The following is a 288,358-nucleotide window of genomic DNA, read 5'->3' on the forward strand; positions in this document are numbered from 1 at the left end:
AAAGAACTGCAAGGGGAGTCAAATTCTCATAGTCCTTGTGGTGTACTTTCAACAGAAGCATCATTCTACTGTTTTCTTTCTACCAAGAACCAATTCAGAACAATTCTTAGAAACATAAACCACCCTATTACCCTTTACATCACCAAGTGGTTGAGGTTTTTGTGTTTTGTTTATTATGGGACTGGACTAGCCTTCTTTTTGCCAGCCAGAAATCAAAAATTAATAATTTCAATTACACAATTAATTTGACTCTGGAAAAAAACCAAACCTCAAATGTGAATTTATAGGCTTCTACTCAGATGCAATAAACAAACTATACATTTTCAAAAAAAAACAACTACTAGTAGAAACCTTTATTTGATAGTCAGATAACTCTGAAACAGACTGGTAGGTAGCTTGTATCTGTTTAAAAAGGAGAATTCATGGTGGAATCTGCAAGCATATTTATGGTCACTAAACCACAATGTTAATGGAACAGTTACTAGTTTTTCACAGACTTCAAAGTTCCAATATCATATTTTGGACAATGTTTCCTTGATTTACAAAGATCATGTTTTTGAAGATTAAAAGACCATCCAGGAAATGAAAATCATCCAGAAAACTAGGTGATGTCAAGGAAACCCCAATAAAGCAAGAATCAAAGTCTTAAGCATCAAACACACACAATAAAGAACAGCTCCCTTTTTACAACCATTAAGTTTTTCTCTGTGAGTAATTTCAGTGACCAAGAATGATTCCTGTCAAAGATGGAATTTTGATGGCCCCACACCTTTTCTCTCCTTAGATTATCCTACCTCCTAATAAATCAGTTAATTGCCTGAAGATCAAAAGAGCATCTGTATGTAATGTCTGCTTTAGGCCATGTTATCAACACCACACAACGTCAACTACTTTGACTAAGACAGATACTAAAATCAATTATTGCCAAATGAGAACATGAAAGCTTGAAATTGTGCCTCTATCTTTTTAAAATGTCCATCTGAAGTGATATTATGAAACACCACACACTAACAGTGGTCCCTAACTGATAATTAGCAGACACCCAAAGTCTAACATCTCAGTGAGCTGTACCTGGGTGTTGGTGTTTTGTCATTCAGCTTTTCTGTGTAGGAGAGTCACAGGCATAGAAACAAATAGGACAAAACCACTCAGTTCTGACCCAACAGTGCTTTCAGTTTTGTCTCGTACACACACCCTTCCCCGACTGCCCAAAACACGTGTTTTTAACCAGGAATTAGGTCAAAATGTACCAAACTGATTTTTGGCTCAGCCTCTGTGCCACTGTTGGAGCCTGGCTCCCATACAGGACCAAGGTTTGCAAGCTCAGTGCTTCTCTCAACTTGCAGTTGTGTTACATTTCTTACAGGTCTGAGAGAAATAATGCTGCTCCAGGCTACATGCTCCTGGGACAAGCTCCCCTCCAGGACTCCTGGTATAGCCTAAACAACATCTCCAGAACATGTAGTACCTTTTCCCTGGATCATACACAGCTTTTGATACAACTCTTAAATACCAGTTTACCTGTTTACTTAAGAATGCCTAAAAAGGTGAGTTATTTTCAAAATTAGTATAAAGTTAAAAGAAACTCAAAACTAGCTACAATCTATTTAACTCAAGCACAGCACCGCCAGAAGTTTCACACACACTATTTGGTGTTTCATGTTGTTTTTCCTTTCACTCTTTAAGGCAGTGGTTTCCACAGGTCAGTTCTGAGAACATAATGAAGCATGGTCCATGGCAATTCATGTTGCAACTCCATTTTTAATTTGGGGCACTCCACTTCCCCAGCCATTAGTCGTTTTGTTCAGGGCTCCAGAGTTCAGAGACTGAGTTGATAAGTTCTGTTCTGGCACAGGATACAGCTGGCACGTTTTTCATCAGGACCTTGTTCTCAATTATAAGGTGGTACAAATTGTCCTTTTTTATTGTTTTGAATTTGCCTGCTATTCAAAGGTCATCAAGTTGGCAGGAACCTGAAAACAAAAATACAAATGATAGAAGAATTTACTTCAGGTAGTAGTAACTGCATTCAACTATTTCACAGACTAGACACCTTGATGAAATGCGCATCATTCTGTCTTCAAAAAAGGGGAGGACTGCAACAATTATCCAGCTGTATACTTAGAGCTGTAGAAACCCCAGGTATAATAAAAATATTAAACTGCTATGAGTTTTGCAATTTTCTTATATGGCCATAGAGCTTCCTAATTTTGATGACATTTAAGATTTAAGCTGTCAGGAAAACAACCTTAACACGATAAATCTCAGCTCTGCTAGACAAGGAGAACCCTCTCACCTGAGCCAAAGCTAGAAAATTCTTGGCCCACAGATCAGTGATTGATGTAGGCTCCTTGGACTTTTTAAGACTAATTTTAAATAATGATGCATAAACACTTGTTTGGGCTTTTCCCATAGAAAACCTGAATGCCTATTGCAGATATCACTCCCTCTCATGAAGACCAGAGCTAATGTTTGCAATACATTGGCTTGTATCCCCATTTTCTCTCCATCAGGAACCTGTCTAAGACAGCAACATCTCTTGTTTAGTCAGGTTATTAAAGAGCCACCACATTCCTGATGAATGTCAATAGTCAGTTTGGTCAGCATGAATCAAGCATTTCTTGCTTTGCATTTACCATTTACCCATAGAAGCAAGAATGCTCAACTGGGCTGAAGCTGCACCATTAGAATCACAAATAGTATCTATTAAAATAGTTCTTACTATTATTCAGCTATTACTATTAAACAGACTAGGTGTTCATATTCCATTGAAAACAGATTTAAACATCCAACTATTCTAAGGCAGTTATACTGTTAACAGCAATAAACAGTATTGCCAACCCTTCCTGGACCAGATCTGTCTTCAGAGGATGTTTTCTCACCACTTACTTGCAAACTCTTTGTCACTATTAGCTACTACCCCAAATTTCTCCAGCCAGGAACACAATTTATCTCCTTTGCAGTGTCTCAAATACCTTCAGAGGAGCTTCTGCAACCCTCCTAACTTCTTAAGATCCCTCTGAGGCAGAATTGAACAAGAAAGCACAGAAGGATCTGGAAAAGCCTTTTTGTTTCCCTGTGAAATTCAGTAGGATTTCTGCTCTGGGAACTCCATAAACAAATGTGTAAAGAGAAAGAAGAGTTCAGGGAGATAAAACAACTTAAAAAGGATTTTGCTGATGAAAAAGGTCAATAAAAATTTATACAAGAACACCATTTAATAGGGGTTGGAGTAGTCTTCTCTTCCTTTCGGATTCCTGAAAAATGCTACTTTTGCTTTCAAAGACTGGAAAATGTGCCAAGTGCTAGACTACTTTCTATACATTTTAGGAATACAAAATACATACACAGCAGAAAATATGTATGTCCATGACCTGAAAAAAGGCACTTTAGGAGAGCTGTCTGGAATTGATTTTGAATGCTGTAGTTCACAGCTTTTTATATAATTGTGCAATAGCCTTTTTCAAATGGGCAAGACAAAAATACTGCCACTCAGACAAATATTTTAGAGCATTCCTTGCATTTCCCCAATTGCTTTAAATTAGTCTCAAGGTAGCCCCAAATCTTTCTTCATTAACCCAGAAGCTCTGAGGACTTGTTTGCAAAGGGCCAAACAGAAAAGCCAAGGCAAATCCATCATGTGAAACAGGTGGAGTGGCTGCTCAGGGAACACACAGAGCCCTCAGTGACAGCTTGGTCAGCTCGAAGATGCATCAGTTCAGAGCTCTTAAAAGCTCATTCCTTCTCACTGTCTTGCTCTCACCTGTTGTCTGTTGCTTTGGCAGGCAGCACTCAGGTGTTTAAACCAGAGCATGGCATTCATTCTGTTTCCAGCTTGAAATTTATATGAATTTCCTAAGAAGCAGAAAAAAAAAATGATGAAGAAACATAAACAATGCTCCTTTTAAAACACTTAAATCCTACCCATATTCAAGTACCTCTAAATTGAAATATTACAAGAAGATTTACTAGTAGATGGTCCATAAAACTTTACACTTTGTCTGGAATAGCTGCAATTGCTTGACCTATTGAAGAGAAGTTTCAGCTTGCCTCTCTTCCTTTCAAACATTCTAGATTTCAACTAATGCCTGTGTCAACTAGGAAAGTATAAAAACATCCCTCAAAACAAAAGTGGTTTTGTTCACTGCCATTACTTCAAGGTGTTTGTAGTATCGTGATTTTTTTAATGAAGTGTAAGATACCACTGAAATGCACCCTGGAAACCTACATTTGAAAATATCTGAAAATCACTCCCAAATGTATTGATACATTTCAGACCAGTATTTTCAGTGGCTGGAGTTACACAGTGTTTGTTTGGGTTTAGGAAGGTCGAGTGTTACAAAAATATTTCAGATTGCTGTTGCAGAGTTTAAGCTGACAAGCACTCACAATTTATACCTCATATCAGTGGTGCTAGGAGAGATGTTTGGAAATTAAACTGATTAATACTCCATGCAGACAAAGCAATACATAATTTTAAGCTCCTTTATCAGAACTTCTAAATGTTCTTTTGCACAATTTGAAGTCCAATGGAAAAGTAACATTTTCTTCAGTGTTTCAGCTGAAAGCAGGCACTGTGTTGGGAGTAATGGCAATCCGCAGGCTTCTCCACATAACAGTCAAAATCTCTGAGGGGTTTTTCCTGGTAATGGCACTGCATTTGAACAGATGGTTTGGGTTTTGGTTTTCATTTGGAGAAAAGGGACTGCTGAAGCACCTAGTGTTAGCTAAATCCCTTTTCTTTTTTTTTTTTTAATTGTTACTTACATTTTCACACATGTGAAAATACCTCAAAGTGTTCTAAATACAGCTTAAAAGAATACAGATGAACACTTCCAGTTAAAACCACATCTGGGGTTGTTAAGGGTTTGGAGAATTCTTACAAGCCAATGAAGACTCTAAGGATTCTCCATGGGTTATTGTACCCATACCATTCTAAAAGCAAAGAGGACATGTTGCAGAGCAGCTGAAACTGGAAGGATGTCACCTGTCACTTGTTCATTTAGTTGCTAACAAATGACCTCAGCAAAGAAAATGTTTATTCTGGGAATCAGTGCACTGCTTACCCTTCTCAGAATCAGTCAATAAGAAGAGATCTGGATGCTCAGGGTCATCTGCCATCATCACCATCCAGCCCACCACTGAGACGCTCTTACTCGGTGTGGATTTGAACTGGAAATACAGCCAGAGATGAAAACGGAATTAAAACAAGAGATCTACACAAAACAAGTACCCAGCAGGGCAGCTCCTCTCAGAGACACTGTTAAAGACTGGGTAACTTCAAATGAAGAGAGAACTTCACAAGATTAAGACAATTAACAAAGGCTGTATGAAATTAGAGAAAACAGAACTTAAGACAATGAATGATATTAAAAACAAATTAAAAGGAATATCACAATCTGCAAACGCTTGTTAGACATCTAATCTGCACTGCATGATTCCATTGTCATTTCTCACCACATTAGTGCACCTTTGAATGTACAGTATAGTTCAAAAGTGTACTAATAAATGCAAAACTATTCCCTCCACTGTTCACAAACAGAAGAATTGAACTTGCCTGTGCTATTCACAGTTAGCATACAGTAATTATTATAGTACATTGTAATTACACATAATGTGAGTCTTGGGGACAAGATAACACAACTGTGTAATTAAATATGATGACCTGATGAAATAAATGGATCAAGTGAGGATGTAAATTCAATAAACAAGTGCCCAGAAATGGGCAGTCATGCTCATTTATCAACAACATCTTCAAAATGATGGTGTTTTCCTGTTTCAGGTTTCATTCACAGACTGATAGGTAACCTAGGCCTAAGCACAACACTTGTCTTTGCTATACCACTCCCTCTCCTGACAGCTCCTTGACCTCACTGTTTTTTATTCACCTGATCACAGTATTATTTTCTTCTTCTCAAGCTTTTCTCAGTTCCAGGCTCTACTCACCCATTCAATCCAACTTATTTTCAAATCATAACCTTCCTTTCTCCCTGGCCTGAAGACCTAGAAGGTCACAGAAATCATCACAAAATCACAGAATATTTTGGGTTGGACATTGAAGATCATCTTTGGACATCTTTGGGACATTAAAGATGTTGGACATCTTTGGGACATTAAAGATCATCTCATTCAATCCTTCTGCCACAGGCAGGGACACCTACCATTAGACCAGGGTGCTCCAAGCTTCATCCAACCTGGCCTTGAACACTTCCAGGGCTGGGGCAGCCAAAGCTTGTCTGGGCACCCCATGCCAGGGCTTTACCACTCTCACAGGGAGGAAATTTCTCCCTAATATCCCATCTAACCCCATCTTTTGTCAGTTTGAAGCCATTGTCCAGGTATGTTTATCTGTCTGGGGACTTGAACAACTGGCTACGTTTTAAATCCTAATTTAAAATCCATTAGGACTTAGAATGAACAAATGTTAGAATCCATTAGCTGACAGAAAAAGCATTCAAACCAAGTTCAAAATAATTTAAGAGTTCAGGCTCTTTGTCTATACACACTAAAGTTAAGTAACTCACAGAGGTAGAGAGATGTAAAGCCTCAAAAGAGGAGGAGGCAAATGATAAACTCTATCAGATAACATTTCATTACAGTGAGGGCTGTAACTCCTTCTCAAACAGAAACTGAAATTTCTTTGAGGAGGCAGTAAGCAATGTCAGTCTGTAGTGAAAATAAAGGCATTTTATATGAAAAAAGTAATAAAGACAAGGAAAGGTAATGAAGTTAAGGATCTTGCTCATGAGTTCTTTAAATAAAAGGGAAGTGTATATAAGGGATTTGTTATACTTACTGAAAACACTAACTCAAAAAGTATGACACAACTTAACACTTAAATGGGACCTGCAAAATGTAAACTTCCAAGTAGTCCTAAAGCATTTATACGTCCTTTTCACAGAGATGGAAATTTGAGTCACAAAGCAGTTTTAATGGATCAGAGATCAAAATATACCTGTTGAACAACACTTATTTCTAGAATTTCATGGAAGCAACACATTGGGCTTTCCTACCTTAGTTGTATATCCCTACAGGTATCCAATATGTGACACTGCCATGAAATCCAAACTGCTAGAGCTTCTTGCCTTTTCATTCAAAAGCATCAGTTAATCATGGTGCTTCTCCATAAAATGAAAAGCTCCACACAAGGAAAGTGTTTCCTGCCAGCATCAATCCGTCATCGCTTGAAACACATGTCAGCTTTCCACCCCTGTGCTCAGCTGGATTTGTATTCCATATTTACACAGTCCCCGAGGGCAGCTCATTCTCTGCTGATGCACAGAGCCTTGCTAACAGCAAGTCAGCTTTGTTAACATGAAGGGAATGAAAGCTTCATTGTAATTTAATGTTCCTGGTTCCTATTTGCTTTTTGTAATATAGGCCACTGGAATGACTCTTATTATACACATGGAAAACTGCACAGCTCTGGCACTAGGTTCACACAGTTGATTTTTGCTGTTCTTTTTCTGAGTTCAAAGGCTTCTATATGTAAATCTCTGAATCAAAAACTCTGAACTGATCTGTGAACAGACTTTTCATTCCAACATTTTGGCACCTATAAATCTCCTCTTCCACATCTCCTGTTGAGATTCAACAACTTTCTAAGATTCAAATAATTTTCTTGGGGTCAAACATCCTTACCAGAATGACAGCATTCTTCATCAGGGTGTTTCAGTGAAAGTGCCTGAGCCACAAGTATCCAAGTTTTTTACACTGCAAATAAATTGATCTAATTTTGATTATAGCATGCAATGGAAGGCTTAAACTAACCAGGGTTTGTGCTCAAGCATGAAGCATAGAAAGTCTCTGTTGCTTTCCATACCTACAAATATGTAAAAATCTCTCATGCATGCTATGTTGTCACAGAAATTGGCAAAGCTTTCAGACCAATCACTATAAACAGTGATTATTTCACAGGTGTATTCACATTTTTCAGGGTGCTTATTTTAAGTCTGAGCTCAAGTGGCTATTCTTACTGTTGCCCTTTTCTAAATCTGCACAAGTGCTACAGTTTTTCACAGAGGCTTCTCTGTGAGTTCCATTTCAGCATACTAGGTAAAACCATTGTCCACACATTCCTCTCAGATTGTGCTGTGCTACATCGCTGGGCTCTCAAGTTCACATGCTCATTTATAGACAATTCTCCATTACTGTAGTAATAACTGAAACCTGTTCACTGAACTCAATGCCAATTTTATGCTGTTACTCTTAAGAGATGCAGCACACAATACTTGATGCACTCCTTGGCCTTTGACCACAGGCAGAAGAGCTGGCTTGTCTGTGTCTAAAAGGGAGGGGATTTCTTGCCCCTTTTGCTGAAATTACTCTGGGATTTTTATGAGCTAATTTTCCAAAGAGGCTGGCTATTATAAGCCTGGAAGAGCTTTGAGTGTCGGTGCATTCCAAGCTGCCTGGAGCAATTGCAGCAGCAGAATGGTCAAAAGCATGCCTGTAATCAAGACACATTTACCATGAGAGCTCCAGCCAGGAAACTTTATATAGCAGATTGACTCTTTTGTTGCCAGCGTTCCTTTCCATGTCACAGAGGGCTTGAGAAAGGAAGCAGAAAAGACAGATGTTTAAATGGCTCCAGAAGATGCTTGGAATATTTTGCTGAGGTAAATCTCCAATATATCAATCTCTGAAAAAGAAACCTGCTTCAAAGTAGATGGCATCACCCTTTTTATCTAGGAAGTAAAAAACCCCAAAGCCTAAATCTAGCCTTGGATCTCTTCATTTTGCAGAGTTAACCTCTTGGGAATATCACTGGACAGTATTTGGAGCATTTACTCATGCTCTAGCTATCTAGGGATGATTGACCATCTGCAGTTCATTCTCTCCTGATTAACTTTTCCTGAAAATGCAACCAAACGTGAACTGAAGCATGACCCTTGACAAGTCATCTCCACAGACTCCAGAACCAAAGCACAACACAGGCAGAACAAGTTACTGAACACCTATTATTAGCCTATTTAATAAACTAGAATCCCTCAACCAATCCCTCAACCTCAACAGCAGTTACAAGGTTTCCCACCCTAATTTCAACATAAAGGTCACGCTCTGTGTTATAACAACCTCTGAAGCAGAGGTTTACTCTGACTACTCAGTGCAAACTATTTGATTAAATAAAAGACAACCCAAACTGTAGTAAATAGTTATTACAATATATTAACCTTGACTGCACCTGGAAAACCTAATCAGAGGTTCAGCTCCATGATAGGCTTGGCATCCACAAACAGAACAGAGCCTGTCTGCTGCCCTAAAAAGCTGAAAGGAAGACATGAGCTGTGTACAGCCAAATCTAAGGTTGTGCTGGACAGTTCAAAGAAACTAATGTTCTCCAACAGTCATTGCTTTTAACTACCACTCCTCTTCCTCCTTTTCCTAAGAACTGCCTTGTTCAAACTCCTCTCAGTATCTGCAAGCTATGAGGCTGCTAGGCTTCTAATGAGAAATCCTGCAAGCACCCTGGACTCCAACACCTCCTCACCTCTCTCTGCAAACTTCCCTTTTGGTTTACTGGAACATCCTTGGACAAAGAAACACAAGTACACAAGCATGCCAGACAGATTTTGGCTTCTTAAGCCTCCATTCACAAGCAGTTTAGATTTTGTAGGTGTCACAACGTATCAGTGACTTGGGGAATATCAGAAGTCAATTCAAGAGGTTTAGAAAATAATCTCTGAAAGAGAATTGTAAATGGATGTGATTGCATTTCCAGGCAAAGGAAAGGCTTGTGCAGGAACAGAGACTCAGAAGGATCAGGTACTACACTGTTTACCTTTGTCCTTCATTTACTTTTGAAAAAAAAAAAAAAAAAACAAAAGGCAAAACCATTTAAATTATTGAAATTGTTATTCTGAAAGAAATGTCTAAACAATGTGAATTCAATGTACTTATTTTCCAATCAATATAATTCCTTGCTAAGCAATTTTTTCATGTTCTCTAAACCTGCATGCTATTTAGATTGTTTTAAAACGCTCATACAGTAGGGTAAAAAAGCTTCTGAATGAATAAATACGAGTCTGGTAAAGTCCTCCATGAATTTGTGAAGAACAGTGAACCAGGGAGACTTACAAATACATATTCTATTTCTGAAAGAAAACAAAATACAATTTTGGCACAAAGCCAAAGGAAGGAATCACAGCAGCTACAGGAACACAAAGTCTGACATTACCACAAAAATTTCTTTTCCATTTCTCAATATTTCCAGAAAAACAGGCAACTAGCTGCGAGTGACATAATGCCAGCACAAATTCTCTCCAGGTTCCTTCTTTTTTTTTTCCAATACTTTGCATTTCTACTCATAATAGCTTACAAGTCTGCTCTTTCCTTTTTAATGAGGTGGAATCCTTCCCTGAGGTTTTCACTGAAGCCAGAAACAAATGCATCCAAACACACACACTTCTCCCAAGAGACCCAGAAGTCAGAAGGATTGGCTAACAAACCTTCAGCCTGGGCTAGACAGATGAACCAGGATCAGTTTCAATTTTACCTCAGCAAAGCTAGTAGGGGTGGATGGCCAAGAAACCACATAAATAGTTATGGAAGTAATTATTGAGTATTAGAATACAGTTTCCTAATGATCTTCTAACCAAAGTGGGAAATAATCTCTTAGATTAAGAGAACTTTATACACAAACTTTCTACACAGCAACTTCAAATATCCAGAAGCCTCTGAACCAGAAATGTTAATCTTCAAAGTCTCTACCCTCTGCACATAAAAACATTAAGATAAGAAAACAGTATTTTGTACCAAAGAGAAAGTCCCCTTTACAAGGATTCCAAAAGCACAACTAAGTTTGCAAAATTCCATAAACTCTATGCAAAGCAAATGCTCTACAGTGACAGCTGTCACAAATTAACCTGAAACACCTGCCAAGGCAATCAAGTAATGATTTGGAGTAGTGAATGAACTCAGATTCAAGTATCTCAGATTTTATCCAGTTTCTTAAGAGAATCATTATAATTAACCAGGGACATTGAGCAGGAACAATGCACATCTTAACATCTGTGGGACAGCTACAGAAAATTCTCTTGTTCCTTCCCCACATAAAGCATTTTTAGTTTCTTCCAGATCAAGTTGCAGCAAATAAAAGGAACCTCAGCATCATATGAGAACACATCTCTCTGCTGAGCAGATGAAGCGTTTGGTACTCCACTCCAGTTAATGGATTACATGATTATACAGAAAAATCAAATGGTCTAATTTTACCACAATAGATGAAATTTGTACATGTTTAATTGTTTTATCTTGTGACTCCTCAATTTTTTCTCATCAGTGCTAGTCTGAATTTCAAACTGTGACAAACTGCTGCGAGACTCAAATCATCCAAAGACAGAACTTGTGCCTTTGAAAATGGACAGACCAATGACACAGTTTCTTTCCTAAAAGACCAGCAAAGTTAGACACATGTGGCAGATGCAAAGCAGATGTTTTTGGTGCAGCATATAAATGTAAATTATATTTCCCTGGGGTATATCCATATGAGATGACTGACTGACTGACTGGGAGACAGGACAGTGCTGATTAGAAATCAGGCAAGGCCTGAACTACTCTCAGTGTTTACATCAGAAAATCACATTTTAGTTTTGGCAGGTGATACTGGAACATGCCTGGTTTACATACATGTTTTCTCTCTGTAGCCTTCAGGGATTTTGCAGCATAGTAGAAGAGTTGGGTTCCACACAGTGCTACCCAGTACTTCGTCCAAGATGCTACCTGTAGAGAGAAAACAAACAAACAAACAAACAAACAAAAGCAACCAAACACAAAAACAAACCCAAAAGTGCAATGGATAAGTGAAATGCTTCATAACATTGAGCTATGAAAGAGGAGGCACCATCCTGCAAGAACATAAGAGCACTGACTGTCCAGCCAAGCATCAGTCATGTTTCCAAAGCTGCTGTTTGTTATTCATGCAGGCCTATGAATGCATGAAAACTCCAGACAGCAGAAAGCAGAAAGAACATGTGCCTTTCTTCTTTAATTTGGGAAAAATGTTCTGCATCTTGCTCTATACTTCCTGCAATCCCTACAGGACACTTGGTGGAGTCAGAGTACACCTATCCCTTTCCTTTTCCATCTTAGGTGCTGCCATAAGGTATCCCCCATTGTCTTGAATATGTATTTTGGTTTATAATTTATCATCAAGTATTTGCAATATAAATGCTAAGGGTTATCATCTATTGATAGATTGCTGGGACTTACCTACTGTTAAGGAAGACAAAATATGAGTCTATCAATTTTAAAGTCAAAAGTAATTGCAGAAAATTTTATGCACAATCCTCTTCTACTTCCTAGATTATGTGTACAGCCTTACAAATGGAATAAATGCACCAAACAGAAGAATGGAAACTCTGGCAATGACCCTAAATCTTAATCAGCAAGGCAGAGGAGATCTCAGACACTTGAAGTAGCTGCCCAGTGGCCATTTTACTGTATTTATTACTGGGTAAAGGAAGAAGGTGAGAAAATTAATTTATTAAAACAAAAAAAATCTTACTGTAGGTTTTTTGCCTTCTTTCAACAAAGTCTTCCTCCTGAGAACACCTTGAATAGTAACTGCTCCTGGATACAAATGAACAGCCAAATCTTCAGATTCTAGGGAGCTGAAAGGAGCATGTGAATAGTTGTGTGAAAAAATATTTTTCCTAAAGTAATTTTCCAACGATTACCAGAAACTAATGCATATACCTTTATAGTAATTTGAAAATGTCAACTTTTTATTTATTTGACTTTATTGTGGAAAAAGACTTTGGCTGTTACAAGGAATTGCTGTTGTGGAATTAACACTCGCAAGCAAAAGAGATTGGAAAAATTAATTAGCCAAGCAGGTATTCTTAATTAAAAAAAAATTAAAACTCAAACCACGGCTGAAAGACGAGAACAATTAATTTTAAAAAGCAAACATTTGAAGTACATTGGCATGGTTGCTGTACATGTTAAACCTCTCCTTCAGCCCTCACAGGAAAGATTGGACTACTTTTTGGTTAGAAACACCAGAACCATTAGCACATCAAAAACAAAGCACAGCTCAAACATGCACAATCCTTATAATATCTGAAAGCAAGGAGAGTGGGCAGGAGCAGGAATAAAGAGTAGAAACCCAAACCACAGCTTTAAGGTGTTTTAATGCAACTGGTGCTCTACTGACCATTTGCCCTACGAAGGATCGGAGAGCAATGGGCTGAAACAGGCCAGGTACAGCACTGAGGAAAGAAAACTGAGCTTGATTAAAATTACAAAGCTGACTGGCTTAAAAGACATTTCCAATCACAGAAAAGTTACAACAAGAATCATTTCAGTAAATGTCAATCAGAGCATGTAACTAAAGTGCTGAAGCCAGAAGCTTTCTAGAAAAGCCAAGAGATTGAACAACACCCGAAAATCATTGTGAAGGAAGCCAGGATTTGATGTTTCATCCATCTTATGTCCAAAGTAAACTGAAGTGTGGCAGACACTTTCACTGCAGCACCTACTGAGGATGATGATATGGAGACTATTTTGGACACTGACAGATGTGAACATGAGTTTAATTCAGTGAGACAATGCTTGCTTCTTAACATGACAGAGTTTCACAGTTTAAGGCAATTTCTTTTCCAACTACAGTGACACAGCTGGAGACAGAATCTGTATTAATGAAGAATCAGAATAATCAGTTATGTTACTCTGTCAGTTTGCCAATATTACATATAGTAAACTGGGGGCAATTTGAATGCGTCATTCACTTTAGGCATCTCTCTGATTTCAGGGAAGAGGAGGAAAGAAATTCAGTACAAAACTGCCAGCAAAGAAAACATCTGGAATGCCATCCATTAGCATCAGAAGCAGCTTTGTTTCCCCATGAGAACTACTAGCACTGCTTCACAGTGGCAGGCAGTTCAAAAGGTACCCTGGCAAAACATCTTTAAGCCTTGATAGAAAGATCCAGTGCTTCCGAATTTAGATTTGCAGACTGAAATGAACAGTCCTTATGCTGATATAGAGTAAGTAATTGAAGGGAAGAGTTTTAAGTCTGAAGAAAAAGGTCTCTACCTTTATTTTGACATGTAAATTAGAAAGGTAACATCAGAAAACACCCACTTAATTATTAAGCCAAACCAAATCACCAACAGCAGAGGGAAGGTTTGACACCTCTGTGTGCAGTGGGATTGTACCTGCTGGCCTTCATGTGGCCTCGATGGCCATTTCGTGACACTCTTGTCCCCGGACCGAGAGAATGGTACAACCTGTTCCTGTTGGATTCCATTATAAATTGTATGTATTACATATACTTTCATTCACACAAACAGCACGACTGCTAAAACAGCACAGAACTTTTTTGTGTGCATATCATAAAGCCACTTCTTCCATGTAAGAAAAAGTCAATAATTTTATTCAGAAAAATGCATGCAGAAGTAAATAGTATGTTTTTTTTGTTTCATCAGATGTTCTCATTTGTCAGAACTCACAATACTGAAGTGTTTTACTGGCAGTGAAGAATAACACATTTTTAGAGCAAAGACTGCATTTACCTCAGACTAAATAAATGCAAAGGAACCATATTGATAAAACTTATTATCTTGAAATCTGACTTTATATGTTACTACAAAATCAGTTTCAATTTCTAGAAGTATGAAAACATGCAAGCTGTTGGGCTGAAAGGAACCACAAGCTGTCAAAATACACCTGACACTGTTTAAAAGCCTGTTGTGCTAAGTAACATTGAAATCAGCTCAGCAAAATTTCAATTTTCCAGTTCTTCTATGCTGTACACTTAGCCTGTAAGCTTCACATTTTGAAATAATTTACCTGATCCATACTGTTATCCCTATTCAGGAATTGTGTCCCAGACCTGCCTTTTGAGCAGTTTTGCTACACTGAACCTTGTTTTTCTGAATCAGACTCCCTTAATCGACTGAATTCCATTTAAGTCAACATAAGCATTATTGAGGCACCTTGTCCTCCCATCCTACTTTTTTATGCATTTTTCCACTTGCTTGTATTCTGTTTAAAGACTGAAGATCAGCAATTCTGTGGGAGCAGGCAACTAAGTACAAGCCTTATTGTGGAAAAGATATCAATGAATCACCATCTACTAACCTGTTTCACAATTTGCCATCATTTGTTTCTCAACATAACAGGTATCTTTGAACTTATGAATTATTTTTCAGAACACACTCAAGATATAGGCATATAAAACAATAAAGAAAAAAGTAATATAAGGTGTTTATTTTTGTACTCATATTTTGGCATGCAAATCCAGTACATTTTCTTCTTACCTTTAAGCTTGGGTTTTTTTTGCATAACCACTCTTTTGTCTACCACTCTTGGAATCCCTCTATTTCAGGGAAATCTATTCAGAGACACTCAGGATGACAACCTGTGAGACTGAAGTGTCACCTAACACACTACCCTTAATAGGATGTAACTGTAAGGACTTGGAATTTTATTCCTTCCAGTAATTTTGATTGGCCTGAAGGTATACCCCAATGCTGAAAACTCTCTCAAGTTTCCAACTAAGATTCTGTTGCACTTAAAAACAATCAGTGGCTCTAGTTCTCATCCCTTCTGCATTCTCCAGCTACAAGCAGAAAGGCCAGGAAAAACAAGAATACATTTTACATTTCCTTCTGCTACTTGGGAATCTGTGTGTGGAGGAATTGTTTTGTTCCTCTTAAGGCATATGATGCAGATGTAAGTCTTCCTACCCAGAGATGTTCCTAAATCACTGAGAAATACTGAATTCCTACTTGCACTGCATAGAAAACTGTCATTAACACTGGATGTATCCCAGTTTTGCCAGACTTGATAATTCCAGGCAACGAATGCCTCTCCCTCATTTAAATATCTTTATAGAGAACAGAAATCACTGTGCTTCACTGTACAGACCAATAGTTACCTTAAATTCTGACACTTGCTCCTCAGTGTATGACCTACTAAATTTTAAAACATGCCTCATTATCTTAAAAAACCAAACAACAGACTTAAGGTGCCACAGATCTCTAGGGATTTCACACATGGTGTTGGGAATGTCTGTAAGGAACTCTATCCCTCTCCCTGGAAGCAGGCAAGAGAACTCACCCTGAAACACATGAAACCTCCAATAGGGCTCCCAAAAAGTTCTCTCAGGAGAGAGGGAAGTGGAATTTGGAGGAGCAATCTTCTGTTTGACACAGAGCAAACCTTTTAACTGGGGGAGCCTGGGGCTGCCAGTTCTCATTAGCACAGGGGTGAAAAGCCCCTGCTTTGTCTCAGAAGTCCACACAAGAATTCTGAAGAGTGTTTTCATAAGTTTAAACCTAAATTTTAAAGTTTCTTATGGTGCTCTGGGTAAAAACACTCAGCTCACCATTTTTTTCTAATTTGATGACTTTTTATCTTTGAGAAACAACTTGATACCAATACACAATTCCATAAGGCAGCAGGGAAGGGAAAGAAAGAAAACCTTTTGAATGTTGTATTTAGTTTGTGATGCAGCTTGCAAGTTAAGTGATTGTCTTTCTGAACCCACTTGTGCTCTGTGCTCATGTGGAATGTTACCTAATGAAATTGTTAAGGGCCTTTCCTCATTTATGTATTCACATTTAAGGCATGAGCCATCCAGGAGTTCACCTTTGGCACAGAGAGATTTTCAAAGACCTTTTCCAAAATTAACTGCTTTGATGAATTCAATCGCAGTATGTTTGTGGTAACAGTTTCCAACTAAAAAGACAAAGCTTTTTGACAAAAATTCCTATGAAAAATGAAAAAAGCACGGTAGCAAAAGTCATCCATGGCAACTCTGAAGCTGTTGGATTACCCTTCTGTTACAGAAGCAAGCAATGCACTGCATTGTGCATCTTACTCAGCTGTGGGAAGGTGCATGTTCCACCTTTTTCTGAGTTAAACTGTAAACAGGACAGCTGTTTGTCTTTTTCCACATTCTCAAATACAACATGAGAACGGGCTGAAGTGGTCAGTGCCACCTGAGTACTCGCAGGTGCTGGGTGAGGAACAACTTGTTAATTCTGGACCACAAAGTCTGACATTAGCAAGGGGCATTGTGTCTTCCCATGTAACAGTGGAGGGAAAAGTGGATGAGAGAGACAAAAGAGGTGACAGTGTCAATGACAAGGGAGCAAAGGGACTATGAAGTCTCTCAGGGAAAGTGAAAATGAAAATCAGACAAACACAAACAGTACATGTGATACGAAAAAAACTTTTAGGGTCTAATGGTTTTCTGGCTCAGCTCCTTAAAGGATGTGTGCACTGAGTAAGCACCCAATTAGGTAAAAGCCCTATTAATCATTAGTGAGCAGAAGGTGTTTCTATGCTGCTTTAACAGATCCAGTGAACTTACTACAGCTTTTTAGTGTTCTTGCAGACAGAAGATCTCTAGTGCAGTAAAAAAAGCATCATTTTCAGGACCAAGTGAGAGACTCTAAGTAATAATGTGAATAGAGAAACACAGGTTTTTCTCACCTTTCAAATGCTGGCCAGGAAGTCTCTTCACTGAGTTCAGAACCATCACTGCTACCTAGAGAAATACAACGACAAATGATATATTATTTCTTCTTCTTCATCTGAACAAATCAGAATATCTGAGACTCTGAATGTCAGAATATTTAAGACAAAATGCACAAAAATACTTTAGTAAAATACTACGAGGAAAACACTTTGTGATTTGCTTCAGGAATTTCACATAAACTGAGATGGAGATTGAATGGACAGGGTCTTGTTCCACATCAAGAAGTTGAAGAAAAGAAGCACTAATAAATAGGAACTGTATTTTCAAAATATAAAGAACACCCCAAACACAGATTTATCTGCATTTAGAAAAACAAGTCACTTATTTAAATAATCTTATCAAGTCACACACAGTCATGACACAGAGGTGCAAATGCATTGCTGAATCTCCAATACATGACTTGAAAAGCCTTAAACAAGTATTTAAGGCTATCTCCCAACTTACTTGACCAGATCCCAATGGTATTATTTCCTTCTGTGCTTTGTAAACTAATCCACAAACACTTTATTTTCAACACTGAAAATAGAGGAAAATCCCAAACCCCAAAAGTCTGATGCATCCACTCATGGCAGTCCCATAAATAAGACAGTAACTTCACAATTTCAGTAAATCACATCAGTCTGTAAAATGAGTATTTAAATATAGATATAAGGTGGGTGCTATCTGGAATGTTAAAAACCAGTAAATAATTATCAGTAGAGATGCTGTTAACAGAAGTCAGTAGCCACTATACACAATTCTAAGCTGTTGCCTTTCTGTTTTTCACCTTTCAAACCAGCCCAGCTGCCCACTTGAGCTATTATCCTTGTTCACCACTTCAAACCAACATTTTTGGCACCAGATAATCCAAAATAATCCTAAATATCAGTGCAATTCAATGCCAGTCAATGCTTGTATCCACCATTTGGCACATTAACTTGCTCTGCTTGCTCTGCTGACTGAACACCCATATATAAAGGGAAGAATTTATTCACAACTATTTTGAAACAAACCAGAGAACAAACAAAAAATCTGAATCAATGCTCCTTACTTAAGAGTTCCCTCAGAGAAACAGCAGCTGAAAATGGGAACCAGTTCCCTGTAATTTTACACAGAAAATCAGGAGGGAAAAGTGGTGCCCTGAAAAATAGTGTGTACAAAGTAGGCCTGGATATGCACTGAGTAAACATAGAGCAAAGATGGGGGCAATTAAGATTTACACACAACAGGGGCAATTCCAGCCAAGACCGATGAAAATCTCAGCATGGGCTGAAGCTCCCTCTGTGCAAAATTTAAGAGAAAATACATCCCTTTATCTGCCAGCCAATTCAACTGAGATGCCTCTTTTGCAAACATTAGGTCAACATTCACATATTAACATGATCTCTATGGGATACTAGATAATTTGGTCTCATCTTAATCTAAATTTTTCCTAAAGGAAAATCCTAATCTGGTTCACAGCAACACTACAGTAAGAGCCTTTTGTGCAGTGGAAAGAGCTACTGATATAGAAGTGATGTTCCAGTGGAGGCATAAAGGGCTGCAAGCAGGGAGGTAAAATATTCAACAGATAACCTGCACTACTTTCTAGAAGTGCCTTTATATTTTTAGTACTTCCATTTGCAGGGCATTGATCCTTGAGCATCCAGCTGCTGGGAGGGTTACAGCAGCAGGTACCTCTGTCCACAGAAGAGTAGCACAGTTACTCCTCCTGTGAATTACACTTCCTCTGGAACTGTGGGGACAAGTGGCCAAAGAGGTCCAGATATTACAGCTAAGTGATTGCACTTCAAGTGAGCCTCTCAGACTGCATCTAACAGCAAACATTCAGGTGCCACACAGCAGGTGAGCAAACAAGTGACCATAAAAATAACCAGAAGTTCTGCTCAGCACAGTTTACACCCGATCTGCAACTTGGAAAAGATAATGTGTGGGTTGAACTCCACATTATACCAGGCACTTCTGTACATAAAGACTACCAGGCAAATTACAAACTATCCTAGGAAAAAAAGGAGTAACAAGTGGAGTATCCTATCCAGGTGAAGCCTGGTGTTACTGTAGCAGTCTTCACAAAGTCCTTATCATTTCCTGGAAGAAACAACTCTCCCCCAGTACTTTTAGCAAATTCTACAATCCACATCACAGTGAAAAGCTCAGTGATTTATTTCATCCTGATGAAACCACATTGTATTCTCTGTAAGGCAATACATGAAGTCTCTTCAAATTAATAAGTAGCATGCTTTGGGGATGAGGAAACCAAATCAGATGCAACAATTCAGAGACAACTTTAAGCAGGCATTTTGGGTAAGATCTCCCAGCTGACTGTCTCTGAAGAAGGCTGTTTGAGGTAGAATCTTTTACAATAAGACCTTAAGGTACTGAAATCCTGTTAGCAGTTGGAATGAAAAATAGGATGGTAGAGTTCAACCCCAATATGGGAACAGTTCTCCTTGCATATAATTGAAGTATTCCTTGTGTTTACTTGAATCAATCTGCCCTGCAAAATGGTGCAGCACTTCAGTCAAGTCATCCAGCAAAAGCACTGAAAGCATCAGGGATTCTTAGAATCTTATTTGTTTTTTACTACTGCTTAGATTTAGCTTTATATTAGCAGGAAGTGCAGATTTAATATGACTAGAACTCTACTTAATTTAGGCATATGTGATAAATACACACAATTAAAGTCCCCTAGTAAGACAGTATTATGAAGTTATTGTTTGCATTTAAAGTAGGCTGATACATTAAAATTCTACCTGAAATGACATTTTGATGGTCACTGTATCAGCTTTGCTAATAAAGCTATATTAAACTGCAGTGCTAAGTACACTACAGAAAGATTTAAGAGCTAGTGTGGCTTTGTAAAAATGCAAAGCAATCTAGAGCACGAGTTAAAAATGTCACCTGCCACAAAATGACAATTCTTGGTACAGTATCAGTACAGTGAAAAAACCTACAGGAACTTGGGGGCTTTGTAAACCAAAAGTTTCACTTGAAAAGTTAGAACTATACAGAAATTGTCAATTACACTTAAAAGGAACACCAATTTGTAAAAAAAAAGGGAACAAAACATCATAGCAATTGATTTAACATTTACATTGATGCCTACAGGGGTTGTAAAAATTGTAACAAAAACCTGGAAAAGGTTGAATTTTAGCGTTTGACTGTTCCTCTAACATCCATATAAAAACATCTCCAGCAGGATTCTTTAGATTCTAAAACCCTCTAGGAGATATTTTGCAAGACACAAGTTCTGATATTAAAAACACCCCTTTCCTGAAAAGCAAAAGAAAATACGTGACATCTCTCCTTCCAAAACAAAACAGAGGCAAAAGGGACTGTTTTTAACTTAATAAAAGTTAGATGTCTAGCCAAGTTCTGTTTAAGCATTAAGTGCACTATTTGAGTGTCACCTCAACTGGAAATATTTCATTCATTCAGTGCTCTAAAAATATATCACTTTCTTAAATTCTTCTCAAGTATGAACTCAATATTTGAGTTTTTCCAACAACCTCAAGCAAGTTCTTCAGGTTAAACTTAATAACAAATCCTAGGTAGCATAAGACCTTTCTGTTAGTTAGTTCTAAAGAAATTTTGGCTTTATGTAAGAAGCCACTTAACACAAGGCATTATCTTCCTTGTTTTCTTCATTGCTAATAAATTTCTTGTGCAGGATTGAAATAAAATAAGATCTTTATGAAGGTTTTTTCCTATCTTAGGAATAACAGCATTTGGCAAGATGGCTTTTTTGCTAACTGTATCAGTGATTATCTGAGAAGGCTCAGGATTGTCTGCAGAGCCCTGGCACTGCAGCTCTGTTCAGATGTGAATTTTCTATTCCCACCTACAGATATGCACAGGCAGATACATGTCTGTAAGATGTCTTTGCTCCAGCCACACAAACAGCATGAGGTTCCCAGTTATGGGATAGGGAATGCCTATGTTATCCGATATTCACTCCCCTGGTCACAGTACCCACTCACTGCCCCAAGTCTGGGGATACTGAACACTTAACACAGGCTTTCTTTATCCAGAAGTTAGTCCCCAAAGTTAAACAGGTGTTAATATAAACAAACCAACCCCAAAGAGTTTAAAAAGTTTTCAGACTAAAAATTCTTTCCCCTTCCCAAATCTATCATCGACACTCTCTTGGCTCCAGTTACACCGTGTTTCCAGAGCTGGTGACGGACCCGACAGAGCTTGAAATTCTACTGTGAAAACACACAAAACTGGTCAAGAGGTCTGAACATCAATGGCTGCAGCACAGCACAGCCCAGACAACACCACAGAGATGGGCTCCATGCCCTGAAAGCTCTGTTCAGCTTTGGTGAGTTCACAACCACGCTGCAAATCCTCATATATCGTTCATGACCATTTAACTTTTGTAACGTTTAAGCAGCTTAACCCTGGCTCCCCAGTTAATCAAATACAGATGGTAGGAATTCTGGCAGAGGACTCAAGCAATATCATGGCAGAGAATTGACAGAAACTTTTAATACCATCACTGAGTTTCATTGTGAAAATCAGTAAAAGCAAATAACCAAATGGATAAAGATGGGGCAGAAACAGGGAGTTTGTACAATTACATCGATTTCAACACATCCAGAGTGTGAGCCTTGGACCAAACAGTACCAAGAAAGACTGGGGAACAACTGGAGTGCTAGACTGTATCTTCTCCTCTCAAAGCTGGGTGCCTACATGTGCATTTTTAGCTTCTAATATTATACAGTTTTTAAATTTATCCTATCCCTAAAGATGTAGTAGTTCACAATAACAAAACCGGGTTTTAACGCAAGAAATAGGCACCTATATACTCATATAAAGGAAAGATAAATAAATATTTCTTCTGCCTGAAACCCTACTTGAAATCTGATCGGATGACTCAGAGTCCTACACACCTTAAAAGCACAGTACAGGTTAAAGATCCAAACAAACACTGGCTGTGTGAACTGTAAAACTGACTCTACAGGCTGCCAAGACCCCTGAAAGTAAATGCATACACTGTACACCTACACCTATACTTCAGTTATTTAAAGAGAAATATAATCCCATGCAGAATTCAATAACTTTGAGGTGGTGACTTAATAGAGGAACTCATCAAAATGCTGATGTTCTCGTACGTATTTCATGCCAGTTTAGGTCTGGAAATGTACTGTTCTTACAAAGGCACTTTCTTACATTAATTCACACTGATTTGAAATACCTTTCTTTGATTCTGCAGCACTGACTCCTCCAATTGCATTAGAACAAAGGCCAAAGCTATTCTCCAGTGTTTGCAACACACAAACAAAGGCAAATGTTCAAGAGTACTAGTTTTTCCAAAGCTTTCATCCATATAATTGTAGATTAGGAAAAATAAGTGGGGAAAAAAAGCTTATGAAGAATTTGCATACAACACTGCTAAAAACACAATCCATAATATTTTCCTTTGAATTTTTGAACACCTCAAGTTATTATCTCAATTTCAACAGTGTTCCTGTGTTCATACCTTGACATCTGTTTTTAAGTGGTACACATGAGATGGCACTCTCAAAGAATAACTTCCTTAGCAAAATGACTTTGCATCCTTTAGGTTAGATGCTCTAAAAGAAGAAAAGCCACACAGAAGCAATATATAAAAGAGGGGCCTATCTTTCACTGTCCTTTTACTTCTTAAGAATTATCTGAACAATTTGCCATTGTAAACAAATTCAGCTTAAGAAATTCAGTAATACAGAGAGCCAAATTGTAAGAAATTGTGGAAATCCAAAGCTTCTGAGAACATTAACGAAACAAGCTGAACATTCCTGCAAAGATACTTAAGAGCACACTTAAGCAATAAACACTTTAAAAGTGTAAGAAATTTGGGAATTAATAGAGAGCCATGCACTCTTTAGAAAAATATCTTACAAATTAAAGGAAATGTCATGCTATTTCTGAGTGTAGTATCACCTTAATTTATCCTGCTTTTAGGTAAGGAGGTGACAGGAGGCAAATACAGGCAAGAGAACAGGTGGTATGAGTGTGCAGGTGGTTCCTTGAACCCAGCCAAGAGCAGTGCTCACACCTCAGGAGGGCAGAGTGTACACAGTGACCTCATCCAAACACAACCCTCCAAGAACTAAACCACATTGTAGCTTTAGGTCTGGCTGATAGCAGTGAGTGGGGGGTCTCAATGAACTTCTACTGCAAGTGAAAGCATCTGTCCCAGTTTACTGAAAGCAGATATTCCAGACTGTCTGCACAAAACAGACATTTTCAGCACTATTCATATGTCTGCATTTTCATGTGCTGTGTCTCAAAAGTGTCTGCAATCAACAGAAATAAAGTGGGGTTTTAAGGGCTCAAGTCATATAATCTCTTTATAACCACTCACCTAAGAATGAGATTAATCATATACTTGAGGATTTCAATTCTCTATATGATTATAGAGAACTCCAGTTGTAACCAGCCCAACTGCAGCCACCTACATTATAAATGTCTAAAACTTACAAGAGATTATTTCCTCTTGTTACATTCCTGAATTCAAGAGAACATTTCCCATCTGACACTGGGACTGGACAAGTGTTTCTTTCTGCTTATTAGGACAGCCCTGACACTGCCGGAAAAAGACTTCTCACCTTTCAAAATCTTCTGTGCAGAAAACAAGTACCCATTTATTATATAGGAGGATGGCAAGAGAACCAGAGGTACAGCCCCTTGATTCCAGCATACACATGACCATCAGCTATGGAACACTATCACACAGTGCTAGGAACAAGAACTGTTTTGACCCAAGCACAAGAAATAAATATAAAAGAGGGTGTATCTTGAATATTTTTGACTTCATTTGGTTTTTTTTTTTCTGAATGAGTTGAATGTACATAATCAGCCTCCAATTGCTGAAATTAAGAAAATAATCAGATAAAGGTCTCTGACCATGGCTGTCACATCACAGATTGGCCTATTTTGAGCAAACCCCATACCTGTCTCACTTTCTGCATTGCTACTGCTTTAGAAATCATTCATTGCAATGAAAACCACTCATTCAGTATATTCTTCATATGTGAAATATTAAAGACACTGATGTAAAAACTATTGCATGCTCTGTGCCATTCCCAGAACCACCTGTCAGCCTTTCCCAGCGCAGCATAACCAAAATGTCCATCATCACTTCAATATGTGTTTTAGGTTAGACTCATGGATGGGTTCCTATGGACAGTGTTGTTACACTGGTGGTGTTTTGATATTTAACAAAGGCAGATCCTATCAGATCCTCCAATATGAAAGGACTGGAAAGGCCTAAACACCTCTGAGCCCTCAAAACATGGTAATTAAAAGCAGCATTACAGTTGTCTTCAAGGGCACATTCAAGGTGCTGATATAGCAGAAACTCTGTCCATGTTTTGAAGAAGGATCATTTACCTGAGAAGTTAAATCCTATACAGGCTTATATGTAAAAAAGGTAGTCCTGTTTCTAGAGCAACAGGTTTAAATCCACGTTTATGGGCAAGGTGAGGAATAACACTCCCTTCAGTGCACACATTCAGGAGACATTTTCCTGACCATCTTTTGAAGCTGTGTTGTAGAATACCATAAACCTCCTCCCTGCTGCAGTGACTGTACTAATTCCAAGTCCTGAGTAAACAGACTACTTCAAACATGATGGAGGAACTCAGCAGCTTCAATCAACTTCCTTAAATCCTGCCGAGGCAGCAGCACAGAATGCCAGACAACTTACATTTCCAAGAATTCTGCAGTAATAGATACTACAAACCTCTAGAACTTACCCTCTTCTTTCATGTGTATTTCTAGCACCTCTATCAAACCTTTTGTGTCATTGAAATTTTCATCATGAAGAAGCAGCAAAAATAACAACACTGTTGGACTGTCAAAACAGTGATAAAACTGAATATGGGGAGGCTGGAGGTGAAAGAGAATGGGAGAGGGGAATTTTAACCACAAATGCTGATCTTGCACAAAATGCCCAAGGTTGCTGTTTTACAAGCCATTTAACCAAGTCTTCTAAAGTGGCAATTTTGTTCCAGCTTGTCAGGTCATACTTGAGCTAGAGAACAGAACTGAAAAATTCAGAGAGGAGACAAAGTAGGAAAATCCTATACTCTCCAAAATATAGAAATGGTGACTGGTTCTCAACTGTACCTTACGAAAAACTGCCTGTCAGCTCTGGCAAACCTTCCCTGCTAGACTCTAATGAAGGTACAGAAATAATTTACCCAGGAAAAAAAAAGGATCTACTGCAGAGAATTTCTTAGGGATTTAGACAGAAAACAGCCATAAAACATTGCCCTGAGAAAAAGGCAATGCTACATCTTAGCTTGGTTCTCCTGCACTATGCAAGCCCTGGGAATGGAAACTGCCTGGATGCTGAGGAGTGGCACCATTCCAGATGGATGACTTTGAAAAGCAAAATTTTGCCACAGCAGAGAACCTGCAGGGAACAGAGACAGGCAATGCACATTAAACAGTGGAAGCTGTCTAATGTGAACAGGTTCATTTAGACCAACTACTTTGGTCTAATTTCATATGGCCTTCTCCTCATGAAAATATATGTACAGCTTCTGAAAGTGGCATCTGACAATCTGTGACCTTGTTTTCTGCCACAAAGGCTAAAATGCAAAACTTGGTTTAAAATTCAATTATCCACAGAAATGTGAAACACTACAAGGGTCTTTCATCACCATAAAGGCATAAAAATTGAACACAATTGAATTCTATCAAAAAATAATTCTAAGAAAAAGGACTGCAGTGAGAGCATTTGTCAGCCCTGGCTGCAAACAGGTGGATTTGAGAGGCACTTGTGTCCCGTCCTCCCTCCACTTAAAAGAGCTATGTGCAACAGGAAAAAAGAGCAGCTCTTCTCACAAAAGAAACTCAGGAAGCAGAACTTCTCAAAAAAAGCACCACCCTAAAAATATGAAGACAAATATTTTATCAAAATACAGGAGATACTGACATTTTGAGGTATTTGAGAATTAGATTTCTATCTTCTGTCAAAGTCAGAAGCATTCAGAAATTAATACTGTCAGCAATTTTCACCATCAAGTCAGTACAGCATTTTAAATAGAAATCCCACTGTAAAACTTTATAAACTTGAATTGATTTGGGGGGGAAGATAATCGAAAATCATGTCCTGGACTTCCTTCCACCTCCACTGAGGAAGAGGAGTATCAGAAGCTGTATGACTAACAGGGATAGAAAAAAATAAATTTCCCATAATTTCTCAGTTCATGCTGCATAAACAAAGTCACCCTCCTTACCCTGCATTTCTCAGATTCATTCTACAACAGAAGAAGTATTTTAGAACAGCACTGCTGCAGGCACAATCACCACCTAATTGTGCTAAAACCTTTACTAAAAGCCCAGGCTTTTGGGTATGTTTGCAGCTCCTACCTATTGAAATTCCACTGGAAAGGGTGGAGCTCTCAGCCTGCCCTCGGGATGGGACATGGGGCTCCATGACGCTGTCATCCAGCAGGTGCCGTGGTCCTGCGTTGGGGAATGTCGCACTTTTAAATTCAGCCGTGTTCATTTTGTGTATGAAACTAGAAACCAACAAGGACATAACTGTTACAACTTTGTCTTTGGTGCATCTCAGGAGCTGCTTTAACATCCTGAAGGACTGCATGCACCTAAAGCATATTAAATCATGGCCAAGTCATAAACAATTGTGCACAAATAAATTATCGGTAGCAACTGCCGGTTTTAAAACTGCACAGAACTTGTGTAACAAAGAGGAATCAGGAGTACATTAACAATTACTTTCAGCATCTGATGCTATTTTTGTCTTCTGTAACACATAACTGAACTGCAGCACTGCATTCTAGCTCATTAAAGGTAAATTTACATAATAGAAATTATTCATTACTGGGTAGCTACAATCTTGCATTTTGAAGACATGACAAGGGAAATGATGAGATAATGATCAAGATATTATTAGAAGTACACTTAGATGGAAAAAACCTGAAGCCATTATTAAAGAGAGTTAGTATACAAAGAAAGTCTATAAAGGATGTCTCCCTGTAAAAATACCAATAAAGCAGTGATAAAATTTTGAATTTGAAATAATTACAGTGGCATTGAGTTACTATAAAGAGATAGTTTTGTCATTTGGAAAGAGCCATTCCGGTTAACTCATTGACTAGTCTTAGCATCAAAACTTCAGCCTTCCTATTCTGATTAAATTGTCTTTGGTTGGGATATCAGCATTATAGTTCTGAGCTTGCTCTCTGGCCACAAATTGCTCTCTAAGTGAAGCACTGTGTACAAGTCATGCTACTTTTACAAGCAAAGCTTTTGTACTGAAAGATGATGCATCACTTAAAAAAAAAAAAAGCTCAGGATTTTTAGGTTAAATAAAATGCTGACTTGTATCCCAGACTGTGACATTTCCTATGTCCATGGGGTATCAGGTTCCGAGGTGAAGGGGGTGTTGGTGGCAGCAAAGCTCCTTCAGCTGCAACATTTTTCCGTCCACTTTGTGGAGATGCTCCAACTTCAGAGCCTGGGAAGAAAAAAGACATTACTCCCAAGTAAGTTCAGAATTATTGTCAGGGTCACTTCTTAGAAAATCATGGAGAAGTTGCACAAAACTGCCTAAACTCCCTTTATAAGTGATAACTCCAATAAAACTCATTGATCTATTAATTATACCCCTGGCACTTAAGGGTTTTTTGCACAGGATTAAAACCAAACACACTTAGTTCAAATAGACCATCCTGTGAAAATATTTTGCAAGTCCTAAAGGTGGCTGCATTCACTACACCAACACTAGGCACTTCTCACTGATGCTACATTTTCAAACTCCTGCCTTCAACCACTTTTGGCATTGACCAAGAAGAATGCTCATTTTTGGAAGCATATTATGCCATGAAAAGTTTAGATGAAGGCCCTCCTGTCTAGACACAACAAAGAATGAATATTTAATAGCTCTTCACCCCAAATGACATTAACAACTTAGTGCCACAATACATACAAGAACCTAAAAAAATTACTCAGTTCCTTCTTTACAGATCACCTTTAGACTTTTTATTACAAACATGCACTGTTTAAACTTCACACTTCTTTATAGCCTCAGGTAAATATTTTCCACGTCTGCAATTCTAAAATAATGCACATGACAACCTCAAGTCTCACATTTATTAAGCATTTACCTACTAAATCTTCTCTGGAAGCAGCAGAGTGGGGGGTGCTGGTCCCTGGTTCAATCTTTAATGAAAGTCTGCATTAAAGAAACATTAAAAATTACTTCATCAGGAAATAAAAACGTAAGTTTGTGAAGAAGAATTTTTTAAATCTATGATTCCAAGCTGCCTGCTTGTGATAGCAAGAAATACTGTGAAGGTAATATAAACAGTACAGAGCTATCTTTAGCACACACTATATCCAAACTTGATTTTTCCCACCTATTGCTTTGGTTCGTATCAACCATCACTACCTCCAGTGCCCCAGGTACAAACAAAACTGCTACTCCAGCTAAAATCTGGGAAAATAAAAATGAAAATAATACAGAACTTCTCCCCCCCACCTTGGCTGAACTATTTATTCTTGTAACATTTAATATTTTAAATTTATATATGAAGTGCACTAGTGTGCCAAGCACCAAGCCTTTTGTCTTTACTGGTCCAAAAACCAAAATCTCCTTTTGTGTTTTGGAAAATAAATTATCAACTTGATTTCAGCCATAAATCAAGCTTTTTCTGTAACTTTTTAATGCCATTTCCAGCAGGCCCATAATGAATGCAGACTATAGGAGCAGATAATTCCAGGAAGATGAAGTGTATCTTGTCCACACAGTTTGTAGAACTAAAATCTTTGAAACTACTAACACTGAAAAAGCATCTATTTAATTTTGGGGAGAAAAACTTAAAGTTTGACAGGTCCTCTCCATCCCACTGCCAGACAGTATAGCAATGATTCATTACCATATTATAATTTAATTTTTTAAAGTAAAATCTTTTAGGAAGAAAAAACATACGTTCAAGTCACAGTCACTGTTCTCTAACTTCAACCTTTTTGCTGACAGACACCTTAGGGGAAGAAAAGTAGAAGAGCCAATTGTTCTTAAGTAAGAACAATTCTTCAAATACACTTCCTCGACCATAAGAACATTCAGCTTGGAGATGCACCAAACCCATCGATGCAAAACCAGACGTGAACAGCAGCCATGCTTCTGATTTATGTGCCACTGTCTCCAGTCATTGCCCTGTTACCAAAACATGGACTGTACAGGATGAAGAGACTGCAGCTCCTTCCTCAATCAAATTCCCACTGCTAGTGAGTCCTACCCAGTGAAGGCGCAGAGTAAAATTCACAAATACAATGTACTAAGGAGAGAGTGCAGGTAAGAAGCTTGGGTTTGGCTTGGCTTTTTATTTTTTTCTTGCTTCCTTCAAATGTTTGACCAGAGCTTTACTCTTAATGATAGACAAGTGACACTTCCTAAATCAGGTTGTAGAACATCCCAGGAAAAAGGTAAAGCTGGATGCTTCCTCAGGCACATGCAGAGAATAACTAACAAACCTCAGAAAAGAAGCCAAGGGTTTTCTTGTTAACTGAGTCCTCATTAACTGTTCTCTGACATAAACTGAAGGGTCCCCATTTGCTGTCTTTCAGTAAATCCAAGTTAGGGGCATTAAATGGCAAAGCACAGCTGTTCCTAAAGTGTGCACCCTCTCCTGCCATTCCAAGGGAGCTGCACAAGCAACCAATTCAAGCCCTCAGAGGTGACAAACTTCCCAGGCGGGCAGGATGGGAATGGGTGGGGAAGCTCTCCTCAAGCACATCAGCCAATGAACAAAACCTTCCTTCATAGGCAGCAGATTTGCCTTAGGGTGTTTCCTATCCTCAGTTCCTGTCTCTTGCCAGAGATTTCCATCCCCCAGTTCTGCTGGGTGCCAAATCACTTAATACAGTAATAATCTTTTAATTAAGGACGTAGAAACCTTGGGTGGGAGGCTGGGAGGAACAGGCAGAGACAGAGTGGAACAGGAACTTGCCTCTCAAAAATCAAGTGCTTACACTCACACTTTATAACCTAATCAAAGAGAAAAGTATAAAATGAAGTATTATCTGCAAATGAAAGCTTTAAATCACCCTAAGTAAAAATTTAGGATTGGATACACAGATGGTTTTATTCTGATGAAGAATGACTTAAGCCATCCCCAATCACAGGACTCTTAATGACAGAACAGTGTTACAGGTGAATCACGGGTAGAAAGTCTTTCTCAGCAGACCAAACCAACCTGAAGCAAGGGCTTGGTGCAGTCTGGCAAAGAAAAGGAAGCAGATCTGCCATTCAGCATGTGAGAAAGTGCCTTGAGCAACAGCCTGTTGGAAACCAGCTCGCAGCTGGTGAGTCTGAGGTGCATGATCACAGAAGCACAGAATGGTGCAGGTCAGAAGGAACCTTAAATCTCATTTAGTTCCAACCCCCTGCCATCAGGGACGCCCACACAATATAATACAATTCCCCAGTGCAAGTGCAATCTTACAGGTGACAGGCTTTGAGTTATAGAAATAGTTTTGTAATAAGTTATGGTCAATTTGTAGCATTTTGTACTTACTTGTAATTGTCATCTTCTACAAACTTTTGCAGCTCTTCTATGTACTGAACTGAGTTTAGATATTTTTGGACGTGAGGCAACATAGGAATATCTGGAAAACAGACAGCATTCATTGACACTGTGCCACTCATTAATAAGCAAAGGTTTTTTTCCAGAAACTACTTGAACAGATTCAGATCTCTTGCCTTTTTATGTGAGATGAAGGTACAAACTATAAGCCCTAATGATACTGAAATTTTAGAACTTCATAGCAGTTCTCATGCACTGAGCTGACACTCCCCAGACACATAAACCCCAGAGTTGCTCATCAGAGCACACGTAAGGGAAAAGGGAGACAACATCCTAGGCTACACCAAAGGCTCAGAACTGGAATATGGAAGAACTGTCTAAGAGCTCCTTCATAGCCCACATCCTCTTTACACTGAGCTTTCAGGAAAGCCACAGTCCCATGATAATTCACATTCCACCATCACAAACACAGCATTAGGACTTCACTAGAATGGGAAGAGGACTGTGAGGGAAACCATCTCTGAAGAAAAAAATATATTACTTGATCTATGGACAGAACTATAAATGTCCAAAAGACAAGCTGAATGTATTTTATTATTTCCAGTAAAAGTACTATTCCAAAAACAATCCTGTTTTTAGAAGTCAGTCATAAAATTATGAACACAGGGAAACAAGCTTATAAATATGAGCAAAACTACTCTTGAGTACGATGTAATACACATTTATCATCAGAAAATATATACTGCTGTTTGTTTGATCTAAGAGAATGGCAATTTTATTCTGTTTCCTCACCCTGATGCTCTGTCTTAACCAACAGTACTAGAATAACCCAGACTTTTGGGCTGAAAGGATGAGGGAGTGTGTTAATGGCATTCACACGGGTCCAGCCTTACTTAAATCACATCACAGCAGACAAAAATTAAAGCTTCTCAAGTTCTTCTCTTTAACACTGTGATATTTACACACTAGCTTACCATATTCACACGACTGCTGCAAATCTGAGATAATTCGAAGAATGTTGTTCATTAAATTTGTTCTTTGCTCACTTTCCAGAATGCTTGCTGTTGAGGGGTAGGCAGAGTCAATATATGTCAAATCTGACAGATAAATACCTGAAATGAGATTAGAATGAAATTTTCTTTGTTTAATGTCTTTCATTAAGCAGAAAAAAAAACCTTCATCAAGAACATTGTGAAGAACTTTTGCTTGCACTAACATTAAAGCAGGTTGACAAAAAGCATTGTCTCAGAATAGGATTTTCAATTTACCTGGGAAATAATTTTAAAAATCAAAAAGTAATTACAAGGATATGCACAGCTACTCATAAATCTCATCTTCTCCACAGCACCAATTTACTACTCCCTTGACAAATATGAAGTGTACTAAACACACGATGCTAAAATACACCATCACAATTAATTGTTTAGGAAGTCCACTACTTCATTCCTCCAATGCAGCAATTAAAAAACAATAGCAAGATAAATCATACCCATAACTCTTCAAGCTGAATAAAAACTCAAGCTCAACTTGCAGCAACATGGGAAAGATTAGCTAGGGAAAATGGGTATCCAGACTGGAATGAATGAATCCTGCAGTTCGTAATAATCACAGCTCCAAAGATCCTACAGCCTTCTACTTAAGTCACTTCATATTCCCTACCTGCCTTCTTCCCCTGCACTGGCTGCAACCTTACTGTTCCTTCAATCCCCTGATCATGTAGAGCAGAAAATCCTCCTCCTCATACACTAACACTAGATAACTAACATTTATCTACTAATGTAGATACAACGCCAATTTTATTTCTAACCACAACTCCATTTCTTGAACTTCACCTGCTTGTCTCAACCAAGCAAAGCATATCCTGACCAACTCTGCCATTCAAAGGAATTGGTCTGGATCCCTTGCATCTTCCAGAGATATCCCAATTTAAAAATGACACAAACTTAAATAATATTAAGAAGCCTGTTTCAGTAACAGGGAAAATTTTAAATTATATTTTACTTCACCTCTCAGCCTTGTACAACCAATATCATAACAAGGACTTTGGCTTTACAGGTGGAAGACTATTAATACAACCTCGCAAGAACAGCAGTTGTGTTTGTATAGCACCTAACAAGTACAGTCCTCAAATGTGAGCTGGGAAACTCTGGGCATCCCTCCAAAAGCAACACACACACACACACATACACACACACGTGTGCGCACACACAAAAACAAATTAAAATACTTGTGGCTGAAAGGTGACATATAAAAAAGTGAATAAAAAGGTATTATACATGACCTGATATACTACTAAATCTCTCAATTTTCTGTTCTGCTAGAAACAGTTTGCTAAAAACCAGAAAGGATAATCAGAAACATCAGGTAATTACATTTAACTCCTATGCTACCTAGAGTGCATAAGCTGTCCTGAGCCTGAATTTACTAACCCATGTCCAAATAAGCCTTAAAAATCCCAAACCCACTCAATCTCCACTGAAGGAAGTAAATCATACTTATTAACTATATATAAGGAAATTCCCTGTAATAGGCACCTGCACTATTATGCAAGATTTTATAAACCACTGTATTTGTAGAATTACCCCTGAATGACTTGTATTGATCTTTTCTTTAAGCTAAAGCAAAAACAAGCCTTCTGTAAAGGGCAGTTCTCTAAAAGTATTGGATGCATTTCTATGAAATCTAAAACAATTTTCAATGCATACAAGGGTAATTCTCTTTCAAATGTAATTGGCACTGCCTTTGTGAAGAAACCAGAAAGATCAATGGCAGTAAATCCAATGCAGTCAAGTGCTGGCTGAGTATGGACAGAACCAAACCCAGATCCTGTATTTCTTGTAGAGCATAATCTCTGTGGCTTTTGCTACTTTTAACACCAGTCAGATGTTATCAAATATTCTGATACCTACCCAAAACCATCTCACACACACACACAGTTTTAACATTTTCCACATGTATTGGGGAATTCCTGCCTTTAACAACTGGAACTGTTTCATATTAAGTGAGCATCAAGAACTGAATGCGATATTCTGTCGAACAGTCTTCTAGACTACAAATGCTTCATTTTTCCTGTTGTATCCAGCCAGGCTGCCCCTTTTATTCCCAGGAACACAAATCGAGTTTTATCAGCCTGAAAGAATCTTTCTTCTAAATGAAGCCCAGTACTGTAATAACTTGAAAGCCATCTTTAGGCAGCATAGTAAAAATGTTTGATTTGTAATTGCCTGCTGAACTCTTGCACAGTCCGTTGCCATATGGTACCTCCCTTCTACTGGCAAACAATCTTTCCTTGTTCCTAACTTCTCAGCCTCCCTACCCCCTCCTTTTCTGGAGGGTATGGATAGGAAATCCGAAGGAGGAGTTTCTTCTGCTCTCTGAGTGCTCGTGGTGACATCATAGGTGGGCTGAACGGATGAGTCGAGTGTGTGTTTGTTTAAAAAAACTGTCCAAAAGTGATGTATATGGAATCTGGGTCAGCTGTGGCTGGTTAGAGCACTTTTGCATGTGAGAATTAAACACTGCAGTTTCAAAAAACATTTCTCGTTCTCTCCTGGAACAACACATACTGGAGCATTACTTTTTTTCTTTTTTTTTTTTTTTTAAACTGATTAAGTTAGCTTGGTTATCGTATGGAGAAACCCAATTCCTCAATACAGCTTGGATCTAACAGAGAAAGACAAAAGCAGTTTTCAGCTCCAGCTGCAGATTAACACTCCACACCATCGGGTAATATAGGAAGCAAAAGCAACTTGGCCTCTGGATTTTCCATCTGCCACAGAAGTAAACCAGCTGGAAGACTTTATTTCTTGGTAAGTTTTAAAGTTATTCTTACTTACAAGTTTAATTTTGAGCTATTTCTGAATGCTACATACATCTTCCTCAACATACAATTGTGAAGAAACAAACCTCTTTCAGCCTGAGAAACATTTGACAACTAACATTACGACTCATTTTTGTGGCATTTGGTAGACTTTGGAAAGAAAAAGGCACTGCATAAGAGCACAGACTAACTTGTTCCAGTTGTAGAGATGAACAAGTTTCTGTTGTTTAGCTGTATTGTTATTTTCAGTTACAGAAAATTAGCACTACCAGATTCTTTGCTAAACATGTAATGTGGGTACAGTGAACATACTCATGTGAAATTCTGATCCTACCAGGAGGCAAAAGCCAAAAATCCTACTGATTTCAGGGAAGCTGGATTTCACCCAACACCAGAGCATAGACCTAGCATTACTAGAACTAGAAAATGGATACCTCAATAAAACCACTGTGAAAAGTCCCAAGCAAATCAACGCACATCTGTAAGTAGCAATCATTGTGTATTGTTTCAAGTACATTTTTATTTATGGCACTTCTGAGGAGTTGAAGTTGCCTGAATCCCAGAGCCAACCAAGAAACCAGAATCATACACTGATTCAGAACATGACTGAGTTTGTAGCACAATCAATTGTGCAGATGAAAATCCAAAGACATCGCTGCAATAGGCACTAATACCTTCCTTATTTTTACCTCAACTGAACTGCAGTTTGTTTCTAAACAAAGATCAATTTCATAAACACAAAATGCAGTGCACAAAGCAACACTACAGTAAGTGGAAAATTGGGGGGTTTGTTGTAGTTCATTAGGGGAAGGAAGGGAGAATGCTGCTGCTAATCAAGTGATTAAAACAAGAAAGTTGTTTACACACAGAAAAGTACAGATGAAAACCAAAAAACAGTTGCTTATACACAGGAAAAACAAAGAATACTTTCTTCATGCTGATTTGGAAATTAAAATACAGTAAATAATCCAGAACAATGCCAATGAACTTAAGTGATGTATTTACATTTACAAACTCAGAGCTGCCTGACACAGTAAGAGAGAAGGAAGGGTTTGATGCTAAACGGAAAGACAAAGTGTTACAGAAGACAAACTTAATTAAGATTTAGTGGCTACCAGAGGAAAAAAGTCTGAAGCAGCCTTGATAATCAAGAAAGATGGATCCTTTCCAAGCTCTTGAGCCCTTTTCCTTACTATCCTTTTGTGCTGGTTTACATAAGGAGGAGAATCATCTAAACAATAAAAACAACAAACACCCCCATTTGAAGCACATAATGTGCTTTGGACACCAGGCTCCATTCATTCATCATCAGCCAAGGGTTTGATTTACGCTGCTTAGAACAATTCCTAGATCTTCCACAAATGAAAACAGCTGAGTCAATAATTTTAAAGCAATAAAGTAGCTGTATACAAGGTTTTAACTCTCCTTCCTTTGCTGCCTTCCAACTTTAAGAGTTCAAATTTTGAAACGTGCATTTTAAAACAAATAATGCAATACTAATATTATGCTGCTGCCAAAAGAATGATCTGAAGTACAGTGAAAAAAGCACACTACTTGAAGTTTTAAAGGAATTTACTAAAAAGAACAGAAATTCTGAACCTTTAAATTTCAGCAGTAACTACATGGCTCTGGCAGGTTTTAATCATTGTTTTTACAGGCTTTGTTTTTTGTAATATGCCCTATTGGTTTGATCCTTAAAATTTATACACCACTGAATGAAGTACAATTCCCAAGTGTAACTAGATGCTTAATATCTTCAGTATCTGTTCTAAGCAGAACTCCAGAGCCCCAGAATCACACATTTCCAAACACAAAATGCAGCACTGCATTGTACCTGCCTGCTCAAAGAGTGCAAACACACACAGTGGCTGCCAGCAAAGGCAAAGGAACCCTCATGCTAAAAAAAACTTCACTAAAAAAAAACCTGGAAATGCCATGAAATTTTGCTGTGCTTTCAGAATATTTACTATGACAAAATTAACAAACCTCTTCTGTGGAGAATTTCTAAGAAGTTATAATTTTTAAAAGGGGCACCTTTTCAATGACAACCTCAAAACCCCTTGAAGATTTTTAGACTGCCTTTCCTAAAAGGAATCAGATTCATGGCGATCTCTGGGAAGCAGAATTCTGTGACTCAATACATCATACATCTGATGAACAAAACCCAAGAACATATTATTCCTGGATCCCAGTCAATACAATTGAAAGCAATCCTGTTATTTCAGCAGAGGCACAGGGACTTGCCGGAAAAGCACTTGTTTATATAGGGAGAAGTAACTTACTTAAATACAGAGCTATACTGAAATCCATGGGAACATTTCTCCCATGGAAAGAGTGTTTTCTCCACATTAGTACTACTTCTAATGTCATGGACCCAGTTTTAAGCTAAAAAAAAAAAATCTATAAAAATCCTCACATAGCCTGTGCAGACATAGGGGAACATAGCTGGGTTTATTGATTTCAGCTGCTAAGGCAAATTCAACAGAAAATGAAGTCTGTGTAACGTCAGTAACAGAGCTCCCTGATTAGCTGATATCATGGTCAGAGCATCTTTAGCCTCAGTATTACAATTTACTTTCTCAAAGAACCCAGTCTTTCTCTTCCTGTTACACATAAGAGGGCACTGCTGACATTTATCACCTGACCATATACTTTTAATAAATATTTGGAATAAAGGTAAGTACCGATAGTGCATTTTCCATACAAAAGGAATTCTATATTCCCATTTACCTCCAACAACTTCATTACATTCACCTATATCACCCTACACTGCCCAGGGAGAATGAGCCTTTGTCAGCTCTGGAAGAACAGATTCAAATTCGTGTTGTGGGTTTCCAAATTCTACATCCTGCTGAACATGAGTCACAGAAGTACAACAAAGAACAAATAGTTTGTTGTGCAGAAAGATGAAAAATGCCAAGTATATACCAGCTTCCCCACATTCTGATCCATGCAACTCTGAATTTGTGATTCCAGTATTTCTCGGGGGGGATAACACAGCCTGTGTTACAGCAGTTAAAAATAGTAGCTACTGGCTTGTTTTGCTCTTTTAAATAGAAATTTTGTACCTTTAAGCACTTTTTAAAGTAATAAATCAAAAAGTAATTTTGAAAGCAAGTTGGGTTTTTTTTTTTTGCACAGGGATCACTCTGGAAAAAGAAAGAAATCAGAAGCCCTATCCACAGCTCTGGGTGTTTCTGACAAGCTGATGAAGAAGCTTGTGTTGCTGTGAATAAATGCACATTTTCCTCTGCAGAAACAAGCTGAAGCTATAAAACATCAGCAGGCCAGAACATACGTAACAAAACTTCTACAGAAATGTGAGACCCAAAACTGGGTGGCACAGAAACACGACAGAACCAGCTGAAATGATAGTTTATTCTAATCTAAAAAACACAGCATTTAATAAAGAGATAAATAACGTATTTCAAAGTAATGGTATCTGTAATCACAAACTCCCTTGCTGCACTTCCACAGTCTGCACCAGCAGCCCCACTCAGTGCAGGCAGCTCCAAACCTGCAGGGAGGGTTGGAGACTGTGGTTCTGTCTCAGCTGCTCCCTGAGCCTCAGCTGTCTCCTAACAGCTCTGCCACTACCTGAACATCTAAACCAGGGAATCCGGGACAAAATGTGTCTGATCTAAAAACCCTAGAACTATTTCCCAACTCTGATTTTAATTTGTCATTTAGGTCTTACATATTAGGCTATCATTCTGGGATACTTTGGATAAACAGCTCCTATTTTTTTAAGCTGCTTGCCCAGAACATCAGGAAATTTCTGAAACAGTATTTTCATTTCCTTCTAAGCTGATTAAAACTCCAGGTAAATATCTTGCTCAGAACCTATTCTTGTATAACAAGTTAGGCATTAAGCTGCTCAAACTTGACAAGCAACATTTTAAGACATTTAATTTTTTCAACATCATCATTTCCATGGAAGCATATACAATCCCTACCAGGTAGATTCTCAGAAGGAACTCATCCCTGTTTATCTGAATGTCTCAGTTTACTACAAGGTATTTCTGAATTTCAAATTCTAGGGCATAATCTTAAAGCAGCTGCTGGATTTGGCTGTGCTGTGTTAGACCCTTTAATTCATTTAATGATCTGAGAGCACACGTATAGACACAGAGCTTGAAACTTTAACAAACAAGGGTAAAAGTTCAAAATGAACACATTTAATACTAAAAGAAATGCAGAAAGCAGACTGCAGCAGAATACATGCCTAGAGTGTAGACTAATTGTAAAGTGCTTTGTTTTGAAGGATTAATTTAAGAACTATGAATTTCAGGGGGGAAAATGTGCTGCTGTGGGAAAAAAATCCCAAGCCATTCATTACTTCAGTAACTCTGTAGGGTCTTTAAAAGTTCCCAAGAACTAAAATGTTATTCACATTCTTGGACATGAAATACCTATTACACACTGCGAAAACAGTGAAATCCTGGACTTGTACTATGGCTTCATTCTCAACCATAGGCCACGGAGTCCCTTTCCCTCAATCAGCACATAGTAAATGCAAAAGCATTGAAAAATAAGTTAGGAGATGCAAAGAACTTTTATACTTCAGACAATTAATTCAGCTCATCCTTGTCAAGTTAGAAACCACACACAGACCCGTATCCCATGTGCTTCCCATGATGCATGTGAACATTTAGCCTAATCAACTAGCAAATCTGAGCACTGTCCAAGTGATTATTACTATTTTATATGTCTGAAACTACTGAAGAAAAACACACAACCAGCTCTGGAGAAAAATTATACTTTTCCCTAGCATTTTTTTTTTCTTCAAACAGAAGTTACAGTTTCAGCAGAGAAATATCAACAAAACTATTAAGTTTTAGTTTTGGTAAAAATATTTACTAGTAGGCACAAATATACCTATTACTACAAACTAAGCGAAGCAAATATTCTAAAATAATTAAACTTATGTGCTCCCTCCATTTATGCAGGGTAAGAAAGGATTTCTAGTACATGTTAAATGTGTCTTCTTCCCCTTCTGGAAGAAGGGCTTGCAAGACAACTATCAGACAAACAAAATGTTACCAAACATTTACGCAGAATTCCTAGCTCTAACTCCTGACTGCATGTACATCATGGTTTGTGAAGCCAAGAAGCAAAGACTTGACAGTTTCCTGAGGCTGAGCAGACACTGTTTGCTGCAGTAGTATTAAAGCCAGTAACAGAACTGAGAAAAGTGACCTGACCCAAAAGTCACCTTGTCATTTGTAATGTGAATGCAAAGGAAGCAGCACAGCTCTGCTTCTCCTTCGGGATCACTGTCAGGATTGCCAAACGCACTTAAACTTGGACTTAGCAGGAACAGCAGGATAATCAACTTCCCCTGCTCTTACTGTATTTCTCTTTGCAATTATCCAAAAGCCACTGCAGAAAGGCAATCCAAAGGCTTGCAAAAGGAGTCTGGAAAGGAAAACCAAATCAACAGCTGAGATAAGAAGAGTGATCTGCTTCAAAAAGCAAATAAACTACAAAAAAGAAGGTTTTTCCCTTATTTAAGTGCCACCTTTGTTTATCATCTAAAATATTTAAAGCTAAAAAACAGGTCTCAAAAAACATTCCTGGATCTTTATCACTGCACTTTAATTCTTTAGAGTGAAAAGAAATTCCTAGTTTTCTTTGAAAGAACTATGAAACATGTCAGTATGGTATTTATAATGACAACACAACTGATACTTCAGCATTGTTTGGATAAAGATGTTCTCAAAGATACAAAAACAGTGTGACAACAATTCTAAACGTTAATCTCAAGACAACTAAATAGGGACATATATGCAGAGCAATCAGTGTTCTAAGCTTTTCTTACACATTCAAAATAACTTGAAAAAATAATTTTCAGTGTTTGCAACAATATCTAATTTCCTGCCTTCTGCCTAACACTCATGTCCAAAAATAGTTCTTAAAGATGCATTTTTCAAGTCTACTAAAACTGTGTATATTTAAATTTGAAAAATGGGCATATATATGAATCATTATGTATTATACTATTTAACAGACTATATATTTATCAATATTAAAGCTAAAGGAGGACCAGAAAAGCTTATATAATCCAAATTCCAACACTGATATAAGTAATTTTGTCTCCCTACTTCCCTTCCAGGAAGGTGTTCTGAAAGCACTCCATGTTCTTACAGCCTCGTGCAAGTAACTGCAGTGAGCACAGATTTGAGCAGTCCAACTGCTACTATAATGGAGTATAACACAGAATCTAAGCACAACATTGTTTCTGAAAACTTACCCATTGCAACTCCTTTACTAAATCCTGTATCTATATTTTAGTTTGTTGCTCAAAATGGTCAGCCAATCTAATGGAATCTAACTCCAAGCAAGAGATTCCAAAGGCTTGGCTATATACATGCAAGCATGGCAAACCCATCAGTTTGGGCAGGTCAAAAGTCCAGGAGCTTTAGCTGTGCCTGTGATTTAATGACTTTCTCTTTTATCTGTTCAACAGGCTCCTGACAGTCGTCACACTTGCTATAAAATGAAGATACTGAAGTGTACTTTGGGTGTCCTGCTGTTCCTGCTGCTGTCTATCGGGAGCTGTACGGAACAATCCACGCCGAGTAAGACTCCCCAGCAGAGGCAGCCTCGTTCAGCAGACGGGGGAGAGGAAGGGAAGAAATGTGGTTACACCTTCCTGGTCCCAGAACAAAAAATCACAGGGCCAATCTGCGTGAACACGAATGGCCCGGGCACTGGGAACAGGAAAGATGAAGTGACCAGGATGGACATCGAGAACCTGAAGGATGTGCTGTCCAAACAGAAGCGGGAGATTGACATTTTGCAGTTGGTGGTGGATGTGGACGGAAACATCGTGAACGAAGTCAAACTGCTGAGGAAAGAAAGTCGGAACATGAACTCGCGCGTGACCCAACTGTACATGCAACTGCTGCACGAGATAATTCGGAAGCGCGACAACTCGCTCGAGCTTTCCCAGCTGGAAAACAAAGTCCTTAATGTTACAACAGAAATGCTGAAGATGGCAACAAAATACAAGGAGCTTGAAGTAAAATACGCAGTGCTAACTGACCTGGTAAACAACCAGTCTGTGACTATCTCGCTGCTGGAGGAGCAGTGCCTGAGGATCTTCTCGCGCCAGGACCCGCACGGGTCCCCGCCCCTCGTGCAGGTGGTGCCGCAGCACATTCCCAACAGCCAGCCCTACGCTCCCGTGCTGCTAGGAGGCAATGAGATCCAGAGGGACCCGGGCTACCCCCGGGACAGAGATGTACGGCCGCCACCTGACCCTGCCACTTCTCCTACAAAGAGTCCTTTCAGACTACCACCTCTGGCTTTGATTAACGAGGGTGAGTTAGTTACCTGTCACTTTGTATCTAACCTGAGATGGCTTCACTTCTGAGGGAAACTGTCCTGACCCTAGAAACAGAAGGAAGAATTGAAAGTACCTGGTGCAGCTCACTCTTGTTCCTGATTTTCTCTCCCCCTTCTACCTCCCAGGGAAAGCTTTAGTTTGCCAAACGGTCTAAATCTATCCAAGATGAATTTGTTGAAATGTCCAATACTCAGAAATTCAATCTGAAAAATACTCACCTTCAAGTCACAAAGTGTTGGGGGTTCTCTCTGCAGCTGGATTTGAGTTACAAAAATATGAAAGTTTAGTATTAGCATAAAATTTCTAGTATTTACCCAGTTCTTTGATGATGCCTGCTAGCTACATGTTACAGTAGCTGGCAAGAGTGAATAAGAGGAGCTAATTAATCATAAACAAATTACTTAAATTCCAAGTTTTTGCCCTTAATACTTACATTTGTCAGAAAAAAACTCTACTAGAAAAATTGTCATCCTTCTATACTGGCCTGCTTTTAAATGAACATCTAAACCCATCAACACAGCCATGCAATGAGTCTCTTAAGTATTTAGTTGAAATATTCAAGAGTGGTAAGTTTGAAAGGATAAATGAACCAAGGCTGCATCCAATTAGAGGCACTCAGCAGTGAAAATTTAAGATCAGTAACTACATTCCCAGTAACCTGTTGTCAGTACAAGATGGCAAACTAAAACCATAAATACTATGAAAATACATTCACGGGACTGTGTCCCACCTTCACGTGCTACACTCTTTAAGTCATTAGATAAATTCATGCATCACTAGGAATCAAAATTAGTGACAAGACAATTAACTAACTTTGAGCTGCCCTGAACTCCATCAGGTTTCTCACTTTATTGAAATGTTGACAGAATTGCTATTTAAAAGAAATTCAGTTTTTCCTCAGACATCTCTTTGAGTACTTGCTGTTGCCTTCTGTTAGCATATCAAAATATTTTGGTGGGGGGTTTTGGGTTTAGGGGGCTCTTTTGTTTTTGTTTCTTTCAAATTGCCCTTAGTCATAGCTGAAAGTTAAACTTGGTTCCTAAGATGAAGCCAAACATTCATTTATGACTGTTCTGCAGCATCACACCCAACAAGCTGCTGATGTGAAGAACAACTATTTTTATTCAAAGTCTGCAGAAAATTCAGGCATGAGCCCAAGCAAAATGCCAGATGTCATGCGAATTTCAGTGGCACATCATGACAGAAAGGAAACAGTTCATATCAAAGCACTGTGCTGTCTGGTTCAGACAGCACAAATATAATTCTAAAAAAACCACGACTTCCTGCTTCCCAGCAAACTCTTGCTTCCAAGTTCTGTTCTAAACGCATGTTTTTCCTCAATACACGCCTGCTGCACATACAGAATGAGGCAACAGCACGAAGCATTACCCTCTAAATTATCTACCCTCATGTTCACTGACCCCTCTACCCAAGAAGTTCAGACTTTGAATCCATTTTTTAGAAGAGAACACTAAGAAATTTTAGGAAGCTTATTGTAACATTATTCACCTTCCTTCAATACTAGAGTCTTGAGTTGGAAGTCTAAGTGTTCCTTGCAGTGCTTGGGAAAGGAGAATTGAGAACTGCTACAGCTGGTAGAGCATCAGTAATCACAGCCAGAACTTGGACATTCCAACACAATGCCTAGCCACTATCCCTGATTTTTAAAATTACAGTAAACAGATTTCACGGTGCACAGAATCAAAACTATGTCACAGAAGAAACTTCTTTACGGTTAAAAGATAAAGATTTTTTATAATGTCTAAAGATGTCAAAACAGATCAATGAAAACCAGACAGTTCCAATTAGAAATAGACCTGCTAAAGACTGATGCCAGAATAAATACCTGGACCTCCTCACAAATACCTGCATGCAGCAGATGGGTCAGAAAGGTCAAGGTGCATCTGAATATTTTAAGTGAGAGTAAAATGCAAAATATACGGGAACAAAAAGATGAAGTTCTGTTTTCTGAGTATGATGGTTATTTTGTACAAAAAAATTGCTCTAAAAATTGAGGAAGGTTAATGTACCTGTGAGTTGTAGTTGCCACAATTACCCTTAATATTTGGGAAAATAACAACCAGTGACCACCAAAATTACTGCCACTGTTTTTGCAAAAAGTAGTTTCAAATTAGTTAAGTACTTGAAAATTAGACACACCCTGTTCCATATAATAATTTCTAGTACCTCTTGGTTAATAACAGCTTTTTTTCAATATATGTCCAATTTTATTTTGGACTTTTCCTCTACTAATGCCCCCAAAAACCCTCTCCACAAAGCTTCCACAAGCACAACTTCTGTATCATCCACTCAAGATAACATTTGGCATCTCAAAATGAGATTCAGCCATCAAGTTATCAAGCTTTCAACTTAAAATATTTAATCTCTTTCCTTCTGTACTTCACTTAATTTAGCACAGAATGTGATCCGCACTAAATCATACATCTAAGCCACAATTTTGGAAGTGAAATATTTAACAGATCATCTTCTTAGAGCATTTCTGACTTATCACTGTCTCGGTGACTTAGTGTACACAGACTGTTACAAAAGACTAGATATACATGAGATACTTATTCCCTACATAAAGATGGCAAGACTGTAAGATTTTAAACAGAAAATCATGCTTTTTCATCAGTCAGGCCTCCACCCACAGAAGCACTGTGAAGAATCTCTCAGTTTCACAAACCTCAGTATTTCCACTGAACAAGATCAGTTCTTATAATGTGAACTTGAAATAATTCTAGAATTTACTTCAGTAAAAAGTTTCAAGGCTATACACCAAAAATACGGGCTATGTTGGATTTCTTTACATTCAGAGCACAACATTCTGTTTTGGTTCTCTACCACAACATTAATTTATGCTAATACATGCAGACAAAGCTGAGTATCAAAGCAGATCAGTTGCATCCTGTGAAGTTAAAGCCAGCTGAACTCCAGAAGTGATCCAAGTATTACATAAATAGACTGTTACAATTCTGTCTGCCTTAAAAACTATTTAAAATGGCCCCAAACATCTGTTTGGGTCTCTCATGGAAAAATGAGTGTTAAGTCCTCCTCCAAAGACAATCATGTGGCATAATACCCAGATAACAGCACATCTAATTAAGTGAACATTAAGAATAGCTTAATATTACAAAACATAGGGCTTATTTGTTTATGCTTTTCCTAAAGCAGTAAGTCTTTTACAAAAATACTTTTGGAACAACATCCCTGTTCAGTTATAAAGCACCCAAATTTACTTCAGGCAGTTCAAGGAATGGGAACGAGACTCAGATTAGTCCAGGAAATTCTCTCTCCCCTGGACAAACTCCACAATATTCACAATCTACACGGGAATTTTAATTGTGAACAAGAGGGAAAAAAAGCACTTTCACACCAAAGCTACGGGATGTATTTTCTAAGGTGCCACTGCTTGCACTGGAAGAATGACAAAGCCATCCCAATTCTTACAGTGACGCAATAGCTCAGTGTCTGTGACATTCCCATCACAGCCACAAGCTCTAAGTACTCCTCATTAGATACACAAGCTTCATGCACTCTTACTATGCTTTACGGATTTCTTGCTAATTACTTACTTGTCCAACTGGCAACTACTACCTGAGAATCTAAGAAAAGTGTGATTTTCAGCTTGCTTTTGTCACACAAGTTTAATTGGCAGTGAAGGTCCCTTTCCCTCAGCCTCTACTTTTGTTTAAAGAATAACCTCAACAAATGTCTTTGGTATGTCTTCCATGCTGTCTTGCACATGAGCTGTTTCTGTGACTGATGGGGTCTCTCCAAATTTCCAAGGATATTCGAGAAAATAAACCCTAGAAAGGAGAGGGAAGCTGTAGCTGATTTATTTACAGATGTGCTGAGTTTTCAAATACATTTAAGGCATCTACCACTAACTAGGCATCAGAACACACTTTGCTTTTCATTAGTAAATTACCAGTTTCCCCAAACCAACTGAAGTAATGACATGCAAGCAATTTTTTTTTAAAGGCAGAAAATGAGAAAATTACCAAAAATTGAAAAGCAAACTAAGCAAGGTTTTCAGAGACATGTAAGCTGCATCCTTCTCAGACAATTACCAGATGGTCTTCTCTAAGTATTATTTATAAAACTCCTATTCACATGGACTAAAATAGAGCTTTCAAGAAGCACTCACAACAGCAACAGCAATTTTGTGCAACAAAATGTGAGAACAAATATGTGAGTTCTTTCAGCAGCTCAGAAATTCCTTCTCCATTGCTTGCTTATTTCCTTCATCAGTATCCATCTACACATATCCCACCAGGATGACACATGAAACTTAAAAAGATTCCTATCCACAGTTAACAGCCTAATCTTCAAACTGGGTAAGTACATAATAGCAGAAAATTATGCAGCGTAAGAATTCTCTCTGACTAAATTCCACGTCTGACTCTGACAGTAAATATTTATTACAGCAGTTCTCAAACTATTTATATATTCAGAAAAAGTGAGGTTTGGTTGGGTATCCTGGGTTTGTTTTGGTTTTTACTTCCACCAGTTTCAAACTGGTGCACCAGAAAATGAAGGAAATTGATGTCTGCTTTTTGTAAAAAAGAAAATAATTACTGAAAAAAGAAAAAATCATAATGTTCTTCGGTATCAAAAGCCAGAGTATAAATCTTAGCCACAGCAGATTAAAAAATCAGGTGTTGGTAACCAAAATCTATAATTTGTTTAGAAAATGAATTTTTTGTTCAAAAATATATTGAGAGAAGATACTGACATGTTTACTTATATATACACTTAATCTCAGACAGTAACTTTTTGCACTGTTTTCTATGGTAGGTTTATACCTTGATTGAATAAGTGACTTTCCATTACCATTTCCAATATTTCCAAAATATTCCTGGACAATGGGCACTGCAGAGCCAAGCTTGAAGGCTTACAATATTTCTTTTCCAAAAGGTCCATTCAAAGACTGCCAACAAGCCAGGGAAGCTGGGCACGCCAACAGCGGCATTTACATGATCAAACCCAAAAACAGCAACGAGCCAATGCAGCTCTGGTGTGAGAACAGCCTGGACCCTGGAGGATGGGCAGTTATCCAGAAGAGGACAGATGGATCTGTCAACTTTTTCAGGAACTGGGACAGTTACAAGGTAAATTCTAGAATGCAGAAAATCAGTGGGCAAAGAAAGGTAATTGAGAAGAGTGATCATCCCCCAGAGGTGAACATATTTCAGTGGGAACGTTTTATTTCCCTGAATGCACAGTTAACTTTGTATGAACCAACCTGGCTGAAACACCCTGGGTTTGTAATGCACAACACAACTGGGAGACATGTTATTCTAGACAGGGGCTGGGAAGTAATTTATTACAAAATTCTAACTGAACACATGATTTTTATTAACACACTGATAACTACAGTGAGTACTTGTAAAGCTTCATTTGTCTCTCTTATGAATAAGCCAATGAAATTATTCATTTAAACACACTAATAGATTTGCTGGACTGGGGGCTCAATAATAATCCTAATAATGAAATAAAGGAAGTAATTTCCATCCATTAATTTAGGCTAGAAATCTAAGGATGTTAGGCTGATGAAAGGAAACACATTGCTGTGTGTTACTGAGATATTATGCACTAGCAGGCAGAATGTCTAAGATGACAAGAGGATGCTGCTTTGGAATAATTACATGGTAAACAGGAAACTTAAAGATCACTTGATTGGGGTAATAATGATAATAGCAATAGTAATAATATATAATATATAGGACACAAATTAATGTGAGGATTTTTGCTTTTTGCATTCTTGGAGTTTTGTGATTCAAATATTAATCCTTAGATCAATAACAACTAAAACAATTATTCAATAATCAAACAAAAAACAAATTATTATGCAAATTATTCAATTATCTTTACTTCTCAGAGCAGGACATAGTTGGTTTTGGAGTTGAGAAATGTTTTAAGGCAGTTATGGAGTGCCTTACAAAGCAATCATAAACATTCTGAATCTAATGCAACACCAAACATTAACAGCACTGCTTTACTTGAGGAAAGCAGACAGCAGATAGAAGTATTATTTCATAGCTACTATACAGGTAGTCTGTGATTTGAAAGAAAAGATGTCTTTATATTTCATTGCTAAAAAATTCTGTAAAGAAAACAGAAGAGTAGTGTGATTAAACTCACAGTAAAAAGCAACACCAGTTGCAATCCAGAAGCAACAAGAAGTTATTTGCCTTGAGCATTGAGACTGTTGATCCATAAATACCTTTTTCAACCTGGAATTATAACCTAAAATTCCATTATTACAAAACCCCTTAGCTTTGTCAAGAAATACTGTTTCAGTTCCCTTATTCTCCCTCCCTTTATCTTAAAAAGAGGACAGCAAGAACAGAGCTACTGCCAGCACCAGTAGTGGTGGCAAAACATCTCATGCAGCTTAGCATTCCCAGTGCAGCAAAATAAAGCACTTAAATGCATGGGCTGAAGTAATTCAGACATTTAAAAAGGCTTTCAGCACCCAAGTTCCACTGGTTTATCACACTCCTGCTGATGAGTGTTTTAACAAACACAGAAAACTAAGCTAACGGCACCCTCCGATCTTCTTTTGCGCAGAAAGGATTTGGGAACATCGATGGAGAATACTGGCTGGGACTGGAGAACATGTACCTGCTCACCAATCAGGATAATTACAGACTCTTGATTGAGCTGGAGGACTGGAGCAACAAGAAGGTCTATGCAGAATACAGCAGCTTCCGCCTGGAGCCCGAGAGTGAATTCTATCGGCTGCGCCTGGGCACGTACCAAGGCAACGCCGGGGACTCCATGATATGGCACAACGGAAAGCAATTCACAACACTGGACAGGGACAGGGACATGTATTCAGGTAAGCCAAGCAGTGTGTCTGAAAAGTCAGTAATGTATATACCACGAGTGACACCACGTCAAAAATACAGCATAGGACAAAAAAAGTACACCAATTCTGGTAAAAAAACTCTATTGGAAGAAGCTTCAAATCAATGATGATAAAAACCACCTTGGCAGGTCCCCCTTTGAGCCCCTACACTGTCAGAAATTCAAAACCTATTACTCTTACTGACAACAATCTGCAGCAATTTTCTGTTTAGCTCATCACTTACATGTGACTGCAATCAGAGTATCTGTCCAGCTGATCTCTGAGCAGTGCTGCTGCCACAGAATCACCAGGAACTAAAGCCTTTGAAGAGCATGGAGGGAGCTGCAAGCATGCAGAAGTTTAGCTGTGTACCATTACTTAAGGAAGGGGCACATCACTTGTTTTTTGCACTCCTTAAAGCTCCCTTTTTCTCGCTTCCAGCAGATTTTCCCTTGCAGTAACAAGAAGGTTGGGGAGTGCTTTTTCTCAGCTGTCAATAACCATAAAGCTGGACAAATCCTGCAAACTCTTAAGACAAGCCTGTAACAGTAAAAACACAAGTTACAAGCAACTCTTTGTGGAACCGTGGCCCCGCGTGCTGCGCGGGGCTGTATCAACTCACATTGCTTCCACTCAAGTATTTCTAAACAGCACATAATCCGAGTTCCTTGGGTGTTAGCTCATGGACAAGCAGTGCTGGCAGGCTGAGAAGAGTTCTCTCCTTCATTTTCTGCTGTCACATTAAAGATCATGTCAATAACCACCCCTCCAGCAATGGTTGCTGTTACAACAGAATTTATAATTCAGCAAGAACAGCAAGATGTGACCACAACAGGCTATGAAGTACTTCCAAGCTGCCTCTGAGAATAAGGCACAATATGAAACCATTCAGTAAATCTCTCTTTCTACTGCCTAAAGTTGAAGCTCTCCCATGTCCTTCTGTTCCACAGGAAACTGTGCTCACTTCCACAAGGGCGGCTGGTGGTACAACGCGTGTGCCCACTCCAACCTCAACGGGGTCTGGTACCGAGGGGGTCACTACAGGAGCAAGTACCAGGATGGAATATTTTGGGCTGAGTACCGGGGGGGTTCCTACTCCTTGAAAGCAGTTCAGATGATGATCAGACCTATAGACTGAGGAGAAAAAATCCCACAGTGCTCCTACATAAAATTCTCAGTGTTTGAGCTCCAGAAAAATAAAGTATTACTTTTTAATCATTATTTTGCACAATTTGCCCCTGCAAAAAGCAGGTCTCCAGTTTTCCTGCCTTCTTCCCCCTCTCCTTTATTAGGACCCTTCTCTACTGTGACAGACAGGTGTTTTTTAAACACACATTCACAAAAGCAGATGTTTGTGCTTGCAAAGCGTATTTATCATTTTTTCAAGATCAACATGCTTGATGTAAACAGTCAAAACTGGTAAAAGGTTCCAGATCTTTGACAAGATATAAGCTTTTCCAGTTCAAAAAGCTTATGCTTTTTCAGGTTAGCTCAACTCTTAAATGTAAATATGTGAAATGACATTGTCTTGCTTTAATGTGAAAATTGATTAGTTATTTAACAATTTATTTAAAAATTGTGGTATTACTTTCAATGAAAAATCTGACTTCACATTACTGTTTGATATATACTCCAAGAACCGACATAAAAAAATGGAGACATTTTAGCTTTGCCAGCAGAGAAAGATTTTTGCAACAAGTAATTATTTCAAAATGAAGAGGCAAATTTAACACAAAATTTCTTAGGGAATTCTCTCCACTGCTAAGATCTGCAAGTCCTACCTTCTGTAAAAATTTAGGCAAAACGTTCCCTGCATAAGAAAATTAATTGTATGAAATTATTGATAAACTTGAGACAATCAAATTACTTGGTATTTTTTTTTTACTTTCAGCCTCCATATTCAAGCTTTCTAATTAAACTTTGAACTCAAATGGCAAAACTGAAAGTCCTGGTATTAAAATCATGACTTGACACTTCCCTGCTCCAATTAGGAGTAGTGAGGGCTGACCAAGCACTCACACACAGTTATCAAGATAAGTCTCTGAATATTAGAACTTTTCCTCCAACACACCTTTCTGCTCCCATAGCAAAACAAAGGCTGGAAATCAGCTCTGAGAGTGTTCTCCCTGACATCCCAAACTGGGGCTGCTCTTATGAAACATTTCCCTTCCCTTGCACCTATACAACTTTCAACACTATCTATACTAAATTTTAGCTTCCAGATACCAGATTTCTACTGGAATTGATATGTAACTTAAGAAATTAATTAGAAAATACTTTCCCAACATTTAACAAAAGCTATACCACACACTAACTCAAAACAAGGTATTTCCAAAATAAGATACAACCAAACATCCACTTTAGGTACCAGAATCTCTGAACTAAAGCTTTCTTTCTGTTAATAAAATTATTTAAAAACTGCACTTATAGCCACACAGGTTGCCTAATTTAATTTTATATTATGTAAAACTGAATATACTGTTCTGAATTGTAACCAATGTGTTTGTTTAGCGACTCATACGCGCTTTCAGGATTTTAAGGAACTTTGTCCCTATTTAAAGTAAGAAACCACAATAGCTAAAAGAATAATCTAGTATTATTGTTATGTTCAATTAGTCAATATCAATTAATATGCAAAGCCTTGTAATGCAATTCAGAGGAGAAAAACCAGCATCTTACTTTCAGAACACACTTTCTGGAGCAGACATAAAGCTTCATTGATAATGTATGGGTGCAAAGCTTGTAGTTAAATCTTTGGTCAGGATCAAAGCAAACCAGTTCCACCAATATTTAATTGGGGCTGGCAGCAGTGGGGAATCAGTCCCAGCATATTCTATTTCCAAATTCCAATAATTTTAACTGACACAAATGTTTATGATTACAATTCTGAAACTGTTCTTCATATAAGGAATATTTGTTTGTTACAAAAATCATACAGACCTCATGGACTGAGTGTCCTGCAAAACATTTTTTTAATCGCAAATGCTTAAAATTCACACTCTCTATAGTCTGTCCTTTTCTCTATGATAGCAGGATAGAAGAGCAGTTCAGGTAAACTTAAAAAAAAGGAAAATGCACTCCAAAACATTCCTTTAATGATCACTTCTGACTGCTTTTAGTTCATTCAACCGGCAGATTTCCTCTCCTTGGCAGAGAGCGTATTTTACCCCAAGAATCTCTTGCCTGCTACTAAAACAGTGTTTGTTTATTCAGTGCACTCAGTGAAAGGTGTACTTTGCAGAAACCCCAAAGTAAAATTAGCTTGCACTCAGCCTTTTAATTAAATCTTATATACTAGACATTTGAAAAATGAGCCTTCCCCAATTTAAAGCTGCAGGATGACGTTAACTAAACATTACAAAATCCACCCAGAAACCTCGGACTGTACAAATGCTGTGCTCTGAAGAGTTAATTTGGTTGCCAATTTAAGATTATGAGGAAGGAAAGCATAGCATGTCTTTTTCAGGTTGGTTCTTACTATGTACAATAATTCACTTTCAAATGCTTGTAACTCTACCTATTGTAGCTTTTGGGCTGAATTTTCTAAGCAGGGTGAATGACTTTAAAAGTTCATTGTTTTCTCTCACACTTTTTCTTTTGAAAGATTTTCAAGAGAGGCTGTAGCATCCCTCAGGCTTCTTGCCCTGGGCATTCAGAAGCAGTCTGTTGGGGAAGGATAAACCCTTCACCATTCCTCTATCATCAGTCCAAATTTAACCAGGCAGACCTCAAGAAAGTTCAAAACTTGTACGAAATCTGAAACATGGTTTTCACATCTATTTCCAAAATCTACTGCAAGCACCATCACTGAAGCAGCTGAATATTCCTCAGATGAATAATTAATAACCTGTTTCAGCTTTTCTCTTTCTGGATATCACTTCTCAGAGACAGCTATAAGAAAAATATCTCACAAGGTAGTACTGCTTAGTTAAATAAAAATCTTACTTCTCAAGATATGGCTCAGTTGTTTCATTGTGCAATCTCAAATGGATCAGAACTCTGGAATAAGACTCCCTCGGAGATCAGGGTTTTATTCTAAGGCGAAATATAACATCACATACACAGCTCCCATTTTTTCTGTCTGCTTCAAGTTGCGTGGGTGATGCAACACTGATGGCATATCCCATACTGTGTATCAAGGGCCTGGTGGTGAACACCTTTATTGGTGTGGCACAGCTTTTCACACTCACATTTAAGTAGTTGAGTCCACACTAATGATGTGCTGCTTTCACCTGCATTTCTAGAATCACATCACAATCATTGCTGCAAGGAGCTGAGAAACATTTTTATTCCCCCTCCCACCCCGCAGTTAAATGTGGAAGCACATCATTATCTTGTCCACAGAGGGTGAGCTATGGAAATAAGACAACAATCTGCATTTCTGTGGCTCTGCTCCTATTGCAAAACCTACACCAAGAAAGCCTTTCTCCTATAACACCAAGATGGCCATGAAAAAAAATCTATACCCACATCTGGTATTTGGCTGCACAAGGGTGAAACATTCATCCTTGAAATTGCAGCTGAAATTCCTTTATATGCTCACTTTCCCTATGACCTTCCAAACAGAGGTCTCCACAACCAGTGCCAGTGTTTCTCTAGAGTGGATTTGCAATGCCAAATTTAATTGTGTGGCAAGTCTGATGATCTACAAAGAGCATTTTGTGTGAGCCTGGCAGCTGCTGGCTCTCCCCACCAAGAGTGAAGAAGCCCCCACTCCTCTTTTCACCATGAGAGGGAATGGTCTTCCTGAGGAATCCCCTTCCCTGTACATGCCATGATCACCATTTTCATCTGCAGACTTCTAGGTAGGCTTTCCTACACATTTTAAACCAGGAGCAGCATTACTCCTTTACAGAATCTTATAGCAGAAGTATTCCTTTTAGAAATTGTAACCTGTAACTGATAAGGTTAAAACATTAAGTTAAATTTAAGTTACTTCTGTTCCAAATGACTCTCATTAGTAAAAATGCCTTGGGAAGGAAATTGAAGAAATAACAAATCTACTCAGGTCTTAACAGAGATTAAAGCTTTTATCAAATGAGAAAACTTGGACTCAACTATCAATCCTTCAAAGTGGATCCAGATTTATCATGACTGTATGTTCAAGGCAATTTTTTTTTGCAACTTTTTTAAACTGCACAGAATTAATTTTAGAAGGAATGCACCAATGAGAATTCACTATTCCTTTGGAGAATTAAAAAATGTTTGAGGACATTCCTTATGTCACTAGTAAGAATTGGTATCACATTAATCCAGGCCACAACACATGCATTAACTACAGCAGGTCACAGTAAAGAGGATTGCTTTCTAAAGAGAAAAGAATTATATATTTAATAAAACTTAAAAACTGTTTCCCAATATTTGGCTTGGGATTTTTGCAACTAGCAAGAAAACAATTTGATGCTGGCTTCATGTTTCAAAAATCATGGCATACAGTTAAAAAGCATCAGTGTAAGAAGCATTTCAGAACTATATACCAAGTCTCTATATTGTTCATGTACACAAAATGGGAAAGCTCCATGGTTCATCACATTACATAATGCTAAGCTTCCTTTCTGTGCCTTTTAATTCAGGCCCTGAATGACAAACACTACAGGGCATTAAAATCTGGTCCCCCACAGTGAAGCATTTTTTCTATTTCTGTAGCAGCATGCAAAATTCAGCCAATTAATCCTGCAAAAGTTAACAGCCCTGTAGAGTAAAGGAAGTATCAAAATTCAGGAACAGAGATTACAGTTTAATAGGCCTTAACGACCACAAGAGCTCATCTTGAATCAGGTGTAAGAGCAACTTACTATCTGCAGAAAAACAAAGAATTGGATACACAGTTCCTTAATTTTGTGTGACTATCAACATCTCAGGAAACAAAAGCTACATGAAAAACAGCATACTTGCCATTTTAATGTCTGTTTAGTTTAAGTAATACTAAATAGGCTTGACAACAAAACAAACACATATTAAATGCATTTATCTAGTTTTTTAGATACACAGGAATAAAATTTACTAATAATTATTCCATAAGGCGGAGTCAGTTATAAAAACCTAGTTTCTCTTGTCACATTGGTGCATCTTAAATGCAGCTGTATCTCCAGATTTTACCATGTTCCAAACCCTAAGATCTATTTTCATTTCTCTCAGAGGCTTGTGATTTATAGCTTCTCATAAATGAAAGGCCATCATTACTAGAACAGTCAAGTATTTAGTATTTAGGAGGACTGGCAGGCATAACAATGGAAGTACTTCTCCAGAAGTCATTGTAACTGTACAACATATAGCAAAATAGTTTCCTAGAAAACTGATGCTGGATGTAAAACCTGCAGTGTTTGTGAGCTTTAAGAGATTTTTTCTTTCTGAGGTTCTGTCCTGCCACATACAGAGAGTCCAGATTCACCTCAGGTTGTAGATTCTCCACTGAAGCACTCACAGTTTCCTGAATGCTTAAAAAATGGAGTTTAGCTTGTGTAATTACTGGTGAAATAGGCTACAGCTTACCTAAGTAGGGAATACAAGGAGTCATCTTCAAGCTGCTGATATAGTCTCTAAGCCTTTTGTAATTATCTTCTTTACTCATAACATATTCCAGCTTGTCAAAGGTGGCTTTATCCTTCCGACTCAGTAACTAGACAAAGAAAAAATAAGGCAAAACCAGATGAGTTTAGCTTTGATCATTATTATTTCCTCTTTTACCCTTACAAGCACAGGCTTTTACTTCGCACCGTTGTTGCTCTAATTGGTGTGCTGGTTTTTCTGTTTGTTTTTTTTTTTTTTTCAACTACTTCAAAATTGCATCCTTTTCTCCTTGAAGAGGAGCACTTGGAAAGTTTACAAAGAAAAGCAACAATTCTGGGTATTAAACTTAAAAATACTTCTAAAAATTAAGCAGGTAAAAATGCTGGTATCCTGGAGGATCTTCTAAAACAAAATAAGTTATCAAAAAGTGAATCTACCTAACACACAAACACTTCATGTGCTGTCCACATCAGCAGATTTATGCCAACAACATTTTCACTCTCATTATCTGTAAGTGGGTTGGCTTGGGATGGGATGGAGTCAGTTATCTTCACATTGGCTAGCATTGGCTATATCATGGATTTGAGTAAGCATTTTATCTATGTTTTTTTACAGAAGGCTCGTGGACTTGTATTCATCTGCCAAACAGCGATTTTACTGGCTCTTAAATACTACAGAAATGTCCACTTTGAACAGAAAACTTAAAAGTCATGGTTCTCCTTCATTATCCATTTCTCCTGTCTCCAATTCCTTCATTAGATACAATTAACAGCAACCAGGCTTTCCTTGTAAGATGGGGAAAGTAAGTTATTTTCCAAACATCTTGCTGAATTGCTGCTGCAAGACTGCCTCAAAATCTTCAACTCAAAGTCAGAATTTAACAAAGTGTGCAAGATCTTCCCACCAAACATTTTGGCAGGAGATTCAGCGTTCCAAGTCTCAGTCACAATTTTTCCCCTACAACGCAATTACAAGGGTCAGATCACTGAATTTCTACTCCCTTTTCACTTCAGTTAAAAATCAACCTAGGTGAGCCTGACAGAAGTGAAGTCTCCCTTCTGCAAATTCACTGTTGAAATTATTTTTACTTCCATTTTCTATATCCAGCTTTTCACAAGGACATACAAAATAAACACTGGTTTTCAGGAGAAAGCCACTAGTCGAAAGCAAATTGTCTCCCATCACTGAAATTCCAGCAATTTATCTGCATCTTTAATTCAGGTTTGGTACCAATACTCAAATGAACAGCCTCTCCATTCACTAAAACTGCAGACTCTTCCAGAAGTAAGCAACAGACTGACACAACTCCTTTCCAACCACCCAAACATCACATTCATCTTTCAAAGTTCACCTTCTCAAAGTTGTTTTATCAGCCTGGATCAGCTTGCGTCTAATAATATCCAAAAACATTCTGCTGTCATTTCATGTCTGGAAGGTTTTTATAGTGCTGCAGACTGAAAACTAAGACAAGACTAAGAGATATAATAATGGCCTGATTTCAAACTTGAATGAAACAAACTGCATTTTCCTCAAAACATGCTGATTTGCACACTCTAATTCAAGTCTGATGTATCTTTTCAGGCTCTTTGGACCATCTCGTAACAAGCTGATGCTGCATGACTTCCCCTGGTGCTCCTAGGCCAATTCATGCCATGCTTCCACCTCCTGCATTCAGGGACGACAGTCCAGAGAAGCCAAGCACATTAGAAGTGTTTCTGTTGGGGCCAAGTAAGGACCTATTTCTTAGTCCTTCCGTTTTTGAGCTGCTTCTTTTTTAAAATAATGTTTCTTCTGTCTCTTGGATGAAAAGAACAGTAAAGAGCTGTACATACGCAGAGACAATAAAAGCTAAGGCTGACAGTTTATAGCAGCAGGGAAGGATTTGGAGCCTTCTAAATTGCTCTTGGCTTCCTAGCTACAGTGTGCCAGCACTGAATACAACCTTCTTGAAATGCCAGCAAAAAGAGATGAGGTCTCAGGATGCTGGCTCACCCCACTTCACACGTTTAATGATTATTTGCTTTATTGCCTAAACCCTCACTGGTCATCTAGAATTCCTATACATTAAATAGAGAGAAGCTGAATATTCTATTCTGTGAACTTTCTTGGAAAGGCTCACAATTCTTCTCAAGTTTTGAATGGGGCAAATCACACACACGTTAAAAGCAGCACTTATTCTCCAGAGTTCAGAGTGCGTGCAGGCAATGAGCGAGACAAATTTCAGACAAATTCAGACATACCGTCAGAAGACATGCATTTCATCTTTTTTAGGAACATTAGATTACCAAGCAAGTATTTAATGACTCCTTTCAACTCTAGATTCCAACCATTTAAGGTGGCTTTTTTTTTTTTTTTAGGAAATGAATATACTTGCAGCTATTTTCCTGACTTTATAAATGGAGTTGACTGAGGGTTGCTACAAACCATCTCAGAAATGGAGAAGAAATTCTTCCTTATGGAAGGTTTTGCAGGGTTCCTGTGTAACTTACCCAAATGTCTTTGTGACTCAAATAAAGGTTTGGTGTGCCTTTTCTTGCTTACAATATACAGAAAGCCAAAGGCTTAGAATTATCTTCAGAAATTTATAAGCTGAACTTCCAAGAGAAGGACAACTAAATCAGTTTGCAGTACACATTGCTGGGAGCTACCCTGCAACCTGAATTTGGAAAGGCTTATGTAAGATGATGAAAAGCACAGACTTGCTTGGGATTCTATGAGGAATCAAACACCTGCAGAAATGTGGGAGAAGGTACCTGGAATTTCAGAGGCTGGAAGACAGATGAACTTTAAAGACTGATACAATATGTCAAGAGCACACAAATAAACCTTGCAAGTGCAAACTAGTACATATGCAAGTATCAAAAGAAACTGGGGAGTCCCAGTTTTGAATGGCATCATCATGGTAGCAATTAATGTCATTATTATTCATATATGGTAACAGTTACATTTAATTTGAGCTGTGTACAAAAAGAGATTTAAAAATCAACTCTGCCTCAAAGTTACATAAGACTGTTGAGGCATCAATTCCTCAACTTAAAATCTGAAAACCAGAAGTTCTCCTCAAGATCATTTTGAAGTGTTAATTTCACTAAGATTTCCTCAGAGAGATTTTTGGTATTTGGAAGCAATGTCTAACTCAATTTTGCATTTGCAAAATGTGACCAGAATTCTAGATGAGCGTCTTGGCAGAAGTGAATTATACTCAATTTTGGGAATATTTATCAACTGAACAACATCTTCATGCAGTTATCCAACAAATACGCCTTTTGCAACATCCAAGGATACACTGATGTGTGTTCAATGAAAGCTTTCACCTTTTTTTAGTCACCTACTTATATGCATCCCTGGCACAGGAGCATCTCAATCCCCTCACTTTTTCTGTCACACTGGATGCCGCATTCATCTGGAACAGCTGAGAAACTACACAATATATGGCTGAATAAGGACTGTTTTCTAAGCTCTAATGTGTCAATGAACAAAAGTAATTCCTAATATTCTTCTTATTGAGGATACAATGATAAACAATATTAAAACCTGTCAAAAAACAGATGACAAAAATCATTCCAAATAATACTGTCCTTTCATAACTGTACAAAGGCAGAATGAGTTGTTACCATGAAATGATGATGAAAAGTGCTAGAGTTAGTTATCAGTCAGAGAAACAACAAATCTCTTTATGGAAACAGAATAGAGTTTTTGAACATCTGCTCTCCATAGCGAAGAAAAAAAAAAAAAAGGAAAAAATTCCAACAGCATAAACCCCTAAATGATTAAAGTATGACCTGCTTTGGCATTCAGAATTTTCCAGCAACTAAATACAAAATAGCTTCTGGCCACATGAGAAGCCTCTGCATTTAGCAGAATCTGAAGGGAACTATTTTTCAGAGGAAAATATTTCTACAGCAGAATGGAAAGAAAAAAATTAAGAGGAAACCGTAGACTTCAGAGGAACTAGAAGCACTATATACACAGAAGAACAAAGTTAAAGCTCTCTGTAGCAACTGCTCCATCCTTGAAAACAAGCTTCAAAATGCTGTATTTACCTGAGAACAAATTAACCCCACTCCCTTGTCCTGCTGCTCACTTACCGCCCACGTCTTGGTCAGCCTGAAGATCGGAGCACTCTGGAGGCCCGACACCACTGCCATGAGAGCATGGAGGTTATTCAGCTCATATAGTTTCTGAGGACAAAAACAGAGAGAAAAATAATAATAATAAACAACATTCCAAGTGGTGTCAATAATGAATACAGAATAAATAACAATATAAAGATGCAGACACCTCGCACGATCTAAAATGAAGTTAGAGTGAACTGCTGCGGACACAGACCACTTTCATGGCACCTCCTAATTTTTCATTACTACATCTCTATGGTTTTAGATTAGATTAACTAGCTGTTTCACAGCCCATAGAGAACCCTTAAAATATCTATATATACACATATCTTGGGGAATATATTAGAAGTGCCAGAAATTTTCTGACGTTCAAACCCAACAAATTCCTTTCATAGCATTCAACAGTATTTTAAAACAACATACCAGAAAGGACAACCCAATGGTGAATGATGTAATCATGTCCGTACCTGAAGTTTATGCAACTACCATGGCTACATCAAAGCACCTAAAAAAATATCTTAGCAGGATGAAATGAAGGAGGTAAATTTCAAAAGCCACGTACCTGGAGTACCCCTCTCACTGAAAGGCCATTTCTGGGGTATGACAACTAACTAGTAGAAAGCAACAACCCAATCAAAATTGAACGGCAAAAACATTAGGGTAAACATTTCCTTAAAAACTCTCTACAAAGCACTGTGTTAAGTGCATTTGGAATTTCCCTCCGTTTTCTTTTTCCTTTCCCTCTGTCTCAAAAACTATCCACTGCCTTGGCCAAGTAACTACTGGTACTACTGTCATGAAAGCTTAAAATAATCTGGAGGAGAATGCTCTTCCTGAAGCTCTTCTGCAACATCAATTTTCTGATAACCGTGAGCTCTCAGAGATCCAAACTACATTCATTTTTGGTGCAGTGCACCCAAATTGAAGTTCTACCCCTAACAGAGAGACTTTGCTGAGGAGAAATGATACTCAATTACAGTACTGCAAATCTTGTTTAATCCATTTGAAATATTCACCAAGGTAGGTTAGGATTCCAGCAAGAAAAAATAAGGAACCCTTCCTATTAAAAAAAATGGTGGCAATCCCTTTATCCTATTTGAAACTCAGCTTACTTCTTGCTTAGGAAGCCTTTTGAGAGGCAAAAGGAATACTGACTAAATGCTGAACATCAAAGGAGAGCCTCTCTTTGGAAGGATGAAAGCCAAAACCAAGGATGGTTTTCTGGCTAACAGTTTTGGAACAGGGCAAATTATTATCTCTCCACTTAACACACTTGCCAGGAAACTTACAGCTTTTTATGGGAGAAACTCCTCCCAAATACTAGTCAGAAATGGCACTTTTAATGGCACCCCAGTAGCATTTCCAGTTTGGTTGCTCAGACCCCCATGATTCCAGCATGTCCTGCTGCAGAAATTTGGATAGTGGAAGTTTGCCCTCACCTTCTGCTGAAGTGTTTCCCTCTCCTCCTCCTCTTTTGGGGGGATTCTTTAGTAACCAAGTGCAAAGGGTGATCAGTACTTTGTGGGGAAAAGTGGAAGGGGCTGGATGTTTGTCATACACCACAGTCCTCTTATCCTTCCAAGTAGTCCTGCTTAAGTTTGTCCCTCTACTTACACAATAAACCCTTTTCCTCACACACACATCCCAAGCAAGGTAATAAAGTTCACTGACCCAAAAGACAATGTAGCTGATCAGAAATGAAAAGAAGGGCTTTCCCAGCTGCTGCCAGCAGTGAAACAGAAGTCATCATCAACCAGGAAGTCTGGGAACTTCAGAGGAATGCAGCTGTTAGGTCTAATTACTTCATGCATTAAGCACTGTAGATAAGATACCACTTAAGGACTGCCAGCTATACAACAGGTTGCCAGCACAAGGAATCCACTGCAGAGTGCATTTACAGCTTCTCTAAGGAAAAGGTAATTAATGTGACCTCTGGCACCAAGCTCCTTTGACAATAGCTCTGGATAACAGAAACTCTTTCCAACAGCCCCCACCGCAGTAACTTCACTTCAGCAGCCATATGTAAGCAAAGCCAAGGTAACAAGCTCAGAGCTAAATGAACTGATATAAAAAACACCCCATACAGAGCTTCTTGCTTTTTGTAACTGTGATTTTTGCAGCTGACAGGTAAGCAAAACTAAATTATCTGATTGTTAGAGCACATAATTGCCTCCACTGCCAGCAGCATTCCAGACACTGCAGCCTGCAGGGCACTGGCGAGGTCAGGCATGTTCAGGGTGCTGTACCCAAAGCTGAGCCTACAACACCCAGCACTGGCCAGTCTCATCCCAGTATGAACCAGACCTGAGCTCACCTGGCTTCCCACATCTGTTCTGCACTATGGCCACACAGAGCTAAACCTCCCTCTCCTATAGAGGGACATGGATCATGAATCCCATTCTTTTATGTTTGCATTTCAAACAAAAACACAAGAATTTACTTTTAAAAATACAGGAGATGAAGATACATTAATTCACCAGATATCAAAGGATGTTTAAGAGAGATCATTAACACTTCATGACCACAGCATGATCACTGAGCAAAGCCTGCGGAATCAAAAATCAGCTCTTGCTTTGCCCAAAGCTGAAAGTCAAATCCTACAGGAGTAAAATATTGCTTCAATAGAAAGGGCTTGTCAAGACAGGGAATGCACTTGAATATAAAATTAATTAATTAACAAGTATTTCACTTTTTTTTTTTTGTGGTAACCTGGGGTGGTCACAGCAGTCAGCTATAGTAAAAGGCAGCCACCATTTGACAGCAGAAACTTGAAAAACATCCCCTTCTCACTACTGTGAAGCAGTTTCACTCTATTTGAAGGGCTATATGTCACTTCAGATTTGCTGACCCTTTTCTTACGAGTGTCAGTCCAAAAGGCTTTAAGGAAGGATTGAGAGCTCCAAAATGTCTTCTGAATCAAAGTCTATTTCTCAAACCTCATTTTAAAAGTTGGTATTACTTGACTAAGAGATAAAAGATGCTTTCCTTCCAATGGTAAAAGCAAGCAAACCATTTCTGTTCTGACTTATGCCGCTTAAACTGATTGTACATTTTGTGACAACACAGAAACCAAACAGCTACTGATGTCAACAGAAACAACCAGACCTAAGTCAAGTATCAGACAAATATTTCCCCACGTGTATTTTTGAACTGACCAAACTGGGTATAAAACCTTAGATCATGGGGAATCCCACACCCCCTACAAAATACAAATTCTTACCTTCGCAGTTTTGATGTAGTGGCTCAAAACCTCGGCTCGTATTTTTAAAGTCTGTGCATGCAGAATCTCTCTAACAACCCAGAAGCTTACCTAAAATATAGAAAAAATGCCTTTTTAAAAATACAAAGTTTCAACAGTATACTTTTAAACTTTTATTTATTTTTATTGACGTATGATCTATGGAAACAGACTTGAGTCCCGGGAAAGCTTGAGGGTGAGATCACACGTAAAGCAAATGGCAAAACGCTCAAACTTCGAACAGTGCTCTCCAAGGAAAATAAAATCATAAAGAAATGTTATGGAAAGCCTACAAAATTAAGGAATATAAACACTAACACTGAATCATATCCACTGGTTTGCTTTCCCATAACATCAAAGCTGCATTATTTAACTCTTACATGAATTGAACAACTTCAACTATAATTCACTGACACTTCTAATACTTCGAAAAACAACTAACCCTGAACAAAATTAGAATGTAAGGCAGGAACCTCTGCCATAACCTAGCTTCTAGTACATACTCTTGTTTCTGGCTATGCCAATTACCTGCTGATGTACAGCACAATATCACATTCCCAGTTAAGCTCTCTAGGACTGACTGCACTGCTGTGTAAGATCCCTGCTAAATTCAGTATAAAGAATGGTTGCTGCATTTCATACCTACATGAATGTCTAATAAAGGCTGTACTTTAAAAGTGTTTGGTAATATGCCTAAACTCCACTATTTTCTCTTCTCTGCTCCCTCCCACCCTCTGCCCTCACATAGAATGATAAAAATTAAAAACTTTCATAGCTGTAATAAAGCAGTAGCAAAGAACGAGCAAAGGATAACAAATACTGCAGCTTTTATCATGTATTTGCTATGAGTTAGGAAAAAAATAATTATCATCAAGATACAGCATGACTGGTATTCAAAAAACTACTGAAAATGGTGTATGAAGAAATTTAAGTTTACTCTTACACATGAAAACCTTTCAACAGGTCATATTGCTTTGACTAACATTGTGATCAGGTTCCTGGCCAAAATCTCAATTAGAAAAATGAAATAGCCTGTTCCACTTTGTACAGTACAATAGCTCCTAAGACAGAAAAGAGCACAAGAAGATCCACACCTCCAAAATTATCAGATTGACAGTGAAGCTACAGAGATCTGATGAAAACTGGGACATGAAATCACAGCAGCTCTTTGGAACTGAGAAATGGAAGAATGACAAGAAAACCCACAAAAAAATCCCCACAAACCTCTTGCATTAAGAATCACTTCCTTTTGATCTGTTTGTCTAAGACCGTATTAGCCAGGAAAGAATTAACCATAGAGCTCAGGCTTCTGTTTCCTTTCATTTTTCTTCATTTTCTTTACTTTTTTCTTTTTTTGCAAAGTAAAATATCTGCTGACAAGCCGTGCTATCCTCATAAACAAAAAGTGGTAAGTGGTTCCATGTGATTACAAAAATTTCAGCATGTTGCCATGCTCAAAAACAGCAGATGTTTTGAAACCACTGTTTAAACTTAAAAGGAGAAAATATAAAAAAATTGTCTCATTTTTGATGGTGCATCATCAAATTGTAATAATCTGAAAATCATAATGACAGTACCTGTATTTAAATGACAGAGATTGCCATTCCCTTTGTTTAGTTATAAAATAATATTCCTTTAAGGACAGGGCTCCAAGTGCTGAGACAATCTCAGGAGCAGTGAGAGAAAAAGAAACTTTTGCACTTTCTTCATTGTTTAGAAAACAAAAATACATAGATTGTTGCCAGGCCTTCTCCAGTATTTTCTTTAATTAAATATTCTGAAGGTGTCCTTACTTAGACCTGCCAGCAGCAGGTATTTGCACTCGATGATCTTTATGTGCCCTTCCAACTTGACATATTCTTTGATTCTATCAAATACAGAAATACCAAATACCTAAAATATTTGACAGTACTTCAAAAATTTTGTCATATAAAGCTTGACTTCAGTTTGGTGCTCTGCTGTAGTTACACAGCTGGAGAAAAAGAATTTTTTTCCCCGACTGATCCATGAGTTTTTAAGGAGATGCTTTCCTGCTGAAGATCAAGGGAATTAAAATTTTTAACACAGATTTCTGTATCAGAAAGAATCAGGTAAGGACAACATACACAACACTCAATATTCAATACCAAGAAGACAGACCATTGGGGAAAGAAGCATCAAAAAGTCACCCCAAGACAACCTTAAGATCCCAAATATCTGATTTTAAGTTCAGAGTGTTGATGTAACAGAAGAATGCCTGTGATGGGCCAGACTGTGACACGCTCAGAACACAGAGCAACACTCCAGCATTTTCATCAGGACAAATATACCCCGATTTCCCCTGTTGGTCCTGACTTCTGTGGAAGTTCACTGGCATCACAGAGACAAACACTGACACACAAATGCTCTTGTTTTGCCCAAGGAAGACTGGTTTCTATCCCATCTGAGCCAGACCTCAGCTCAAAACTTCCAAGCTCTTGCAGGAAAAGAAAAAAAACCAAACAAACTAGAAAAAATTGCTTCAAAGCTTACAGCCCTCCAGTCCCTTCAGTGACAGAGTAGGCAGGAGATACAGAATTAAACACACTTAATCACTTCCACTTCAACCACTTCCAGACCTCTCTGATGTGTTTTTGCTGACATAAACACTGGGTTATGGCTGGTCTTGTCTGTTAACTGGTATCTTTAGAGAGCACCATAACCTAATATATTGCACATACTGAAAAAGCAATAAATAAAATAAATACTTTCATTTCATTCCTTACATAAATAACACATATTTGTTCCATGTATTGCTCTCTTGATGCATTTAAATGTTATTTTACCAACATCAATCAGCTACATGACTCCCAGCCTTTGGGTATCAATAACTTTGATACCAGTTCAAGGCAGCATTTAAAGCCTTGACATATAATTGTGTATTTATATTCTTCCCTATTAAGGTCAACTGAGAATAACAGGCTTAACTTTGAATATATCTGCTCTTGAATCACTTCTTAGGATTTTTAAATTATCTTATGTTTGCCTTATCTGAAATTCTAATTCTGTTATGCTGGTGCTTTTAAGTTCATAGTCACTGCTTCCAAAATGATCTTTGCTTTCTGTGCTAATCAAAAGATAAAGGGATATTCTTGAATTTCTCTAATAGTTTCTGGATTTTTCTTTCAGGTATCTCCCATGCATACTAACCACTCCATTCCTTAATTTCCAATAATTGCAGTTAAATCCACTGCAATTCAGCAGCACTACAACATTCAAGAAAAAGTTCTTCATACAATGTTTGCATTTGGGTTAAAAAGGGATGCAAAAAACTCAAAAAACACCCACAAACACAGTCATTAAAACATAAAATTTTCCTTTTTCAATCTCTTCCTTTAAAATTGTTCCAATGTACTGAATAGCTAGCTGACGAGTTTCTCTAATATTTTAAGCTCTGTGGCAGCACAGTTCCAGTCCCATTTAAATAAAAACCCCAAGAAAGAGATTTTCAGTTGAGGGACTCTGGTAACCAAGAGACCAATAGTGATCTTTACACAAACAGTTACCTTAAAAAAAACCTGTTTACTTGAAGCATATGATAAAAGTTTATTTTCAAAAGGTAACAGAATGATCTAGTAAGCGAACTTTGCAATTGTGTAATCTGACAGGTTTACCAGTAAGAACAAGTATACAACTTACTTTCAGAAGAAATCTGAAAAATGAGAGATCAGAGTTTAAAAAAAAACAAGTGAAGAAGTTATATATTTAAAAAAAAATATTAAGATACCTGGATATGGAGTACCACTCAAAAACAAATTATCCAAGAACAGAAGAGTCCTGGCACAGAAGGATTCAACTGATTTCTCTTCCCTGAACTCAATCTGTCTTTACAGACACCACATCCAATTATTCCATAACTAATTGCTGGAACTGCCTGATTCCATCCTCAGTGGAATGTAATCAGCTGCACAGAATCATCACTGCTTCCAAAATGCTACCTGCACATCATTTGGCTGTGAAGCAGCTGTTAGTAATTTAGTATTATTTTATTTAAAGTGAGAGCTGCTCATGGTTCTCCTTTGGCAAGCTGGGGGCAAAAAGGGAAGAAACAGATGCATAATGCTCAATTTAAACCCAGTGAAAACTTCTTAACAAAATTTTGATGACAAGTATTCCTGCCTGAGAAGGCCACAAGTCGTTATGGCTTCCCCAATCATTTATTTTAGGACTAAGCATTAGAACCCCCCAGGTAAATGGAACAGAAACAGTATTTGTCCTTTTCCCTCTCTACTCCTATACTGATGGCTTCCTTGATGCCAGAACAAAGGCTGATACAAGTCTTTATTTCAGCTATAAAGTTTCCCTCCTTCCTTCTGGCTACTGAGCATATTTTACCAATTCTTCAGTATGTCTGTTCCTGTAGTTCTTCAGTACAGCATGTAACAACAACTGAGAAGTGAAGTCCTTGGTAAGTTACACTGCCTAACATCATTTTTACTACAAAATCATTTCACAGTATTCAGCAAAACTAAACATTTCTTGGAAGAGTCAACTTCCATGAATAAGCGAGGCAGTAAATGTTGAAATCAGTGGCATATCAGTGAGATTAGAGTCAAAACCATGAGTGTTTTTATACTAGCTTACACATTCTAACAGGAAGAACTTCAAAAGCAAGATCAGCATAATTTCAACTAAATGCAGGATAGCAACAACAACAAAAGCCCTACCAAAAACTCCCAAATTCTTGACCAAACATCCCAGATCTCAATAGATGGTACAGTCACAAAAAGTTTGCAGTGTAACATTTTCTCTTCAGTCCAGTGCAGAATCAGGCAAGTGCCCAAAACCCAAACCCAGACAAGCATTTCAGTCAATAGGTTAAGAAATATTCTAAGTGTCATCAGTGAAAAGTAAGAGGATTTGATCATATCCACAATGAGAGCAACCACAGGAAGTGAGAAAGTACACAAGATCTGATAAGGAAAAAAAGCCCTGAAAAATTGAGAGGTTTGGTCTGAGTTTCAGATGATTAACAAAGATCTCTCAGACTGGGGTACAGAGGTTATGTTTGCAAGATGGCTTCTAAGTTAGAGACATGATAAAACATTTACAAAAGGAGGAATGAGAGAATTACTTCATCTGAGAGAGAAAATATGGCATTACTTAAAAATGTTTTGAGAGTTTTGAGAGAAGACTGAGTAGCTACACAGCTGGACTCCTCCAGCTTTAATTGTGGAGAACAGGAGAATTCTGTTCTTCTTTTAATACTTGATTTTATACAGAGAAATTGTTGAGTAAGAAAACCATAAATCTCAAATATACTACCTAAAAATTATGACAAACAGAGTTAAAGAATGAATTCTTTTACAGAGAAATTGTTTGGAATTTTTTAAAGTTTGCCTAGAATCAACTTAAAAAGGTACCTGTGCTGACAAGAGGCTTCTATTTCTAGGGACAAAACCATCTATGTGAAGCATAAGACACTGACCTAACACAGAAGGAAATTACATCTAATTACTAACCCAGAAATCCTGTATGGCAAGCCTTTAACCTGTAATTATGATTCTGTCTCTATATAAAAGACAGCCAGCAGTTCTGGGGAAAACATGCACTTTTTATCGATTGCTGCTATTTAAAAAAGAGTATTTCTTCAACACTGGTTTGGTCTTTCAGCATGTCCTGTAGATAAAAGTATCTGCAAAAAGGATTTCCTTTAGTTGTCAAGTAATCAGCTGTGATCCAAAATAAAAGTGATGTGCCAGAACACTTAATCCCACAGACTTTCTAAAATGTGTACATGTAATAATGCTGGAAAAAAATAACTCACGTGATTGAATCTTCTGGTGAAAGCAACAGCATTTGGTGCAGAACTGTATTTCTCTTTTTTATTCCAGCCACAGCTTGCCAGCTCCTGGGAGAAAAAGGATGAAAATTCACTTCTTTAATTTAGTGCATAAATACATGTTCAAAGCCAAAGGCATATAAAGACACAAATCTTGTAAGTTTTAAAATAACAGAGTAACAACACATTGAAGTAATACAGTTATACTTGTTCTGATTCCATCTGCAAATTCAGATTCCACAAGTATCATTTCTGAATTGTGTTGTTATTGGATTATTACAAGTCATCATTTGCTGAATTAGAGCTTTCCTAATTTTACCACAGAAAATCCTGTTTCACATGTGAATTCAAGCTAGAGAGCTAAATGTCCTTTTGTTTTTAATCACTTTCTGAAGATATTTAGAGATGATACACCTAGTTAACTCAGTCTAAGATCTGTCCCATAGTTTTAACTTGGCAAGTTACATTAAAGAAATACCAATAAAGTGTCATCATCTGTAGTAATAATAAAAGAAACACTATTTTCAGTTTTCCCTTCCAAAGAAGCCTGTTTTGGGAAACTGCATCATCTTGTTATTTACTATCACTTAATTTCAACAAATAGGTTTTTATTAAAATCACAAATAACTAAATGCATCAAAATGAGCTCTTCCATTTGTACACAACACCACATGAGGAGATGCAAAGACAGCATTCAGCACACAACCTGTTCCATAGTGCCACCAAGAAAAATAATCAATATAGACACAAGATAATTATTCAAGTGGTATAACAGCAAAGTACAGCCTTTCCTTTTTACTTATTCAAGTCTTCCTTCCAGATCATCCACTCTGAAGTGCTCTCAGTTTTACCACCATGCTGAAAACTCCTCACTGAAGCTAGATTCACACTATACATGCAGCTAACTTAGATAAGATGACTCAACACATAACAAGTAATTGTGCCATTTAAGACATAGTTTAAAGGAATTTGGTATCTGGATAGTCTAAGTTCTAATTTTTAAACTTTTTTGTAAATCAGAAACCTCTTAGCATCTTTCCAACCAGTGTCCCAGAACTACTAAAGAATCCCCTGTCACTTAAGAGGGACCCTGATTTCTTCTACTTGAAGTTTGCGGCGTGCTGGTATTTGTTAAGAGAAGACCAAGAGATTCCTAGCCAGGCACTGGAAAGAATGCAGAATTTCTGGCTTTGTACTTAGGGCCATTCCTTCAAATTTGAGCAGAAAGTTTTGCCACCTAAATTTACCCTGGCAAATCTGGCATATTCAGCACAGGAAAGCATATGCCCCTGTACTTAGACCTGCACTTCAATGACTATGCATGAGACAACCTCACAGTCCTGAATTACTCCTGTTCCAAAGGAGAGCAGGCTACTAGGAGAAGGGAGCTATTCATGAGACTTTTGATTAAATTCTCTGTCTCTCAGCATCTCTAGTTTCCACAGGAATCACAGCTCCGCACTAAGAGGAACACAAGGGTGTTCATCCAATGGCATCTGATAACCCTTCCCTAAGAGCAGTGAAAAATTAGTTGCCACCTCAGGTTTAAGGAAAACACTGGAATTTCTTACAAATTCAGGCCATGACCTTCAATTGCAATTGTCATCACTGAGTGAAAAACTCATAATTATTCTCGGCAGAAGCTCCCCATTGCCCTGGCCCTGTACATCTAAGGGCCCACAGGGTACACACATCAGTGGCAACAGATCTGAGAATAATGCAGAACAAAAGATCCTGCTCCTGCCTGGGAACACACACTCCCAGAACTTCTTCCAGTGGTGTTGAGGCACAGTCACACAGGCACACAGGAGCTGTGCCATCAGCTTTGATTCTTCAACAGCTTAGGGTGACATCCACACCACCGTTCAGGGACAGACACAGGAGAGGCACAGAGCTTTGAGATTCCAAAAGCCTTTCCCACCACCCCCGCTTAGGAAGTGCAGGAAACACTTCCTCAGCTCACTTGCAAGACTCCTTTCCCTCGTGCAGCCAACTTTTTCTCTCGTCTTCAAATTAAAAGAGGAGTGGTTTCCCTATGCCTGTCAGGTTTCCCAGCATGACCACCTGATCCTTCTGCCTTGAGGGACCCCTGCTCAGAACCCTCTTGCCCCTGTCTAGAACTTGTCTGTGTGAACTCCCTGCCCTTGATACTGCCATCCCACAGCCCAAAGATGCCATCAGCAGAAGAGCAGCCACCAAGGTTTTTGCCCTCCCTGGATTTGGCCTGGAGTGGTCCCACACAGTCCCAACAAGGACACATGGGACTGCACTCATGGAGGCAATAAAGCACACAATACCACATTGGAACTGAGAAACCACTCGTATCCTTCTATAAAAATACTCACTTCTCTGCTGAACAGGCTGTGCTGCCTATTTCTTACTTACTCTATTTCTTGATCTTCCTTTAGAATTCCACTTTTTCCACCAGAAGTTTCAAACCTGAAGTATTCCCCAGGATTATTTCCTTAGTCTGCCAGTCAGCTCAGGAACAGGAGCTACATCACTACAACCACCAGTTTCTTATTTAATGTGGTACATTTAAACTGATGTGAAAAACTGAAACACACAGGACCAAGATACAAAAACTGAACTTTCTCTGTAACTCATTTTGGTTTTCATTCCCTTTTGAATACAGAGCATTTTATTTTCCTTAACAAAATACAGTGGGAACATTTAAATTATAACTAGTGCTACACAGAAGTGAGTAATATTGTGTTTCTCACAAAAACCTTTACCTAGGTCAAGTGGAAAGTCTCAAAAAGAGGAGAGGAGAAGCAAAAATTAACAGTGGAACCGTTCTACAATTTAAGAGTAAACAGAGATTGAGAATACTCAGTAAGTGATTTTTTTTTTTCTGCTTAGCCTGGTGAAGCAGAGGGGACAAAAAGGTTAAAGACAATAACCCAGTAGAGATTTTCAATATGAAGACATATGGGCAAATAATTTTGGTTGATGTACTAAAACATGTAAAGCAAGTTATCAGATTTTCCCAAAAAAGCAAGCTGATGTGTTCTGCAAAGGGTCATGTGGCTGTTATTTAATGTTAACACAAGTACCAGCAGCACAGCCAAGCAAATCTAAGACTCCCTCCCTTCTTTTACAGTAAAGCACAGCTTTACAGTCACAGCTCTCTCTAGAAAGCCACAACCACTATGAGAAAGAGAGAGAGAGAACGAAATCCCAAAACTTGCAATTCCTAAGGAATAGAAGGAAATCTCATGACTGACTGGGGGAGCTCTATTTTTTTTCCCCCAAAAATTAAAATGCAAATTGTCTGCTTTTGTACAGATAGATGTTTATGTCAGAGAGGTGTGTTCCTTATAATCTTTAGTTCTTATACGGCAGCCCACTAACTATTAATTAGCAAACAAACAGTAATTCCTTCTCCTTTCTCAGAAGTAACTTGCAGGTATTTTTAACGAAGAAAGAAGGTGGTTTCCAAAACACAGGAGTGATACAGCCTGCATACAGCTCAGGCAGAGGATCATGTCACTAAAGAGTATCCACCCATAGTAATGGCTCAAGACCCTGCTTATGGCTGACCTCAGATGTGAAGGGATCCACGACTTTCCTTAACTGCAGATTCTGTAGGCAACACTAAGCCTCCAGTCTGTTTTCTCACCAAGCATGAAATGCTGAGTTGTAGGAGGCAATGTGCAGGAACTTGAACAGACATGTGAACTCACAATATTGCTAAGAAATTTGAATATAAACAGAAATATTTCTATTTACTTGCTACAGATAGAGGCAAAAAGCTGCCAAAGTATGTAAGTGAGCATGTGTATGTGTGAGCATGTTCATTGATTTTGATGCTAAAAGAAAAACTAGTATATATTGCTTTGGAAAGCATTATTCAGTTCTTTTTTTTTTAGATAACCAAGATGAAATTCTGGTATTGCTTTTTGTTTTTTAGAAAAAAAGCCACTTGTAATAATTAAAGAAATATTTTAACACAATGAGGAAAGTGCAATACAGTAATTTAAAAGATGCATAAAGAATACTGCTCACATAGCTTGAAGATGAAAATTCATCTCCAGCAATTAAAAAAAATAAGCATCTCTGAGTACGTCTTTCAGAAACCTTATTTAAGAAAATAAATGAATACACATTGAAGATTAGAAAACTTCATTCAGATATCATTCTGCAGTTTGGGAAGCAAAGGGAGATTCATAACTCATGAAACAAAGACTTGCTGGTGAATTACAAATTGGAATAAACACCCTGTTTTTAAATCATGGCACACTGGGGAAAAATATTACTCACCTCCCACCATGCATACAAATGAGAGCTGTGAAATTCAGCATCAGTGTTTAGAATGAAAATCCCCAAGTCTATCAATCACTTTCAGTCACTCACTGAAGACTCAGTTTAGGACCCCTTTTATACAGGTGAAATCAGCTCAATGGTGTTTTGTTTTCTAATTAAAAACTCCACAATGCTTGAGTGTACATGGCAAGGGATGGATAAAGATTTACAAGTTGATTGAAGACATGGATATGGCAAAGGCTGGTAGAAACTGGAAGGAAGCTCAGAAATCTACAACACTTCATTAACCTGCGGTCAAGAGGCTTGAGGTAACCTAAGCCTCCCACATCTGATATTCCCTTCTGCAAACCAGAAGCAAAGTAATTTAATTGTTTGACCTTTTCTGATGTGACACCTGATCTTTATAGCCCTTTTCCTCAGGGGATTAACACACTTTAGAGACACATCAGCCACCAGCTTCCGTGTACTGCAAAGGACCACTGATGGACAGGTAATATCTGCATTCTGTCAGTGCCTTCAGCTGCTTGTGTGTAGAGTCAAACAGTCACCCTTCCTCATGGATATTTCCCAGTGAAGGCATCACACCAACTTTTCTTATTAAATTTTTCTTATTCTTGTAGAGATTTCTTATAAATAATTACTTTCCAGATACACCAACCTACACTCTCATATTTTTTTCTGAACAGACTTGGAGTGCCTTTAACTGGCAGAATATGTTTATCCTGATCTTCTAATAGGACCTTTCCTTTTTAAAAGCTCTTCTCCAAAGTTTTAAAGCATATTGCCTTTTTATCTGACTCTTTTAAATGGTTTCCTCATACATATGTCTGTGTACTACTTTTGCTAATGTTAAGTACTGCTGTGATGTAGGTTCAAATCAGATCAAATGGAAAACTCTCCAAAGGATTAAACCAACAAAAACCTCAAACTCAAACCAACAAACTAAAATGTGAACCAAAAAGTACATACAGATCCACAAGTCCTGGGAAATACCTTGCTGAAATACTATGAAAGTTGAATCACGGCATCTTCAAGTACAGATCAAATAGTGGCCTTCAAAAAGGTAACATGAATGATGAAATCAATAATCACAGTCAAGAGATTGAGCAGGTTTCTCCACTTGAAGCAAAATATTCTTCAGCATGTCGCAAGAGTGACATAACAAACCTGCTGCCAGTGAAATAGTTTGTGATGGACTGAAGTGACTGATGACCTGAGAAATACTTCCACGGTACTGATAAAATAGACAATAAACTGAAAAATAAACTCTTGAAAGTGCAAAACAGGAAAATGCTAGCAGTACAGAAATGAGGAGAAACAAATTCATCACTTATTATAGTCACTGTGAAGATGCTGAAATGAGTTCAAGTCAGCTAAAATCTGAAAGGAACACAGCATTACATAAAAACAAACAAGAACACAAATCATCAGTGTATTTTCCCAGTGTATCCACAGATCACACACATCCTGAATGCCACTACAACCATTTTCATTTTGTCAAAGGAAAAGTGAAGCAGTTATGGGAATACAGGAGAGGATGAAGCATTAAAACAGGTATCAGTAGCTGAAACCTAGAACATTATTATCAGAATTATCAAATCAGGATGTTTGTCATTCAGAAACACTAAACCCCACATGCTTAGTCTCCAGCACAAGCTGAATTAAATACCAATATGAGTCCCGAAACAGACTATTAGTTCCAGTTATTTCTTTCTTAAAAACCCATATGCTTCAGAACTGTATGAATTGGGACAAAAATTAAGATTTACGGACATATACTTTGCAATTCCAGAATTTATACACTGGCATCACTTTTCTTACTTAAACTGAAAAACAAAGCTAACGACATACTTACCTCTGGCTGAATTGCTTTAAATACAGGCACATCCATTAATGTTATTTGACCCTGGAATAAAAGTTTCAAAAAAGCATAATTAAAATCAAAATTAGCCTTGCATTCCATTTAGGTGCTGTGCTGCTTAAGAACTGCACTGTTCTGCTTATTTTCTTATTTGGCTTTCATTTTGTACCTAATTTCAGAGATTTCAGCTTCTATCACAGGGTCATCCTGCAAAAGCAAAGAAAAGCATGCTCCCAGCTTTACACACACAAATAATAAGCAAATTATGAGAAATTATTCTCAGAAGCATAATCCTGCAGCTGCATAGGCAAGTAAGAACTTGAACTCAGAAACATGATTCAAGAGCCTTCCCAAGAAGACAAGGAACTGACTGCAGCTGCTCAAGGGTAGCTTGTCTCCAAACTCTGAATGAGTCCAGCTACACAATTCTATTGAAACATCCCCACAACTTTTCAATCAATACTTGAACCATATTTGAGTACTAAGCAAAGCAATTGTTCAGTTGCTCAGCAACAGTTAAAATTAAACATGGTCATCTCTTTTCCAGCAAGGCAGAGTCAATAAGGGCATTTTCATTCTAGGATGTTTGCTTAGCTTTAAAAAGAGTAAAGTCAAAGACCAGGTTTCGCATTTTGAAATATATTCACAGAGCCTTATTTTATTAATCCTGAACATTTCAGGATTGCTGACGGCCTATGTATCCAGTAAAAAAGACCATTCTTTCAAAAGTATCCCAGAAATACCAATACCATTTGAGTTCAGTATCACAAATTTTCTTTTAATCATGAATCCAGGGACCTTGTTCGGTTCCCTCAGCTGTCAGCTGCATGGCTTTATTCCCATTTCCTTGAAAACAGCAGTGCTCCATATATACACCCCAAGGTACACACTGACAGCTTTGTGACTCTCACAAATTGCAACTGCCATTGGATGTCCCTGTGGATGGTGGAACAGCTCCTCAGAGAAAGCCAACCTTGCAGGAAAATTTTAACTGGGATGCTCTAGGTGAAAGTCAGCAAGTACAGAGAGGTACCTGCTCTAATGAGGCAAGATGAGATTTGCAAAGACAACCAAATCTATGCTTGGTAGCACATCTTGACCTCTAAATGTGTTTTTAGATAGGAATTCTGATAGTCAATGATAAATACAAAAAAATTATATATATCACTTGTCTGTAACCAAAACTGACACAATTATCTGGTATGCTGCATACCAGGAGGAAGTAACAAGCCCTTTATATGTTTCATTTTTACACATTCTGTTTCCTGGGCTCTGCTCTAGTGGGCTGCTCTTTCCCCAAAATGGTGGGGGGCTGCAATGTCGATGTGCTGAAGGGCAGGAAGTCTCTACAGAGGGATCTGGACAGCCTGGATTGATGGCCAGTGGCATGAAGGTCAACAAGGTCAAGGGTTGGGTCCTGCCCTTGGATCACAACAACCCCAGGCAGTGCTACAGCCTGTGAGGAAAGTGAGGAACCCAGTCCTAGAACAGCAGCCACAGAACTCCCATCTCCAGTCTCCCATTTGTGTGCTTAAATCTATCGAGCTTTCCCAAAAATGTGTTCTTTTTGGTGACAATCTGGGTGAATGGGTGCATCATTATGCTTCTCAGTAAAGCAAATTAATAGGAAAATTGGTTCATCTTGGGAAGGTGGAATTAAAAGAATGGGCACTTCAATAAAATTCAAACAGAAGGCACATTAAAAGACCCTTACAAAAAGAGATGGGCATTTCAATAATTACTACTGTTTCACTGCAAATCCTCCTCACTAAAACAAGACTGCAATAACAGCACAATAAAAATAAGACAGGAAAGTGATGCTTTGTTCTCACTGAAAAGAGAAGACTTTAAAATAAATGTCCTGCTAGCCCTCCAGAATCCATCCTCTTCATCAGCCTGAACTGCCTTAGCTAAATTTGACTTCCTTCAGTAGTGATTCCTAAACAAATTACCACTTTAAAATGGGATCAATACAAAGTACTTATGAAATTAAAAGTATTATTAGAACTTCACACCATAATTCACATATCAAAATAAGTGCATACATTTTAAACAGGGACTCCTAAATCTCCTCAAAATGGAGATTTCAACACTGAAAAAATACATAAGTGTCAAGGTTCAGGATTAATGTTCATTACTAAAAATATTTGAAATTGCTATTAAGTACATTACAATATTTTTATAAGTCTGACAAAAAACCTCTGGAACTTTTAAGAGAGAAACCTTTTTTCTTCTAGCATCATGTTGGTATTAGGCTGACGGTTTTTTCCTTGCTTGTTTGACACATTTTTGCTTTTATAAAAAGCTTAAGTAACACTGTATCACAGAGGCATTTGTTCAAGAAACATTCATTATTGCAGCTCCTTTCAAAGATAGCTTGAAATTTCCATTATGAGTTCCCAGGGCTTAACAAATTGCTCACAATTCAAAGGAATCATGCCACTGAGAGCTGAATATCTAAGATGATTGCTAAAAAGCCATTTGAGTTTGTGGATATGACAGTGCAACTCACATCAGATTTTTTTAAACATTAACTTACTCTTATTTTTAAGTCTATAAGTCTGAATTTTTATTCTTTTAGAACATGCTTGCTCACTGCTATGTAAATAAAGCAGACCGGAATGCTGACAGTCTAACTGAAATAACAAAGCTTCAAAAATAAATTATGAGTTTTATGTTATGTGTCATTGCTCAACTCTTTAACAGCAACAAAAATCTTCTGCCTCAATTGTCTCAAGGGAAATTTAAACCCCAATAAACAAAGCCCCTAATTTTGTTTCTGCAAGTGAGAGAGATACAATGCGCTAACTTTTCTCACTTCAGCCCCTTAACCCAGCCAATACAGATTCTTGGAGAGCTTCCCTCTCCCAAATGTGGTTTAATGCTTTAATATTCAAACCAAAAATTGTAAGTGTTCAAATCAACTTGTTGTATGAATCATGCCAACCATAACTTCACTGGTTTTGGAGCTGCCAGCTGCACAGATTTTAGAAAAATAAAAATAATTACATGTGCAATACAAAACTGTGAATTTGCCCTTACTTACCATTTAAATAAGCATTCTGATTAAACAAAGATAGGGAAACCTGGTATTTTCTGTTTCCAGAAGTGCTATCTCTACCAAGTTCATTTAGATGATAAAGTATTTCATCATTGCACAGGGTGAGCTGAATGGAGGATTTGTTTCTGTTTGCCCTAGATCCTAGATAACGGTTCTGGAATACTAGTAGAAAACGAATGTTTTTTAATATATCACAATTATTATTATTACCACATAGCTCATATAAAGAGGTTTTACCCCTCTCTCGGGGAGGTCCACCAGGTCAGAAATTTTACATTCAAACAGCTCAGAACTACATTTCTGTGTGCTGCTTCTTTGAGGAATGTGAAGAAGCTTAATGAAATAAATTTTTTAAATATTTCCTGATTCTTTCTCTTTTCTATGAGGACACATGGATTACCCTCCTTCCATAAAAAAACTGTAACTGAAGAACTTCTAGTTCCAGTTACAACCACTGCATTAAGCTTCTCTCCACATTTCTATATGAAAGTTCTCATTGGACCTGGGCTATATTCCCAATTTTCTAGTCCCTAGTCCTTCTCAAGCATGAACTTCTTATATCAGGCCACTTGCTGTATGTACTACAAGTTTTCCCTCCATGTACCTACCCTAAGGACAGGGCACTTACCCCACTGCTCCCTCACAGACAGAAAACCCACAGTGTAAAAAGAAACTCAGCTTCTGTTTAAGATGAAAAAAGTCAAATGTCTGCAATCTGGTCATTGAAGAATACTGCTATTACCTGATTTTCCTTGAAGCCATGTTGGTTCAAGCAGCACTTCATAAATTGTTCCTTAATCTGAATTTCTAGAAGGAATTATATTTAAGCCCTCCAACTTGGCTTAGCGTTTTCTCTCTGGGCTGCCAGGATACTTTCCTCACTGAAAAAAATAGCTAAGCCTCTGTTTAAGCACAACATCAGCAGAAGAATAATTTTGCTGTCCAGAATGAACAACAGGGGATTCAAGTTCCTGTGCTGAAGCTCCACTTGTTTTCTCACAAAGTCCACTTCAAAACTTTTATCATTAATAGTTCTTCCACACACTATAATTAAGTTGCTGTTTCTTGCTCTCATTGGAAACATATTTACTCTAATATTCTTCTGCAAAGTAAAGCTAACAGGAAGTAGATAATCTGATATTTCACTGTCATAAGATCTCTGAGAATTCCTCCTTGTTTCATTGAAACCATTTTTAAATAAACTCTACTTGCACGTTGTTTCCAAAATAAGCAGTATTTTCTTCCAACAACCATTTGACAAAGCTTCACTGGAATGAAAAAGAAAGAAATACACATACATCTTAGCATGATCTTACTCCATAGCACTTCCAGGGACTAGGGCAAAGAATAAAGAATCCTTCTTAGATAACTAGGTGGGGGAAAAAGCAATGGATTTATACAGCTGCGCTTCCCTTAATTCTACCTCAAATATTTACACCACCGTGGCTAAGTTGAAGTATAAAATGGAAAAGTGAGTCAAAAAGTAATAAACAGTCTAATAATTAAACAGTAGCTGTCTAAGGAATATGAATTTACTGTAAAGCAAAAAATAAATATTTCCTCAACCTGAGGTTGGCCAGCACCTTAATTTGGAGCTCATGTCCCCAAGCATTCTCCTTTCCTTCAGGCTCACCAGCCTCCCCTTTCCACTGCCACTGCACCACTAACAGATCCCTCCCCCAAGAATTGTGCCCCTGTGTGCTCAAAACCACACTCCCCCCTTGGATGAGAATGGGGAGCATTCAGTGCAACCATGCCGACCCTGGACACACAACGGCCCCCCCAGCAGGGCCAGACACCACAGGGCAACCCTGGCACCAGCCTGGCTGTGGCTTCCAGCCCAGGAATAAAAAACTGAGCAGTGACCAGCCTAAAAGCAGGTCTTTAAATCAGAGATGGTCTCCTTACTAGTTACATCTACAAAGCCGCCCATTGAATCCTTAAATGTGTCCTACTTCCTACTCATTGAATGGGTTCTTCTTCCCCAAAATCTATGCAACACTCAGGTATTCAATACATCTCTTGGAAGCTTTCTGTAAGCTGCAAGGTGATAAAGCAAACTATAAATTTGCAACGGCAGCAGCAGCTGAAGATCTCACCCATTTCTGTAACTCGGCCCTTTCCAAAGCAGCCTTCAACCTCAGGAAGAATTAAAACCACCCAGTTGCTAACAAGGTTGTAACAGACTATTACATCTCTATTACAACAATTTCCATTACTGTTCAGATTGGCCCCCTTGAAGGGCTGGAAGACTTTTTCTTATGAGACAAAGGACCATTACATGAAACAGCACTCCTCCTGTGTGCTCAGAATAGTGTTAGTTGACTGCCAAAGGGGATAATATGGAAATAAAATCACCAAAAATATCTGCACTCAGGTTTCTCTTTGGCTTGGTAGCAGCTTCTTGAAAATATAAGATTACAAGTGATGGCTTTTTGTTGTCCAACTTGCCTCTTACCCACTAAATGACTTAACAGAGTTTTGAAATAATAATGATGTCTCTGAGACAGTGGGAACTGAAAACACATCTGTGTCTCTCATTGGTACTGAAATCATCATCATGGACTTTATTTTCAGCATATCTCAGACATGATTATCTTTTGATTTCTGTTCTTCCTCCTCTGGCATAATTGTACTCCTCCCATCTGCGCACAGTGACCCATTCTGACCAAAATGTAACAGATCACACAAGGTACAGGATGGGACCTCACACCATTCATGCTGACTTGATCAGTGAACTCTCACCTTTACACTGCCTCTGTACAGGAACTCTTCCACTGGAGCCAAGGTTTTCTAACCATTATTTAGACAGCTGTCTAACTACCTCTTGTGCAGCAACTTAACTTTTATTGCTATTTTACTGATTTTTTTCATGTTATCTTTCCTCTCAATCAATAATCTACTTAGGTAGCCCACAAATTATTTCATCAATCTACCACTTTAAAATAAATGACATTATTTTAAACGGCATTCACTCAGCTGTCACAGAGACATGTCTGTAGCCTGCATTGGATCCATTTCATAAGAGCTATCACTAAACAAGAAGCTTTCCCATACTTTGAAAAAGCAACTGGCAGCATCTCCATGTCCAACCCAAGAATTACTATCCACCACCAGGAAGCCTCACACACTTTTGCATTCTCAAGAGCTTGGCCCTATTGCATCACTGTGGTGGTCTTCACATCCACACCGAAACCCAGATGAAGATTTTACACCTCTCTGTTGCAGCAGGACTAAATCCAGGAAGAGTAAGGAAGTAACCAAGAAAATGAAAACCATCTTAAGGGTCAAAGATACTTTTCCTCCAGGGTACCTAAGTTTCTGGAAAAATTACTTATTTCTACAACACTCAGCAAGAATGATCAGAAAAATACAGCGCTCAAAGCAAAAAGGTGCTACTGTAAAAGCAGATACATGTGCCTGGGGAAAAAAATATTAACAAAGAAGTGCAGCTGTAAAGAAACATTGAAAAAGAAATTAATTATTTCCTTGCCAAAGGACTTAATACTGATGATTTTGTTCAATAGTTCAGAATTCTACATGCAAGGTGCTTCATATCGATTTACAGTAAATCAAACCTGGTATGAAGAACTAGATGCTTTAAAAGGGAAAAAAAAAGGTTAAAACAAAAGATGTTTCTTTTGAGGGACTGAGAGAACAGCAAAATTATACTTAGTAATAGAAACCAAAAATACAGGCACAGCTTCATAACTGTAATGTGAAATGCTCAATTAAAAGATTTCTGTTGGTGAGTACAACTCTACCCACTTCAAGGCATAACATGGAAAACACTGAATTTGAATACAGATTTTTATCTAACAAAGATTTCTTAAGTGGGTAACATTTAGAACACATGAAGTCAAAGGTTGCTGCACTTGAGAGGAGGATTAGATGGTAGAGCAAAAGGATTATGAAATGTGATTCTCTGACAAGGCACCTCTGTATATTCTGCTGTCCAAGAGAGTGACAGCAGCTCCACACAGACTGACTGATCTATTCTGCTGCCCAACAGCATTCACCACTGGTAAACAGTAAGAGCCATTCAACAAACTCATTCTGACCTGAATGCATAATTCCACTTGAATTCATGTCCCTAGCCCCAAATTCCCTAAGTACTTAAATTATTTTATGTACAGGAATCATGAGATAAAACTGGAAGCACAGCCAGCCAGCCACAAAAAAATCTTCCCATGGCAAGTAGGTGATTATATTGCCCAGCTATTCCTGACAACACTGCAAAGAAGAGGCCCAAACCAGATGACTTGAGCCTCAGTCAGGAATAAATCCCATAATTATGATCTCTAGCCAAGAAGAATTTGATATTTAAGTACCACTTCATAATCCAGCTGCCTTAAATTTTCAGTGTTCTTATTAAAATCAATTGAACCATTAATAGTTTACTGAAATAGTTATTATCAATTACAAATCAGAAGAAACTAAACTGGAATATTTTCGACATGTGTTACTCCATACCAATAATCTCCCCAGGAGAGCTCCTCATGAATCTCATTACTTGAATTAGAAGTACATTAAGAGCTTAGCAATCTTTCTAGTAACCCACCCAAATCACCTAGAGGGACCATCTGCTGTCCTCACCTCTACAGGGAGTAAAAAGAAAACAGTGTTTTGGTTAAACATCTCATAACTCTGTGCACCCAAAAGAAGAAAACTAGAAAAGCTTCCTAGAGCAAGAACTAGCAGAGTTAAGAATTAAAATGCCTCCAGCAAGAAGAAAACAAAGTACAGCTCAATTATATCCTTGCAACTAAAATATGCATGTCAGAATTAAGCTGCATCACATAGAATAAAGAATCTTTGGTCTATGCTACATATAAGAGTATGAAAATACTTGGACAGCAGAGCCCAAAAAGATCACTTAATTCCAAACAAAATAGAGACAACGAAGAACTAAAGAACAGGATCTGTTTTCAAAAACCCATGCATGACAGAAGTTAGGCAAAAGAAGAACAGAAATAGAGAAGCAGAGGAAAAGCTGCAAAGGAGATTCACACACAAAGTTATTAGAATTCCAGGACTTGCTTACCGCATATTCCTCTGGTGTAACCTTTAGAACATCAAATACCACTGCATCAAAGCTCTTCTTCAGCTCAGCTGAACCCTTGTCACTCAAGGACTCAGAGCTGCTGCTCTTCTGCAGAAACAAAAAAAAAATAAACAAAAACAAAAAACCCACAAAAAAACAAAAACAAAACAAAACAAAAATAATAACACTGAGGATATTTTGGACCTGTTCTCTTCTTTTTGTCTTCTGTTTTTTACACTCCCAAAAGCAAAATTTCTGTTCAAACTTCATTGATCACATAATTTTTCTCCTGGGTAAACCGCCAATTAAAATTCAGTCACAGAACATACCTTCTCCTGACATGGACTGCAAAACATCAGCCCCTCAAGGTGACATCTGGATTTTTACAGATTTCCTTCTAGCTAAAGGAGGGCAGAGCTAGATTAGATATAAGGAAGATGCTCTTTGCTGTAAGGGTGGTGAGGCCCTGGCATGGGCTGCCCAGAAAAGCTGTGGCTGCCTCATCTCTGGAAGTGTCCAAGGCCAGGTGGACAGGGCTTGGAACAGCCTAGGATAGTGGAAGGTGTCCCTGCCCATGGCAAGGGGCGGCACTAGATGGGCTTTATCATCTCTTCCAATCCCAGTAATTCCATGATTTCAAAGGAATTCCTCAAAACACAGCAGTTATATTTCAATGCATAATTAAATTCCAATTTTATTGACAGGAAAAGTAACAACAGCAACTACATCAACAAAAGCAATACAGTCACACTGAATTTCAAACAGAGAAAATATCACAATGCTAAGGAACAAAACAAGGTCTGCCCCAGAGGAGTATTTATTAATTCTCTTTCTTTTTCTCTTAAAAATGTGGAAGCTTACAAAAATTACACTGAGCTACATGTGTTCCTGTTGAGGGCATTTAGCAGAAGGAATTATAGTGTTGTTTTTGAGTTACAGGAATTCACATTTGCAAAAAATACCAGATCCTAGGATATCATTCTATGAACATTTATCTACAAAATAAAGATTCTGCTTCCCTGCAAAATACAAATGTGGTTCAAAAAATTAGCACTTTATATTGGTTTCATATACAGTTTTCACATTAAAGCAATACATCTGTGTTATGAGCAATCACTTCCTCTGGCACACAGAGGCAGACCTAGATTCTATTTATTGATTGCTGAAGTTGTGTCAGGGGAGGTTGGGCTTGGGTATTAGGAAAAGGTTATTCTCCCAGAGGTGGCTGGCCACTGAACAGGCTTCCCCAGGGAATGGACACGGCCCCAAGGCTGCCAGAGCTCCAGGAGGGTTTGGAAAACACTCCCAGGGATGCAAAGGGTAGGACTGTTGGGGTGGCCAACACGATCAAGGCCCTTTCTGACAGTCTGTGACATTTTACTGCTAATGTTGTAAGCTTTCAAGACCGTGGGTCCTTGAGAATTCAGCCAATTGAAATAAACTCATGTCCATTTTCAAGCACTTTTGTTATAAGGACACATTATAAAGAAAATGCTTATTTAATAATGATGTTCACTTTCAGTTAGATTGTGAGAGCACAATCTCTCTGAAAAATCTGCCTTTGAAAACACCAAAAACTCCAAAAAAGACAGGCAGTTTTCAGTAACCAGAAACATTTACGGAAACATTTCAGTTACAAGTCCTCTTTCCTACTTCTTAGTTAAGATAGAAAAAAAATACCATTTGCTTAAGGTAAATTCATGCAATTTTGCCAAAATATATTTTAGTCTATTTTATCAGACATCACATACCCATTCAAGACTATTTTGCTACATAAAAAAGTTGCTTTCCTCCAAGAAAATTTTTCAGGTGCATGCAAAAAAATAGTCAATGATTCATTAAGCAATTATAAGGGGAGTACAAGAATCTATATAAAAACAAACAGTTGTCTTGGAGACTGATGGCAGCTTTCTTGACAACAGTTGTGAAATTGCGGTGAAGATTATTTGGTTCTTTTGGCAACACGAGACCCCAGTTTTCCTTTCACCTTGTTTGTGGTATTCCCCACTTCCATACACAAGTACATACCCCACATAGCTCTTACCAAAACTCATATGTAAATACGTAAATAAAACATCTTCGGTACAGTCCAGAGATTCGAGGAAGGAAGCAACTACACCAGGACATTGTGGCTCTCATCACTACAGACTTTGTAGTATTCTAATTTCAGCCCAAGCCTCTTCCTTAACAAGTAGATGACAAATGGAAAACTCTATTTGCTTCAAAATAACAGGCATCAGCAGATGAGGTCAATCTCCACTGCCTGGCTGATGCACACACTCAACTCACAAACTCTTGGTTTCCAGATGGCAGAAGTTTTGATGGGCAGGAGGGACCCCCACCCATGCCAGAATATAGTGCAAGAGACAAAGGGAACGACTTTATTCCACTGCTGCTGTATCAGACTGCTCCTCAGTACACACACACACACACACACACACACACACACACACACACACAAGTACCTGTCAAAGAAAAGAACATTTCCCACCGGCCTTGCCAACCCAGCTTAATGTGCTAAGAGCATCTACTCTTGTTAAAACTTGAAAAGAAAAGCTTTCTTGTCTAGATGTGATGGAAGAGAACATGGAAAAAGGCAGTTTTGGCTATGGTATATGCAAATTCATGCTCTGTTTTGGTATGCCAAGTTCAGGATTTAACATTTGATTCACACTTAAACTGGGGTGTAGGAAACCAACACACAGAACAAGAATCTGTCAGATGAGAGCTGTTGAAAGAAAAACTTACATTTTAGTGCACTTGAAGTAAAAATTGAGTACTTAGTTACCCAGTCACTGAGGTTTGCAATCCTTACCTCTGAGGCAGTAGCTGCAATATTAACACTGCTGGACTGGCCGTTCATTAGGTCCATACTGCCCACACCATTAAACTTCTGCCCTACATTTACAGCAGCAAGATCATCTCCAAGGCAACCGAATAACCATTCCTGCAAAGAGCAAAAAGGTATCAGAAACCACTTTCTGCATGGGTTTTAATCAAGATTCAGTGCCTAAAATCCTTAACAAAAATAAAGGACTTCCAAAATGGCCACACCACTCTGAGGTACAGACTTTAGATCCTAACCTGTATTTTAAAATTACCTACTTAAAACCAACATAAACAACTGATGGTTCTATTAAATCCATCAGTTACTGGGAGTATTGACTTACTATATTCTTTTCCCCTGTTATTTTCTCTATGCCAGGAATCAGTATGTAAATATATGCAGTAGCCCTAACAAATTGACATCTGCAACATCAGTTCACATATGATGCTTTTCCTTCTATTATCAACTTTAAAAAGTATATTCCAGATGTTAACCCTATTAGGTAACTTTAACAAGGTATTATCCAATCACTTCCTATCTTATAGGACTCTTCACCAGCTTCAAGCAAAAATTATTACATTAAAAGCAATTAAAAGTACAAGTGGAATTTATACTTTTCTTCACAAATGACCCAAACTATTGCTAAGCAAAAAAACCCTGAACAGAAAAACACACAAAGGAAAACTCCACACACTGACTTCTATGCAACCTTGCATGAATACTATGACTTTTCAGAGAAAAGGCTGCAAAGAAATGGAAGCCTTTGGCATCCACCTTAAAAGCAGTAAGACTACCCAACCCCAGAGTGTTACAGAGTAAAAATTGGTTTGTGCTTCCATTAATGAGCTGTTAGTGCCCTCTAGTGTGAAATCTATTATAGCTTCCATGGAGCTATGCCTATAGCACACATGACTGCTTCCAAAGTTGCAGCTGTTTATGAAATTCACTTTTGGTTTGTAGTTTAATTCAGCTATTGCACGGTCAGTGACAGGTAACTGGGTAATTCCACATGAGAAAACAGTATTACAGCAGCTCATACTTAATGCCTCTAAGGAATGAAATAAAATAATCTGAAAAGCTGTATGTCCAAGTGACCTAAACCAACTGTCAGACAGACAAGCCTGGAAGGCAAGAAATTGCAATGTTTAAATGAGAAAAGATCCTAAAAAAAAAACAATATTTAAGCAATAAAATATCCTCAAATTTTAAAGTGCCACCTTAAGAATGCAACACAGAAAGGAAGGCAATGAAAGAGAGCAATGTGGGCAATGTCAGTCAAACACTACAGCTTCCAGGTATTTCTGAGTATTACCAGTTCCATCTGAGCTGTGCTTCTGCAGTTCAGGACAGCCACCCACATTCTACCTTTTCTTGTTTTGAAAAAACTAAGGGAGCTTCCTCATTCCCAGGACAGAGGATACAACATTTCACTTTCATGTTACACTCCCTGCACATGTGGTTTAACACTGATTCCTCCACTAAAAATGCAATTAACTGCACATAAGATTTAAGTTACAGACCACATAAAGAAAAAAATCTCATCTCTGGCTTCTGAGTGTCACTGCTGTCCTGTCCTTCCCCATCTCAACTACCCTTCAGAGTGTCTTGTGGAATATTGGCAAATGCACAGCTCCCCAAGGCCTTGTCCTATGATGTTTTCATTTACTGAAGGGAAAAGCACAGAAATAAAACTCTGATGTGTTACAGGTTTTATTTATGCAGTGACAGCAGAGGACAGAGGTATCACACCTTCAGAACCAGTTTCAGGCCCCCCACATTTATCCCAATGTAATCTCTTCTGCTAAAAAAACGCCTACTTTTTAAAAATTTGTTTTGTTTTGTTTTTTAACCACTGCATTTTTTAGGGAAGTTGACACTTTGGCTTTGTATGATACAGTTATGGAGGGTATAAGTAAAATGTGTAATCTTAAATTAAGGTTATATATTCCACCCTTGGCTCAAATTGGCTTCAATTGTTCCCCTTCCCCATATTAATGGCAAACAAAAAGGGAAAGAATTAGGGATGTCCTTCTGTGCAAAGAAAAATAAAAACCTGAGCTCTGGGGGCCTTTTTTTTTGGGTTTTTTTTTTTTTTTTGAGGTATTTGTATGGTGCTAATTAAAAGAAATTACATGTATCATAGAAGCCTATGGAGCTTGCAGCTCAGCCTCACACCAGCAAGAGCAAACTAATTCCTCTATCATCAAATGTTAAAGCCCAGTTACCTCAACAATGACTCTCACATAACCCACAGCCACCCACAGGAACTTCCACCTCATATTTCCAACTTTCCACCTCTGAGGAACTGCCTGGAAGGTACAGCAGTGCTGTGTGTTGATCCAGGTTTTCCTTTTCTACCTGGTTACTGTCACGGGAGTTGAGAGAACTCTGTCTCTTTGTTAGGTGTGGGCCACCATGCTGAGAAGTGACTTCTGTGAGGCACACAAACATAGGGTTTTTTTGTTTTTTGTTTTTAATAAGTAGAAAATCACTTAGGAAAAAACCCCTCCATAAAAAGGAAATGGAGTTTACAAAACATAACGTCAAGCCATATCCTAACAAAGCTGTCCACACAATAATAATTTTGTGCCCACTGCTGCATTACAAGAATATGTCTGAATACATTTATACTTTTTCACAATTTGTGGAGATACAGTAAAGAGCTGAATTAGTACTGAACTGCTACAAATATATATTTATCAACTTTAAAGTTCCAGAATTTGCATCCTTGACAATGTCTAGCATTGACATGTCTAGCAGCTTTCAAAAGTACATCACCACTCCCATAACAGAAAGAGTCACAACAACAGTTTTGGTCAATGTGCCACTTGAGACAAATATTGAAAAAATCCTCACACCAGAATTACTAAATCATTTGCTTCCTATACCATCCCTCTGCTCAACACCAAAATATTCTGTGAACAGCAATATCAGAAAGTGATCAAGAGCAGAGAAGTTCAGAGCAGCACAGCTGGATTTGTGGAATGCTGTCACCACACTGCAACAGTGAGTCACAGTGTGCACTGCCTACCAGTTACCAAAACTGAATTACACTGAGAGTAATTTAAATTTCCAGTCACTTTCTTCTCTCCAATTTAATAAATGCCTTTGTGCTCAGCAATGAGTTACATGTGGAACTGAGTGTTTTGTATGAGGCACAAAACACCTAAGCATTTACACCAACCTGAAGCCTTGACACACTTCGTGGTATCTTCCCACCTCTTCATGCCATTCATACTGTACAGTAGAAAGCAAACTAAAAATACTGGTACAAATATTCATGACACCCAAACAATGAAAATATCTAGACTATTATTGTCGTTTAGCCCCAGCCAGCAACTCAGCCTCATGCAGCTGCTCACTCACTCCCCCACAGTGGATGGGGGAGAGAATCAGCAGAATAAAACTGGAAAATCTCATCAGCTGAGATGGAGACAGGTCAGTAGGGAAAGCAAAAGATTCACTGCTTCCCATGGGCAGGTAGGTGTCCAGCCATCCCCAGGAAAGCAGGGCTCCATCCTGTGTAACAGTGATTTGGAAAGGCAAAAGACACTCCAAATGTCATCCCTTCCACCTTCTTCCTCCAGATTTATATTACTATATATATGGCCTAGAATAACCCTGTTGGGGTCAGCTGTCCCAGCTATACCACCTCCCAGTTTGATGTGCACCCCAGCCTACTTGCTGGTGGGATGAGGAGCAGAAAAGGCCTTGACTCTGTGTAAGCCCTGCTCAGCAGTAACCAAAATATTCCTGTGGTATCAACACTGTTCTCAGCACAAATCCAAAACACAGCCCAACACTAGATACTGTGGAGAAAATGAACTTTATTCGAGCCAAAGCCAGCACAACTAAGCAGGCAGGGTCTGTTGCCTTCAGTGAGTTTTTCTGCCAATTCACCCAGGGCTGTGCTACTGATCATTCCCTTCCAGGGACTGACCTGCAGATCCCCCTCAAAGGGAAGGCAGCTCTCGGTGAGGAGGAGCAGGGGCAGCAGCAGGGTGTGCCCGAGCACAGCTGCTGCAGAGCCAACCTGATCTCAGCACAAAGGGGAGCATGAGCGCCCTTTGTTTCACACAAACGCTCTGTCAGGGGAGCAGATCAACTGACTGCATCCCAGCAATGCTTCCCCCCCAGTTCCTTGTCAACAGCGACTGTGTCCCGGGGATAGCTACAGCAACACGGGGCACCAAAGACGTGGCTCTACAAAACCACAGAACCGAGGAATTTCAGAGAGCTTCTGCTGGCTTCAACCCACGAATTCCGTCCTGGTGACTGGGGACACCAGCATCGTGACAGTGAGCTCACTCCAGAGACCAGGAGTGGCGATCTCAGCGGTACTGTGTTGAAACTCTATAGCGCAATTGCTGGAGTCGGCTAAGTTGAACTTGCATTTGTATCGCGATTTTAGTGCATTTTGTACCACACTGCTAAACCAGAAATTTTCTGTAACATCGGCTATATTCAAATGGTTAATCTAGCATTAAGCATTGCACCCTCCACGTGTGGAATATCTGAAGGAAGCTGAGCAGAGAGTACCGGACTCACACAGACATCTAACAGAACACTTATGCCTGACTCCCTTCCACAGCAGATGTTCTTGACTAAGTTTGTGTCAAATACGGTCCCAAAAATACCGTATATACAGCATTTTAACAGACAACCCTAAAATTACATTTGAAACTTCCTGTCCAGTACAGTACAAAAACTTTGAGGAAACAAACAGAGCAAAGTTTTAGGAACCGCTCAAAAGTCAAGATGACCAACATCCTCTTTGTTTTTATTCATAATGTCAATACAATGTGTCATTTGTTTTGATCACAGATCCCCATTAAGAAAGCAAAAGTGCATGGATCATCATTAACTATAAATGCAGAACCATTACCAAAGACTTTAGGGACCAAAAAAATCTGTTCCAGACACAATGAACCTAAGTTCCTGATCTTGTGGAAACCAGAGCGTGCAGGAAAACTTCTCCTCTAAAAGGTAAAAGCTGAGACAACTGCTAAGAAGCAACACAACTCACAATAACAACAACAAACTTAAGAAACCAAACATTCTAAAACAAAATTTTGAAAAGCACACACTCCACATCTAAACTACAAGACCCAACGAACATAAAAGCCCCACAATGAAGCAGAGACTCACCAGGAACAGGCAAAGAACAAACAAAAAAAACCCCAAACTGCACCTTCCAAACTATATCCTTCAGTTTCACGTTCCAGCCACCAAAGCAGAAACCCACCCAAGTTACTGCACTGTACAAATAAAGACAGTATGCACATATCCTTAAAAAAGAAATTAAAATCACCTAAAGCCACGCTTTAATTCAGTTTTCAGTAAGCATGATGATATTAAGATAGTAAAACTGATAAAAATAGTATCTTCCACAAAAGACATTAAAAAAAAAAAAAGCTCAAGCAACTTAATACTACTCCATTCTCCTCCAGGAAATTTATCACTGAAAACAATAAAATCCCGGACCTAAAATCTCACATACTATGAAAACTCCAGATATGTGAATCTTGGCAGATTTTGCCTAATTTACCACGAGTGAAGACTGAGATAAGAGACACAAGAAGACACATGCTGGGTAGAGACATGACAAAAACAGACAGAGGAGCATAATATTAAAAAAACCCAGATTACTAAGAGTTATTAAATATGCAATACTGCTACAAATATTAGAACAAAAATAATTTAGAAATACAGGAAAGCAATGTAACTCAGGACAAATAAAACTATGTGATAGACAGAAGAATGAAAAAATAAAGTCAATCATTAAAGCACTCTTAAGTAGCTGACTACTGTAAAATTTCTGCTGTGACTTTCAGCTGGAAATGATGCCACTAAAGCTGTAAGCATGAAGTAGCCACATGAGACCCAGATATCTGCATTAGTTATGGATCAATACTGCCTGCAAAATACTGTAAAAGATACACTGATGCTGTACTCTATGTAGTTCTGGTCACCTTGTTTCCAAAGAAATTTTTTCCATTAAATGCATGCACAGAAGGGCTTGCAGGTGCTCTGCAGATATTCTGAAGACAGTGAAACTTCTTTCCTAAGTGGAAGCCAGGAGACCTTAGCTTGCTTATTGTGCAAACTGAGATCTGCACGAGGACACACACTTGCCAGGTTTAACTATCAGGAAGATAAACCAGAAGCATATAATGCAGATAAACCATAAGAATAAAATGCAAATTTATGCTCAAAATCTGAATAACAGCAATTGGGTTCTTGAACACTTTTCAGACACCACCACTAACAGCAAGTATCTCACAGCTGCTTAAGTTCATGCTGGACTCCTTCCTGACAGAAACTGTGTCACACGCTGCTGCAGGAGCAGCACAGCTGACCCAGTGACACAGACTCCTGCTGCAAACTCAAAGCACTTCTGTGCTCACACAGCTCACTTCTGTCATACATACATTCTTTCCCTAAGCATCTGCTGCACAATACTCACAGCAGTATCAGCTGGTTAAGCTCTATGACATAAAATTAGAATCCACAGAATAGCAGGAAAGGGAACAAAAAGTTCTTTCATTAGGTTTGACACTGAAGTTTTAAATTAAAAAAAAAGCTTCATTTAAATATGTTCATTTAAAGTCAGATTCTCTTTTTCTACCTTAGAAAAGGCTTTACCTGTCAATTCAGTAAAATTATTATTCTTTAAGAAGACACTATTTCACTATAATTTATTCTAAATAAGTCCTATTGCTGCTTTTAAGCACCTCATTCCCCAGCTTTGGGAACTGAAAGAGGCTGGGGGAGAAAGAAAGAAACAAACAGAGCCTTGCTGTTACCTTAATGTTATCTTTCTCATTCGTATCTTGGTTTCCAGCTATCTAAGCCTCTTCTCCATGGTTCTCCAATACCCAGTGCCCTCCTTTTTAATTTCAAGAACTGGTACAACTTGTAACTCCCATTTCCCCGGATGAGATAAAGAAAGAAAACCCAAAACTTGAAAGCCAGAATATCCTTCTCCAGGACACAAGTTACTCATTTACCAAAACCCATTACAAAATTCAAACCATTATCTCAGCCTGTCATCAACTTGGAACAACAATCAAGAGGTTCAGCTCAAAATGGAAATTCTTCCAGGTTAGTTACACACAAATAGGAAGGAGTTCCTTACCACTTTGACTTCCACTACTCAATAGCAGCTCTCCTCAGTGGACTGACCCAGGACTAAGACTTGACAGGGAAATGTTCTAGCACAAGGCAACAAATTTTAGTATGAGAACGGGTACACAGCTGCAAGCAGTGGCAGATCCAGGCCCTCACAAAGGCATCAATCAAGCAGAAGGAAAAGAATCATTGCAGGCAACAAACGGAGTAAGCCAAAAATGTGAACATGTGTGTGTGCTATTTAGGTTTAGCCTGAGGCTGTAAGAGTAGCCTTTCTGCTAACAAAAGGTCTCTCTTCTCAGCAGTGCCTGAGTGTTAAAGGACAAAATCTAGGTGAGCTAAGACAATAGCCTTAGTTAGTCTATTAGCCTAGACAAAATCTAGGAGCACAAAACCTGAAGAACTTTCTGCTCACAAACTGCTTACAAATCATCAGGTCCCTGGCACTTCTTCCTTCAGAGATCACCAAGTCTCTGTAGTTCTTGAGGAAAGTGCACAGAATAAAGCTTTATTCCTTTGGATCTGCCTATTACTTTGCAATTGCTACCAGAAGAGAGAAACTCTGACTTTATGAGACATAGTTTGGTTTCCTTCCCATATGCCAAAAGAATAAGCAGTAGGGAATTCTTCTGGCACAGAAAGTACATTAAAAGTGTAGGGTTCTACCTTCGTCATCTCCCTCCCACAGCTAAAGCCAACCTGAAGTTTAACCTCTTTGAGCAAAATATGTTTTCATCCTGAAGAAGAAATCCAGGTTTGCTCAGTGAGGAAATGGAGGAGAATCCCTCCTTGCCCCAAAGACATACAACAGGAGAAGACATAACCTAGAGACATTTCTGAAGGAAATACTTATTTTCAAGAATAAGAAGTAAAAATATGGCAAAGAAAATAAATAGGATTTAAACTAGAAGCAAGTATCTTTAATTAATTAGGCAATTCTATAATATGATAATCTTTCCCCAGCTGGATTTTCCAAGACCTCCACCACATAGCCATACAGGTGCCAGTTTTGTTTGCAAACAAGAGGAGCACTAAATTATTTCTGTCCTCTTGATTAACTGATGCTCAGTTTGCAAAGTGTTATTACGGCTAAGAAGTGCAGGCACGATATCAGTGGAATTAATAAAGGAAGAACACATCTGTGGACACCATTCTGAACAAAGAAATCATACTTAAGGGCATGCAACAGTTCCACTGAATGGTGCCAACATGGACTTCAGGATACAAAAATTCTTTTCAAAGGTAGTTAGATCCAGTTTTGCTTTGAGGATGATAGAAACAACACACGAATAGGGTAGAATTAGTAAGACTGAGCATCAGCAAAATATCACATCTCTCAGTGAAAAGTCTTTACAACTGTCATCTATATTCCTAGCTTTTTAAAAAATTATTTTCAATAAATCAACACAAAAAATTTCAGCAGAAGGGAGATTTGAAGAAAATCACTATAATGATCTGCAAATGGACCCACGCAGGTGGCATGCCTTCTCTTAGAACAGAAAGAATATCACAGGAAAAAGGTTTGGGAAAATACTTGACTACAATTTTATATGCAATGGCATATAAAATTGCAACTTTTAAGTTCTGAGACAGGAATGAAAACTGACAGCCTGAGCTTCCTTACTGCAAACAGACTACAGGAACTCTGACACCAGCAATCACCACCACTCACATACCAAAAGCACATGAAAGAAAAACCTGACAACTAAGCCTGAGGATCCACACTGACTTTTCTGTGTAAACCTACACATCACACATGGATGTAAAGAAAACTCAAATTTCCATGCCTACTTCTGTAGGCATTATGTGCTAGAGTCAAAATTGCAAACAGCCAAATCAAAATTAAGATGACCAAATCATCCTAGGGCAGATTTTTAATAAGACAGAAATAAGAAAGTCCCAACTGTTGCTGGGTAACAGCCTCTAAATCCACAGAATTAAGGACCTGGTACATCACAAACCTTGACTGCATCCTTGCTTTGTATAGTAAGTCAAAAAAGATTGACATTTAAGGAAAAGAAGATGAAACTCCTCCCCCGTTGAATGCCTGACTTTGTCACTCAGAAATAAATACTGTTGAGAGAACATTTTACTGTATTTATCAAGCCACTAATAGACACTAAGGACCTTTCCCAAAGAGGATGTACAATATCTTAGTCTGGTTTGAAATTCAGCTTTCAGAGATTTGAGTACAGCCTTTACCAAGAAAACCTGGGATAGCAACATTTCAGTGATGGTCTCTATCATTAATTCTTTTCTGAACATCATGCATTGATATGCACCGTTGCTATAGAAATGATGCTAACAGAAAAAAAAAAATCTATCAGCCTATGAATTGCCTGTTTGGTATAATGACTATTATGGGAAACTACAATAGACATTTGGGGAAGAGAGCTGGATCTTCTGCCACTGTCACTATCCCCTGCATTCATTCATGGAAGTGTGTCAAGCTCAGGGTAGCCAACTTCAACAAGCAAACAACACACAAACCAGTTACTTATCCATCTGAGCATCCCATTCACCTCTTTTCCATATTTCTAACTCCCTTTGGGACGGGCCTCAGTAAATCAGCTGACTCATGAGAGAACAGATAAAGACCCAATTACCCATCATTTAATGTTAAATACCTTTCTCCACCCAAGATCAGTCAGCAACTGGTGACAACCAAAGCATCTGCCTAAGAGAACATGACAGAAACCAAGTTACATAGAAACCTATAAACCAACTTAATTCAAATACAGGACTCCAACAGTCAGATGGCCTGGTCATTTACCAGTGACCCACTCAAAGTGCCTGAAAATGTTGACCAAGAATATGTTTGCTTCAACTGACATAATTCAGAGTGAATGTCTTCATGAAGGAGGACCATGTATTTTTAAGATGGTACCAGACTTTTTTCTTGTTATCAAAATAGAAACTTAGAGTAGACCACAGGGCAATGGTGTCTCTTTAGACACCCAAGGTAGACAAGAATTTATTTGAAGGCCTGAAATTTTAGTAAACCCATTTATTATTTGTGCATTAACAACAACAGTGCAGTCACCAGAAAAATCTCAATGTAATTTCAGGTAAATGGGCAGTATAAATGAGAGCCCTGCTGGAGCCATTTCTAAGCCATCTATCTACATTATTGATGAAAGGATCTGCCCTAAAGAGGGAATGACATAAATATCTACAGAACTCGTGTAACTGATGTAGAATACAAGGCTTTCCAGAAGACATCAAAAAGACACTGAGATGAAGCAGCACAAGCATTAATTTGAAGTGCACAGCTGGCAAAGAGTAAGAACCAGCTGTACAAAATAACCTGTATACCTCTAAGGGCAGTAAAGGCAAGCCTTAAATTCTGGTTACAAAACCAAGAGAAAGACACTGCAGGGGTAAGATTAATGACATGCCTTTGATACAGACTGTCAAGAAGGATTTTTAAGATTATTCCAGCACTATGAATTCAGCACAGTGTGTTCACAAGTGGTATCCTACTCAACTACTTGGATATTTGTGCTATTCAGTAGATGACTGGATAATTATCACTCAAACATATTCTTAATCTTATGAAACACAGCTGTGTCCATTCCTGCCAAATCAATGAAAGCAGACATTAAAGAATGATTTAAGTATTACAGATATGTGCAAGCTGGAAACTTGGATCCAAGAGTAATGACAGAGCCATCCTGTACACAGTATAATTGAGACAGATTTGACAAAAAATAGTATTTTGAATAGAAATGACTGATTTACAGCAGATAACACTTTCCTTTTAAGGAAATCATTCAATCTAAAATTTCATTTAACTAAAAAGAGAATTATGTTCATCTTTTTGCCCATCTTTTAACTGATAAAAAGTAAACCTAGCATGCTATAAATGCAAGAAAGTGCATAACATGACAGGGAAGGATAACACAAATAGGGATATAAAACCCATTGTCTTGTGAGCATGAGGTGAGGGTAACGTTATCTTTAAAAAGATCACAGATTAGAACCTTCCAAAAGAATCCCCTATCTGCTACTTCACTTTTACTAATAGTCAAAATCTCGAATCTTAGCAAAATGATTAGAAAATGCTTTGCCTTCCTTTCCAGGTTCACCAAAACCATCACAGCGATAAAGTAGCAGAAAGCTCAGGGAAATCACAATTAGAACTAAAGCGAAGATCCCCAGATCCTAAGACATCTACCAGGTAAGGATTCCTGTCCCTGACAACTTTCGGCAGGAAGTCCTGCAGGAATTCTGTCCTAAATTTTGCACAAACATCTTTTTTCCCCCTTCTGCAGAGAGGACATCTTCTGGCCCAGAATAACAACACTGGCTTTTTCTAAAGCAGCAGACATTGGTCATTCTAGACAAACCAATGGAAGCAAATTCTTCACCTCATCTAAATGAAAATACAACACTTCTTTGAACCCTGCTGTGCCCTGTATTGCTGCCTTAAAACAAAAATGCAGTCACATAAACATGTAGCTTAGCTAAGAGAAGCATTTTTGCTCTCATGCAAGATTCACCTTGAATAGGAGGAAAAAGCATGAAAAAATGGCCGTGATAAACACAGAGAACTGAAAGGGTCTGAGCAATTTTTTTAAGTACTTGGAATGAGTAGCATAAGCTATCTAAGCTACAGTTTGGACAAGGATTTGATATTGCTTTGTCATTACTCTCATTAAACTGTCCTTGTTCCAGAGGTACAAGGAAATCTATCAACACTAGAAGAATGAGTGGACGCTGCACACCAAAGAGGGAGCAACCTTGCCTGAGCAATAAAAAAGCCCCAGTGAAGAGAAAGCTGTGCTGGGAAACAATCTCAGCTGGGAGAGATCAACAGGGAACCTAATTAAATATATATATATATATATATGTGTGTGTGTGTGTGTAAACTAAACTAATTAAGAGCCTTCAGTATTGCCTCAAAGTCAAGATCATCCACATCATCCAACTGAAAAACCAAAGCAAAACACAAATTAGTAATGCATTTCTCCACTCTATGCTAGCAGGAAGCAAGTTGCCTCTTACCTGTTGAAAGAATAGCTGAAAAAGTCAATACCTTGGCTGCACTTTGAAAACACTTTAATCTTTTAGTTTCATGTTCAGCTTGCCAAGTAGGGGAGGTTCATGTTGGTTCTCCTGTTATTTAAACATAAAAGAGAACCAACCACATCATAAATAGGGTATTAGTACCTTACTGTTGAAATAGCCTGAAGTCACCAGCCCCAACACGGTAAGTGTGTTTTGGCAGGTGATACTTTTGAAACAGCTTTATCCCTAAAAAGCAAAGATATTTTAATGACCTATACAAATTTATCCTTCACTACCTCCAAGACAGCCAACAAAAACTACCTAAGCAAAAACAGGCAACACAATTAGCAATTCAAATGCAATATTCATATAGGGATTTACAGGGTCTTTCTGACAGAAGAATCTAGTTTATTCACAAACAACAGAGCAGGGTTTTCCAGGAGAGTTTGTGTGGCTAATAAACATCATTAATCTGACAAAGCTGGCAAACATCAGATAGCAGGGCTGCTCTACCAGAGACTGCTGCATAAACCAGCTCCCTCACTGACAGATGAAGCCAATTCAACATCAGTTCACCCAGGGACCCAAGCAGATGCTCAACCCAGCCCCATACCCAAAGGAGAACACAATTCACAAGTGGCATCTCCACCCCAGGCAAGACTCCTTTATCTCTTCCACGATATGTTCTCTGATTTTAAGTATTGTTATATTAAAAATCATCAGCCTCCTCATCATCAGAAAGATGCTAATTATGAAATCCAAAAGACAGCAATTTTTTTCCTATGAGCAAAGCACTTCTACCAACTTTAGGAGAACCAGAAATACAGAAAAAGCCACAAAGAAACGGTGATCAGCAAGTCTAATGATAAGATCATAGAAACACACCCTACTGCCCAGGGGCAAAAAAGGTATCCAATTCCATTAACGGGCTGGAACATAATAGGGAAAGATGACACCAGGGAAAGAGACAAGCAACAAAAACTTCAGTTGCTAAAGTCCATCACTTCTCCTCATCTTCCCTCCCTCAATTCAAGTAAAATCAAGAAGTTATCCACCACATTCAGTACCAGACAGAGAAATCTGACACCTGGAAGCAACAGAGAACTCCAGCAAACCCCCAGGCAGGAAGGGAAGCCTGTCTTTTCCTGGTCCCTGGAGAGATCTTACCTCTGTCCATGTCCTTTAACTCCACTACTGCCTGATTCTGTTTTCCATTTAAGATTATTACCTCATAAAAAGAGATGAAATAAAAGTAAAATAATTTCCTAAGTCAGGAAAATAAGTTACCTTAAAAAAAAAAACCAAACAAAAAAAACAAACAGGTACAGCTGAAATAAAGGTCTAAGCTCTCCTACAATATACTTTTGTTTACTAATGAGGGATTTAACAAAAGTTTTGTGGTTGCAATAGCTTATCAAGACATCTCTTATGTTTATCTGATAAATAATGCAAGGAGCTATCTTCCCTTTTTAGCACTATCACTTAACAGATGGCAACTGGATTTCTGTGTCTGTCTAACAGTGCAACACAAACACAGCACACCTCTGAATGGTATCAACATACAGATCTGCACAGCAGATTTCACATTTTCCAAACCTACCTTTTATAAAAGACCAAATTTGGCCTCAACGATGCCCTTTCAATTGTCATTACTGTCTTTTAAGTGATAAAATTCAGATCAATAATTATTCAACAAAAACATATCAGCCTCAAATCCACAGTGCATATTGTTTACACCTCTTAATCTAAGCATGCTTAAGAATTCATACCCATTTTGCATACTTGCTAAGTTTCTCTATAAGCCCTAATATAATGTCACCTTCAATATTTAAAACTTTCCATTTTACACTCAAAAAAATAATATAGCAATGTGCAACAACAAATATGTAGATAATTCTTTCCCCTTTCCTTCCCAGTCATAGGGCATTCATGACCAAAACCAGAAGAAATTAAAATAGTTCCAACTGATGGTCTCAAACAGTTTTAGACCTCTCTTCCTAACTAAACCGTGTCCCTGAATACCAGCTTACTCACAGCTATAGAAATACTTCTTTGAAGATAAATTAAATTGCCTTATCTGAAACATGAACTAGGTCCTAATTGAAGAAGCCTTCCCACCACTAAGACAGCTTCACAAAAGAATCAAGATTGCAAGACTGACTTTTCAGAAGTATTAAAGGCAAGTCACAGCATGAAATACAGTTCAAGTTCTCTCATCTCATAGACCTTACCCATATTTTTAAAAAAGCCAGCGAGTTAATTAAGTACAAGGGCAAGTCATTACATGCAGGCACTAAGGAAGCTGCTCACAAGCAGGTCCTAGAGCACTCCATATGCTTACCTGCCATTCCTCAAAGGTAAAAAAGAAGTACTGTACCTCAAAAGTAGCTTTTTCACTTCGTATTGCTTTAATTTGCCTTCAGCTTTACAAAAACCTGTGCCTCTGGCACCTATCTACAGTGAAAACTTACCAAGCTTGCCTTTTTTTTTCATCTCCTGACTATAATTTGGCTAACATCATTTTCCTCTCCAAATTCCTTCAAAATTATTCTGGGTAGACACCTGACAACTTTAATAAATATTGGCAGTACAGCTGAACAACCTCCACAAATAAAATAATATTTTGCCAGCATAAGCTACAGCTACCTAAAGGTACAACAGATAATCAAATAATCAGTTTCATATTGCAATTAGATTTGGTATTGCTACCTTCCTTTGTCCAATGTAATACAATATTTACTTGTTTAAAGCATCATTAAAAATTTAGCAAGGCATTATCACTATGAATACCAAAATCTGTTATCAAAGAGCTACCTGGAAAAATCTGTGCAAAATAAATCCAAAATAGGCCCAGCCTAGGAGGGGGAAAAAATCCCCAAAGGAGAATTGTAAGAAATTATGTATCATCAACAGAGCAAACAATCAGCAATAGGAGGTCAGCAAAGCATTTCTTAAACATGAAACAGCAAAAATATTTCTATCACAGAGGGACATTTGCTACTATATAAAGAACACAGAAAACAGTTTCCTAAGAAACCACACACCTGAAAGCATCAGTGAATGACATATTAAAAGGTAATAATAACAAAGACTTACAGCTAGGTAATGTTTAACCTCATCTTATCATGAGGCAGACCTGAAAGGGCCAGGTTTTACCCACCCTAACAAATGCCTCAAGTTTCAGGCTGCTCACTGTCCACCACACTCATGTCTCTCAGAAGCAGAGGGTTCATGTGTAGCTAAGCAGAAATCTTGCTAATACTTTAGTCATTTTGCATTCTGAGCTCCAGAAAATACTTGCAAATCACTTCAACTGCATGGAAAGACTGAACTCAATGGATTCCTTTGATTCCATTATTCTTTTCCAAAATGTCTGTTGGCATATTCCTGTAGAAACCTGATCAATAATAATATCAAAATTATTTAGAGGTACTTACCAGATAAGCCTGATGACTAATGCCTAAACAACCTGGTCAGTCTAAAAGCACATGACTAATATTTTAAAAATAAACGAGATAGCTGCCCCTCCTCAGGTAGACTTACCAATAAAGCACAAAGGAAAAGTGGCTGTTGGCAGAGTGGTCTGGACCTGCCAGCAACAGCAGCACCGTTCAGGTGCCCTTTAACCACACAGGGAAAGTTAATTACATGACAGCAGGAAAGGAAGTACAACAATTATGAGTCATCCACGTAACCATGTGCTTTATCAATACACTTCATAGTATTAAAGTAACTAATTAGTGACAGCACAAAACAGTGGTGCATTAATGAGAGAGTGAACAGCTTGAATCCTTGGACCTTTTTATCTTTTACTGATCTGACACTTAGAATTTATGTGCATTTTGAAATCCACAACGAACATGTAGGAAACGATGCAATGCTTCCAGCATTCTAAAACCTCCTAACTGCTAACTGCAGATGCTTTTGGAATTCCCAAAATACTTTTCAGACTTCTGGACATGATCAGCTATACTACCAAGTTTCCACCACCATCATCATTACTCTCAACTCATTCCACCAGCCTACTGTAGAAGATGCAACAATGGTAGAGTTCAGCTCTATGCAAAAGGAATTTTTGGAGGTGCCACAAGGATCCTCAAGTGCCTAAAATTTTTCAGCATAAAATATTAAAAGTTTATTCAAAGCTCCCAGACTTGCACACCAAGCTAGGGATGCAAGTGTCATTTGATCCACTTTTGATTTCAGCTGGTTTGTGGAAACTTGATTTTATACTTGCCAGTCATCTCCACCGCTAATGCTTTTTCCTGTTCCTTTCTCTGCTGTGACATTAGCTCAAGATTTTGTATAGCTGAAGTGAACAGTTTGGGGGAACTATCAAACAAGGCAAGGAGGGGAGATGGCAGGGGAAATGCTTAATTTCTTAGCTGGGTAAATTCCCTTATGCAGTTCTCTCTCCTGCATTATCTCTCTACTTCTGCCAATACAGGGTGAGAAGTGAGTAGTCAATAAATAAGCTGCCTCACTGCACATGGGGTCACAACCTAATTTAATTACAAACCAACTTAGATTAGTTTATAACTGTGGAGGACCCCAAACTTAACAAGCAAGCAACAGAAATGAAAAGCAATTAGAAGATTACACAACCTGGCAATAAAGTAAGTGGACTAGAAACAACCATTTACAGAGTTTATAAATTTGGATTTTACATTCACAAGAACCCACAAGTCTACCTGTGCTTACACACCCTCCTCAGACAAATTCATATATGAAGCTAATAAACAGTAATTTGAAACCTCCAGCTTTTCACTGGAGGCTTCTGCCTGCCTACACATTAATCTGAAAAGGATGTGTCACTGCAGAAAATGTTTTGTACTAGTCCTGTTTACTGGTCTGAATCCAGTCACTTTGTGACATTATCACTAATTCTAAATCTAAATGAAAATATAATACTATAGTCTAGACAATTACCCCAAAACCTGGGCACATTAATAATGTGATAAAAGCAATCCAATTTACAAACTGCATTACGATTACTTTTTTCAGGATCTCTGCCAGTTTTATCTAGCCACTATTATCTAAGAAATACACCTTCAACTTCTGAAAAAGATCAATATCCTCCTTCCCCAGCACAATCAATCTCAGCCCACTTCAATGAGAGCAGATTCCACAGTCTCCAAGTTGTCCCTTAATGAATAACGAGGGAGGCACAAATCAAACAGCTTTTAATGCCACACTACTACAACAACACTCAGAGCATGGACAGCCAGACCTAGGTCACTTCAGACTTAATTGATTGCTGCCAGTAGCACATCTCCATTAAAGAGGAAAAGAGGTGACACATACATATCACAAAGCATAAGTGCCACCGAGGCAGCTCCAAAGCCAGCAAAGCCTTCTGCACCACATTCTGCATCCAAAACACTTTAAAATGGAATTAGAGCATGAGAGCAAGGGTATCTCAAGCTTCTCCTCTGCAAACCCTGTTACCCATTTCTTCTCTGAGCACTTCAGCCTTCAACAGCTGACGAACACACAGGACAAGCAGTCTAGGTAAAGAGATTCATGAGCTCCAAGAAATTAATAAATTGAGCCAACCACTTTTTGGCAGAGGAGCTCATAGCAAGTTTGACAATCAAATTCCCTCGCTGGCAGTTCTGCTTATGCCTTGGGCATGCTGGTTTCAACTCCTTAACTGAGCCAGGCTTGTTATACTTCCTCATTTGCACTAGGAATTACAATACTATCTAAAAGCCATGGGATGAACAGCAAAGAAGACTTCCAGTCAAATCTTCCCAGTCTAATCAATTGGGGGGGTGGGTCATAGTCTTCCAGTCAAAGACTTAAAAAACTGATTTTACTGCTTCAAAAGGACTGCTAAGAACAAGTAATAAACGTGAGTCACCAGAGGGCACTAAAGCGTCTACCAAATGGCAAATGCAGCCCTTCAATTAGGGAGGCTGATAATTACATCCACATCATCATGTATATTTTATCTGGATTGAACTTCAGCCAGCTTGTTCTAATCCATGTTCAAATCTCAACTACATACTGATGAGGCACTAAGCTACATTAACTGTTGTGGTCACACTTGAAATACAAGAGAGAGACTCAGAGTCTCCTCAGACAGACCAGGGAAAATTGGGTAGGCACATGTTCACATCCAATCTCAAGCTTCCTTTGCCTACAGAATGTATGTGCAAGTCTAAATACAAATGAAATTCTGAAACAGGCATGGAGAACAAGCCACAAATCCTGCATCTCAAAGAAACAGAATAAATAACTGTTCTTAAGAGTTTGACTCAAGATCTATCCTATCATAGTGGACTGCAAGCAACATCAGCCTGCAAAAGATAAAAGGGAAAAGCTTCTCCTTGACCATCAAGCAGCAATGGATGTGTTGCTCTCTCATGTCTGGCATCAAATCAACTGCAATGTTTCAGCCTTAATCTTTAACAAAGGAGGCTGCTCTTTACCACTGAGAAATAGGCAGGTTTTTAAACCACAAGTATGATGCTCAGAAGTGGCTGATAAGAGCTTTTCTTGATATTCTGACCAAGCAGCTCTAGAACTTCTCAGTGCCAGCCAAAGATGCACACTGCAGCACAGCCAGGGAGTTTCAGGGGCGGGAAACCTTGACTTGTTGATGCAGTTGATACAAAGAACCAAAACACACCTAAACGGAGCAGATCTATAGAAAGAAGGGCAAAGCCTCCAGGCATTGCAAGGCACACAGCTGCTTCTTTTCCAAGTTTTACCTAATCATTCTTGTAGTCAGGACTGTAGGACAAAAAAGACATGGTAAAAGAAAGGGAATCCTATCCTTATGGAAGAGTACTTCTTAGGCATTGAGCTGTTGTTTGTGCTGAAGTTACTGGCATGTAAAAAGTTACAGTGGCAACAGGGCAGGGGAAGGAAGCACTCTGCCAGCAAACTCAGGGGATCTCCATGGTTTCAAGTAAGACACCACCCGTGCAACATGACAGTCTAGGGACCCCAACTGGAATACCATGAGGAGTTTTGAAAACACCAGCTGAGAGTGTACTAGAGTGGCACACCTCAGAGCAGTGAGTCCAGGAGAGTAAAGATCAACTAAAGGCCAAGAGCACTGCATTTTAAAATACTTTGTGATGACTCACTAGACTTCCCAGTGTTTTATTTGCTGTACTGAAAGATTTACCAAACAGGTCCCTTTTTTGAGAGAAACTCCTATAAACTGAAACACAGATTGGGAACAGCCTCCCTTGGCCACAAGCTAATTCAATGCCCATCATTTATGTCATTCTAACTTATGAGTCACAGCAAACAGCTCTAGTGCTCACAACACACCATGATGCATGATATAGCCTCCCTGTTCTGAACTTCGGGCCACCCTCTCCTTGTTTCCCCACCTCCACCATTTGACACAGCCCCTCCTGACTGCACAGAACCAGCATCGGGAGCCCTTCCACACCTCACCCTGCCTTGCTCCAGCTCCAATCTCGGATGGCCCCTTCCTGCTGGGCAGAAGCCCAGGGGCGACCAGCTTGCCCACAGCTAGGACTCCAATGCCATTCTCCCTAGAATCCCACAAGACTTTTATGGATCTTTGTAAAGGAAAAAGAGCTGCAGTCAAACATCCACACCTTCCAGGCGACTGAGCACACAGAGAATCTACTTAAAAAGCCCAACTGTAACATTAAGAAACACTTCAGCAGCCTTTTAAGGTGATTAATTCATAAACAGACAAAACACAAAGCCCACAAAGCTTCTGTTCATGCAGTAACTGTGACACTTGTATTAAAAGATGATTCCTATTGCAGCAGTTCCAGGTATTTAAATGCAAAGCTTTTTAACAGAAATGTTTCCTCATCATTTTGAAAACACATTTCTAAGTCTGTTTTCTAAAATGGGTTGTAAACTAACACTTAGAAGAGAAATATATCATGCCTTTGGTGGCTTACACTTTGAAAAAAATGCAACCAATTACACTCCCCACCCCTAAAGAATATTTTCAACTCATCTTTAGTTATTGAATGAAAGGAGGAGCTCAAATGACTCAGCTTCAAGCAAATATAAAGGAAAAGATTAACCCCTAATCTCAATGAAAAAAAAATAATGGAACAAACTGATTAAGATGGAGGTGTGGCTTGTCAATGCAAATCTTTGAATATCCAAACACATCAAGGAGAACATTAGCACACTATGACTGCATTACTTTTCTTTACAAACACGGTGAATTTCAAAAATCAAAGTTTACACAAGCAGTTCAAGTTAAAGTTAGCCCTGTATCTTCATTCTTGTTCCTTAGTGCTGAGCAGCATAAAGATCAATAAAACATCAACACATTGATATTTTTAACTTACAATCGCCAGGCAAGATAGAAGTGTGAAAAGACCTCTCCAAAACTCTGCAGAAAATCCCCTACATTCCTACAGGAAAAAAACCCCAAAAACCAAACAAAACCCACTGGTGAGTAAACAGGATAACCTCATGAAGGGGGTTTTCTCGGGGGGGAGGGGGGGGATTGTCTCCATTGGGGTGAGTTAAACATTTCTTATTAAAATGCAGCAAAATAAATCACAAGGTAGAGTACTTCACAAGGGAGCTCACAGACACCAAGGGACTGCTGTACATCCTCCACATGAATTCACAAGTGCTTGTCCCCCATATCAGCCATATCACACCAGCATCTCAGTGCAGAACACACCCCCAGCTGTGCTGGGGGGAATATTTAATGCCAGATTAGCCAGAGCATTGCTGTACTTGCAGCCCAAACTCCAAATACAGCTGTCACCAGAGGGCACCCTCTCAATTCCAGTGACCCAGCTTTAGCCAACTTCTGAGCAGGACTGCAGACAACCCATGAGCAGGGATGTGCAGACTGTGGAAAACAGGAATAGTCCTGCTTCTGCATGGAATTACCTTAAAAAACAAACAAACAAAAAAAGAACCACCATAGAAATTACATTTAAAAAAAAAAAAAAAAAACAAAACAAAAAATCAGAATTTACATATATCCCAGAAACATGAAATGTTTTCCAGGGTAATCAGAGACACTACGAGGCAAAACCCACAATTACAAGTTCTGTACAACATTATGCTGTAGCACTTGAAGGTGCCAACTCAGTGTTTTGGCACCCGTGTGGATCATATCAACTCCCAAAAGCATGGTCCAAGGCAGTACAGCTTATGCAGTGGTGCCTATGTAAGTCCTCTGGCTCTGCTATCAGATACTACACCTTTGAATAATATATGAAAAAATATATCAGTAGTTTTCAGGCTTTGGGCCATGTATTATTTCTAAAGCCTGTTTTGAGTTAATAATGTTTTAAAATGAACACTTGGTAAGTTGAAGGTCATTAAATAAAATTGCACACAACCAGTAAAACATGCAATGGGTCTATATACCAAAAAGTGTCTCAAACCACCAAGTTGGCATGAACAGATCATACCTAATTTGTTCAAAAATACACACCAGCATAGTACAGCTCAAATGAAGTCAGCTGCAGAAGCAAGCAGTGACAAAAGAAAAAGAGGAAATAATCATTGTGCATCCCATATTTTCCAACCCTGAGAAAACCTAAAAAGCTGTAGGCCTATCAAACATTTGATTGCCTGGTTATCTACCGATCCTATTTGAAAAGAAATAGACTCCACCTCTTCTAGCCATCTGTGATTGCAAAGCTCCTTAATTCAACAGAGGCACAGAAGGAGGGGTGCAGGAATAAGATCTGTTCTAAAGCACCTTTTTCAGTAGAGGGATCTGTTCAACAGCATCTGTTCCATATAGGAAACCTGCAAACAGATATACACATCCACGGAATTTCAACAGGCCTGTAACTACTACCAAACCCACAGGGCAATTTACTCCAAACTATTACCTGTCATCACCACCCATCATGGTTTGAAATATATCTACAGAATTGCTTTTCCAGCATCTGCTGCCAGGAAAGAAATAATGTTAAACATGCCTCAAAAACATCATCTATTTGTCCATCCTCTAAAACACATTCCTGTCTACTGGAAGGTAACATACTCTGAAATTACCCTGGCTTACATGAAAGTGGTGCGACGTGGTGCTCATCCCCTGCTTACCACCACTGTTCATGTTGGCGTCTCTGGTATCCTCATTCCTGGGCACTGCCCCGTCGCTCGTGTCCCCATCCCCTCGTGCTGCCCTGCCCCTCGTGCCCCGGTCCCTGGGCCCATCCCTCGGGTAGGACCGATGGATAGCGGTATCTCACCGCCACAGCCTCCGCTCCGCCCCGGCCGCTCTCCGGCCCCCGCGGTGCCCCACGCTCGGACGCAGCTCTGCCCGTCCCCACGCACCAACACCCCCGTCCCCGAGGACTCCACAGACAGCAAGGGTGGGATGTCCACGTTATAACCCACTCTTCAGCCCCGCAAGCAGGCACCGGGGGGGAAGCAACATCTCCCCCCCCAAGCTCCGCGTCCCGCAGCCAGGCTAGTGCCCCGCGGGGTACACAGCGGCGAGAGGGGGCTGCGCTCCCCGCCACCCCCGTGCGAGGAGGAGGAGGAAGAGGGGGTGGAGGAGGAGGAGGAGAGGGCGGCAGGTGGGCGGCAGAGTCCCGGGGGGGGGGAGCCGGGACCCTCCCCGGATCTGGGAGGGGACGGAGCGCCTCCAATCCCCGGCCGGCAACAGCCCGGCAAGGCCCGGCGTGCGAGCCACGGTGAAGCCTTCTTTCTTCTCTCCTCCTCCTCCTTTGAGAGAGCCGGACAATAAGCACCGCGGAGGCGGGCGCCGGCTCCCTCTTTCTCCTCCTCTCCGCCGCGACAGCGCAGCTCACCTCACCTGCAAGAGGGCGGATGGAGACGGCGGGGCGGGCGCTCGGAGGTGCTGCCGGAGGAGCTGCGGTGTGTCGCGGGTCCCTGCGCGGCCCTGGCTCTGCAGACGCGGGGCGGCTGCGGCCACGCTCCCTCTCCCTCACCCTCACACACACTCACTCACACTCACTCACACTCACGGGCTGGGGGGGAGGCGGCCGGGGGGGCGCCCGCCCCGCCCGCGCATGCGCGCAGAGACCCCCCCCCAGCCACCGCCTCCCTGCGCCGCGCGCGGGCTGCGCGCGCACCCTCCTGAGCGCCGCTCCTCCCGCCGCGCGCTGAGGGCGGGCGGTTCTGCCGCTTGCTCCTTCACGGGACCGGTGAGGCTGGGAAAGACCGCCGGGTCCAACCTATGGCCAGCACCACCGCGTCAACCTCATCAGGGTACTCGGTGGCACGTCTCGAAACACCTGCAGCGACGGTGACTCCGCCGCCTTCCCGGGCAGCCCGTTCCAGTGTCCCTGGTATTGTTAGGGTTGGAAGGGACCTCTAGGACGTTATCCAGCCCGACCTCCCTGCCCAGGCAGAGTCACCTGGAGCAGATGACAGGAACGCGTCCAGGCGGGTTTGGAATGTCTCCTAAGCGGGAGACTCCACGCCCTCCTTGGGCAGCTGTTCCAGTGCTCTCCCACCCTCGCCGCAAAGTTCATTTACATTTGCATCTTCACCCCTTCCGTGAAGGAATTTCTCCTGCTTCAAGACTAGACCTCCCCTGACGCATCTCGGGACCATTCCCTCCTGTCCTGTCCCTTATCCCCCGGGAGCAGAGACCGAGCCCTGCCTGGCCCCACCCTGCTCTCAGGGCATTGTGAAGAACGAGGAGATCCTTTGGGAGACGCTTTAATCCGGGCCGAGCTCTCCGTGAGGCGCCGCTCCCTAAAGAGCCAAAGGACGGCAAGGAAAGGAACTGCCCCCCAAAATAAAAACTATTACTTTGCTAGGAATTCTGTTCTGAAGGGATGCAGTGCAGTGACTCTTAGGATTTCCTTCTCCGCTCCCACAGTCGTTGGGGAATAATTAATCAGCTTGTGGGGGGAAAGCGAGGCCTTCAAGGTGTTCGCACCATTTCTGGAGTGAAAGCCTTCAGAAAACCACAAGGTTTTGCAAGAGTTGCTCTTCAGTCGCCAGAGCTGGCAGTGCTGCTGTCGTGAGGACAGGAGTCGCATTGCCACCTTCCCATCCACAGCCCCAGCCAGGCATGCTCTGGCCCCAGTGAGTTATTGCAATAATTAATAGCTGCCTTTTGTACGTATTCTGAATGCTTTGAAAGCAATGCTTAATCTCGTTAAATACTGAACTGGTTTATTTTCATCCTGTTGTGGAGTTAGCACAGTCACTGCTTCCTTCACATCTGTGGGAGACAGAGTTGGTAATTTCCTATACTGGAATTGCTGCCCTTGGATCTGTGGCCACCTGCTATGGGTTTTAATGAAATACAGAGCCACCCGCTATGCAGAATGCCTGATTTTTAATAGACTTGCAGACTGGTGAGAATACAGGTACCATGATCCAGATTAAACAAGTCCAGCAGGCTGGAAAGAGAGTACCAGCTTTTTAATCTGTGACTGGGAAATAAGGCAGGAACAATTTGTGAAACTACAGGCACAAGTTTGACAATAAGCAAAGAAAAGTATTACTTTTAGGTACAGTGCCATTTCCCCAATTTTAACAAAGCTTTGTGCCTAGAAAGAGAACACTGTTTCTTCTTGTTTTGGGATTTATTTTATTTTATTTTTTTTACCACGGTAATCTGGCACAGTATTGAATTCATTCCAAACCAGAATAAATGAAAGGAAAATACAACGCCAAATGCCATCCTGCTGCAAAGTTTTCAACAGGTGAGTCAGTGGATGAAAAGAATGCTTCAACAGATTTGGAAACACAACAATTTGTAATATAGAAATAAGAAAACACTACAGAATCATAGAATCATTAAGGTTGAAAAAGAGCTCTAAAATAAAGAATAAGAGAAAAGAAAAAGTAGTAGAAACACCTCATAAGGGGGAAGCAACGGGGTATTTTTTGTAAGCCATTCTCCCTCACTAAATCAGGAGACAAACTACTTTATTTTGTAAAACAAGCTTAGGGGTGTGTATATATGGGTTAAGTGACAGATTTTCAAATTGTACAATCCTCTCACTAAATGCTTCCAGAAAAGCTGTGTAATGGGTTGTGAGGGGAAAAAAACAATGTCATAGAACAAAAACTAACAGAGATAGAATAGGAGAACATGTAGTCATTCATAATTGTGGAAATCCAGAAGAGTAAGGTGGTTTTAATCTTGTTGTAAATACCCTTAAAATAATACAGAAAAAAAAGGTGGTACAGAAGGAGACATTTGTAAGAGACACAACATTACTCCAAATTTTGGAGCAGATTGTGAAGATACTTGGAGTGACCCAGTTGTGTAGGAAGAAAATACAGTGACATTCAATATGGATAAATAATATCAGGTCAATGCAGTGGATACTGGAGGAAAGAATTCTGAGAGGTCTAAACCAAAGGAAATAATTTAGGAAATGCTCAGGCATCCTAGGCAGTGTTTCAGTAGAAAATCTCTCCTCAGTTTATGAACACAGTCATGCATGCAGCACATCAAGAGAAAAAATGAGAAAACAAGAAAATGTTGTCTGTCTTGCCATAATTTAATATAAAAAAAATTACAGAATAAGCAGGGAGGAGAATGTACATTAGACTGTGGAAAAATGCCCAATTTCACTCAAGTTTTACACCAAAGCTCCAGGTTTAGTTGCGTTTCACCTATGATTCCAGATTTTTTTCCAGGAAACCACCTTCCAATACTCACTTGTCCACCCTATACACATAGCTGAAGTTCCTTATTATTTTATAGGTACAGATCTTCCCCATTTTCCCAAATAATCCATTTAAAATATATTATTTGTTGAATGTTGCAGCTGTGCTGTTAGACTTTCAAATCACAGGAAGCAGTGAAAAGAGGAAATGACTAGATGAAAATATGTGGCAAAATAGTCAGTTATAATGAAGAAAGCTGCTGTCAAAAGTAACAGGAAACCACTGTCCCTTGTGACTGGCAGCTTGTGAGGGAATGGGTGCAGAGGGCCAAACCTGAGCCAACACAGTCATGGGAATTGCTTCAAATGAACACAGCTGAAAGTGTTACAGCCCACAGGGTGTCACACTTGCCATCACCAGCTTTCACCCAAGAGAGCAAATTTAGGAATGGTAATTGTCTGGCCAGCTTGCAGTATTCAGAATAATTATTTACTATGGATCTCAGACGTTATTTTTTTGTACAAACATAAACTAGATTTTATTAAGAATGATTATTTTTATAATTCACTGCCCAACAAGGTGCATCTTACTGCAAGAGTAATCAGCTTCTCTGTACCCAACCTTCCCAAATTATAGAGGATATAACATTTCCTTTTGAAAGCAAGATCTTGCATCTTCAACAAAATGTACCCATGAGAGGTAGGAAATTTATCTGTCTATTTTTAATTTCACACATGGAAGCCATTTCTCCATTAGGCAACACCAAATGTGTGTGCTTCTGCACACAAGCTGCAATATGCTTGCAGGAGCGGCTGTAAGGAAATGTTGACATTGCAGTCCAGGGCCAGGAGAGTACAGTTTATATTTTTTTTTCATTAACAGAAGGTAACACAAGCAATTTAGAATAAAACATTCCTAATGTAAGTTACTTTAATATAATCGGCTTTACTTGTGTAGATTATAACACAGATTATTCTACACAATTTAAGAAAAAAAAAATAGTATTTTATTATGAGTGGATATACCATGCTCTGGGATTAAAACTATACATTAGTATAAAATCAAATTAATTTTGCTGCCTTTTGTCCTAGCTTCCTGAGTACTGCAGAAAAGTACTCAGGATGTACCTTTTTAATCTTAAACAAATTATTTGAAAGCCTGTGTCTTACATTTTGGTACCTAGTTCATTAATTACTATTTACTTGGCACTAAGTAAAGTTCTTCTATCATTGCCTGAATCTAGAAACAGTTATTATGATAAAAAGTCATCAGTTAAAATCAGTTTGATATAAGATGTCCCGTCTGGATGTCTGCTCAAGTTTATTGTTCCCTAAGGAAGGAGAATATAGTAGAAAGTATTTTATTTATATAAACTGTAAATGTTATTTTCTGTTCTTACTTTTTGACTAAGTTATTCCATGAGTCTCACTGCACTTAATTCACACAATCACATCAGGGTGAGAAACACTAAAGAAATGCAAAATAATGCTAAATTTACTTGTCAACTTATGAAAAGAAAATAATATAATTTTTTGTTGAAACTGTGTAATCATTTCTCACAATTGCAGCACAGTTGTGGTATCTGCCACCTTAGTTCTGTTATTTCCTGACTTTAGAGTGCTTACCTATACAGGTCTTTTATAAATGCAGTGCCATTAATATTAATTGTGCAATTAATATCCAGGTTCTAGTAAGGTGTACAGTCTGTGACATTTACACCTACATATTCCTACTTTTTGATCTGTGATCCTCTGTGATGACCTTGCCTTCATAACAGGGGAAAACAGGAGTCAGACTTTGATAAATATAACATTGCTGTAACAATCACCATCTCCCTCTTTCCCTTTGGAGGATGTTTTTGCATGATACGCATGTATTAACTTCTACCCCTTAATAAGGAGGATGAGCTTCCTGCTTTGATCATAACCAAATGCAATTTTCAGTCCATTCAGTTAAATTTGAAACCAGGAATAAAAAAAAAAATTTGATTTATAAAAATGTCTGTACCAGAGAAATCTGGTTCAAATACACACTAGACACCCTCGGTGTTAATTTTAGAGCTGGAGGAGAAAAATGTCACTGAGAATGCTATGCTGAAGAGTAGATACTCTCACTCACTGTGTTCAATTGATGTGCTAATATTTGCTCCCAAAGGTGTTGTGATTAACGCTAGAACACCTCCTTAGGCTTTCACCTCTGCTTGTTTCTCATTTCCGGCAACGATGAAGTAAGGAGTTGGGATTAGAACAGCACAAGAGCAGTCTGAACTAGCTTGGGGTTTTTCTTAATATTTAAAAAACCACAACTTTAAAAAGAGTGCATCCAAGCAGCAGGTTCTGAACTCGCCCAGGCACACATGTAAATGTAGATATATTTGCATGTAAAGTGGGTACAGACACACACAGCCGCTTTAAGAGGACTTCCTCTTTACATCTGTAAAAAATTGTTTTCCCAAGGTCAGCAAAGGCTCTTCCACACGTCTCAGCAGCAAGGAAGCTGCACACGGATAACACATTATTTCCCTGCTGTCTCGCACACAACCTGTGGATTTTTACACAGAAAAAGAATGCTGTTCTTTACTGTGTGCCTTCCCACGCTGCAGATGTAGGGAATTCAGAGCAGTGCTTTCTGTTTGAGCCGTTTGCGACAGGGACGCTGCTGGCAGCACCGGCGAGGGAGCCAGAGGCAAAGCCCGGATTGGCAGCACAGAGGCTGAATGCAGATGTCCTTCTTTTTCTGCTTCCCTGGTACATCACCAGAGACAGCACATCACTACTGGTAAACTGCTTAAAAGGAAGCAAGCACCATTTTTTTAATGTCGTATAAATATCTATCTACACATTTTCCATTAAGGGTGGAGATGCTGGGATGCCTCCATGATTTATGCACAGTATGGAAGTAGCACAAACACCATGATTTACAACAGGTTTTAATGACCAGCTTAAGGGGAAAGATACCAAATATGGTCAACAGCAACTGTTAATTGAAACAAGTAATATTTCATCTATGTAAACAAAGTAATGATCACGTCTGCCACAAGATTTCAAGAGATTTATCTTCCAGGCTCCCTAATACGGTTACATCTGTCCCCTGCTTAAATCCTATGTTCTTGCCATCTGCTCCCATGCACTTCTTTTCACCCTTAAGCAGTGATTAAACAACTATCTGGAAAAGAAAAAAGGTATTTTTCAATTTTTGAGCAAATGTTTAACAACTGAAAAAAACCTGGAAAACCAAGACCATAGCCCCTTTGGCTCTCAGTTGTTTTCTGTGGTTGGGAATGTTACTAGTGAGATGCTCAGCTGAAGTTTTCAGGAACCTTTACATCTCACTATACAACAGGAAACACTGCACCCATAGATTCAAATAGTTTTATTATGGAGTGTAATAAATTTGGAGCAGATTAAACTACCGTTCAGTTTAACAGCCAAATTGTCATTGAGAGGTAATCTCATATGGGGAGATCAGGAGGAAGCATTTTGCTTTAAAAAGAAGGAAACTTCCTAGAATTCTTTATTTGCACTCTGGGAAGCCTTGATAGTTGTGTTCCTTTGAGATGTGCTTTGTACTTACCTCTCCTTGTCCAAACATGGAGGAGCAGGAAGGACAGAGCCACAACTCACTCTCTTTTCTGTGTGAAGAGAATCAAAGAAGAGCAATTTCACAGATCCTGTGCTCCTGTCTTCTGGGCAAGAGTGCAGCCTGCTGGTCCTCATGTGGGCCACATTAATTAGGGGAGCACTTTACTCTGCATCCATCACCCTCTGTAGCCATAGGATGGTCAGTCATAATCCATCTCTTTGTGTCTATTTGGAGCCTTGAAACCCTTGAAAGGTATTAGAAGTGCACTGAGCATCTTGTTACAGGAGAGGCTTGAAGCAATGACAATACTGTCATGCTAAAAAATTGCCTCTTCTCTAGGAGTTTTGTCAAACATTTTATTTTCTTGGGCTGTTGCTTTATCCTGTATGGAAGAAATTATGGATATCACCTCATCATTCCTTTGAGCTTCATAGGAAGTAACTGGATGTGGTACTTCTGCTTTTCAGTCTTTGCTCCTTTGGCTGGTTTACTCTACTGCTTCTGTCCTTTACAATTATAATTGTTACTGCTTGCAAAAGTGGGGAACCAGAATTTTTTTGAACTGTTTGCAAAACATTGTGAAGTATTTTCAGAAATAATGCATAACGAGGTAAATTTACCATGGCTTTTTTATCCACAGGTAATAATCCTTGTATGAAAATCTAGCCCTGTAATTTCAACTGGTATAAATAGGTGCAGCTCCATTAAAGGCCTTGCCATGCAGTACTGGAGGGCTTTGCTATGAAGGATGTGGAGAGTCAGGCACTTCAGCTTTAGATTTAATAAATACCATTGCTTAACTTACTAAGATGGACAAACTACACTTTTTGCAGCCAGCATTTTCAGAAGAACTTACACAATTGTCTTGGGAATACCTTTGGGATAAGCAGAGCAGCAAACCATAATCTGCTGTAGTCTGTGCATCTTGTCTGTAAATCTGAGCTGCTGGTAATCTCTTCTGGTACTGTGCTGCTCTGTGCCCCAGGGCTTTTCTGGGGGCTGGAATTAGGTGGATGTTGTTCTTTTTTTTAGGTGGATGGATGATGTTTGCTCCATACCTGCCTCAGTGAAAGTTAGAAGACCAAATTATAGTATATTCACTCATTTTCAGATGAACAAAAGAAGATAATGCCTCAGCTACTCCAAGTACTGTGGTTTTTCTGTGTATCTTGGGTATTGTCAGGATGATTGGGTTCAGTTACAGAGTCAGGACACTGAGAAAATGCTGAATGTTAGGATTTAGCAAACAGTGTTCTAGACAATTTACATTAAAATGAAAAGACAACATTGAGAAGAACATCTGCATAAGGTTTCAGTACTCTCTACCCAAACTGAGAAATCCATATATAAAATTAATCCATAAAATTTCTAGATCCAAATTCTGTCTTAAGGCATGAAAGGCTTTTCTTACCAATACAAATACTACAGGGAAAGTAGCGAGTTTTCAAAATTTTGTTTTAAATAGAAAGGATAATAATGACATTTTCACATCCTTATAATACCCATGCTGAAAAGTCACTTTAACATTCATCAGATAGCTTCTGATTGATGAAAAAAACACTCCAGTAAATATATTTTTAAAGTAAATGAGTCAGTGTGTATGGAAGCAAGGCCTGTTTCTTGAGAAAAATCATGTGACCAGGAGCACTTGGACTAAACAGTCCAGTGTTTATAAATGTGACTCAGCTGGAGATGGTTTCTGAACTTCTGAAGTTTTGAAGAGATTTTTTCCTGTATACTCTGGAAAGGCTTCAAAGTACACTCAGCAAGCAAATTTCAAAAATACAATGGCTGTTCTTTAGCTGGTGTTCACCTTAAGTTTTACTGCAGTCTGATGGAGTCTGTGGCCAAACCTGACATGTATAAGCTAATTATCATTCATATATCATCCTTTCCCATTGAGATCCTTGGACAGATTAAAAGATTTATTTAAATATTGAAATCTGAGTCTTACAAACCTAAACAAGACACATGCTGACTCTGTGAGAAGATGAAATCTCTGTTTCCAGAGTTTTACTTTTTAAGAGAGGACTCATCCATCATGAGGACAAGGAACCTAATCCATGATACTGATTTGTAAAGACTTTCTAACAGTTTGTGGTTAATACTTTCTACAAATACATTAGAAGTAAACATTCAACACTGCTAAAATCTAAGTTCATCACTTTAAAATCTTCTCTCTAGCTACTCTATACCATGTAGTATCAGAAAAAATGCAAACCCAAGACTCGAAGAAGCATTATTACACCCTGAAAAACTAGACATTCATTATAAATTATCCTTTGAGAGCTGCAGGAGAAAATACTTCCCCACCAATTATTCTGACATAACGTGGGATTGGAGTAGTTTATTCTATACCACAGTTTATGACATAGCTTTTGCCAACATGCGATCTGAACACTTTTCAGCACATTATGAACTGCAACTAAAATTGGACCAATTTATTATCTTGTTCTCCCTGGAGGAGAAGGGTAAATAAGCTACATTGTTTTGCAATGCTTTATGTTTTAGATGTATCTCAACATACTCTTAGTTTTCAGTGGAGAAGATAAGACTGAAGAGGCACATACTGAACTTGAGTCAGAAATTAGAGTTTTCCAATGGTCCTTCACAAGTACCATTCTTCTGGACTTCATACTGTCCAAACAAACTGAATTTGGGAACCTCTGTCTCAATCAACAGCAGCTCAAGTGGGGTTTATGGACATAAGAGAAATACGATATAATGTAAATTTGGTGTTGGGACCAGATTTTAGAAGATTAATTTAAAATCAAGCAGTTTGCTTAATTATGGGTATACAGCAATAAAAATTGAATAGGATACAAGTACTATATAATTAAACAGAGTATATGGAAAATGTGAAAAATATGATAATACTTTTAGCAATAGGTCCTTAGCTTAAACCCTATTTTGCATTTTGCCTTCTGGTTTAAAACCTTTTCAAAAAAAATAGAAGAGGATTATGAAGAAGAATTTTTAAAAACTACTAAAACAAGAGAAACTAGAAATAGTGGCCTTAAGTGCTTTGTTCTATTGATGTTACTGAGAATGAGAGACGAATTTCTTCCCTCTATTATCATCATCATCCTCCAGTGACACCAGGAGGTCAATGCACTTGTAGGTACACACATCTGCAGGTAGTGACAGTCTCTACTCTCTTCAGATGCATATTCATGCAATGTACTTTGGCTCTGGGACTCTGTGCCAGAGAACAAATAGCTCAGCAAAGGAAACAAAGAGCTTGGAAGATGTTTTTAATGGTTAGACACACATATGTATAATAACAGTGTGCTGACAGTGCAAGTCTTACTCTTGGTGATGCTTCACAGCATAAACTGATCACTCAGAGAAATTTCTGTCCTTTATCTATTTTACATAAAGTTCAGGTTCATTATGCCTTGGTTCTAATATTTGGGTTTTTTTATGACCAGTTATTTATAACAGATTATTAGAAAGTCAGACTGCATCAGTTTTGCTTGGAGGCAGAGGGAATAAGCATGTGCATATGTGAAATTCATGTTACTGTGTATTTGGAAAAAGAACGTTAAGATAGGATCTTAGAAAAAAGGTCTTCTGTTTCTCCCTCGTATCCTCTAATCCCATTTGAGTTAAGTGCTTATGTTTGGATCCCTACAGGTAGGAGACATATTTCAAGACTTTCCCCTTTCAATTTAATAAATCTCTTCTGCTGGTTTCTTTCTACTAAGTAACTGGAGACAGGTATTTAAAGCAATTGCTGCACAATGAGCCATGAGGAAAGGCAGAAGGTTGGATGAATGCTTACAGAAGTACACTGAGAGGATATTACCCAGTTCCCAGCTCTTATCTTTTGTAAGCAGAACAGAATGAGGCCAGTTTGACTTCCTAGCTGGTCTACTGACCCGTGAGAATAAAGGGAATAAAAATGCCTCTGTGTGATAAAGCAGGCAGCACTTGCAAAGCAATAACAGAATATGCATAATAGGTCAGAAAACATCCTTAGGAAAACAATTAAGTGACTTAATGCTTCTCTTTTTATTAGGAAAAAGATACAGGGAGAGAACCACTAGCAGCTGTGTGGAGCAGCGCTAGCTTTTCAGGAAAATACACAGGGCCAGATCTTCCCTCCTACTTCTTCACATTTTCTGCTCTTCAGGCCCATGGAAACATGCCAGGAAAAATTAATTGGCAGAGGACCATATTATCTCTTCTGCATAGTTCCCATGTAGTTTCTCAGAGAAAGACCATGTAGCTAGGGATCTGGCTGGAAAAGCTGCCTGCCTGGAGAAAACTGTCCTTGACTCCCACAGATCCCAGAGGATATGTCAGATTTCAGTGGGACCTCTCTCTCTTGTTGATCTGAGACAATCTGAAGAATTCTGTCTGAGATTTCCTTCTATCAATGAAAAGCTCATTTGAGCATTGGGGTTTTTGCATGGGGAAGTTTTGGCCAGAAGGATGAATTGCTGATTTAAGGATAGCTCTCCTAAGCCAAGCAGTACTGATGGGTCACTGATTGAATGCAAGATCAGTAAGTATGCAGCTGCCTCAGAAATGTGGAAGAGAATTCGGTCCTGGATAAATGAAACAAGGAGAGTATAAAGTCCTAGCTTGCTCCCACACAATCCACCCCCTCCCCGACCCTTCACATTTGGAGTTTGCAGGCTCTTGGTATCCAGGAAAGAGGATTGATGTTCTTAAAAGTAGCTGATTGCCCACTTTAATATAGTATGAACATAAAGCTATGATCCAGCCTACTGATTTACACAAGAACTATTAACCAGCCAACCTTCATTTCAGTTTCCTATAAAGTAATACCCATACTTCTCCTTCATGTCCAGTGGAAAATCCCATAAAGTAGGGAAAAACAACCATTCTGGAGTTCACATTGATAAACTACTTAGGTTGCCTCTGCAGTTTGGGTCTGCAAGGCATATGGAAGGGTCACAGTCTCCGTGTCCTCAGCCCTTCAGCTCCTCAGGGATTTCTGCATCCCTTCCATTAAGTGTCACTGGAGCCCTGTCCCCTCCTCCATCATTTCCTGCTCCCTTTGCTCTCCTCGGCTCCTGCAGCAGGGCTCAGTAAGAAACTGTTCTGCATGAGCTCTCTCCCATATGGCCATGCACTAATCCCCCCTCCTACACACAGTCATGCAAAGAGGGAAGAAACTATGGATGTGAAAGAGATTCTTCCTGGAGCAGCACTGTCTGCTATCCACATTATGTAATGCAATTAAAAGGTGCAAAAGAATCCTGCTGAACAGTCCTGCCATTTTCTTCACCATTCTTTGCAACATCTGCAGAGCTTCTAAGTATCCTGGATTTGCAAATGAATATTTTGGGGATTTTTTAGGGGGAGTCTTAGAATTGGGCGACAGCTTGCAATCATCTTTCACCTCCTCTTAAAATGTCAAGGTACTTTCCACAGGTTTTTTAATTATTAATTTTGCTCTCTTGTCTCTTCTGATTTATCAAAAGAAAAAATCAACCTGGGAACTTGCTGAGGAGTGAGAGAAGATTTGAAAAAAATCATTGACATTAAAATTTGTGAGAATTTTTGAGAAAGCTCTGCTCCCGCCTATTTACATTGAAGGTTTTTTTTTCTGTATGCAGAGAAAGGCTGTCAGGAAACAGACCATTTGTCAGGTGGGGCTGTCAGCCCAGTACCCAGCAACTCCCTGTGCCTGCACAGGGATATCCTGGCATTACAGCCACTGTCACATCTCATTGTCTAATGCTCGCCCTGACGCGGGCTCCTGGCTGAGTGTGTGTTCCATTGGGTTCTCACTTGGGAAACAGCAAGCGCCATTCAGTGTCGCCCACCCCACTGAGCTCACCTAATGACACTGAGAGGAACAGCAATAGAATGGTTTCTCTAGGTGGCAGATTTACTACGCAACAGAAGTCACAAGGTATTAACACAGAGTTTTATGTTAAGCAGAAACTCAGCATCAGTGTTGTGCAAACATCCTTGAAATGTCAACAGGCATTTTAAAACTTATTTCTCAAAACCCCTTAGTGATTCCTGTGAAAGAAAGCCACAATCTTCAAACTAGGAAAAAACAATCTCCAAGCACATAAATAAATTCCTTTTGCTTTACCCGCATCAGCAGCATGGCAGTGTGATTTGGTGATTAAATGAGATGAACAGCATTTTGCCTTGAGAGGTCCTGGGTAGGAAATCTGAAGTTGGAGCCTCCCCAGTGACAGCAAGTCACCCAAAGGACTTGGTGGCCTCAACTGGCTCTCAGGTGCCATTGATTGTCATCTTGCAGGTCATGGCCTCCCCCTCCCAGGGCATCCTGTTCTCCAGAACCTCTGTTGTAATACAGTGCAATAGGAGGAACAAAACTGAGGATTAGAGCTCTGTATTACTAAAACCCTTTAAGAACACATAAGAGTTGAACTTGAGTTGAACTCAGTAAATATCAGCCAGATCTCAGGTCATGAGAACACCCATTTTGCAGGTGATGCCCTTTGAAAAAAAACACTGTGCTGTTTTCAACACAGCTGTGTTCGGGCCTTTTATTCCCAGATCTCAAGCATCTCAGTGAGATTGGTAAGTGACAAACAACTAATGCTTTTTTACTTAGGTGAAGAGTTTGGATATACAGGCTTTAATACAATTCTGAAGAGGGAAATTATTTCAGTAGAAAGCATTCTAAGCAAAACAGAGGTGTGTGACTGCCTCTTTCACTGAACATAAAATTAAGAAATATACTTTAAGCCTGTGGATTGCATGCATACATACAACTCAGTGCACATACATTTTTAATTGACCACTCATTTCTATGCAACCCTATGGGAAAGAAAAATATAGAACCTTTCAGACATACATTGAAAACAGTATCAGGAGTGACCAGAACACAAAGCATCTCTAATGAAGGGACAAAATCTGCACATCAGAGCAGAAGACTGTCTGAAATAAGTTCCTCCAAGTGGGACAGGGAAAACAACATCGTTTTAGGAAGTCAAAATCCATGGAATCTTAATTTAAAGAAATCTTTCTTCCCATTAAGTCTTGGAAATTACCCAAATAATTTTCTCAATAAGTTGTCTTTAATACAATTATTCTGGCGAATAATTGCACAGAAAGATTTCCCATAAGAGAAGTGCTAGTGATAATTGTGACTTTTTGTATTATTCAATATAGTAAAATAAGTCAGTGAAAGTGACATTTCATTTAAGTTTGAAACAAGGCACTTGGCTAGTTATACATTGTATGTACCTTCATATGAGTAGCAGCTGATAATCTGTATTTTAGCACTTCTGGAAGACATGTGGACATGCCCAGCTCCATTTGAAGGTCACTCTCTAAACCACCACCATTTTTTTTATAATTTTATTTTCAGCTAGGGATTTCATGGTACAAATAAGGGAGGCAGACACATTTGAAACACTCAAATGGAAGAATTATCCATGACAATGTATAATGTTTGCCAGAAAATAAAGGCAAATAGTACTTGGACCCCAAACAGCAAAACTGTCTCACAGATCATTGGATTAATCCAATTCATTTTCCAATTCCATGAACATTGGTAGTTTTTGAGCTTGTTAAAGAGCTCAGATTTAAATTGTCTCCAATCAGATTTAGAGTGTCTCCAATCTGATGCAACTGCATTTCATTGGGCAGCCCATTGAGCTGTCCCTTCAGTGTCACTCTCCTCTCTGCCCAGAGAAGCAGGCTGGACATAGAGGAAGAATTTTCCACCTCTGAACCCTTTGGCAATGCAGAGCCTCGCTGCTGAGCAAAATCTGAGCACGCCAAGTCCCGTGGCAGCTCAGTGTGCTTGTCTAGACACCCACAACCCAGCCCTGCCATGGTGTTCCATCAGGTCTCTCTCAATGATTACTTGATTCCTCATGTCCCAGACAGCAGATGGGACCCAAGGAGCAAATTAAAGTTGTTTCAGCTGCAGTGTCCCCAGGGCATATGCAGAACGCAGCAGTGTTCCAGCCCTGCCCTTTTCCCTCCTTGCCCTTTCCTATGTTGGAGAAATAAGGGTAATTCCCAGCTGTCTACACAGCTATACCCTTTCCAGAGCTCCCCTGACAGCTGGGAAATCTGCAGCCAAACAGCTTTACAACTGCTTGGCTTTATGATGTTGTACTCGAGGGTCTTGGGGAAGGATCACCTCTGCCCAGCTCCACTTCCCACCCAGCACCATTGCAGTGGTTGCAGTGGAAGTGAAAACACCTCCACGGGCTGCGAAGGAATTGTGGCTTGGATGTCACGTCACCAAGCAGCATGACTCCGCTTAGGGCTGGCAGAGGAGTAGCCCAGGCCTGCACTGAAATGCTGTGCTGGTGTGCAAGAGCTCTTGGAGCTCAGCTTTATTCCCAAGGAGTAAACACCGAGCTATGGAGGTGTGGCCAGGCTCCCAAGCAGGCCCTGACCCGTCCTGGGCTGAGCATGCACCTGGCTACGAGATGGATGTGGCCATTACACTTCCAAAACTGGGCAAAACACCTGGCAACCCCTGGCTCCTTATTCTAGTGTTGCCAGAAAGAAAGGAGATAGTTCATTACTTTGATGGCTTTTGCAACTTTTGTGAAGTTATAAAATTTTCTGACATTTTCATGAGATGGTCAGGAAAGAGGAATGTGAATTTTCTCAAGTCATACAACAGTGAAGACCCAAACTCCTTGCAGTTTTGCCACAGAAGCTCACAACCAATGTCTTTTGCCCTTGCCCCCTCTGTTTGCTAACACAGCCAACAGTTCAAATTTGGAAGGAATTTGCTGCTGGTTTTCTGTTCCAGACTCTGAGCCCTCATGTGGGTTACTATGCTTCATCTGGCTCAGGTTTCTCAGACACCTGATGCCTAAGGATTTCCAAAGATCCACTTAGTTCTAGAAGAATCACACAACTGGGACTACACCATGTTTAATTTAGAGGGAAGGGCAGAGTAGATTTTATATTATGTGGGTCACTCCTGTGAGTTTTCCAGTTTGGTCTAATCCAGATTTCAATGCTTATTATAGAGAAAAGTACAATCATTAATAATAGGAAGAAGTTTATATATCTCAATTCTCCTGTATTTTAAAGTCCAAATAAAAGCTTCACAAAATTCTGATTCACATAGCTGCAATATATAAAACAGAAAAACATCAAAGCACCTCTAAACCTGAGCCAAAAGTGGTGTTCCCTGGAGTTTTGTCCATGACAGGCTGGCCCAAAATCACGATAGGTGTTGGGTCTTCTGGCTTCTGACAGCAGGAATCTCTCTTAAAAGCGCAAGGATTTCTTAACTGGACACTCTTTTAAAAAAAATATGCTTTAAACAAAAGATAGATGAAACAAAGCAACAAAGGAGGAAATCACGACACAGTAAGATTAGGCCTTCAGATGACCTTAAACCTGCATGATAATACGAGGGCTTTGACCCAGCTGTATGGTATTAGGGCTTTTCTAACTCTACTATGCAGCTGCAGTTACAAATAGCCTTAGAGGATGTTCTGATGCTCAAGGAAAAAAAGCCAGGATTTTTGAGTTGCAGAAAAGGATATTTGCTTGGCTAGTTCTGTATTTGACATGAATTCTAATCTGGACCCGTTGCTTACAGGAGATGAAAATAATTACAGAATTACAGATAAAAGCTGCATAACCCAAAAAAGTCTCTGTTTCTACAGAGAAATTATCAGTTCACTAATGTGAAGTCAACAATTTGTCTTAATTATTTGCTGGATTTTTTACATTTTAAAACATGCGAACAGAGCATGTTTGTTTATCCAACCTGAGGTACTGCCAGCAGTCACTGCCTCAATACAAGATGTCTAAACTGCCAGCTGCATGCCCTTTATGTGACAGAGAGAAGTCTGACACCTCAAAAATATCACAGGACAGAGAATTTGATAAAATGAGTTATCTGAAAGTAATGAGACACTAAAATGGATACTTTTCTCATCCATTTTTCTCATTTAAATACGTACATTCATGTTCCTTACACATCCGTATCTTACGACTATTAACTTTTTCACTTTTCTTAATAAGCAGGTTAAAGTTGCCAGGAATGTTCAAAGTACCTTGTACAATGTCACATTTCCTGTTGGCTCTGATCCTGCCACAGACAGGCAGCAGGAGAAACTGCTGCTGCAGTGGCAAGCTGGACAATCAAAAATATCTAATGAGAACCAAGAGAAAGACAGTGTATCTGGCTAAAAACACATACCATTGCATGCAGGCAGAATGTAAGGGTAGCTAAACAGAGGGAAAAATACTTTCTTCACAATGGAAGTCACAAAAAATTGGTCTCACATGGGAAAGGAGCAGTACAAGGGGTTCAGTGTCAGGCCTGCCAACAGATAGCAGTGTGCAGTAATGTAGGGCATTCACAGATTGGAAAGGAATTTATGACCAAAACAAATACATTAAAAATTTGTTCTATTTATAATAAAAGACTTTTTTTCCCCCTGAGTATCCTAAAGTGTTTACAAATTAAAAGAGTAAAAAAAGAGAAAGCTTTATAACTACGCCAAAAAATAAACAGGAATTAACTGAAATCTGAAATGCAGCTACTGCAAGGCAACGTAGAGTAATTGTATCAAGAGTATCAAATATTACTGGGGATCTACTTTAAATCAAAAGAAACCCTAACACTCTTTGAAATGTGAGCACGTGGCAAGCCATGCTCCCAAGAGTAAATGCAACTCCCCAGGATTTGTAGGAGCAGAACAAACAGTCCCATATGTGCTCAGGTTAAAAGCACTCCGCAGATAAAGATGATCAAATTGGTATACAAACCTGCCTGCAGAAGAGGATGCACAAGATAATCCAAAGGAATTTGATTAAGCGCTTAAGAGCCTATAATGAATTCAGGAAGTAAAACACCACATTATTACAGGTACCAGTGTATTTATGTAAACACTGCTGGCACTGAAAGTTAACCTAAGGAGTGAGGTTGACCAAATGCTGAGATGAGACTTTATTAAGAAAATATTGTTCTTGCCCAGATGAATTAATGGTGGTTTGGTTCCTGTAATAAAACATATAAATAATGTTCATAGTCTCACTGCAATAAAACTAGCCAGTACTGGGTGTTACTTCACAGGGCCAGGTGGGAATACTGATATTTCTGGATAAAGAGCAATTCTGGTATGTCCTTCTCGACAGAGAAGCTGTAATAGTTGCACTCAGAACTCACTTTCTAGAAACTTAAAACAAAGGGCATCTCATAATCATAAATTTTATACAAAAGCACAGAAATAACTATGGTTTTAAAAAAAGAAAGCAACCCTAAGATCTCTATCATTGTAAACACACATGTGCTGGGACCCATCCAGCAGGAATCCTGCCCACCAGCTTTATGTAAAACTGAAGTTTCTATAATGTAGAACACTTCCTGCTGCTCAGAACTAAGACTGGAAAAGAACATAACAGCTGTAGAAATACAGCAGCTTCTAACGCCTTATAAATCCCCATTAAAATCCCAAAGCTACAGGAAAAAGTGGGGATTTTTAAGAATATGACTTAGAATGTATCTTTCTGAAACACAGGGTGATACGATGAACTCAAACATGATATATAAAGTGACCCAAACTTATCAGTGGGGAAAGTTACTCTGGATGCAGTTATGGATTGCACTGGTTTTGGTGATAGGATAGAGGGCAAAACCCTCTGCGATGTGCTTTTCTACCCCAGGAAAACTGTCCCCTGGCCTAGAAAGGAAAGATGATAGGACTTGGCCTACCTTCTAAGTCTGCTCTGTCTCCACACTTATTTGCATGTGAGCTCTCTAGTTACAGTCACTACAGTGCAATCCTGTTAGGTGAACAGTAAAACCTTACAACATCAGTACCACTCCTAACACCAGCTGTGTTTGGAGGAATATTCAGCCTGCACACACCTAAATACATACAAGCTTCACATTGCTGGGGTGTTGTAGGACTGGAAAAAGAGAAATGACTTATCAAAACCTGAGGTGCATAAAAACAAATCCAGGTGATCAGAAGATGAGTCTACAGTGTCTTGTGAGGTGCTCCCAGCTACTTTTCCACAGATGGATGTGCTGCTCGTGCAGAGATGAATGCACAGTGGGAAAAGCATGTAGCTTCTGTTTTGGTAATAAGTGGTTTGGTAATACATGGTTTGACCACAACAGCCCTACTGGCCACAATGAACTAAAGGAATTGTTGCAGAGGCCCTCAAGGTACTCAGGAAAAAAAAGTAGCACATAAGGCAGAGCAATTAATTGGCTTCTATATCCATATTTTACTGCTGTATACTGAAAAATAAATGACTGGTGTGATTTAGGCATATTTAATTTGAAAAGTAGACTTTCCTTAGCTAGAATTGTAAGACATTTTTACAAATTGAAGTTTTCCTTTTTAATATGATCACTCTTGAGAGATGCTGAAAGTGCACACCCAATGTCACAACTCAGCTTCACATTTTAAATAGTACTCTTAGATATAAACAATATGAATGCTCTGTTGAAAGCAATTTTAAATACCCACTATTCACACTGCCAGCCTGAAGGGAGATGGGGGAATTAAAACTGAGAGAAGTATTTCAGAGCTAATAAAAGCTGCAGGAGAATGGACAGCACAGAACACAGCACTTCAACCCTTTTCAGAGCTGTAGCTCTCCCAGCCTTTACAACTTGTGTATCAGCCCAAGCTCTCCATAGCACTACCACACCCTTGTTTTCTCACAGAGTGTGTGAGTATTGCTTATGTATTTTCTTTTTCAGAGAAATAAATTTTAAGAAATAGTGTTTTAAGATGCTGGCTAGGGAAAAGGACTCAGAAATGACACCAGTCCATGGCAGAACATAGCCCTGTGGAACTACAAACCCTCTGAGCCAAAAGGAGAAAATGAAGATGACTCTTGAAATCCTCACAGCGAGACTGCCAGCACAGGAACACACAGACCAGCTCCTGTGAGTGCTTGGGGAGATCATCAGTGACCTGTCAGGCCTGGAGCAATCTTGTGTGAGAAACCTCATCAGTTACAGGCACCTACTTGTGCTACAGAGCCAGGAGAGAAAGCATTTTCTTCTTGCTAAAAATATTTCCTTCCCCTCTTCAAAGTGACAGAAGTATAACTGTGCCTGACCTATTTTTCGTCCTTATTCATTCTGTGGAAATCCTCAAAATTTGACACCTGATTTCCAGGTTCTGTTGCTTAGCTTCCTAAATTATTAATGAGTATAATAGTTATCCCTTTTCATCATCACCTGGTCAGGGAATAGATGCAAAGATTACAGTCACATCACCACCCTCACATCTGAACATTTTTCTGGTATTGGAAGATCCCTCCTCCAATTTCAATCCGTAAACTGTATTACACTTGGATTTGATACCATGACCTAATGATACATTATGTTGGTCTACTCTAATTATATCAGCAGCAATCCAGGGTAGAGCACAAAAAATATGGGGGAAATAGGGACCAAAACCAGGGATGTCACACTCCTTTAAAGTGTTCAAGAGTGGTGCCAGTTGGAGCCAGAAGCCATCAGGAGTGGGGGAGCACCTGCTGTGCTGATTCTGACATGGGTTTACACAGAGGAAGTGAGGAGGAGAGGGGAGGTGGGACTGGTAATGGGGTCTGACAGGGAGTTATTGACTGACAGGAAAACTTCAGGCATCTTGAAAATGTCCAGAAGTATTTTCAAAAGTGAAAGCATGGGATATTGCCACAGCTGTATCTGTACCTGTGTCAGCTCCTATTGGAATGTGGCCAACAGGAAGAGTGCTTCTGCTGGATTAGCTGTCCAGTCTCCTGAGGCCAATGACAGACGTCCTCATCAAGCACTTCTGGCTGAGTTGGCTCAAGATTTCTGCTTTACAGGTGTCCATCGGCACCTGCCAGCTGGGAGTTACCCCCCAGAAATCTGTAAGCACTCTCACACTTTGGACAAAGCTGGATAAGTGACCTGTAACCACTTTCATCAGCACTTTAAATCTCACCTGGGGTGGGGCAGGGCACAGTCTCTGCTGCTGGCACATTAAGGGGACTGCTGTCTCCAGCACAGCAGCAACAAGTGCAAGAGGAGAATGAGGTTTTCACTGGTTACAGCTGTTTGCTATGGGAATGTCTTCCATGGTCGCAGCTGTTGGCAATGTCTCTTTTCACGGCCTGAACAAAATCGAGGTAACAAAAAGCACAGCTGGTCACCAGTGGTAGACCTACACCTACACCCTTTCCTGGCACAGCTGACCCTTACAGGACTAGAGCTTGGAGCCACAGACCCAGCTGGACTTTGCTCTATCCACAGGAGATGGTTTTGCTCTCAAGGCTGTAGGCATGGAGATGTTCAGCCACCGTAGCTCAATTCAACAGGGATCATGAAACGGAGCTCCTGACTACCAGGATACACACTTCGGGAAGCTCTCCTCAAGGAGGTGCATGAAACAGCCACGGTGCCACCTCGGCCGGGCAGCAGGCACCCTCCAGGACAGGGACAGCGAGAATGGGCAGAGCAGAAGGCTCCTAAATAGTCCCCATCACATGGGGAGCAGTCGGGAGATCAGGCTCTGCTCCGAGCCAGCTGTGGGAAAAGGGCAGCTGGGAGGAGGGAGAATCAGTGAGATAAGGAGTCTGGTTGCAGGTGGAAAACGGGGAACTGGAGCCCAAGTAAGGACGGGACAAAGCACAAATAATGAGCACCAAGTGATCTGAACAAGCGCATTCGCCCTCCCGCCGCCCTGCCCATCTGCTTGGAATTTGTTTTAAAAACAAGTCCTGTTTTCCCTACGCCTGCCCAGATCCAAGCTCCCATCTTGTCCTTTATGGATCCAGTGCTGTCACTCAAAATCATTTCGAGCAGAAAAGCCGAACTGAGAAACAGAGAAAACTTATTATTTAACATATACATTCTTCACCCCGGTAGGTGCCTCTCCGCTGTGTTTTCTCTTCACTTATTCAGGTCAGAGCTTTTATTACAGGCACTCGGAGACAACGATGATTTCACATGACTGACTGCTACAAATTCATCACAAACCCTGTCTGTGTCTGACATGGAGATCCAAACAAGTGCCCCCTGTTGGAGCACCCTCAGCCCCCCGAAAGGCATTCCCTGACCTCCCTTAGAGCGGAATGAGGTCACCGGGATAATGAGCGCTCCAAAGCGGGATGCGAACAGCCCGAGCCGCAGCTTTCCTCCACGGGCGCCAAGTTACGGCAGGAACGGCACGAACTGGAAGAGCTTCAGCTCCACCCTGTGGTCATGAGCAGCTTCCCGAACCATTCCTCTGCCTTAACTCTGGGACCGGCGAGGGACGCCACGCTGGATTTTTAAGCTGGACGCCTCTGCATGGGCACTGCTGTGTAGCAGTTTGTTTTCCCTTGTGGTCTTTGCCTTCATCCTTACTCTCAGATTATATTTACCAGCCATCACCATCCTCTTTGGGATTTGTGAATTTTGAACGTTTCACTCACCATCTTCCACACAACCAGCTGGTTGGGCTTAGCACTGCAACCTTGTCTCTCTCTGCAGTGATTTTGGGAGCGATTAGAATGTAAAATATCTCTTTTCTAACTCCCATTCCTGCCTTTTAATGACTTTTCATATTTCTCTGAAGAGACACTGCTTGCTGGTATAACTCTTGCAAATAACTTTTAGAATTGGGAATGTTTTTAAGGAACAGTTTTCTTGCCCAAGTTTTCAAGAAGGGAATGGCTCTCTAAATGAAGTTGCAATTTTAATAACAGGAACCTCGAGAAATTCAAAGCTAAATCCAGCTCAATTGGTTGGCCAATAATTAAATAGTTCATGTCTAACCTAATTAATGCTCCAATACACATCAGCATCTCTTAGGCTCTAAAGCAGAACTTTGTGATGATTGAGGTTCAGGCAAATACCATCTCTTCACTCACCACAAAACCCCCTCAGTGACCCTGCCATGCAGGTTGCTTTGGGGTAGCACTGAAATGCCTCTTTTTGTCTCTGGGCAGCAGGTTCTGGATTAGACAGGCTCAAAGTCCTGTGTAAAATGTTAGAACCCTTTATTCTGTTTCTCATCACTGCTCTGGTCCTTCCTGCCTGCCCCAGGTACTCTTTCTCAACTTTTCAGAAGGCGTGTCACATTTTTACCTCTTCATTACTCCCATATCAGTGTCTTTACTGTGGTTCTATTTATGTTTCAAAGCATTGAGCCTATAGCATTTGCCTGTGAGTTTTGAGATTCTAATTAGATGCAGTGCCTCATTTTTAGCTAAATACTCAAAATCATATGCAAAAGCTGCAATATATTTTAACCAATGTGTGCTGCATGTAAGCAAACCTGTGGGTTTTTTCCAGCCTGAAAAGCTTCCAAACCTCTTCAAGCATTGCCTTGTGTGTTCCCTCTCACCTATATAGAGGCCTATGTTTATTTTCATTTTAATAAAATTTTCACTACAAAACTGGTGTGATATGTTTTAGCTATCAAACTATATCACATTCATCAATTAAGGCTTGCAAGTGATACACAAACAACGTGAAAAAAATGCAGCCATCTTTCCTTCTCCCACGCAAAATCTAACTTGCAAAACCAGAATTTCAAAGCATTTTATAGCAGCTATTTAATTTTTCAGTTCATCCCAGATCAAAGTAGTTTGATATGCAGTAACATCTTGTACAATGCATTGAGTAAAAAACACTGCTCTGCTCTCACTTGCAGTAGAAAGGGAAGTAGCCAATGCATGGAGGCTGTAGCACACACCTACCACTGCCAGTCCAGGCAGTGGGAGGGAGGTGAAGAAAAGGTGCTTGCTTCTGTTCCATATGAATTGAGCAGGCATTTTATCATCAAACTCCTCAAAATCTGACCCCTTGCTAGCACAAATGCAGTGCCAAGGAACCCTCTGCTTTGAAATAACCCTCCCTCTGTCTGTGCCCATCTCCCTACCTTTTGGGTCATGCTGTTGGGAGTTTAGGAGATTCTTGTCAACTGAAAGTGCTTTCATAGTGCAGGAATTTTTATTTTAGTGGGAGATGTTCTTGTTTTGGTTGTTTTTTTTTCCCCCAGGCTGTGTAGGGAAAACAAAACCTGCAAGAGATGTGACAAGCAAATTTTCTAAGAAAAAGGGTTCACTTTACAGACAGAACAGTTACTATTATTTCAGTCTTCCCTTTGCTATGTCATATAGCAAAGCCAGAAGAGAAATATTTTGGGATTTGCCATTTAGTCACTAGCACAAGCACCTTATTTCTGGCCTTTCATTAAATCTTTGGCCAAATAGAAGCTGATGACACAGCTCCAAATTTTGTTTTAGCACTCAGGGGAATTTTCAGGGAGAAAAAGCCATTTCTGAGCCCCTCACCTTCCAAAAGATTACCAGACCCACAGTTCATATTTTAATAAAGTTCTATCAGGTAGATTAAACCCTGGATAGAAACAAGCATCCACCTGCCAAGCATGTAACTGTTAGACCACAACAAATGAGAAAAAAAAAAAAATCTCCAACTTCTGCCAAAATCATTGTCTGAGGGGCAGAAACACTTTGATATTTTTTATGAAACATTAGCCTTCAAACACAATTACCACAGGTTGCACCTGAAGGCTGCACTGTTGGGGAGAACTGCTGTGGAAGTAGCCTGCAGGGCAGGAGCATGGCAGGTAAACAGCAGGAATGTCTGCACAGAGATAATGGGATAAAGGGCAGCAGGAAGAGCGTAGCTTTAGGGGAAGTGCTGCCACTGACACTTTCCACATGCCAGCAGAGGTGATGGTGACTTGGTTGACATTGCATGAACAATTATCTTTGAAAACAGACACTCTGAAGCATAAAGCTGAACTGGGGAGCATGAAATCAAGGCTGTCCCTGCTAAAATCTTGCAATGCTGAAACCATTTTAGTAGCAGAAAAAAAAAGAATTGAGGTAGATTCACTCTGAACAGGTCTACATCTACATTCTACCTTGAGATCAGAGCTAAAAGGAGCAGGTGTTTCACTCTTGGCAAGTTTTCCATCCCTATTTTGCAACTCCATGAGTTAAGGAAGAGACATAAACATCCAAAATTTAGTGTGGCTACATGATCCTTATCTCCTGCCTGAATTACCTGGTGCCTGCAAAATGCAGTGACTGAGACTGTGTGCTGTGCTTTCTGAAATTACAGTGTGGGGAGGACAAGGCAGGACTGAAAATCAGCTTTTTAAAATTTCTGGACCACTGCACTATCCAGTGCCAATATATTTAAATGCATATCAGGACAGTATCTAGCCCAGAGTAATTTCTTCTTCAAGCATCTGCATCAAGCAGAGGTAGACTGATCTATTTAAATTCCCTGCACCTCACCACTCAGCCTGACCTTTACAATAATTTCAAAAGCATTCAGAAGGTGTATGCAAATATAAAAGATGTAATTGTTAGAGCTCCTGTTTCAGGGAATGCAAATAAGAGCGGCATGGAAGGGGGCCAGGCCTGTTTGGAGTGTGATTTGTAGAAGCCATTGATGTAGAAGATCCCAGCGTTAGCAAGCACAGGAGAAATTATACACAGCCAGTTCTGAACGGCAGCAATTTCCAAGTTCTTCTTGGCCCTCCAGTTTTTTCTCCCTGGGATAAATTTTGGGGGTGTGCCAGGGATTAAGGGCCCTGGCTCACACCACTTGTGTTGCACCCTGGGCAGGGTTTCTGCCACCCTAAACCAGAAGCAACGAGTTGGCTTTAGTGTTTAGTGTTTCAGAGAGGATGTTACAAAAAGTTCTCCAGCAGTGAACCAAACATAAAGGATTCTGCTCCTGACAGGCACAGCTGTGTGTCCCAGGGATAGTGCAGGGATAGCACAGTATCTCTTTGGATTTGCTTACGTCATCTCACAAATCTGCATGCTCTGATGACTGTGATAAATTTGTGCTTTAAACCACTAATGTTTCAGTCCGAGCTGAGCTCAGGGGATTTTACAGCGCTATTCCTGTCTGCCTCCAGCTCTGCACGGGCTTTGTCTGGCTCCAGAACAGGGAGAGAGGCAGGAAACAAAGGGAAGGAACATGTCTTCCCTAAGTTCTTGCCTCCAGAATTCACAGTGTACAATCCAGACAATCCTGAGTTTTGCTTCTCTGTTGGTTTTCTGTTCCTGGCAAACTGGGTGCCTGAAGAGGGAGCGAATACACCAAATTTCATGGTGGAAGTCGTCGGTTGTGGTGTTGTAGCTCAGCATCAAGCCAAGGTAAGCCCCACAAGACCTCTGCTGGGAACATGGTCTTAAAATCCTCACATGCAGATACACTTCCTTCATTCAGGGCTGGATCTGTCCTGCTTGTCTAGCACACATTTTGGATGGAGCCACAAAGGCTAATCCTCAGAGGATCCTGCCCTCTTGAAATAACACACTGAAATGTTCAATTATCACGCTTCAAAATGTTGCCTGAGATGGCACAAAAGCTGAGTCTCTTTTTAACCCTGTTTCCAGTGAGCAAAGCATCCAGCCCATGTGTTAGTTCATTTTCCTCAAGATTTCTGTTGACACCTGGGAGAAATTAAAATCCCTGATATGTGTGACAGACTTCTATCCCTGGGAATGAGATGCAAACTGGGTGGTGCTCCATGGCTCTGGTCTGGTTATGGCTACATGTGGGACAGCTTTTCTGTGCCTGCTGTCTGTCCAGCTGATAGGCCAGGTGGGATTCCCTCATGCATTTCTGAAGTGGATCATTAATTACTCAGTCACAGTGTTATTGCTATATGTAGGTGTACTCTGTCTGTACTTTCAGTACTTTCCTTCCTTTTCCCACACTTGAACCCTGTTGTTTTTATTCCAGCCCATTCAGTTTGTTTTCCAAGATGCTTTGGTCCTCATATGTGTTGCATCCCAGGAGTCAGTGAAGGATGCTATGGTCTAGAGACCCTGGGAAGAAACATAACCTTCTACAGGTTATGGTGATGTTCTCCCACAGTTCTCTGCAGTTCTGTGTTAATTACCCAGTTACATCATCACTGTCCTCCTCTCCAGTTCTAGAATGTTCCCTGCTCCTGACTTCCCTATTGGCCCCCATTCCTCGCCGCTCCTCCCCTGGATCCCAGTTGGTTGTTAAACCTTAGTCCAGCCTCCACTCTGCCCTTGTTCCCTCAGCCCATTGGCCCTCGGTTCTGCTGCTCCACCCTCTGCTACCCAGTTTATATACCTGGACCCTCCCTTAATTCTTGTTCTTTGTGCCTGGCTCCCTTCTGTGCGTGGTCAATAAAGCCCCACAGGAATACCACATAAAGAACTCCTCCTGTCATTATTTTGTTGACCTTCAGAAGTTATCCTGGTGTGTGAGCGGCTGGTGCACCCTGAGCTATCCCTTCCTGTAGCACAGACACTTTTGGGAAGGCCGTGGTCTCGGCAGCTCCTGCCATGCTGCCACACACATACTTGAAGATAGCTCCCAAATCTGCATCCTCCACAGTCTTGTTGGCATATCCGTGCTGTTTATCCCAAGGTCAAAATCAATAAATGCTAATCAAGGTCTTGGAACTTCAGTTTATGACAATTTACTGCCCTCCTTCCAAGAGGGATTCTTATCTTCCAGTCTGACCTCCACTTAAAGCAACATCTTTCCATGTCTTATCCAGGATCTAAAATGGAGGTAGCAAGATCTGATGCATATCCCTCATGGGGAAAGCCCCCAGCTCCCAAACAGGAGATATTCTCTATTACCACCCCTTGCTCTCAGAAACATGAGGCTGTTTACTCACAAAGCTTGACTTTTTTGGGGGGGTGAGAATTTGCTGTGGGAGAGTAGGTTCCATGGTGAAATTACTCAGAAATATAAATGTGGAGGCTACAGACACAAATAATTGTCACCTCTTCCAGAATTAAGATCTGATTCCTTGAGAGCCCAGGTTCAGAGTGAACCACAGCATTCCTGGCAGGCCAAGAGAGATCTTTCACCATGGTTCCTACCAGCCAGCTTCCCCTACATGAGGTCCTGCTGTTGAAATGGGCTGTCCTGCTCTCTGTGAGCCACAGGGATTGAAGTGGCCTTTAATTCTCATGGGTTTCCAGCTCATCCCCATGGATACAAGCAAAGCCTGTGATTATTACTCTGTGCCCACTTCTCATGTCAAGCTTTTTATTTGCATCAGCACGTTATTGCACAGCCATTAATCACTAGCTCACTTTTCCTAATAAATATCACTTCTGTAAGAGGAATATTGAAGCCCAGCCCTGTGGGTAGGAAGGAGAGATTTGTTTAGCTGGGGCAGCATCTGCTTTGTCCTGCTTTTGGTGTTCCTAGTACTTCAGTGGGACACAAATTAGAGGGCAGCATGAGTGGGAAGTCCTGTGACATTGTCACAGCAGCAGATTCTTATGTGTTCTCAGAGAGGTCTGGAGTTAGCAGGGGTGGCCTAAGGCTTTCAGGAAAGAGGAGCATTCTACTGACAGCCATTCCAAAGTGGATTGAATTGCAAATGTTACCACTGAACCTGTTTGCTGATAAGGCTTGTAGCTCTCCCAGCATCTGCACAAGTGTATTTGCCCAAGATACTCCACATACTTGTTTTTCATGCTGATAAGGGAGCAGTGGTTAAGGAAACACTTGTAGCAATGAGTGTGTTCATGTCATGTCTTCGTAGGAATCATTTATCAAATTCATTCCAGACTCACTCCAGTAGAGGCCCCTCCTATAGCTGTGACCCACCCTTAGAAGCCAAAAAGTGCATAAGGAACACGAGAACTAAGGAGAAACCAAGCACCAGTATGGTATGTACTCACCCACCACTCACACAGCTATTAAAGAGACTAAAATGAAATAAAAAACTTGCAGGTTCCCTGTGGAGCCCTGGCAATGAAAACACCAATGCCCACATGGAAGAACTACAGGTAGGTAGAAAGAACCATGCCAGAACTTCTGATTCACTGCATTTTCTCCTTTCCCACAGGGAAAGCAGCCAGCCTGCTGCAAGCTAGGCTGGGGCCAGGTCCAAGTTAAGCAGATTCCAGGTCGCTGGGCTCCTCCAGGTTTTTTATCAGCTTGAGGCCACCAATCTGACAAGCCCACCAGGATGGTCTCTTTATGATGATGCACATCTCACCTTCAAATCCCTGACCAAAGTCAACTGCAAATGTTCTACTGGAAGGTATAAAAACTTAATTGTCACTTTAAAATTTTCAAACTGTTTGATTTCATCCTGCTTTGTGTCTGGGGGGAGTGGGTCAGCAGCCAAAGTACCAGTGCTGATGCTCCAAAGACTGTGGGAAAATAACCCCCGTTTTACCTCATGCCAAGGAGTGCAGTGAACATATCTGGAGCAAAAACTGCTTTTACTGTTTAGGGACAGGGACAGGCCAGTCTGGAAGGGCGTCTATTACTGGGGAGCAGTAACATGAGACCAGGCCTGCCCCAACGAGAATAAATCAGCACCAGTAGAGTCCTACACCTGGGCAAACTGTAGGAAAGGTGTGAATCCAGGAAGGTTGCACAGAGACAAATCACCAGGGAAACACCTGCCCAAATCTTCGCATCCAGAACCAGCCAGAAAGTTGGATCCTAAAATCATCCTGAAATCAGATGCCTGTGTATTTTTGACCCAAGAACTATCCAAGCGGCTCTCCGAGGACAAATCTGCCAAAGCAGCTCATTCCTGCCCTGCAGCATTGCAGCCATTCCCGCCCTGTGCTGAGGGCAGGGCAGCAGCTGTGCTCCCACCAGGGCTGGCTGACAGGACATCCTCCCCAGCTGGGACCCACCCAGCTCCTCTGAGGAGTGGAGTGGCTGCAGTCTGCAGTCAGGGGCTCAGCAGTTCCTGGCTAATGAAGTCATTTTGCTAGTTTTGAAAGACACTTGAAAAGCAACCGCCAGCACTATTGACAGTAGATGATTCTTTTCCCCCTGGATTTCTGATCTCTGGGATAACCACTGCTGCTTGCTGGTCGCTCTCCAGGTGCCCCAGTAACCCCAAGCCTTTGTCCGTGGCCAGGGCAGGAGAAACCCTGCAGCCAAGTGGGAGCAGTAACTGGGGAGATGATGCCAGCTCTCCAGAGCACATCATCACAGCAAACACTCTCAGGAAAACTCCCCAGCAGCTGCCAGACAGCAGAATGTGGGCAGGGCTCTCACAACACCTGGTGAGCCACAAGTGAGCAGAGCATCGCTGCTGTGAGCTGCGAGCGGCATTGAGGACACGTCTTCCTTCAGCCTTTCCATCTTCCCCTTTAGGCTGATTCCAGCAGCACAGTTGTCATGTCAGCAGCTGGGGCAGATGGACTTTCCATTTTAAGACCCCTGTTTTCCCAAAGCCACAATCTGGAATCTGCCCATGAGGAGAGTGTTTATTTAAAAAAAAAACAAAAAAAAACAACCAAACAAAAAGAAACCAAAAACCAAAACAACACCCCAAAAGCAAAAACAAAACAAACAAACAAACAAACAAACAAACAAAACCCCAATAAAAACCCATGACAAAAAATACGTAACTGAGGGAGCAACAATCTCTCTGCTCTTCAGTCAACCCCAGAGGAGATGGCAACTATTTTATCTACTTTTTTAGCCTTACTGGTTGCTGCAACAATGACTTTCTAAATGTTCCCCAGCAGAGTACAGATTCTGCCACTCAGTTTCCCAAAGAATGAGAAAAATCTGAAAGGCTCTGCTTAATCCCAATTATGACAGTCTCCATCAGGTCCAAGTTCTTCTGGCTTTCCTGATCCTAATAACCATCCAACAATATAAACGAAAATTTTGCAGTACCTTCTGGTACTGACAAAAAGGGAAGTCAGTCCTCCACCAATCCTTCCTACCAGGGAAACCCTGAGTCCTGGAAAAAGTCCTTTTAAAGTGCTGGGGGAATACAGAGGTGTCACTCAGGAACAAAGCTTTGAAATGTGAGGCACAGGCTGCAGGTCCACACCTGAAGTCCAGGGAAAAGGGACATGTTCTAGGTACAGACCCGAGGGCAAGACCCCATGTCCAAGGGGATGTGTGCTAACTGGCATCTTTTCAAAGCCTTCAGAGAGCTTTCTTACTAGGGACATTTCTAGTTTATGTCCCTGGTAAGGGCAGCTTCTCCTTTCAGAGACACTGCTGGCTCTGTAGCAGGATGTTCTGCACAGCTGTGGAATGCTCAGGGTGCGTGACAGGGGAGGGCAAGCCCTGTCCTCTGAGGGAGGAAGGGCAAATCATCAGAACAGCCCCTCCAACCAGTAACAATCTATAGTGGAGTTTAAGGTAGGGTCCAGCATGGATGCTCCATGTCCGCCCCTCGTGAAGGGAGGGAAGGGAAGGGCTTAATAACTGCATCCTGCAGTCAGCTCTAACTCCTCCTCCCTCGCTGCAGGCAGAACTTGCTCCTTGCCAAGCAGAGTGAGAGCTGCTCCCACTGTCTGCATCCTGCTGTCAACAGAAGCCATCTCTGTCACTCATCTCTGTGCAGGTTACGTTTCCCTCTCCGAGTTAGATTCTGTCATCACTGTATCATCCTTCACTGGGGTCAGCACTGGCTATTTGTCCCTTGTGATCCCCTTCCACTCGTGATACAAGAGCCTTTTGGGTCCCATTATAATGTGAAAACTCAAAGGGTGCTGGGAACATCCATCCTGAGTGCCCTGCTCCTGGCAGCCACCATGGAATCTGCAATATTGGCAATAATTTCTTCAATTTCAGCCCAGGCTGCTTTGCTACTGAGCTGGGCTAAGGAGGATCCGGAAAAGTGAGCTCAGGTCCACAGAACTCACATTTCCAATTGCATCAGCAGGACAGAGCTGAGTAAGGACAAGGAATTCATGCTGACTGCAAGAAGAACCAACAGGTAGCCAGGTTTCATGCCTACAACCAGGATATTTGATCTACCCCTCACAACAAAAAGCAGTGAGGAGACATGAGGATATTTAATCTGTGGGACCAGGAGAAAGGTGAAGGACAGCAATGTGAGATGGATCCTAGCACTCCCAAAGACTCTCTTCTCCTGACACTCATATCCCAACGTAAGCAAATTCTATTCCATCTGCCAATGGATCTAAGCAGCAGCTGCTGCTTAATGTAAAACAGCAGCACACATCCTTGGAAATCAGTCAAGGTTGTACACTTGCGTCCTTTGGGCAGGAGGACTCTTGGAGGGGAGCTTCTCCCAAGGAATTTCCCAAGTGAACTGCAAGAGTGACAGGACAAGCTCCAGAGCCCTGTGTGCTCTGTCCAGAGTGGTTTGGAGTGGGAGAGTAATTTGCACATTCACATACAATTTTACACAGTGGAGTAATGTGGAATGCAAAGACCTCGGCAGGACAGAACACCCGAATTTGGGATAGGAAAGCCCAGAATGTCACTGTATTATCCCAGTGCCATCCTCGCTGCTATTTGTGCAGTGCTCTTGTTGCACCTCACCCCCTCACCTCACTTTCCCTTGGCACAGCTTTCTCTTGTTTCCTCCTTCCCGTCCCTCTCCGGGTGATTCTGCCCCTCTTCCCTTCCCCAAACCATGACAGCAGGGACATGCAGGGACACAGCCCCGGGGACAGGAGTGAGGCAGGACACGCAGGGGCTGTGAAATGAAAATAAACTTTTCCAAAACATCCCCTCGAGTACGGATTTTACACTCGGTAGATTCACTGTGGAAGGTTTTCCCATTCACTGCACACAAGATTTCATACACATATGAAGAATAAATGTAAATATCTTAGAAACCAGCATTTGATGTGAACCTGCAAATAATATCCCTCTGCATGTCCATGCCTCCAACTCTGCAGCTTTGGGCTACTGTGTGAGAATGTGTAATTTAGGAACGGACTGAGCATGAAAACCGGGCTGATCACATTCACTGGCCTGGCGTGAGGGGAACAACCACGTAAATTATTACACGGGAACCTTCTTTTCACCACTCAGTGAAAAACCCCATGGCTAAAGGAAGCAGAGAGCAGTTCTCCGTGTCTCCACAGCTTGTCGCTCTCTCACTCCACAATGCCAGATATTCCCAGATTCAGGACCCAGGAATTGATCCTGGTCCTTGGTTTGCTCAGGCTGCTCCAGGCAGAAGCTGCTCTCTCCCAAACATTTTGTCACAGTGGGAATTCCTTCCCCTCCACCCTCTGCATTTACACAAACACAACCCGAGCACAGAAAAGAGGGGGACTTTAAATCAGCGGAAGTTTAGAATCCAAACACTTTAAAGTTAAAGTTTATTTGTATTCTTTGTAGGAATATCAGTAAAAGTCCTCAAATGTATCTGTATCTGTACATATTACAAGAACCTTCAAAAATTATTCACAGAACAAAAATAAATCTTCTTTAGAACAAACCCAGGCAATGAAATGCAGAAATGGATCTCAGAGACCAAACAGTCCAGTGCTACAAGCATAAAAATACGGCTTGAAAAACAAGTTTATTCCTTTTTAAAGGTGTACTTTGTTGAGATAAAAAATAAATTATTTAGAGCTATCATTGTAGAATAATTCTGTGTAGTAACACTCTTATTAAGGCCCTTGAGACAGAAAATCTATTTTTGCAGGTAGGATTCCTGGCAGGCTTGATCTGTAAGGACATGCTTACTCTCCTGGGAGTTAACTTATTGTGGAGAAGGAAACACCTAAAAACATCACCCTAAATTTAACCCTTTTTCCTCTGGCAGACTCAGCTGGATACCTATGGCAGACCATGCCCACCACTGATGGAAATGCTGAACACCATGGTTCAACTCGGACAGGAATTGTTCTCCAGGAACAACACAGACATTTTTGCACAACACAAGCAGAATTAATCCACACAAGTTAAGTATTGCCGACACATTTCATAGATACGGGTGTAAAATTCATGGACTTGCAAGTTAAAAGGCAGGTTTATGCAAGCATCAAAATATGATTGTATCATGGGGGAAAAACATACAGCCAAACCAAAGCAATTACATGAACGCAAAACAAACCCCATTTCTTTGATTATTTATTAGATGGATAAAGAATTTATTAGTGGATACACCTCATATTCTCTAACTAGACAATACACACATCCCTTTCCATGCTCCTGTAGATTCCCTGCCTGAGTTATGCCACTGGAAAGGACTGTGACAAAATGCGTGGTTGTATGGATCTGTGCTTCCATAAAAAGCTGCCCATTTCTGATACACCAGGGAAGTAACAGTTGGTAATTCCTAGATGTGAAATCGATTTCCCCTAAAAAAAGGGCCTGAATTCCTAGAGTTGCAAATAACAGGGATTTACAGGATGCTGCCCCTAGGCCGTGCTCCCTCCGTCCTCTCAAAGCCTGTCCCTTGTCACCCTGCTCGCCTCACACACTGCAGACACCACACACAACCTGCCAAGAGGCCACACACAAGAGGCTGCTACATCTCCCTGCCCTGCTGTGCTGGCCTCAAGGTTTTCCTGAGCACTCAAGAAGCCCAGGGAAGGGGTTTTGAGGTTTGGAGAGAACCCTCCTAGAACAGTACCAACGTGGCCAGCACGGACTGAAACACCAGGATGGGGTGACTTTCCTGTTCAGTCTGAGAAATACAAGTATTCCTCCTCCAGGCTATTCAATTTTTCCCGCACTACTTCTTCTGCTCCCTAGTGAGAGCAGCGGCTCCTTGCCCAGCATTAGACACAGCCCATCAGCCTCTGCTCAGAGTGTGAACCCAAAGCCAGCATCTGTCACGCTCCCCATCACATGCTGCACCATTTACTTCCTCACTGCTGCAGAACCCACTGGCCATGAGCCTAAACCCAAATGTGATCAGGCCCAGGCAGGGATCCTGCTCCTGAACAGACATAAGGTTTAGTGTCACTTGGATTTTATTAGTCTGGACAAAATAGAAACTGGCATTTTCACGTATTGTCAGCTTCAGGCGGCTGAAAGTTTTGCTGGAAGGCTGCTTGGTAACAAACTAGGAGAGATAGCTGCCTGCAGGACTCAAGAGCAGTGTTTTGTGCTGCAGCAGATCAATTCCAGCCTTGCAGCACTGACTCTGGAGCTTTCATCCCTCTCGGGTCCGCAGGCAGCATCTCCTTGGTGGTGGGAGCTGGAGGAGCACACCTGGCACCTCAGGGGAGAAACTGGAAGAGCAGAGAAACAACCAGACTAAGCAACGAGCTGTGAGAACACAGAGAAGGGCTCAGCCTCTGAGACAGTCACTGCTTTTTCCTACAAGTGTTCTACAAGCTTCAGAAACACACAGGAGAAGGTACAGCGTTGGAATGATGCACTACCAAAGACCTCACCAATACTGGGGCAGGGATTATTCCCCCTCTGAAAATCCAGACTGAAGTTCTATTGCAGAAACCAAAGTGGACACCTCAGAGCCCTCAGCATGAAACCACACAGCTCAGCCAGCGACCTCTGACACTACCAGAGCACTGGGAAGCTCCGGGGAAAGGTTTTTCCCAAAATAATGCTGGAATAACTCTCCTAGAACAACACACCTGCTTCTGCCTTGTTGTGTCAGTGCTGCCCCATGGGCGCTCACTCACACCTCAGTCACAGCACACCCATGTCACCTGCATGGTGCCACAAGGCAGCAGTTCACATGCCCATCCCAAAAGGGATGGGAACATGTTCCCCCACGCTACAGCCGTGCAATTACAGTACGTGGCTACAGGGACATGCAGATCCCACAGAAACAGCCCACAAGAAGGGTTTGTGTAAAAGAGGCCCTCACACGACAGCTCAACACAAGCAGAAGTTGCTATGGCTGCGATGCCTGAAGGGAGGTAAAGGAGGAACTTAAAGGCACGGTTTGAGAAATAAAATATCAGAGGTCAGCAAGGATCTAGAGCTGGAAGACGGTTTGGAAAGTATGGAAAAGTAACCACAGCCGAGCCAATGCAGAGCACAACCCCAGGTGTGTCAGCACCGAGTCCTGACTGAGTAGCCAAGGCAGCTTTGATCCCAAAGAGCCAAGCATTAATCCCAAACCCCAGCTCACTGGAGACTGCTGTTCTCTGGAAAGCCTGGCTAGGACTGATGCATACACATCACATGCACAGCACAGGGGACTCTGCACTGATGCACAGAACACCCCTGGGTGGTGATGGTAGCTCGAGCGTTGTGACACCAGAGCACACACTGCTCTCCCACCTCCTGCATCAGCCAGAGCTGGGATTCATTAATTTCCAAAAACCAGGCAGACTTGGCAACAGACTCCGGGCTTGGGTCTCGGTATTGCCAATAATTCACGTGCAGGGAACTGGCTTAGACACTCCTGCATTTTTCATGAGACAATCCCACACTGAGGCAACTCTCAAGGTTTTGTCTCCAATTGAAGAAAACTTTTCCAATTTCCACAGCATGTATGAATGGTTAATCACACCCACTGTTATCAGTATGTTTCTGTAATCAGCAATTTCAATCAATGCTGCAATAATTTCATTTATTGTGAGAGTTTGAGGGCTAGAAATGCACAGCAAAAGCTGGAATTAAAAATTCACCCCTGACTCCAGAATCTCTGATTTAAAAAAAAAGATGAACCCTCTCTCAGATTAAATATTGTGGACCTTGATGAAATCATGAGAATTGACAATACCAAGCCATTTACTGTTCATCTGTTACAGGTTGTAAATATCACTATCTCCCAGGAGAAGGTCACTTTGGAGCAATATCCCATTCACACATAGTCTGGAATCATGCTTCTATGAAACACAACTGAAAGGAACTGAAGACAAAAGCTTAGTCAAAATTCCTGAAAAAAAACTACTGTGTACAAAACTAAAGAAAAAACCAAAACCCTGAAAGACGCAGAGAAAGGAAAATTTCAGCAGAAATGGAAGACCTTTCAGCAAAAGTGCAGAAGGCACCTTTCACTGGAATTACACAGGCTAAGCAAGTGGCTGAAATAGTGAAAATAAGCAAGCATTAAAATACAGAAATCCTCTAGAAAAAGGACTTTTGCATATAGGATTTCCTGTGCTGGGCATGGGCACCCTTTGGTTAGCCTTTTCCCGAGAGGATTAACCTGTCCCTGATGGGGAGCAGAGAAGGAATTCAGGGTGCTGCTGCAGGGGGCTTACAGTAGGGATTGGCTAGAAATAGTTTAAAAAATATTTACAGGTCTGTAAATCCTCCAAACAGAAAATATAAAACTGCATTAGAACTGGGGTAGAAAAGAAAGAATCCTACCACAAAATCCTGCAGATTCCCTCTGTCTGACAGGAAGCCTGACTGTGCAAATTCCAGGAATCCAGCTTGCTGCTCCCACTTTGTACCTTCTTCAGAAAGACTGTTTTATGACAGAGTCCTATTGGAAGTAGGTACGGGACACAGCAAGAGCCAGTTCTCTTGCTAAAACATTTGCTATCAAGTTTGCATTCAGCTAAAGACCAGCTGGGGAAGAGGGGAATAAGCCCAGCTGATGAGTTTTCCTGTGGAATTAATTTCACTCCATTCATGTCGTTTTATCAGCCAGTTGTTGCCTCAGGTAACTCACTGCTCACCTCTCTCACCCACAACACACACGCACACACACTCCCCTCTTCCTCCTCCCAGGACTGCAGTGCTTTCAACAAGACAAAAACAACAACAACAACAACATAATAATAATAAAAAAAAATAGCAATAATTAAAAAATCTACAGTATTCACTTCCTTTTGGTATATTACATTGGCATTTTCTGTACACAACCCAAGAGCTCCCTTTGTATTTACATAGTGATCCACAAGGAACTTATTCTGGGGAGCCTGGTTCTCCTGGCCCTGAGTGGGGAATTAAAGCCCACCCTTCAGAGTCGCTTTTTCAATTTTATTGAATGTACAATACTATCTTAAAACAATTTAAAATACAACTTTAAAATACAATTCTAAAACAACTTTAGAACAATCTTCAAACAATACAATTTTCCTTTTACAGAAGAACTATGTGCAACAATCAGTGGCGGTAAGGAGACTTGGCTCTGCTTCGTCTTGCTCTTCCACGGAGGAGGTTGGCAGCACCTGCAGAATTAGAAACTGCTGTTCTTAAATTCACCATTCTCCGTGATGGAAAGCTTGGGAGGGTTGCCATTCCGGACGTGCATGGTGTAGCGCTCCTTTACCTGCGTCAGGGCGCTCATCAGGCGCGTGTTGGCCGAGTCCAGGAACACAATCCGCTTCTCCTGCAAAGACAGCCCACAGCGTCAGAGCTGCTGTGCCCCAGAACCCTCGCTGGGGGCAGCCTGGCCCCCCTGGGCTCTGGGCAGAGGCAGCTGGGCCAGCATTCCCTGGCGACATGGGCTGTCTGCCTCTTTCTGTTTTCGGGGTGCCACGGGCTCCTCCCTGGCCCTCCGGGACTTTTTGAGGGACGAATCCAAGTTACAGCAGGGAACTGATCCGGGCATGGAGGCTCCACCCAGCCAGGCAGGGTTTTGCCACAGGGGAGTGGGAGGATGTCAGTGTTAATAACGACGGTAGCCAATTTCGATATTGTATTTTAGAAGTACATTAGAAAAACAGAAACAGGCAGCAGAAAATAAAAGTGGTGGGGGGGTTTCATCTGGCAGAGAAAAGTGCAAGTGGTATCTGCCAACCGTTGTCTCTGTGTTTTGGATGGAGTGTGCTCAGAGTAAACTCATGGGATGCTTGAAATAAATAAATAAATAATTAATAACAATAAAAAAGCAGATAATGGCAGCCTGCGGTGACGGTGCAACAGCAACACAGAGAAGCAGCAGCCAAAGCTAACGCTGAGGGTTACTGGAGGTGAGGGGGAGAGGGCACTGTGGGTGAAGGGAAGATGCCATCGACAGAACACAAAGAACAAACACAGAACACGCTGCCCCTAGACCCATTCCAGCTCGGGGGGCTCCCGGGCGCCACAAATCCACGTGCCTGGTTGATTGTCCTTGCACCCAACGTGCCAACGTCCGCGCAGAGCGGACAGCTCAGGGATGTGTGCTGCTAAATTGACTTAACCCATCGCCCGACCCGGCCTGCTAATAGTGGGATGTCTGTAGTGGGATACAGCACTGGAGGGGCAAGCCAAGGAGTTGTTGGCGTAATCAGAGATAACAATTTCCATCTTCCCCCAAAAAATAATAACAATGCAGCTGCAGGAAGCAGTGCTAAAGACAGTAGGAAGGTAACTGCGCTCTCCATGTCACCAATTGGTTTTTGTTCTTTGAGAAGGGAAAATGTCTAATTTGCTCAACCAAAACAAGTTGCACGTGGGAACTCTTCCCAGTTCTGCCCATTGAGAAACAAAATGGAGGGAAAAATGATGCATGGAAGGCATAAACATTAAAGTACAGTTCAGACACACTGCTCAGGAGACTCACATGCTACCACACGTGAGTCCATACCTTGGGATTCGGGCCCCAGCACGTAAGTGTGTGCTACAGCACTAATCAGCAGTGTCTGCTTTTCTCAGTGGGCTCTCCCACAGGGGTGAGTGCTTGGGTGCAAAAACAAAGCAGAATTTAAGTCCTGCTTCTGTTACAGTCCTGAAGACGCTGAGCTCTGTGTAAAATCACCAGAGGAGGAGGAGGCACAGGGCACAAGGCCTGCCTTAGCCCTCATCCCAATTCAGCTGAGGGGAGCAGGGAGAACACAGAGCTGAGGAGTTACAGGCCTTTCCTCCCATGCTGAAATGAGCCCTGCAGAACACAACTGCCCCAGCAGGAATGTGCTCCTTGGGCAGGCAAAGCTCCTACTCCTCTGACTGTATTTCACCTGGAACATACAACTGAAAATGAAAATTTTCCTTCTGAAACTTTTCCTGAAAAGCTTCTAAAAAATCTTTCCAAAGAGTTGAGAATGAAAGGCTGGGTGTTTCCAGACACTGCTGAGCATTCACTGAGTCAGTCTGCAAAACAGCTGGGAATCCACACTTGGAAAATCAATCTTAAAAGCATGAGCTTGGTGAGTAGAGGCATCTTCTCACTAAAAAGAAAATTGGATTTACCAGGCACGTCTCTAACACTCTTAGGGCACAGGGAGCAGGAGGAGCTGGAATGGGTAGGAGGTCAGTGTGCTGGGCCAGGACTGGGTACTGCTCAGCTAGAGAACTGATTTGGTTTACTTGCCTGTTGGAATTATCTCATCCCCATTTATGACCTGTAATTTAACACAGTGGAGATGTCACTTGTAATAGCAACCGGGCCAGTTCTCTTTGCAGCTGCGCCGCTCCAAGGAGAGAGTCTGGCCAGACCTATCCCTGCTCAGGCTCCAGAGCCAGGAGAACAGCTCGTGCCTGTGTGCATCAGGGCAGTGCTGGGAGCTGCACTGCACCCCTCAAACCATCCTGGGCTGGTGTCCCTAAGCACAGGATCCCAGGTCACTGCTGCTCCTGGCAGCCTTTAACTCTTCAGCTGGGTGCAACAAGCTGGTTGCCAGCCCCACTCAATGAATCTCACACACACAAAAAAAGACCTTTCCTTTTCTAGCCACTGAAGGAATCAGACTAAATAAAATCTTCCAAGCACGACTTCAAGGGATTTCTACAGAACCCAGCAGATGCCTGGGCTCCCCTGGTGAGTGTGTTCTGAATCTTTCAAGTTTCCTCCTCTGCTCAGGTACTCGAGGAAGGACAGTGACAACTGCACTTCCCCCAGTCACTGCCTGCCAGTGAAGCAGCTTAGGTCTGCCAGCGACCTTGCTTGCCCAAGAAAAAGAGAAATCATTAATGCTGCTGTTTTGCTCCTGTTTTTTCACCAGTTTCCACCACAGGTGATAAATTCTGCATCACTTGATGGAGTGTGATCAAGGACTACATCCTTCCAGCCCTGAGGGTCTGAAGGTCTCACAAGTCAGCAGTGGCCCCTCTGCCAGCTGGTGACACGGGGATCACAGTGGTCCTTGCTAGCCCATAACCAACACCAAGGCTGAGAGCTTCCTGGCACACACAGGTAACAGGCAAGTTTCTTACTCAGTCACAATCTCTTCCCTCCAAAAATCACTTTGCATGTTTGCTCAGTGCCCCTTCCACCTTCTTGAAGCAGATGAAAAATGCATCCACCCATTTCAGAATTCAGGCTGCTGCCTGGATGAGCTGCCATTCCATGTATGTAACAGTGAGATACCCTGACTGTGCCTATCTCCAAAAAACACAGCTCTTCGCTGCTTTTTATTTTCCCTACAGTTCCACATGAGTTCAAATATTTCTAATACCCCAATGCCGTGTTTAACCCTGTTCAGCTGAGACTCCCACCACCCCTCTTTGTGTAGGGAATAACTTAGGTTATTCCTAAAAAAATTATTAAAGATAGTTTCCAGTTGGAACTACTGAAAAGCCCAGAAGCAGGAAAGAGACCCTCCAAATGCAAATACCACAAATGTAACACGGCAGGCAGATACAAACCAGTCCCAGGTTCTGCTGTGGGATCAGCACAGACACAGAGGAAAAGCTGGAATGACCCCACAGGATACACCCACATGCACATCCTGTTGGGTTCCCCTCCCCACAGCTGCCCAGGGTGACCAAGGTGGGAGCTGCAGGTTTGTGGGAAATGGGCATTTCCCCAGGACTGCCAGGGACAGCCAGCAGAGCAAAATGCCACATGTGACATTTCCAGGACAATGCTCCATTGCAGCATTTTCTTTCCTGGACTCCGCTGTCCAAAGCCATGCTGTTGCTGGCACAGCTGAGATGCATGCACATGGCAACTAAACTATGCTGGGGTGAGGCACAGCTTTCCCAAAGGTCCCAGGCCCACAACTGGAGCAATGTCTACACAATGCACTACTATTCCTTTAGTCCCTTGGGATCTCATAAAGTAGCAAAAGTTTTGGAGATGTGATCAGTCCTGGGATTTGTTGCTAGGCTGTCTCAAAGCCCAGGTCAGACAGTATTAGTTAAAGCCCTCAGTTGTCTTCCAGAGGCTGTAAGTGACACGTGTGACCCTGTGGGCCGATATGGCTTGGAAGACAGAGAACAGTGCTGGGGCAGGAGAGAGGGGCCAATAACAGGTTTTACACAGGTTCTGGGAGATGCTGAGTTCTTTACCTACCTGTGCATCAATAATTTTCTGCTTTGCATCAATGACTGCTTGCATCTCAGCGTGATCCTTTTTCAGCTCCTCTTCAACAGCCATGAGTCTGATGAGAAAAGAGAGGGACAAATTAGGACAATTTAGTATTATTCCCAAGTGTTTCAGGTACTCTGGTCTCTTGGTTTGATTTCTCTGCTTCTCCTGGCTCTCCAAGAGAAGAATTCTGCTACTCTCAGGAAAGATTATCTCTCTACCTGACACTCCCAGTTGTCCAACCTTGTTATTTTCAGAATGGACACTGACAAAAATGCCACTGCTCTGAAAAACTAATCTCGTATAGATTCCAAACAGCAATGAAAAGAAAGACCTACAGTAAGTACTACAGTAAGTACAACAGAGACCTAAGTTAAAAATTCCTAAATACTTCCTTTTACTGTCATGACAATCTCAGGCTGCATCACCACTTCTTCAGCTCTAAGGATGGAATGCCACAAGGGGAGCTGAGCTGCTTGTCCCACCCAGTCCCGATCTTCCCAAAGCCCCACCTGCTGATGATACTTTTCATCTGGCTGTCCTTCTCCTCCTGCTGCCTGCGCAGCCTGTCCTCACTGTCCTCCAGTCGAGACTTGTAGTCTGTGAGCAGCTTCTGCATCTGCTGCTCCTGCACCAGGAGCCGCCGCTCGTACTCCTCCAGCCGGCGGCTGGACACCCGCAGGCGCTCCTTGAGCTTGGCGATCTCCTGCTCGTACTGGGGGTGGCAGGGAGGCAGCAGGGAATCAGGTGCAAAGAGAAAAATGAAAAGATCAGATCATTATAATGCTCTGCTGCTCTTTAGGGGAGTGTTGATTTTTATTTTTTTTTGGTGAAAAATAAGCTGATTGAAGTAAAGGAAGTGAGAAGCAAACAGAGGGGCGACCACAGAGAAGGAGCACGTGGGCTCCCACTGGGCATCAAGCTGCTGCCACGCTGTGGGGTGTCACTGTGCAGCACAATTGAAGCAGTCAGAGGGCTCTGACATGGCTCCTCAGCCCCGACTGGTCACATCCTGCCTTACTCCAGACTCCAGCAGTTCTCAGGCAGATGCTGCTAACAGTGTGCTACTAACAGTGCTCAACTGCAGAAATGGCCTGGGCTGCCCAAACTTAGAAACCCAGACCTGTGTGGGACCCAAATAATTTACTCTTCAGGACCTGATCAATTAGGGCAGGTGAGAGCAAACCAGCCACTGCAAACCAGAGCCTGTCAGGTTACTTGGCTGAGCTTTTGTTCTTCTTGTCTCTGTAGGCAATCATTTCTGCAATAGCACCATATCCACTCAATATATTCCTTTGTTTTGGGTTCATTCACCTTTCCTAACTATCCTATGTTTCTGCTTTTTCAGTGTTCTCCTCCTCACTCCCTGCCTTCTCAAAATACCAAACCTCTTACACAACAACTCCATCCCCACAGCAACAAATGACTATAACTGTATTTGGAAAAATGGGATCTAGTCCTGAAAAAACATACACTTTCAAAACAGATAATGCAGATTTCTGTGCAGTACCTGTATGACAGGCATTTGCCTCAGGAGAAGCCCAAGACAAAATCTGACTGCTGCTACTGATGAAAGCTGAGCTGCAGCCCTGCACAGCCCCTGTGCATGTCCTAAGCTATGCTCACTTGGGTTAATGATCCTGATTTACTTTATTTACAGAGTTAGTGATCACTATAACCAATGTAACCTGTGTGAGAATGTGTGAGACAGCAGGGCCTGGAAGTCCCTCTGAACTCTGGGGGTTTGCACAGAACTCGACAGCAGCCCCTGAGCTGGCTGCACACAGAATCCAATCTACCTTCTCAGCATGCTTGACTTCATCCAGGTTCTGAGCCATGTCCTTCTTGGTGTCCTCATACTGCCCGTTGTTGAACACCCACGCAGCCGTCCTCTCCACCGGGGACAGCGTGGCCGAGTCCACCGGCGACTGCACCTGGGGCAGAGACACCTGTTCACATCCTCCAGAGAAACTGCTCACAAACCAGCTCTGAAACCCAGTTCAGCTGGAGGAGAAAGGCACCCATGGATCTGTCAGCCTCAAAGATCCCCAAAATGTCTCCTGCGGGGATACTCCGTCCTCCCTTGACTTTGGACCTATAGCACCCACCTAAATCCCTCTAAAACCAATGCACTTTAGAAATTTTTCTTCCTCTCCAAATGAGCTTCTCTCTGAAAAAGTTCTCATTTCCCAATCCCTTTCACATCCACCTCTTCCCTTTGCCACACTGTCAGCAAGGCCTTTTCACCCTGCCACATCTCGCACAGAGAAAACACAGTGACAAAGCTCTGCTCACAGCATGCTCAGGTAAGACACTCCTGAGTAAGACACTCCTCACAGCTGAGGAGCTGAACTTGGGAGCAGCTTCCTCAGCCAGGCTGGGACAGACTGCAGTGGAGCACGGGACTGCACAGCCTGGATACAGGACACCATGGCAGGACTTGAATGTGGCAGGGAGGTGTGACACCATCATGGCAGTGCCTGCCAGATTTGGATGGTCATTGCAGTGTAGCCGCCCTGCCAGGGCCAGCTGTGCTGACTGGAAGAATGTCCAACCCCTTTGGAGGCTCCCTCTCTCCTCTTCAAGGGAATTCAAAAAGGGAGCCAAGAAAAGAGACAAGAAACTCTCCGCCTGGCTGGGGAAAACATGGCTTGCTATAAATTCCAAGCAATTTTCATGGACAAAGACAAGTTTGTAAGCGCAGGAATTAGCATAATTACTCCTGAAAGAGCAACATTGTCTTATGTTTTTGAGAAATGCAAAAGATCAAATTCTCCCCATCTGCAGCTTCTTTTTGTGCCCAGGGAGCTCTTCAGCTCCCTGCCTGGCCCAGTGATGCACCAAGTGCACTGTGCTCCCTGGCTGGAGCTTCTGAAGTCCCAGTCTCAGCCAGGAGCTCTCCATGGGGGAGAAACAGCTTCTTTAGGAGTCAGGGATCATGTCACCCTCCTGCTGTGTTTCTCCTGCTCAGGAAGACAGGGCTGGTGGGTGCTGGATCTGCTTCCACAGCTCAGCTGTCCTGAGTAGCCATGGACACTCCAGCATGGGAAGAAGCCTCAGGAGAAATGTAAAGGCAATTAAAAGGCATAAGAATTAGGCAAAATCCTTGGATTTAGGCAAAGGCCTTTTCCCTAGAAGGAAGTCTTCACAGCAGGAAAGCGAATAGCCCCTTAGGTGCAGTGTGGCAGCCTGGCAAAGCTCCTTCATTCAGTTTTTTTTGATGGCTTTTGCTGTCAGGTGGCCAGAGCAAGGGAGACCATGGACTGTTTATGGCTGTGAATCGCTGGAGAAATCAGAAGCAGTGATGGATGAACACTACCACCACCCACTAGAGCTACATGGGATTCAGAGGAAAGGTGACTATAAACTACATCCCCAGCCCTGCCCCAGACTGCTGAGTAGCAGCAAACCTGGCCAAACAACCTTCCAAGTGTAGGACAGAATATTTCCAGCAGCCAAATTCTGAAAGCTGTCAAAGACCAAGTGGATGGCAAGTCACACATGCTAATGGGTTACAAGTTACTCTCTAACAAAAGGCAAAAAAAAAAAAAAATTAGTCTGCTAGGATCATGATTAATTCCCCTCTTTGCCTCTCTTCCAGAGGAACACACTGACATTTCTGTTCCCACCTACCTCCTAAATGGAAATGGAAGGCAAAAAGTGACCTCTCCCAGCAAACAAAGGGCCCAGCTCTATATTCAGAAACAAATGGGACTTTTAGAGAACAGAGTCTAATAATTATAACGCCCACAAAACATGCCTAGAAAGAACATGCCCAGATTCTCTTTCTCTTTTTTAAACAAGAACAGAATTCCACAACAGGATTTGCAATTAAAAGGACGCAATGGAATCTGCCTTGAAAAAAATGTTGGCCACTCCATTTGGCACCATTCAAGACATTGTCTGTGGGTGTGGGGAAGGAGAGAAAAAAAATTGATTTCTCTGAATTAAAGCAGGAGCAAGTACTCTAATGAATCCAGTGGAAACAATTAGTATAGAAAGTGCAGTGGGAAAATAAGGGGATGCACATCCCCTTCATATTTATCCTTGTTACTGGCCTAAAATGTGCTACCAGAACCACACGAGGCCTGGCTGTATTCCATGAACACCCTTCACCCAGCCATGCCCCTACTCCCCATCATAAAACACACACTACAGGAAGACACAAACACACACACACTTCAAATAATAAACAATTACTTATTTGGGTATTACTAACTTGGCATACTAAGCTTTGGTTTGTGATTCAGTGTTTCTGGTCTTGTACTTCAATGAAGTTGAGATATCAACTGCTTCAAAAGTAGTTTTGAAGGCCTGATTGCTCCTGGCTTCCCAGGCATCACCCAGATTTTCCTGTAACATTCAGGAGTTTGCTGAGAAAGCTCCACTGTCAGGGAACACCAAGAAAACCTTGGGCAGAGCAGAGCTTGTTCTGCCAGCTTCACCTCACAGCCCAAAGCCTTCCCACTGCAAAAGCTCTGACCTGCGGATCATGTTTTCTACCTTCACTGAATACCACTGAAATACTCGCTTCCTCTTTAAAATCAAACTAATTTAGGAAAATATTTTCATACACAGCAAATCACAACAGGATTTTAACTTTTTTTTTTAAGATAAAGGAATGTTGGCTTTTTGACAGGAAAACCTTGATCTACACTTGCTTATGAACAACTGATAACATGCATTAGGAGTTGGTAGATATAAGCACTCCTTTCCAGAAAAAACTTGCATTATTCATAGTTTGGGATGATTAATGAAAAAGCAGCACTTATTTGAGGATCAGCAAGAGATTGCTTCATCATGGTGAAATATTGATTTCTCCACGCTTTAGACAACTGTGCTTAATTGTTATTTTGGCAGCAGTTATTCTGTGATGTTTTATCTTTGTTCATTTCCCTGTTTTGAGGTAGCTCTGCTTTTAAATTAGCACCACAGGGCAAATGCAGTCTCACGTGGTGATCTGAACTACCATTTGGAACAAAGCTGCTCCTGGCTCTTTTCCTTTGTATTCAGGGCAATTTTCCAGTTCTGTTTCTTTCAGCAGGTTTGCTGCTACCTTAGTAAATGGAAAACAGTTTGTTTTTTTTTTTTGTTTAATTTAGTACAAAAGCATCCCAGTGGCACAGATAAGGGGGCTTGTCAAGCTCGTGAGGGTGACAAGCACGACTATTCCTTACACTTGCTACTGGCCGCTGGCATAAGCGCTGCTATTCTCGATTCAGCTCAACTCCAAGGTCACGAAAGCTTTGGAGGCTGAGGAGCAACGGGCCGAACACCAAAGGAGAGGCCTGGATCTCCTTACCTGCTGCGTTTGCTGCCGCTGAATCGCCCGCACCTTGGGGACGGGGCTTTCCCTCGAGGACGAGGACTGGTGCCGGGAGCGGCTCCCGTTCTGGACGGGCTCAATGCCCGCCGCCACCGAGGCTCCGGACGCGCTGCCCGCGCCGCGCAGGGAAGGGCTGTGCGTCAGGGTGTGCAGCGTTTTGGCCCTGGTGCCCAGCACGGCTTGCTCCATCTTGCGGATCTGCGCCTGGCTGCTGCCGTTCTGGCGGGGCAGCGCCACCGGCACGTGCTTGTCTGGGCCCGCGGGGCGCCGCGCCGAGTCCTCGCTCTGCGAGCTGCGCTTGGCAGAGTCCTCCAGGCTGCTGTTGCTGCGCCCGCTGGGCTTGAAGTCCTCGCTGTTGCTGCGGCTCCGGGAGCTGGCGGTGCTCAGATTCTCTGGGCTGGAGTCCACAGAGGCCTTGGCCATGGGGGGGCTCGGGTTGTTGAGCTGGTAAACGGGATTCTGGAACGAGAGAGGCCGGAGGCTGCCCTGCTGGTTCCACGCCGGGTGCAGCGGCCTCCGGACCTGGGGAGCACTCTGGGGGGTGCTCTGGGTGTCCCACAGCTGTTTGATGTTGGCCACCTGGGTGACGGAGAGCTGGCTGCCCGCGAGGCGCAAAGGCACGTCGTGCATCATGGAAGCGGCGTCACTGTGAGCTGCGTGAGGGTCCTGCAGGTCCATGAGAGAGATGCTGCGTCCGTTGGGCAAGACACTTACCTTCTCATCCTTATCTGAGCAAGTCATGCTCTGGGTGGATGCCTGCTGAACCAGCAGTAAGGTCTTGCCCCTAAAATGTCCATCTATATTTTCCTGGGTTGGAGACTTCATCTTGTTTATGTCACTGTGGAGCAGAAAGGAATTTGGTTAATTTTTTTTAAAGCGGCCAAGACCCCAAGAGATGTGTCCCAGAGAAGTCTGTCTACCTCACCTTACCTCCCCCCACTGAAAGCTTCAAGGAGCCAGACTTCCTTTTATGAGCTCTTTGTGTGCAAGTCAGAACACACTCTTCCTTAATTACCACTTATCTTGGAGAATTGTGTTTGATTCAAAAGGTCCTTAATCTTTGTTTTTTTCCACAGGTGAAATCTAAACCATTCCCACTACATCCTCCCCCCTTAGTCACTTCTGTCTCCAGTAAGACTTCAGATGCTATTTAACCCTTTGTCTTTACATAACAAGAGATGGGACAAAATGAAATCGCCTCAAGTTGTGCCAGGGATGGTTTAAACTGGGTACCAGGAAAAATTTCTTCACCCAAAGGATTGTCAGCGCTGGCTCAGGCTGCCCAGGCAGTGGTGGAGTCACCACCCTTAGAAGGTGTTTAGATGTGGCACACAAGTACATGGTTTAGTGGTGGCCTTGGCAGTACTGGGCTAGTGGTTGGATTTGATACTCTTAGAGGGCTTTTCCAACCTTGATAATTCTATGACTGTGTATTATGGAGGTCTTAAAATTCAGCAGAAGTTGTGTGATGGGTCCTTCAGAGCTGGATGCAAGCTCAGGGGGCAGAAAATTGCACATGATAAAACTGGCCCTTGTACCTGACAGCACAGGTACTGCTCTGGGCCTGCAGCAGCCAAGCCCTTTGGCAGCTCTGCCATGTCACAGCTCCAGATTAATAGGTGTTACAGTGTGAGAAATGCTGCACGAAACACAGGAGGGACTATTTCTGCTGCTCCACAGGTAATAAGTTTTACCTACGGCTCTGTTTTTCCATTAGCAGCCTGATGGCCAGAAGGAAACACGATAGCTAACCATGCACTCAGGCTGGCAGTAAATCACAGAACTCTTTTTTTATATCAACTCAAGTCACTGACTCCCAGAGATGTGGCTGAGTCCTGGGTAAGTCCAAAGCTCCAGGTGGCCAGTGCCACCTTGTGCAACACTTACTGGGATGGTGTATTCCCCGTGAGAGAGGCCCGAGCTCCCCATTCCACAGCAGGGCTTGGCAGCCAGGTGGATGAAGGCCTCAACCCTTGGAACCACAGAATGGTTTGGGCTGGAAGGAGACCTTGAAGATGATCTCGTTCCAACTCTTCACAGCTTTAAGAACCCCACAGCTGCATTCGAGCCCTAGCTGGGACGTACCCATCAGTGGGGTCCTCAGTTATCTTCTGAAGTCCTGAGGAGAGACTTCCAGCCACATTTGGGCTGGAGCTGTGCTCTGTGAAACGCTTCAGCTGCTGCTGAGTGGGTGTAGGGCTGGTCATGGATTTTGTGATATCCGCAAGAATACGAGGAAGAGGTCCCAGTTTTGCCACAGTTGCCTGTAGGAAGGAATTTTCACCCTAATTGGATACAAGCACCACGACATCCGCCAGGTTTGGTTTGTTTTTTTTTTTGTAACGATGCACAGAGGCGGAGGGATGGAGTGGAAGGAAGGAGGGTGGGTGGTTGTGTGCGGGTGTGCCAGGATCGTAATGCAGTGTTATGGAGCAGCGCAACGACGGCGACGACATGGATGGAGGAGACGAAACGGGGTGCAGCAGACATTGAGGAAAGAAAAGGAAATAGAAAAGAAATTAGGATTGACCCCCAAAAATAAAAATCATGCTCAATTAAAACAAAACTACTGCCATTCCAATGCAAAACTATCATGCAAAGCACACTGAGTCCCAGGTGGGTGAGGTCAAAGTGAAAACTACGGCACCTGCTCATTGAAGGGCATTCAAAGGCTACAGATTCAGCCAGTGGGGGGAACTTTCCAGGCAAAGGGTGTCACATGGTAAAGGAAATGCATGCCAACAGATGAGGGAGATCATGACAGGATCGCAGGGGTTGGGGGTGATGGGGAAAGGGAAGGTTTTCATTTCATAAGCCTTTCATTTTTGGTATCCTACATGGATGCCATCTCTTCTCGCACCGTTATCGCAATTAATTAAGCCATTCTTCCCTATCCAGACATGAAAAATAACTGCATGAGAGCATCAGTGATCCTCATCCCACTATCACCCCATCAGCATGGGATGAAATGTGTAGATCCAGTTACAGGTTAGCTCAGAGCTGGACAGGCTGAGGGTAAGAGCAGCTGGCCTTCAGCAAGGAAGGCTGCTCCTCCAGGCCCTGGCTCTCACCCCTTTGGGCCACTGCTGGGAGATCAGCTACAGGGCACCTCCAGGCTCCTGGGACTGCAGGAAGAAGGTGAAGGAGCTGCATATTTACTAAAAAATTTAAATTCTGCTACAAAACCAATGTTCTTCTCAAAGATACCCTTGTTTTCCCCATAAGCAGGTATTCAGCCAATTTGGCTCCAAAGAAAGGTCTCTTTAGAAACACTTTCATACAGCACTGTGGCTACTAAAACCTCCAAGGTGGCTCCTCTCATTATTTCCCAGTCATCCCCAACAGTAAAACTATAATGCATATAACTTTACCCCTTAATTCTCTTTCTAGGAAACCACTGTACCAGCTCCCAAGGGCCTGCTAGGATAGATCCATACATCTAACCTACAGAAAGAGCCATGCAGATCCATACATTTGGAAAGTACACTGTATATATGTTTGAGGTAAATTGAAAAACAAGATCACAACTTATTATCAAACTAAGATTAATATACAGACTCTCTTTTTGAGTCAAGGACATTTCAGTTTACTATGAGACAACAAGCTTAGATTTTTGTTTTCTCTTTTAAATAATGTACAGTGAAAGAATAGACACAACCAATAACTACTTTGGCAAACCCTAATGCAATAAAAATTGAGTGCATTGCTATTCACCTTACTTCTCCAGTTTCAAAAGAAGTAAGATTATACATGGAACACAGACAAAATAATGTACCTCTAAAAATTGAAGTATGGAACAGTTCCAAGCACTTGGAAAAAGAAAAGACTCACAGTTCAGCTTTTCTGGGCCTTATCAGCTACCTCTGCTACCAAGATTGAAATGATTTTGGTTCCTGCAAACCCACATAGCTAAGGAAGAACAAAGCTCTGCCTTTCCTCCTTCTACAGCTAAATGGAAGCAGTGTTAATTGTTGGGGGTGTCTGCTGGGATCAGAAGAATCAAACCTGGACACTGCACATGAACTCAGCACAGGCTATAGCAGAATGCTTCTTGCTCTGCTACAGGATGGCACTTGGAGCAGATCCAGCTTTTTACATGGCGTTCCTTGTATGCCAAAATCATAGACTACGGAAATGAGAGCATCTCAGCAGGCTTTGGATCGGGTTGTTGATGAGAGCAGGTCTGCAGGGCCAATTCATTCCTCCATCAGAACCAGGGGAGGGCCTGGTGTGAAGCAAAGCACCTCCCTTAGCACCACAAGGGCACAGCAACATGGGCTTTTTCTGTCCACATGCCTCACTTAGGAGAAAGGACCGGCTGCCCAGGAAATTTCAGGTCCACTTTTAAAGAATGCCTTCAGCAGCTGACCTCCCTACAGGCTCTGCAAAGTGACTGCACTGCTGCTGGAGCCCAATCACCACACATACCCTGCTACAGACCCTGACCTGAAACCACAGAAGGAGAAGTTGTTAAATAGCACTATCAAACACTCTCCTCTGAAACTCCTGGCTTCCCTAGATATTCCCCAGTGTTTACTGTTGCTATGGTACCAGCCTCAGATTTACCCTCCCGGGCCTCCAAACAGTTTTACCTTATCAAGTTGGGACACAACCTCCCACAGGAGAGAATGCAGCACAGAGAGCTCTTTGCCCAGGTCAATGTAGCCATCATATCCAGGCATGTTGGAGATGGTATCTGGGTTAGAGAGCTCCCTCAGAAAACGCTGCATTCCTCCCCACTCATGTTCCAAAAACTCATTCATGAAGGCCATATATTCTTCCTTAATACCAAACCTGCAGGAAAGAGAAGTGGGGAAAAACCCAGTCAGTAACTTCCTCACAATATTCAGACTACAAGTTCTTACAGACAATTACTTAAACACTTTACTTTACACCTGCCTTTCTGAAGATTTGGAGTATTAAAAAAAAAAAAAAAGCCACCAAAATCGGAAGATTTTGAAGTCTTGAAGTTAAAAAACTACACGGACAATTTAAGTGATTCACTGCTTTGTTGTACTTACTTAAATACTACTACCTCACTGTTTATATGACAAATCGTATCTCTCTCCCCTCCCTCTCACAGATATTCTTTCTCTCCTCTCATGTAGGAGATATGCCATGCCCTTTGTATCATTCAGCTGAGAATTCTGGAGAGAGAGAGCATGAAAAACATGATCCTTGGTAGGAACAGGCTTCTTTCCCTTTGAAACAGCATATACACTTAATATGCTAATGCATTACTCTTCTTGGTTTTATGCTGTGTCCCCTACACAGAATTCAACACAGCTCCAATCTGTGTGCAAGAAAGAGAATTTATCTGAGGTGTCTCGAGTGTTCACATCTAAGTGAGAAGATTCCTTCTTCCCTAAAGCTGGCTTCAGCTTGCCAGAGAATCAGCTGCCTGTGAGCACAACTAGGAATCAGGCACACTGCAGATTTCAGTATTGCTGGCACCACCTACTTGGCAAAGTTGGCGAGGTTCTGGATGACTTTAGCGATGAGGGTGAGCGTGCGAGAGGTCTGGTCATCAGGATACTCCTGCATGAGGTTGAACAGGCTGGGGGACATGATGGCAGGGCACAGGAAGCGGAGGAAGAGAGAGGCACTGATCAGGCGTTCACTGATGTCCTGCTTGCCCCTGTTCAGGCACTGCTGCTTCCAAGATGCAAACACCTCCTTCAGCTCACGAGGGAACACGCTGAAAAGCAAAATAAAAAAAAAAAAAAAAAAAAAAAAGGAAATAAAATTCCACTGGCAAAAAGATGCAAGAAGTTGAACTGGTGATCAGTCACCCGAAATACTTATCTGTGAGAAAACATCAGCTCTTTTTTTTTACCTCCTTTTTTTTTTTCTCTTTCTCTCTAGGCTAAGTAATGTCATTAGGCCTCTATTCATAGATCCCCATTTAATCTGGTGGCAGTTAAGCAGTCTTTAAAGCACCCCTTGTTCATATGTGTTAAGCAATGCCTTTTCCAGAAATGCTGATTTGCAGGCTAAGAACTCCTTATCTATTGCTACCCTGGAGCAAACAGGGTGTTAGAATACTGAAAACAAACTGAGCCAGACTGAGCTCATCTCCATATCTGACATTTTTACCTTGCTTGTTAAACTCTCAATACTGTACCTTTGCTTCATGCCAAAACAGAAGGGCCCCTCTTTTTCCACTGCTACTCAGAAACGGAGATTAACAGAAATCTCTCTGCCAGTGCTTCCCCCCTGTGATTTCCTGTTCAATTCCATGCATCTGAAGGGTCTTAAAGTCTTCTGTACACATCAAAACTTGCAGCCTTTTATGCCACGTCCAAGCTAAGCTATTATCTTCTCACTTTATTGCCTCTTTATCCAGTCACACTCAGTTCCCTTGGCAGAGGATTTGCACAGAAGCCCCCATGGGTGTGGTTTGTGGGCTGGGACCCATCAGTCTGGGCAAAGGTTCCACCTGCAATCTGGAGTCACATGCAGGAAGGCAGTGAGGAAAGGGGACAAAGGCAGCCTGGGAAAATGGATGGGGCTGTGCTCCTTCCCTGTCCCACTGCTGCTCCCTCACCCTCAGAGGAAGAACAGGCACCTCCAAGCAAACTGGGGACAAAGGGAGGGAAGGAAGATGCCTTACCAGTAAGAATTGATAATCTTGCAGAAGACCAGCTCACAACACATTTTCAGGTTGCACTGATGATCTGCTAATTCACTCTGTGAGCACCTGCTGGGATCTGCTTCACAGTTTTCATCTGACTCATACACAGCCTTGATAAACTCTCCTGGAAAAAGGGAAGAGGATGAGGAACCAGGGTAGTTAAGGAAAAACCTACTTGACACACGTTTAAATCCTGCTTATGTTTTTCCCTGGCACCTGCCTGTCCTGCTCTGGGTGGCTGCAGTTCAGCCTCCAAACACCAGGTGTTGGGGACAGGGCTCCTCCCAGCCCTTTCCCAACAGAGCACAGCCCCGGTGTGCCCAAGCACAGATGCAAAAACAGGATGACTCTGCTCAGCAACCCTGCAGGCACTTCCCTTATGGCCTAGAGAGGAGGATTTGACTTGGTATTCAAACTGTGTTATGAACTATGAAATTATCCACAGTCTTAGGAATGAAGCTGTGTGCTATTTGTCTTCATAATTTCCCCAGGAAATGTGCTGGCAATTATATTTATTTATATTATTTCTGAATCTGCCTTTTATTTTTAAATTTTAAAAAGTGTCACCTTGCTCTTGAGTAAGAGTAATACCCAAACACTAACTAGATGCTGCTGATTTTCTCAACCTCTTATATCAACACCTTACAGCATTTTTATGGCCTGCATCTTTCAAGCTCCTTGGCATTTCTGTCACCTTCCCTTTTGGTATCACAACAGAAACTGCTCATATACGAACCACAGGAGGTTGGCATTGTCTGACAGACTGGAATGAACTACTCAGTGCTTTCCCTCCTCTGTATGCAAGCATTCCGAGTGATTTTTTAAGTTGTTGATATTCACTAAGAAAAATCCTTTATTAATTGGTTAAATGATTCAATTCAAGTTCATCTCCTCAGATGATCTCACTGGTTCTGAGCTAATACAAGGCTTGTTTGTGCAAAAGGGCCTTGTTTTTAGCCTTTGCTTTCCTAAAACCCCTTTAAACACCTCTCAGCCCCTTCCCCAAATCTCAGCTTGGTGGTGTTGCAAGCAAAGCAGGCACCACAGTCTCTTAATTTTTTGTTTGTTTGTTTGTTTGTTTTTGGGGTCCTGAACATTTCTGCTGAGGGCATCTAAATCTCTTGCAAAACTGCTGGCATCACTTTTGTTGAGCCAATTCTGTTTTTACTACTGTTTACTGGATAATGTTTTTCATCCTTAAACACATTTGAATCTTACTCTTTGTGGCCCATGAGACCCTGCTATAGTAAGATACAAGATTCCCTTACAGACATGTTACATTGCTTACACCAACCACAGTATTGTTAATCCTTTCAAACAGGGCAGCTGAGTAAAATGTCATTAAAAACCTGACAAAGAAATAGATGGGGATATTGTCATGAGCAAAGTTGCCCTGAGCTGTAGACAAGCTGGACTGCCTTAAGGGCATGTTTCATCTCTACTGCCTATGATTTACCATCTTATCACTCAGCACTAAATGATGTATTAGAAGTCATTAATGTTAAAATATTTTATGCAATTACTGCACATTACGGAGCTTGCAGTCAGCTGTAATGAACTGGTCCCATAGCTGATGTTCAGCCTGCTGGGAAGCACAACACAAAGTACCAGGCTGCTTGTTTCTCTGTACCAGGTCAGAGGCTACAACTGTGACTTACTCTCAGTGGTTCCACCCAGGAGAGTAAGACTACCAGAACAGGCTCATTACACTTCAGAAATGGCCAAACTGGATATAATCCCAGATCTGACTACAGTGACCCTTGGAGCACTAATTTAGCCAGCTATCTCCTTGATGCCTTGCCAGCATCTGGGATTGCTGAGGACAAGCGAGACTGCTGGGAAAGCAAGCTGCTTGGCTTTTTTTTCTCCTTTCTGTGAAAGGATGTGGTGTGGGACTTGGCTTTGGGCTGATCTTGTTTCTCTTGCATCAATTTCCAAAGCTTTCTTCATCCCAGAAACAACAGGGGTTGGGTGGCTCATTGTGCAACTGTGGATAAGGAAGATTGTGGGGATTTGCTAAAACCCGACTGCGGTGCGTCTGCGGAAGACAGCGAGCCTGGGTTTGGTCCCTTCTACTGCTATCTTTGTGAGGCCAGGAATCCCCCAGGCACTGGCTTATGACTAGAGAAGAACCTTTTTGGTGGAGGGTGGACAATAACAAAATAATCAGAGTCCACCTTGGCATGTAACAGTGGGCATGAAGACCCCAAGGAGAGAATGGAGTAGGAGATCACAGGATGGCTAGGCAGTTTTAATGAGTCAGTGAATAATGAGCACTCAGAATAAACACAGGCAAGAGGCTTCTCAAACAGGATGCATCTGGATCTCCTGCCTTGGGATGCTCGGCAGCCTTGAAGCCTCACTCCCTGTCCTTGTTTCTCTGAGGACTGTGTGTCAAAACCTCTTTTTCAGGCCTGTGTGTGTATCACATCAAACAATCAGCATTGCTCACAAAGAAATTACAGTGTTATACCTCTTTATCATGCTAGAGACACAAAACAAAGTTACTCAGAAAAACAGAACATGGTAATGCAAACTTGAAGAGGGACTCAGCTACATCAAATCGAGCTTGCCTAGCCTTGGGTGCTACTCCTGCAGGGACCAAAGAGCACCCTTCTCCAGGTGGAAGAAGGGCATTGAGAGCAAGACAGTGTGCTATCTGTGTATGAGACACTCTGAGTGCTGAGGCAGCTCCTTCCCATCCCACATTTCCAGCTGCAGCCATGCTGCAGACTCAGCTCAGGAGCAGCCCTTGCCGTGCAAAATAGTGGCAGACAGGGAGTTTCTTACCCAGTGCATCCTGGAGGTACTTTTGTCCAACCAGCTTGAGGTATTCCTCAATAGCTTTGGTAGCGAGTGTGTTCTCCCTGAAGATCAAGACATCATGTTCTGCACAACGATCTACCTCAGCCATCACCAAATCTGTCAAGAAGTCCTGAAGAAGAAAGGTCAAATGGAAAAGGTGGTTTTAACCAGCTCAGTCCTGCCAGGCTAACTGCAGAAGCCAAGAAGGAAGGATATTTCAGGATAATAAATAATTTCTCAGCCTAAGACAAGCCTGAGACAGCTGCTACATGAAATAAGGGCCAAGGAAAAAGCCAGGGGATGTCTTATTATACTTACAGATCACAAATTATGAAGGGTGAAGCAAAAGTCTCTTAAAAAAAAACCAAAAACCTTTACAGACAAGCTTGTGTTTCAGTTTAGCTCCAGAACAGAATCTCTCAGCAGTTTATCAGAGGCTTTGTCTGCTGAAAGAAAGTGTTATTAAATTTATCCTTATCTTTATAAAGAATATTCCACACAAACATGGATTTAAAAATCCAAATTGGAAGTGACGCAGCTTGATGATATTTAAATAAGAAGAATTACATAATAAATTAAATTCACAAACCAAAAGGGCTTTAAGATTTGGGAAAAACAACTTGCTGGTTATCTACATGGCTTAACTTGGACCTTATTCAATTGTCCAGGCAGGAACTGTCAACAAGCCTTGATACAGAGAATAATTTCTTGATACAGGGCTTAATTCTACAGTAATGCATATTTCCTGAAGTGGTAACTTTATGTGAGTCAACGACATTTAGTACTCTTGGTTTTCAGTCCATTATTGCTGTTTCTTTTCAACAAAATCTGAGATAATTCTTTTCACCTGGCACAAACTGGGAACATCCAGCTGTATCCCCATCAGCAGAAGTACGAGCTGGAAATACCCTCTTAGGAGCTTTATGGCAGCCTGAGGCACCTGGTGCCTTCAGTAAATAGAGGTTCAAAATTTCACACACCAGGAATGCAGTTAAAACACTAATTTATCAACTTGTTGCAGCTGGCACTGCAGCAATTCAGAGCCAGTTTTCCAGCAGGGTTTCAACATCAATTCAGCTACCAGCTTCTCTCATCAGATAGCTTAAGGAATGTGTTCCTGTCACACACACTGTCACAGAGCACCAGAGCATCCCGAGATGTTTCCAAGGGGCATGCCATTATGCCAGCAGAAAAGGACCTTTTCTGGAATAGTTAGATGAGGCTGTCCCTTGGATGCTGTTTACAGCCATCCCTCCACATCTTTATCCTTCTTGCTCTACTTGCTCTTTACTTGCTGGTTGCACTGGCAGAAGCTGCCTCCAGCATGGCACTACTCACACAGCACCTGGCAGGCAGCAGCCAGCTAGATCAATGTGTGCTAATGCTTCCCAGAACTTTCCATGACCTGCAGGATACTCTCCCACAATCCATTTGAAGAAATCAGTGTGCACCCAGAAGTCCTAACAGCATCCTTGGGGCAGGTGGGATTACCATTGCCTTGGTACAGATGTCCCAAATGGCTGTTCAAATGCTGACCAAATCAATGCTGGCATTGATCAGCTGACTCAGTGCTGACTCAGCACCAGCACCCACTGCTCATTGTACCACAGTCTTATTTATAGAAGCAACTCTCCAGTTTACCAACCTCTTGTTCCCTTAACCTACGTCCTGATTTTAGAAATGCAAAGGAAGGTTCCTGAACACTCAAATGTAGGTGCTAATTTTTAGAATAACATGAAGTTATAGAGTCCTCCCACTTATGCTTTGTACACAACATCTGCTGCTGCAGCTTATTGTCATGGGCCCCCAGTTTCCACCAGGAATCCCTTATCACTAGCCAGAGTCACTTCAACACAAGCCACCTGTACTTACCTTGGCTCTCCCAGTGCTCTGAAGAATGTGTACCAAGGCAGAAGCCATCTCTTCCTTGTTCTTGACACTGATCACAGGTTCCAGCACGGAGCACAGCAGGGCGTAGTTGCTGGTAACATACTCCCCAAATTCTTTGTACTGCTCCATGGGCAAGATGGTGATGGTCTGGTAACGGGATTTGATGCGAATGGAAGGCCCCCCTGATTTGCCTTTGTTGGCTGTAGGGGTGCTGACTGGGTACCATTTCTCCACAAACTGGCGACCGGTCACACTGGCCGTGGGAATGTTGACCAGGCCTACGTAATTGTTCTTGTCCTTTTTCTTTTTCTTCTCTACGTCCTTGTAGATGTGAACTGTGATGCTCTGAATGTGTGGGAGACTGTAGAACTCAAAGTGCTCCCCCCAGAAAATGTTATCTGCTTTTGCTTTGCTGGTGGTGCGGGCAAAGAGGATGTCATCAAGGCATAGCTCACAAAAGTATTTCTTCTTGGGGGTCAGGTCCTTGGCCTCTATGATCCAGAGGCGAAGCACATGTTCAGCTCGACGGCAATTGTCCTGTGCAGAAGAAAGAGATCAGTTTTGATTCAAAACCCCTAAAAGTTTAATATTTCATCTTCTAAAGCAGTAGAAAAGGGCTGCCTTTTCTGTCTGAGGTAAGGACAGAGTCAGAATTCACAATCACATTGTCTGATCCACAGAGAATGGGAATCTCTAGAAAATTGGACATTTTCTAAAACAGAGGCAAAGCACTGTCTTTTGTATGTCAAGAGTACTGGGGACTAGAACATTTTTCTTCTTCAAAAGTAGTATTTGAAATGCTTTAGAAAACAAACATTCTGCACAAGAGCCTGTCCAAAGCTGCCAGACTGATGAGGAATCCCAGAGCACTGTTAGCCTGTCCCTGGGAGGTAGGATGGCAGCTTTGGAGTGACTTATCAGATATTTTCCAGCTGATCTGTAACTCGATTCCTTGTCTCACTCTGGCTCAAATTTGTTTAATGTTGTTATTTCTGGGGTCCCCCACACCCTATCTCTGCCCCTAGATTAAAACATGACCCTTATGAAGTTGTGCCCCATCTCTCCCAGGTGCATGGCTTCAGAAATGCTGTCTGCATCCCAGGCTGGCACTGGGGCAGGGCTCAGGAAGCAGGCTGGTGTGTATTTACTCATTAAAGATTTGACCTACTGCCCTCCCTGGAATAGCACATGGAAGCTTTAGACACACGGATGAGTGGACGGCTCCCCAGACTAAATTAACTGAGGATGCATCTGTGGGAAGCCCTGGTACACTGGACTAAAATCCAATCATACCACCTCCATTCCCTCACTAATCTTATTTTCGCAGCTTCTATTACCTTCATTGGCTGGGATAGTCTGCGTATGTTTTCCATCCACCAGTCCCTCTCTGCTGCAGAAGAACAACTGAAGCATTTACTGCCCTTGGAGTAGGTTACCTGGAACAAATAAATGACAGGCTAAGTTCAGGAAAGCCTAGGAGACATGGAAGAGGCTGCAAAAAGCAAGGAGGAAGATAAACAGTGCTTGAGTAATAAAGTAGATATGAAAAAGGGAGGTAAAAATACAGTGGCCTAGAAGGCAGAGACCACAAAAGGCCCACAGAACATAGAGAGAAAAAGAAGTTTGAGGTTATATAAAACTACAGAAACTAAAGAATTTATATAAAATTAAGAACACCAGAGGCTCCTCCTAAAGACTTTTAAACAAAGCTTTAATCAGCCAGTCAATCTTTTTTTTTTTATACAGTTATTAATTGATCTGCGGCTGTTAAAGCTTTCCTGTTAAGATTTCCCTGTTAAGGCCAGGGGGCAGATGATTTGGTTACTAACAGTGTAAAAGACAGACAGAACTGACAGTGCATTAATATAAGGCAAAACACACTGGACATGATGACTTCAGTAAATACAAAATATTTCCAGGGGTCCATATAGACGGCAACAGCCTAAACAAACTGAGGGAGTTGTGCTCTGCCCCAGCCCCGACAGCTCTGCTTTCCCATACCACCTTGGCTGCTTCTCCTCTTACATGCCCTGACAAGCCTCATTTACTCTTTCCATTCATTTGTGTTCACAATTACAAAGCAGTTTGAGGCGACAGCCTCAGAACTAAGTTGTTGCCAGTGTTTTCCACCCAACTCCCCAAGCCTAAGCAAGCTGCAAAGTGCTTCCAAGTAGAAGGATGAGGCTGAAGCAAACAGGAACAATTTCTGGATGCGTCCGGTGGGACCAGAGCCTGATATTACTGCCAGAATTTTCCAGGTTGTAAACAGATCTTAGTTCCAGAAGCTTAAACACATCTGACTAATCCTGCTGAAGACAGAGTGACCTGCCCCTGCCACGACAGGTGACGTGGCCTCAGCTGCATCCAAACACACATGGCTCCACTTCTGGAGCTGTGGTGGTAGGACTGTGCTTACACACACAATTTCTGCCTGTTTCTGGGAGCAGAGCTCAGAGCTACAGCCTGCAGCCTCTACTGAAACAGCAAAGGGATCCTTGGATCCTGCTCTGCAGTGCTATGGACACACATCCACAGCCACTGAGGCTTCTCCTTTGGCAACTGGAGAGCACTGAGCTAATGGAAAGGGACTCTGACTGGAAATCTCATTTCTTGGTTACAGTAAATTTTCTAAATTAAATTTTAGGTGAATTTGGAGATGGTGAACACACAGCTGATGTATGTACTGTTGCATGTCCATTGTGCTGTAGGTATCAACCATACATTTGCATGCACACTACAAATGCTTAGATATTTATCGAACTGAAGAGATTTTTCAATTAGAAGACCTGATAATTGAAAAAGATTTCTCTCTGTTCAATGACTGATGCCATTAGCCTCAGGGACTTTAAAAGTCACATGACAGCTCAACAGTCCCCACCCAGAGCTCAGCACAGCAGTGGCTGCTGCTCTGTTTTCCAGTCCCCCAGTCCTGGAGCAGTGTTCCCCAAGGGTTCAGAGGGACTGGCAGCTGCCTGTTTGGAGCCTGACCCTACCTCAAAGCAGAAATCTCGTCCAAGGATGCTGTTGTGAAGTGGTTTGACAAAGACTGCTTCTTCTGCTGCAAAGTCCAGAGTCTCTATGGTGCTGGCTTGGTTCAGTAAAGACTCATGGGAACGGGACTCCTTCAGCTTGGGCAGCTCACGTGGTCTGCAGGACAAGGAGGAAAGGAAATATCTTTTTTTCTCACAATTACCAAAAAGAGCTGGCAAGATCCCAGAGAAAGCTGCAGCTTGGCTCGGTGCTTATTCAGAGCAACTTCTACAATTAGTCTGCAAACCTTATGAAAATAACATTAGGCCAGTAACCCCAGACTCCCAAGGGAATATCCAGCCTAGGAAGTCCATTCCCACTGACCTAGAAATTATAGCTGCCAAGTTGTCAGTGAAAGAACAACAGCAAAAAATTCAGAACTTAACTGCTGAAATTTAAAAAAAGCCCATAGGTAGCTTTGGATGTAATACTGAAAATACTTATTACTAGCTAGATTAGTAGACAGATGCTGTGTATTAGCAGCAAAGAACACATAGACTCCTAAATCTGTAACCAGTGCAGAATGAGGATTACTCATTAGAGCAGATGACCCTTCACAATGCACTTGATATAAACCCTTACACTAAAGTCAAATACACAAGTTCCTTTCCACTTCATGATTGCACAAATCAGTCATTTTGCATTCTCATTTTCAGCTGCTTCTTCCAGCTTGAATTTCCAATTTTTTTGATACTTTCTTTTTCTTTTAATTCCTCACTAACATATACTGCTTCTCCTTTCCAGCTGATTGTCCTGGTAAATCCTGGAGCTCCACCAGAGCTGAAATCCCCCAGATTCACAGCACCTTTTTATCAAGGCAGTTTTCTCTTTGTCCCCACCAGTTCTTGAACACTTCTCAAAGACATTACCCTCCCTCTACTATGCCACGGTTTTTGGCAAGCAACAGTGACATTATCAAATGTTTTAACCCTTTCTGTACCAATATGATTTTTTAATGCAACATTTGTGCACAGTGGGGAGCTCTGCTGTCAAACAGCACTGCAAAACGTGCCCAATTTAAAGGTGATGTGGCTTCACCTCTGCTCCTTCTGCCTCCAAACTGACACCTGCCCAAAGGTTTCTGCAACAGTCATACAACACCTGAGGCACAACTCGCATTTCAAGGTAAACATCATGTGCAGACACATCTGATTTTTCCTGTGGCAGTAATTCAGTCACATCCTTCACAGGTGACCAACAAGGAGGAAAAGCACAGAGTCCCAGCTTAGCAGAGTTTATATTTCGTTTAAGATATTGAAGTGTTCAGTGGTCCCTGAAGCCGAGTCCATAAATGTGGCTGCCCATCTAGTAAGTGTGACTGGGCACAAGGAACAGATGTGGAAGTAGAGAGACATCAGCTCTCAACACATCACTCAGAGAAAGACAGTGTTCCTGTGTTCATCCTCACAGTATTTCCTCTTTTATTCAATTCCCAGTATCAAATGGAAAATGTTAGAAAATGCTATTTATAGAGGAAAGAAAAACAGAGCTACCTCTAACAGCTTCCCTAATTCTGAAAAACAGTTTTTGTATACTTCCCTCACATGTCCAAAAAAAAAAAAAAAAAGATTCCTCACATTCTTTTTCCTTAGCAAAATCAAACTCCTCCTACCTGTGAGCAGTCCTATAGGGGAACTCAGAGGCAAATTCCCCCCCCCCCCAACATTTGGAAAAGGCATCTTAACAAAGCTGCTTAACAAAACCTTGGGTACCACAAAGGGTACAGGCAATGCAACAAGCAGAGTTCACCCAACTGCTCTTTTGTATGGAATGAAACACTACAGGTATTGGAGCAGATTCACACACAGTAAGATTTATTAAACAGTAAGGGAGAACTTTGCTCCCATTTAATATACTGAATGACCTAAGTGCAGGCAGCAAAACCCTTTGATGGGAGGAATATTCCAAAGATACTGATTTCAGATGCAAAGCAGCAGCCCTGGTAGGAGCGTTGGCTGTGCTGTGCTTTGTTCTAACAGGTTCCAGCAGCAGCTGAACCAACGCAAACCCAAACCTCAGCCATGTATAATTGAGCACTTGCTGCAATTTAAGGCAGGGCAAGTCTAAAATAAACACACCACAATACACCACTTTAATGTCATCTCTGCAAAAATCCTCTCTAATTTCTCCTCTCAAGAAAGCACTGCTGAGGTCACTTGGCTTCTGTCCCTGCCTCAAACTCTGAGCAATTCCTGTCCTTACAAAGTACTGTGAGCCTGCAGCCAGCTCCTGGTCAGTGGAAGAAAGCATGGAGTGAGCAAAAAGAGGGGGAAGAGGAGGAAAAGAGAAATAATTACCGAAGAAGGCAGGAAAAAAAAAAGGTATTTTGCAAATTCCAGTTAAACGGAGGCTGTGCAGGGAGCAAGACAAGGCAAGCAGACCTACATGAAGCAACTGTACAGCCACTTAGCAGAGCATCCCCAGATCATAGCAGTGCCACATGCCACAGCCCTTCCCTCCAAACTTCCTGCTCTGCGCTACATCTCAGACAACAAATCCTGCCTGGAGAGGAAAAAGGCACAGACAAATCCAAGAGCAGTTCTTCCTCAAGCCTCAGGTTACAGATTTCGGAGGAACACGGTGCCAGGCAGATAGGCTGGGGCCAGGAGAGCAGCCACAGCTATGGCAAGGAAAGCTCCCTCCTTGTCAGCTGCGCTCCCACTGGGTCCATGGTGCCAGCAGAGGCTCCTGCATGCTCCTGGGTTGCCAAGGCACAGCATCCCCTAAGGAGATTAAGGGTGCTGGCAGCCAGCAGAGGCAGCAGGCGAGGGGAGGCTGCTCTGCAGACGTGGCTAAGATGACCTTCCCAGACAGAGAAGTTCCTCCTTGTCCTTTCCTACAAGTTTGATGAGATCCATACATTAAAGGCAGCGTGAGAGAGCAAGGAATCTTCCAAAAAAGCTTCCAAACCACCTCTGGGAACAGGTACACACAGCAGATGTGCTCCAAACCTGCACATCCCATCTTGCAAGTCACACTTTTTAGAAGCATCTCTTCTGCTCCATTGCTCTTCTAACTAGTGGGCCGTGAGCATTTGGGTTTGTTGCAGAGCAACTGGAACACTGCTAGTTTTGCTGACTCAGGGTCCCATGGCAGACAAATGACAGGTTGTTCCAGCAATCCTTCAAAGTTACCATATTTAAAACAGCTCAATAAACTGATTAAGTGGCTTAGAATTGACACTTTATCTTCCATAAACATTAGAATATCCTAAAGCTGTTGGTTAGATGCAACCACATGCATTTAGAAACACAAGTACATGCATTTGTGAGCACCACAGTATGGATTTCATCTATTGATAGATAAAGAAATCTTTGACTTGTGCCTGTATCAGCAGCATCCCAATCAATACACGCAATAATTATACAGAAATAATACTTCTCCACTGCTTTAAAGCCTCATGTAATATGCTGAATCTGTTACAAGGAAAGAAAATTGCTTGCTGGCTTCCTTTTGGCATAGATGCCACTAATTCCTGTCCCACTGTCCAGCAAAGGGGCTGGATTAACAGGGTCCTTCCTGTATTAGGTAGGAAGCTACTGGGAAAATGAGTATTGCTCAGACTCTGTCAGCAGAGAGGTAATCCCAGGGAAGCAGATTACTGTAAACAGGAAGATCACATATGCAAAAAGTGGGGGAAGGGTTGTTTGTACAAATCTGTTTCTGTTAAACAGCTCCATTAACAACACAAATCCTGTTTTAAATTACAACTAACCTCCCACGATCAACTTTTTATCCTGCTGCTTTTTCTATCTGTGCCTGTTAACAGCAGAGATTGCAAAGGAACTACATGGGAATTCAGTTACCAAAGCACCAAATAATTCTTACACATTCTCCATAATTCCTTTCCCATAGGAAAAACAGACAGAGGAGAAGCATGTCAAGGAACATTTTAAACTTCTCATCTCTTTTCACATGTTTCGAAGTACTGGTCTTCAGAGCTGCATCATTTCCTTGTAAACCAAAGCCCAAACAATGCCCTAAACCACTGACCTGGCAGCAGCATGCAATGGCCACTGAAAAAGAGCTCTCCAACCACCCCATCTTGCTGGTCCAGCCCCAAGCTGACCCTCTCTCCTTGCACACCATAATTCAGTAATTTTCCATGACAGGAAAATCTCAGTTGTAAGCTGGGAACTGGAAACCTCTGGCTTTCAGTGGCTGCCCATGGCACAGCAGCCTATTAGCAAAGTTCTATTATATTCTACTGTCTATAAAGCATGTAGAATAAAGCGTTAAAATCCTAATTGCTCTGGTTATGAAGCTCCCCTGCTGATTTTGACCTATTTAAAAGCCAACCTACAAGGCACAACAGACTTTCAATTACCGAGCTTACCCGGGAGAGCACTATATTACTTGTAAAACAAGCCTGTGGACATCAAAAATCCAAAAGATTAAAAAATAAAAAAAGTTTAATAATGAACTTTCCTTTACCAAACTGGTGTGAAAGAAAAAGAACTCAGCCCAGTCACCCAGCTACAGCCAAGTCTCCAGTTGGCGTTGCACCAAGCTGTTCGTCCGCACACTTCAAATAATTCCAGCAATCCCCATGTGCTGGGAGACACTCCCTAAGAGCAGAAAGTTGAATTCCATACTTAGCCACTCTGCAAAGTCACAGGAGAGAGCCTGGACTGTAATGCAGAGAACTTTCTGCTGTTATCCCAGCTCCCACCCCTGTGGAACGGGACCCTACCGTCTCCAGCATCACCTGCAATTCACCCGTGCTCTGCCTGTGCTGCAGCACCAGGTTTTTCCCTGGCCAAACACTCATTTTTTTTTGCACCACACCCCTCTTCATTTTCCAACTGCCAATTATCTGAACATCCTATTACTTGGTCAACAATTCTACAAGTCTAACCAGTTTTAGTATTAATTTTCTTTTTTTGAAAAAGCAGAAAATTAGGCTAACTTATTTATTTGCAAGTTACACTGAGGTGCAATTAAATGCTGGGTTTTTCTGAGTATATTGTTCTAGTGTTCCATTGAGATCCTGGTCTTTTCTGGCAAGGTCCTACCCAAAGCCTCATTGTTTGAATCCTGGATTTGCAGAGCCCTTCCCTGCCTGCCTGCTCTCCCTGCAGATCACAGCTTGTCTGACACCTCTCAGGGTTCAGCCAAGCAGGCTGCTGAATTTCACAGCAGGAGAGTTCTCCTCTCTCCTCTGATCTCTGCTATTAACGTTTCCAAATGGTTTGTTTTGATGGACCAGAAATACTTAAACGATTAAGTTTCATTTCCCTACTAAACTCAAGGTGACTACTACATGGAGGAGCTTGGGCTTTGCAAAGAAGCATCAGCCATTAAGAAATATGTCTGTATAAAGGGGTCAAGTAAGCGTGCAGGTGGGAGAGAGCAGCCCAGCACTAAGGGGAAGGTTTGTGACAAACACTGGGGTCTTGTTCAGTTTTCAGTGAAAAAACAAACAACTGCTGAAAGAAATATGTTCACCAAATCAGAAGTGAGGCGTCCCTCCAGAAACAAACCACCCCTTTCCCCACACTCCACTGTGTTGATAGCAATAGATATGCTGAATGAATGCAAACTGGGAGTGAGTCAAGCCTTAATAACGCATTGTGTAACATCGATTTCTATCCTGACAGCTAAATGAGGGTGAAAATCCCCCACCCTTTTTTTTTTTTAGAACTAAAAATTAGATTAGAATGAACCTGAAAAACACGGCATGTTTTGCTTCTGTTATTTACACGAGCCGTGCTATTTTCTCACTGCAAAGAGGCAAGGAGGGAGGAGCAGGAACTTACCGAAAGTAGAAGAAGCTGTGGCTGGAGGAGTGATACCGTTTGACCATGAAGCCCAGAGCCATGGCTACCTGCTTCCCTGTGCCCTGCTGGAGCCCATTCCGAGCCCTGCTATGACTGGCTCATAATGCCATGAAATGACTTTTAGCAAAGCAGGAGGATTCCCACGTGGCAGTAAATCCCAACAGGGCAAAGCCCTCCCAGCTGTCTGCAGAGCTTTGCTGCAGTCACCGAGACCATATGCAGCCAGTCACAATCATCTTCACTCCCTCTCCATAAACAAAACTGCTGGTCCTCCTGGAGACTGACCACAAATTGGAAATATTAATTTGGTCCCTCCTTTCAAACAAAACTTTTCTTAAGTCTTTTCTCATGCTTTTTTTACATGTTTTCTATATTATGGATGCTGAGAAAACATTACGGATGAATGTGTGAGTTGAAAAGCTCAAAGGATGCAGGAGGAAACAGGCTGGAAAAGCTGTGAGAGATGCTACAGTGACATGATGCCAGGTCACCTCCTGGTGAGAGCTGTTGGTAACCTGGTGAGATGCTGCACTGAGCACACATTGAAGAGTCTCATTCCCACCTGCCGTGGCTCACAAAGGAGCACAATCTAACTCCTGCCACATCAGTGCCTTGTAAAGGCAACACACGTGTATTCAAGTACAAAACAACATGGGCAAACTACCTGAGCCTGAATAACAAGAGGGATGTGAATTACAGACAGAGAGGTTATGGGTTTATTTCTACAAGACACCTGGATGCTGATCCATGTTTCTAGAGGGGCATCAGAACTCTCCTCCCTCCCTATCCACTAACCCACACACTGAAATGAAGTTAAAAGCCAGAAAAGGTATGCTGGCCAACTGCTTTCTGCTGAAACAGAAAATCTGATTACAAAAAAATCTGCAACTCATCTCCATCCCTCTCCCTACAGCATTCCTGACTCCCTTCTGTTTTAAATCAACTCTGAACAGACAGCATCCATCCTCTGTCATCATCCAGCATGGCATGCAATGTTACAGTATCCCAAATCTTGACGTTTACCAGGATAACTAATTTTCCTTACTCCAGAATTTTAGAGGTATTTATCTACAAAATCTCCACTTTCCTGACAGGTCCCAAATACCCCAGAAGCATAAAAAGGCAGTATGACAGCAGCCTCTATTTCCTTCTAATCCTTTTAATTTATAAAGATTTATAATACTTTCTTTGAAGGCAGGGCTCTTGTGTTTGTCAGAGCAAGAAAAGGGAGATGCTATCAGTCAATGTGGCCCTGAAAACCTGTGTAATACCATGACATCACCTAGAACCACCTGCTTGAAATGGGAAAGGGCTGACTCACCAGGGCAGGACAGGAAAGTTCTTACTGCTACAGATCAAAGGCTCATACAGAACAACGGGGAGAAGAGAAGGTGGCAATTCCTTCTTGTGAATTTAGAGTCAGCTCTATTTTCAATAATGCCACCATGTGATCAAGTACCAGGATTGTATGCTTTTGTGCCTTCAGGCCATCACAGAAAATTCACATTTCATTTTGAGTCTTGTTGAAAATTTGTGCCCATGCTGGTTGGGAGTAGAAGGGGGTCTGCTTTTTAAGAGAAAGCAGCTTTGCTGTGTGTAACATCATGTCTTAAAACAAAGATTGTAGGAAATAATTACAGCTACATTTATTAGCTTTCCCAGAACAACAGTGCTTCCCTGACACTACAAAAGCAAGTATCCAGCATGAGTACCAAGCTCAAGAAAGACAACCAGATTATTTATGGCAAGGAATTTTTTTCCATTTCAAAAATTCAAGCAAAGCTGGTTTCAAACAACAGTAAAAATAACAGTACTTGATTACCTGGTGGCATTATTTCAGATGCTTATGCTCACTGAATTGCTTTTATAGCCACGTTGCAACACCCTGAAAATAGAGATTTATAGGAAAACTCTGCCTCAAAGCAGCCTGGGTGGACTACAGGAGCAAGGCCATCTAGATGGTTAGTCACATCTGGTAAACAGCAGGCTTTTCTGTAACTCCTGATGTTAACAGACCTCCAACATTCTCAGCCTTGCTATCTCTCTGATTTTATGGTCTGCCTTTCAGATGGAGGAGGCAGCACCACTGATTGAAGCAGCACAGCATGACAGATACAACTAATGAATTCAGCTCAGCTAAAGGAAGAGGGAAAATGCAGTGAATAATGTCAAATCACAGAAGCCTGCCATGGCCTCCAGTACAGGCCAACTTATTTTTCACTCTATCTACTTCTCCTGCTGGGCCACTGTCAATGTAATACAGAATATGTTTAATGAAAACAATCAAGAGACTTTGTGAATAGTTAGGAAACACTGTGCAAGAGCCTTTGCTTGCCTCATATACAATCCATTCCCAGCCTGGACCTCCAGCCAAAAGCTAAACAAGCAAAGACATACCAAATGGAGTACTAAGATGTCAGAAATTACTGAGTTTTCCAGTTTTCTGAAAAACAGATCATCTGTTCCTTGTGGTAACACTGCAATAACCAAAACACCAACACTGCAAGTGTCCTCAGTGTGCCTGAACTGCACTGCACATCTGGGCTGTGTCAGTGCTGACGGAACCACCCTGCTCACATCAGCACAATTCCTCATCTCACCACATCACTGGCCTGCAGGCAAGCCCTGCATGCAGCAAGGCAAATTCCTCTCCAGCTGATCAATCCCATCATTTTCTATCATGAAATTGGAAGCCTGCAGCTTATTTGAAACAGATGCAGGAAAAGGTACCGAAGTCCACCTGCTTAACCTGAGCTTTCTAACAGCTGTGAAGAGCAGCAGTTTCCCATCCTGTATCAGCAGTACACTGCACACTAAACTTCTGACGTGCCAGAGGCAGCCCCACAACTCCCTCCATGCCAGCTGGACAAGAAACCCCCTTCCTGGCCCTCCTCCCCTGAGTGCACTCACGTGCTGTGTGTCAGCTCTGTGGACACATCACAACTTACCTGTCCTCAGAATTGCTGGGAGAGGGCAGACGGAAACTTATATTCCTGTCCAGTTTAGATTGGCTCTTTGTCCTCTTGATGGATCCTTTCAGGCGCTTACTGAAGAAGCCCTAAAATGAGAAGTTGCAGAAGTGACACAGGGAAACTGGTGACAGTAATGAATCACTCAATGTGCTGTCACTGAGTCCAAACACAGAGGTTTCATGCCAGCCACAGGATGGGCTGGACTGGGATTCCTCTGAGCAGGAAGAAAGGCAGGGCTGGATTGTCAGTGACACTTCAGGAGGTGAGAGCCTCCAATTGCAACAATTAGCATTACTCACATTACTGGGGTACTTCAATGGATTCCAACTATTATACAAGAGATCTAAACCCCACAATTACCATTTAACAAGGAACAATCTTCAATATCACTGTCTGTTCCTACTTCCCCTCTTCATGCCATGTTTTTAATTCTTGGTGAGCTTAGAAGTGCAAAAGTCTTGTATTATGAGTTTCTATTGAGCCCACAGTTGCAGCTAGGTTTTCCTTTTTAATTTAGATATAGGACATTAAATCTTAAAATATTTCATAATTTCAATAATCTGGCTGGCCAGAATAGAAAATTTCAAAGCATTTCACACACACCAGTGGCTTCAGATATCATCATTGGGAAGAAGCAAAGCTCAATTAAAAAAATCTGCTTAGGATCGAAAAATAAAATAAATCTTCAAATAATCTGTCTTCAAACTACAGTTGTTTGCCCAACAAAGTCCAAAGCCATGATAGCTGGAGGGAGCCTCTGGGATCATCTCCTACTCAATGGGGGTGTGCTGCCAACACTAGGTCAGTCTAATTCTGACTTGGTCTAGCCAAGTATTGAAAACTTCTGAGACAGAAGGAACAAAGGAAGGGGAATCTGTTTTCTGCATCTGAAGGCAGTGCTACATTTAAGACTGCCCTTCAGTTTCTGAGGCTTGCCAGCCAGAGGCTCCTCAGGGGTGAAAGCTGCTACTTGCTCCTGATAAAGTGGAAAAGGCCTGATATCTAAATACAGGCGGAAAAAATAAAAAAGAACCCAAAAAAGCCCCTAAAAACAAACAACCCCCCAAAACACCACCAAACCATAAAACAAACAAACAAACAAACAAACAAAAAAAAACAAACAAAAAAAACAAACCAAAAACCACAAATGTATACAATGTACTGGGAGAAAACATACTGTCAAAAGGCAAGAAGTGTTTTCAGCTGTGTGTACCACTCACACTCTGCCCATGATGCTGCACTTTTCTTGGTCCTGGTATTGAAAAAGTGCCTTTGAAAAAGCCCTGTACTCAATAGATACTCCAGGGCTTCTCTTGGGGCTGTTGCTGGAATTCAAGTAGAGAATGTACAGCACTTTCAAAGGCACTTTTGTATATTGACCTCTCAGCATAACAGGTAACAAACCCAGCCCCAGGGATTCAGATCTGGTGGACCCTGGCTTCAGCCCAGTACCTCCCAGTCTACTCAAATTGCAAACATGAAATAACATGGCTTTTTCCCCTTAAGGGCAAATAAGACAAAGCTGACCCAATTTAGCAGGGGTCCAGAAGTATTTATATTGAATAATTCCAAATCCCACTCAGAGAAGGACTGTGAATATTCATTTTTGTGTGTATGTACAGTTTTAAATTGGCGCTGATTTAACATGGAACATGCTCTTGGTTTAAATGAACGTAATCTATACCCCAATGAAACAAATGCTCTATCTGGGGTTGAATAAGGCTATTCAGAGTTGACTATACAAAAAAACCAAACAAACAAATAAAAAACCAACCAAACAAACAAAAAAAAAAAAAACCCAAACAAAACCAAAAAACCAAAAACAAGAAAAAAAGCCCCAAAACAAACAACAGAACCCCAAACAGGGTAAGAACATATTTAAAGACAAAAATTTATTCAAACAAAGGGTGTGCTTATTGGTCATCCTCAAAAGAGTTGAAAACAATTGCAGTATTTTCTCTGTGCTGGCAGTTCATGCAGGGCCAGTGCTTACAGATGGACAACATGGAAGCAGCATGAAAAATTCACACGTGCCAGAACTGAGCAGAGTTTTTTGACTTCCATTTGCCAAAGGAAATGCTTTTAAATAGCAAATGCAGATATAAAAAAGGTGAAGTGATAAAAAATAAACTTCTATCTGCAACAATACCGCCGAAGTGAAAGTTTTATTTCCTTTTACTGCTATAGACAAGAAATCCCCACCACTGTTTATAAAGCAGCTTGCACCATTAAAAAGATAAAACCACATTTACCACTTTTCTTATTGTCTAGGTATTTCTCCTAAATATTTATTTCAACACAAAACAGACTCTTGTTCGGTTCTTATACCTAAATGTAATGGAGTGTCTGAGCTTTAAAAATCTCCATGGAGCTTCTTTAAAAACATTGGGAATTTTACTCCTTAAACAAATACCCTCAGACAAAAAGATGTAAATTATTACCCAAACTGCCCGAATTGATGAGACTATGTTCTTAATCAAAAAAAGTACAAAATATAGGTAGGATAAGCTATCTAGGAAGAAATTTGAAAAGAGACAGATTTGAAGTTCACACTTAATGAGATGGAGCTCTGTACAAGCTGCCCTCAGAATCACAGGTTTAGGGGAACAGGGATAGAAAAGAGAGATAGGGAGAGTGATGGTGCACAACCACATACACAATCAGGAATAGGTCAGGGCAGGTTTATCATTTCAACCAAAGCCATCAAACTCTAGCCTAAGAAAACCCAATGATAACAACATCTAAAAAGAATTCAATCCCACTGAGAATTCTATTCATCTCATTTGGAAGTTAAGCTACTCGAATCTCCCGCTCTGCCAATCTCCACAGGAGAAGGGATAATTCAGCAGGCTGTTGGAAACTTTCCCTCATAGCTGCACAGGGAAAGCACAGAAACTCTCAGCCCCAAGTATTACCAACCGAGGGGTGGTGGTTGTTGAGGGCAATTTTGGCTTTAGGAAAAGTTCCCTTTGTGCTAAAGATGCCAACTGGCTGTTTGTCCACAACCTGAGCAGAGCAGCACAGGAACTGTCTGACAAATTCAAAGACAGCCCAAGTACGAGCTACTCAACTCTTGAGCTGCTGCTTCCTATGGACATGATGATTCTTCACTCCAGGGAGAGCAGCCCATACATAATAAATAATGGTTGTCCTGGCTGGTGTTTGGAAAGGTTAATTCAGCCATGAATAAATGAAATTGTGTATAACCATAACACAAATCAGCCACCAATAAACTGCAATGGTATTAGCGGAAGTTTCTAAGCACTAAAAGAAGGGTAAAATGGGCAACACAAAAGGTCCATCTTACACACAGTGCTGTTACCTACATTAGTTCTTTCTGGGAACAAACACACTGCATTTGAGCCTTGCAACGTATCTTGAACATCTGTAATTCTTGATGAGAAGCAGCAATGCATTATTAATAACACCAGATGGGTAACTTCATTTACAGAGTGATGAGACTCATCTTCTCTAAGGGGAAGGAATGGATGGGTACAAAGCTAACCCTCAAGTGACTGGATGACAGCAGAACTGCCTCCCCACTAACATGCGTGGTGAGGACATAAAGCAGTTTATTCCTGAAATGGTTCACAAGCAGCTATCAAGGAAAAAAAGTAGTGTCATAGGCAAGTGAAAACACTGTCCTGTGCCAGTAGTGTTTTAAAGCTATGGGGAGGCAAGGAAGCAGGGGACGATCGCCAGGTGGTAAAATGGAAAGATCAAACTAGAAGGATATTCCAGGAACAAGCAGCAAAATGGTGAAGTTTACTATTCCTGGCAGTACAACAGCAGAAGGCCAGTTTAACTAGCAAGGAGGTGAAGTTTGCTTGTGAGCCCAGTAACAGTCAGCATTAAAATGTAAGCAGTGACTCCCTTTGGAAAGACTTTTAACCACTCACACACTAGGAAAGCAGATGAAAACAAGCCTAGATACACCTTGGAGGTAATACACAGAACAAGATATACTTACAACAGCCACATTCCACCATCTACTCGTCAAAAAACCTGCCACTATGTCACTGACAAGGTGGCTTGTGCACTGGCACAAAACAATAAAAAACATGTTTGAATGTACAAACAGAGCCAAATAAAAGCAGAGTGGTATTATGTAAACCTACTGTAGCTTTCACACTAATGCATCACTCTTCTGATTTTCTCATCTCAGCAAGAAAGCTAGGACACAACAGAACTCCAGAAGTATAAACTGATTAAAGGTAGACAAGAGGGGGATTTACAAATGATATGTTTTTAAGACCAACTATTTATTTTAGGAACAAAGGCAAAATGGGATTATGGATGCATAAAACAAATAGAATAGAAATTACCTAAGCTCTTCATGCACCCTGTTACATAAGAAAACCAAAGGGCAATTTAACATGAGAGGCAGCACGTTTCACTGATTGTCAGGAGACCTTTCTCAATACTATCTATAAATGAGCCCATTCAATTCACCACCACAAGATATTATACAGACAATTTTTTTTCAGCAAGATTAAAAAAGGATTATGTGTTTATATAAGGAAGAATAGCATATGTAGCTGCATTAGTCAGGTTTAAAAATAACAAGAGTGAGCAATAATCATGCTTCAGGACACAAGCTGATCAACAGCAAGGATCAGGAAAGATATTTTTCCCCTGATGGGACAGCACTGCAGATTTGGCCAGATAACAATTTCAACTTTCCAACGAAAAATGGTCTACAGCCACAGGAGGGATGCAGAATAGGAGGAACAAGTTTAGGAACAGTGATAAGAAAGCCAAGGAAAAGCAGAGGATACTGTCACAAGGGTACATTGATAATACACCTGTTAATAAAATGCACTGTAAGATTGCGTGCACTCTGCATGATGTGCAGGCCAAAGTCCTGCAGGAATCAAATTTCCAAGTCACTGGGAATTATACTGAAAAATTCATGAAGAAGCAAGAGCTATCTGATAGCCAAGAGGGCCACATCAGCTTTTCAGATCCCAGTTCAGCAAGGTGTTTAGCATGGACACAACTGGGAGCAGCACCTGGGTGCCCTTGTGGGAGTTGCCTTTAGCAGGAACAGCAGATGGAAGGAGCATCCTTAAAAGCCCCCACCCAGGAATTAATGAATACAGGTAAAAAGCCTGTCTGGAGAGCAACAAAACAACAGTGACAAAAAACTAACATAAGAAACAGTCATAAGAAACCTGAGCCAGTCAGGAAGGGCAGGCAATGATTTCCTGACCCTGGCTCTTTCCCTGGCACGAAGCCACTAAGCAGCCCAACACTTCAGAACAACTTTTGATAATGCGGCACACATGCTGATTACAAAAAATTATTAAAAATGAACTTTGTTAAAGCTCATAACATAAACAGAAGGAATGGCTGCAGGAATATCTAAAAACAGTATTTACAACAAGTGATAAGGTATCAAGGTAGAAGAAAGGGTCCAATGGGATGTGGTAGGGATTGTGGCCTGACTGCTTCTGCTTAACATCCTTGTTAATCATCTGGAAGGAAAGTTAAACAGCACATTAATTACACTGAGCTATATTAAATTAGGAGGTGAAGCAAGGGCCAGGGAGGACAGAGAAATAACACAAAGGGTCAGGAGCAATTGGAAACTGGTAACACACATTCCTGTGAACTGTAGTGCCAGAACTTGGAGAATCAGTTGAAGGGAATTGAAAACACAAGAGCAAGAAAAGAGATAAAAGGGCCAGAAGGACTCATTTGCAAAGAGAGGATGCATTAATTAAACTTTGCATAACTTGACTAAGTCATGATTTGGAGGTGAAGAATAAAATGAGTCGGCGCATATTTAAATACTACTAAGCCAAGGACAACTGGAATGTGAGCAGTGTTTAAAGCTATGTACATCCATAGATCCCCTACATTACCTATAGAATAAAAGGAATTGTAATCAGGTTTACACCAAACATGAGAATAATGTTCCTGCTGTTGAGGTCCACCAGACAGTGTCAGAGCCTGGATATCCCCATCATCTGACACAACACTAAAATTTGATGTAATGAACAAATCTGCTGTGGCAGCGAGACACTGTGAAAGTTATAGAGCCTATGAACAGCATTGTCTCAGATAAAGATACGGATGAAAGCGTGGTGAGCATCCTGGAGATAGTCAGTCACCCGTTTATGCTTTCTGACACAGAATTCACACAATAGCCAGCACATCTAAGCCATCGCAGCACAGGCAAGTGACAAAAACTAGAGCAGATTCAAACAAACCTCCCAGGAAGAGTAGAAAGTGGAAGGAAAAACATAGGTTTCTATTGAGGGGACAGATTTGAGCACAGCGTTTTTCATGGGGGATGCTGTGGTGCCTCACACTAATGCAAATCAACAATTCCACCTCTGCATTGGTGCTGATGCAGAATTAAAAATATGTATTTGTATGCCATGGGGTCACACGGGCAGCACAGCTCAGACTTGTCCTACCCTGGCAGCAGGGCAGGAGCAAAGCCGTGCTCTGGAGAAGCAACTGTCTTGCTGACTGCATAAAAGATGAGGCTGGGCAGCCACGAGATCTCATCAAGCTTTGACCTTCACTCGGGCTGGATGCGTTGTCTCCTGTTCCATTTAGCAGTACTCTTAAAGAGCAAGGAGGCAGACAGCACTTCTACAGATCCAATTATACCCTCAGCCAGAAACAAACCAAGGAAGGCAATCTGCAAGTATCCTACATCAAGGTTCCAATAAAAATCATTTTATTTACTTCAAAGATTGTGCTCTGGCTTTCCTGTCTCGTTCACACTTGTTCTTTTGCCTCTTTCTCATCTTTCTTTCCCCATTAGCCAGCACACACGGATTAATCATATTATTTGTAATAACAACTCTGAGCCAAAACTGGAGAGCGCAGCAAGAGCCTGAAGGGTGAGTTTAGAGATTCCTCTCCATCCGGTCACTGCAGGAGGTCTGAGGATGTGGACAGTCCCATATTTACCCAATGCCAACAGCAGAGCAATGAGGGAACGTGTCAGGCTGCAGCAGTACCACCAGGGCTCCACAGTGCCACAGCAGGGAACGGGATGCACGGAGACCGAGGCGCTGCCAGGACATGGTGTGTGTGTGTGGGAAGGGAAAAGCTGGTCTCTCGCCCACCTATGCGTCACAGTGCCTACTTGGAGCCAGCTCCCTCTGCCTCCCTATTTGTTCAGTCAAATAGTATCCATGATTAAAAATATGACTTCTATATATGCATCTATAAACGGCACTCTTCTGTCTATATGTGAGTAGACACATTTCTTCATCTCCATTTTCCTAACTTTTGTGCCCTTTCCCTTCTCTCTCAGTATTTCTTCCCGACACACCTGGCAATTGTCAAACATCAATGTACACAGCTGAACTTACACGGAGGCTAAAGTTTCACGTGCAGACAAGAAAATTTGGGTCAATGGGAAGGAAAAAGAAAGGACAAGCATCAGGAGCTCTTCCCTCTGTACGTGTTGTGCAGTGTCAACATCTGCAGAATCCCCTTTACTCCCCTTTGTGGGAGATAACCAGAACAAATCATGGAATTATAGAATGGTTTGGCTTGGGAGGGACCTTAAAGATCATCTCATTCCAGCCCCCTGCCATGGGTGGGGACATCTTCCACTGTCCCAGGTTGCTTCAAGCCCTGTCCAGCCTGGTCTGGTACACTGCCAGGGATGGGGCACCCACAGTTTTTCCCAGCAACGTGTGCCAGGGCCTCAGAACCCTCACAAACACATAGGACATGCTAGTCCACGTAGTGGCTCATCCTAGGAAAGAATGTAACTACTGAAATTCTGCTTTTCTCACACTAGTAAATTTAAACATACATCTTTTCCTCCAGTGCCAATGCAGGAGGTAAAAAGGTAAATTTCTCAAACTTTACATATCAGCCCTTAAAAATAAATCCCTCATTGACCACCACCACTGAATAGATTAGTTTAAAAATGCATTGTCAGGGAAATGTTTGCTTAAAGGCAATTATGCTGTTATGAATCAAAATTCCAGATGCTAAAACAATGCCAATTAGCAGTATTAAAAAAACAGATGCCTTGTTCTGAATACCACTGCCTGTGCTTGAAAGGGAAAAACCTGTACAGAACATGCTGGAAGCTAGTGTCCTATTGAGAAGACAGCTTTTAAATAGCTGTTCTGAAAGACAAACTTAAAAAGCTGTAAAAGCAACTTATAATGAAAGTCTCAGCATAATTTTCCATTAGGATGGAAGAAGGTTAAGATGTCCCCTGCCTTAAGCTGCTTTCCGTTAGAAATCCAAGCAGTGAGTAGATGAGGTATGGCACAGAGTCAGGGCCATGGGAAGAATAACTGAGACAGCACTATGCTGCAGCTGCCTGTAGCCCTCCAACCTGCACTGGGGGTGACAAAGTCTGGAAAAACAAAAAAGCAAGTTCTCTTACTATTAATCTCCTTTATATGTAGAATAAATCCCTGTCAAATAAGGACAACCTCACAGACACAGATTTGAAGCCATTACAAGCACCTTTTACATCCTTCACTTGCAGCTCCTCTCAGATCAGTGATCCAAGACTGGGACTTTCATGAGGCGCCCAAGTCACCCTTCCTCCTTCTGAGAGCTGGGAAATTCTTATTATCAGTCAAAGGCACCAACATGATTCCTCCCCCATCTTCTTAGCTACCTATCAGATGTGTGCCAATCTACCAAGTTAACAGTGTGTTTGGTTTCAGCAGTTTTGTCTTAAGCTCATCTGTATTGTTAAGCAAGCTGACTTCTAATTGCAGCTTGCTCTTTTAAACAGCTCACAAGCTGCCATGGTTTTAAAACAGGGTGATCTCAGCCCCCACTTAGGGGCAACAGGGTATAAATGGGTTACTCAAAACAAAACCTCCAAAGCCATAAGCCTTGTCCCCATGAGGGTGACAGGAGGGTGCATTATGCTCCTGGGTGTACAGGTGGTCAGGCAGACAAAGCAGCAGAATCCATCTCCACATGGCACAAATAGCTTCTAGCTTTCTGCTGGTTTCTACCCAAGAAAAGCAGCCAGGTACTGCTTCCTGAGCCTATTTGCCAGAGTCCTAAAAGCCCAACACACCACCAGGGGAAATGAGAAACATTCTGCAGGGTTCTTGTTCTGAAAGGGAGCAGGAGCTAAGTAGTATCAGAGAACTATTAGAGAAGAATTAGAGAACCATTAAAACGTTACTTAAGAGACAGGACCATCATCAAAAGGAATGGTACAAAAATGAGGAAAAAAGGAGGCATATAAAATAAACAATACAGATAGCCATCAAACACTTCTGATACACAGCTTGCAGTTGTTAGACAAAGCTACTATGATGCACGTATACATCTAAAGGCTGGGGCTATTACTTATAGATGAAGGCAAAGAAAACAGAATTTCTTATAAATGAAGACATGAATAAAGACTTTTGAAGGCTCTCAGAGTTCAGAAATCTTTCTGGAACCCTGTGATCACGGACTCGGTATCAAAATCTCAGAACCTGACATAACATTCTTCTGCCAGCTTCACATACAACTAAACCAAGGCCCTTTTTCCCCCAAGTATTATCCAGAAAACAGATCTCTGAAGTGACAGAGGCTCGTTCATAGAACACCCAATAGCTCAGGTGGGAAAGCACCTCTGGACATTATCTAGTCCCTTCCAATCTGTATTATTCTGTGATTCTGAAAAGGGCCCAAGTAAGGATACCCAGTGTAATCACTGCTTCCTTGGTCCCTTTCTGCATTCCAATAAACCATGAATTCACAGGTTGCTTTAAACACCATGTATTCTATACACTCTGACCAACCTTGAATAATCTTTAATCCTTGGGTAACTTAAAGAACTCTCATTAAATCTTTTGGCTGTTTTTTAATTTTATTTTTAAAAATACATGATGCAAGATTTATTCTGAAGTCTGCAGATTACTTGACAAAAGTAAAGTAGGGCTTGAAAACCTTTGCAATATTCAAGGTAGATATTTTAAAATATGAACAAATATTGTTGAAAATTACTGGGCAGCTCATTTTAACTTGTAGCATTTGTCCTCAGTCTAATAATAAAAATGTCTTTGTGCTTCTGGACACGAAGACCGACCCAAGCAACATCCAGGCTGTAGCTGAACAACTCTCATGCAGACTCACAGCCAACCAAACTCAGGACAAAACCCAGAGAGCTAAAGAGGAATTAACAAACCTGCAGAAATTTCATTAGCTTCTGAATAAACTATAAAACCATTTCAATGTTATCACGTGCTAAAGGAACTTGTTTCCTTGTCAAGATTGAATATGGAATGCAATCCCAGGAGGTGCCTTCAAAAGTATTTATATAGGTCACTGCCCACATTAACACTGATGTTTCTCAGTCTGCAACTTTAGATCAAGGCAATGAAAAGGAACAAGTTAGGGATCTACCAGGAATCTTATTGATAATATATGACACTTGATAGCAAAACTTCTTGGTCAACTGGAAATACTAACCAAACATTCCTTTGCCCCCAGGCTCCCCCAGCCTGGTTGTACACTGTGATATTTTAATCTCCTCCTCCCATCCAATGAGACAAATTCCCCTTTGCAGGGAAGGAACACTTACTGGTACTCTGAAAGGAGAAGTGTTCGGAACATCCATGGAGCTGGTTTTCTCAGAGGTGCTGGTCCCTGAGATGCTCCGTCTGCGAGGAGATCTCTCTGCTGGGACCTCTGAGGAAGAGAAGAAGAAGGTGGTGAATGGGTGCTTGGGGGAGGGGAACAGTCAGGCTTTGTGCTCTGTAGGACAGCAGCCTCAGGAAAGTTTTGAGTGCATTACTAAACTGCTGAATTAACCCACCTACTTACCTGTATCTTATTCACTTATAAACCTACAATGGCATTTTCACTGGCAGATTCAAGGTTGTGAATCTGACTTGAATGTGGGAGATTAAAATAAAAACTGCTGATAAAGATCAACATCTGGATATACTTAATATTCTGTTACTGTTTGAGAGACAGTATTCAGAGAACTTAAATCTATTTTTTTTAATATCTGGGGGTTTTTTATGTAAGCAGTGCAGTAATTAACAGGTAACTACAATCAAGACCCAGGGAAGCTCAGTTTTAGTCCCAGCTGAATGTAATTTGGCAAAGGTCAAAGTTCAGATGTGTATGATCCCACTACTTGCTCAAAGCATGTAACCAGCAAAAGACTTATAAGTGCCTGGGTAATATGAAATATATATCTCTGCAGATAAAAAAAAAATAGGTCAACTTCTCCTCTTTCTGGCAGATGACCTTACTAAGACACGACTTTGGCATGTTAAATCCATGCAGACTGATCTGATGAGCACGAATATTCATAAAAGCTGCACTGATATTTTTGGCTAGTACAAATACTGGAATAATGGCTAATAAAGTACACACAGCATTAAAAATCTCTCTACAAACACACATATATGCATTTTTATATAGAGCTAGATATGCATACATATGCATACAGATACCTTTATCACAAGTGCTGCCCATCTCCAGCTCAATTGCCAGACTTTAAGGAATCCAGCTTCACAAAACATCCCCCGACACGGGGAGGGAAAAAATCACTTCCTAGCAGAAAGTCCATTGTTATCTTCTGAACCTTAAAGAAAAGGCGCAAGCCGTGACTCCAGGAAGTGACATTGTGACTCCTGCCGTTCTCCTTTCAAGAGCCAGATGCAGCTTAAACTTCCACTGCTCGCCGCCCGGCCCTGGGGATCCGTGCCTTGGGTGTCTCCGTCCGCCCTCCCTCCCTCTCTCCCTCCCCGGGCAGTGAGCGAGCGGAGCAGCAGCACACAGGACTGCAGCTCTTCAATCAATCGCTCCGGCTGCACATCCTCATTAGTTACTTTCAGGCTATTAACAGACGCCCAACTGCCGCCTTCCCTCCGCTACCGAAAATTTCCCTGTGCATCCTGATTCACAGAAGCAAAAAGCAAGGTTTATGGGGAGAGACGGCCAGCTGGTGCCACGAGAGCGGCATTTTCCTCCAAAGAGCCGAAGCAAAAAAAAACAAAAAGGAGAGAAGCCTTCTTCAGGGATAACATTACTTGTGATGTCTTTGCGTAGCGGATTTTGATTTCAGCAGAGTTATAGCGCGTCTTTTCCATGGATGCTTGGAGACTGACAAAATGGAGCACAGAGGAGGAGGAGAGGCGAAGAAATCCGGACCCTGCAGTATTAGCGTCTCACTAATTTATCTCTTAAAAAAAGCAAACTGCTGACAATGAGCCCCTCAGTCTGCTTGGGGAAAGGACTGCTGAGAGGGAGAGCAGCCTGGTGAAGCGGGCAGAGTCCAACACGGGCTGCGGCGTGTTCCCCTGGGGAACGGGCAGGGCACGGGCAGCCGTGACAGCGATGCCCGAGCCCTGCCCGCACCGACCGAGCGCATCCCGGCCCGCCGGAGCCAGCGGAGCCGCGACGGAGCGATGGCCCTGCCGGGAGAGCCCTCCTCCACGCTCTCCTACAGCACCACCTGCTCCAGAGCTGGAGGGTAAGTCCCCATCAGGACACCTTCAGAGAACAAAGCACTTGGAGCAGGGCCAGCGCCAGCTCAAGGTTTTTGAGTCAGTCAGTCAGTCCCACCACCTCAGGAGCCTTTGCAGTGCTGCCAGTTTTACCTGACGGTGCACTTTAATATCACCAGCTGCCTCCCCGACCTAGATGAAGGGAAACTTTATTTTCTGCAGCACCTGTAAGTACTGCTCTGCCCAGAGCTGTGTTAGGTAGGATATAAAGAACTGTCTCTGCCATTCCTGCCGTTCCCATGCCCATGTAACAAAGGCAAATAGGATTGATATATTCCATTGGAACAGGGCTAGAGTGAGGACCTTTTATGTTACACTGACTAGTAATGAGTAACGTAATAGGTTTGGCTTCCTCTGCTTCTCACGCGCAGGAAATCATATCAAAGCTGCTCCAGTAATTTAAAACAGTCTGTTAACTTTGCTGAGTCATACATGGAAACACGACCCCAAATTCCCCACTATTTTCCACAACACGTTCTGCTGGAGGGGCAGTTTTGGAAAGAGCTTAACTTTAAACTGAACGGAGTTGAAAAGCTACCACAAAGAATGTGCCTGGCTCCCCTTGCCTTCCCTCTCTTCCCCAACATCCACCCAGCAGCAGTCCAACTTTTCTGCAAATAAAATGTTGACATTTCATCGGTAAAATGAGTTCCTTCTTTTCCCACACCCTCACAGAGGTGTACCAAATGGGGAAGGGAAAATGAAATATTCACTAGGTGCCTGCAGTGAACTAAAAATAAAAACTACCTTTCCCTCTCTTCTCCTTCTAAAAAACAACTGCAAATAGACACGCTTAGTCCCTAGGAAAAGGAAGACCCAGATACAACAAAATTGTTGGGATACGTTAACTGGGAATCAAAAGCTGAAGTAACTTGCTATGATGTCTGTAGAACAGTATTTTCGCTGAGTCTTGTGAAAGAAATCTATACTGTCACCACCAGGCAAAACATTAGACAGTTCCTTCCCCTGTTCTACTAGTAATGCTTGAGGCTACTCTTGCATAATCTTCACCTGCCGCAAAAATCAATGCACCTCTCATCAGCTTAGTATTAAATTACAACTGCTTTTTGCATTACTCACTCTCAGGGACCAAGGCTACAAATAGATCACATTGTTTATCCATCAAAACAATCTGAAACCCTTTTCAGCTCTTCTGTTTCTGGGAAGAAAAGTAAAAAGGCAAAAGGAAAGAAAACCCACCTGACAGATCCTCCCCATTTCAACCTTCAACAAAAAAAATGCAGAATCTTACAATGGTTTGGGATTGAATGAGCCTAAAAGATCATCCAGGCAGGGACACTTTCCTCAATACCATCGAACAAATAAGTTGTAAACATCCCAATGGGGCACTTTTATCACCTGATACCTTGGTGATACACAGTAATACTTAAGTAAAGAGGTATTTATCCAAATAAGTATTTGCACACTCATAGCAAGAGTCAGTTCCAATTAGCTGAGTCAGTTACTCTGCAGTGGCAGATGCCTCTGAGGAGGGAACTGCCCAAGGATACAATGCAGGTAGGTCTCTTATCCTGTTGAGCCACCCTCTACCCTCAATACCACAAAGCTTGTTCTTAGGCCAGGAGGAAGGTTTGTGTAAGCCAGGTGCCACTTACTACATGGAGTAGTGGTGAGGGTTGTCCTTCTTTGAAAGGAACCCTCTCTGGCACAGTGGTGTAGCCTCAGCGACCTCTTGTCACCACAGGGCTCTGGGGGTTGACCTAAATTTCCTATTGCTGGGTGCTGTGGCCACTTGAAAGACATGCTGTGGTAGAAATCTGTATTTTCACTGTGAAGAACTTTTTCTCCAGGTGGGAGAAGCAGACACTAAACCTTCCACCTTTGTGGGACAGCCACACCAGGTAGAAATTATTTGCAGACATAGAAGGAAGAACAAGAAGAGGAAGAAGTGTCTCAACAGCATTTTCTAGTGAAATAGGCAACCTCATATAAAAATAAATAAAAATGCTAATGTCTTATCTTGCAATAAGCATTCTCTCACATTTTGATCACTAGGGGAGAATTCAGACTCAGCCTAATTCACAGATTGTCATAAAATTTTCATTAAATGCCTGTACAAGAAGCCTAAGGTAAAAGCAAACTCAAACCCCCTTAATCTGTTTTAAGTCCTGAAGTCCAAGTTTGTGTTCTGATTAAAATACATTGTGCAAGTCCTGCAAGGTATAACTTAAAGGAAAAAATAGAAAATTTGCAGAGATAGCTTTTCCACATTTATCAAGGCAACCAGGCAGGGAAAAAAAAAATCACAAGAAGATACATCAGAGTGAATGCAACCAAGTTTCAGGACGATGAAGTGCACAAAAGCTGCCAAGCCTGAGAAGGGAAATACAAATGGAACCCTGCAAAGATCATTGGCTGTAGAACTCCAGCATCAAACAACTGCTAGATACAAACTATGATCAAAACCTCTCACAGTCCATTAGCAAGGGTTTGAAAAGAAGATACTGTGCTTTACTGGGGATTGGGTCCATCTGATAAGTCTTGAAAGATGATCCAGGTAACTATAGAAGATTTTAAATTTGCCAACAGGCAATTCTGTTGTTGTTAGACACTTGCATTGTGCTGGCATTTAAAAAAGGCGTAATTGAATTAGTGCCCAGTGTAAGAAGGTGCATAGAAAGCAACCTAAATGACACACTCAGTCACTTAAAAGATTCTTAAGTCATTGATTCCTAAACGACTTTACAGTCTGAAAGACAAGACCTAACATGCGAAGCAGATGAATGAATACTAGAGGAGGCTGCAAAAAAGGGCACAGAAATCACAGGAGAGAATAATTTTGGGGTTTCAAGTATAAACTCCCACAATTTATTTTCCCAGAAAGTTTGGAGGAAAACTGTACATGGCACTAAGTACAACAGCAGCTGTTCTTAGACTGATGCACTCACTTTGAAGTGGAAGAACAAATACTCCAGCTCTGCAAACCAGGTCAGAAATGAAGCAAATGCACATCCCTAAACTGCTCAACATATCCTCTGACTGATGTGCGTGGCTGTACAAAATTGGGATCGTTGCTCCTTTGTGGCCTCCTCACGCAGCAGCCTCTAAAACCTCCCTTAATGGTTGACTCCACACACAGTCAAACAAATCGCCTGGAAAACGGGTACCAACGCAAAAGCAGAGACAAGGAGCTGCTGCCCATGACCTGGGGATGCTGATGTCCTCGTTAGTTCCTAATGATCTTGGACCGCCCCTGCTAAATCAAATTACCTTGTGCTTGTTGCAGAGATTGCACACAGACAATTAACACTGATCAGCTGACGCACTGGTAACTTGTTCCTGCAGCCTAATTTGTTTAGAGGCTTATGACTTAAACACACATTAGTATGATATCAATATTTATTGTTCTCGTTATTAAACAACAGCCTTGAGCCACAGCTTTCCAAACCAATCTTTTTACTGTCTGTAAAAGGGCTGTGAATAGAGGCATTCTCTAAAAAGCAATCCTTTGGGATAGCCTCACTGGCACTAGAACGCACCAAAGCTCAACAGCTCCTGCCTGTTCCTCTCCACGGCCCAGAAAGCTGCTCTGAGCCTCAGCACTTCTTGCTCACTGTGGCAGGATTTTGTGCCTGAGCAGTAAGAATTATTGTTATTGACACAGGAAAAGACCAAATGTACTGCGGACATCTGAGAGGTGTCAGTGAACCCTAAACATAGTCCTAGAGTCAAGAGACCACTTTAGAATTTTTATTCTAAATGCATCTGCACATTTCTCTTAAGAAGAAAAACTTTGAGCTGTCTCCCCTGACTTACCTTGCTACCATCACACTGTTCAGAAGTCAGGCAAGCTGACTGAAATGAGGGGAAGTGAACCCAGGAACCCAGTGATCAGCTTGTCAAGTGGCACAGAGAAGAAAACCAGAGCAGAAAGTAACACCGTTCAGTCAGTCCAGTTCAGTTAATTTGCTGCAGGGCACATCCCCATTTACAAGGTAACCTTTGCCCAGTGTGTTTGTGACTATTTCAAACAGGCTGTAACCAAGTTTAATTAAAACAGCACATCACTTAACAAGCTTTTAAGAAGAAATAAGGTTCAGGTAACTGAAAGACTGAAGAAATTAAGCACCGAAGTGGTAAAGGCTTCCCAGTAAAGTGTTAAAACCCGAAAAATACAGTTTGTACCCTACCGTACCAAGGAACGACAGAAGGCTTTTCTCATCTTCCGTGCTGCTATCCAGCCATTCGGCCACATGCCCAGGAGAAAGAAGACTTATTCTCCAGCCAGAAAACTTTTCCATGCAGAACACAGTAAGTGAACGAAGCAGGGTAGGAAGGATGGGGAGGAGCTGATGGTCTTGGAATTCAAGTACTCCAGTTATTGTCTACACTGACAAACATGAGAGTGTGATCCTGTCCTGAACTCTCAACCCTACATCTGACACTGCAGGCATGGGTGGGAGCAGTAACTGGGATTTGTATTTGTCCCTTTGTGTCAGGTTTCAGTCCAAGCAGGAATAGAGAGAAGGCAAAAAAGGGAAGCAGGGGAAGTTGAGGTCTCAAAATCCAGAAGAGGCAGGAGGTTATGACAGAATCAACTTAAATAAAAAGTAGAAATACATCGGTGCTGAAGAAGCTCAAGTCAGGACAATAGCTCATCAGCTAAGTGCAATATAGCTCTAACATTCTTCACAGTGTTGGCTTTGTTTGAAGGCTCAGGTATTGTGCTTTATGCTAGAAGAAAAAGCAGCAAGCTCAGAGGTAATTTAAATCCCCTCCCCATTACTGACGAGCCTGCATTCCCCTGTTTACAAGCCCCTTCCTGCTCCAGCTATTATCCCAGCATCCCAGCCTTCCTTGCAACGAAATTTGTTCATGCAATGGCAGGTTGATCAATCTGTGAATAGGAAGCTCCCACCCCTCCCTCTCCCCTCCTCTTGCATGGCGGCGGCATTGATCGGCAATAATGGAATCTGCTGCTGGCTGCCAACAGCAGCAGGAGGCAGGGAAGTGCTCCTCTCCCCCAGCGCCGAGCAGCAGGACGGGGGAATTGCTCCTCTTCCTCAGCACCCAGAACAACCACAGCCCTGCTGGATTCAGCCCCCACTGCCACAGGGCAAAGCAGAGAGAGGTAAGGAGACAGCAGCAATCTTGGAGGTTCAAAGAATCTATCAGCACTGATGGGTGGTTATTTAGATAAAAAATAAGCTAAATGGGAAAGAATTCTGCCCTGCCTGGACAGTGAGCTTGCTCTGCAGTGGAGACTCGTTGCTGTGACTTTATGAAGGGTAGCATTTAATCGTACGGGATTTGAAGCGTAAGATTTATTCTACACAAAAGGGCATTTTGCAGGTTTACACATGCACGAGCAGTGACGAATCCTGGTAAGTGAGGGACTCCTGGGCCCCACAAATCAAAATTGCCTTTTTCCTCAGGGGCTGGGGCTGATGCTCTGATCAAACTGCACCCTTTAAAGAGACAGCTGCCTTTTGCTCACCAATTTCTGAACCTGTCTTTATTTTAAATCATTTATACACTTGCCAATCCCTATTACAAACAAGGATATTTGATGAGCACTGACTAAAACCCAAGCTACACCAAAAAGCCATTAGATCAGCAAAGCAAAAAATTAGATACCAACCAACAAAAGAAGACAAAAAAGAGCTATCAAGTCCCAGCAGGGAGGAAAATTCCAATTACTAAGACAAACTGTAGCAAGTATTGTTTGTGCAGGACAGATATTTTCATAAAACACCTGCCAAGCAGGGCATTTGCTCTACAGAATTCCCAGTTAATGAGGGAACAAGGGACAGGAGGTTTAGGGGTGAGGTATCCCAGCAGCATGCCAGACTGAGCAGAGGTGTCCTCCTGTTCCCACTGAACAAGTGCATCTGTATATCCCATATCTGGGATGAAAACTCAGAAACATTCCCTACATCATATAAAATCCTGTGATACAAAGATTTCCCATCTATGTAAAAAGAGCTGATTTTATTTATTTTTTTTTTACAAAATTAACTGTTCCAACAAATTTCCCTCTGTGTATGGGAGGATCACATTCCGTCCAACTTCCACAAGTAGAACCTTTTCTTTAAGACTGTGCAAACTCATAATGTAAATCCACTTGCAATAAGAATGGAATTAAAGAACTTTCAGAGAAAGGATTAGATAGTTATTTTGGTCTATCTGGTTGGTCAATATGAAATGAATTTCAACTCCTTTCTTTTAGTTTCCTAATCAAATACTGTACTCACAATCACCTGCATGTCTTTCCATTCGAAACTTGCAATATTAACTATCAGCTGTATAAATAAAAGGTTCTAGAGAAAACAGAGTTATACTTACTGATTTCCCATGAATGCTTACCAGTTCTGCATCCTTTCTGGGAGTACAAATCACATACAGATCCTGTTTTCCACCCTGGCTGTCTCATCTTCTGTAATAATTTATCCTTATTAATCCCTCCCAATTTTAAAATGTTCATTATAGCAGGGGAAGTATATCACATATCAAATATGAAACTGGCTTATTGCAGTATTTTAAAATATGGGAAGATAAAAAAAAAAACTTCATAAAAAATAGAGCTAGAACTGACAAAGACTTCAGTCAGGAGGATCCAACTAGGATCTGAAAGAACAGTGAGTTTTTGATAAGCAGATTTCTCCTGTAAATTAACATTCCTGGGGAAACCCACAGAGGGGAAAAACCTGTATAAATACATCCCTATTATTTATCTTCATTTTGTGTGGTTTAACAGGTCACACCAACATGCAGGTCACCTGCCTGCAAGGGACTGTCAGGAGGTGGAGACAGACATCGGAATAAAAGCAAGAATTACAAAATCCTTGGAAGAAAGTAAGTCATGAACACAGTCCCTCTAGAAATCCTGGAAATTTAAAGTGATAGGAAAGATGTAGAAGAGCCACTGACATTATAAAACACCAAGTTCATCGAACCTGACACCTTTAGAATATCACCCAGTGACTTCACCCATTCACTGAATTAGTTCTGAACAAAGACCCATCTTCCAGAAAGAGGGACATCCAATTGTCACCACACAGGCCCAAGACATAAAAAGTCTGTCTGATCCCCTGTAAGCTGTTCCAATGGTTAACTCCACTCCTGCTTAGCAAATAGCTCCTTAGCTCCAAGACTGAATTTATCATCTCCCAGCCACTGGGCTCTGGCTGACATTTGTATGCTTTGTCATAGTCCACTGTCAAACACTGGTATCAGGAATGTCCTCTCTGCTTCCATCCTTTGAATACTTAGTTTCAAACAATCCCTTCAAATATATCTTCAGACTCCTCTGGAGTGTTGATTTTGATTTTCAAACCTTTGCTGTACAAGAAAGCAAGAGACACAGCTCCACAGCTGCAGGAGGGATATAGTGCTGGTCACAGAGGAAGTTATACTTTGAATAGCTTCTTAAATTTGTCTTAAAGGAGGTCTTCTGCTTTAAAGCTCTCCAAAACCCATTAAAAGAGTCCTGTCCAAAATTTCCAGGACAGCCAGATTGTAAGACAAAATGCAAATCAGCATGAGAAAACCATTCAAAACATGACTAACTTATTTTCATGCTGTGGACTTACCTACACTGGGAGTTTGTTGAACCAATGCAAATCCAGATACAAACGGCTTTATTGACCAGAGTAGAAATATGGAAAATATGAAAATATAGAGAGGTGGGAAGGGTCAGCAAAGTATTAATTAAAAAAAAAAAAAGAAAGAAAAAAAACAATCAAAAAGCAGGGACAAGAAGCAGTTAATACCTGTTTTGAGAGACTGCTTTCTAAAATGAGCACCAGTAGCAGTACAGAGTAGCAGGTGAGAATATCAGAAAACCTGTTCAAAGTGTTTGGGTTTATCTCCCTCACCTCTGAGTTCTAAAAGCAGATGGGTTGTCAAGCCTGGAAATTAAACCAAACCCTTCTGCTTTGGAGGATCTTACAAAAACCAATCATTTAAAGCTTGTATGCTTCCCTGTAATTCCTGCATTACAGTCACTGACTGAACTCTGCACTTGTGACAAATGTCACTCTCCCAGAGTTATGAGTCTGAAACCTGTGAAGCTAAGGAGCCTTACCATCCTCTGAATTTAAAAACTGGTCTTCTTGATCAGTGAAACTACCCAAAAGCATGAGCTTCAGAGCTTTCTACAGGAAATTTTAGTAAATGAGAATTCATAATATATGCAAATAATAGAGCAAAGATGCCTTGTGATGCAGATGCTTTGTAAACACATGGTCATAGTGGAATTATAAATCATAATGTATTAATGTTCTCTGCATGAGGCATTTTCAAGGGGCGGAAAAATGGGTCTTACATGCACTAGGGACAGGTGCTGACAGACTGATGGATATTGCTTTAGTCAGTAAATGCTGTCCTCACAGCAATATACTTCAGATACTGTACACCCAAGTCATTCGTAATAAAATGTCTTAGAGATTATTTAGGAATTAATAAGAAACAATTAATGTTTGTTTCTCCAACCCCTGGATCAATTTAATGTGTCAGGCAAAACTATTCACCTTCATACCTGCCCATTAGGAAATAACAGGATTTATTTGAGGCACTTTTCCCCAGAAAAATGCAAAGTAGTACTAACTTTCCAATCCTATTTTCAATGCTACAGCATGAAACAAGCAGCTGGCTTAAAATAAGTATCCCAGACACCAAAAAAGTCAATTCTATATGCACAAGGCTCCATTTCCTTCATTAAATAATTTTAAACACCTATCTATAATGGAAGTAATTTTGCTTTGAGGAACAGCATTGCAATATAACAGCCTCCTAACCAAGCTGTGATCTAGTTCAAGAGGATCCCAGTGGAAAAGGCTGAGTAACTCAATCTGTATTAGGAGATCACAATGGAAGCATTCACAGCGATTTTGGAACATGAATAACTTTTTTGGCTTAAGCTACCTAAGCAAAAGCATCATACAGTGCTGTGACATGATCCTATGAACAAGCTACAAGCAGAATTATTCTGTTGTAGTGTAAATCAATAGCAGATTACATCAGACATGAGAAGATGAGGACAGCCCCACTGGAGCATGGCAAACTATACTGAAAGCCTTTTTTAATCAGAAAAAAAAAAACTAAAAAAAATAAAAAGATGGACACTCAAGTGTCTCTTCAAGCCAGTTCATTTATTGTGGAAAGTGAAACCATGCTGATGAAGTGCCAGCCCACACATACACATTATCATCTAGTGTTTTATCCTTTCAGATTGCTTAATGAAGTGATTTTAGCAGTCACTGATCTCTACACTCACTCTCAACAGCTCTTACCCAGCTGCAGATGACAACCTCTGCATACTGATGTAATATTGTCACTTAGCTGGGTAATTGTTCTCTTCACTTCCAGAGTGAGCAACACCAGCCTTCCCAGCCTAGCTGAGATCAGAGACTTTAACCAGAGATTACTCAGGAGGAGGGCAAAAAAAAAGAATTTCCCAGTGAAAGTGCTGCCTACTGACCATCTGGAAAGATAAACAGGGACAGAAAGGCTCAAAATGAAGGTCAGAAAAACAACATACCTTGAAGTTCTCTAGTATATACTAATACAAGCAATTCAGCTGAGCAGAACTGTTGAATTTTCAGAATTTCACTGATGAACAACCATGGACTATTTTTCCCACTTCCACAACAACTTAATTACATTTTTGTACTCAATCCAACTTCCTTGGTATCCTCAGAATAGCCAAGGGATTCAGCTAAGTTACCACCAGGACAGCAAGTTTGTAAGTACTATTAATGACCACTCCAAAAAAATTAAGCTAATTTAATTCCAAATTGGGCCAAGATGTTATTTGCAGAGTGTTGGGGGTTGGTTCTTTCCCTTTTCCCTCTGTGGAATTTTTCCCATTGTCATGCTAAGATACCTGTTGACTGGGCCCTGGTGGCAATGGGGAGGGGAGAGAGGAGGGAAACCCCACGAGATTCAAACATCCAGAAGAGGAAGTGAAAGGTGCTGGGTCTCGCCCCATTTCCCCCATGGAGTCGGGATGAGAAGGACGATCGCTGCCTGTGTCCCATCCCTGCCATCCCAGCTCAGGAGCCATCCTCACTGCTGTGGGACCCTGCCCTGCTGCCTTCTCGCTGTAACCTGCCCTCATCCAGCACTCTGCTGAGCATCGGGACCGACACCGTGAGCGGAGGGCTCTCTCTCCATCTCTCTCTCCCCCTGGGACAGCTCTGCCATCACCCCCAGCCCTCCTGCAGCTCTGCGGGACCCGCCTGCCCCCAGCACCGGGAACTGCAGCTCAGGGAAAAGGTACCTGCAGCCAAAAAACACTGGGACTGAGTTACTGTTCTGTTTGTGGGTAATTTCATAGCTGCTGTTGTTCTTGTTTGTCTTCTTAGTTATACTAGTAAAGAACTTTATTCCTATCCCCATATCTTTGCCTGAGAGCTCCCTTAATTTCAAAATCATAATAATCTGTAGGAAGGAAGGATCACGTTTTTCAGTTCAAAGAGAGGCTTCTGCTTTCCTTAGCAAACACCTGTCTTTCAAACTAGGACACAGAGCCATCCACTCTGAAGTGCCTTTCCAGACTGTGAACCATATGCTTCATGTCAACAGACATCTTGTATTAAAGTATGAATACACCCAGCTTTATATTTAAAGAGCAGAATGTAAAGGATACTTAATTTCTGATGCTGGCATTCACAAGATGACATTTTTCCCAAGAATTTTTCTTGCTCACCTTGCAGGCCACATAGTTTGCACAATTCGTATCTTCACAAGTGCAGTATTTAGTGACAATAATTGATTAAGGCAGTTTTGTTGGCATGCTTCCACCATTCATGTTGGTCTCTACTATTACTTCCTGAACTACTGTTTTTCCTTGGGCATACAGGCTCAACCAGAGCAGGGAAACACCCAGGAATTATTTTTCTTATTTAGACTCATTTGGATGACATCTCCAACAAGCAAACAAGTGAAAGAAAAGTTAATGAGGGCTGGGGTTTGGGTGGTGATTGATTTGGGGTCTCATGTCCTTCTATGACTCCACATTATCACACAGATCATAGAGAACTAGAATTTTGAGAAAAACAGTTCACTTGACAGAGAACTAAATATGAGAGAGAAATAAGTATCTTATTCAGTCTGCAACATTCTGGTTCCATCAGAATGCCTGACACCCACACGGATGGCTTCCAAGTGTTGTGGGATTCCATTCATCACGATCAATGTGATGATTTTACCGACCTGGCCAGATCACACAGGAACTTAAGCTTCTGGCCAGATCACACAGGAACTGCCCCATCAACTTAAATATTATTTACCCTCTTCCTACAACGTTTGGTTCCAGGTAACAGCCCTTAGGTAGCACTCCCACAACAAGTTCAACTTGTTGCTTTCAGCACAACCTAAATACCAGCGATTCCTGCAGAGCAGGGTTGAGGGAGCTTTACTCCACCCTGAAGTCACTGCTTGCTCCCTTTATGTATCAAAAAATTGAAGCTTTGCCAACCCCATCAGATGGGAGCTGAACTCTCCATGACTGGCACAGACCAAAAAATAAAAGTTACCTGCACTTCTAACACCACATAAAGAGACAGAAAACCACCACCAAAAAGCTCTTAAGTGTGCCGCAGCCCGAAAACATGCAGCTTGCACTTACCAGGTAGGCAGCAGAAAAGCAGGAACATTCCAGAGAATGAGTGGCTGTGACCAGCAATATGATTCCCTACCCCTGCCCATGAATCATGTGGTCTCCCTCCCTACCACTCATTTCCACATGTGTTTATAGGAAGACTACGTTAATCTCTGCATAAGCACCAAAATACAGCAACTGCCAAAGCCCAAGGCCCTGCCAAGCACTAGAGATTGGTGCAAGAAAGGCAGCATATGGAGGGTTTTTTTTAATCTGTTCCCAAATTAGGGACCAGATTTGGTGATGATGCAAGGAAGAACAGCAAGGGAAGAGACTGCATCACTTAAGGAATATTTACAATGACATACCAAGTCCTCCATCTTGTGGACAAGGGCTTAATTTCTGATTGATGCAGTATCTTAGAGCTTCCTCCTGGACACTCTGGTGAGAGTTTCTCTGGAGAAAATACAGCTGGCATTTTGGAGTGACCTTGGGACATACTAAGCAAGGGCTTTAAGAGCATGAATGCTGTGAAAGCTGGCATTAGAATTATGCTCTGTTTTGTACAATTGGCATTTTTCTGTAACCACTACCCCTGGAACCAAACAGATGTGGAGAGAATTACAACATCTATTCTAGAAAAAGGACCTGTCTGTCACCGTTTCAGTGAGACTGACCTTAGAAATCTGACGTAAGCCTACTCGAAAATGAATCAAAACAATTAGGAAAATGGATGGATAAATAAATAGAAAAAAAAATTAGTTTCAATCCTCTCTCTTTTAAGCCAGAGGTTGATTTTTTCAATGCTTGTGGTTGGTGCCACTTTTGAAGGTTGCCCAAAGACACGACTCCAAGGAAACATGTTGACAGAGCTGTTCCACTTCTCTGGCAGGTGTTCACATCACAACACTGCCCTCCAGAAGTCTCTGCTGAGCACACTGAAGGTGCAGGAGAAGAAGAATGCAATATCATAGGTTACCACAGCAGACCCACCGCCCAAGGATCAGCACTGTTCTGCTAGGCAAGAATGTATCCGGAAAAATTTCTTCACTGAAACAGTGGTCAAGCACTGGAACAGGCTGCCTAGGGAAGTGGTGGGGTCAACCTGGAAGTGTTAAAAAAATGTGTGCATGTGGCTTTTAGGGACGTTGTTTAGTGGTGGCATTGGAGGTAGCAGGTTAACGGTTGAAGCTGACAATCTTGGAGATAATCTCCAACCTTAATATTTCTTAATAGTTCCACACAGACTAACCACAGCCATTCGTAGCTGTCACCTCCTGCTCAGAGAAGCAGCTATTACTCTGTAACCCAATTTTTGCTGTCATGTGTACCATGACAATTTCACCACCATTTCCCATTAAATCTATAACATATATACTCCTAGCCTGTAGACAATTTCACATGTGGAGGCGACAGTGCTGAAACCATAAGCTCTGCCTGTAGTTGCATCATTTGCTTGCTGACTTCCTGTACAGATTTCCCTCTCCCTTACCAGAAGCAGTCATCCACAGCTGAAGAAAATTAAATGGAAGGGGATCATGAGGTCTCTCTTCTGCCATTGGCCCAGTTTCAAATCCCACCATTATCAGCCCTCCTAAAAAACATTTGTCTAGTGCCAATTAGCCAAGAAATCTAGATAAAAGGAAGTGCTCCCTTTCTGGAGAATTAAAGCTTGGACAAGGTACATACCTCTACAGGATGGAAAATGAATCTGTCTCTTGATGCCAACGAGCCTTTTACAAATGCCATTCACACCCCGTGATTCGATGCATCCCCAAATTCTCTGACTTCCAATATTACACGTCACACTGACTCCCAGTAAGGCTTAGTGCAGCAGAATGTCCTTTCCTCCTGCTTATGCACAAATGAAGCTGATTTGTTCCCATGAGCTTTAAAGAGCCATGACAGATCTTTCTGACACTAGTCACCTCAAGTATTCATTGCAATCACACTTTTTTCCCCAGTCCCTGGAGATTTTAAAGAGAAAAAGAGCAAGAGCACCAATGCAATATCAAGCTGGGCACAACATGAATAATTTTCAGGAATGTAAGTTGCTGCTCACATCTGCCCTCCACAACTCCCTGGTATTGTACTCTTAATTCTCTACCCTATTAACATGTTAATCGTATGAAAGAGCCCCAAAAGGAAACAAGAAATTCTAAAGGCGACCTCCTAGTAACTACCCCAAAATCACCTAAATGAAATTTGGAAGGCATAGGCATTGTGGTGCATTGAACTTTTCTGAGCAGTTTGCCAAAAGTTCACTTGTTTTTCACAGAAACACGTGTTCATTTGAAAAAAGCTAAGGCAGAAGGTTTTCATTTTCTGATCATGTAATTCAAAAGCAGCTGCAGAGCAAGCCTATTGGTTCAGGCTAACAAAAACAGTTCTCGCCAAGTTAGTAAATTAGTATTCACCCTGTCTATGGAAGGAGGATGTCATAATCAGCACCTATTGAAGGAGGTTTCCAAGGTAGAAAACATTTGACTCAGGAGATTCCACTCCCCGGTTCCTTAGACAACAGTTATTGGTTTTGTACCTACTGGAAAATGTGCAACCATATCAAAAGGCAGGAAATGTAAATGCTTTCTAGCTTGCTATCACTTAACATATTTTAGAACAAAAGCTGCTGGAAAAGCAAGTGGCATTGCTAAGGCAGTGTCCTTGCTATTGACAGGAAACCAAATCTTGGTTTTTATGTGCAACCTGTAGGATTCCCTGAAGAATACGGATTTACCATCACTTTCTGGGGGACAGGAAGTAAGGTTGGCAACATCCTTCCTATGCTGGAAACATCACATAATGCCAGCCACAAATAAGCACTGACAAATATTCCCACAGTGTGCCCCTGAGTGATGATGTCTGGCCTTATCTAGAAATCCAATGTCATTTAAAAGTGTACTGACTCAGGTGAGGACTTTAAGTGAGGGAGAAAATAAATGTCACTATTTAAATCGCAATAAAATATATTTTTAGCTCTGAAAGCATCTTAGAAAAACAACTTGTTCCTCATCTTTGCATCTACATGTTGTTCTAATACTAACATTTAATTTCTGTACGAGTGAGCCGAAAAGTACCTATGTAAAGATCTTTTTAAAGATCATTCCATAAAGCCGAAATAATGAATAGAACAGTTGAAACACACATGCAACACAGATAAAAACCCCTGCAAGTTTCTAGTTGCTTTGAGTCAAGTAATTTTAAATGTTCAGAACACCTCCGTGCCTCCCAGCCAACCCCGCTTCGCTGGGATCACCGCAGGGATCACCGCAGGGATCAGTCCTCTATTGCGCGGCCGTGCCAGGAGGGATCTGTCTCACCTGTGCACTGCATTCCGTGGAAATCCTATCAGCTCCACCATGGTCCTGCCAGGATGCCGAGCAGGAAGGCAGCGGAACCTCCGCGCTCTCCTCTCCCGCGCCGCGTTCCCTGCCCCGGCCGGGCAGGAATGCAGAAAAGCCGGAGACGTCCAGCTCCAGCCTCCCTATTCAGCTCCTTGGCTCGGGCTGAGCGAGAGCCGCCCTCCGAGAGCCGCCCGCCCTCCCAGCGCAAGGGATGCTCCCCAAAAACGGCGCCGCGATCCTCCAACCTTGGGCACACGCTCCATTCTTCTGTCCCAAGGGAGCGCGGGGCAGCCCAGAGGCAGCGCAGGAACTCGGGGTGGGGTGGAAGGGTGTGGGCAGGAGGAGACGCTCCTGTGAAAACGCGCCTGATGCCGAGGAAAACTCGGGGATTTCGATCAGCTGACTCCGAGGCTAAAATCAGCCACGGGGAAACTTAAGAGGGCGATATCACTGCATACGAAGTCCACAGTGCGAGAAGCCAGTTTACATGGAAATATCTCGTGAGCTGGACCAGGAACTACATCTGAGTGTGTTTAAAAAACTGCACTTCCTTTGAAGATGTTCCTCCACTTCAAATGCGTCTGCAGCTTGGGAAATGCACAGCACCAAAAAAAGCCCCAAGAGTCACTTAAGCAAACAATAAACGTCCCTCCCCCCCTCTTTGTTTTCTACACTGCCTTTTGTTTTTGTCTTCAAAGATCTGTGCCTTTGGGAGTGAAATGGTAAAGTCTGATCCTAATTGCCTTTTCCTGAGCTCTGTTCTATTTTTTTTTTTTTTCATTTTAGAAGTGTGAGAGCTGAACTTCCAGGCATAGCATTTTTATTTATTTATAGCTTTTTAAGGCACAGAAGCCAAACCCTACACAGCGTGGTCGCTGCGGCCACCATATCATCCCTTTAAACGCTGTGACACCCCAGCAGAAGAGGGTGTCATGTTTAAAAGCCCATGGTCTACCCTCCAGCACATCCCACCTGCCTGCCAGGGGCACCAGAGCTCACAAACACACATACACAGAAGAAGGTGAAGTTGTTCAGCCTGCTGCTAAACAGGTTAAAATTGCTCACCAATAACTGAGGGGCTGCATGCTCCCTCCTACCTTTTACTGTTGCCAAGAGTGAGTGTTCTGTTAATTTTTAATTTTCTTCAATCTATTCCTAATTTTCTCTAGTTTTGCCATTTGATTGCAATACCATATCCTCCTCTGATTCACTCCTGCTTTTTCTCTTTTTTTTTTTTTTCTTTTTTTTCCCCCGGGTTACTTAAAACGAGCTTCTGCACATTATCTCCGGTAACAATTTCCCACATCCTCAGTGTTTCCCCCGAAGCTTTGGTCACCCTACCCCCTGGCACGGCTCAGACAGAAAATCTGCAGGAAAAGTAAGCCTAGCCCTTGGGAAAGAAACTTACTCAATGTGTGCTTAAACAATATTGGCTGCAAAAAAAATTATTAAAAATTGTTACTGCTCCCTAGCTCTCTGAAGCCAATCACTAAACACCAAGGGATCCTGCACCAAGAGTAACATCGGAACAGAAGAGAAGCTCCAAAAAAAAGGCATTCTTCCCCAAAAATCCAGCGGCCAACAAAATAACAGTCCCTCCAAAGGACAAATAGGTTTGACCTGCTGCTTGGAAATGCCTAATTACTGGCAGTAGTAGTGAAAACTTAAGAGATCACAGTGGAGCCAAACTCTGCAGAAGAGCAGCAACAGCTCCTAAGGACCCAGGATCTCCTCTTTGTGCCCACCCCTGCAAGGCAGAGAGCCATGAATGCTCTGGTAATTACACAGCATTCTTCATTCCAGAGCTCTGTACCAGCGGCATCCACAGCACCACAGAAAAGCATCTCTCCGGAGGGTGGAGCAACATCACACAATTCATGTGTACCACAGGGCATGAGAGAAAAGATGGAAAAATTTAGGACTGGGACATGAAAGTTAGCCTGTACATTTCTTCAAAGGGTTCTTGTGCTATTATGGGCAAATCCTGGCTTCTTGCTTTCTTTCTTTTTTATTATTTATTTATTCGTAATTTTTCTGGATTTTTTTCCGTGTTTTGCTTTTCCTTTTTCCATCATTTAGGAATCTGTTTTAAAATCAGGTTCTAACAGAAGGGTTAAAACTTTAGATTCAGCTCTGAAAAATGGCCATAATCTGCCTATTTCTCCCAAAGAAGCCATTTTTAGTGATGCAGGAAGGTTCAGTCCTGGTAGCTACTTTTGTGGATCCTCCAACTTGCTGCATGGACCTCAAAAAAAGATTTCTGAAATGCTGAAGAATCTGTCTGACTCAAGCAAAGACAACTGCTGATGACTTAGGTAAAAAGAGTGAATGGGGCAATTAATAAATAAATAAATAAATTACAGGTGAGAAAGGCAGATTATACAAGTACTTGGAATTATTCTAGAAATCTAGATTCAGAATTTTAGATTCAGAAATTTGAAATGCAATTTGCAAAGTCTAGGGATAAGAGATGTTTCCAAAAGACTGTGATATTGAAAAAAAATATTAGAAACCTCTGACAATATTGTATGACTTTGGTTCAAATAACAGGACATTTGTGCTATTGCGTTAGCTTCTCCATGCCACAGAAGAGTGGATAAAGATTATTGGTGAGGAGGAACAAGTGAGATGACTGGAGCTTTCAATGGTCAGATCCTCACCTAAACTGCATCCAGCTCACTGAAAGGTCAATGAAATATTTGCAGTTTCAACAGAGATAAAATATAAAGCAGAAAAACTCTTCAGTTCTTCACTGGGCGATGCATGAGAACAAGAAGCCTCAAACATGCATCAAGAATTATTAGTCTGTAGCCAAAAGCACTTTACTGGACACCAATTGTACCTTAATGGGCACTGATCAGTGCCAGAATGTATAGTCCTCTGCAGCTCCAAGGCTGCTTCTGGGAATCCAGGATTAGCTTGCAGCACACAGGTGCCTGGTAGAAGAGTTCCTGACAACCTGCAGTGGAGTTTGATAGCCCAGTTTTCCTCTGTGGCTTTTTAATTTTCCTCTAAGTAAATTATCTCTCTCTGCTGAGCTGCTGAAATGTTTTTGTCCATTTTGCAGCTAAAAATCACAGTTCTAGTTCTTTCCCCCACCTTGTGCCATGAAAGATGAAACACAGACAAAGGGTGGCAGGTTAATAAAATCCCCAGTATGTGCTTGGGCCTGTGGCTCCACTCCTACTGTAAGAGCACTGGCTCCATCAAAGCCAACACCGAGAGCATTACACCTGTATTACACCCAAGCTCCTCTAACTCCAGGCTGCTACTGGGGGTAATTTGGAATATCTCCCAGGTCAGATTCAAAGCCAGCCCATCAACACAACAAGGATGTGAGCATGACTTGGCTGAGTGAAGTTGCATCAATTCCCCAGGCAACAACAAAAGCAGCACCAAGGAAAGTGGCAGAGCAGGGAGACAGCAATGTCCACATCCCTGCACAGCAGAGACAGCTTTGTACATTTAATTTCATACAGATTTCAAACTAGATGCACCTAATCCAATCTCATAAATATTTGCATTTTTTATCAATATAATTTTATACTAAAGCAATAAACTGATCAACAGCTAATTCTGCAAACCAATACCAAACTCAAGCAGATCAGTACATTTAAGTTTAGCTCAACAGTTCGAATTAACTCTAGAAAAGACAAGGAAATTCAGGGAGTAGGAAGGAAGGTTAATCTTCCATTAAGTGTTAAGCCAATGAGTGATGGAAAAAAGTCAGTTGTTACTGATGGTTGGGTGAAGTGTAATTAGTTTTTGCCACAAGATAAACAGCTACAAAAGAAAAACTACAAAATCAAACAATCCACATTGAGCTCATGTATGATTTAAGGTAGATTTCTCTAAAGAATTTCATAAATAATTTTTATTGCTGTTCTTAAGAAAACAAAGGAAAACCATAGGGTCCTCCATAATAAACCAAGGTTTGGTTAGAACACAGACAACAAATCTGCCCCAGATGGCCCAACAGCCACCAGTTCTTAGAAATTACTACATTGCATAACATGCTCTCCTTACAAAGTGTTCTTTATGCTCTCATAAAATTTAAAAATCACTAAAGTGATTTCTTTGTGTGTGCACTGGAAGCAGTGGGCAGGGATATACATTATATAAATATTATATAAATATACATTTCCAAGAGGAAAAGAAAAGCCCTAACAGATTACGTGTCAATATTAGAAAGCTGAGATTATGTGTTCTTACCCCTTATCTCTGCCCTAAAAAGGTTTAAGATCTAAACAGATAAAAATTGCTTCATGATGAAACACGGCTTTCAGCACAGATGATCTGCGTGGAAAGGAATAAAGTTTCAGCAGCACTCAGAACAAACTAAAATCCTTTGGCTTCCCTCATGTTACAGAAGAAGACAGATAGCAGCTTGGCAATTTTCTGTGTACAAATAACTCCAATTGCCCAGGGGAATGTCACTGAGATCCAGGCATCTTGCTTGCTCCATCCAGCCTCCCTGGAGTCAGCTTTAATTTCAAGTGGAATTGTCTAAACTCTTCATCCTTCCAAGACAGGCAAATTGCACTGTACATTGTCCAAATTTCAGATTACTTCGGGGCTTTTCCCAAAGTTTCCTAACCTCTTTTGTGGATGCAAAAGATAGCAGGGCACTTTTCACACAGCAGATGTTTCCCTGTGTAGCCTGTCCAAGAGCAGGAGGTTTCACAGGAGGTGTTTTAAAAAGCAACTCATGATTTGTATGCATTAGCATTTTGGTATAGCACATGATGGGTAAACAATGTCATCTAAAGAATGAAAAGTTTTAGAATTGTAATTGATCTTGGCATAGTTACATTCCCAAGTCACAGCACTAAGAGATTGTGACCCAAGGCACCAGACAGTGAAGCAGGCAAAGGTTGTGGTTGTCAGCAAACCCTTGTTTGTGTAATTACATGAGCCAAAGGCTTCAGATCCCAGCTCACTAAAGGCTCCCACGCATGGGTTCTGGCAGGTCAGGGCTCAAGGGAAGCAGAGAATGGAGCCATGGGGCTCAAAATGCATGGGACCACCTGCAGCCTGTGGAAACACTGCAGAGTGTCACATCCCACAGGGTGCAGAACCACGCTCCCTGTCTCAACCTCAGCCCAGCATCACCTTGCAGCTGCTGGGGGCACTGCAACTGAGGTTTGTGGTACATAGCACAGGTAAAAAGTAAATCCCCAACCACTCACTGATGCTTGCTAAATTACATGATAAAGGGAACTGGCAGCAAGGCATCTGATTCTCCTGGGTCTGCAGAGGAGGATGGGAATCTCTCACAGGCACACACAAACATGCTCGTGCAAGCCCAGGTTGGGTAAACACAGAGAGCTGCAAATATGACAAGTCAGTACATCTGAATCCATCTTCCTGCCAGAGACACTGCCAAGCACACCCCTCAATCTGAGGGCTAAACCCAAGCCCTGTTTTGTATCCCTGCCATGCATAACAGTTGATAGTAGATTAGTATTTTGCACATGGCAGCAGGGGGAAAAAGCAGAAAAACAGTGCTACTGGGAAAATGACTTCATCAAGACACACCATAAATCCCTACAGATGAGATACAGGGGAGCTGTGAAGTGCATTTTTTCATCCCTACTTTCTAACAGATATTCTTTGTAGGCCAAGCTGAGAGGTGGAGGGTGAAGGACAGCCCTCTTGCTGGCACACAGTTTTCTTAGAAGTCTAACAGGACTTTCGTTATATCAAATTCCTGCATATCTCCCAAATAAATCTTTGTGGAACATAAAAATCTTTATGTTCTGAGTGTAAAAACTGGTGCATTGCAGGTTCTTCCACTGAGCAGGTCACAAACAATCCTTTTTCTTCCAAAACAAACACTCTCTCCCCACCTCTAGATCTAATAAACCTTTCCAGGTACTTATCCCAGGTCTTACTGTACAACGATCTTAATTATGTGGTGAGCACAGAGTAAATCTATTTTTTCATTCATCACAAATACTCATTCCAGCTGGAATATACAGAAAGCAAAGCTCATCTTTGATAGTTTCAGTTGTAAACAACTTTGTCTTAAAACAGCAGTTATTAAAATCACCCAGGAATCTTTTTTGCTCTTGTCTGTTCTCTCCTGCCAGGTTTTTACCTGAAGAAAGAGCATGGGCTGCGTAGTGGAGCAATCCTCCCCAGGCAGAAGGGCTCAGCAGAGACTTGCAGGAACTGTTCTAAGAGGTGCACACCATGCAGCAATGAAACCAGATGCTGCTTAACTCATCTTCTGCTGCTCAGTCCAATTCCAAAGGCTCTGAATTTTTAAGAGTACAGAGGCAGGATTTCTGCCCAGCTAACTGCTCACCTGGTAGCAATGCAATTTGGGCCTGGCATCAAAACAGATCAGTGCTTCACTCTCAGTGCTAGTGACTCAGGGTGAGGACTAAACTAAAATTTGCAAGGAGCATCTTGACCTCTGACCTCCTTTCAGCAACCTTTTTTCAAGACAAGCACATTCAGACTGAGAAAAAGCCGGGTTAACTTGTTCCAAAAAGTGAAAGTCTTTTTCTTTTTCTTGCATGATTTCACCTCCAAATATAAAAAGAAGATTTATTTGCATTACCACTAGCCTTTCCAAGCATCAGAGAATCTCAAAAACTCTCCCTGATGATGCTCTTTCTTAATACTTTAAAAAATAACAGCAACAAAGAACCCCAAAGCCTTTGATCACTTTTAATTCTTCCTGATATTTTTTTACATATGCAGGCAAAAAAATTCTCTTATTAATGCCAAAAAGCTGCCAGAATCCAAACTTTTGCTGTGTAGTCTCCTCAACTCCTCATTTAGAGTGAGCAGGTGGCGAGGAAGAAGCAGAGCAAGACAGAAGACAATTATTTTGGGAAAGGAAGTGGCAACTGCTACTAGCCTGTCAAACAGCATGAATGGTGGAAATCTGAATCATGCTTTTACTATATGAATGGGCTAATTCCAACAGACTGTTATAAACAACGATCCTTTAAAAGGAGGTACTCTCCCTAACAGGAAAAAACACACCTGTTAGAAAAAGAGCAGGATCTGAAGCAGAAACACAGGTAAAACGGAGATGGGCCAGCTTGAGTTCCTCTTCCTGTGACATTTAGGTGCTGGTCTCCAGGGCCTGAATCACACCTGGTAACAGAATTGGCCCATTGCAAATTACACTTGAAAGAAGGTTAGGGGCTGTTGAACTGGAGTTAGGAAGAAATTACAGCGACATGTTTAGCTTTCTTGACTGGAGGCTCCTCTGAGTAAGTGCTGCCAAGATGAAATCCTAGCAAGTAAATGACATATTTAGAGTGTGCCTGTTCACTCACAGAGGTATTACTACAATGACAGGGATTATGCAGCAAGGAAATTTTATGGCATATATTTAACAGATGGCTTGCTGACACAACTTAGTGTACAGTGTATTTTCCAGACAGGAATTAAGAATCTCAGCATTAGCAACAACCTCTCCACTGCCTAGAAGCAGAGGACAAGCTGTTAAGATAGCAGCATATGCTGAGTGCCTCTGGAGTTACAGTTTTAAATGATCTTACTAGTTTCTAGTGTTTAAACAAGTCACTTTCCATCTTGGCTTTTTTTTTCTCTGTCTGCCCCTCTGGCCCTCATTTGAGAGTGACCACAGTGGTTTCTGCCTGCACAGAACGGATGGCTCAGCTGTTCCTCTGGCAGCTGCTGAACCATCACAAATTACAGCTTACTGTACTGAAGTATGTGGAAATTGGTGTCTATCTTAGTACATGGACTGTAACCATGGTGGTGCAGCAGCTGCCTTCCAAACAGCTGAGCCAATCCTGCAGCAAGGGTGAGAAATGAAAGATACAGCAAGAATGACTTCAGCAGCCCTTGGGTGAAGCACACTTGACTTAATGCTGAACTCTGGGGAGTTACACAGCTCTTGCTTCAATTTCTCAGATGTAACGTGGGTAATTTCTCTCCCACACACTTCCTAGGAATGGTGCTACACGGATGTGTGCATAATTCTGTAAAGAATGCCACAGAAATCTGTAGAATGAGTGCTACTGCTGATTATGCAAAGCCCTTGAAGAACACTGTTCCTATTTGCTCCATTAACAAAAAGATTCTCATACAAGTTATAACTTTATTGCTACAAACAAAAAAAAAAGCCTTATTCACCTTTTTCATTTTTAATAAATAAATATATTAATTAGTAAATCACAAGAGAGGTATGGCAACCTTACTTAGGGGAAAGAGCAAATGCTATTGCTATGCCTTCACCTCTGCACTAGAGCCATTCCTAAGGAGCTCTTCTGCAAGGAGTAATTTCAGGTATCACTGTCAGATGCAAGGCTTGTAGTTGCTATATTAGCCACATGCTTCCCTAGGAGAAGCTTGATATTCTTATCAGCGCTACATAGCAATTTCTCTACCAGATACTGTAGCTGCCTCTGTTGCTCCTCTCAGCTTTTGGTGTCCATTCCAAAGCTATTTTAGTGCAGTTGTTATCAGTACTGCTTGTGATAGGTCCTGGCTGCCACCATCTGTTTCTTTCTCTGTATAAAGATGTGCAATGGTTCCCTTCACTAATGTGTCCTCTGGCTCAGCATCTTGACATAAAGCTATTCCCAGTGCTTGCTATCAACCCACTTCTTTCATTAGCAGGAATTCTGTAATCATGACGAAAGACATTTTAAACTAGGATGTGAGAACAAGGGAACTGCCAAGGGCACTGCAGTCTGAGATTATATATGACCTTCCCTCCACCTCACTTTCATCCATACTCACAGAAAGGGCATTGCTCAATGTTTCCCTTCCCATTGCAAGCCCAATTGTTTTGCCTACACATTCTGTGACATCTGTATTCATTACAGTTATAGCTCTCACATGGAGAAGACCAGGTAGATATCTTGTACTTTTAATATATTCTTGTCAGGCATATATCAAATAACACACTACAAGATGCCACTTGCATCTAAAACTGCAGCAAAATGCACAAGCAAGGCAGAGACCAAATAGCAGAGTCATGCATTCACTGTGGCCTTCAAGAAAGATCAAGAATGTTACAAGAGTCCATTAAAAAACTTAACACTGGAATTTCCAGCCACTGAGATGCTCAGTGAAGTCTAGAAAATGTACTCATTTTTTGCACATGGTATAGAAGAATAAGGCATTTAAATATCAGGTTTTTAAAGGTCTTTGTAGCTTGTGAAGCTATAAATAATACTCATTGCCTAGTGCAGACTAGTTGCAATACAATTCTTCATTCACCTCACTAGCCATATACCTGGATTAAGTATTTTACCTACAACACTATGTAAACATGATTAATACCAAGTTTAGTTCCAAACAAGAATGAACATTTATTCATATGGCAGAACAAGATGATCATTTAGAGGTGCATTTGAAATGCCACCAAAAAATCCAGTCAGGGTCTTTTCATGTCACTCATCTCAAAGTATTTTGCAGCTTTCCCTCCTAAATCCCCAACTTTACCCTGTTTATTTTCAGACTTCCAATCTGGAATCTAAGGGGAAAAAAAGAACTTTATCTGCCTTCCTCAGACAAGGAAGAGTTAAACAGTGCTATCGACAAGTACAAATAAATAAGCAATACAGTTGAAATGTGTTAATTAACAACCTCGAAGAGTGGGATTTTCCTTACTTGTGTGCAATAGACTCGCAAAATAAAATTCTTAGCAAAAAAAAAAAAAAAGCAGCTGAGGCTGTGAAATGAAAAATATCTTTTCTGCTCTTTACCTTTGATAGCAGTTATCAAGGCTGCTTTACTATGTACAGATGCATGTTTATTCCTCATACCTCACTCTCCCAGGAGTAACATTTTTCACAGCTGAACCAGAGAAGAACTGCTCCTAAGTCTCACCAGCCTATGCAAAAGAAAGATTCTTGCATAGGCTGGGAAGAGAAAGAAGAGCTCACTTGTGTGTGGTTGCTGCCTCTTCCTTCTTTTCTGGGAAGAGCTGGAATGGTGCTCTTTATTCAGCCACAGACGGGGTGGAAAAGAGAAAGACCTGGGCCACACCTGGATTTGGGGAACCACTGCAACAGAGCCTTTGTCTGTAATTTTTAATACCTATCTTTTCTTTTGCTTTGCCTAAATTTCAACATGGATAATTACAGCGAACAGCAGGCAGATGGCTGCTTCTTTTAGGATCCGCACCCTGAACATGCATGAGGTAAGCTAGAGAAAAACCTGCTATTTGGTGCTTGTACTGAAAATAAGAAGCAAAGGAAATTCCAGAGGTGAGGTAAAACATAACCACCTAACAGTTCTAAACCAGTGGGAACCACTTAGAGCCATCTGCAAGAGCTGCATTCCCACTGACCCACATCCAGCAGCTCTCACCTTTAAATCCCAGGGCTGCCTAGTGAGTTTAAAAACACAGCTACAAAGCTCCCTGTGTGCCATGCTCCTCCAGCACCCCACAGCCACGTCTCTGCTATTTGGATAAATCCTGGTGCTCGGCAGTCGTTTTGCTGGAGGCATTCACACGCAATGCCAGGGTTGCGGGACTTCCACATCTTGCGGTGGTACCTACGTAGCCAGGCTGCTCTGGCAGGGTGCTGCCCTCTGAGAGCTCGCAGCTCGACCGATTTCTTTCTTTCTCGTGGCCAAGGTCTCTCTTACCTAGCTGGGCGGCCCCCTCTGCCGGGTACTCGGGGAACTGGCCCTCGGAGGGGACGCTGACCGTGCGGCGCAGGCAGCGCCCGCGGGAGGCATCGGGCGGCTCCGGAGTCCCTTCTGTAGGCACCTGCAGAAAAGAACATGCCAACAGCTGTTAACTCGCCACAGGCCACGCTGGTAACATGCCATCTTGCTAGGGGACTTCACTGTCGACTCATCTGCTTATAGCTCCCGGGCATAGTTTGGTATTTGCAGCCTTAACACAAAACTCTGGAGTTTCCCCGGGAAAGCACGGCAGCAGTGAAGAGCACGCTCAGCCCAGCGACGGCCACGAGCCGGTGTCAGCAGCCTCCGACCTCCCGACTAACAAAGCAGTCCTGCCTTTCCAAACCGCTTCCCCAGCGCCAGATCATGGCTGCTTCCACGCTGGCAAAGTCAGGCACAGGCTGCTGCTCGGGTGGCTCCACGCAAGACTTTGCGGAAACAAAACCTGCGACAGCTACCTGGTGGACAAAGGTGCTGTACAGGTGGCCCCAGGCTGCAGAGAGCTTCCTCCAAAGATGAAGGGCCCCGAGCAGCACGCTCATGGCTATGGTCCAGCAGGTCTTGGCATGGTCAGGTAATAACTGAGCTCGGTATTGGAGAAACACTGGATTTGTGGTCGCTCCAACTCAGAGAGTCACACCATCTGCAGCCACGCAGGCAACCATACTACTCAGTACTGGTCACCACCCGTTCTCGTGGTGCATGTTAACCATGCTGGGAACTTCTAGCTGGGTGGGCTCCCCTGAACCTTCCAACAGCTAGAAGAAAACTCAAGGATGAGGGAGATTCAGTATCTAGGGACTGGAGGGAAGCACAAAACATCTCAGTGTACTTTTGATGAGGACTTCGGTTCCAACAGTACAACTGCAGTACATGTAGCATGGCAATTTCTTTTAATATGGCTACATAACACACAGCTGGCACCTAAAAGAATTGTAGCCCCTGTCCTATTTCCTGCACTGCTTATCCTTTCATATCTTCCATCAACTCTGAAAAATGAGTATTAATAGCAAACAAAAAGTTATCATTCATTTGCACTGAAGGTTGTAAAAGATCTCAGAGACACTGGATTTTTTAGAAACAGGCTGCACACTACAATGGCTGTTGCACACTAGTTCTGGCACTTCCTGATTTCTAAGCACTTAGCATGCTCTTAAGGTCATTTTTTAATGCTATTTATTACTATCCTGGTCTATTTGTCTCCTTCAAACAGTGTCCATTTTTCAATACAAGTTTCCCAAACCCCTGGTGCTTATTCTGATCAGACTATTGCCTTCTCTGGTGATTTTTACAGCCATATAATCTCTCTGCAAAAGCACATCGTTAAGTTAAACAGTGCCTAATTTTGTTGGTTTATGCCACATTTGTTACATCAAATTTACATATTAAATTTTCAGTTCTCATCTGGAGGCTCCATTTAGTCTTATTTCCTTCTAAACACTCTCCTGGATCCTCTGCCTCTCCCGCTTTCCTTCAGTGAATTTTTTGGTAGGATGCTGCGAGCTGTATTTCCAGATCAGCTATTAGCAGTCATACCACACACCTGCTTCAGCACTCCTTAAACCCTTGCCACACTGCTGTCACTGTGAACTCATTGCACCAACCTGCTTGCTCTAGACCAGTACAGCAAATGCAGGGTTGATTTGCCCACTATTAGGCTTTTTTTTCCCACTGAGAAATGAAAATAGTAGTCCCTCTTTCCAAGTACACTTCAGTAGCTTTGTGGCTTTCAGACATGGGTAGACAGGAACCTTATTTTAATCCACTGACACGAAAAATCTCACTACTGCCACCCTGATGACAGCACGGATAGCCATGGGGTCCCTGTGGATGGCCTGAGACCCTGCCACAGGGGAGCAGGAGAATGGGGAGCAGGGCCACAGTGGCCTCTGAGTCCTTGGGAGAAGCACACAGGCTGCTGTACACCAGAGTCAGAGGTGAACAGAAATCCACTTCTGCATACCAGAGCCAGGACTGACCATCAGGCAGGGACTGAGCCCTTAGCAGCAGGACTGTCTGAGAGCTCAGGTCCCAGCTACAGTCACTCAGCTCTTTGGACCAAGCACTTGCCCAGGGCAGGAGAACACGCTCAGGCTGTACACAAAAAGCAGTCCCTTAGTATAGGTGTGTTCACCTAGAGCAGTACAGTCCACACCAGCAAAAAACTGTTTTTTTTACTGTTTATAGTGGCTTGAGAAAAACCTGCTATCATTTATTTCACTCAATAATTCCATAAACTGTATAAGGAGCAACATTTTAATGCTATATTGCCTGGTCTACACCAGAGAATATACAACATCTCCCAATTTAACTGAGAAGATTAAAGTAGTAAAGTAACTAAAAAAAGATCCCCTTAAGTCTGACTTAAAAATGTTTTTGTTTTTTACAGAAAAACTTCTCCAAAACCACAGTCTCAGTTTATATTGATAAAAAGAACTAACTCAAAGACTGTAGGACCAGTATTTATTGCTTAGCATGAGCCCAGCCTGTTCTAAAAAAAATACAGCTTAGTGAACATGTAAAATGAGCTTGGTCAGCAGCTCTGCATCTCTTGGGACTAGACACATTTTAAACATATAGTATAAAGTGCTCTGTGGTCAGACAAATGGATTCATGGATGGGAAGCACCAAAATACAAGGAAGTGAACAACAAATAAATACCACGTGAAAACCAAGGCAGACAACTGCAACCTTCCCAACACTCCTCCAGCCCCTGCCACTCCAGCAAGCAGTTCAGCAAAGGATTGAAGAGAATGACACAGCCTTGCAGAGTCGGGACTCTAATGGTGATTCAGCCTTTCAGCTCTTTTGTTTTCTTCCCCATTCAGCTTTATCCTCTTCTTTCTCTGTTGAAACTTCACCAACATATAAATTCTCTGACCCTGAGCTGACATGCTGAAGCTGCTGGTTCAGGACTAGGATCTGAGCAGTGTTAACTGTGTGATAAAAAGGTATACAGGGACAGTGCAGATGCTGATCATTTGAGCAATCTTAACAATTTTCATCACAGGTCATGTTTCTGTTACAAATTTCACCATTTAATGAAGATGGGTTCAGAGCTCAAACTCTAAATCCTTGAACAGCATCCCAGCTCACCTGCCACCAAACATACTTTTTAAGTATAAAAAGTCAATATTGGGGATTTCTAGCAGTTTGATGATGAGGGGATTTCAGAAGAAATAGGAGTAAGAGCTTTTCAAGCATTTAATGCCTCTTAAAGGCAAACTAAGATAGTATTTTTTTAAAGAGCAGGTGAAATAGAAGTCTTCATTGCAGATAAGTTTTTCCAAGATTGGAAAGAGTGGTTCAAGACATAAACTTGAGAATTTGCAGACTCTTCTGATCTCACAGTCAGGAAGTTTTGAATCATGCCAAAAACCCAGTTCAGTGTTTCATTTTAATTTTTACCTTCCTTCAGGAAGTTAGAAGCTACCTAAAATTTTGACGTGGAAATCCACTTTAAAAAAATGTTGACAACAAACACTTCTCTGGGCTTTTGGAAATTAAATAATTAAATTTACTTGGGAATTGAGGCAGATCTTCTCCTATGGCTGGTTTCAACTTTGACAAACTCTTATTTACAGGTGAAACATGTTTGCTGTAAGACCACCAGTGAGACAAGTCCTTTGAGGAAGGCAGTGGGATCTGGGAAGAACTTCCCCCAGAGCCCCATGCAGCAGTGTTTGCTCCTTTGGGATCACCACTGTCAAACCACTGCTGTCAGTCACAGGAGATGGAAGAGTAGGAAAATATATCCCAGGTGTGCTGCTGCTGGCCTCTGTCACCAGCACCAGTAAGCAGTGGATTTTGTCACAGTGAATGTGGGTCATTGCTATCCTTTGCCCTTGATTAAAACCACCTCTAAATCCAAGAAGAAAGATGAGGTTTGGGTGCAGGGAGGGAAAAGGAAGAGTCTAACACAGTGTAACGTGTTGTTCATCTTCATTTCTAAGTGAACACAAGACTAAAACATTCTGCAGGACTGCAGCCAAGCTCCTGACAAAGCCTAACTAAAAAGCAGCCCAAAGCCAGGTGCAGCCATTTGTCACATCCCTCAAAGTGGAAGTGCTGTGCACAGTGTTGTCTGTCTGGAACCACTCTTCATGAACACTCATTCCCTTTCCCTGTTTCAAATGGCTCTGATTTTACAGACACTTCTACTGTATCCTCACAGCTCCTCCCACCTGATGAAACAGGTTTCCCAGAGCAGATGAAAACATCTACACCTTCCTGACAGGGAAAATCTTCCTTTGTAGATGAAATACCTGATTTGCATGGACATCAATCTAGGTCTGTTCTCCTTGTCTTGGAAAATGCTATTAAATATTATCACATTGGGATATGCTGTAATAATTGCACATCTCCTGTCATTCAGGACTCCTTATTTGCTAAGTCATCTCTCATGTTCCTACAGGATTTAATTTTCTTTCTACTTACTTTTTGGGCATTGATCTCTTCTTTTCATTAATAATTTTCATTCTTCAGTCTCACCTATTCTCATTTTATAAAGTTGACAAGGTGTCAAGTAATTAATGTTTTTCTACACTGCACAAGGTGATACTGCCAGACTATTTTTTGTCTAAGTAATTACAGATATTTTTGGATCAAGTTGCACTTCAAAGGCCTCTGATTTTCAACCTACTCTTGCTCTTGTACAGCACAAAATTTCTCTTGCATATACTTTATTCAAACTGCCTTGACAATAAATCCATAGTGGTAGGACACTATGAGAAATGAGTTCACTCTACTACACCGTTTATTTCTGCAGTGTTCCCTTAGTCTTAAAAATCTGCAACTCATAATGCTGCATTTTAGCAGCATTAACTGAAAAAAATCCAAACTTAGCATTAGAACTGAAACAATGGAGAACTCTTCTATTTACCTGTTTACATTTTGTATATGTTTTTTCACTTTCTGACTTGGACACACATACTTGCAGAAGGATTTTACAAAGTAGTGTATACACACATTTCTGTTTTCTTCCACAGTCACGCAGGCCAAGCTTCTTGAATTTTATTCCAAGAAGTAACAAAGAAAATGCATAAAGAATAAAAAGAAAGGTTTCAGACTTACACCTTTCAAGTTATGTCAGCCTTGTGATGATGCAAGTGCTCCCTCTGGGCGGTGAGGACACTCTGCTGTTGCCATCTCTTCCTTCTTCCCCTACACCCTCTCACTCACTGGTGGGTGTCCTTCTGCCCTGAACACTTTCTAAGACCCTCTTCTGCAGCCCAAAGGAATTCTGACCTACTCACTCTATCAGTAATGACCATGTTCAGAGCAGGAATCTCTCCTGCTCCTGTTTCCTATTGCCTGGTTTGAGTCAACAAAACAGTTCCTCCAGCATCACCTTTCCAACAAGTTTACTCTAAACATAATTGTCATTTTTTTCTTAAAGTAACCTCCCTCTTCTTTGTTCACCTGGGCTTTGCTTAGGCTCCCTGTGGTCCCATCCAGGAGCTTTTTATGATTCTCCTTGTACAGACTTTTCCATCTTTAGGTTCTTGACAAGCATCTCACGCCACTGCTGCCTTAGGCCTTGGTGCCCTCTGTTTCTAGATCACATTACACAGAGCCTCTTTCAGCTCTGAATGACTTGCCAAGAAAAATTAAACTGCATTGCCTCTCCTCTCCTGTCTCAGGAAGGCTGCAAAGGGATACTCCTAGTTCAGAAAAATTAGAAGAAGGTGTAAATGCAGAGTATCAGCCCTGTGCCTCTCTCCTGACTGGCAGTTCTATATGTTGTATGTTTCTGTAAGGGACTGTCTGCACACTGCTGTGTAGGCTCGCAGAAGCTAGACTAAACCAGCCTCTTATTTTCCTACTGAACACTCATGGCTTTGCAAGGGCTTCCCTTTTTCCTTTCATTTCACAGCAGTCACAAATTACTTGAGAATCAGAATGGCAAATCTGACTCCAGCTACAGGCTTCTGAAACAAATCCCATTATCAGCATGCGGAGTCACACCTGCACCAAAGGCATGTCTGCTCAGCCCATCTGCATGCAGCATTTCCCAAAACAAGCTATTTCTCACTGTGGTAGTGCAGGAAGATTCCTTTGAGAGCACACCGAAAGAATTTACACTACTGCTTGCTTTCTTGGGGTTATTGCTGCACTTAAACCTCAGGCCCTCTATAGCCTGATATTGAATTTCCTCAGCTTCTGACAAAAAACAGTGTATTTAAATACAAAATACAGCGATGTGATACATCTGACTTTCTACATTTACTCCTCAGGATCTAGTCAAAAGACTCATCTTACTCCCAAGCAAAATGCTTTCAGCTGTGTGGTAGGAGAAATAAGACCCCTAAGTGCATGATTACTACCTTCAGGTAAGTATTTGCGCTATGAGCCAGTGTTGTTTTCAATTACATTTCTTTAATTAGATGCATCCTTTTGGTCCAGCTATGCTGCTGCAGCACTGTTTTAGGAATGATTTTCACATCTCCTTAAGTTTCTAAAGTGCATACTTCAATTCCTCAGGTGTCAGTCCTGTCAGACTAGAAAAGGAATTACACAGTAAACAAATACCATTAAATGGGCCTTCAATTTTGCCTGTTGTTTGATCACCTCTCCCACACATCAGCATTAATGCTGCTCCCTTCTGATAACTCAAGTCCTTCTCTAAACCATTTCCTCCCACTCCCCCTATGCAAGGCAATATTTCATTGCAAATAAACCTGAGCACAGCTGACTAATATTTTGCTCTACACCAGAAACAGGTCTCACTAGCAGTCTTTAACAGCCATATACAGAAACTTCAAAAGAATCAAGAAAAGCCACAAAAGTTCAGGTCATCTCCAAATATAGGAAACTACAGTATTAGACTAAACCTTGTGGATAAAAAGCCTTGACTTTTCCCTACCTTTATGCCTGTACTGACATAAAGAGGCAGGTTTAACTGGCTCTAACTATCATCTTTAACTACCATCAAAAGAAGTAGTAACACAGGAACTCACAGTGGCAGACACAGACTGCAGAACTCCAGGAGGGAGTCTGCACTCTGGCTGTTGTCACCTCTTTTATCCCACCAGCATCTGGGCCAGCTCGATTATAACTGTGTGCACCATGCCATCCATACATAGGATAGCTTAGCTCCCCTCTTCATAGAATGGTAAGGGGTTAAAGATCACCTAGTCCCAGTACCCTGCCATGGGCAGGGACACCTCCCACTAGACCAGGTTGCTCAAGGCCTTAGCCAACTTGGCCTTGAACAGCTACAAGGATGGGGCATCCACAACCTCCCTGGGCAAACTGTTCCAGTATCTCATCACTCTCGCAGTCAAGAATTTCTTTTTAAATTCCCTTTTCCCCCTTGCACATTTCAAAGGATTTGTGAGTGAAATGAAGGGGAGATGAAGAAACCTGCCTTCTCCTTTTACCAATAAAGGCCACAGGGCAAATACTGAGGCACCAGTGAGCTTGTCTCACCTCCTTCTCCCTGTTGAGTAGCACCAGCTGGCTGTCTGTCAGGATGCAGTATTTCCTCTCCCATGTTGTCATCTCAGTGTAGGGGGACTGGCCGCAGGACAGTCTGTGGGTGGGTGGTCCTTTCACATCTGAGAACAGAAAACCACGACGTTGTTAGCACGTGGTATTAACTACCTTCATTGCTTTCAGAGTTCTGCAGTGAGATCTGAACCAAAGCTGCACTCTGTGCTTAGTGGAGCCTGTTTCAGAATTTTAAAAGGCAAAATGGGAATCCTGGGAGACATCCATGTGCTACAAATACTTACTTACTTATAGCATGACTTACAAAAATGGCAGTACCAGACATGAATATAAATGTCTTTGTCAAAGGCTGAAATATATTGAAAAGACCAAGAGCTCTTATGAAAACTTAATATTCCTTCCACTCCATTCTCAAAACCATGGTTCAAAGGGGTACAGCCCTGAATGTACTCTATATCTTAATAAAGCAGATTATTTGAGACTAAGGATAGAGAGATATAGGAAGGAAAACAGGGATCAAGGAAGGCAGGCTTGAAGAAGGGAAGGAAAAATTTACAGGGATGAGCATTTAATTGAGAAGGGCTTGCTAGCACCTTTTGGTGGGGAACCTACTGATGAAATTGTGCATTTTCATTTATTCACACACATTACAGCTCATACTTTAAAAAAAACCCCAAACACCCCTCAAAACCAAACCATAACCCAACTTGTTTGGGTCCCAGCCCTGATCTATTAAAATTAATTTTAAAATCAATTTCCCATAAGTCTCTCATGATTGAGCTGCATATGATATTGTGCCTGCCACTACTAACAAGGTCCCTTCCAACCCAAACCATTCTAGCATTCTGTGATTCATCTCTTTACAAAGTTTTGATATCAAGTTCTGGTTGCTTTGTAAGATTAAGTTTCACTTTTATCTCCAGTTCTGTACAATTTACTTGCAATGACTGAAAAATCATCCATTCTCAATGAAGACACAGCAGATCCCTGAAGTCCTAGGGGTCTAAAACAGACACTGCAAAAATCAAGAGACTTCCTGCACAGGAATCCAGGACCTCCTTTAAGTGTTTCAGGAGCAAACTGAGTGTTCAAACCCGACAGGTTTTGTAGCACTACCTGCCTTTTGGAACACCTATATGCACAGAGGTAACACAGCTGCTTCTTGCAGCTTCTCCCCAGCATCACCACTAGAGGCCAGCGAATCCTCAATCACCCAGCTCCTTCCAGGGAGAGCCAGCCCAAACGCCAAGCCAGCGTTAAACCTGGACTAAGGAACCCCTCCAACCTACTTCCCTCTTTGCAGACCCTCCAGTGCCCAAGTTTTATCAAAAATGCTGCAGCATCTTCATGCTCTCTTCCTGCAACTTTGCCTCTGCGTTGCAAGGGATGAGTCAGCTTCTAGAGCCAGATTTGGAAGATAGCTTTCACTGCCTTGTTCAACCTCATATTGCATCAGGATTTTTGTGATCATTCCGGAAAGTGCTTAAAATAGGCAACCATTAAAGCAAGAAAAAGGAGAGGGCTGCGTGGCTCCTACTGCTCTGAATAACAAAGAAGCACACCTTCGTGCCTTTAACGTCAAATAAAGTAATTCAGGGAAGAAGCTGAGAAGCAGAATTAAGCTCCACACTGTTACTTCTCTGACACAGCTCAGCTTGTGAGAGTGACAACCAATACTGTGTGTCTCAAAATTGCCCAAAAACTCTAAGTGTAAGCATAATGAAGGGAAACCATCATAAGCTCTGTGAAGCAGAAGTGTATTTGTAAACTCCTGGAGCACAACAGACTCTCCCACAAGTTATATATTATTCCATTTCATAGACATGAGCACTCCAGGTAGATTTTTGGCATAACTGCAACTCACATTTATCATTGTGTCCAACCAAAAACCAAACCAGATGTAAAATAAAACCACTGCTGCTCCTGCTTTGACCTTGGCTTCCCAAACAGCAGCGCACAAACCCTACCCCTGCCTAAACATGACAAACCTGACAGAGAGTAGAGAAGTGAGAAGGATGAAGCCATGAACTCCTGGTATGAGTGTGCAACAGAAATGGGAAGATGAGGGCTCTGGGGATCTGGTCTCCTGGGTAAGGAAAGCACATGATAAATCAGCATGGGGAGAAAAGGATGAAGGCATGCCCTGTCCTGCTCATGTGGGTGGGCTGGCAGCGAGAGTGCCTCCAGCTGCTGCACTGAGCAATAACCAAGCAAGCTGTATTTGGAACTGCTGGTAAACTTTCTGATGGCAAAAGAAAATCCTCCTGGGCCATCTGCTCCAACGCAGAATCTACAGTCACGACTTGCCCAGCCCCAAAAGATCTTTGTGTTATAATTTCTTCTAACTACAGGCCTTGGCAGCATACCATCCAACTGATCCATGGGCTGCACAAAGGAATTAAAGAACAGAACGACTTCTTCCACCACAATAACAACTCCAGGACTTAGAACTGAGTCATCAGACACTGTGAGCCAGCCATGGCTCTGTTGCCAAGTGGGTTGGCTACGTCAGAACAGCTTTCCACAGGCTGCTGGCAGAGTGACATGCCGTGCCAGTGTCTGGAGCTGTCAGTCACCCACAGAGAACACCACAGTGATAACATTTTGTGTTTGTATACTGGTGTCCTCTTGAACGCAAGCTGGGGCACAGCCCCTCCGCTCCTGCAAGCCTGACCAAGTGCTCTCTTCAGCAAGCTGGTTTTCCAGAATATCGGATCCTGTAACTCCAGTCCTCTCCCCAAGATGACACTGCAAGCACATGGCACACTACACAGAGGGAGAATGTGTGTTCCCAGAAACCTCACATCAACAAAGACCTCAGTGTAGCTTTGGTGCAGCAGTCCCACCTATTTAAATGATTTCTCAGCTCGCCCTCCTGCATGGCTATCTTTGGAGCCTCTCACAACAGCTGTGACTTCAAAATTTATTCTGAAGTATGTTACCAGTTTAGACAGAAGACTCTCTGGGACTTTGCACAGTATCACATACACACTTGGTCGCGTCACAAACCCTGTTCTGCCTTCCGGTGCTCTTTATCTTTGGTTTTCATTTTACATTCTTGGCTCCAACTTTTCACGTGAATGTAATAAGACCCATGGACCTCTTCCACTAAAGCCCCACAAAACTGATTAGGCACCACGGTTTGAATCGCTATAGAAGTCAGTTGCAAGAAGTCCATGTGTAATTAGGAACACTGAAACTTTAGGGAAAGACCGCAGGACAGGACTGTTCTTTCTAACTCTGGGGCTACTCTCTGTCAGCTCATACAACAAGGCTTGAGTTTTGGAGATGAAAGATCACTCACTGATGAATGCAGCCTCAGACAGGAGCTAGAGAAGAGATCAGGGATGAGCATCTGAAAGCTCTGAGTCTGCAGATGTTGCATGTGGGATGGGCTCATGCAGCCACACACCTAAATAGGCAAGTTCTGGTGGCAGAAGATTTCTCTCGGATCTGATGCAACCCCTTCATCCTGCAGCACTACAATGAGGCATTCAAAGTAAGCAGATCAGCAAGTCTACACTTAGGATTAAAGGTCAGGCCTTATGTGCCTTCAAATGCTAATATCACTTAAGTAACAGCTTGGAAAAAATCCCCTTCTTGGTACATCCCTGCTGCTGCCTCCTGCCACATCTGACATCACTGAAGACTGGAAACTGTGTTGTTTATCCTGAAGGCTCTGAAATGCCACTAGCCATGTTATAAATATCCACAAAGCTCCCTTTCTTTCAGTCAGATGACAACTTGTACCTTATTATTCTTGAAGTACAGGGCTTATTTTTAAAGAAGGGGAAAAATAGAGGGGCAATGATTCCATAATCACATATCAGCAACAGAAGTGTTGAGTGGTGCAGGGCGAGGAAGCACGGAAAGCAGCAGCCAGTGCCAAGCTAATCCCCATAGACAGGGTAAAACATCTTAGGAAAACTGATGGCAGTTCAGTGGTATTTATGGAGCAGAACAGTATTATCAGATAGGAACATTTCTGAAAGCTTCCATTCCAAACACGCAACAATTATTTTCCTTAAAATTCCAAATGCATTCATGAATGGAGAGTATTTTCCAAAAAAGCTGGCAATGGGGAGAATCAGAAAGTTATTTCCAAGATATAATGGGTGCTTCAGTGTCATTTAGTCCCCAACAGCTCTCCTAAAACCAGGAAAGCGGCATCTTCTCCCCTCGGAGCTAGTGAAAAGGACAGAATAGAATCAAGACAACAAAACTACATTAAAGGCAAATTCATGGCTTCAGTCTCTGCCAAAAAGCACTCTCTACTTACCATCATTAAAAACACAAAAATAACCCTCCATCCCAGTGATGACAACAGCACCCCGGCATGCCTCAGAGCTCCTTTTTTTGAGCTGCACTATTCCTATGGTGAAATCAAGGGCTAACTGAAGTACTTGCCAAATTATCTTCGAGTTTATTAGGGTCTATATTCTGTTCCTAGTATTTCCAAAAAGGAGCTGCCAAGCAGCTGAGTAACTAATGTGGTGGCCAAGTTTGTATGCTGGGAGGAATTTTTTTCCCCTGAAGAGAGATTAGTAGGAACCCTAACACCTTTTGACAACAGGTCTGCTTGCCCAATGTCTATGTTTCCATAGTGTTTTATGTGCTTACCATAGAGACAGGATGAGACAAAAGCGTATTAGGTGAGTGCTGTCATCTGAAAGCTTGTCAGAACCTCAACCTATCCAGCTGTGCATGACCACACAGTCCAGTTTGAATACTCATCAGTTCCAACCTTGATAAAGCAAGTTGAGCAGAAGCTGAAACAAGCCTTACTACTGACATGAAGCTTCAAAGATAAATAACAACTACAAGTCCTTTCACTAAACTTCCACCACCTCAAAGCTCCTGAAGAGATTCAAGGGAAAGATGTGACAGAATGAGAAATACACAGTGTTTCAACATGCTCCATTCTCTCAAATCTTAAAACGAGGCAGGATTTCTGCAAAAGAAGTCACTAATGTGAGTGAAAATAAACAGCAACAGCGGCTCTGCGACACACAGTTGGGTGGGTATGTGCACCTAGTTCAGACCCCTGTGGATGCTCAGGTGGAGATCTGCAGATCTCCACAGGCACTGGGACAATCCTGGCCCAGCTGCAAGAGGGATGATCTCTCAACATCTGCACAGGGCAGAGGATGAGAGAGATCAGCCACCGAGGGGCTACTGAGGAAGGCACAACCAAGGCAACTTCTGTTTTCTGTCATGCTGATATACAGAGCTTTTGTTTGCATTTCTTTTTTCTCAAACCAACTCCCAGCCACATGCAATGGTTGCTGATCCAACCAAGACCAGAACAGTACAGACAGACACCATCAAAAACAACTGTTCAAAGAGAAACCTATCACAAGGCCCAAACTCACTTGGAAGAGGAAGGGACACTCCTCCTCCAAGTTTGTATGGACAGCCACCAGACTGCCCCAACACAAAAAACACAACGCTCATGACTAAAGAGGCATAATATTAGGAAAAGTCATCACATACTGCATGTGGCAATGCAGACTCCAACACTACAGAGAAAACATGATGCTCTCAGGGTTGATTAATTTTTCTCTGAATCACAACGCATTTAGAAATAGGACCAGCACACATCAGAAACAACACCATTAATTTTGCCATTTTGTTTCAAAGCACAATGTGGGCTTCCTTTCAAGGAAGCTTGTCATAGCTACTGTCAGATCCAGCAGCGCTCACTTGCCCCTCTAAATCACTCTGTGGCACAGCTCCATTTCAGCTACAAAGCACCTACATTTTAGTGGTCAGCAACAGATCCCTGGTGCAGCAGGTGGCATGTTAAGTGCAGAAAGAGTGAGCAGATCCTTTGGGATGAGAGGCACGCCATTTATGTAGGATGTTATTACAGAGGTAAGTATCTGGTGTGAATTCTTCCTGTTACATATAACAGCCACACTCAAAAATGTTCAGTGTACATGCAATGACCAGCCTTCAATTCAGCTGAATCCAGTTGCTCCCCTCTAGCAGCTGCATGCAATGATAACCAAATTCTTTTATAGGAATCTAATAGCCTGGGTAGGAGGTAAAAAAAGGCTTACTCAAACTATCAGGTTTCAGACATCTCAGAAGCTCTCACACCAACCGCTTACAGCCAAAACACTACCTGGAAAAGACATTCTGCACAGAATAAAGTCATAAAAGGTTTAACTGGTGAAAACAGTATTATAGAAGCTGGCAGAAGCCATGACCAATGCCATGATTTTCTCAGATTCCAACGTATTTTGCATTGTAACACACATTCTTCACAAGATCTTTAATTTTTCTAGTATAGGCCAAACTTGCCAATCTAACCTATTAACTTTACACTGCTCTTTTATTGAGTGGCAATGATCAGACACAGCCTCAAGACTGGTTTTCCACTCTCCCAGTGAAGAATCTCACGAGTCACAGAGAGATTAAAGTAAAAACTGTTCAGTCAAGTGCAGTTTTTGTGCCCTATATCCTTAAAGAAATGTGACTGTGACAATTTTTTTTTGCTTCTTGTATGTGCTTCCATTTCCCTACAATCAGTATGTAAGTTTTGGGAGAAGGATTCTCTTCAAATGTAGAGATGGGAAGTCTGAAGGCATCTGCTGTTCGCTGCTTACAGGTGAGGTTTGAAGGGTTTTCACTTCCTCTGAATGAGAACTGTGTGTCTCTGCTGCCCTCAGCTAAAGGCACAGCTTTAACCCAGCAGCTGCTGGGAAGCTTTGCTGAGATCTGTGATGGGCTGGGAGAAGGGTCACCTTGCCGTTCAGAATTTCTCACAGGCAGCAGTCTCACCTCGGCACCAAGGAAGAAAGATTAACCTTTGAAGCTCAAAGAGTGAGAATCAACGTTTTGTCCACTACCAGACAGATTCTTAAATTTCCTATGGATTGTCTGCACTAAGAAAACATATCAGGAGCAATTTTTAAGTGGGAAGGAATAAACCATCAGATAAGCAAATGCCTTAGCAGCCACGGGCAACCAGCAGGACACAAAATACAGAATGCTACTGTTAAACAAGCCTTGCATCTCCCAGCAGGACGGGATCTCCTGCTGACATCATTCCCACTCCTTCAATTCCTTCCCTAGGAGAGATCTGACTTGTTTGTACAAGAGTCAGCCAGCAGCAAGCAAGGCACAGCACCCTCACTCCTGCAGCTGAGCTTCCCAGACAGTTCTGCCAACTTCCCTTGGACCCAAGTCACTGCATCTGCCCTGTTCTTGCAACATCACCACCTGCCTATCTACAGCTCAGGAGTTTTTACACCAGGGCTGAGACTACGGCAGAGATCAGCCAAGATTTCCCTTCTCATTTCCCTAGAACACATGCAGTTCCAAACCCAAACCTTTCCCAAGGCTTGTGCTAACAGATATGACACCCTCAGTCCCTGTCATCTCCTAAAAAGGCCTCAGTGTTCCCTGGTACCCAAGGGCTCTGCAGAAGCTCGAGAGCACAAATTCAGTTAGGCCACAACCATGCGAGCAGTTTCACCGAGATTCTCTTTTCAAAAGGAAAAAATTATGGAGCTGTTCCAAAAAAGAAACCACAAGCCTTAAAATCTTACGACTAGTTTAGTGAGCAGATGCTGAGCATGCCAACAGTCTCAAGCTTTCTGGCAAAGTCTTAAGAAATGAGAGCAAAGGAGCTAACGGCAGAGACAAAAATTAGGCATAAAGCTTAAATTGGCCTGGCAGGGTAATTCCGACTAGAAAGCAGAAAGTTGCACCAGTTTGCTGTCACGGAGCAGCTTCTTTGAGCAAAAGGTGTGGGAGCTCTTAATAGCAGTTTAAAGCTACCAATTAGCTTGAATACTACTGAGCTCCTCTAAGCTTCTTACTTGCTGCATAGCCGATTGCTAAACTTACAAAGGGTAATTGATCCTCACTTCCCTTGGCTGTGCCTTGCTCTCTGTCCCTGTCCCCACCCCGGTTCAGGAGACACAGCATGAAAGATGTGCCTGTTGGGAGACATCAGCACCTTCTAAGCTGGATCAGTGCCAGCAACTTCCAATCAGGCAATCACCGTGCACTTGCTCGCTCAACAAGTGGAACCAGAAATAACAACCCAGTCAAGGTGGGGACCTTACAAAACATGCAGGTGTGCCCCGCACTCAGCCCAGCCTCCCTTCGTGCCTGCAAACAAGTGGCTCATTGTGCAGCCTCGTAAATCTCATGACATCACCATAACAGAAGCTGCTGTCCGTGTAGAAAACCAATTTGGTTCCCAGGATAACTCAGATTTCAAATAACCCGCAGTTGCTTGAAGCCATTGCTGTGACCCTTCCTTCAATACTTATGCAGGTTTCCCTTCCTTCTTATTCAGGTCTCGTTCCCTGCCCAGGACCACTCATCTTTGTTCCTGAATATTAAGTACATTTTTCTCTCACAGTTAAATTCCCACTTGGCCTACAAAACACTTTGGAATCTCAAAACAGAAACGGTTATTACAAACCTGTGGAGAGGATTATAAAAGATTACATGCCCCTATTACATAGCTGCCAAGTTCTGAGAAGGTTCTCAAGTGACACTTCTCCCCAAAGCAAGGAGAGGCTTTCGTGAGAGGTTTAGAAAACAGAAAATGGAGAATAGCAGAAAAGTTAATTATTTGTGGGAGGGAAAAAATTGTCTGCAGTTTCTCCTCTTAATTTATGCATGGTCCTTTTCTTATCCAGCTCTATGCCTTTCACCTTGTTCTCTCCTCTGCAGTACTTGCTCTCACCAACCCCTAATCTCCATCTCACAGCCTCTTCAGCAGCAGGCATCCAGAGTGGGCTGTTCCCTCTTCATTCTTTATTTTTTGCAGCAGTGCAGGAAGAGGACAAAAGAAAAAATGTCCTGAACTTTAAAAGGACCTTGGCCCAAGGCAGCTGTGAAAAAAAACAAACAAACAAACAAACAAAAAAAAAAAACCCACAAAAAAAACCACCCGAAAAGCCAACAAACTGAACAAAACAATTTAAAAAGAAAAGCTGCTCAGTTCCTGCACACATTTTTGGTGCACACGCAAAAACATGTACCAGTGTACTTGGGGTCAAAATTAAAGATGTGTGGCACAAGCAGTGCACAGCTTGGCAAAAGCACCAAAGTTCAGACTGCTTTACCCCCACCCTTGCCAAGAAGGCATCAGCCAGCTGACATTCATCTGTCACAGGTAACTTTCAAAAGAGCAGGACCCTTCTGCTTTTTCCTGTCAAGGAGGGAGGTACAGGAAGGACAAAGGTAGGGAAGCATTTCTGTGGAGACAAGAAGAGCCACAGGAACAGAGCAGGTAATGAGATAGTGCCCACAACAAGTTGCAGATGAACCACTGAAAACCAAACACAGTCTTTCAGTGCAGCTTGAACTACGCCGTGCAGTCTGTCTCTTTTAGAAGCTTTCACCTTCGTCTTTCTTTCCAGAAAGCAGATATTTTCATTGTCACTGATGTCACCCTATAAATTTAATTTCCCAGATTGCTAGGATTGCTGAACTGCCCACCTCTGAAACCCACCTCTACAGAAACACACCCTATGTTATCTCAAACCAACCTTCCTGTGCGTCGTGGTGTTTATGACAAGAAAGAATATGGGAAAATAAAGAATAGTATGTAAAAAAAAAAAAAACCCACGAACATCTCACATGATGCTTTAAACACTCACCCTGCCGCCACTGCACAGCCAGTTGCTGTTGTACAATTTTAGCTATTTTCAGCCTGAATGTTTCTAGATGTCTGGGTAGACACACAAGCAATTAAGTGCTTCTTTTGAGTCTAGGTTTTTTCTTGCCCCAACAGACTATGAGGCAAAGGGAAAAGAGGAGTTGTGAGCAGTGCTGATGTCTCACAGAGGGGAGTTTATTTCCCTTGTCAAAGGGAGAGTTCACAGGACACTAAAATCTGCTGCAGTAATGTGCATGTTTTTGCATATTAACCAGGTCATTCAGGCATATAGGCTAAAGTTAGCTTTTGTATTTTAACCACTTAAATGATTTAGTAATAGACCCCTCGAAGGATTCAAATATAATGTACAAGAAGCCCTGCAGTACTCCCTCCACTATTTAGGCAGACCCACTCTGCTTCCTTCTGGCATGTTCAAAATGTTTTCAGAAGAACCTGGAACCACCAGGTTATTACACACGAATTAGTTGATTTGACCTACTTAAAAGCAAAAGCACCAGAATGCTCCTCATTCCATCTTCCTCACTAACATCTGAAAAGTCTTCAGGCATCTCAGTAAATCAACACTAATATACAAAAGATGGGACTTTTTTCATAATTTAATGATGATGACACAAAACTTCAGAGGAAGGAGGCTGAATCTTCTAAAAGTGCAATGGGGATCCTGAGCCATATTTAGATTTATGCAAAGAGATGCCTTGTGGGAAATAATTTCAATCTCACATTTAATGCAGTATGGCAATGACCTGTAGTACCTCTTTTATCAGCTCTACCCTTAACCTTCAGTTCAGTTAAAGGCTATGTGAGGTTGGGTTCCCTGTGTAATTTAATCCAGCTATTGCACCTGGTTTAGGGAGGCAAGCTGGGAGAAAAATCCCCTTTGGTTAAGCATAAGGAGGCCACCACCAAGATGATCAAAGCAGAACACTGAGCTGCATCAAGAGTGCTTTGCTCTCCTCATTACCATACAGCATCAGGATTGGCAAATCAAGCTTGATTTTGTCCCAAAATTTCAGAGTACAGTGGGTGATTTCTTTCTTCTTGCTTACTCTGCATGGTATTGCTCAGAGAAGCTGTGTGGAAATTTCAAAAAAACAGGCTGGACAGGGCTTGGAGCAATCCAGCCTAGAAGAAGATGTCCTTGCCCACGGCAGAGGGTTGGAACTGGAGGATCTTTAAGATCCTATCCAACCCCAACCACTTTAGGATACTGTGTTGTGGGAAACCAGCTGTGAAATAAAGAGGCAACAGGGGAAAAAGTAACAGCACCAGGCACTTGAGCTCATCCAGGGGATGCCAGGGGAAAGACATTTCTTGCAGGCCAGCTTGGTCTGGACATTTTTGCCCTGCTGAGCTCAAGGTTCCTGAGGTACCACCTGAACAGGTGGAACAGGTTCCCTACGCTTTTTGCAAACCTCAAGCAACATGATTAATATATCCTCTGAGGATGGGCTGGCTAATTAAAAGGATCTGGAGCTAGAGTGCAGAATTTCAGGTATTATTTAGCTGGGTTTTCCCTCTACTTAATGTTTCCTTCTCTTTCCAGTAGCTTAGGCTGTGATGAATAAAGGCCACATCCTTGCCCCAAACACTCACTACCCTTGAGCCCTCACCATCTCACTTTCTTCCTCCTTACTCCTGCTCTGTTCTCCAAAACCTGTAAAATATAAAGGTCATGAAAGCCAACCCTTTTGTTCTTCACTACACTGCTTTTTAGCTGATTTGTATTTTCAAGCCAGATTTTTATACTGAAAAATTGATATTTTAAATTACATTTTAATTTGTATTTACATCTAATGCCTAAGCACGAACATGCACTTGTTCCCAAATGTCCTCCCTTCTGTATGCTTTTCAAACTGACAGCACAAAGCTCCCAGGGCGAATCCAAATCCCCTTCTGTCTGAAGGGTAAAGCCACAGGTACTCCTCTCCAGAATCCTAGGAGAACACATGAACTCAGCAAGGATAAGTAATAACCAGTGGAGAGAAAATGTCTATCCTACAGCAATGCTAAACAGAAATTTATAGGTCACAACCTTGCTGAAACAGGCTTGGTAACATCTAATTAGCAGTCCTGCTGAGCAGTTGCATCTCATAACAGTAAACCAAATCAGACCAGGGGGAGAGGGGAATTTTTATAGAAACACAATAATTATAGTATTTTGAAGAGATTTGCTTTATGCTGCTGTTTTGTGGGGATCTCCTCCCCAGCAGGAATAATCAACCCACACAAGTGATTTTACAAGTTCTTACTGAAGTAGATTCCACTTCTGTTGGGAAACAATTTAGAAGGGCAGCACAGATCTTTATTAATTATTTTATTTTTAAATTGAAATGCTAAGAATTCCGTTTGCTGCCAGAAGATGGGTGGAGAAGCCAAGGAAAGTTCACACACCCAAGAGACTATTAACTAGAACCAACTTGGACAATACACTCAAGAAGGATTTCCTTCCAGCTACTGTAGAGAGCTGTCCTTAACATGCCTTTACCTAAGCAGCCAATTTTCCACCACTGAGTACAATGAGATTTCAAAACACACCAAAAAATCAGAGTATAAACAGACACAAACATCCCACTTAGTGACACAACAAAAGAAAATACGGGGCAAAAAGCTTGAATTTCTATATTTTCTGCCCTTCATGAAACACCTTGGCATTTTACACACACTCTGCTCCTCCCTTCCCTTTATTTTTGTTTTTTAGTGACAGTATTATCACAAAATACCTGGCTTAGCTGCCTAAGCAATGGATCCTGAACAAAAAATCATTTCTGGTGGTTGAGGGATAAATCTCACCCAATATGAAATTGGTGGAATGGAGCTCCAGAGGAAGCAGCTGACAAAGCAGGAACGAGGCAGCCACAGCAGGGACAGCAGGAAGGAGTGAACTGGGCAGAGCTGGTCCCTGCCAGCAGAACAAAGCAAGAACGTTTAAAATACGTATGAAGACCATGTCACAGACAGCAGGAATGACAAACAGATGAGAGACAGCACCAAAGGGTGAAAGACTAAGGAACAACTCCCTTTTTCCAAGACTTTTAGTTTGCCAGAGAGAGATGGTGCTGCTTCCACATGGTCAGAGCTGGATGGTACCCCTACTCCCCAACTCCTCATGGACATCAAGCTTATTTTTGTAAATCTCTAGTGATAAAAACAATCCATGGCATCTTGTTCATTTCCTCCTCACTGCTTAGCTTGCCCAAAACTTTAAGCTCTGCTTTCCTTGCTACATCTACAGACCAGTACTATTTGTCCTGCTGTCACTGACTAATGATGACTGTGCACATCCCTTGTCTTTGCAAAAGCCTTTTTTAACAAGAACACAAGAATTGAAAATGGTATCTCAGTACCTGGGACCACTTTTGTTAGCCCTGAAGCAATCAGACACAATGATGAAAAGAAAAAAAAAAAAATCTATTTTTTTTCCTCCCCAAACTCTCATGTGATTAAAATCCATTAAAATGCAAGCAGACATGAATTTTATTTTATCCATCAGTGACCACACTTTACTGTCCCTGGGCTATGGCTGTCTCTTTGTGAATTCTCTGCACGTAAGAGCAGCCAAGCTCTAGGTTTAGGAGCAATCAATCTAGCAAACCTCACTAAATATATATGTGTGTGTATGTTTTATAATGATTTCCATTTTTCACGTTGATTTACATCGATCATTGGAAAGTACATTCAGCTTCATGTTTGCTTAGCTCTGAATAAACAAAGCGAAGGCTGTTGGGTATCCAAAGACAAATGAGACATTACAGATGTAGACAAAACCTATCATCACCCTGAAAGCATTTCTCTTTGAAATTATATAGCCATGCAGAAGTTATTCAGAGTGGAGATTGCTGTATGTGTTTTTAATTCAGTCTGGGCCTGTTGGGTGCAGGGAGGGAGTCTAATGAGCCTCTATGCTATCACTTTTTTCCTTCTGGGTACCTGATAATTCAGAAATGTCTGACTCCTTAGATGTTTTTTCTTTCCCTTGCCTTCACTAGTTTTCACTTCTCAGGATAGGTCTCCTTAGGTCCATATATCTCAGTGCATTTATAACACACCCACCTGGATTTTTACCATTAGAATTACAATAAGCACATCAACATCCATTTGAACATGGAATTCCACATCAAGCACAACCATGCAGTTCCAGCACAGTCAGTGCCCCAGCTGGCTTCATACTGCACAGGAGTATGTCTTTCTCATCTGCAGACCTCGTTCCCCTTTGCAGATAAAAAAACCCTGTTTCAGGGCCATATTGGAAATTATAGTTTCCACAGTAACAGTAGGAAGGTGCCAGAAATCTGGGCACATATGCTGCACAGCACAGCCAGACTCCTGCATTTGGTGGCTGCTGGCTCTACAAGATGCTACATATGTACCCGATAAATTGTTTTAATTCCTGTGCAAACAGAAATTTTTCAATTAGTAGAGTTTAAGCCATTCATGTATTTTGTCAAAGTAACTCAAAACTCCTGCTCTACATGTATAATTCCCCCCAGAAAAAATAACAATGCATTTTACAGTTATATTTGAGGGCCTTCACTTCTGCTTATAGGCATGAAGCATCCACAGAAAGCTCAGAAGAAACTCCCCAATGAAGAAGGGGAAAATGTTTTTCCTGGAAAGAAGTCTTCCCCTTTCAGAGTATATCCAAGCAGAAGCTAAGGAACTGTCATTATAATGAACTCCTTGGGCAGGTTTTGTGGCAACCTCCTCCCTGCTGGTGTGGACACAGCAGCTGAAAATACCTTGTTAGCACAGCTAAAGTAGTGAACACAGCAGTCAGGTGTGTATGAGGAGGGGGAACAACATCATTAGCAGTGTTGTGTTGGGTCTGGGCAGACCCCACAGCAGTCCCAGCTTCGCAGCCCTAGCCTGTGCTCACCAGCACTCGCGTGGGTAGGAGGGCACCAGCCTGATTTTGGATTTTTCAGCATTTCTCCATGCACAGGATTTGTCTCTGCATGGCCAACATGAAGAAAACGTTGCATCACTTTATCTTAAAATGTGTTGGTTTGCTCTTTCCTTAGTATTAATCTCATCCACTGATTTTGTTGAAGTACCAGGATGACTGCTTCAGTCATTTTCTTGAGATTACGTAGTGACAGTAAATGATACAAAAAAGACACACAAAAGATATGCAAACCACTTGATGCCTAACCCCACAAAGGCACAAGGGCCTCACCTGCCACCCTGCCAGGGTACTTGACACTCTTGTAGATGCCCTGTGCTGTCAATCAACTCTTCTTGACTGAAAGGCTTTTACCAACACAGGTCATCCCTAACACATTTTTGACCATAAAGAAGAGCCAAATTATCATATGATAGTTGCATATACAAGGGGGGGTGGAAGTCACAGCTGGAAATAATGAAAACCAACACTGAGACAATAATTTGTCTCAGCCACAACAGACTGAACACTTATCCCTTCCTTTCCCACTCTTTTTAAAAACTTCACCCCAATTTCTGTAAGAGTAAGTCTCAGTATCATTTAAGTACTACAAGACATCAGCGGCTTGAATCACACTCCTTTTATCAGCACCAGGAGGGCTGACAGGAAACCTACAATTAAACCACAGCACAACCAGAATTCTCCCCTTGCTGAGCACCACGCACTCAGCCAGCCAAGCCTGCAAAAGCAGCACCACAGCACATCAGGCATGCAAGGATTCGCTGCTTCACAAAGCTGGCAAAGGAAGTGGTTATTGAGAGGGCCTAATTATACAGGACACAGCCAAAATACCCCATCACTCATGTTAAAAAAAAGCACAGCATGAGTGGAGATAACTGAAGGCAACTGGGAGCTCTTTGGATCTGTGTGTTCACCTTCCTCCCTTCAGAGGCAGCTCTCTCAGTGGCACTGCCTGGATCTGTGTTGCCAACAAAGCCTCTTTGTTGGGGGCTGGTTCTTTCCCTTTTCCCTCTGTGGAATTTTCCCCATTGTCATGCTAAGATACCTGTTGACTGGGCCCTGGTGGCAATGGGGAGGGGAGAGAGGAGGGAAACCCCACGAGATTCAAACATCCAGAAGAGGAAGTGAAAGGTGCTGGGTCTCGCCCCATTTCCCCCATGGAGTCGGGATGAGAAGGACGATCGCTGCCTGTGTCCCATCCCTGCCATCCCAGCTCAGGAGCCATCCTCACTGCTGTGGGACCCTGCCCTGCTGCCTTCTCGCTGGAACCTGCCCTCATCCAGCACTCTGCTGAGCACTGGGACCCACACCGTGAGCGGAGGGCTCTCTCTCCATCTCTCTCTCCCCCTGGGACAGCTCTGCCATCACCCCCAGCCCTCCTGCGGCTCTGCGGGACCCGCCCGCCCCCAGCACCGGGAACTGCAGCTCAGGGAAAAGGTGCCTGCAGCCAAAAAACACTGGGACTGAGTTACTGTTCTGTTTGTGGGTAATTTCATAGCTGCTGTTGTTCTTGTTTGTCGTCTTAGTTATACTAGTAAAGAACTTTATTCCTATCCCCATATCTTTGCCTGAGAGCTCCCTTAATTTCAAAATCATAATAATCTGTAGGAAGGAAGGATCACGTTTTTCAGTTCAAAGAGAGGCTTCTGCTTTCCTTAGCAAACACCTGTCTTTCAAACCAGGACACTCTTCCTGTGTACAATTGCAGCCAGAGCTAAATGGAGAGAGAAGGTAGATGGAGACACATTGCAAGAGTTTGAATTTCAGTAGATTTTTTTGTAGCACTTTGTCAAAGCCTGCCAAACCTGCCTGTGAAAGCATCTGTGTCACTAAATGATTGTTAGTGGAAAATTGCTTTTAAGAGTATCTACATCAAAAGGGCTACTATTTTTTTCTATGAAAATGGGTTGTAAATTCATAGATGTAAGTAGAAGAAAATCAACAGCAACTCATCTTAGGATGAGCAAGATGCAGCTAAAGCTCTGACCATATCACCATCACAGAAATATCTGTGTCTTTTGAGACTATCACAGATAGTCTCAGAAGATTTTACTTGGGAATAGTCAGAATATGGGATACAGGAAAGGTCTTCCATACCTATAAAACACGCAAAAGCAGCTGCAGTCAGACATAAAAGGAGTAAGCAGGTCTGTTTACAACTTGCCATTGGACTTAAGAGTACCTTCTTGCACCTTTTAGATTTGTCTGTACCAAGGAAAGGCAAAAAGAATAAGAGATATTTGCACAATTAACAAATGTCAAGAACTAGAATTCAAACCTTAAAAAAACCACAAAATTCTGATCCCCTAAGTCTCAAACCTAGAGACAGCATCAATAGCGATGTGTGGTGACAGCTGACACAAATAAATGCATTTGACTGCAGAAGTGGGTTTGCTCACTCCTGTTCTCACACATCACTGTCACTCATCTGGCTCCTCTCTGCAGCAGTTTTCAGGCAGGTGGTTTTGGATTGGTTTGGATTGAAAGGGACCTTAAAGATCATTTTGTTCCTGGCCCTGCCACGGGCAGGGAAACCTTTGACTATCCCAGGTTGCTCTGAGCCCCTTCTGATCTGGCCATGGATGCCTCGAGGGATGGGGCAGCCACAGCTTCTCTGGGCACCCTGTGCCAGAGTCTCACCACCCTCACAGGGAAGAATCTCTTCTGAATATGGAAACTAAACCTGCCCTCTTTCAGTTTAAAACCATAACCCCTAATCTTATCATTACATGCCCTTATTAAATTCCCATGGTTTGATAAGGATCTTCTATACCAAATGCACAGATTAAAATGACCATCTCATTCCCCATAAGGCACAAAGACAGAGAATGCCTGCTCTCCAAAAAACAAGCTTCTTTAAGAAGCTATTTTGGTAATTTCTTTTCTGTCACCTTCTCTGTAGGAAATATTTTTTAACCTCATTTGAACAAGCGGTCCCATAACTTGTAAAAAGCTCTCTCATCCACAGAAGACCAGATGTCAAGCTTCAGCTTTCCTCAGAGTAAGAAAAAAACCACTTGGGGGACAGTTGGTTTCAATGCTAACATGTCAAGAGTTTCATGCATTAGCCTATTGTTTACATAAACAGCTTCCTTTCAACAAGTGATGTTTTACAGGATTATGAAGTATTTATTTCAGAAGAGTCTTAAGGGTCTCTTGAGTAACTACCACAGAGAAAGTATCACCACAGAAAACATAAGGCAAATTGATAATATAAGTTAATTAGTTAAAGCAAGCAATCAAGTAACTCTATAGCAAAGTAATGGGATAAATAAGTGCACAGAGAATCTTGCACATGTTTACTTCTAAAATGCCATTGCTTTGAGTCCTAAATCACACACTGTTAGGCCTGCAAGTCTGCACCATTCGTTACTTGGAAAAAACCCAAAGGCCTAAAACCCAAATACTTTCCTCCGGGTTTGTTATTTTAAGGAAAAAAGGGTCAATGTGCCTAGGAAGCGCTCGTTTTGTAAGCACGCAGACAATTTTCATCTCGCGCCAAGTTTCATTACGGGCAGCACTTGTGGAAATGCAAACCAGGGAGCTTTGCCTGAAGAAAATTCTACCACTGCAGAAGTTACCCTCTCCCTACATACCCCAAATGTATGTCTGTCATGTAACAGTCAAGGCTCTCATTTCCAGTGTCAAATAAGCTTAGTAGGAGCTGAACCACTGGCTACACTTCCCCCTTCTGTACCCTCTGGCAGCTGCAATTTAGGCCTGTCTTTAAAAAGAACACAATTTTGAGAAGAATCTAACACAGTTTCGTACTTCCCAAGCCTGGGCTTGCTGAGCCCTCAAGGGGATTGGCAAGGACCTGTCTGGGCCCCTCCTGGACTGTGGGGCAGGTGCTGACATCCCATGGACAGCTCTGGGCTGTGAGCATCTCCCGCTGCCCTCCAGGACATCCTTCCCTGCTGGGTCTCACAGTCGAAGTTTCTCATTCAGGAAACTCCACAGCTGGAACACAGAGCTCTGTCAAAGACTCCAAATCTGCCTGCTCCAGACACAGCTTCTCCTTTGGAAAGCAACGACTGTTTTTCCTCCTCCAGCCATCTCTCTTCGACCCCGTCTGGCCTGTTACCAAAGGAAAAGCTTCTCCTACCAAAACCCCAGAGCTTTACTTCACCGGGAGCCCTTTCTCCTAATCTCCACACTTCCACTCTTCGGCTGCCTCTAAGAAAGCTGCATCTCTTCAAACCCCTCTCTTCCTGCTAAGAAAACACAGGAGACAAGATGTCTCCAGGACATGATTACCCTCTCCTCAGATAATCCCCATGCAATAATTTTTCATGATCAAGGTAATCACAGATAATATTCCTGCATGCACCAGCTGTCAGACTCCTCTGCATGAGCAGCATACGGTACAACATCCTGACAGTCCCACGGACACCGACCACAAAAATGGCAAAAAGTAACCTGGAACATAACGCCCTGCCAGTCACTTGCCATGATTTCATGAGTCAGAAAAGAGCTCTCACAAACATAAACATCCTAATTCATCCCACTGAATGTCAATTTTTGGATTCTGACAAAGTAGTCTGGCCATTAAATGCATGAAAATCACCAGTCAATGCTGAAATGACTGCAACTGCTTGCATAGAGACACTCTACGTTAGGTGGAATAAAAATCAGATAAGCATCATTTTATTGGATTTGGGTATTACAACTAATTATCTTGTGCTGTGTTCTGTTCATAAATATTCAGCTGCATAGTATTAGCCTATAGCCCACATTAAACATGACAGTGCCTGGGATGAACCAGGCAGAAGGAAGTAGTGGGGTGGGATGTTTAAGTGATACTTAATGTTGTCAAATGCCAGAAATGTTCCCTGTGCATCCCAGACCCCTGTAATTTCAAATATACCACGTTAACACAACATTTACTACCACGAGAGCCACACTACAGTTTAAACAAGAGAGAGAAACTGGGCAGCAATGTGTTATTTTCATATTAATAACTACACAAAACTACAGTTTAATGCAACAAAGGATTTTGTACAAGCAGATATCTTGAATTTGCTCTGATAATTAAAGGTGAAGGAGTTTGAACATTAAGACTGCACCTTTCAACATCAACATCAGATTTCAGAGCACAAGGCATTTGCACAGCACTTAAAAGAACACATCAATAAGATCAATTGTGTAAAATAAAAACCCCACCAAAAATAAACTATTTAAGAGCAAAAGAGATTTGGGAGTGGAAGAATATGAGTCAGTAGAAGGGCTTCTAAAATGAGCAAGTGGTTTTAAAAACATGAATACAGAAAAGCTGCTCCAATGAGTAATAAATATGAAATTCCTACTCAGGAAGAAACAGCTTTATATTTTGGGAATTGCTGAAAGAAACTAAAGAGGGAACTGCCTTGGTTTTGAGTTATAAATGAGAAAATATAAATCTCTAGATAAGTTTATATGGAAATATGGAAGAAATTGAATTTAATAAACCTACAGTGTAAAGATGTTAAAAAGAGCATAGAGTTCAAATTACTTTAGTGAATTGTAAGAGAACCCCAAACAATTTTGAAAAAGCAAGGACATAGAATATTCTCTCACCCAAGGCACAAAACATCCTCTATAAAATGAATGCAAGCTTGAAATCAACATTTCAAAGACTGAAGAAACATATCTTTATCCAGGTGATGAAAGAGAAGGAAGGAATTCTGAAGAATTGTCTTAATAAAAACATTAACAAGAGAGCGATTGTGAAAACTAAATACACACTAAATAAAAGAAACTAGTGCTTACCCTCAGCCCCTCAAATCAAAACAGAGATATCCAGGGAAGATAGAGGTAAGGCATTCTACTGAAGGATTATTTTGTCATCAGCTTACAATTAAACACACACCACCCTGAGATCCAGATAAGCAACAGTGAAATAAATGTTATCTGAGAACTCTCTCACAAACCCATTCTCAAGAGTGTGAAAGGGCCACTGGTAATACTCAGATATAATAAGAACAGGTGCAGCTGCTCACCCACTACCCTGGGGTCCAAGGGTAGTGCACAGCTCCTTTTGCACAGCTCCTTCTATATCTTCTTTCTACCCATTTCATACCCATAGTATGTTCTTAATCAACAGGTTTAAGAGAATAACAGAATGAGTCTTCTCCTTCCTCATGCCAACATATTCACTAGAAATTAATACTTTTTAGATTTAAGTCAATAATAATAATAATACCTTTTACCTTCAGGTTTTGTACATGCCAGTGGAAATGCTGGTTCCAAATCCCTGGCTCTAGGAGAGGACAAAATCAGTAGATATGCACCAAAAGCACTTCATTCACACCCAAACCCAGCCCAGGCTGCTCCTGGGAAGAGCCACGCAGCACACCAGGAAAGAGCTCTGCTATTCCTACTGATTGTCCACTCCATCTGTGCCCTTCCTCCCCAAACCCATGCTGCAGAGGGATGCAGAAAGCGTCCCATGCACTTCAGGGAGACTCTGCATCCAGCCAAGGTTCTGGGCAGAGCCAAAGGATGCAGCTCTCTTGGGGTTCAGCATCTTTTCATTGCCTAAGAGGATGAGTGAGTCCATCCAGGAGAGATTTCCACAGCCAAGTACTGATGAAACAGTGTCTGAACATGCTTCCTAGACTGTGAGACCAACTGGAAAATATTTATCCAGATCTTGTTTTTTCTTTTCTTTTTAAATCCTACTTCCCTCTTCAAGCTGCCATAAAAAAACAGGTCCTCTTGGGAGTTATTTCCTGAAGAAGGGAACCATTCTGCCATTCTGGCACAGAGATGAAGCAAAACACAAGAGGCCAGGCAAGCATCAGAAGGAAGACAAACTTTAAAAAAGTTTATTATGTCCAAGTATTTCAGAGGAAAATGAAGACACTTTTAATTGGGTGAGGCTGTGGAAGTAGAGGACTTGGCTCCGTGGACAGAAGCGAGACAGAACGTGCACCCTTGGCTCCTCCTGGTTCAAGTACAAAGTGTGCCTCTGCCACTGTGTATTTCACAACACAGAAAAGGTCTCTTGGGTTTCAGTCATTTTGAGAAGAATTTCTGTCCAAACAGACATTTCCTGGGGGACTTTTGATCAAGCTTTTCTGTGTAAAGCTGTTTGCATACTTTGGAGAAACCCCATGTCTCACACCATCCTGTTGTTAGTTTGAGTGTTTGAGCACTTTTACCACAGATGGCAGTTGCATGAGGATTACCAAGTTCTGCTTCTTGAGGAAAGGAAAACATCCTGTTTACTGTTCAAAGAAAAATCCAAGAAAATGGACTGTAGGCATGGAAAGACACCCTCTGCCCATCCAAGCAGAATGGACAATTCAGTAACACCCACTGAATTAAACTCATGTGGTTTTTGGAAGAACACAAGACTTGATCCTTTCTGAGCGTCTAGACTGTGGTTGAGAATGACAGATGTATATTTTTCTCACTTCTTTTATCTTCAACTCACCTCCCTCAGACCTCAGCTCTAAACCCCAGGAGCTCACAAGTTTTACCAGTGTTTTAGCAGGTCTCAGCCCACAGTTTGAGCAGGAGGGCAGGAGCCTCTGCCCAGCAGCTCCAGCTAATTATGCCACAGGAGCATTTCTTCGAGGAAAAATAAAACCAGTGAAGAGAAATTAGTTGTCCTCTGACTGTATATTCCACACAGCTGCACCTCTTACAGGGTGAACTAGTTCTGTTTAACACAAGCTATCATCCACTTGAGGGATCAGAGATTGAATGTCTCCGATGGCAAAGAGTGAAGAAAAACCCCATGGAGGCGTTAGTCCATCTCACCAAAAGCTCTGTTTTCCTGTGGAGAGGCCCAAGCAGGACCTGGCTGTTGCAAGTTATTTATGGGTGACTTCATCAAACTTATTTCCCCAAACACCTTCTCAGCTACAATTTCCTCCCTCGAGAGAATTTGACTTTTAATCTAGACCCATTGTTTTTCTCTCAGTTCCTGAATTGTGACTCCCTTTGCAAAACCAATTTTGGCAGGCTCAGACAGAGGTTCGGCCCACCCAGAAAGAGCCAAAAGGCTCCGTCACTGTCCCATAACTGACATGAAGTATTTACCAAGTGATGCCTTCTCACAGATAATCTTTTTCCTTTGTTTACCTCACACACTACTAAAAAAGCAAAGCATCCCAGTAACACAGAGGATGGCAATATTTGTGAATTATGAGAGAACCATTTGGTTTCAAAGAGCACCAGAACAAAGAAGGATGCTCAGCCCTTCATATATTGAGGCATTTTGATCCAAAATGCTTAATTCACATAGAATACCCTCCCAGAAGGTCTCAACAACAGTGAGAGCCTGTAGTAGAAACCTTTGTTCCTAATCTGAATAAATAGAGAAGAGAGAAAAAACCCAACCAACTCCTTAATGAGAAGATTTCAACAGAAAAGAAAAATAAGAGAAGTTGTTTTGTTACCTTCTTTCTCCCCCCCCACCCCCAATGTGTTCCACACAATTTATTAAGCATCATCAAGGCAAATTTCTACTGAAAAAGGTCTTGGAGAAAAGAATCAGTGACTATAAATAAATAGGCTGGAACAGATATAGTCCTTCTTATTTATTTCTTCTTTTTGGTCATTTGTTTTTGTTTTGAAGCAACGTGACAGTTTCCAATAGCAAACACAGGCTTGTCAGGGACTAAAAGATGGAATGCCCCTGCAGACATAGTACAGTCTTCTTTCACTAGTACTACTGAATTTTTTGAAATACTGTCCAGCAGCCTCAACTGTATCCAGATGTTATCAGGTTTTTAATATGATAATCTGGAGGACTCTGGAAAGTGCTAAGGTTTTGAGGAGAAGGAAAGATTATTTTTTGTTTTATTACAAATTTAAACTTTGTGGATTTTTTTCCGGGGATCATCAGTTACCAGCTTCAAGCTGGGTAGCCCACTAGAAAGTTTCAGAAAATCTTGAGAAAAAAAGGCAAGTTTATCCCTCTTTTTTCCCACCCTGCCTTAAGAGTGTTATCAGCAGGGTAGATTGAAATGAAATCTCAGACTGGCATCTTGCTGACCTCAATCCCAGCTGGCTAAACCCTTGCAACATGGCTGTCCTTGGCATCCACCAGCGAGCAGACATCCATCCAGCTGCTTGATTACAAAATGGAGAATCTGGTATGAGGAACTAGATCCATTCCACTGTCTGTTTAAAAGACAGTTTAATTTCTCTCTCTCCCTGGTACTTCACTGACAGAAACACACTTGATATCTCAATCAGGGCAGCACAACACCACAGAGGATACTGTGCCTGCAGGACTGCATGTATCACACACTTGAGAAGGAAATACTGCTGCTACCACCAGGTGATGCTTGTTTTAAAGTACACATCAAAACATTTCATACCACTTCCTTATCAGGAAAGGTCCTTTTTTTCAGTTATTTTTAAAAACTTAAGCTAGAACACCAGAGCATCACCGTCAAGTTAATAAAGGCAAGTTACAAAACAGTTTAAACAACTATCACACTCACTCACCTGTTACACAAACAGAAGTAGAACAAAACAAAAGCGAGTTCATTACCTGCACTCAAAACAACTTGATTGTCCTCTGTCTTCCCTTCAGTTAGGGATTCACTGAGAGAGTCCCATTTTCCACTCATTATCTGTGAAAAACCACTGGAGAGAGAGGAGAAGATGCCCCGGGTGGGGCAGCCCTGCTGCTCGGGGTCCAGCGAGCGCACGGTTTGCAGGAAGGGCCGGGCATTGCTGCTCCCGGGCTGTGGCACAGGCTCGGACAGAGAGCGGCTGAAGGGAACCCGGACTGGCCCAGTCCTCGTCGGGGAGAGTGCCTCAGGTGGCTCTTCGTGGACACTGTCAGCACTGGCAGCATCCACGCTCGCAGAACTTTTGGTAAGACTTGGGTCATTGCGTTCCCCTCTCACAGTGGAGGAGCCCTCTCTTTTGCTTACCCTCCAGGGAGGCCAGGGATGTGTTTGCCATCTGTACACTCCAAGAGGTTTCTCTGAGTCAAAACTCATCTGTTTATTCAACTTCTTGCTTTCCGTTTGGTGGTACCAATGATAGTCCTTCAAGGCAGCTGTGCCAGCATCTTGTTCTGACAAAGATCTTCTGAAGGTCCTGGGAAAAAGACTATGATGCTTTTTGAAAGCACTCATTTTCCACCCTTTGGATTCCGGCGCTTCACTCACATTCCTTGTTGTTGTTTAGTAGTTGCGTAGCTGTAGTTCCTCACTCACCACTTTACATCCCCATTTACATTTGTTCATGGCTGTGATCTGAGAAACAGCAGAGGTTCTTCCTGAAGACCTTGAGCACCAATCCCAGAATCAGGTATTCCTACATCTCCACAAGAAGGATGCGCCCTCACCTGCAGCACACCAACTTCCAACAGCACACAAAGCCTTGCTGAGCTTGCTATTGCTTCCTGGGCTGTCACATTTCTGCACCAAGTTCTCAGGAAATGACTAAAAGAGCCCAGCAATGAAAACCCACAGTGCTATTCTGTGCTGATCACACTTCACTTTTTTCAGTCTACATTAAAGATTTGGTTTAAAAAAAGAAAAAGGAATGCAAAAGTACTTTGCTCTAGAGACACAGCAACGTATCAGAAAAGCATTGAAAAATTGCTGTACTCAACTAAGAGTCATGCAGGTGTTCTTCAGTTAAGTAGCAAAGTATATTACTATATATAGTTAAGTCTAAAGTTTCTATTTACCACAGGTATGTTGTATCACTTAAGAGTACCTCAGAGCTGCCTTTTAGAGAAAGGTAATACAGGCATATTCATCAGAATTGAGTGCTGGAAGCACGAGACAGGAAAGCAAAGAGGAAGAATGGAGGAAGGAGAACAAACCCTGCAACTCAGTGCAGTGCGTGTAAACACACTGCAGGGAAATAAGTAACGAGGAGGAGACAAGGGTCTGAGAGAGTGGGTGGGACTTCACCAAACACAGACCAAAGGGAAGGGTTTGAGTCATGGCAAACAGAACAGGGCAGCAGGAAGGTACTCCTTTTTCTACTCCCCCTTTCTTCCCTTTTTAAACAGCAGAATAGGGGATTATTTTTATAAATCTAGTTGCAATAAATGAGATGGAAAAAATAGTCCTATCTGTTCAACCAAGAGGAAAAAACCCTCTTGCATTCACTACAATTTGAGAAACAGCTGACCATTCTAAAAATCCCCTAAGGAAAATATCCGCTGGTGAATGAAGAACATGCTTCCCACGTTTTAGACCAGAACACTTAGATCTCAAGTCTACTCAAATCCCTGAAAGTAGGGGGTTTATAATGGAAACGTTGACACACCCTTGGCAATAAAGTAACAATGAAGACTACTCCTCTGGTTAAATAAAATGATAATCTGCTCTGGCAGACCAATAAAGCTTAACTGACCCACTATGGGATCCCGCCTTTATACTAGACTGCATTCATCAGCCAAAGTACATTCACAGTTGCAGATACAAAAACTTCCTTACTTATGTGCATATATGGGAAAGGGTATCACTGCTCCCTAGAGCAGAGAGAGTTACCCTAAAACCTCTTTCAAATCAAAATATAATTTCTCTACTCAGCAGCAAGTTAGACTTTTCAATTATAAATGACAGAAGCAACTATCTTAAAATGACCATGTTTAAGAAGACACAACAAATAACCCTGGAAACAGAAACAGCTTTGACACTGCAATGCAATTTCTGCATCAAATCATGATGCTGCCTCTTGTGCTTTGTCAACATCATGCTGTTCAGAGCATAAATCTGGAATGACAAAATGTACCTATACTACAACTGCTACAATTTCCACCCAGAGCAATGAAGTTTCAAAGAAGCACAAGCAGTAAAAACAGAGATACTGGTACTCCTGTGAAAGTAAGACACAGACTCCACCAGAAAAAAAAAAGTTAGCTGGCTTTTGTCTTCTGCTTTTTGATCCCAGGGGTTGCTGAACACCTTTGGTTTCAGCCCATCTAGCTCCATGGACTCACACAGGCTCTTTAAATAACTCCTGACTCAGCTCTCAGCTATTGCTGCTAGCTGCTCTCCTCCTTGATCCCTTTCACCAAGCACAGAGGCCCAGGTGTCCATGTTTTCAAGACAGGCAAAAACAGAAGCACTGAAACCCTGTTGTAACTGGGTCTGCTGTTACCGGGTCCCCCAACCCTTCCAGCAACTGCTCCTCCCTCTCCTGGTTGAACCTTTTGCTGCTAATGTGGCAGCAGTGCTTTGGCCAAATGCTTTGAATTAGGAAGGCTGGTAAAATAGGCCTTATGGAACTTCAGGAGTATGAATAAATCCAAGGGATGATGATGTGGTTCACTCCAGTGGCACAAGCCATAATCGACAGCGAAAGCTGAGAATGTGAGGCAGGTTTCTGGTCAGCTCTGCAAGAAGAGTTTGCACAAGTTTCTGCTAACACAGTGACATCTCCTCTTGGGCTGGGAGCACGGAAGGACAAGAGAGGACAGAAAATGCGGATAGACAGTGCAGGAGCTGAAGCCTTCCTGGGATTGCTTGCTGTGGATTTCTAGTGTGCTTTGTAACTCCTGCTGGAGCATGCATACATACCATACTCTTTAAACAACAGCCTTTGGAGAGCCCTTCCCAGCCCCACCAGAGCACTCAGTACCCCTGAGAAATGACTCAGCTCGGACAATACAATCCCAGCTGCACCAAGGCAGAGATTTAACACAACAGCACTTTGGACAGGACAGAACTTTAGGCACGACACAAGTCTCTGCATGAGGACAGAGATGATCACCAGGATGCTCCCCTCCTTTTTCATCACCATCCTGTGGACACCTGACTGCATGGAAAGATCCCTCCATCCCCTTCCAAATACAGCTGGCATTGCATTGGTCATTGAGTCACACAGACCACCCATTTCAGCAAGGAACACACAGAAAGAATAACCACATCTCAAGTTACAGCACGAAGCAATGTGCAAAACCAGTTATGGGTTAACTGCTACTCAAAACTATTTTTCTTGGTGTGGCCAGGGGTTGGACCACGGCTCTGTACAGACCTAACAATAGAGAGAAAACACTCAATAAGCACTCTACGTGAAACCCAAGAACATCAAAGTCACAATTTAGTTTAAGTTTGAATAATACTGAGAAGGCTTTTTACCTTTTTTTTTTTTTTACTTCTATTTTCCACTTTTTATTTCATGTTACCACTGCTCAGAAGAACACATTTCATGATCAAAGGAAAATACCCTTGGCTTAGCTGAGGTTTCACAGTGTACTCTAGAGAGGGTAAAGGGTCTTTCTCAAAGTGCTTTTAAAAAGGCAGACAAGGTTTACATGTTTATTAACATAAAAACACTGATAGACATGTTTGCTTAGTCTACCAATAAGACAAATCTTTTAAATAGCTAACTCAGAAATTTTAGCCTGGGCTACAAGTCAAATTGATCTCTCCCTTCCTTACACACATCAGCAGCAGCAACAATGATGTTCCAAAAACCCCTTTGTCTACATTAATTCAATGCCAACGAGTTAAAATTGGTCTCAAGTGGCTCCAGCATTTGTTGTGTCCATAATAATCCAGAAGGCAGGACTTTCTCCTTGATCTGCAGTCCTGTTACTCAGGCTTCAGTCCAGGCCTTCCAGAGCAGCAGTTTATCCCAGGAAGCATTTCACAGTCTCAGTATCACAAAGAAATCAGCTTACAGCAGCAACTGCCACTGTATAAGTGATGTGAGATCCCCAGCCATATTAAGCCACCCACGCAGCTGTCAGCAGGTAAAACAATGTCAGGGGAATAAGAGAGTTTGTCAATTAAGTTGAGAAAATCTGAAATATTTTCACTCTTGTTTTTAATACCAACTGCCTACAAATGTGATCTTCCACTAGCAAATCTTCCTCAGTTTTCTTTTTTTGGGGCAGTGTTTGCAGTTCATTGTGCCAAATCATTCATTTAGCTTTTCAGAAAATTACTACTTTCTTCCTAACAATCCAGTCACTTAATCATCACATTTGACATGTTTAACAGCATTTTTTTTTCACTACTCCTAGATATTTAAGTAATTTATGCACAAAATGCAGATTTGCCATGTTGGAATGTAACTGTATTTCAGCTTTAAGATTGTATTGGGAAAACAGTCTTTCTTAACTTCATAACACTTCACAGAAAATATACACAAGCAGCCTTACATTTGCACCAAGCATATGAAGATAAATATTTGCCAAGGGCCTCCTGTGTAGGAATTCTGCTCTCCACCATTCAGCTCTCCAGAAAAACTACCCAGCTCTGCTGCATGGAGCTCCAGCTATTTATCAGAGTATGCTATTTAATAAATATTACCAGCCAATTAAAGAAGTAAAAAAGCAATACCACAGAAAACCCCAAGTGCACCATTGTCAAGCAGCTGGAAGAAGGAGAAGCTGGCTCTGATGTTACAAATTAATGTTTAATGCTTGCTTGTTCACTGGAAGCAGTCTAGTGCTTGAGTAGAGGCACTACAATGTGTAAAATTTGAGTTCATAGCTTACATTGCAAAAAAGGGATGAACTGCAATCTCCCATGACCAAACTGCTCCATTCTAAATTAGTTTTGGACCAAACAAACTTACCAGCTTCTCATTTTTTTTCCAAGACATGGAGAGCAAAAGGGGAAAGAAGAGAGTTAAAAGAGAAAAAAAATTAAAACTAAAATGCCACCCAACCACCAGCATCCATGATAAACCCTGAACATTTATTCACTACACTTGGCTTCAACCAAGTCCTCTTTTTCAATTGAGAAAATCATCAGGCTAAGCAAATACCATTTCTGAAAAGATCCCAGCTTAAGTCCCCACCAACCAGCCATCAAATGAGCTTTAACCAGTAGACAGGTAAATCAAATTGCACCCTTTATCCTCCCTAAAGAAATCAGAAGGAATACTGGATTTAGCAGTCTAGTTCCCCTTACCTCTTTTGCCATTTAAAACTAGTCCAATGCTCAGTGCATTGGAACAGTTTGTGGAGAATAATCAATATATAAAGCAGGAATGAATACAAAAGTTTCCCAATTGACCCAATTTGACATGTAGGTAAACAGCACAGAAGATGAAAGATTTTTTCCTTCCATTTAAATTAGAGACCTTTAAAAAAATTAAGTTTTGTTTATGCAAGGCTAAGTAATTAATGGCCTAACATCCCCTTCCCATCTCCTATCACCAAGATGCATCTGTTTCCCCCTGCAACATTTCCTGCAGGTGGATATGACTTTTCCTCAGCTCAGCACAGAGCAGTGCACCTGACTTACCGACCTCTTAATAATCAGTGTTAATTAATGTTTAGAAGTTACACAGAGGAGAGTGAAACAGCACCCTAGAAATTGTTGCATTTGGGATTAGACTGGAAGAGTAAGGCTTGGAATTGGCATGCCTGGAAGACAGAGATCCCTTACTGAGCCCAGACTAGAGCAAAGCTGCCACGCATGCCTCTCACAAGCCTGGAGCTGGCCAAGCCTTCCAGTGACTACACTGCAAGCTTACTTGTCCCACATAAATCAAGATATGCTGCTTCCACTATCACTATGCTGAGACTGAAGTGCTTCTGAACAAGCTAAATGGTGATAGCAGTCTATTTAAATGCCACAGAACACCTCATTTTCCTCACTTAAATTTCAGTGCCAAGGCAGGCTGTAACTGCTGTCCCCGTCCCACGATTCCAAGCCCAAACTGTCACAACAAGCCAGCCTGACTCGGCTCTGCTTTTGCTATGGTCTAGTTTCTGAAAGCAAGCACTGAAAACTCTTCAAGATGCACAGGAATTGCTACCTGAATATGAGGAAGAACTTCACTGTGCAGTGGCCACACATGGGAAGAGATTGTCCAGAGAGGTTGTGGAGTCTCCCTCATTAGAGGCATCCCAGACCTGTCTGCATGCAATCCTCTGCTCTGTGCTCTGGGATGACCCTGCCTGAGCGGGAAGGCAGGATGGGATGACCCGCTGTGCTCCCTTCCAACCTGACTCATCCAGGGATTCTGTGATTTCTGCCCTCTAATTCCCTGGCAAAACTCCTACAATTTCTCTGCTGATACAAACTATAAAACCCTGAAAGTCTCCTGTTTTCATTTTTCCATGCTGTTCCCGTGATCTGCATGAGAAGTTGCTATAGCCCTGTCAACTGAGCAGAGCAGAGAGAGATAATGTATATTTATGAGATGCTGGGCTTTGGATGGGTACCAGGAAACGTTAGCAAGAAAATCCCATTTCAATATATTGTGAATAAACCTCTAGAATGGTGATGCCAGGTTTTAATTTCACTTGCAATCTTTTGTTGTTGTTGTTGACGACCAAACACAGCTTGTGCCAAGTTTCAAGGGCCATAAAAATGTACATTCAGGAGCCAGCCAGACACACACAGCCGAGCCCACACGCAGCTGCGAGCCACCCCAGCCAGCCAAGGATTTTAGCAGCATGCACTAGTGCAAATAAATAAATACATGACCTGGGGATAAACATGCCAGCAACTACTCTGCAGCACAGAAAGGTGTAACAGCGGAATGGCCTGTGTGGAGTGAGTGGAAGCACTCACCACACATATTTGGAGAGATTTAGGGACTTCTGTGAGGAAGGCAAGCCCCCAGCCTGGGACACATCTGCTCCCACACATCTGTGGCCTTAACAGGGAGCTGTAAAGATGCTGACACACACAGGGAGCTCAGCTGGCAGGAAACCCACAGATCACCAACCTGAGCTCCTGGAGAAAGACAGCCGGACTGACCTACTTCACTGTCAACTTCTGCAACTCTACAAATAAACCCATTTGTTTATATAAATATATAAAGTTTGACTGCATAAAGTAAAAAGCACTTATGCCCAGTCTGACATCCATTTCTTCCTGATTACAGGTTGGGCTTAGGACCATCAGAAATATCATACATAAGCTGCTCATTTCAGTTTTTAATAGGCTTGTTTTTCAGCATGTAAAATTAACTTCCCATCACCCCTCTTCATTCCCAACTGAAGTGTCTGGGATTTTTGTGGTGAGAGTAGGGAAAAAAATCATTACTGCTGCAATCTTAAAGCAAGAGTTTTACCAGCAATACACAGTTTTATTTCTAGATGTGATCCCTGTGTTCATCAAACCAGCTGCAGCCTGAACTACTAGGGGAGGAAATACAGTTATAGTACATAGTATATATCCTAAAGTGGTCTTTGTAACTCTGCCCAAATAGCAGGTGCATTTATTTGAACTTTCCAGTCTTTATTTTTATATCACTAGAAAGGAATACATCCTTACTGCAGACTGGTGCAAAAAAAAGACCTACCAACTCTCCACCAAGCATGTTAGGAGCTGGGTTTATAATTTCATTCTGTATATTTGTAACTCAGTTGCTGTAACTGTTATTTTATCTTATTTATAATTTATTTATTATCTTCTCCTTTTCTAGAGTGAATAAACTATCTTTATATCAACAACTCCTTCACACCATGTTAGTCTTGTAAATAATACACAATATTAGTTTTGTAAATAGATCTTAAAATGTAAATGTATTTTAAAAGCTTCTCAAACACTGGAAATCCCACTGTAAGAGCCAACTGGCAGCAAAAGATAACCACCAGCTAATGGACAACACTCTTCAAAATCACTGGAGAGTGTACTCTTACAGCGTATACAAATAAAGAACATTAGCAACATGCATAATTAAATTCTTGCAACTGTCATCTAAACACCACCAGTAACAGAAATACTCTGTATACTGTGATGACCTTTCAGACTGAGCCCAAAGCTGTCAAGTGCACCCCTAAGCCATGTCCTTAGACAGCAAAACACAAGGAAGAATTCACAAATCCAGAATTATTTTAGGCTCTGAATATAGGTAGGGAAATTCTTTGAGCTGGATAAGAACTATCCTATCACCGACCTCGCAGCGCCATCGGAATGTTGTGTTAATATCAGCAAATTAAAGTGCAACAACTGACAACAAATCAGTGACAGCAGGAATTTAGGATCAAACCTTCATCTAAATGGAGAAATAAACTCCAGAGAGGAGGTGAAACATCCTGGTATCTCAAAATGCCAGAAGTCTGAAATTAAAATACTTCGGAATAGTATTTTAAAAAGGGTCTCTATAAAATTCCAGGTGCTTTAGCAAAGCATTGAGAAAGTAGTAAAAGAAACAACCAAACATGAAATTTAAAAAGATATGGAGGGGGCAGGGGAGAGAAGAAAGAGCATTTCTTAAATGCAAATGACCTCCTAACCAGCAGAGTTTTCTCTCCACAGGTTGTCTGTCAGGAACAGCTCTGAATCAGTGCAGAAGCCACAAGTCAGGGACAGTGAGGAAGCACTGGAAAGAAGATGTACCTGCTGCCAGCCTGGCACCAGGACAGGAGGAGATTGCAGCACTGGCAACACGGCCAAGGGATGAAGCAAGGTGACCTGCAGGCACCAAATCAGCACGGAGAGAGAAAGGAGCACACCCTCTCTGACTGAACTTCTGTGCTGGCAATTGAAAGAATGGTTAAAGATGTCCAGTGTAGGACACAGCTCGTAACACACTGCGTGATCTCAGAGACGAACCTGTATGTCCTACCACTGGCCTGGGAATTTAAATGTACAAAAAAGAGCCTCTCCCCAAAAGGGAAAGATACAGAGGAATTTCAACCTTTGAAGTGACAAGAAGGAGGAGGGAAGAGCAAGAAGGTAATTTCTCTTTCAAAGACTATTTAAGAACTAATTTGTGACACATGCACACACTTCCTATCCACAGGAGAAAACAAAGACGTGGACATTGTGAAAAGAGATTTGCATGAACCACAAGTCATTGCATCCCAGACAAAGTCCCCAGCCACCAAGGCCACCCTCAGCACTGCTGTGTGTGTCAGCTGTACATGGAACCCCATCCTCCAGCAAGCCATCTTCATCTCTTTCGTGTCTTTTCATTCATTATTATGGTAGCAGAGACCACTTTTGTTTCAAGTTCCAAAATGACTGGTTTTGTTTCATTAGGTGTGAACACCAGATGACCAGAACTGCCTCTTTTTGAGGTCAATCCTTCCCAAACTGAGCACAGTCCCATTTCTAAGTCTGTGCGAGCAACACTTTCAGTAGGAAGCCACTGTTAAGCATTCTCAATTATTTTCATTGCAAAAAATGAAATTTCAACCAAAATGTTTAAAAGAACCATGAAAAACAAAGGAAACAAACCACCCAGAACTGCATGTTCTTGCTTACAGCAAAATCCTCTCCAGCTGACATTCTGTAATGCTTTTTTTTTGTTTGTTTTCTCACTTCATTGGTAATAGGGAAAATGTACTGATATTTGCTATTTTTTACCTTAACCATTCTCATACTGTTAGTAAACTGTGCTCCATCCTCACCAAGCAGCATGGAACTGCTGTGAACAATAAAGTCTGACTTTGAAATTGCACCTTGAAGTCTCAAACCAACCTGCCAACAAGTCCAGAATATTTGTTCTAAATATAAAACACAAAGGCTCCCCAGGTTTTATAAAGACACAAGCAACCACCAGAGTTAGACTAAATTAATGAGCACGTGTATTCCAATTCCAACAGACAGGACAGCACCCATCTGGCTTCACTTAGGAACTTGTTATAATCTCTGCCTTATAAAAAGGTTTTTACACATATGAAACACTCATATACAAGTGAGACATAAAATCAGGATGTAATCAAACCTCCACAGTTTTATGTACAAATCCCTCGGGACTTCAGGCTGCAAAACTGAATGCGAATAATTGCATCTATTTTCTAATAAGGACCATGTGCTCTGGGGCACGAGTACACAAATTTTCAAGAGCTCTGCATAATATTTTTGGAGGTATTTCTACTTCAAATAAGCAATCCATTTAAGCAGAGATAAACACGCACATACATCGGTGACCTTGTCTAAACAATGCACCAATCACTGTGATAAATCTGGTTGCCAAATCTAAATATAGACTTTTAGGAAAAAACAATGGAGTTTGAGTAGAAGAGACCTTCTCCTATTTACTGTTTATCTAATTATCCAAATGAATGTGCAGTTTGGCCTCTCTCCCCTTTTTGAGCAGCATGACCACTTTCCCACTGGGAGCCAAGAGAGCTCTGGCTGTTACTGGAATCGCAGCGTGATCCGGCACATTTGATGCTCCGAGTGCACTTGGTGCAATTTCAAAGCTTGTCTCACAGTTTGGGTATGTGCACACTCTGCTTCCCCCAGACAGCCCCATGCCTCACACAAGGCAGATAGGCACTGCAGGACTGAGTCACTGCTACAGAAACAGGCTTTTTAAATTTTTTTTTTAAATTATTTTTTTCAAATGAAGGCATGGGAGGAGGAAGAAAAATCCCATTCAAAACTCACTCTTAAGTTTCTAACTTTGGGTGCTCACGCAGGAAATGCAGGGAGGAGGGAGCACAGGGCAAAAGGAGGAGGAGAAAGTTCTTCTATTCAGGGTTATATTTTTAGACTATTACTAATTTTGTTTTGTCACTGTGCTACAGAAGCTAGACCTGTGTGAATTAATGCAGCACAATCCTTTCTAATTTTTGCTCACTCCAGGCTGCAGTCTTAACCTAATCTCCTTACATGGGACATGGCAAGGGCATTTGGGCATTTGCACCCCCTGCCCTGCTGTGGCTCGTATCTTTCCACCAGATATTCGTGCCTGCAGCACACATCCAGCTATGTATTCCCTCTCTCCCCAAAGCATGTAACAAACAAGGAGAATTCCCCCCTCTTGTGTTTGGAAACAAAAATCTACGTATTGGGGACACCAAACCTGAAATCCTGATTTGTTGTGAAGTACAGCTAGATAACGGGATTTATAACCACAGTGTATGGCAAGGAACACCACTGAAATGCGTCTCCTTTTTGCTAAAATTATTCACATCTTAAAGTGTCTTTGCCCTCCATGATTTATGGACATTTATAAGACAAATTTTACGGGCCAGACTGAGGCTAGAGGACAGAAATCTGTGCCCTCTACTTCCTGCTCTATTTTAGTCTGGAACAGTTATGCATCCCATTTTATTCTTATTGTTTCAAAGCAAGTTAGCTTTAACTTGTATTTTTTAACAAGTTTCTGTCCCCAGCTGTCATTATTAGGGTTATTGTCAAACTATTTTTTTATTTCCTTTCTCCATGTTTGCGCAGCACAGGCCCGACCCATTTGTGACTTCCCTCCCTAGATCCCTGCCATACATAGATCAATTACACAGAAATATAATGACTTACAGTAAAGAAATCATTTGGAAAAAAACAAACATATGGACTGCAACTTATAAATAATATCTCCAAAAAGGAGGCTGGAAACATCCCACCCCAGGCTGGCAGTGCACAAGGCAGAAGTGGTGGGGAGTGGCAAGGGAAGAGGCAGACAGACAAGGATTTTATTTTTTTGTCTTATTAAAGTTATGATTTATTCTTTCCAGGAAAAGCAAGAAAGGCCAGGAAATCCTCAGAATCTGGCATTCCCAATATCACCTCTTTGGATGAACACAAGGTCCTCACTTCCTGTTCCCTCCTCACTTCCCAGCAAGTAAGGATAGAGCAGGACAATGCCAACATCAGGAATGCTACAAACAGAGAAGAAGCCCTGTAAGTCAACCCTGTGGCAAATTGGAGTTATTCTATTTACTTCTATTCCATACTAATGCATCCATGTTTTTTTAACTATGAAAACCAGGTCAGGTCTTAGAGTCACTAAAGCTCCTCCTACACTTCTCATCACTGGACCAAAGATTAAACTGTCCAAGCCCCCTGTAAATTTGTCTCTTCTCTGACCATCAGCAGCCAGAAGAATCTGCAGGTAGAGATGGTTAAAAACAAGAAGGACAAAAGGAAAAGATCCCGAAGCTCTGAACAACCCTCTTCCCATTTGCAACCCTGATGTAGTGGAAAGGAAGGGACACAGGGACCCAGTTAGTGCTTCTCCTGCTCACATAAGGCATGGAAAAGTAGGAAAGGTGATGGAACACACATAAAAATCTCCTTTGCAACCCATGCCTTGGGCTACAGCTTTGGAGCAGCTGTGCCCTCCTGCATCTCAACCAGAGTGCCACACAGAAACAGCTTTAGACTAAAAGGTGCTGATGCTCAGGTTTGACACACAATTTTGAGACCCATGAGAAGTTGCTGTGGTTTCACCATCATTCAGCTGGCATGAAGTCCAGCAACAGGGGCCAAAACTCACCTCCCTGTACAGACATCTAGGGACAACTGAAACCAAAACAAAATCAAGTTCTTCCTGTCTGAAAAGCTGTCAAGCATATGAAGTCCTTCTTTTACCTTCCTGATTGTCTAGAAAACTGATATAAGAAAACTGATTATTATTCTGGAATAAACTGTAGTAGAAGAAAAGGAAAAAAGGGCAAATCTGAGTTTATCGTCTTAAAATATAAACCCCCTAAGGAATATAACTTGCTGCAATTAAATACAAAAATTCAATCCTAAAGATAAGCCTTAACAACCACCTTGAGAGTTTAATAAATTGTGGTTTGGGGGATTTTTCAGTGCATCTGTTAATTCATTTACCTGGCCTGTCAAAGATATTTCTTAAGTTCTCACACGAGGTGAACATAGTAGCCAGAACAGAAAGTGGGCAAGATAGTCTGGGACCCCTGAGAGAACTGTTTCAATAAAGAGGGTTTGAATATTTAATTATTAAACTAGAATGAAGTCTCAGGTCTCTGCTTGTATCATCTAAAACTTCACTGGACTTATATGCACAAAGAGACTAGGTTTAGATTAGATATCGGGAAGAAATCTTTTCCTGTGAGGGTGGTGAGGCCCTGGCACAGGGTGCCCAGAGAAGCTGTGGTTGCCCCTGGATCCCTGGAAGTGTCCAAGGCCAGGCTGGATGGGGCTTGGAGCAACCTGGGATAGTGGAAGTTGCCCTGCACATGACAGGGGGGTAGAAAAAGGTAAGTCTTAAGGTCCTTCCAACCCAAACCTTCTGGGATTCTATGATAAATTCATCTATCTGATGCAGCAATGTTACTGTGGGAAGCTGCATATTTGCCATCTTACTTCTGGATTCAGACTCTCACAGATGAGCAAGAAATTACTGATACCAAAGTGCTTGAAAATAGTTGATAATACTACAGATATTTACTGTCCTACAGTAAATACACAGTTGCTTTTACACTTTAAAAAATTCAGTTGTTGATATCCAAAATAGCTCTTATTCAGTCTTGAGATATGAAGAGTTATTTTAACAAGCTCTCTTCTGAGTCTGCACTTCAAGTCTTTCCTGCCTGGATCCCTAAAGATTAGATGCAGGCCATATTTCTGATGCACAGAAGGCATGAGCTCCTCTTTCTCTATTTTCTTATTTTCCTTGCTCCCCATCATCCACAGATGATGTTCCCCAAGCAGCTGAGAAGTAGAATGCTGTGTTCCCAGAGCCAACATCATGAGTCACTCTGTACTCACAAGTCAGGGTACAAGGTCTCCCAACACTTTCCCCCCAAATCCCAACCACTTTGCAAACTTTCTTTGTACCTAAATTACACAGCTTTTGCCATCAAGTGGATAAAAATTCACATTTCCTGCCAAGCCACTAAAACCACATTTAAATGGTAGAATGTACACCCAGTTTAGCATTTCTTAGTGGTTTAGGTGGAAATTCAGGTATGCAGAGACTTTGCAAAGCTGCAATGGTGATCTTGACAGAAGGAGGATAACTAAGCTTGTGAAGCCCAGAGAGAAACAACAACTCAACATTTACTGGATCTCAGAAGTACAGGCAAAGGCCAGCAAATACAAAACTCACTGCTCTCACTGGGCTCCTTTATCCAGCTGTGAGCTGACCTTGTAGGAGCACTTTGTTGTTCTGAGCTGTTTAAAACCTTCCACTTTGGTGCTTGTGGTTTTACAACCCCACGGTTTCAAGCGGCTCATCAAAGAAACCTGTAAGCAAAGGTGGGAGGACACGAATACCTCTTAAACTGGCTTTGTTAACTAATCAGTCTGCAGTGGAATTTGAAGTCTGCAAGTTTTCCAGAAATCGTGCATGATTTATGCAGAGATGATTGCACATCAATTTCTTATTCAGGATCTTTGTCACATTCACTGGGGAAAAAAGTTGGGTTTATTTCTGTCCTTCATTCTTCTAGCCCACTAGGTTCCTTTAGTTACTTTTCCCACCTACTCTCCTCTGCTCTTCCCATGCAACAAACTATCAAACACAGCCAATGAACGGACTGAATCCCACAAGCTTTCCTGTTGTAGTCACTGTACTTTTCACAGCTGAGTAGTCCATATGCATTCAATTCCCATTTACAGGGATTGAGCACTGAATTGAACAGTAGAGTTCATCTACCTGCACCTCTGCTTTCAGCCTGTTTTTGAAAGTCCTTCTTATAATCACAACTCTAGACTATCAAATGAATCACAGTTCGACAGAGTCAATACTGCAAAAATTTCTATTCCAACACCAACTTACATTTTCTCTTTTTAAAGCTGGCAATGAAAGAATATTAAAATACAAGCTGCAGTTCTTTTGCCATTAAGACCTCTAAATTTTGTACTACATAGATATTAAGGGAACTTCTAACTGAATCAGAAGGTGGCAATTTCTAGGTAATCCCAACAAAGCCAGAAAAGGGCAGGGCGAAGGGAAATCACTGCTCTCATATTCTTTTTCCTATTGTTAAATGCAATACAATTAAATGCAAGGGTTCCTTGTAAAATAACTGAGGCCAATCATCACAAACTACACTACAGGGAAAATTAGGCAGAATTTATGCAGCAATACAGAAGAGAATAGTGACACACCATACAATGTCTCACTAAAGTATGAAAAATTTGCATTTAGAGCTCAGAAACTTAGAGCCAGAAATAAGAAGGGAAACAAGACAGAGAGAGGAAGGGCAAAGGAAGAGAAGGAAGAAACATGTGCTCATTATCTCAAGAACTTAACTCCAGAGATTCCAGGAGAAAAGAAGCAGCAAAGAGATAGCAGTGCAGCAGCAGATAATGCTGCCATTATCTCGCCATACACATTTGACAATTGATGTGGAGCTCTTGAAATCTGACATGTAGAAAGCTGCAATTTAGCAAGAATAGTTATTTAAAGCACTTACTCAGGAAAAAGCTGAATTTAGCTCAAAGAAGAGGCCACTGCCTGTGACTGACCAAGAAAGTTCCTGGCCATGACAAAAGTTTTATATAGGGACTTTTAAGACTTTAAAATCTACACACAGGAAATCAGGAAATTAATGTTTGTATTTTTTTCTGACTAGCCTAATTATAACTTTCAGCCCCAGAGTTACTTTCAGCATTCACAAAACTCAGTTTCAATTCACTCTTCATACTACCTAAGTTATCATGTAAATTGTTACCTCCTCTCAGGCTCTACTGAAACTGGAAACGTCATTTTCAAAACTAATTCTCTTACTGTTACCTGGTAACAACCCTGAGGATTACAAATTTAATCACAATAATAACGGAATACACTGACGAGTGAACCAAATACTTCCAGTGTTTACACCAGCAGCAATAATTAGTGTTTTGTCATGTCAGAAAGTGACTGCAGATTTACCTCCACAAGGAAAGGGACTGGAACAACACAAGTAGCAGTTGTCTTACTGACACACTCTTACACAGTCTCTTACTGAAGAGAAGATACAGAAGTTCAAGAATAGGAAAAACTTTAAACATAAGGTACCTTCAGAGACAATACAATGTATTGCCAAAGTGATTTATTACTAATCCAACTTTTTTTTTAGAGGCAAAAATGTTTTCATGATTAAAAAAAAAAAAAACAAAAACCCAACCAAACAAACAAAAAAAAAACCAACCCAAAAATATATATATTAAGTTCCCAGCATACAGAAATAGGAACTTACTAAGATTTTTCTACTTTACATGGCTCAATTTCCTCTCCCTCCTGCAATTATCTGTCTGTAGAGGAAATAGCACACAACATTCTGTGCCTGGCTTGGAGGTTTATAAGAACAATGAATGTACAAGGTAATACCATGCTATTTTTAAACAGATTCTTTTCCTTTTTTTGTTTTGTTGTCGTTTGTTTCTAAAGAATATTAGAAACCTTTCTGCAGACAGGATTCCTGATGGCTCCGTGACAGAAGAAAGCAGCATTGCTAAATGCAAAACAGATTCAGAATATTTCTGACACCTGTGCTGCAAGACTCATTAAACGAGCTGCTTTTCTGAGTAAATATGTTCTATAACATGTTCACTTGAACAGGCAGCATAAATGTCACTGCACTCAGGTGATTAAATCCATACTGAAACTCCCTTAGCCATGGGTCCTGATATGACAGCTCAGGGGCTACCACCCTTAAAAGACGTACTGCTGTATATAAAGGTAAAGGTTACTGATAATATCATCCTTAGCACTCTCAGGCAGAAGATATTCCCGATGTTAAAATAAAATTACCCGAGATCCTTGTTACCACCATTATTTACCTGCCAACAGACAGAAATGTAAAAACGGTGCAACCATTAAGGCTGTTACTTTTCTGCTATCTGAGAGCTTTGATGTGACAACTTGAAAGTTCATTTAACAGCTTGTTACATTCACTGCCATTCTACAGAACCTCCAGGTGATAGGGCAGCATCAGCTGTGGTGATGCAGCTGAAATAAGGGGTGTCATAGCTAGAAAACAAAGGATACTGCTTAGCTAAGTCCTTCTCAGTAAGTTTTTGCTGCTTTGCTAGTCTTTAATGTGTTGAGTTTTCCATTCAGTTTGTATTATTATATAAGACAAACAATAATGTTCAAGAACAACCAATTTCAGTTGATTTAAAAGTCTCTTCAGCTAAGGCATGGCTCAAGCTTATTTCAGTTTACCCCAAGTCCAAACAGTGGTTAGCATTTTGTCTGCAGCTGTACACCAGCAGACAGGCAAATTAAAGAGTATTTAAAAGTAGCAGGGATCTCAAGAGAGGAGAGAGAAATCCAGCAGCATTTGTTAGGCTGGCAAAATGCCATTTGCCAATTTTGACCACGACATTTTATAACCTTTTTGTTTTAAATAAAGATCAAAACCTTAGGACCAGTACTTCATGAAGTGCTCACAAGTTTTCCACCATAACCAACCATAAACATATTTATACATTAATATGAGCCATTAAAAAATTTACATTCTAAAGGGGGTCGCTAACAAACCTACTGTCTCAAAGTATGTAGAATATAAATCCTGCTGCAATAGTATCTGACCACATCTGTTCTTATACAATAGTCACCACTTAGAAGTCCCTTCTAAAGTCTGATATTTCATTTAATTCATTAGTTCTGAAATCCCTGAAAGCTGCTGTAAGTTGTCAGTGGCTAATCAATTGCATAAATTTGGACCACACAAACCCATGATCACTTTCAGATCTCCCTCAAGTAAAACTCTCCCTACCAACTAAGAACAGAAGAATATATCATTTTTCGATGATGTGAGAAGCACTAAATAAAGAAGAATGGTCATCAGACAAAGACTCTAGTTAGTAAAGACAAAATCAGCGTCTTTTGCAGCAGACTTTTTCTGCCAAAATTACAAGTGACAACACAAAATAAGATATAGATCTGTATTTCTGCTGCTTTCCATACCATCAATGCTGGAAAATAAATACTGTAAATGTCCTTTGTGCTTCTTTGTAATGTTTCCTTCCTGTGCCATTTCTTTTTCCCTGTAACTGCTAATTGCAGTGGTCCTTTTTTCCATGGACTGGTATGGAGCCTTGGGCATTAGGCAGAGATTACAATACTAAGGTCCCAGCACTCAACCCCTTGCAAATGCAGAAACCAGACTGGCTTCAAGCATGTGCTTTCCCTGGGACAGAATGAGTGCTTGTATTTACACACCCTATCAAAGTGCTTTTTCAATGGGTACACTTGCTCCAGGATCACATTCCCTTCACCTCATTCTCCAGCATTGTCAACTTCCTAACATCCTGCAGGCATTTAAAAACCCCATTTAACACACCTCCCCACGGTGTAAACAGTGAGATTTAAAAAAAAAATACAAAAAACAAGCCCAGAACAACACAGCTCTCCAGGGGTTCTGAAATCACGCTGAAAGTTATCAAAGCCAAGGTTATTTATGTGTTGCCCTATTGGCTGTGTTTCCCTCAACAAATAATTGTGCTTTCAATCAGTGATGGACTAAAACATCTCTGAAGAAACGTACACAAGGTATATACACAAAGTAAATGTGTGCTCTAGTCACTTAATACCTGCTAGAGTTGCCTATTAAAAAAAAACCCTCTATGTTAATTCTCAGACTGACTTTTTATTTAAGTGAAATTCAACTCTCCATTTTCTTTATCCCTGAAGCAAGTAAAAGGGGCCTAGAAGAGACCTGGAGAGAGACTTTTGACAAGGGCACGTAGTGACAAGGGGGAATGGCTTCACAGTGAGAAAGGACAGGGTCATTTCAGATTTTGGGAAGAAATTCTGCCCTGTGAGATTGGTGAGGCCCTTGCACAAGTTTCCCAGGGAAGCTGTGGCTGCCCAATCCCCAGAAGTGTTCAAGGTCAGGTTCGAGGGGACTTGGAGCAGCCTGGGACAATGGAAGGTGTCCCTGCCCACGACAGGGAGGTTGGAACGAGATGATCTTTTAAGGTCCCTTCCAACCAAACCATTCCATGGTTTTATGACATTTGTTTTCACTCAGCTTCTTTTTGTAAAGACTGGTTAATTTACCCTAAGTCCCAAACTATTTATAGAGAGATGAAGGAGTTCTCTACAGTTTCCTGTATTTGTCACACTACATCTGTCACAATGCAATCAAGGAGACTACTCTGTTTTAAGTCATATCTCCATTTATCTTAAGGGTAGAAAGTCATGGATTCTGAGAAGTCCGGAGCGAGTAGGGAGAGACCAGTAAGTCTGGGACAGAAGGTAATTCCATTTGCCAACAAGAACTCCTTCCCAGCAAAGGGCAACACAATACTTGGCACATGCAGTCCATGACTTCAACACAAGAGAAGTGCTTTTGCCTACACTGCCCCCTCCACACTCAGCTACAGCCCTGCAGAGAGAATGACAGCAGCCAGTAACTCTCACAAAAGTCCTAATTTCCAAGAACAACTTTGCATTAAAATTCACACACTGATCAAATTGGCACTTGGATAAACTTGGCCATGGCTCAGGTTGTGTCCTCCTAGCCTTATCCCAGTCTGGAGCAAAGAAGTTCCCCTGCTTCGGGAGGGCTGTTTCAGTCTTTGATAACTCACCTCATCAATCCTAATTAGTCAGACTTACTGAAGAGCCTTCTGCCCTATTAAAGAGTCATTCCCTCAGATACAGCACTGCAAAAATTGTTTCCTGCTGAGGCAGTTTGGGATGACTGCAGCATCAAGAAAGGTGCTTGCACCAGAAAGACACAAGGCTAATGAAATCAATACCTGACATTTGAGACAGCCTCTTAGAAACATCACTGGATATGCATATAATCACACACCATAATTACACTAATTTTCACAATTAAGAGCTGGATAAACACCATAAATTTAAATGAAAAACCCCAGGTACAGGCTGGTGCTGCTACTGGAATAGTTTAAAATCCAAAATATCCAACACTGCTGATGACAGTTTCTGTAACCACACAACATGAGAGCACCCTACTGAAATTCAGAGAGATACCTGCCACCAAATCAAAAGAACAGGAACAAAGCAATAAAACAGTTTCTTCTACAGCTCATCAGTGTTGTTTTCTCCTCAACATCATCTTTTGGTGCAGTCACAACTCACACAACAGTTTAAATGCTCCTGAGATGCCTGTCTCCTGCAAACTCCCCATTCCCACCAAAACTTCCAAATTAGACAGACTGCTGCTGTTACATAGCCAAGCTAAGGCAGAAATCCCCGGGCAGGCCAAGAACTAGACTTTAAACACACATTCACCTGGATAACCATCTTCTCCACGGACAAAGGTTTTGGCATTTTCAAGGTTGCCATCTCACACTGGAGATGAAAGATGAAAACAACAGCAATACCCAACAGCTCTGCCTGCTACCACATTTCTCCTCCCAGGCACCTAAACCCTTCTGAGCAGTCATCTTTCCCATCAGACAAGATGTTTCCCATACTCACCGCTCCATGTCTTTGCCTGCATCAGCATCTTCCTCATCAGGCTTGCCATACTGGAACGCTTACCCGCGTTGCCTAAACCTGCTCAGGCCCAAACCAGGTGGAAGAGGTAAAAAAAGACACCTGCATCTTGTCTCTGCCAGCGCCGTGGCTGTTCCTGCAGAGGCTGCACAGCGACTGGAGGAGCAGAGCTGAGCACACACACACACACACACACACACGCGTGCATGCACACGCACAGGAAGCCTGGAACTGAATCAGTATTAAACGGAGCCACTTCCTCCGTCATGCTCCAGTATCTCGGCTGTAAACAAGCACTGCACATTAGCTGAGTGAAGCTGAAAAATCCAGCAGTGAAGGACAAAAGAAGGGAGGGGCCCCAGCAAGGAATAACTATTTTAAATACACAAACATCTTCCCATCAGATTAAAACTAGTTTTTAAATTAGGCAGATTCTGAGGCCATTGTTGTGACAGGGTAACTCAAGACAAACAGGAGACGCTGCTTCCTCCTCTGGAGAGGTCTCCTAGATTTCCAGTACGAAGCGTCCCATTAGCATTCCAAGTGCCTGGTCAAAAAGTGGTCATGAAAAGAATTTAAGTCACTCCAGGGATAGAAGGCAAAGAAGGCGGAGGCAGATGCAGAAGCAAGCCCCCAGAAGATGTACCACCAGCTACAGCACCTTGCAGTGTGGGAGCAATGGAGGAGCAGAGGAGGGATGCTGGACTCGTGTACTGGTCAGAGCATATGGCTTTGTCTACCAGCCTGCCCCACAAGCCAGCCCCCAGCTCTCGAGGAACAAGGTCAGCCTGGCAGAAACGAGTGTGTGTGCAGGGATTTGGCAGGAGTCAAACACATCCTCCCCAACAGCATTTCAAGCACAGTCTGTTTGTGTTCTGGGAGATCTCCACCCCACCACACAAAACCTCAGGCTCCTTCAGCTTCCAATGGCTTCTTCCCATTTTTTGGCATTTACCTCATGGCAGCTCCACCTCCGAGCAAACAAAGCATACCACCAGCATGCACCAAACACTTTTGCACAGATCCAGAGGGCTCCAACATTTGCTCCACTGCTGGCAACAAAACCTCTGTTGATGGAGAAGAGTGCAGACAGGTCAAGTTCTACTGACCCAAAATGCTCCAAAGCAAGATGATTATTTCACTGACAACTCCACTGACTTCCCAGGAGGTCCATGCACTTGGCAGGTGGGATGAGCAAGGGCAAGCAGAGCTAGTGAGAGAGACAGCAGCAGCCACTTGTGTCCAGTGCTGTGCTCACAGACACCCTGCTGCAGACTGTGACAAGCTGTGTGGCTCTGGACAATGCCCTACCTGGTGTGTGAAGGAAGAGAGAGACAGATTCTGCTCATTTGCTCTGTCCAGCAACAGCTCTCCAAACCTGCATGTCTGGTGCCATCAGGGAAGCCTGCCACATACAAGCATCCTTGGAAGGGAAGAGGAGGGAGGACAGACAGGGGAGTCTTGGCCCATCCCTTAGGGTCAGACAAACAAGGACAATTCTCACCTTGGCTGGGACATAGAAGCCTTCTGCTCGAAGTAATCCAGTGCTTGGAAAATGACAGTCCAAAGGTGGACTTCCCCCAACCACCTGGGGCAGGAAAGGCTTTCCAGCACTAGAGACTCTTCCTGTCTCTGAAAGCACACCAGAGTTATAGCAGTTCTTGGTCTGGAGCCTTCAGCAGGCAGTGTCTTCACTGGTAACACCAATGATACAGTGCCTGACCTCCATGTGGTTTCTCAAGCCAAGCCACACTGTGGCTGGTACAAAAAGCTGAGTGAGGAGAAAGCCAAGAGCTGAGCACTCCTCAGCCCCAAGATGATAAGAAGTGCTTGTCTGAAGGAGCTGCCATCCTGTGTCTTTTCAGATGTGCTTTTTTTCTTTCTCTCAAAGGCCACTCATCTCATAAAAGGCCTTTTTAACAACTAAACCAAAACACTGAGAGATCTGCAACTATTCAAAACCCTTTCTATTACCACCTTGCAAAGCTGGCTACTGAAGACCCCTGATTTTTCTTACTCTCTTAAAAAGGCAACAGCAGATTCTTCTCCCCTTCTCTTTTCACCTTGTCTTTCAAGAACAGTAAAAGTACAATTAAATTGCTGATATCCCTTAAGGTTAACTGTGAGATCAAGGGGTTGGAGTCAAAAAAGGAAACAGTGCTGCTCTCAAAACCAGAGAATTCACATGAATCTTTCCAGATACAGTGGAGAAGTTTCACAGTCCTCCACTTAAGAAAAGCCCAGCTGCAGAGAGGCAAGGGAACACAGGCCAAGCAGAGTGAAAGCCCAGTGGCCTTTTGCCCAAGGGCTCCTTCTCATTCCACCATCCAAGCCTGAAAAGCAACACTTCATTATGGAAGAACTGCACACAGTTTCAAACCTTCATTTCCATTTCAGCAGGAAAAACTTGCTAGCAAATAAGAGTTGGACTGAGCAAACATCCTTGTGCCTCTGTTCCCCTTCACTCGACTGGGTTTGAGTTGGAAGGGACCTTAAAGAACATCTCATTCCAACCCTCTGCCATGGGCAGGGACACCTGCCACTACATTGGGTTGCTCTCATCTGGCCTTGAACACTTCCAGGGATGGGGCAGCCACAGCCTCTCTGGGCACCCTGTGACAGGGCCTCACCACCCTCACAGGAAACAATTTCTTCCCAATATCCCATGGAACCCTGCCCTCTGACAGCCATTCCCCCATGACCTGTCACTGCATGCCTCTCTAATAATTCCCTCGCAGCTCTCTTGAAGCCCCTTTAGATATCAGAAGGTGCTATAAGACCACCCTGGAACCTTTTCTACTCCAGGCTGTACAACTCCAACTCTGCCAGCCTTTCTTCACAGGAGAGGTGCTCCAGTCTTTCCTTCTCCAGATTATTTTCATGGCCCTTCTCTGGAGTTGCACCAACAGGTCCTCATCCTTCTTACAAGGAAGATGTTGCTATAGTCCAACATGCCAACTAACTGCCTCAATACATACTTTTATGTACATATCTACAAAAAGACATACAGAATTTAATTCAGGTGTTAATGAAATCACTGCTACAGTACAAAACAAATAATTTCTTTAATACCCATCAGCCAAGGTAGGCTTCACATTAACGTCCTCACCTCTGCCAAGTACCAAAACAATTGTCACACAAATATTAACGGGATTTGTTGGCAGGGTGATATGATTATCACAGGGAATCTCAGGAGATACTGCAGGACACTTCAGATTTGCACCAATGTACAGACTAACTACTTCAGGCAGCAGAGGTTCCTCAGCCTGGTAATGGAGGGTTTCCATGTAGTAAAAATAAAAAGCCCTGTGATGAGACTGCTTGGGAGTAAAGGAGAAAAAACATTGCTGCTCCCAGAAGCAGCACTCTGCGGAATCAAAGCCCTTCATGCTTCAGAAAGGAAGATGTGATAGCAGCTCTGCAGCCTCTCACACCCCCTTATGGGGAAGAAAAATGGTCATGAATTTGTGATCCATTTAAGGTCACATAGAAAGATGAGTTTGGTCAGTTAACCCCTTAAGAGCTTCTCTGGGATAGACCAACACCAACACAAGAGATGGCAATAAGGAGAATGGAGAGCTGCACATAGGCTTCAGAGCATCAAAGCTGTGTTCAAACTCTTCCACTCACTTCCACTTTCAACAGCACTTCCCCAGTGTTTGGGGCATCCACCTGTTACACACCAACTGAACAGAATGTTCTGCACTTCACTGGTGAAAAGTCGATTACAGCTCTCTTCACCTGGTTCCAGAAGCACCAGGAATCATGCAATTTCCTGAGCTGAGCCCAGGCTTTCTTGGCAGCCAAAGCTTTCAAACAATCTTCAAAGACTTACACTTTAGACTAAAGCTTCACCAGCAGCACTTCAAACCTGCATATCTCCCGTTTGCTTCCCATGTGATTACAGAAACTTGTAGTAAAAGCTTATTTCAAACAGAAATGTAAGACCAAACATATTTTTAATATTGCATATAAAACCATCAATTAGAATTTTTGTTTCAAATTCAGTTACAAATACACTCAAAACCAGAAAAATTATCACCTTGGGTAGGTAGAGTCACAGGGTGTATTTTAAGTTTGGGATCTCATATATTTATGGTATGTGATTCTGGACCATGACAAAGAGGGTGCTGTGATTTCAGGTCACATTTGTACTAAGGATCCACCAGCTCCTCTAATTTTACAGGCTTTACCAAAAAGGAAGGACATCCTCTCTCCACCCTTAGATACTGCTCCTTCCACAGACTCTTCAAAAAAGAAGAAACAAAACACCCAACAAGTTGACACCCAGCACAGTGACCTGATGTTTTCCACACATTTACCCTTTGATAAGCACAAAAATGCCTTCTGCTGGGCGTTTTCCCTGTTAACCTTCCTGAGCAAAAACATTAATGCTCGGAAGAAAATGGAACCTAATGCAGTAGGTAATGATACTAAATATAAGCAGTGAGTCAAATCACTTTGTTTCTCAGGCATGCAGCTCAACAAATTGTTTCAGAACAACAAAAATACAGTCCCTGTGCAACCGTAAACCAGCTCATCATTCCTCATTTTTATGGGTTTTTTGGAGTTAAGTGGAACGTGTTCTTAGAAATAGAGTTTAACAGAACCCTGTGAAACAGATGCAGTTCAGCAATTTTTTACAGCAGCTGCTACTATTAAAAACCTTCATCACCAATGACCATCTAACAAAGCATTCTTACAACTGGCCTAAGAAAAATAAGGGACAGAAGAAAGCACACAGGACAGGGAATAAGTATCCAGGGAACTGCTGAGATTTGTTTCAGATTGCTCCTGCTGACAAAACCACAGAATCATAACATGAACTGTTCAGGCAAGACAGATTAAACTGGCTTGAGTGGCCATGCAATGAGTGAATCTGCTCCCCATCTCCTCCAGCTCCAGCAGAAAGGCAGGATAAGTCCAAAGTGCTCAACCACCCTTGGAAGCCAAGTCTCAAGGCTGGCAAAGTGACAGAAAGCCAGCAGTAGATGCTTCCCACTACGCAAGGGACAGTGGGAGGCTGCTTTTGAAACAGAAAAATACACATTTATAAAAAGAAGAGATTAATTATCTAATGGACACGTCAATGGAGAAAATCAATCGTGCATTAATAGCTTCGATCATTCTCAAAGGATTTGCACAGTCTGCATTCAAAGACTCTCTTTGGGAAAAACAAACAAACAAAAAGCTCCCAAAACATACCATGTAATATAAACAATAATGAATAAGTTATTAATTTAAAGTCTACCTCTACAGATACTCACCAACTCCCTACCTCCCATCCCTACAAATTGTGTCCAATCTGTAAAAAGCCATCTAATTGAAAAACTCCATGTTTTAAACATCTCCAATAGCATGTCTCTCTCTGCATATTAGCCAGGAATTAAGACAGGCAAGGAAAAGAGCACAGACTACACGGGAGATCACTATAAATTTGTCTCTAGAGACAGTCTTTATTTGGGAGCAGAAGTATATTTATTTCCTACATTTAAATGCCAATAGAAATTCCGTGTCTCTGTTCTGCTTTACCCAAATTTAAAATAGAGTGAAAATTATCAGTAACTGCAGGCAGCACTAACACTGCTGAGACTGATAGAACAATCAGGCTTTATGGGCCATGGAGAGCAAGGGCAGGGGGTATGCAGTGAACCACAAACCCTTCCAGAATTGTGCTAATAAAATGACATATTTTCTTCTTGAATCCAAGATATCAAAAATCAAATGTGTCTAATAACTCCTGATAGGACAAAAAAAAAAAAAACCAAACAAAAAAACAAAAACACTGTAAAGAAGTCACAAACATGGAGTCACCCTTTTTTGCAGCATGAATTCCCCAAAATGCAGCTCTTTACTATACCCAAGCCTCTGCAAAAATCAAAACTTCCCAGTATCTGCTCTGCAAGCTCTCAGTACAGGGCTGAGGTTCACCCTCCCCTCAACAATAACAATCACCTTGGCTGTGGAGGTCTGAACACATGGTACAGTCCTCATCAAGGTTTCCAAGAGCTGTTTTATCTCAACTTTTTCCAACCTCTGACTCCTTCCCCGAGTCAGGTGTCCCGTTCTTCCCCAGCAATGGACATCCTCTAGAAGAAGACCCCTTCTCCCTGCAGCTTCTCTTACCCATATTTGAATTCACAGTGAAAAAGAAGAGGAGAGAGGAGGAAAGGGAGATAAGGTCAGGTCCTTTCACAGAGGGATATGCAAGGTACAGCAAGTCTAGCAGGTGTTTCATGTCCTTAGGTGGGAAGGGGCCTTAAAGACCATCTCATTCTACCCTCCTGCCACAGTCAGGGACACCTTCCACTAGACCAGGTTCCTTTAAACCCCATCCAGCCTGGACTTGGACACTTCCAGGGACGGGGCAGCCATAGCTTCTCTGGGCAACCTGTGCCAGGGCCTCACCAACCTCAGAGGGAAGAATTTATTCCTAGTACACAATTTAAATCTACCCTCCTTCAGCATAAAGCCATTCTTCCTTGTCCTATCAGCTGTTCCAGGTGATGGCAGAACAAGACAGGCAGTCCTGCAAGGATAAGGCAAAAAATTCCCCCCAAATACTAGCCGTACACAGTGTCAAGTATTTCTCACCTCTTACACAACATTCTTGATGAACAAATTAAGTTTGTTGGAGTTCATACAGCATTTTAAAGTGCACTCCAAAAAAAAAAAAAAAAAGAGGGAAAAAAAGTGAAGTTTCAATTTCTGTCATATCGTTTTGATACTGAAGAATCTGTAGATTGTGCTCTCTTTCTCCCACTGTTCTCCATCCCTCGGGACACAGTCAGTTTTCTACATAAAAGTGCAAGGAGAGACACACTAAAGACTGCTTTTGACCTGCAACTTAAACCAGACAAAAAACAAACAAAACAAAAAAGACAAAAAGAAGAAGAAAAATAAGAAGCTAAACTCAGAAAATGGGAAATCTGAACTGAAAGATGAAAAATAACTGCACAAATGATGCCCTTGCCAGTAAGGGGGAAAGCCTTCATGGTTGAGACACAGCAGCGAGTGCCAGCCTGGCAGATCTCAGCCACAATGAGCTTTCAGCAGCCTAATTGCCTCCCTTAACTATTGAGTGAATAACCCAGCATCCAGACAAACAGGAAATTCGTTGGAAATTGAACAAGAAACAGCCAGTGGCTCATTCTGCAGGTTAATGTGCTTTTAAATGAAATGAACTATAAAGAGATTACAGCTTCCTAATAAAAGTGTACATTTTAAAGATGAAAGGGATGGAAAAAGGGGGAAGTCAGGGAGACTGAGGATAGGAAACTAAAATAAGATTAGGTATCTACAACAGATTAAATGGGGCAAAACCAGAAGAAATATGCACTTGGGTTAGTCTTTACATACTCTCCTGAGTCCTCCCACAGGACTTCGCAGTCCTTCACCTAGCAGGAGCAAAGCTGGGAATGCACATGGCATTTCTCTAGAAAAATAATTCTGGGCTGGGTATCGGAGGAGAGTGCATTTCTATAACCCTGTGTTCAGCACAAGGAGGAAATGCTGTTTGCACCTGCAGAACATCCATCTCACTTCTGATCGTGTTACCACAGCACTGCTCCCAGTGCTTGCCACCAGCTCTGCTGGGAGGTGAAATAAATTATTTTCTTGTGTTTTTCCTTGCACTGGTGCTGACATCAGATCTCAAACTCCCTTGTGCCTCTTGTTTTAGAGGAGGATTTCTAGCCAAAGGATGCTAAAAAGACAAAAGAACAAGTGTCTCCTCACACAGCTTTCTTGCTGGTGCACCACAGAAAGAGTACGTAATTCATTAGTATGCTAACAGATTTCCTATTTTATTGTAGGATACTGCCAAGTTAAAACAACAAAATACTGCCATTAGTCTGTTAGTGAACTATCTTATCTTTTCAAGTAACAGAACATACCGTTAACTGACAGTAATTGCAGCTTTGGCTACTCTGCAAGATACAAGAGACTCAAAGGTACCCATTTCCATCATTCTCAATCACACCCTGGTGATATAAAATCTATTCATTGCAGCTTTGTTGATAATTCTTGAAGTCTGAAAGACGTTTATTGCAGGTGCCAATATGATAAGAGAAGGATGCAGATATTAACCTTTAACTAGAGGTTTTCTTTACCAAGAAGGTCAGCCAACCAAAAAGACCAATTGAAAATAACAAACAAACAGCCCACCTCCTTTTTCTGGGACAGTGCTGGCAGTGAGAGGTCATACTGTTTTAGGAATATTATGAAACAACTCCAGCACAAAATAAACAGAACCAACTGTTCTGTTTGTGGACTTGTGGGAGAGGACAGTGCAGAGCTACCCTCCACCTGGAGTGATCTTCCCAGCAGGAATTTATAATCTTAGAGGCGAGACTGCTGAGGTCCTGCTCGATAAGAGCAGAAAGTTTGCTGTTCTCTTTTTTTCTCCTCGTGGAATCTCCCTTTTCCCCCACCACAGACCAGACATGCTTAATGGCCATGACTGCATACGAGGTCATACTTTTGCTGTTGGCAGACAGCTGCCAGAAACCTACTTTAATCCCTAAAATCGGGCACGTCGGTAAGGAAGACAGAAGAGTTCAGAACCACAGGAGAATCTTGTAATTTGCTCTCTGAAATAACCCTGAAAACCCACTGCAATCCACGTGCAAAGGAACGTGTTTTCCCTCATAAAACCTCAAGCAAGCATTTCAGTCCCATGTCATCGTGGGAACTGAAACTGCCCCTTTTGATGGGCTACCCATGTTGGCTGTGTGAAAGTCTGAATAGGCAGTCTAGTGAGGCAATTGTTTTTCCTTTAGCAGAACAGAAAGGCAGTTGTTTTCAATTGTTCTGTACAACTCTTCCTCATGGTCCTTGTATTCTAGAGTCAATGAGAGGGAAAAAGAAAGCTACAAGATATGGTAGCCCAAAAAAGCAAACTGCATCTTCACACCAGATTCCAGGTGTGTTGCTAAATGGTACTTTGTCAATTTTCCCTCCTATGTGCTGGTAGTCCTGGGTTTTGTTTGAACTACAGTTAGAGGATACCAAGCAGGGAAAAATATTCACTGACCTTCATTTCTTTCCCTGCTTTCAAATGCTTGTCTGGAGAGGAGGAAAGCATGAAGCAGCACTTATGAGATGCCAATTTTACTGCAGAAATCAGGATTACTTAAAGCATAAGGAACAGTTGCCTTATTTATTGGAGCAGAGTTAACCCAACCATTCCTAACTTTCTTGTGAGTGGGACTGTGAGTCACCAGTCAGTTAAAAAACGTCAGCTGAGTGTTATGCCAAAGTTGCTCAAGTTTTTCTAAGAGGGGGTAAGTCAGACATTTGACAGGCTGCTGGACTGCAACCAGTGCAAGCAATAGGCAGACAAAAATTTAGTTCCCAAGACAGAACACTCCCCACAAACATAGAATACCTCTGGGATACCATTTTTGTGCAAGGCAAAAGGCACTCTGGACCCCCAGAGCATGGTTTCACATGTTAACTTACCACTGGCATGGTAACCATCATGAATAACTGCCTAGAATAATCTGTGCAAAATGGTTTTATGTAAAATGACTGCTTTAAGGGAGCAGGGGCAGAGTGAGTGATGCCCACAAATCCTCTTATGCTTTTACTCTCTCAAATAAAAGTGCAAATGTGGAATTTGAGTGAAGTGACAGTAGAAATTTGAGAAGAGAAGCAAAGAGGAAGAGAAGCAAAGAGGAAGAGAAGCAAAGAGGAAGAGAAGCAAAGAGGAAGAGAAGCAAAGAGGAAGAGAAGCAAAGAGGAAGAGAAGCAAAGAGGAAGAGAAGCAAAGAGGAAGAGAAGCAAAGAGGAAGAGAAGCAAAGAGGAAGAGAAGCAAAGAGGAAGAGAAGCAAAGAGGAAGAGAAGCAAAGAGGAAGAGAAGCAAAGAGGAAGAGAAGCAAAGAGGAAGAGAAGCAAAGAGGAAGAGAAGCAAAGAGGAAGAGAAGCAAAGAGGAAGAGAAGCAAAGAGGAAGAGAAGCAAAGAGGAAGAGAAGCAAAGAGGAAGAGAAGCAAAGAGGAAGAGAAGCAAAGAGGAAGAGAAGCAAAGAGGAAGAGAAGCAAAGAGGAAGAGAAGCAAAGAGGAAGAGAAGCAAAGAGGAAGAGAAGCAAAGAGGAAGAGAAGCAAAGAGGAAGAGAAGCAAAGAGGAAGAGAAGCAAAGAGGAAGAGAAGCAAAGAGGAAGAGAAGCAAAGAGGAAGAGAAGCAAAGAGGAAGAGAAGCAAAGAGGAAGAGAAGCAAAGAGGAAGAGAAGCTTGGCCTCTACAGGGCAGGTGCTGCAAACCTTTCTAATTCTCCTACAACCTGAAAAAGAAAGCAGGTAAAGAACACTATCCAAAAAAACCCATCCCTCTCAAAAGTATAAGAATTTTAATCTAAAAAACGAGCAAGGTGGCACTTCTGCACATGGGGCAGCAGTAAGGAAGGGAAGCACCCAGACAAAAGAGACAGGATGAGAAATACGATGAACTACAGAAGAAGGAAATGAGAGAGGAGGAAGAAGAGAAGTAATAAACCAGACTGGTTGTTTTGGGAGTGGAACAATAGATGAAATATAGGTAGTGTCATAATCCAAGTGCATATTATTGCTTCTTTCCTATGAAACCATAGGGGACAAGATCATACAGGTATTTTCCACATTATCTAATAAGCACACATCCCCTGGCTAGTGAGTGCCAGGTGTGCTTCTCCTACGACCTGGGGAAATGCTTGTATTAAAATTAAAAATAAAAATAAAAGGGAATGCTCACTTAATCTGCTCTGCAACCTGAGTCCCCACTTATAAATGGCAGGGGCTGGAGACAATGAGAAATTGCTAGATTACAGAGGCCTCTGCAATGCAGAGAGCAACAGCTGAGGGGTAAAGTTGGAACACCACCAGCGGGCTTCAGAATGCCAAATTAAGTTTGCTTGCACAGTTGTTGCTAATAAAAACCACAAAGCCTTTCTCCCCACCTCTATGCTGCCTCATTCATCCTGCTCCATAGTGCTGAAGCACAATTAAAATAGCCTCAGGAAAAAAAAAAAAAAAATCCCATCTCCAACACCTTCCAGTGCTCCCTGTAGTCAAGTGAACAGAGCTGCTGCAAAGCTAGGTATGGCTTCACCAAGGGTCCTTCACCATGGAGGTTAGGATCCTTGACTGACACACGTGGGAATTGTCACTCCAAACACAAAGCATCCCAGCAGGAGAGGCACTTCCAAAAAGTGTCATTTCAAGCCAATGAAGTCATGAGGCACAATCAGACAGGAAAATATTTTCGTGCTATGTCACGGATAAGCGGAACTTGCTAATGTTTATTGAAAGGTCTGCTGGGAGCTACAAAGTGATTTCTTGATTTTTTTAAAGGCACAAACTCCTCACCAAGCAGGAAGGGCTGTCCTGCAACTCACAGAGCAAATGGAAAGCAATAATGTGCACTGAGCTAGAGGAACTGCTCTGTCCCAGCTCGGTAATTAACAGCCAGTCTAACTACAACCCTTCAAGGGGCTACAGCACAATCACTGGCATTTTGAAGGGCACACTACTGTTCCAAGGAAACCATGATGGCAGAAGGGAAGACCAGACCTGTGGTTATCAGCAAAGAGGAATTACCTACTTATGGAATAATAAATTGTGCTATTAAAAAAAAAAAAAAAGAGAGAGAGAGAAAATTACACAGGAAGGCACTTCACACAGGCCACATTTAGAAGCACACCAGCTAACTCTAAATTGCCTTAATACAGCACATTAGCAACAGAAATTGTCAGCTTTCCTCTAAACTGAAGGGTTTCCCAGCAAAGTAAAAAAATCACAGCACTGCACTTCCTAACAGTTTTATTGCTAGGAAAATGATTTTGACTTTAGAAGGGAACTTCTGCAGTAAGGAAGATGTGTCAGGGAATTATTCAGCCCAACAACTCTTTGACAGTCAACCCTCCATGACAGCCATCCTCCCTCACACAGAGAGAATAACTACTAGAGTACAACACATTTTGCAGAGCAAACTGATCCCAAGAGCCCCCAGTAAAATTGTGCTGTAGCCAGAAGAGTCATCTTTCAAAGAAACACGTGTTCCCAACTGCTTTCTTGTGTGAACAACACTGTAAAATAGATATTTATTTTCACAGGTCAAGCTTACCAAAATTAAACACATAAAACATGTGCATGTTTTCTACAACTTCAGATTATTTCCATTCTATCATAGTCCTACACTTATAGATCACAATTCTGTAGAACAGAAAATATTTGTGGAAATACTTAACTTTGCTAAAGAATACCACAGTTTGTTCTTTTTGCAAGTAGCCACTATACAAATCTATGCATGACTCATATGGAATGCATGTTTAAACCTTCCATGGCACAACATACTGATCTTCACAAAGGGCAGTCCCTACCTGCACCAGAGACTTGTTAAAAATTGTTCTGTTTTTTTAACCATGGTTACAAAAAAAAGGAAACACTCCTCCATCACTCACCTCTCCCCATTACAACAGGGAGAAAGCACAGAGCAGAAGCTTTTTTTTTTTTCCAATCTGTATTATATGCACACAGGAAAAGCCCTTTAGAGGGGGGTTATTTGCATTTAGCAGAGCCCAAGAAGTTGAAGAGCAACATGAGGAAGGCTGCACAGTCAGATGTGATGCTGCATTCCTTTGAAATATTATCATTTTATTGCATTCTTCTTCATGAAATTAGGCAAAGCTGCAGTACTTCTGAAGATGAATGAAATGAAAAATGGGTAAAGAAATGAAGGTGTGGCAAACCATGGTCAGAAACCAAAGGTACAAAGACACTCTTGTAAATAAACATTCTTTGTTGCCTGCTTTTTATTTTGCATCTTTGACGTACTTCTCTGCTAATATTCAAGCATATGTTTGTTTTTTCTTTAGAAAAAAAAGAAAACTGCACACAGCTCTGATTGTCTGTGAAAGTGTAATTCTGTATGAGCAGGGAACAGCCACAGGCCAAGTCAGCAACTTTCAACACAGCTGGCATCAGGGATTCCACAGACTATGGTCCTTTTGTTACCAGAGCTGAAGGACATCAAATATTTTGTTCATTTGACTAGCACATGTTGCTCTACCCTACTTGGATTTTTATGCAGTCTAAGCTTTCAGTCTGAAATAGACAGGAAGTTTTTAAAATTTGCAATTTCATATTTCCAAATGTGACTGAAGGATCAAACATTAGTCCACCACAGTAAGCAAACTGAAATTATTGCTCTGACAAGATGCTCATGTTCGAAAATTTTTATCGCCAGGTTTGTAGTAAAGCAAGATGCTTTAATTCTATTTTTTTTAGAACAGCCATTTGTATCAGATTTTCTGCAACAGAAAACATAGAGGAGATGGAAAAGCCACCCAAGAATATGTTTGAAAGATCACACATAAAAGGCAAAGCAGCAGATCTTAAAAGGAGAACTTTTAATTGTGCATTGCTAATTTTAAATGAAAACAAAAGTTGAAAGAAAAATGTTGCTGTACACTGTCTAGTGTTACTTCATCAATAAGAGACCTGCTGAAATGTCAAACTTGGGGCTGTGCTCAGACAGCTCAATGCCCCACAGCAGCAGGTCCCAGCAAAGGAAGAAGCTCCTGCTTCTTTCTGCCTTGGTGTTTTCAAGTGGAAAACCCACCCTAAAAATCACTTCCTTTCTGATACACTCTGTATCAATTAGTGTTTGGAGTAAACAATATCATAAACACTCCTTATGTTCCTGAGAACAACAGTCTCTACATGTAGTTACTTGGCACAAGAAGTCACAATCATAAATCACACTTTATTACACATGGTTTTCCCTTTATCTTCAGTTATGCTGCACCATCACCAAGGGTTCTTTGGGAGACTCACACTCCAAGATCCCAGGGACACTGTTACAGTCCATTAGGCTTTTCTTCTGCATAATAAAGTTATCAAGCTTTCCACTAGTCATGCTTGGGCCAAGGCCAGATATCTTGTTCAGTATCCATTATCTCTCCAAGAGGAACATACACACAACACTTAGACCAGAGATACTTCAGACCCCATCCATGGGCAAAAGTCACAAAATAGGACACAGGTGTGCATGAACACCCAGTCAGAAACCTTCTGGGACTGCTGCCAGTAAAGAAATAACCATAAGAACAGGTTTATTCAGCGAGAGAAATTATACCAGTTATGCAGGAGGCCTTCTTGTTCCTGTTTCCTAGTTACGCAGTAAATCTAGACTGGGTTTAAGGTACAAGGCTGACTCCTGCATGGCACTGCATTCATAAAATGAATAAGGAAAATCCCAACTTGAAAACTAAAATTGAAATTCAAGACAGCTATAAGCATGAGTGTAAAACAATGAGGAGGTGGAAGAAAAAGGGTATGCACATTTCTCTGAGGTCAAGTACTGACGCAACTGTTGAGGGAGGTTCTTCGTGCAATCCCTCTTTGGTGCAGAGAACACTTCAAAGCTAAGCTACCACTCACTGCAATTCTTCAGTTAAATTGGAGCAGATACTTTGAAACGAGCTTCAAATTACAGAGATTGGCCCTGAAGGTTCCTTGTAAAATTTCTTTATTTACATAATCAATAAAATAATAAAGACTGGAGACAAAGAAGCAGACCAGCAAAAATATCCTACTTGAAAAAGATAAAACCCACAAAAAATACACCCACAGTAAAAATAACTACCAAACTCCCCACTTTAGCCCTTAGAAGTCATCTTTCTGCTGCCCTGAAACAATAGGGCTGTGTTCTCTTAGTGAGATGTTTTATTTCAGCCACCACACCCAGTTCTGGGAAGGGCAAGACGATAGCCGCTGATTTGTTTGCAAGATGGTGCAAGGTGAAGTCAAAGTTACTGTTCCTGTATCCTGTTCAATTTTTTTTTTTTTTATTTCACACTAGTAAATATGGAGACGAAATCCACTTATACACTTAGGGTGCATAGCCTCCACCATGCCACCTAACCAGCTCAGCCATAATTTGCACAAGCTTCAAAGCAAGGAAGATGTTTTCCCTCCATACATTCGAGCCTCAACCTCTGCAAAATCAACACCTTGCACAGAATTCTTCTTCAGGAGGGAACAAGTCAAAAATCAGATTTGCTTTGCATATAATACCCTAATCTTATTTTCACTGATAATCTAGATAGACAAATTATACAAATCCAGACTTAAAACAAACCAGCACACACTCGGGGGGGGGGGGGGGGGGGGAGGGAGTGTGTGTCTAATGTTTAAGTTGTACATCATATGGTACATCGGGTCCTTTATCCAGACTGAGGACCTGAAGAGGACAAGCAGATAACTTTTTTAAAAACCCATTGTGTTAACCATCACCAAGATGGCCACTTGACTAAAACAATAAAAGGATTTCAGCCAAGTGAGCATTACTTCCTCTAGGCCGTCTTTTAAAAATTAAACTCTGGAAAGATAACAGCAGTCTTGCTCAGACCTAATTATAGCAGAAACATTACAGCAGCTAAAAATGCTAAAAAGAAGTGGTGGGAAAGGAAGGAAAGTAACTTAAAGGGAAAAAAAAAGCAGGGAATGGCAAACCTGTCATATGTGTGACACTTGGCTTTCGTGCAGTGCTCAAAGAGAGAGGGAAGGTAGAAGCTCCTAAGGTCTGTGGACAACCAAAATCCCAAATTCTGACAAACCGTCAAAGACAGAAGACCCAAAAATGCTGCAAGAAACCAAGAGTTGTATGAGTAATGTGGAAATTAAGTGAAAAAAATGAAAGGATTCTCACTCTGCTTTTTATCACAGCTGAGAGCACAGGGGAGAAACTATCCTGCTCCCACATTCACACCTGACTCTCAAAGCCCAGCCTGGGGAGAACACTGGTACCAGGCTGTTTTATTTTAGGCTGAAGGAGAAGGCTGCACTTAGCAGTGATTTTAGCAAGAGAATTGTGAGCCTGAAGAAATCCCAAAGCCATGGAGCCTCTGAGGAGCAGCAGAGTGTGCTGCCAGGCTCCCAGAGCAGCCGAGGAACAATCTTGTTTTCACATATAATCTATACTTGCGTCTTCTTGTCGTATTATTTTCTTTCGAACCCTGTAATCAAATGTTTAGAAGCTACTTCGACAGCACACATAGTACTTTATCCTTCTATTCCTAAACTTTGGCTAGTAATCAGGTGATCCAAACAAGGACAGAGTACTCATTTGTTTGGGAGTGGCAGATCGATGAATAGAGGAAATTCACAACACCCTTTGCCCAGCACTAAACCAGGTTAGTAGAACCTTTCCTTCTAGCATGACTGGCTGTGCCTTGGGCTGTATCTTTGGGGAACCACCTCCCCCTGGGACCAGCAAGTGTGAGAGCAGTAAAATATCAAGGAAAAAATGAAAAGCCTCTAATTAATGAAGCTTTCCAACACAGCAGAGCACGTGCATAAATTACCTTCTAACACTGATGTACAATCACAAACCCACCAGAGGATCTGACACAGGCTGGAGGATGCAGAGGGATCCAGCAGCATGAAATGGCCATAGAAATGGCCGATGCCTCCCTGCCCTCCTCCAAAAATCCTCAAATCATTGAGGCTGGAAAAAGAGGGCTATTTTTTCCTGCACATTCAAGCAGCTGTGAATTCGTAACTTCTCAAACCCACACATGCTAAAAACTGTCCTTATTTAAAAGATTTCTTTCTCACAGTTGCTACAAGCCAGAAATGAAATAGATATGAAAGTACTACAAAAGCCACTGCAACAAGAAAAAATATCAGCAGAAAAGATACTGGAAAGAGACAGAAAAGTATCAATGCTTACTCGTGCTATTTACACGGTAGGACGATTTTTCCCAAATATCTGTAAAATCAGCTTGTGAAATTGGAAGTAAAGTTTCACCATCTGTGAAATCAGCACAAATACCAGGGATTCAGATCTGAAACAAAGTTCAGCTCCATGCTAGGTTGGTGGGTTAAAAAAATCAGTTGGCTTTGTTCACTGAGGATGCCTAATCAAATGGGACAGCACTCAAACAAAATGTGCCCCCAAGCTGCAGCACATTGTTGTTCTTTATTCTGCGTGGGGAAAAAATAATCCTTGAGACTGGTCAGGAAAAGGAGCTGGGACAAACATTTGATCACAAAAATAAAACTCAAATTTCGAACAGACAGTTGCAATTAGGGAAAAAAAGTAATTTATAATCAGTTTTGAGGGAGGGTTCCAATATCCTCTGGGCCTGGAAGTCCACCTGTAAGTCACTTTTCCCTGTACTTTGTCTCCAACAGCAGGTGCAGCCAGGTGGGATATTGCTATGAGTCCATGATAAAATGCCATTCGTCCCTGCAAACACTAATATTCATCAATTCTGCCTGCAGATAAAACAATAAATGTTTGCTTCCACAAATGGAAGCGATGTTATTTAAACAATGATACTATTCTAGTAAATCCTAGACAGATGGACCGGGATTCGGGAACAACTGAAGTTGCTGCATTTATGATAAGGGAATTAGAGTGACAGAAAGCCTCTTGCTGGGAAATGTGGGATCTGGTAGATTTGCATTTGCTTCATGAAGATGAATGTTTCACAAATACACTATTCAAGGTCAGTGAGCCAAAACAGTTTGGAGGTAACAGGTCCATTCTAAAAGAGGGGACCCAAATTCCCAGGTAACTCTTACACAAAGCAACATGCACAGAGTCCAGCAGGTCACTGCAAACAAACCTGATGTAAGTTTTTGACATATCCTGTTTTTCCCTCTGTCTGGAAACACTAAGTAAGAGTCTGGGGAAAGGGAGGAAAGTAGGAGAGAAAATATTCCCATCTCTCAGATCACAAGCATAAAAAATACAGGGAAAATGTATTCAAAGTAAAATTTGAAGAATATTTTCCTTTAGAATGTTAACAGTGATACAGTGTCTGTGATCTAGTGATACCAAATAGACACAGAGTAACGTAAACTTTTCCATCTCATGTAATCAAAATACTGTTGAAATGAAGACAGGATTAAAATGTACTGTACCTCCAGCTCCAACTTGGCTACAGGTTACTTAAATTGCTGGGGGGTTTTTGAGCCAGAAAAGAAAGAGTCAAAGGTATTAACAGAAAAGTCAGACTAGTACTCTGTGACCAGGGAAGCCAAATTTATCCCCTCCAGCAAACACTGACAGAGCCATTACTCAGGCAAGACTTTAGATAAGTGACCACTGAAGTTGAGTTCCAACACAGTGCAGGGGTCCCTGCTCTTGGTTCATCTACCACAGCTGTTAACACAGTGGGGGGAAAAAGAAACAAAAGGATATAAAAGAAAAAAAAACAAAAAACAAGCCTGCATGCAATATTGCCACAAAAAAAATAAAAATAAAATAGATGGACACAGGCTACATTAAGATGATGTTAAAAACCTGACATTTTTCTAACGTGTCAGTATTAGTATGATGCTATCTGAAAGAAGGATCAGACCAGCAAAGCTGCAGGGCAAAAATGAAGACATGAAGAAACCAATCCCCTATGTATTAACTTAGACAGCTGCCAAAACTTACTAAAAATGTTTAACTGGACAAGTAAAACTAGGGTAAAATTTTAGTGACCTGGTGCACTGAACAGAATCTGTACAATTTCAGGCATGATAGATGCTGTGCATCTTTGTATCCCACTGTCAGTCTGCTTCCTAATTGTGTACCTTCAAACCCTAACAGTGATGATTGGATCTTGCTGAACTTCTAACAGGAGTTTTATTTTTCCACTTCAGAAAAATCTTTGACTACAGTAACAAAGCAATTCCTTTACACTCTCTATTTCTCATTTCAGCATCACCCTATGAACTTGATCCTGCTGATAATATCAGAGTTACTAAAGGCTTAGAGCCTGCAAGACAAAAGACAGCCCTTTTTTCTGGATGTGTTTGGAGTAAATGAGAAAGAAGCTGAGATATTACAAGTTGAAACCCAGGACAGAAAAAGCAGGGAATGAATATGTGTTGCATAGCTTAAAACAAGCAAAAAGTATTGCTTCCTGATGGTCAGCCTTCAAATCCACGGAGAAGGAGGGGAAAAAAAAAAAAAAAGCCTAATTCCACCAGGAAATGAAGGTCAAAACCACTGAAATCAACAGCTTAACATTTGAGATGGGGAAAAATAAACACATTGTTATTGATGTTCAGAGGGACAGGGTCAACAGGAAGCAGCAGTTTCCTACACCACTTGTTAGAAACATGGCAAGTTTAAAAGTCAGTCGTATCTGTACGTATTTATGCCTTCACAGATTTTACAAGACAAAATTGCAACTAAACTAAAATGGAAAAACATTGAACAGTTCAAGCTTAGCAAAATAACCTCCTAAACCTGTTTTCATCACATCTTCTGATTTAATGGTTGGTGTGACATGTCAGAAGTAAAAAAGCTACATGTAATTATCATGTCTCCTGCTCAATCTCTGTCTTTCTCAAACACTTTTAAAAGAAAACATTGCTTAAAATACAAGTGCAAGAAGCATTTCATATTTACAGCAAAACCTGTTTCTTCTGGTCTTATCATGAGAGGTGCTTTTACTTCTATCATCCATCTTTACTACTTGGATCCATGTTGATATTGAAACACTTGTCAAAGTGTGCAGCAGGTCACAGGCCTAAGTACTGCTATTTTCTTCCTCCTTTCTTCCAAAAGTTTCATAGAAACCATTTCTCCTGCAGCAATGAATCTGCTCCTCTGCACCACACTGGAATTCCAAAGCCTCTTTGTTTGCTTTCTTATTGCACACAATCCCCAATCCCTATTTCTAAAATGGTGCAGTTCTGAGAATATTAAATTCCTTAATAAGCTGTCACTGGAAAAGCCTCGAGACAGCAATAATGCAGACACTTACCAGCAGCCAGGTAGTTTCAAAAAAGAAAAAGAATAAAATCAAATAATATCTAAACTTTGCCGTCTATCCTCAGTACTAACAGATGTAATCACTTCCAAAGTGTCATATATTTTATCTATGCTTTATTTCTGTTACAGAGGTTTTGACAATTATTACATTATTCTTGTGCTGTTTTCTTAGGTCAGTAAATTTAGCTAGTGCATTTAATGCAGCTTTAAAATAGGTGTCCCACCCCCAAAGCCCTAACAGCAGGAGCAAGCAAAAAAAGGGAGGTGAGGTGGGAAAAGGGACAGGTTAGAAAAATCTGCTTTATGCTCTAGAATGGCTGATTATGCCACTATTTTGCTGGGAGATTTTATTTTGATTTCAAATGCTTGCCTAGCCTTCTTATACACAGCTTTCAGACCACCTAACTGGTGTGCAGCAGCTCTTCTACTTGCTGAAAA

General features: G+C 41.5%; 3 protein-coding genes and 1 long non-coding RNA gene across 7 annotated transcripts; 2 read left to right on the forward strand and 2 right to left on the reverse strand.

Moving 5' to 3' along the window:
- Positions 1-338: 338 nt before the first annotated feature.
- Positions 339-108,824, reverse strand: RALGPS2 (Ral GEF with PH domain and SH3 binding motif 2). Of its 4 annotated transcripts, XM_062497865.1 has the most exons (20): positions 108,664-108,824; positions 85,758-85,889; positions 82,943-83,050; positions 74,832-74,882; positions 68,696-68,779; positions 62,893-62,982; positions 59,646-59,738; positions 55,540-55,666; positions 31,995-32,132; positions 31,012-31,102; positions 28,600-28,667; positions 27,815-27,950; positions 26,840-26,991; positions 17,446-17,500; positions 14,160-14,237; positions 12,506-12,611; positions 11,629-11,721; positions 5,067-5,172; positions 3,764-3,855; positions 339-1,973 (listed from the first exon to the last, which is right to left on the reverse strand). In XM_062497865.1, the coding sequence occupies exons 2-20, from the start codon at positions 85,812-85,814 to the stop codon at positions 1,944-1,946; spliced, it is 1,755 nt and encodes a 584-aa protein (XP_062353849.1). In that variant the 5' UTR covers positions 85,815-85,889; positions 108,664-108,824; the 3' UTR covers positions 339-1,943. The 4 variants fall into 4 exon arrangements, with proteins under 4 accessions (XP_062353849.1, XP_062353850.1, XP_062353846.1 ...); XM_062497866.1 differs by lacking the exon at positions 14,160-14,237; XM_062497862.1 differs by lacking the exons at positions 85,758-85,889; positions 108,664-108,824 and having other exon boundaries at positions 82,943-83,291.
- Positions 41,298-50,185, forward strand: ANGPTL1 (angiopoietin like 1). The gene is made up of 4 exons (XM_062497661.1): positions 41,298-42,165; positions 47,112-47,305; positions 48,768-49,038; positions 49,998-50,185. The coding sequence occupies exons 1-4, from the start codon at positions 41,340-41,342 to the stop codon at positions 50,183-50,185; spliced, it is 1,479 nt and encodes a 492-aa protein (XP_062353645.1). The 5' UTR covers positions 41,298-41,339.
- A 27,778-nt stretch (positions 108,825-136,602) lies between the features above and the next one.
- On the forward strand, positions 136,603-145,808 carry LOC134046581 (uncharacterized). Its single transcript, XR_009933375.1, has 3 exons — positions 136,603-137,005; positions 141,485-145,258; positions 145,687-145,808. It is a non-coding gene; the product is annotated as an uncharacterized LOC134046581 (long non-coding RNA).
- RASAL2 (RAS protein activator like 2) lies at positions 145,800-248,311 on the reverse strand. Its single transcript, XM_062497213.1, has 19 exons — positions 247,717-248,311; positions 223,657-223,784; positions 216,184-216,307; positions 188,742-188,848; positions 178,187-178,296; positions 169,422-169,575; positions 167,766-167,864; positions 166,411-166,965; positions 164,524-164,668; positions 161,713-161,857; positions 160,561-160,797; positions 159,692-159,893; positions 157,185-157,384; positions 155,076-155,937; positions 151,573-151,707; positions 150,286-150,488; positions 149,759-149,846; positions 147,836-147,866; positions 145,800-145,930 (listed from the first exon to the last, which is right to left on the reverse strand). The coding sequence occupies exons 1-19, from the start codon at positions 248,309-248,311 to the stop codon at positions 145,800-145,802; spliced, it is 4,251 nt and encodes a 1,416-aa protein (XP_062353197.1).
- Positions 248,312-288,358: the final 40,047 nt, after the last annotated feature.

Source organism: Cinclus cinclus, chromosome 8 (genome assembly GCF_963662255.1).
Source record: "Cinclus cinclus chromosome 8, bCinCin1.1, whole genome shotgun sequence".
Lineage (NCBI taxonomy): Eukaryota > Metazoa > Chordata > Aves > Passeriformes > Cinclidae > Cinclus > Cinclus cinclus.

What these genes read in the sequence shown, in the direction of transcription:
- ANGPTL1 (XM_062497661.1), top strand. Translation starts at nt 41,340, where the DNA reads ATGAAGATACTGAAGTGTACTTTGGGTGTCCTGCTGTTCCTGCTGCTG. An exon ending in TCTGGCTTTGATTAACGAGG is followed by an intron (nt 42,166 to 47,111) that starts GTGAGTTAGTTA and finishes CTTTTCCAAAAG; the next exon opens with GTCCATTCAAAGACTGCCAA. An exon ending in GGAACTGGGACAGTTACAAG is followed by an intron (nt 47,306 to 48,767) that starts GTAAATTCTAGA and finishes TCTTTTGCGCAG; the next exon opens with AAAGGATTTGGGAACATCGA.
- RALGPS2 (XM_062497862.1), bottom strand. Translation starts at nt 83,212, where the DNA reads ATGAAGTTTGAACAGAAATTTTGCTTTTGGGAGTGTAAAAAACAGAAG. An exon ending in TTCCAGAGAAGATTTAGTAG is followed by an intron (nt 27,951 to 28,599) that starts GTAAATGCTTAA and finishes TTTTCTTCCCAG; the next exon opens with GCTCTGAAGTTGGAGCATCT. An exon ending in AGGCTACAGAGAGAAAACAT is followed by an intron (nt 5,173 to 11,628) that starts GTATGTAAACCA and finishes CTGTATTTCCAG; the next exon opens with TTCAAATCCACACCGAGTAA.
- RASAL2 (XM_062497213.1), bottom strand. Translation starts at nt 248,311, where the DNA reads ATGAGTGCTTTCAAAAAGCATCATAGTCTTTTTCCCAGGACCTTCAGA. An exon ending in GACGAGATTTCTGCTTTGAG is followed by an intron (nt 167,865 to 169,421) that starts GTAGGGTCAGGC and finishes TATTTGTTCCAG; the next exon opens with GTAACCTACTCCAAGGGCAG. An exon ending in ACTGAGGACCCCACTGATGG is followed by an intron (nt 155,938 to 157,184) that starts GTACGTCCCAGC and finishes TCTGCTCCACAG; the next exon opens with TGACATAAACAAGATGAAGT.